This window comes from Strongylocentrotus purpuratus, unplaced genomic scaffold, assembly GCF_000002235.5.
Source record: "Strongylocentrotus purpuratus isolate Spur 01 unplaced genomic scaffold, Spur_5.0 spur5_scaffold_15, whole genome shotgun sequence".
Taxonomy (NCBI): domain Eukaryota; kingdom Metazoa; phylum Echinodermata; class Echinoidea; order Camarodonta; family Strongylocentrotidae; genus Strongylocentrotus; species Strongylocentrotus purpuratus.
The window spans coordinates 19,680,000-19,940,864 of NW_022145600.1; the positions used below are offsets into that span (position 1 = coordinate 19,680,000).

The window sequence follows — 260,865 nt, forward strand, 5'->3', positions numbered from 1 at the left end:
ACGGAAGAGAATGCTAAGGAGTTGGTGGGTGAATGAGTGGGTTCATAGGTCAGTGAGTGGATGCGTATATGAGAGAGTGAGGGAGTGGGTTAGTGGGTAAGTGGGTTAGCAAATGAGTGAATGAGTAAGTGGGTGAGTAAGTGGGTTAGCGAATAAGTGAGCCATTTTCACATGTATGAGTCAAATCAAAAAGGAAATCTGATGTGAAGACGTGAGAAAGATTTAATCACAAGAACCATGCGTGAAACGTTGCTTTGATCCTGTTGTAAACGAAATTGTCCAGTACGCAGTGTACTTTTTCAGTGGGAAAGGGGGTAGTCACATTGGGAGGTAAACATCTTGATACAGTGTAAGACTGATTGCCCCCAGCCAGACGATGAGGCTCCTTTTACATATTTGGAGGAGCTGCATTGATTTGCCCTTCAATGCATGTACGTCTTACCCCGCGAGGTGTTGATTACGAGCAGATCTTGCCTCGTTAAATCTAACCTTCTCCAAAATGCTTGGATGTCTGGATGGTGTGAAGAATATGATGGGTATTTTCTGGAGAAGGATTCCCCCTCAGCATTGTATATACATTGTACAGTTAACAACTAAATTATCCATACCCTTACCAACTTTTTTGTAATTTTGTAGGTACCTCTGGTACGTGAAAAATTGACTTGTCCTCGTTACCGTTTCTTGAGAATGTGACATATTAAAGGCCCACTGCACTACTGGTAGCTACTTGCGCCCTCTATATAACAAACAATGCCTAATCGGTGACCATTGGTCCCCCATGATCCTCTTTTTCTTATGTTAACTGAGAGCTGAGTTGATGAGATAACCACCTGTCCAGTGACATTGTAGAGCGGTCTAATCCCTCCTGTAAACTACGGCAGATAAGCTTTAAAGCTTACATCTAACAGTATTTAATAAGTGCCCTTATTCAAACAGTTCGAAAACACAACAAAATCATCACGTTTACAAGCGGTATGGATAATTTAGCTGCACTGTATGAACTGTATGTGTTATGACAGAAAGAGACATCGGACAATAACATTTTTGCCTGCCCAAGTTTTCCTCTTCATGATTCTTGTCTTATCCTGACTTGAAATGACTTGAATGACTTTTGTTTATTTTCTTCTTTATTCATATGAATGCTTCATGATTTTGTTTCATTTTTTAGTTGTACTTGTAAGCATCCTGATGTGCTAATTTACATCATTACAATCTATTATACTTGTGTGCTCTCCTATCCTAAACACTTATTTGAAATGGATCAACATGTCATTGCTCCATCATTTGCTATCTGACATTGTCATCCTCAACTGCACCATAAGCCTGTCCTCATCAGCTCAAGTTTGCCAAATAACCTGCTATTTTCAGACTCAGGATATTATCTCAAAGTTCGAAATTGCGTTTTCACCAGACCGATACGCTCATCACAAAATAGGTTGGACGGGCGTAAATTAGCCCGCTATTTCTCAAAAATCAGGATATTTTGGAAACAAGACCAACATTTCTCTGGATATTTTCTCGACCAAATAGCCCGCTATTTGCAACTGCGGGCTAATGAAAACGCAAATTAATTGGCTAATTTGAGATCGGGCTAGTAAAGATAGCGGGTTATTTGGCAAACTCGAGCCAATGAGGACAGGCCTCATGTTACATCACTGTACTGAGCAAGTCATGCCTTATTCCCAAAACAAATACGAAGTTCATTACACAAGACAGCTCTAATTTCTGACAGCGCGTACAACCCCTTGCTCGTGCCTAATTGGAAGAGTCGGGAGACGTGTAGAATCTAGTATTTGTGCGTCAGCAGCGCGCATGTAATTCCTCAAGCAATCAGTGTTTGTTCGACAAATACACCCATGCAAGGGACCCAGTTTTGTTTTTCAAAATGAATTTTGGTTTGCAGGGGATATCTGAATGCAGAGAGAGAATGTTCTGCAAGGTTATTGTTCACATGAAATTGATTTTCGGATTGGGGAATTTAAGTTATATTTTTTTCTTCTAATTAACACCGGCATTTGAGGTGACATTGATAAAGATCACTGTACATATTTACTCTTTGTTGTGCGTATTGATTGAAGGAATTCTATTTCTATATACCGTAAGCCATGAGATGTAAAAGCAAAAAATGTATTTTGGGTTCAGTGTGCCTGCATCTAGAGAATACAATTTGAGAAATTAAAAAGATGGTCAAGGAGTGCTAGTAAACATAAACCAAATCATCTTATTTTTTATCCTACTTATAGTTTTATATTTAAGTTGTTTGGCTTTTATTGTTATTATCATCTTTAAAAAAAAAATTACATGTACTTCATTGTTTGATATATGTTATTTTTCATTACAAAATTGCATATAGGAATCCTTTCCTTGATTCTGTATTGTTTTTATTTCAATAGCTGTCATAGTTGGCATCTTGTATTTTAATTTGGAAGGATTGATGAATTTGAATGGAAGAGAAAAACAACAAAGTTTCAGTCAAAAGACACATTGGTATAACAGTTATCATTTAGAAAACTAATTTCTGGAAGTTTCCTTTCGATAGGTTTTGAAGTGGGGATAGAAAATCCAGGAAAACCATTAAGAGTTGCATGAATATTCCTAAATTTAAGGTGAAAATGTCCAAACTCCCAGATTGCTCGTGCTACTTATAATGGTTTTCCAAGAAAAAACATCATAGCAGTCTCCAGGAGGAGGCCAACGCATGCAAAGAGATCATTAATGAATACACATGCATGCGTATCAAGGACTCTACCCGCTCTTTATTTGGTTTCCAATGAAATTCTGCTGTTTATTCTATTCAACACCAATTTACAAAAATCATCAGAGCCAGAAGGTTGTTAACTCTGAGTTTCAGTACATGAGTTAACGCCCTTCTGGCCGGGAACAGACCAAATGCTGAAGATTGATGCAGGAACTCTCTGCTATGTACATCTTCCAGGAAGCTAAAACTTCTTAAAGATGCAAAAATCTGTTGTGTGTAGGAGGCATATATCCACTGGTACTGTCCTTTGCAGGCAGGTGGGTATTCCCTGATGAATACTATAAGGAGATCAAAGTGGTAGTGTGATGAATACAGATGAGACTCTCAACCATGTCAGGGACCCTTCTCCAATTCAAATAATTGCCTTATAAAGTATAATTTCCAACAATATGTATATATTTGATACACATTGTAACTCCATGCAACTAACCAATGTAATCATATATATTTCACAGATTTGTAACAAGTATTCATTGTTTTTTTTCTGATTGGGAAGGTTGGAAATTTAGAATGATTGAAGGGGTTATTTTCTGTGTCATCGCTCTTCTTTCTCCTCCTGGGCAAAGTGGAAGTTTTGGAAAATATAGCACTTTAGAAATGAAAAGTTGTGGTGTGAAAAGCTTTTTACCAAGGAAATCAGTTTATTGCTTTAAAGAAGTCACAAGTTAAATTTCAATTGATTGATCAAAACTTCAGATTTGAAGAAGCACAATTTTGTCTCATTGACTTATTCTTATTTGAGAAAAAGATATCTGAAGAAACTCTTTATTATTCAAAGAAGTCAGAAGTTAAATTTCAAGAGATTGAACCAAACTTGAGACATTTGAAGAATTACTATTTTGTCACATTGACTTATTCTTATTTGATATATAATATCTGAAGAAACACTTTACTAACATGTTCAGGATTTTCATCCCTTCAAGTTCAACAACAACAACATCACGAAAAAGCAAACAAACAACAACGACAAGTAAAATGCTTTTCAGGTGCTTTTTATTATGTTTAATGTATCATACAGACGGGACTAATATTTTAATGTGCACCCCTTCTTCACTCATATTAAATTATCTACTCCAAAATTCTGTTTTGTTGTGTTAGACTTGATTATTCCTATGATGAATCCCATCAATACTTAATACTTAAAAATGCATCTCCTAATGCTGACCGTGATTTATTCCATCCATCATTTAAATTAATAATTCTGAAACAGACTGGTTTTTTTTTGTTAAAGACCTGTTCCCTGTGAACTGGTGTCTGTGGTTTTTCTGCTCATGGTTTATAGATGTTGTCAACCAACCAGGACTAAAGCAAATGCACTGGTAGTATGTATACTCAGCAGATCAAATTGACAGAGAGGCCCATTAATTAATTTAATTCAATTCAATAATGGTTTATTATGCTATTTTAAAATACATGCATCATAATATTCATTTTAAATGAAAAGCAGCAAAAGCTGGATTGTTCATGTTTACATATTTGACATGATAAAGTAATAAATCACATTTTTAAATATTGACACGTAAAAAAGATTGTTAAAAATACATCTAAAATTACATTGCACATTAAGAATGACAAAAGGAAGTTTTATACTCTCGTTTAGAAATGAATAAATTGGATTTCAAGACGGGATAAGACTGACGTGAAGACCAGTACTGTGTTTGAAATTTAACATGTAGTTAAAAAAGCATTTATGGTTAGGTAGATTTATCAAGGGCTGTTTTTGAAGCGATTGGTTCTGCATTTGAAATTTTGATTTGCAGAAACCTGACATAATGATATTTTAATATGTTTTTTAAAGTTAGCCAGTTCTTGCATGCTGGGTGAATTAAAGCTTTGTTATTTGAAAATCTCTGTTATCTAATAGATTAATGCAGCATTTGCTAATGCTCTGACAATACCGGAGTACTCTATGGCCAATCACTGCGTGAAATCTGTCATTTTGGAATTTTTGTTAAAGCAAACAGAGTTGTCTTATCCAAGTAAGGATAGTACAAAGTGACATGAAACTGTCTTGCGTCAACATGCTTTCAAGAGCCACTTGAGAACCCAGATGATACAATAATACACAAGCTAATTGAACTCAACTGTCAAATTGTCTAAAAATCTACATTCGATACTTGTCTTGTTATCTACTTAAATCGATTTCAACCTCTTAGCCAATCTTCCTGTCTAAAGCTGTCCAGTAAATTGCCTAGTTTGTGAAACATGCAATTTTTATTTTCACCTGCACTTGACAGCAGACAAAATGCCCACGGAAAGAATGTGTACCACATAGTTGCCAAATGATAACAATAAAATAGGTGTTTGTAGAAAAGTATTGGATAGTGAAGAAAATGAATACATTGTGTGCTGTCAAACCTGAGTCCAAAGACAAAGGATAATAATATTGTTGCATCGATTCATTAGTTCATAATAACGCCGACAATATATCTGTAAAGCTCTTGGAAATGATGTTGTATTAAATTCTATATAAACCCAGATTAATATTGTTATTGTATGAATTTGGCTTTCGCAATTTACGCTAAATGCTAATGAACTTTCAGCAGATATTTTTTTTCAGTCACTACCGTTTTTACGTGAACCCACTTCATTATATTCGTTGGAGATGATCTCGTCTTTTGGACACCAGGGAAGTGTTTCACAAAGACTAAGATCGACTTTAAGTTGGACTTAACTATGGCAGGCCATTCATGCCACTGTTTGCTCTTACCATTATGATCTTTATATCTTTTTTTTTAAGAAAATATCTTTTCCTTCGATAATAAACTATCAAAAAAATGTAAATTCTGTAGATTTGTGAGCATGATTTCTATGTCTCTTGAGAGACCAATGCTAGTAAATGGTGAGAGCAAACAGTGGCATGAACGACCTGCCATAGTTAAATCCAACTTAAAGTTGATCTTAGTCTTTGTGAAACACCCTCCAGAATGGGGTTAACTCATATTTTTTACGCAGTGTTAACACCCTTCTAGACCTAAACAGACAAGTTGTTACCAACCGGAGCATTCATCAAGAAAATTGATATCAAAGGGAATTTCCACTTGTGTGAAATCACTTTTTTTTAAAGGAAAGTGACAGAGATAATCATTTATTTATTCATGAGTAGTAGATCCGTGCCCCTATGGTTGAGTATTGTCGGATTAGGCCAGAAATCCTTCTGCATAATGGATGACGGTGAGAAGATAGGTACTTGATAAATTGATGCAGTGAGATGAGTGGTGAGGCAGATTTCTGACAAATCCCTCTTGCATTGTTAACACACCTAGGTAATGGCTGACAAGGGTTTCTTTGCAGCCGAGGTACTAGCTGCTAGTAAGGAACTGATGTAAGTTGCTATTCATTAAAGTCTTGCCATGGGCATTGCAGATAACCAAGGAAATAAGAAAAGACAATTGTAGATTATTTCATCAGGTTTTAGATTTCTTTTCTGAAGTCTAAAGTCTGAAAGGAAACCTCAGGTAGAATTTCATGGTATAGAGATTCAAGTTACATTACACAAGATACTGAATATCTACTCTTATGTATTGAAAGCACATTTTCAATTAAGTTTTTTCTCTTCAAAGGAGGCCAGATGAAAATTAGAGATAAATCTTGGGAAGAGATCGAATATTTCCTCTCCAAAAGACATGGCCATTTCTAAAACTCCACATGAACTTGGGTAGCCAAGACAAGTGAGGCGGCAGCTATGTTTTCTCCTTTTGAATCTGCAATGGACCAAAATCACAAGCCCTTAATCTTCTATAATCTAACCTGATGGGTTAAAGTTTAAGATTGGTCGTTATAGTTCAATTCACCAAAGATAAAAAAGTTTTCCCTTTGTTATTGGTGACATGTATCCAATTTCGGGGCAGAGAGGAGCTGATATATTAGCCGATGTGGTGGACAATGGGGTAAAGTTGGTCCAACTTTCTCCTTTGCCAATTCTTGAGCTCTGGAAGAGTTCCATCTTGGCTCTAAAAGAATTCAACTTTTCTAGAAAGTGAGTTTAATGCCCACACAAACAGTATGCTTGTTTTCATCAGCTCGAGATTACCAAATAACCCACTGTTTTAACTATCCTGATCGCAAATTATCCAGCTAATATGCGTCTTCATCAGCCTGCAGTTGCAATTAGCAGGATATTTGGTTGAGATAATCATCCCAAGATATGTTGGGCTAGTTTGCAAAATATCCCGCTATTTGTCCGGTACGGCTTCACCAGCCCTAAGACTTACATGAAGCGAGAATGCTGAGCAAAATATCTCAACTAATTTCTCAAGCTTGAGTTTCGAGTGTTAAGGACGGGTCTCGAGCTGATGAGGACGAGATTTGTAACTTCTGGCTTATTTTCCAAATCAGAAATAGCGGGTTATTTGGCAATCTCAAGCTGATGAGGACAGGCCTAAAGAGCCTATCAAGGGTTGATTGAAATGCCTCAAGGATGTATTGATGGACCGTGTATTATCTTTCCTATTCTCTCCTCTGCGCTTCGGCAAGAACGATTGAGAGTCTCTGGAGAAGCGATTGTTGGTTTAAGTGTTGGTCTAAGTGGGTTCACGCATCAAGAAATTATCTGTGATCTCTATTCTGTAGGTGGTTTTAAGGGAATAATGGTCTTTTTTGATTTTGGAGACAGGAACCGCTAGGAAACACTTCAACATCAGTCATTCAAGTATCAATGCAGAGGGAATCGCTACAGTATTTCATTGTGGGCCAGGGGTTAGTGTTCAATGTTATAGTACATGTACACAGTGCGGTTTTGGGCTACATTAAAGGTAATACAAAGTTTTGGGAATTTTTGAAAATTGGGTGGATAGTGATTCTTTACAATTTTGATACATTCTGATGCCCCTGTGGATGTATTATAAGCACTAAAAAAATGTTAGCCACTCCTTAAACACTTCTGCTTTCGAGAAAAATGGAATATAACAATTTACCGGTGCTCCCGGTAAATTTTGATAAATTTCAAATAGCGCCTATTTGTAGTAGCTGTGACCATGAAAATCTCTGAATATGTAGTTATGATATATAACTTCCAAACGGAATAGCCAATCGGTCGATTTTAGTCAAGAAACATTGTTTTATAGCTTAATTAATATCTTGACCTTTAGAGGGAGCTATACAGCATAAAGAGTTAATTATTTATGATTTCATAACTCAAGACTCGATTTCAACCGCGACAACGATGACTGAATATTGTAGGATCACATATGCTTCCAATTATGTTCATTTGAACCAAATTCATGACCCCATACCAAAACTTTGTATTACCTTTAAACCATTTCACTGATTTCATTTTTTTTAAAATCATTATGATGAAGGGTACATTGTGGTGAATATGACATCAAGGTATTAAACGTTCTGGCCGAGTTTCAAGGAATTTGTTGTTTAATGTATGAAAATTGTATTCCACAAGTATCTAGCTAAGCCAGCTCACCTTATATTTATTTCAGTCATTATCTTTAAAAACTAATTTTCCACTTTATGCTGAGTATTGTTCATTATTCTTGATTATCATGCAATAGAATGTCAAATTGGCATGTTGACTTGAAGCCAAGGATAAATATGGAAAAGATAGAGATATGCACGGTACGTGTAACTCGATTTTGGATGGATGAACTTTTTTATAAAAAGTACTGTAATATTATACAAGTTGAAGTTTCATGGGCCTTCTGTGTTTGTAGTTTATTGAACGAGCATCTTGGTAATGAAACACGAACATGCACATTTGATTCCCAAGTGTACAAAGCTTTGGAAATCTGCCCAAGCGGCACTCCTTGGTAACCTCAAGAGTCTGGAGTCTAACCCTAAGGCCCAAAGTTCACTGCCCGAGCGTATCATTCAGTTTGCCGAGCATACATGAGATCCTTGTAGCACCACTCATACGTGTACATGTATGTGTGTACCTGCCTTGCCATCCGTCATTCCCACAACCGATGGCATAGTATGAGTTCATCCAATGAGGGGGCCCAGGGGGGTGTTTCACAAATATTCTAAGTCAAACTTAACTCTAAGTTAGACTTAAACATTATGGAGAGCCATCTGTAGCCTCAAAATGAAATATATTAAAAAGCGAGAATTCATGCATTTTTGTCTTTTTATAAATCCCACGTCAAGAACTTGAAATCTCCTTGATAATAGAAAATATAAATGAATTGAATCAACATTTTATACCTTTTAAAATAAATTTAAAAAAATATTCTCATAAATGCTAACGGCTTTCCATAATTGTTAAGTCCAACTGAGAGATAAGTTCAACTTAGGATTTGTGTGAAATACCCCCCCCCCCCCCCCCCCCGTTCTTACTCAGGAAATGCAATGCAAATTTACAAGGTTACCGACTATAGGGCGAGGTTGACAGAGATAGTCCTGGTCTTTTTCTTGTCCCCCCCCCCCCTTTCTTTGCCTTTCTCTCTTTTCTCATTTATTTTTCTGTCAAAAAAAAAATCGTATTTCACCACTGGGTTAGGGGCACCTGCCCACGTTCTTCCCTGTAGCTATGCCACTGTCTGCAACAAAATCAAGTTAGCAGGGCCCAGCAGGTTTCCACCACATCCCACATTCGTAACATAATCATCCCTTGATGGTCCTTTACTCTAGATTTGCAGACACTGTATACTGCTGCAAGTCGGCAGTAAAGACGTGATCACTGATCGGGTACCGCCAACTTGTTTCTTCTTTATCGACATGACGACCGCAATGTGTTTCATGGAACTCACTGTGATAAATGCCTCATATTAGCTCCATCTCAACACTCAGATTTGCATCCAAAGTTTGAGGGAACATATCCCTATCTTAGTGTTGTTTCTGGAAGACAATTGCAAAGACTTTCTAGAAATCAACTAAGGGCAAAATTTATATGATGCAATTTCATCATGTCTTTCATTTCTGTAGTGGATAAACAAACACAATTTGATATAAAAAAAAAGTATGTGTCAAAATGGACCCAATAAGCATGTCTATGTAAAGAAAAAAATATCAAATATCAAATAACATTTAATTCCCTTCTCATTAAAAAAAAAATATGGATGAGAAACTTGGAAACAATTTTACTTTCCTAAACCATAGGAAACAAAACACCAGTATCACATGGGTGTAAGTGATGCAACAGTCATCTTGTAGCCTAGACATGGAGCTATCCTCTCAGGATAAGCAATCAACATGCAAGATGATGATGTATGCATTGTTATTGGCCTATTAAGTGGTAGATGGTCGTAATAGATACGACACCTTGCGATAATGTCTCTATTATCAAGTCAAATGCTCTATTTGCACAATAAGGGCAGACGCAGACCTTTTGTTGTTGATGCATAGAAGTAGAACCCGCTTTCTCTCTAAGATAAAAGTTGCTAGGGTGTGTCTCGTAGAAATTTCCTTAACTGTGTACAAAATGGACCCTACCCTAGAAGGGAGCATTAAAGAGAAGGTTGAGTTCTGGGAAGAGGTGAAAAATAATTTGTGAGCGTTATCATTCTTATTATGCAAGTGTGGAAGAACATCAGATAAGACATGTTCCCTGAAAAGCATGGCTCTTCAAATGCCTTTATATTCTAAATATGTCATGTAACATCGTAAAACTCGGGGGTAGGATTTTTACGCCACGTGTTCGTGTAGTCCCATATACATTTTTCTGTGTACAGTGTTTGTAACTTTACCAAGACTTGGCCAAATTTCTTATCATTTTGATGATTCCAGAACCTTGCAATACACACAAATTCTTATATGCTAGATGATCAACCTTTCTGGTCGATTCCACACCGTTTCTTTCACAATGCAATCGCATGACCAGAACTCAACTTCATCTTTAAGAGTAGCTGTATGAATGTATATATTTTTAAACTATTATGAAATTGCCTTTTTTGAGAAGAAGAAGATAAAACTATTTTCCCAAAGTGATCTCAAAACTAAAGTGCAAATAGAAGTCCAAAGCAAAAAATGATGTAGATCTTGGAGAACCCCCCAAAACACTAAAAGTGGTAATCATTCATACATAATTTTCATGATGTAACAAACTGTTTTTAACTAAATGATATTGATATTGGAAATGCTCGCGATCATAAAAAAAAATATCACACCATTAAAATGGTAGTGGATAGATTTTCTGAGCTTTGGGTAGTAGTATATTATTGAAATGATTTTCGAAATGATTATAATTGATTCACATATGTAATGTATTAAAAGTATCGCACATGTGTATGCTCTGGTATAGAAGGTTTTTTTTTTCCAGACTTATCAATCTCGTTGGTGTCTATTTTAATGGAGGTATACCGTTACTATGTTACCTTAGGAACACACTGGCCCGAATTCACAAAGCAAGGTTTGAGCTCAAACCTCCTTTTGTTTCGCCAAACCTCCTTTTGTTCTTTACAAACCAGGTTTGTAAAAAACGCGTAAAACACGTCATATGACGTACGAAAACCAAGGTTTGTCGACAAACCTTCTTTGTGAATTTGGGCCAATGTGTTTGTATCTTTAGAAAACAGTATGTTTTGCTGATTGGTTCTATCCATAATTAATGAACTTTCTGCCTGGTCTAATATACCCATCCTTCAAAGCTGGCCTGATTTCAGAGCCAACATTGACTACTATTTATTGATATATATATATATATATACCTGTTTGACTCGTCTATGTATTCATTGTAAACCATGTAATTTGATTAGTTCTCTCCATAATGAATGAGTCCTTCTGCCTGAACTCTTACTCATTTCTACCATGCCGATCCTGCAAAGTTGAGTGTGTACAGCAAAGATGCGTTCATACATGTATGTAAAATGCTTTATATAATTACAAAGGCAGTTTCAATTTATTGTTTTTTGTTGGTTAAAGACCTGTCTAGCTTGTCTTTATAACAGTTCAAATAAACTATGTAATCAGTTCTTTCCATAATGAAAAAGTCCTGCTGATTACTTGATTCTAGCATGTAGATCCTGCCAAGCTGGGCAGAAACAGATGTGAAGCAAGGATGTGTTCAAACATAGGCTACTCAACAAAAAGCAGATCGGAAGTATACAAAATGTGTTCACATGTGAGACACTCAAACTTAATTCCAGGCCTAAAACCTTTTTTTTCTGCCTTGATATGATTTCATTTATGATATAATCTTTGTACAATAACTCCTTGTACTTTTCTCTATTTTTTGTTGGTCAAATCAAGGAGATACATGTACCTCCTTGGTCTTATAAATATTAACCAATATTATACATCAGTTTTATTTGAACAACCAGACAATGTACTCTGCTGGAGACGAGCAATGAATATATAATTGAATTATCTTTTAATATTTTATACATGTACTACTTTGCATCACTCAATGATGGTAATTCGAATTGCCTGTCACATACCATTTTGGAGCCTCCGCAAAATCTGCTAAAAAGATGTGCTTTGAATATGATGTGGACTGGATCATAAATGCCATTCTCAGTGCACATGACTGGGAATTGAATTAAAGCTGTAAGGAGCTGAGCTTGAAATCATTGAATAAACCTCTGAGTTCTTGAAAAATTATTTGTGAAAAAATGCACATGAGTAGAAAGTGATTTAATTCTGAATAACTTCAAAAGAACTATGGGGAAAGAAAAAAAAAGCTTTGGCTGTAAAAGAAAAAAGAAATGCATCTATTCTCTCTGAAATAATAATATTGATCATTTGTGATCGCTAAAAACAAAAAGTACTATAGCGCTTTCAAAATCACATAATGTGACGAGAAACATGAAATACATAGACTCATTAAAATAGGTAAATTGTATGAAGTTTCTGATGAAATAATTATGTTTTAAGGAATCTTAAGGTTAATTCTCTTGTGGAATAATTAGTTTTACTTATAGCAAGGCCGAAAAATAGCTTTCATGACGAAAATATATTTTTCTTTTCTACCAGTGATTATGTTGTTTATGAACATCACCTGGAGGCAAATTGGCCACCTGTGCTTGTGAGTGTGAATTGTATAAACCTTGAATCTCTCATACAAAACATCATTAGGCTGTGTATGCACATGACTGAGAAAGAAAGTTGAATATGAAATATACATTGGCCAACTTATTTTCGGTCATGTACATTCTTTATCTTTATAAAACAATATGACAGAGGAACAAAATACACCATGGAATAGACAGTAGACAACAGAGCTTGTACCGGTAGTTAACTTTCAAGAGCATGATTATAAATGTCATGTATGGGGGCATGACTAAGGAGAATAACTAGCTATGAGGCAGTCAGTGGCCGATAGAGCTTGTATATATACGTCAACTTCCAAGAGCAAGATTATAAATGTCATATGTGAACATGACCAAGACAACAATTTGCTATGAAGCAGACAGTGACCAACAGTGCTTGTATATATAGTTAACTTCCAAGAGCATGATTATAAATGTCATGTATGAACATGACTGAGGACAATAATTAGCTATGAGGCAGATAGTGGCCAACAGATCTTGTATGTTGTTAACTTCGAAGAGCATGATTATAAATGTCATGTATGAACATGACCGAGGACAATAATTAGCTATGAGGCAGATAGTGGCCAACAGATCTTGTTTGTAGTTAACTTCGAGGAGCATGATTATAAATGTCATGTATGAACATGACTGAGGAGATCGATTAGCTATGTCATAGTATATCTCATAGTATGAGGCAGACAGTGGCCGACAGAGCTTGAAGTTATCGGTCATGTAAATCTCCAAGGGAATGTGTAGCTATATGGAAGTGGGTGTATCCCAACCCGTACCGTCATGTTTCAGGGAATCAAGGAAGCGTCAAGGGCAAAGAGAGCTCCTGAGCCTTGAAGAACCTGATTAAAAGCTAATTACAGTAAAAACCTTCACTTTAAGGCAATATTACATTCACCAGATAGAAGTCTTTGACTACTTAGCCCAGGATACCTTGGACTGGACTTTATGGAAACCATGTGTTGTTACCTAAATAGAATTGTATCCCACGGGTTAACGATTGATGCAAGGTACTGTTCAGAAGGGAAATTCAATGGACAAACACCTAGGTACCTCAGAGATATGAATACAAAGTAAAGGCCTACTATCAATACTTTAAATTGAGCCCCCAACCCAGAGTTGGGATTTTTCCTTATCCCTCAACCATGCTTCTCTACATGGGTGCATGCCCTGAATATACACAGATTTGCTTTTATCACTTATGTCCTTATGAGTCCAAGCTTCTGCAGTAGACAGAAAAAAAATTCTCATTGATTTTTTAAAGTCTGAGATTATTTTTTTGCCACCATATTTGATGTTCCCATATTTGAATTTTTATCAAAGATCTATAGTAGATGTAAAACTCTTCTCAATGCACACATTCTTTTTTTGTTGCTACCATGACTATTTAAGTTCTAATGATTCTCAATCAAGGATTTGTAGTAGATATTGTTTATGTGTTTGATTGTTTCCTCTTTTGCTGCTATCACTATTTAAGTCCTTATGACTCTCAACCAAAGATCTATAGTAGATGTAAAAGTAGTTTCATTTTTTAGAAATGTATGTGTGTAGCTTTGGTTTGTTAGGAATATTATAAGTGTTTTGACAACTAAACTGGAGTAACCTTGAATGTCAATATTCCTGAATGTGCAGAAAATTTCTAGTTTACCAAAACAGATCTGTACTAGATTAAAAAAAAAAAAAGTATTCTCCTTTAACAAAATGAGATTTTTTCTTCTTTTGCTAAAAACATTGCATTTTTAACATCTGTAACAAAATATGCTGACAGAGGTCTAATAATATTCTATGTGGATATCTAGAGCTGTCCTTGTTCTTGCCAGTACTACTATTTTAGCCCTTACAAATTTTGCCCAAAGATCTAGAGAAGATGTAAAAGGAGTATGAAAATACAAACATGTAGAGATCAACTTTTATTATGTCCTATATGGTCCAACTAACACAAACTTAAGTTCCAGAGTAGCTGTTAAAGTCTTTTCATTATACCCAAATTTATAGAATTCTTTATGTTATATTATATTTGTAATGTAATAGAGTTCCCTGTCAACATTTAAAGATGCTTGACCCATAATGATGGAGCATTTTTGAAGGTATCTCTTTATAAGCCTTGAACATAAAATCTTAATATTTCCTAAAATGTGGAACCTCTTTTCTGGGTCACTTGAGGGAGAGTTATATTTCTTTCACTCAAACTGCCGCACTGAATTAACCATGACCTATGAAGCATTTTCAAGTCTCAAATATAGCGAAGCTCTCTTAAAAAGAAACTTTGTTAGGGTCCCCTTCAACATTTAAAGATGGTCTGTCCATGTAATATAGTCGGACGTCAGAATGTCGTAACTCAAGGGAGGAGGGAATGTGTGCAAATGATAGACCATTTGCAAAGCTGTCCATATATAAAACATTGAACATGAAACTGTAATATTACCTAAAAAGTGGAAACCTTTTTTCTGCGTCAATGGATGGAGAGTTTTATTTCTTCCACTCAAGAGTGCCGAGATGAATTAACCATGACCTAGGAAACATTTTCCAGTCTCAAGTAACAAAGTTCTCTTGAGAATAAACTTTACTAGGGTTCCCTTCAACATTTAAAGATGGTCTGTCCATGTAGTACGGTCAGACGTCGGCGTATCAAGGGAGGAGAGAATGTGTGCAAATGATAGAACATTTGCAAAGCATCGATCATGAAACCGTAATATTACCTAAAAAGTGGAAACCTTTTTTTTCTGTGTCACTGGATGGAGAGTTTCATTTCTTCCACTCAAGAGTGCCGCTGATGAATTAACCATGACCTAGGAAACATTTTCAAGTCTCAAGTAACAAAGTGCTCTTGAAAAGAAACTTAGAGGAGACGCCACCAGCTTGGTATCTTTACTGTCCAATCGACTTAAGCTGGGAGGCCCTAGGCTCAGGTCACAGGCAAGGTCTCGAAACATGCAAATTGCTGTGGTAACCAGAGACGCAGGGCTTTAGATGCTGGCGGAATGTCGTCCTTAGGATTGTTTTTTATTGGTGGATTGATCGCATGTCCTGTTTATCTTTCTAGTCATGTCCAAACAGTCCCGATGCCTTTGGAACAGTTGTGATGCTTCAGGATGTCACAGGTTTGACAATTATTCCTTGAATGTCTTCTTTACAATGTTTTGAGTGGTGTCTGAGCAAGTCAGGGAAAGGTCATCGGATATGATCACAAGAAGCTTTAGCAAGATGTTGAGATTTGTTAAGTTGTCTGGAAGTATGGGTTTCTGTCTGTCTGTGGTTAACTTTGCTTTTCAGACTTGTATGTTCTACCAAACTGCTATGCACGTATGAACCTCATGGACTTTTCTAGGTTGCCTGGAGAAATGGAGAGCATTTCTTAATAAAGAATGACATTTCAAACATATTTCTAAGAAATATGATAAAGCATTTGTATTCCCCTGAAGGGGGAACCGAGTATCGTATTCACTACTTCATAGATTTTGTCCTGAAAAGAGGATATTGGTAAAGGGGCACAATTACCCTTCTTCATCCATAGATCTGTGTCTAGACAGTCATATTGTGTGCTGTAAGAGCAAGAAGGGAGTTAACTCATATTCATTACAATGAGTTAAGGCTCTTCCGGCTCTCAACAGGCGGTAATCAGAGAAAGTACCATGCAATTTGATGGGTGATGTACAGATTTTTCAAGGATGGTGTTAAAGTATTGCTGTTATGTAGTTGCAAATGTTGATCATTTTCCATTTTGGAGGGATTTGTAATCGATGCTATGACCTTTATCAATGCATTGAATACTAAGCCCAATGATAAGTTAATAATAATAATAATAATAAATACTTATAAAGCACACTTATCTAATAACTTACTCAAGGTGCTATACAAAACAAAATACGCAAATCTCTCTCAAGAATTTAACAACATAATTGCATTAGTAACTCTGAGTCAATAAAAACTTTTCAACATGTTTCTGAAAGGTTTCTAGGCATTGAATGTTTATCTCTGGATTTCTGGCTGGAGTCCATGGAAAATGCTACTGGAAAATGTGTGTTTTATCAAGATCAAGTCGTATCCAACGGTTTAAAGACTGTAGAGCAAGGTCACTCATTTACCATTGTCTGGCTTAAATTGAATGAGGCAGAAAGACACGAGTTTAAGGGCAGTGCCCCCTGGCCTGCCCATGTGTTTGTATTTGAGGGCATGCCACAATACACCAGTCTCACACCATTCTCACAGCATGGTGTGAGAACGAGAGACATGCTCGAGTCCGTCCGTCCTGACGATACGCTCTCACGTAAAAGGCATTCTCATGCAATCTTCTCAGCGGCAGTTTACATCTGAAGTTGATTTTGCATGTATTGTCTGATCAGAGGCAGAAGGATTCAAGTGCAACCCTTTCCCGATGATCATTCCACATTTTGTGGGTTGGATTAATAACTTTTAATGCAGAGCCATAACAAATATACCAGATTCATGAGTAGGAAGGTCATGAAAAGCAATGTTTGCTACTTTTTATGAAATATGCAGAGGTAATATCCAGACTTAAGTAATGTTGTAAATGGGACATAGGATGTATAGTAATGTTTTGATGAGGAGGAAAATTGTAACAAATTACAAATTATATACAAAGTGTATGGAAAATCACATATTTTCATTTTGTTGTAGACATACATTGGCCTTGGAAGTAATAAAATTGTCCTTCAGAAGTATTCATTTGAGGATTCTTTGAAATGATTCTCAGCAATGTACTTACCGGTAACTTATTTTTTTTTACCTTTTAAGTTGAGAAAACAAGCACAAGTGATTCTTTTCTTCTCAAAATCACTCTATTCTCGAAAGATTTCTTTAGAGAGGGACTCTTCAAGTCCAAGTGCAATTAGAACTCTTACCTCACAGATTGCGAGATGAGCATCATCTTACGTTCTTACCAAAGATGAGGGACTTGTTTCTTTAGGGAATGGCTAGCTACTAACGATAATGGAATCAGGGGACTCCTAGACCTATAGTGAGGGCTGATCCATAAAATAAATAATGGGTGTATTCTGCTGTCTGTGACAAATTGCTACAGGCTTTGTGTGAAGAAATGGACGTAGCTTGGATCGGTCAGATAGAGAGTAATGGCATCAAGGGGGCCGTTCCATAAATAATAGGTTGTGTTATGCTGTCTGTGACAAATTGATACAGGCTTTTGTGAAAGACTGGACATAGCTTGGACTGGTCAAGGATGATTGATGGAGTGTGATTAATTATAGATGGTCAGATATTTCTTTTGTGAAAGCAAGGTAATGGATAAGAGAGATTGTGCTAGCTGTCAGAACAAGACAAAAACAGTGTCAAATGTTGATTTCTTAGTACAAGAAGGCTGCAAGAGCCATGTACTGTCGATGGCAGTTACGGCTTTCTTGCAGTCAAGCGGCTTAAAGGGGTTAAACACCAATAGAATTATGAGACACAGGTGTATTCCACTGCTATTTTATACCAATGAACAAATTTGTGACCAAAGAGCCTCATTGTGATTCAGAGTTAATGTCTGCTCAGAGCCAGAAGGGCATTAATTCACTTGTTTTCCATGGAATACTTCTTCTCACCTTTAAATGCATCCACAGTATTCCCTTCGCTCCTCTCAAGGCATCATGCTGAACCACCCATCTCCCAAGATGCTACCCACACTTGGTGACAGAGCCTTCACAACTGCTGCTCCCAAACTGTGGAATAACCTACCAATATCTCTTCTTAACCAACAATCTGTCACTACCTCCCAAAATTATCTCAAACTCACCTGAACATGTATATGGAAAATGTGCTATATTAATACATTTATTATTATTATCATAAGTTGATGCCCATCCTGCACTAGGCAGTCAATATTGTCAGTGATTCATTGAAATTGTTTGTCTTTTATAATTGTTAAAGCTATGTTTTAAAAAAAGCTTTATTTGGTTCTGTTTGCAAATAGATTAGTCAACTTGTGCGGTAGATTCTTTGAGCATGTTGTCTGTGTAACTGCGCTCGGCCGAGTACCGGTATATACGCTTTGTAGAAATAAAATGGAAAGTCGTCAGGGCCTCATACTATAATTATGAATAATGTGGTTTCTCCGTGTGAGGCTCTCTCAGCCAAATCAAAGAATAACATCATCATCATGAGTCCTTGTTGACTTTTAAGATGTAAGTTTGTCCCAGGATGGTTTGCACTTTTTAAAAGCAGAAGAAAAACAAAAAACCTGGTAGAACCGCATCTTTCTTGTGTAGTGGTTCGGCTTGTCTGGGTATGTATGCATTACCAATGTTTAGTTTAGACTATGCACTCTTAAGCAACAGCGAATACGTGCAGCGGGGAGGTACGTGCGTGGGCTTCAAGGTACATTGATATTATAAGACGGTGCGCCTCACCCAGGCTGTCAGTCCGTCTGGCTATGGAGAGAGAAGTGGACTCGCTGGCTCCATGCCGGTGTGAGGTGGTGCGGGGATAAAGAGGAAAGGAATGAGAGATGGAGGGAAGGAGAGGAACGAAGGAGAAGTAGGGAAAGGAGAAGGAAGGGGTTTGCAGGAGAAGAAGAAGGGAGAACCACTCTAGAATCCCCAGGGATGAAGAGGGAAGGAACGAGAGATAAAGGGAAAGAAGGGAAAGGAAGGAGAAGAAGGGAAAGGAGATGGAAGGGTTTAGAAGAAGAAGAAGAAGGAAGTACCACTCTAGAATCCCTCAGAATGTTGGCTCGTCTGAATGGAAGAGCAGGGTTAGGCACCTGACATTAGAGGTGACAAAGATGCTCGAAAGGTGGGACTTAATATGCAGACAGCTTTGGGATGGGAGTGCTCCTCTGCGGAATATATTGGGACTATTGACCCTCCCCCCCCCCCATTCCCTTATCATTCATTACAGGATTGATAGCATAGACGCAGTGTGTGTGTTTATTATACTCATAAATGTAATTGCCCTGCCCATCCCACCAACCCCCTCCCCCGATTAAAAAAAGTGGATTAACAACTTTTTTTTTGGAGAATAGAATCAGTCATTCAATGATTGGAAGAGAATGGGAAACACAAGCCAAAATGAGAGAAAACAAAAGAGGTTTAAAGGAACTGCTGTAAATATTTGAAGGCTATGAAACTTAATTTACACAAAGTATTGTGAACAGCAAAATAACCCTACAGAAATGTACACTAGATCAATAATTCTCCCCAAATCAAATTAATACTTAAAATATACTGTCTTTAATGTGCATTTTCAAAACATATGAACAAAACAAAGCAATTAAAGGAGGTGAATTTCTTTTGTGACGCACAATATCAATATATTTCCCCCCTAAAGACATCATAACCTCAATTTAAACAAATTTAATTAGTTTAACTGTTTTCAGTTTCGATTGAAAACAATAAAATAGCAAAGTATAATAAGACCGGAGCGAAATTTGAGAAGAGTATGGTACAAAACAAGTATAACGTGTCAATCATTTAGGATAGAATTAACGCCCCCTTTGGCGCTCAGCAGACAGTATGTAGACAGACGTGTGGATTTAATTAAGGAGAGAATAGGAGAGAGAGGAAATGCCATTGAGAATTGGGATAGCATGTTAGGAATTTAATGCGATTATTAGGTTTGTTTAGGACTCGATAGAGAATACTTTTGTTTGGGTCTTCATGTTCCCTTGCTGTCTGGTGTATTTATTCATAAGAAGGAATTGAACTTGTTAAAAAAATACATCAGGGTAGTGAACTTGTTGAAAAAATATCAGGGTATGTTTCTTATGAAAATACAATGTTTGTACAAAGTTACATGTACATGATCAGGATTAAAATAATTAAAATATGTTTTTATGAATATTTGATAAATATTACATTTTGACCTGTAAAGAAATATGCCTTCAACTCCAAGTGTTGTCAGAATTAGCTTTCCAATGATGTGAAATGTTCCTAAGTCAATTTTCAGAATATCATGAATCATGATAAAAGATCATGTATTTATTGCTCGAAGAAATTTGAGTTATTTTTATCACCAATTCATTCTTTTCAATATCTAAATATTCATATTTTGCTTGTTTTCAATATTTCTGATGATATCAAGCCAATTACTGCATACTTCCCATTCGGTTTAGAAACTTCACACGACTTTTGCATTCAAAATGTTTAACCTGTGTGTAATGTACTCTATAAAGCTTGACACTTCACAAGTTTGACCTGTCATGTTGCTATGGAGCAATAATTATGATCAGATCCCAGGTCTTCTATAATCTACATGACCCCTTGGGCTGGTCAACTTGATCATAAACTGACTAGATCGATGGAACTGTGTTCATCAGGGTGTGTTCATACACTTTGATGTTAATAATACAATGTGAATGCCTCCTAGTTCTGCTATACACTCACTATGAGGCATCATGGGCTGGTAAACTGGATATTAAAGCTTATAACATTGATGGAACTGTGCCCGTATATAGACAAAGTGATATTAATGCTTATTATGAACTATAGGATCACATTTGCTGGTCAACTGCATCTTAAAAGCTGAAAAAATTGATGGAATTATGCCCAAATCGGTCAGGGTTGTGTTCATACGACCTAAGGTTGATAGAGCGATATAAACGCTTATAGATTATAAACTGTAGGATCACATTTGCTGGTCAACTGAATCATTGTGTTTACAAGATTAAAAAAATGTATTCTTCATTTATTTTTAAAACTTACAAGACTGATGGCACTGTGACTTTAATAGGGGTGTGTTCGTACATCCTGTTACATATTGCAGACCGTCAGCTATCATAATGATATTCTCAATAACAAAGTAAATCATAAATAAATTATGCCTATAAAGCAAAGAAATAGGAAATGAAAACATGATCCCATGTATATGTTTCCAGATCTACATTGTATATACATGTCAAACTCCAATTGAAATTATAATGCAAAATCTATTCCATACTTATATTTTTAAAGGTGAAGACCAGTTTTGGAAATGCCCCCCCCCCCCCTCTCAAAAAATGAAATGGAAGCTCTTATTACCAATCATGTGCAAGAATATATGTTTTGACTAATATGTGATGATACAAATTTTGCCGAGAAACTGCCTACTAATTGATATATTTGGTAAATTATTATATCTATTTGGACCGGATAGATATCGCGCACGTGTCGCTAAGTCCCATATACATCTTTCTGTGTACAGTGCTTGTAACTTTACCAAGACTGGGCCAAATTTCTCATCATTTTGATGATTCCAGAACCTTGCAGTACACTACACACCAATACTTATATGCTAGATGATCAAATTTTTCTGATCAATTCCACAACGTTTCTTTCACAATGCAATTGCATGACCATATCTGGGGGGTGTTTCACAAAGATCCTAAGTTGAACTTATCTCTAAGTTGGACTTAAAAATTATGGAAAGCCATTAGCATCTTTGAAAATATTTTGTAAAAGTTATTTTGAAAGGCATTAATTGTTTATTCAAATCATTCATATTTTTGATCATCAAGGAGATTTCATGTTCTGGATGTGGAATTTATAAAAAGTCTAAAATACTTGAATTTCTGCTTTTGAATATATTTCATTTTAAGACTCCAATGGCTGTCCATAATTTTTAAGTCCAACGTAGAGATAAGTTCTACTTAGGATCTTTGTGAAACACCCCCCTGGTCTTTATCTTTAAGGTTTGTCTTTCCAACCATGTGTGAATGCACTCTGATATGAATGAGTGATGGAGTGATGTTGACATTTATAGAATGCACAGATAATAGGCAACAGTGCTGAGTAATCGGTCCAATTAATACAGGATGTTTTTCCAAATTTCCCCTTCCTTACTGCTCATGAATATGAAAAAAATTGCAAGATGCCCGGAGTACTTTGTCACTTTCAAACTTGCAATGAAAAACGATGGCCGATCTGGTCTAATCTGACCTGAACTAGATAGATATAAATACGATCAAGTTTACTTCAAATAATTATATTAAATCCTAGACCAAATCTATTTTTATTCAAATTTGTGTAGTTTGGGGAGATATACCATTTCATATTTGTTTGATATTTAAAATTGATTTTACTTGAAATGTTAAAACTGTTGATGAATATCATCTGTACTGAATAATTCTTAGAAACAGTCATACCTACAAATTAATGCATCCTGTAAGCTTAAACTTTGAATAGTCTTATGGGAATTTATGTTCATACAGATTAATTTTGTTCTGAGAAATATTTCTGTGTTTTTCTTAGTCATATTACCATAAATGAATGCTCGATTGTACACTATGATATCCCACAGTTTTGAATCGTACCTTTAATCTAGAAAAGGAAAAAATTGAATAGGTATTAAACATAATCTTTGCCCCACAGGTTGAATTATTTTCATTTTTCTTTGGGTTTGCATGAATGCTCCTATCCAGATGTGCAACACCTGCAGAAGATTTAGATACAGATCTGCATCCTGTAACCAGGGGGCCTACAACATTAATTTTAAAAGATTTTTGAAAATGTATGTGCCGGTATTATTGATTTAACTGTTTGAACACCAACTCCGAGACAACTGGGGTTGGTTTCTATGCAAAATGTGTGTTATACACCCCATTTTTTAAAAATACAATGGGTCAAATATATTTTTCAAAGAATAGGTGATTACCGGTAGGCAGATGGTTGATAATGCCTTTATGAATATATATCAGAAGGAAAATAAAAAATTATTCTTTTCTTTAAAGGTACTACGTCCCATTTGCAGGCCAAAAAAATGAAAAAGTTAAATTCCAACTGCATTTGAAAGATAATACTAATTTAGAACTTCCCTAAAAAGGTGGGGCTTGAAAATGTCTTCGAGTGGGAAAATAACGACTATTAGTTGTCAAATCGACTTTAGGGCTATAGAGCTATAGAGTAATAGTCTTGATTTTCAGACAATTGAACCGAATGGTCATATGTTTTATGCTGCACAAAGATTCAATCAGTTTAATCTTGGCCATCGCAAGAAGTGGGTTATTGATGTAGACAAATGCTCATGTACCCTTTACAACTCTTTTTATGTATGTTATTACCAAAGAAGAAAAAAAGCCAGTCAGTCACTCAATTTGAATATTAGGACACTGCTAACGTTTAAATTTCACAGATAGGATTTACATGACATATTCATAATTCCTGCAAAGTTCTACAGCATTTGAGGTTGGCTGCAAAAGGGACATAGTACCTTTAATGTTCAATAAAGGTGACATATAGTAGATATATATAATAGAAACAAGTTGATAGCAGTCTAAAGTACAGAGCCTAAGGAAGTATGGTTTATATTTCTTGTACAAGTTAAATCTGGTGAGCATATCCTGCCCCTTCTAGATATTGGTCCCCTCTTCCTCGTCTGAGTTGACAAATCTAATGGAGAAAGCATAGATCGTTGATAGAGTTCACTAGTTATAGTCCCACATGCTCGATGTTTCGTCCTCTTTGACATCACGTCCTGTGGAATCTTCGGCATGTATTTACAAATTCGTACTTGGACAGGAGACCAGATTGTAGTTGGAGTAAGTTGGCTTTTCCTGCTCTGTCTGCACCCCTAAATCTCTGATGACAACATTTCTCGAGTTGCTAGGCGACCGGGCTGGAAGCGAACCAAGACACTCCTCTGTTTCCCATTGTAGTGTGGTTGTTAGCGAATGCTTGCATGTACAGAGCGTATATAAGGCTGGAGACTGAGATTACTTGTAAGATATCCAACATTCCTGATAACATGAGCGTCTTAGTGTATGAACTCCTGTACGTCCTTACCGTCTTGTACGTCCTTACCGTCTTGTACGTCCTTACCGTCTTGTACGTAAAGAGTAAGGGCATTGCTCAAATGCAGCATTCACGTCGGTATAAACGAAGGAGTCATTAGCCTAATAAAAGCTCTTTGGTCCCAACTGTCGGGTTTAATCAGCAAACAGGCAAATACAAAATGGCTGTCCGAGTGTCCGGTAGGAGGCAGAAGGGAGTTACTGCAGTTGTGTGTGAAAGTATATTAGTTAGCGCCTTTCTATCGCTCAACAGATGATGAAATGAAAAAAATATTACAAAAACAAATAATGCATTACAATTGCACAGGCGAGGAGGAAAAAATTAAAATAATTGTATGGACAATAAAACTTTGTAGCATAACAAGTGCTCTTGAATTTCAGTAGTTTGTTGCGTTTAAAAACATCTTTAAACTTTCAGGGGTGTTTATTTTCATAGATAATGCTTCTGGTATTGCCTGTGGTGGTGATATGAATACACCTGATGTTATTACAAGAAAGTATTGATGTCATATACTGCCTCAACAATTGATCAACAGGCTACAAAAAGACCATTTACAAAGTCATTTTGGCGAAAATAATCCAACAAAGATGGAAAATGCCATAAAATCCAACAGCAATAACTACATCATTTGCATTTTCGTCTCCCATGTCTCCTGGGGGGGGGGGGGGGGGGGGGGTGGGGGGGGGGGGGTGGGGGGGGGGGGGGGTGAGGAACATAAGATTCCTGTTGATATATTTTGTCTGGAGCTAGAAGGTTGTTAACTCTGTGTTGAAGTATATGAGGAAAGGCCTTTCTTGCTCTAACTGGATGATGAAGTTAGCAATCTCATTGTGATCAATGAATACATCCTGATAAGAAGTCACATCTGAAATATGATCGAGCTCATATTCCGGATCGGAGATTGTTTTGTTTTCATACCGAATTGTTTTCATATTCATGAGAGGAAGTGCCTGGATAAAACGGCTCTCAGCCCACTCGCCCATGATTAAAATCTCTGCCGAAAACTACTCCAATTTCCTGTTCGGCTCAAATGGCGATGTTAAATATTCAATATTTAAGTTGAATGTGAAAAGATGATGTCTTTGTTGTATGTCTGATCATTGTCCAACATGTACTATGAATACATTCATGTGCTGTCTAATATTCTTATCTATCTCTACTCTTTACCGTGGAGGTATAGCCAGCTAGGCTGGTCTTTCGATAGTTAATTTGATATGTTCAGCTGCCACATCGTATCTCGCCGGACACTGATTAACATGTATTCGTTTGTCTAGCTACCATATTACTCTTCCATTTAGAGAAAATAGTATTTTTTTCCCCTGATACATCAAAATAAAAGTTTTTCTTGAAGTAATGCAGATGAATAGTTGTCTTTTAGCTTGCTGTTTGTTTGAAATGAAATTTTTGAAGCCCTTCAGAGTTTAGAATCATGCACCTTTTTCTTTCAAACATCATAAGGCCAAGCAGAATCAAATCCTAGTTACTTGTCAAGATATTTTGAAAATAAGGAGGGCTGGGGTTCAGTGTTATTTGATGTTGGATATTTTTCTTGCTCTCACACATCCTATGAGGTAGATATCAAGAAAAACTAAAACTAAAATATAGCAAATAATTCTGTTTTTTTTTTTAATGAAAATAAAATTTCATACATCTGGTTAAAGTACAAAGCCAAAATCTTACTATTTAAATGTTTTGTTTATTTTTTTCATGAGTTTTCTCAGATTCTCCTTCTCCATGTCAAATAAAGTCATTTATTTTATAAAAGTGGAATCAGGCCGAAAAAGGAAATAAGGGACATGGGGGGGGGGGGGGGGGGGGCAAGAAACGCGGAATCAGCTTTATTTCTGCTGTATTATTTTACATATTGCTGCATTGTTCTATTATAAGAAAACAGCAACAAAGCAAAATGGAAAGGAAATATGAAATGGTATTAACTAGGCTTGTCGAGAATTGTTGATTGGAAGTTTTTGTACAGACGTCATAGGGATCGAGTTACACCTTCTCAACACTACCTCATCATCAATTCTATGTTCTTAAAGGAACAGCTAAATATTCTCATGTGATAATTCATGTATTTGAGTTTACTATTAACTTATCCTGTAAAGCTTAGGGAAGAAATTTGTGAAATTACAAGCAAAATGTTTATTTGTTATAGTGCCAAAATGCATCTTCTTGCCTTTTCTTTATATGTTCATGCAAACAGCTCCATCTTTTGTAGATGTGAGAAGTAATTAGTTTGCTTGTTTGCTCGGCAGTTTTTAAAATTTCCTTGAGACAATTCATGACTTTTGGATGGAACCCCCCCCCCCCCCTCCATGTGTCGATGTAGTAGCAATAATTAAGTTCCACATTTTGTGTGCGTAGCTGTGAAGCTGTGTGATAATTGCACTTTTATGCGGATGTTGCACAGTGATGAGTTGCATATAGCATAACTTTATAGGTATTGGGTGTCATTTTTTATGAGAAACTGATAAAGAAAATTAAAAGAATCAAAGTCAACTCACTGTGTGCAAGTTATGAAACTTGTAATCAACCCTTCTAAAGGTGTTACTGTTATAACGTTTATTGCTATACTATGCGATAAGAATCTGATGTATATATCACTCTATAGTAGTAGCATGTCCTGCTTCATACAACATTCTGTGACAGCCTCACAAACTCCAGAAAGTGGTGACATACATATATACTTGAACTTCAAGAATTGACTTTCACTAGCATACTAGGTGATCTAAAGTAGTACTCTTGCAAACATGAGATGGTGATTTAAGATCATGTTATCTGGTGTAGCCCTCTTGCAGCAGAGGTTGATACCAGAGGTGTGTCCCTATTAGCCTGAACAAGCTCGAAGCTTGAGGATTTTAAAATGATCAAGGTGTCTTTAATAAGAAAAAATAGACCAAGTTTGAAATTACCCATCTCCATTTGGAGCTTGAGGAATTAAAATGATGAAGGTGTCTTGAAAAAATAGACCAAGTTTGAAATTACCCATCTCCATTTGAAGCTTGAGGAATTAGAATGATCAAGGTGCCTTGAAAAAATAGACCAAAGTATGAAATTATCTTCATTCGGCCCAAGTTGAACAATCCATGCACACTCTCTCAAGGAGTTTGGCATAATTAAGCTACAGGAGCAGTGTAGACCAAATGCATCTTAATTCACTGGCGAATTAGCCAGCACATTGGCCTATTTGCTATTTCAGAAAGAGGCCTTTAGCTAATTTCCCAAATGTATTAAGGAAATAGGGAATAGGAAATAATAATAAAGATAATGCTGATGATGATGACGATGATGATGATGATGATGATGATGATGATGATGATGATGATGGTAATGATGATGATAATATTTATACAGTGCATTTCCGAATATGCATGTTCAAATGCACCTCACAATTATGAAATTTACAGAAAAGGTGAGTTTTCAGAAACTTTTACAGGGTATCAATTGAAATATTACTGGTTACAGACAAATCTGGGTAGTTTATTCCACAGTTCAGGAACAGCAGTTTGGTGCAAATTACCTGAGCAGGTTGTGATTGGCGAATGGGTGGTGTATGAACTTTCCTGCATAAGAACTAGCGGGTCATTTGACTTACCAGTATTTTGATAACTCAGACTAATGAAAACAAGTTTTTAGAGTAGGGTTTGCCGCAAGGTACCTTACAGATCGCTTGTAAACATGACATTTAGTGTCGCGATCTTGATTGAGGAATTTTGAGGGAGCGAGCCGTATACATCATCTCAAGAGCACGGGTCGGTTGACATGTTTCTCACAGTTCAAATAAAGATGAGCCATTCCTTTCGGAGAAAGAAACGGTCTTGGACCCCGTTCTCATTACAAGAGATCCAGGGCCCTGTATTACAAAGAGTTGATATCAATCACGACTATGTTCTTAAAAAATAGGAGGTTGCAAATTTGGGATTGATCGGGGGACTTGCGATTGATTTGGATCAATCGCAACTCTTTGTAATACTCAATCGCAACTCTTTGTAAGACGGGGCCCTGATCTGAGGTGAAATCACCCTTACTGACTGCATGGCTCTGTTTCATAAATCTTGTTATCAATAACAAGTTAATAGAACTGTTTAATACAAGCTACTGAAACCTCTAGGGGACCTACAATATTAAATCCTATCCTAGGGACTAGGTGAATTAGGATGGGTATCTTATCCAACATACCTTGAAGATTCAATTTCCAAGACCTCAAATAATATGTGCAATTTACGTAGCGCCTTTCCACTGGATAGAAGCACTTCGAGATGCACTTTGAGATGCCATCCCGTTTAGTGGTAGAGTTACACTTTTTAAAAGGTACCAAGCAGTGACAGCCTAAGTTCAATGAATGCATATGGTGTCAGCATAGATATGTCTTCAACCTTTGTTTGAATTGTTCAATTTGTTCTACCGTTGGTGATGATTTTTGTTGAGGAGGCGGCCTTATCCAGAGTTTGGGAGCAGTAGAAAAATAAAGATGCAGCGGAAGCTTTAATTTGCTGTTAAGTGGCTCTCTCGTCTGAATTTTCACACCACTTTATGTATGAATGGTTTTTTAACTTGTATTTCTGAACACAGGGCACGACTGAATTTCTTTCTTGTTTTCCTGATCACAGGGCACAAATGAACTTCATGTCATCCAGATACCTAGGTATGAATGGATTTCCTACTTATTATTCTGATCGATGGGTATAACTGATTTTCTTTCTCGTCTTTCTTTTCGTTTTTGCAGGGTTTCGAGGAGCTCTGTCGGATGGGAGCATGGGACTTTGTCATCAATCTGAGTGGATCGGATCTCCCACTCCGTGATGTAGACGATACCGCCGCCATGCTGGCATCAGCTAGAGGTAATGGTCATGAATATTTCACCAAACTTTTTTCGGCAAGGTGGATTCAGACTTAAACTTAGGAATTGTGAGGAAAAAAGGGAAACAAACAAACAGTATTGATAGTTAACCGATTGACTATTCAAATATCTCCTTCCCATAAGCTTAGTACAGGGCTCACCCGGTTCCAGTGGTCAACAGGTTAACTTTCCAGTGTCTTTGAAGGGACTGAATTCTTTCGTCAACAACTTACTTTCAAACCAGAAACTTTCATGAAATATTGACAAGAGCCCTTTTTTCAAAGTATGGAATTTAACAGATCGTGACCGCTCATGAATTTTGAGAAAATTTCTTGTTTCAAAATAATCAAACTTAATGCTTAAATTTTAGTCAGATGTCGTACGATGCTCATTAATAGATAATTCACTTGATTTAAGAAGAAGGAGTTAGAATCTATCGCATGCCTTCTCCTCCGATTACAGACATCTGAGCAAGATTTTCAATAAGTCAAATTATTTGATATGCAATTCAGAAACTGAAAATTTTGTCATTTCCTCAATTTCTCATTTTCTCGCTTCCATAAAAGTATTCACGGAAAGTGTAACCATCGAAAGTTTCAAACACAGTTTGAAGCACTACTTCCCTCTAGAAATGGAGTAATGGGAATTGATCCAGCGGATTGCCTCGAACCAGTGTGTGATTATTGATCTCTTGATCCTGATATCTTAGATATGGATTACTCTTTTTGAGAAGGGTATCACTCCCTGATAGTTCCCATAATGCTTTTGTGTAAGCTCTCCGCCCAAAGTCATGCACATCCCCGCAAGAAAGTGCATTAATTGACTCAGAAAGGGTTTGATTTCCATTATACATGTTTTTAAGTAGCGCTGCTTTTTCGCTGTGAAGTCATATAACTCCCAGACCCTTAAAAAGTGCAATTTTCTCTCAATTTTTTGTTTTTTTGTTTTTTTGTTAATTGATTTTAAAAAGCATAAGATAAACAAAAACACAGATATAACACAATAATGAAATGTAATGATCAGATATAAGAAAATCATGAGAAAAAACACCCAGAAAAAAGGAACCCCCCCCCCTAAAAGAAAAGCAGCATGGAAATCAATTGAAATGAATGTGAGAGAAAATGAAAGATACATCCTTCCCTCAATATTGATATTATTGATAAAACAATTGCTTGTTTACAAGTTATGTCTTTACAAAATGGAAAAGAAATGAAACATAAAATAATGTCTGGTGACATACCACTTGTACGTGCTTGTCAAGGCTAACATATCCCTAACAAATTCCTAGTAGAATTTGTCCATTGTAATACATAAAGCAACTTATTGCAATGAGTTAACAAGTGATCCCCCCCCCCCCCCCCCTCTCCTCGAACAAAAAAGAAAAGGGGGAGAACTTTTATATGTTTTTCACAGTTAATATTCTCGTTTGGGGAAGGAAAAAAAATTGTCTAAAGGGAGAACTTGAAAGCCATTATGAAACGCTGAGAGTAACTCTTGAGTCTGAACGTGACCTCAGAGTGCAGTGGAAGACAGGAAGACCAAGAAGAGGAAAGCAAATATAGAGATAGGGAACGCAATGACGTCTTGAGGGTTCATTCACACAGAGTTAAAACATCGTTCATTTTCAAGCCGTTATATGTGAGCATGAGCTCAGAGTGCAACAGATGACAGAAAGACTAAAAAGTGGATCGCAAACAAAGAGATGTGGGTAGAAATTATGGTTTTAGGGTTGATTCACATTGATGTGAATCAGTCGAGAAACGTTCTTAAGTCTTTTTATCTGTAACACAACCTTAGTTCTGTAGATGCAATGCTTGAAGAATAAAAAGTGGAAAGCAAGTAAAGAATTATGGACATATATAAATACCCCTTATTAGGGTTGATTCATACAGATGTGAAATGGTTAAGAAACCCTCTTATGTCTTTGTATGTGAACACAACCTTAGTTCTGTAAATGCCATGCTTGCAGACTAAAAAGTGGAAAACAAATAAAAAAGAGATGCAGACTTTATAATGATGTCCTATGGGGCTCATTTGCACAGATGTCAAACATAATAATAAGAAGTGTTTAAAAAAAAAATGTTTCAGTAATGTTCCTTCAGGCATTAATGCAAAATACTGGCATCTAATGAGTATTCTATGGCTATGTCAGACTATATAGTACACCCCTTACAATATATGCCGTTTTTTTTTATAGGTGCGAAAGGCCTACTTGTTGTTCAAGTGATATGCTTTGAAGGGTAGCCGATGCCCTTCTTCCTTTCAGCACTCTAGCAGACGGACGCAGGTTGCATGATACTGTTAGGTGTCGTTAACCTGTTTCAGAGCATGCAAAGGGGACCCTTTCCCATCCATTTTGCCTCCCTCTCGACTCTTTCCATAGTTATTAGGCCCATTTACACATCTAAAACACCATTTTGAAAAATCATACAAATTTTTGAACTACAATTTACATTACTGGTGAAAAATTGTTGAAACTTTAGCGGGTGTTTTAAAAAAAAAAACACTCGAGAGGTGTAATTTTCGATTTTGATTTTTCGTAGCGTCTTGCAATGCAACTACCAGCGAAACACAGGAATGTGAGAAAAACCGATGATTTTTTAAATTTCAGTGTAAATGCAGCTCTTCTTTTATTCATGTTCTAACACTCACAGAGACATATGGGGCATGGAGTGATTTGTCTTCTTGTTGTGGATGCCTCTAAATAGCCTCTGCATTTTCCTTAAGTATTGATTCTATTCATGTAACTTGAAATGGGCCCCTGGAAAGAAAGAAACATTTTAAAAGGGTTGCTTTCACCAAGATTGTGAATTACAATGAAAGTAGGAAATATTGTATTGTGAAAAAGCCTTCATTCTCCTTTCTGCATATCTCGGTTTATAAAGATTTGAATTAGTGTCATCAAAATAAAAGTTATATCTGAGTACCTGATTTAACAGAAATAGAGGTAGGTGCCTTTGAACTTCTCGTCAGCTGCCCGCAAGAAGGTATTAAAAGTTATTATTGGCATTAGTGGCCTTCTTGCAGGCAGCCAACGGCTTAACTTTCTATGTTTGTGATACATATTCCAGATAAGAAGCATGTCATCATCACACTATACTCCCTTTAAGTGGCACTTAGCAACCCTATCTGACAAATAACTTAAGAACATTATAGCACATTGTCAGACCCAGTGTAATGACCAAACCATGTTGCACTTTTTCTCATGCCCACCCCCCCCCCCCTCACTCAACAAACTTACACAATGTGGTCACAATTCATTATAAATGTTTTAATTTGCTTGGGAAAGAAGGCAGCGGGGAAAGGAGAAATTATCTCCAATTTACATGCAGCTAGAGCCCTTGAAACAAGAGCTTGGAATGGATTCATTTATAGTTTCATATTGCTCCCGCTTCTGGTGGAGTGTGGAGTGTCGCTGGGGGGCTCTAATACCGTATCTAGATCAAATTTGGGGTGAGGGACCTGTTCGCACGTCTCGAAAAGTGGCTGCATATCTGTCCCTGCCTGCATGGCAATGCAGTGTACAACCCCGTTTAGTAGATTGACCTATAGATTCGAGACAACTTTGCCTTCATGGATACATTCAAAACAAACAACACTATGTTTATGGTGATACCAGTATCACAATATTGGGCAAGGGGAACAGACCAATGGGGGGAAATCGTGTCCTCATTAGTGTCTGATATCTAATAGAAAATCTTTGCTACAGACGTCGAAAAACAAACAAATTGGACACTGTCATGATGATATCGATGATCAAAACATCAGGCATTGGGAACAGACCGTAATTTCACAATATTGTACCCTCATCTTTGCTGATATGTAATTGATTCACAGACAAGTAAAAAAAAAAAGAAAAAAAAAAAGAAGAGAATTTTACTGGTACTATAATCACCAACCAAAACAATGGTCTGTGGAAAGTGCCTTTACTAATAGAATGATATCCTCATTAGTGCTGGTATTAAGAATTAGTAGCTACGTACATACAATAAAGATATTACTTTTTGTCATGATACCATAAATCGAAACAGTAGACAATGGACACTACGTATTTCTTTCTTGAGGGAGACAAAATACATAACCACTATACACAGGTAGCCGTTATAGAGAGGTGGCCACGAAGACAGGTTTGACTAGTAGAATCAAGTTCTTATTTTTGCAGATGTTTAATAGATTTATCTGCATAGCAGATGGTCAAAACAAACACTGTCACTGTCATGAATACCAGTTATGAAAACATTGGACAGTAGAAACAGAGACCCTGATGGCAGAATCTTGTCCTCATTGGTGTCACTTTCTAATACTAGTAGATTCATGTTTGTTGCAGACAAAAGCAATTAACCCAAAACTAGTATTTTCATAATCTCATGAGCATTTTCATCACAATACCAAAGATTATTTATCAAGGGCCCCCTAAAATAATTGGTCAATGGAAAATTGGTGTCTCTATCTAATACTAGTAGATTCATGTTTGTTGCGGACCAAAGCAATTAACCCCAAACTAGAATTTTCATAATCTCATGAGCATTTTCATCACAATACCAAAGATTTTTTATCACAGGCAAAAAAAAATTGGTCAACGGAAAATTGGTGTCTCTATCTAATACTAGTAGATTTATGTTTGCTACAGACCAAAACATTACAAAAACAAGTATTCTCATCTCACAAGCAATTTTATCATGTTACCAAAGATTTTTTTATCAAGGGCAAAAAAAGGAAAAAATTGGTGTCTCTATCTAATACTGGTACGTTCATGTTTGCTAGAGACCAAAGCAATAAACAAAAACAAATATTTTCATCTCATATTGAAGCATTCTCATCACGATACCAAAGATTATAACTCATCACATGCAAAACAAAATCGGTAAATGGAAAATTTGTGTCTCGACCTAATACTAGTAGATTCAAGTTTGCTGCAGACCAAAACAATTCAAAAACAAGTATTTTCATCATCGTACAAGCGTTCTCATCATGAAACCAAAGAATATTTATCTCAGGCAAAAAAGATTGGTGAATGGAAACGGTCCCTGATAGCAGAGTCGTGTCCTCATTAGTTGAGATATCTAATAGATGCGGGTCAAAACAGCAACACGTGCCCTTGCCGCTCAAGTTTCCCCTCATAGGTTTCTCTGCTTTCCCTGCATACGCAGAACCTAAATCAGATCACTATAAATCAGACTGCTAAATCAGACTGCCAAATCACTCGCATATATCTAGATTAGACTTGTTTTATTTATAGACTTTCTGCTGATTGTTGGTGTGTGTTGATATCACAGGAGGTCAGATGTGTGTTGAAAACCACTGCCTTTAAACCTGTGTCAATTACATGTACAGTTGGAATAGAGGAAATCTTAACATTTTAGCTATATGTTCTCCATTGCAGTGATATATAGTGAAATTATTATGCGTTAGTTAGTGATGAAGTATAATGTATTTTTGCTGATAATGTATTTCCATAAATGTTCAGGTATTGCAATATTTATCATTCATCTCTATGTATTTATTCATTCTCATCAGTTTTGAATTGGGGTGGGTTGAATAGTTTGGAGTTAGCTTTAAAAATAGAAAAATAGAACAACTCAGAGAATCAATTATAGTTGACTATATAGCTTCTTGTATGACCATGTTCATATAGTGGCGTTTGCGATGTTCTAATGTTATCCCTGAACTTAGGTACCATTGCAAGTCAAAGGGCAATCCAACCTTCGTAAAAAAAAATATTTGTATGACAGTGGAAAAATAAGAGAAACAGAGAAACATATGGTTTATTCCTGATACATGCCAATAAGTTTGTATCTTCTCAGAACTTTATTGATCAATCTAAAGAATCATTGAGATTATCCAATACAATTTTGAAAAGATATTAACTTTTGCTATCCAGAATAAAACAAAGACCAAAAGTTGCAAATATAACCTGCTATTTTTAGACTCAGGATATTTTCCCGCAGCTTGAAATTGCGACTTCGCCAGACCGATACGCTCATCACAAATTAGCCCGCTATTTAGGAATAGCAGGCTATTTTGGAAACAAGACCGAGATTTCTCTGGATATTTTCTCGACCAATTAGCCAGCTAATTGCAACTGCGGGCTGATGAAGACGCAAACTAGCTGGCTAATTTGAGATTGGGCTAGTTAAAATAGCGGGTTATTTTGCACCTTCAGTCTGATAAGGACGGGCCTATTGTTACAATTTTTTCATGAAAAGAGAAGATTATTCAAACTTTAATGGCAACATTGTATATGAGTTACTTACCTCTCTAGCTCTCAACCTGCAGTTGTATCTATCAAAAAGAGGAACACTTTAAAATATGCAATATGAAATTCTTCTTCTTCACCTGTCTTTTTGCTCATGGCTATAAAGATGTTAACAACTAAAGTGTGCCGGCTGCTCTAGCTCTGCTGGGAAATATTCTTAAGTGCTTGAGCCTGTGGGAAAAGATAGGAGGATACAATTAGGCTCCAATATTTACCGCTTTCTACCATATCTCACATTTTGAGAGCATCTATAGAGAAGTGGGAAAATTATCCTAGATATCGCATTTCCATATTTACTGCTCCACTCATTTTGCTTGGTTTAATAGTGAGTTTTGGCCTGAAAACCTGCTTTGTAACATATGGTCTGTTTGGAGCCAGAAGGGCATTAATCTCTATACGTTGATAAAGAGTTAACACCCTTCTGGCTCTGAACAGACACTATCTTTTTGGAAAGACAGAAATACGTTTAACTTCTCTATATTTTCTTGGGAAGTGTATCATCATCATAAAATCATCACTTTGCTTCTTTATTGTACACACAGCAATTTAGTGGTTATACCGATGATGACAGATCTTTCTTGAAATGTTCTTGAGCTTTTTCTTTACGTCATTTTTCATCTACAAGATGTTTCCAGCATGTTAATAGACATTGCTACTATAAAAGCGGAAACAAATCTTTTGGAAAGATAGAAGTACATATAACATCTCAATATTTTCTTGAGAAGTGTATCATGAGATTATCAAGTTGGCCTCTTTATTGTACACACAGCAATTTAGTGTTTATACTGGTGATGATGGATATTTCTTGAAATGTTCTTGAGCTTTTTCAGTCGGTTACTTTTCCATCTATACCATATGGTTCAAACAGGTTAATAGACCCTGTTACTAAAGCAGAAACAATTTTTTGAGGAAAGATAGAAATGCTTATAACTTCTTGAAATTTCTTTGGGAAGTGTATCATAAGATTATAAAGTTTGCCTCTTTATTGTACACACAGCAATTTAGTGGTTATACTGGTGATGACCGATATTTCTTGAAATGTTCTTGAGCTTTTTCTTGACAAGTCAGTTTTCATCTATACCAGATGGGTCAAACAGGTTTAATAGACCCTGGTACTAAAGCAGAAACACATCTTTTTTGGAAAGACAGAAATACATATATTAACTTCTCTATATTTTGGGAGGTGTATCATAAGAGTATCAAGTTTGCTTCTTATTTTAAACACATCAATTTAATGGTTATGGTATATTTCTTGAAATGTTCTTAAGATATTTTGTTTAAAGGTTACTTTTCATTTTAATACCAGATGGTTCAAACAGGTTAATAGACCCTGTTACAGGAAGAATTTTTGATGTGAAAGATATAGAAATATTTTCTTGGAAAGTGTATTGTAACAGTATCAAGTTTGCTTCTTTATGGTATGCACAGCAATTTACATCAGTGTTTATAGTGGTGATGATAGATACTTCTTGAAATGTTCTCGAGCTTTTCCTGTAGGTTACTTTTCATTTTAATACCAGATGGTTCAAACAGGTTAATAGACCCTGTTACAGGAAGAATTTTTGATGTGAAAGATATAGGAATATTTTCTTGGAAAGTGTATCGTAACAGTATCAAGTTTGCTTCTTTATGGTGTACACGGCAATTTACATCAGTGTTTATAACGGTGATGATAGATACTTCTTGAAATGTTCTTGAGCTTTTTCTGTAGGTCATTCTCAATCTACCAGATATTTTCACAGGTTGATAGACCCAGTACAGGAAGAATTGTGTGTGTGAAAGACATAGAAATATTTTCTTGGAAAGTGTGTCGTAAGAGTATCAAGTTTGCTTCTTTATTGTACACATAACAAATTAGTGGTTATACCAGTGATGATAGACATTTCTTGAAATGTTCTTGAGCTTTTTCTTTAAGTTACTTTTTTATCAACCAGATGGTTCCAGCAGGTTAATAGACCCTGTTTCAAAAGGGGAAAAATAGGATCAGTAGCAGAAGAGCTGAAGTTGAATGATGAAATACAGTTTGTATATCAGTATGGCTTTAATATAGAAATGGCTGAAATGCTTTATATTGAAAAACTGAATGCCCACATTGTAACGAGCTGCAGAACTAGAAGGCTTTTAAAGTTTCATTATAAGCACACAAATGTTTGACATACGTTCTCATAGCCAGGTCTAAAACTATGATATATCTCATGAAATAGTCCTTCACAACAGGATTTTCCTTTTTTACTTTTTTGTGTCTATGTATTTCCTCGTTTACTTAAATCATTTTCTTTTACTTTGATAACACTAGCAACACATCCAGTCTTTCCTTCCTGCTTCCTCTTGCTTTAAGCATAGAGGGAAAAAAATATCATATGAAAGGGTTGGATTTCTGAGTTGTTTATATTTTGAACCACACTGTTCATGCCACACACATCTTTAAAAGTTGTAAAACATATCTGTTGTTACTAATGAGTCTCTTGACAAAAGTTTTCTATGAGACTAAACATGACAGTATCCACCAGCTAGAGATCTATTGATTTTATTATAGTGCATGGATTTCCCAAGTTGGGCTTTTAAATGGGAAACCCATCCTGATATTAATTTGGTTTTAATAGAAGCAGAAAATGAGAGAAACAAATAAGTGAAATTTTGAGCAAAATCTGATTAGAATCGGGGAAGTGATCATCAGTGAAACTCAAATTGGCAACACTGTAGCATATCATGCGAGCTCCTCTCCAACTACTCTTAAAGAAAAGCAGAAAAAACAGAGAAGCAGACTGGTGACAGTTTGAACACAATCGGACAGAAATTAAGAAAATTATGACATTTAAAAAAGTTTAAAAGTTTGAAGTTGAGGTTAGTTTGTTTCACATTTACGTTAAAAAAAATTCAGGTTCATACAAACTGTAGATACTTAAATGAAGGATAATGTCCAGTCAATAGCAAGGTGTTTCAGGGAAGGGTATAGATATGACATGCCAGGCAATTTAACAAAATTAAAAATACAATGTGAAAACGGGATCAGCCTAATTAAAAGTCACATCATTATAGAACATGAATATTTTTACAGAGGTTCTTATAGCTTAAACTTTCAACATTCTTGCTATTTCTGGATGTATGTTGTAAGGAAAGGGATGATGACTTTCCACTCGTGATGAATGAAGTCTTCCACTGACCTTTTGCAAGTTATAAGGGCCAAGAAAACATTTATGACATCATTGCTGAATTTAAGGGAAAACAAGCTACATCGTGAATGCTGATTATAAAATGTGACTCCATGGCTCAGTGAGGGCTATAGGTCAAGCTCTACTTTGGGTTATAATAAAGAAGAAGTCATTATTACTTGCTCAAGGAACTCAACAAAAGTTACTAATATTTGCTTTAATACAGATTGATAGAAAAGATTTAGGTAATTAAAGCCAAATGTAATGCAATTAATGACCGACAACAACAAACAAAAACTGAACAAAATAGAAAAAACAAAAGAAAAACAGATGGCACAGTTTTTCTGTATAATCTGAATTTATATGCCTTTTCCTTCTATTTTCGGACTGCTGAACACAATGCCATCTTTCTAAATGATGTCTTTAGCCATTGCCATGGTTACAATATATTTCTTTGAAATAACATGTTTCTAATCAAACAGCAGGAAAATATAATGTAAATAAGCTTGCTTCTTCGGGTAAAATGGATGTATAATTATTTTTGTATTTTCGTAATTTGAGTTACATTTTAATGTCCAAAACAGCACCATTGTGATCGACAAAGCAAAAACATTTTCAGACAGTATCCTTTTTAGATCAGCCCAATGCAATATCTCTTGTTATCGCACTTTCTATCACACTTTCAGTATAGTCAAGCTAAATGGGGCTATTGGTTTGATAGGTAGTCTATTTCATCATTCAAGGTGATAGATGAAATGTGGCAAAAAAAGGTAGTTTTTTATAAACGACGGTTTCCTTCAAAAGAACTTGCTTTGATATCAGCCAAAAATATGAAGTGCAGATATCAGAAGTGGATTTGGAAGGAGGGTTGGGGGCACAAGGTCGGAGTAAAAAGAAAAATGATTTTGCCCCTAGTTGTGCCCTCTCCTAACCTCCCATTTGCAATTTTGAACTCGAAAGGGCACCTAGATATGTGGCAACCCTTTTTTTCTTAGCGTTTTTGCTTGTCGGAGAAGATTTTGAACTTGTGCCATTTTCTCAACCCTCTCCCATATCCCTCTCCTAGCCCAAGCAATCCTCTATTCAATAATGGATATGAAAATGGTGCATTGATTTTATATTCGCTTCAGCTCCACAAGCTCCCATATGTCTGAGCTAGGAAGAGAAGAAAAAGAATGGAATGAAATTTTCAGGTCATCAATTGAAGGAAGGAGAAGAAGATCAATCCAACTGCATTAATAATGAGTCTACCTATATATGCATGTTACCAAAAGACGCGAGAGACAACCTGCAGCAGCCAGTGAAAAACATATTTTGGGGGCGTATGAAGGGTGAAACAACCATCGCTTTATACACAATGAACCCTTGAAGGTTCTTATAAAAACTAGAGCTTAAACTTCACTGATATTAAAGCCAACCTGTTAAAAATAGACTAATTGATTATATGTAGATAATAGGACCCCTCAAAAAGAAAATTCAAGTTTGCTTTATTACCGGTATATCTCTCTTGTTACAGCATAATCATTGCTATGTTTAGTATCATTAGAAATTGTGTTTATTCCTCTTTAAATGATACACCTTTTGTAATGAATTCAGTCTTGGAATTTGCATTCCATCAAAATAATGGGCATGATCAAAAATGAAAAGTTACAAAATGCACTGAAAAATATTAATTTTCCCTTGTACCAAATTCAACTTGGGACCCCCACCCACCCCCTGCAAGTCGAGATTGAGATATTTCTATTACTTTTACACATGTTTGTTTTTCTTTTGCTTCTCCCTTGAGAGACCTTAACCTGCTGAGGTGAACATATTCTAATCTTCCACAGTAGACTTGAATGCTTAATGACACAAATCCTTTCTCAATTCAGGCCCTAAATGGAATTGACCTTAAACAAGAACTCCGGCCAAAAAAATGTGTTGTTGTTATTAAGTGCTGAAAACTCAAGTGATTGCAAGTTGAACTGATCATGGTTTGTCCATTAGTTACTGTGCAAATGTAGGACACTTCTCAGATGTAGGATTTCAAACTGTAAATGTATAAGCCCATTGCAGGTTGTATGCATATAGTGTGAGATCGAAATAATAGAGGAAAGATTTCAGGCATACACTTTCTTTAAAGCCTATCTGCACTAGTTTGGCCAGGACCGATAGGAAAGTGAAAAGTATGCCGCAGACCTGCCGCAGACCTGCCGCAGATCTGCCGCAGACCTGCCGCAGACTAAAAGTCTGCGGCAAAGAGTATGCCGAAGTATGCGGCAGAAAGAAATTTTGCTGCAGACTTGCCGCATACCAGTATGCCACAGGAACAGTCTGCGGCAGATCTGCGGCAGGATGAAATTTTGCTGCAGACTTGCCGCATACTAGTATGCCACAGGAACAGTCTGCGGCAGATCTGCGGCAGGATGAAACTTTGCTCCAGACTTGCCGCATACTAGTATGCCACAGGAACAGTCTGCGGCAGATCTGCGGCAGGATGAAATTTTGCTGCAGACTTGCCGCATACTAGTATGCCACAGGAACAGTCTGCGGCAGATCTGCGGCAGGATGAAACTTTGCTCCAGACTTGCCGCATACTAGTATGCCACAGGAACAGTCTGCGGCAGATCTGCGGCAGGATGAAATTTTGCTGCAGACTTGCCGCATACTAGTATGCCACAGGAACAGTCTGCGGCAGATCTGCGGCAGGATGAAACTTTGTTCCAGACTTGCCGCATACTAGTATGCCACAGGAACAGTCTGCGGCAGATCTGCGGCAGGGCAAAACTTTGCTCCAGACTTGCCGCATACCAGTACGCCACAGGAACAGTCTGCGGCAGGTCTGCCACAGGAAATCCCATTAAAGTCTAATAGGGCCAATTGAAACCAATCATCTCATGCATATTCATTATTACTTTACACGTGTGACAGAAAAATACATTTATCATGATTTGTTAAGCAAATTAAGACAATGCACATTATTTTTGTGATTTCTATTTTCCTTTTGCCATTATTAACCAATAGATTATTTTGTCTGATCATGTTACAATTACATTCACGTTTAAGCAATAGATATATTGATTACTAACCAAGAAACTATGATTACTAACCAAGAAACAATATACATATTTAGTATATATATATATATGTGTACGAGCCTGTGTCACTTTAAATGTTACTCTTGAATACACTTCAAATGATCAATGTGATGAAGTTAATACAATTGAGAATAGAATATACCTAATTGGTAATATCGACATACATATTGGTATTACCTCATTGGTAATATCGATATTGCCAATATCGATTATGAAGTATCAATCAGTTTATCACTGGTTCTTCTACATGCATACTTTATTGCCACGTACTGGATATGAAAGAGTATGCGGCAGGTCTGCAGCAGGTCTATATGAGATATGAATATTCATGACGAAGAGTCTGCGGCAGGTCTGCAGCAAGTCTGCTGAAAGACTCTTCATCATACTGAAAGAGTATGCGGCAAGTCTGCGGCAGACCTGCAGCAGACTCTTCATCATACTGAAAGAGTATGCGGCAGGTCTGCAGCAAGTCTGCGGCAAAACTAATTTGCATGTGAAAAAGATGACTGTCTGCGGCAGGTCTGCTGCAGGTCTGCGGCAAGTCTGCCGCAGGAGTATGCGGCAGGCTCATTTCTTTCCTATGGGGAGGGATTATACCTACCTGCTTCGTCACTGACAGGTGGTTATCTCATCAAATCAGCTCTCAATTAACATAGGAAAAAGGGGACCATGGGTGATCAACAGGTACCGCTTAGGCATTGCTGGCTGTATAGAGGGTGCAAGTAGCTACAAGTAGTGCAGTCCCGCTTTAAAGCCATACTGCACTAGAAGTGCCACCCTTTAGCACCATCTTTGATCATCTGTAAGGGGCGGATCCAGGATTTTCCTGTGCGAAATGTACGAAACTGTGAGCACAAAGCCTTTACAGCATGGGGTTCAGGGCCCGCTTTAGGGCACTAGAAAATTTTGAACCTGAAGGTGCTCTAAGGTACATTCTGAGGCATTTCTGAGTGTGTAAACTGAACATTTTTAAAAAATATTTCTGTAGTTCGTTGCTGCCCTAGCTGCGCTGTTGGTTCTCGCATTGAGTCTTCTGTCTATGATGTAGGAATTACGAATTGGGATACGCACTGTTGGCAAGTTGTCCATGAGATGGGTATACTTTCACCTACATTATGGCATGATGATGTATGCTAAGAAAACTTGATAATGAATTGAAGAATAAAAATCATATGTGTAATGTATCTTCCCAGGATTTCTTGCTATTTCATTTTCCTTGAAAGAATTACAAGTAGATCCCATTCATAATGAAACCCATTTGATAATTAATTAGTAACCCTGCTATGTTTGTTTTCTTTTTGTCACTTTTTTTTCTTCTAAAAAGGGCACAATTTCATGAGACAAAACGGCAACTGGAAGGACCGGAGCGACAAACCCACCGATTTCTCTGTCTGGTATGGATGCGGAGGCCACGTTTACAATGTGTCTTACAGGGGAAAGAGACCGGATTGGACGGACATGCACAGTACTTCACAGTGGGCTGTCTTCTCAAGGTGGGTATTGAACCCTGGTGCTGCTGGTCCAAGCACGGCACCAGTAGGGTAAACCACTGGACCCATGCATGTTTTCCTTCAAAAATTAATAAATTCCGTGTACATGTTATGAAATAAATCAAAAGAATAGTATGTAAAAACTGAGTTCAAGTAATTTTGTTTTCAGTATTGTTCTTGAGAGAAAGAGAAAGAAAAGAAATAGTAATGGTATTCTGCATTTCTCTTACGATAAATATACCGGTATGTTTAATTTTGATAACTGTACACTGTAACCCCAATACTACTGGATCATTTAACCCTTTCAATTCCTTCAAGACATTTTATATTGCACAATCCTGTTAAGGGTGCATGAAGTATTAAGAAAACAGTGAATTGAATTTGAATGGGTTAAACTGTCTTTGATGTTACTGATTATGTTTACATCAAAATAGGAAAGCTTTGAGTGCTTCTCCTAAACATTTTTGTTTTGTAGTTTGAGCCAATCCCTCTATATCCAACATTAATTGCAAATGAAAAATGCATGAGATTTTGTAATCCCTCCCCATCTAGATAATGAATTCCCATCTAAATATGAATAATATTGAATTTGTCTTCTATCTCACCCCCAAAGTATTCATATGTCCTGATCTGAACCACTCATTCTTTATCCACCATTAATTGAAAACAATAATGCAGGAGAATGTAATTGAGTACCATCAGGAGAGACTTTACGTTTCCACTAAAGTGATTAAGATTTATCTTTGTGTATTATTTGTAAGAACAACATAAATGAGCTCTTCCCTCCCCATCTCTCTATCTCTCTCTCTCTCACCCTCTTTCTCTCTCTCTATTTCTCTCTCACACATACCGTATTTGCCGGCGTAAAGGCCGCACCGCCGTATAGGCCGCACCCCCAACTTTGACATTTCGTAGAGGAAAAAAAAAAACTACAACAAAAAAACAAAAAACAAAAAAAACGAGAAAAAAAAAACGGACCAAACAAAATGATCGTAATTTTCTTGTAGAACACTCTTTTTATGCCTCCGCCACCGAAGGTGGTGCCGGAGGCATCATGTTTTCGGGTTGTCCGTCCGTACGTCCGTACGTCCGTCCGTACGTCCGTCCGTACGTCCGTCCGTCCGTCCCGTTTGACCGTTATCACAATATCTCAAGAACCATTTAAGATTTAAACTTAAGACTCGGGAATAGTATTTATCACCATAGGAAGACGATCTGATTAGATTTTGGAGTACGTAGGTCAAAGGTCACAGGTCACAGAGGTCAACTTATGAAATTCCTTGTATTGAGATTGTTAGCGCGATATCTCAAGAACCATTTGAGATTTAAACTTCAAACTTAAGGATAGTATGTATCACCATAGGAAGACGATCTGATTAGATTTTGGAGCACGTACTGTATGTCAAAGGTCAAGGGTCACAGAGGTCAACTTATGAAATTCCATACATTGAGATTGTTATCATGATATCTCAAGAACCACTGGAGATTTAAACTTCAAACTTAGTGATAGTGTGTATCACTATAGGAAAACAATCTGATTACATTTTGGGTCACGAGGTCAAAGGTCAAAGGTCACAGGGCTCATTATGTATGCAAAAACAGCTTGTGATCGCGTTATCTGAACAACCGATTGATGGATTCCTGCCAAACTTTGGTCATGTAAGTATCTTGCAGAGCTGATGAACTGATTAGATTTTGGGGTCACGAGGTCAAAGGTCAAAGGTCACAGGGCTCATTATGTATGCAAAAACAGCTTGTGATCGCGTTATCTGAAGAACCGATTGATGGATTCCTGCCAAACTTTGGTCATGTATGTATCTTGCAAAGCCAATGAACTGATTAGATTTTGGGGTCACGAGGTCAAAGGTCACAGCGCACATTGTGTATGCAAAAACAGCTCGTGATCGCCTTATCTCAAGAACCGATTGATGGATTCCTGCCAAACTTAGGTCATGTATGTTACTTGCAGAGCTGATGAACTGATTAGATTTTGGGGTCATGAGGTAAAGGTCAAGCTCATGCGGCTCATTATGTATGCAAAAATAGCTTGTGATCGTATTATCATTAGAACAGATTGATGGATTCCTGCCAAACTTAGATCATTTATGTATCTTGCAGAGCCAATGAATGGTTCATAAGATCAAAGGTCATGGGCTCATTATGTATGCAAAAATAGCTTGTGGACGCATTCTCATTAGAACTGACAGATGGATTACTATTTAACTCAGGAAATCTTGCAGAGCCAATGAACTGAGTAGATTTTAGGGTCATGAGATCAAAGATCAAAGGGTCATATATGTATATGAGAAATTGCTTGTAATCACGATATTCTGAGAACTTGTTAATGGATTACAATTGAACTTGAATTTGAAAAATTTCTTCCGTTTCGGTTTGTAAAATTGCTCTATGACGGAGGCATCATTTTCGACTGCGCGCAGTCGAATTCCATCTAGTTTTTTTATACAAACCATACCCAATTCATCAATATTCTTATAAATCAACAAGAAGTTAACCTCAAAAATGATCATAATTTAGCAGATCTTCATCGACTTTTAAGCTAGTACTGTATCGTACGCAGATTTGGTATCCTACAATACCCCTTCCTCGATGTGCGGTGTAATCCGAAATAGCATTTTTCGACCTGCGCAGTTGCGTTGCGCGGCAGCTAGCTCCGTAAGTAACGGCCTGTCCCTTTGTTTACTTTTTGGCGATGCAATGGTATGGACTTAGATCGAGATCTATCGGCAGATCTTATTAGAAAAATAAGTTTTTTCGTCTTCATGTCAACTATGCAACATAAACTTGTCGGTAAATTGTGTGGAGTTATTCTAGAATTGTCCTGTACCGTTGTCTAGTCATGCTACCGTTCCTATAGTCCCATACGTGCAAATGGACGTGATGTTTTGACCGCTGAATTTTGTTGTTGTTGCGTATACGCCGCACCCCAACTTTTTGATTTTTTCTCACCCGAAAATACTGCGGCCTTTACGCCGGAAAATACGGTACACACTCACACTCCCTCTTCTCTGTCTCTTGCTCCTCTGTCTCTTTCTCTCTCTCTCTCTCTCTGTCTCTCTCTCTCTCTTCCTCCCCTCCCTCTTCTCTGTATGTCTCTCCTTCCACTCTTCTCTTTCTCTTGTTCTATCTTTCCTCTGATTAACAAGTTTTACACATGCCAAAGCATTTTCCAAAGATTTAGTGGAATGCTCTAATTGCCCAATGAGCAGCTGTGTCCATAAATACTTAAGCCCAAAAAATATTGCCTGCTGAATACCAAAAGGGCATTAAACTCATACACTTAAACAAAGAGTCAATGCCCATCTGGCTCTCAGCAGACAACTTTTAATGCATTTTAGCAATTAATACAATTTAGAGGTTGCACATGGTAGAGTAAAACATATTGAAGGAAACACAACTAAAAGCAGAAGATATTTCATATAAAGTAATTATTTTGTACTCTTATGCTAGTCCATTCCATCCTAAGTGCTGGCATTGAAAGAAAATAGAATACCACCTGCAATTCCACGAAGAGACGGAAATGGACGATAAATGCCCCAAACAAATTGATTTTTAGCTCAAATTGACGCAAATTACTCCGACATTATTGTGCCATTAGCAAAATGGCTGATTAAGAATGCCACTTTGCGCTGTGTTTTCAGGGTCTTCATTCTGAGACATGAACTTATTTATTGATTTTTAAAGGAATATTGAAAAGCTGTATTTGAGTAGCAAAAATTTCACAATTCATGAATTCTTTTTGTTTATTTGAAGAAGAAAAACAAGCTGTTTAGTATTAAAAAAAAAAAAATTCCAGATCCAATATCAAAGTTTGTTCAATGGAAACCTTTATACACCGAATCAACTGCATGTAGCATTTCCATGTTGTTAGTGTTGCACAATGTACATCATGGTATTTTTGATTATTCATAAAGTAATGGAATTAGCAACTGACCCTATCAAAGGTCTTTTCTAAATCATGTCCCATAAATCTAGGTAGCTCAAGGATCAAATAAGCTTGCCTTGGCGCATTATTTCCCTTTGTCTGTCTTATGGAAGCAGATTAACTTTGTGGGAATTACAAAAATAATTTGAAAATGATGTATATGTCCAATATTCAATAATGGATATTGCTTTTTCGCAATATTTGTGCCTTTGCATATTTCATAAGAAAGAAAAAAACAGGTGTTTATTTTGCAATATTTGTAATAGAAACTTCTAATGGTCACTGCCGAAAACATGTAGGTCTGCCCAACAACTGGACATGACAAGGAACCAAAAATGTGTTCCATGCATAATCCTCATGATCTTTTTCTATGTAACTTAATCCTATGGGGTCAGGAACACTTTACAGCTTCAGCCCACTTAACAGCGTATATATTATACTTAGGAATGATTCATAATGTAATGGGAGGAAACACGTAGACTGCTGTAAAAAAGGAAGTCAAGTTCAACCGACCCTAACTTGACCAGTTTCAGGTTTTTGTGTCTTCTGTACAACACAGATAATATATATGGTGTTAAGGATTTCCTTTGTAGCTAAGATAAGAAACTGTTTATAAAGCAGAAAGGTACATGGAATCATTTTAGATGACTTCTCCATTGGGGGCAGCAAATAGGAACATTTGGCAATTTCCAATGTTGCTTGAAATTCTACTTTCTCTATTAAATAAAATATTTTTATTCTGTATGTTATGAACAATGATGAATTTGACTGCAAACATTGTTCTGTCTTTTTATTTTTTATAATTTAATTTAATATAGATTCCTTAAGACATAAATGTATCATGATTTTGCTAAACAGCCCATAAATAATGGCAGACTTTGAAATGCACTCTGCTCATTTAAAACAATTTTTTGGGGAGTGCTAATCCTATTTAAAAAAAAGAAAAGAGTTAAAGAAAGAGTTTGATGAAATGACAGGGACGATGATAATACTACCCCCTCCCCTTTCCCTTAAAAAAAAAAGAAATAAGGAAGGACGAGAGAAGAAATAAGATGTAAAAGAAATTTTTAAAAATCATGTCAGGTAAGAATGAATATAATTTCAGTTCCATTTCATTCCTCAGAAAAATTGATTGACCAATAAATCAAACAAAGAATCGAAAATATAGAACATTTATTTTTGTTCAGGGGGCATAATTTCTGTGTTATTGCTGTAAATCGTGGAGATAAGGAGACATTAATACCAGACTCGGGTTAGGGTGACACCTTCAAGTGCTCGTAGGTACATGCGATGGAATATTTCCCCCGTAAGGAAAAAGAATTATTGTCCGGACCGTGTAATCAATCAGATTCGTGAAAGGGGGCTTTGTTTTGAAAACCACATATTTTTCTAGACTTTGACATTTCAATCACTCTTTCCCCCTCCCCGCCCCTCCCCCCTTAAAAAAAAAATGTAATCAAAGAAGCCTGGTTAATGTAATCATTTTGATCGAATCTACTTCTAAACATTATTTTGGTTAATGACCTTCTAGATCTTAACAGATGACTTGCAAGACATATCATAGAGTGAAAATAATTACAGTATCTGATGAGAGCCAAAGGGTTTCAAACTCCTGCACTTTTACATAGACTTAATGCCCTTGTGGCTATTAACTGGCTATCAAACAGATGACAATTGTTCTCTTGATTAATTACAGGTTGATGGATCGAGTCATCATAAAGAGATTTATTAGAGATGGGCTCTGTATGTCTGAAATTATCCTCAGGACTTAATTCATGACCATTAAACTCTAAATGTTTTGTCTGTTGAGAGCCAGAAGGATGTTAAAACTCTGTGATAAAGTGCATGGGCCAATGCCCTTCTCGCTTTCAACAGACGATTTATAAGGTTAATACAAACTCCTTAATTCCATTGCGATTGATGCAACCTTCCAAAGTGTCACAGATAGTTCTCTACTCACGGAGCTGTAAATTCAGAGTTACGGTAGAACTTGAAGTTACTCCCGAGGACATAGGCCCCTTTATGAAATTCAAATTCAAACATGAAACCTAAGCAATTCAGTGACATCGCCTTTAAACTTTGGCAAAAAGCGGTTTATAACCTGGGGCAGAAGGGTGAGCTGGGGTAAGGGTGCGTTCAAGCAATTTTTAAAAGCTAGAATCACAAACATGAATTACAAGTCAAAACGCCGTTAAAATAAACGGTTTCTGCGGGAGAGCGTTCAAGCAAATTTTTCAACAGCGCTGATTCTCGCTCAATTCAAGCCCAGCCACTGCTTATCACACTGTTAAGTTTGACCCAGAAAGTATAGGTCAACTTTGCTGCATGCTTTCTGAATTTGTTTATCGTCAACTGTCGGCCGAACCAGAAGCAGGCCATGATAATGACGTTATACAATCATGATTGAGATCTCCGTTCGTTCAAGCGATTTTTAGCAACCGTGATTCTGCAGAATCATGATACAAAACGCATCCTTTTCAGCATTCCATGTTTGCGTTTTTAAACATGTTTATTTTTACGACTGACAAAAAAAAAAATTGCTTGATATCGCTTGAACACAACCGTGTTTTAAACTAAACGTCTTTGAAAACCAAGTTTCTAGGGTAAAAAAGTGTTGATTGAACGCACCCTAGGTAACTCAGGGGTGGAGGGTAAGGATTGGCAATGGTATTGGAAACATCTGTCAAATGTATTGACTTTGATTTGAACGCTCCTCCGCCATCCCCAATATGATTGATCGTCATCCGAAAAATGTGTGTTGGCAAAGCAAAGAAGTGACAGGATGGCCGGCGTCCTACAAAAGCCCAAATTATGATCAAAATATAAACATCTTTCTTTGTGTCAATCACTTTCAACAATTGTTGCATTGTCAGATGTCATAGGTCAGAGGTCAGAGAAGGTGTAAGTTTTTAAACTGTTCGAAATATAAAAGGTCTTAAAGGCTCTTGAATTTTTGGAAATGTCGGAAAAGTATGAAATGTCAGCTGAAAGGAAATGAATGTCGTTGTTGAAAGTGAAGGGGTAGTATGGGAAAGTCATTGTTTCGTCATTATTAGTAAACTCTGAAAATAATGGAATTTCATTGCAGCTTATAGGAAGTTGGAAAGTTAGGGATTGTATGGGAATTGCATTATTGTTTCTTATTAAAAGTCTATAAAGGATATTTCCTCCTTGCTTTGTCTTAAAAGGTGCGAAAGATTTAAGTGCAGATTTTGATGGTGTTTTTGAAAATATGTAACGAAAAATATATATAATTATTGCTGTTGAAAAAAGTTTGATATGCAGGTCTTAAAGAGGGAAAGCATGATCATTTTAGAATTTTAGATGCCACCAGAAAGTTTCTTTTCAGATATAGTCGAATAATATTTCAGTGTTGCATGTGGACTATTTAAAAGTCAGGGATTGTAGGGGAGTTTCAGTGTTGCTTGTCGACAGTGTTAAGTCTAGGATTGTATTAGATTTTGTTGTTGCATGCGAAAATTGAAATGCTAGATAAAGTAATGTAATTCTTTTGTTCTTCTGGAAAATCTTGAAATATGGTATTCTCATGTTGCATATATATGTTAAAATTCAAAAGAAAAACAACAACAAAAGTTTGTGAGAGTCATTGTTTCTCCTTAAAAGTGAATGGATTCCAACTGCTTCAATTATAAGCTGAAAAGTCCAGTATAGTAAAAGAATTGAATTGCTGCATGTTCAGAGTCGGGATATCGTGGATAATAGTATATTTTGATGTTACTTCTAGCAAGTTTCAAAGTATTTATGAAAAAGGTATAATATCATGGCAGCACTAGAATTCCATTGCAAAATATTGGGCCAAAATCTGAAATTACATAATGTGAAAGAGAGAAGTTATCATCGTACGTAACAGTGATGATTTTATTTCATTATAGCAAAGGAACAAAGTCATGGCTCAATATGATAATCAACAGATATTAATAATATGAATGTTAGTGACGCTGTGCAAATACCTGTTAATAAATGTCAGACACAGTTTGATATTGCTTGGGGATTCTAATAGGATGATTTGGTTCTGCTTTACAGATCAGTGAAGCAATGGACATGTTGGCAGGTCCCTTCAAATGCTCCAGTGAAGTTGTGAACTTAGTATTTTTTTAATCATGATAATATTTTAACAGGTCTAGATGTAAATTAGCATTGTTACTTTTTCGATACATAAGGACATGTTTGCACTGAGGTCATTGTGCTCTTTCAAAGTCTTTTTTATTGCACTGAAGTAAAGGCACTTAGTACTCTTTATACACCATGATTCAAATTCTGCACTCCAAACTTGTTTATATCATATTGTACATGGACACTTTGTGTGATAAATGTTGACTGTGGCAATTCCCTGTTTGGCCCTTTTGTAAAACCAAGCCAGCAAAGAGTTGATATCGTTCTCCATTTTCTTATATTTTGATTTGTTTTTGTTTTGTTCTCCCCAGGGATTTCATTGAGCTGGTAGTGAGTCCAGACAGGGGGATCTTCATGAACAATCTGCACTTCTTTGCCAGTACCTGCATCATACCGGATGAGTCCTACCTGGCTTCCATGCTCAAGATATCACCTTTCAGGTATGTATGAACCGCTCCCATCATATAACGTCTCAGTCTCTCTCCTCTGCCTCCTGCCCCCAACCCCCCCCCCCCCCCAGTTCGTCCTCCACCTGGTTCCCCCCCCCCTCTTCGATCTTTCCCTTCCCCTCCTTTTCCCCCTCTCTGTCTCCATCTCTTATGCTTTTTTGTGTGCTAGTCCCTGTATTATATCAGATGAGTCCTACCTGGCTTCTATGCTCAAGATATCACTTTTCAGGTATGTATGAACCGCACCTGTCATATCGTCTCAGCCCCTCCTCTCTGCCCCCCCCCCCCCCCACCCGCCCTTCTTTGATCTTTCCCTTAATCTCCTCTTCCCCCTCCCTGTCTCTGTCCCCAACTCTTGACGCTTTTTTTGCTAGTCCCTGTATTATATCAGATAAGTCTTACTTTGCTTTCATGGTGAAGATATCACCTTTCGGGTATGTAGAATTAAAACGCTCCCTTGTATCGTCTCAGCCCTCTCCTCTAACGCCCCCTCTCTTTGTTGATCTTCCCCTCCCCCTCTTTGTATCTGTCCCCAACTCTTTATGTTTTTGTTTTTTTGCTAGTCCCTGTATTATACCAGACAAGTCTTATTTTGCTTTCATGTTCAAGATATCACTTTTCAGGTATGTAAAATTAAACCGCTCCCATTGTATCGTCTCAGCCCCTCTCCTCTGCCCCTTCCCTTCTTCGATCTTTCCCTTCTCCTTTTCCCCTCTCCCACTCCACTTTTGCCCTCCCTGTCTCTGTCCCCAACTCTTGATGCATTTTCTTGCTAGCTACCTGCATCACATCATATTAGATTATTCTTACGTAGCTTCTATGCTGAAGATATTACTTTTCTGGGTGGGCATTTCACAAAGATTAAGGTTGACTTTAAGTTGAACTTAACTATGGCAGGCCATTCATGCCACTGGTTGCTCTCACCATTATGACCTTTTGATAATATTTTTTCCTTCAATAATGATTTATCAAAAAATGTAAATTCTGTAGATTTGAAACCATGATTTGTACGTCCCTTGAAAGACCAATGCCAGTAAAATGGTGAGAGCCAACGGTGGCATGAATGGCCTGCCATACTTAAGCCAAACTTAAAGTCAATCTTAGTCTTTGTGAAACACTCCCAAGTTTGTCTTCTTCTTTCTGATGAGCAACTGCAATCAACCAGCTGATCGTTCTGTTTTACTCTTTAGAATACCTCCTCTCTGTCTTGACGTACCACTTGATGCATTTCTTTGCCATACCAAATGAATCCTAAATTTCCCAAAATGGCCAGAAACATGGGTTTGAAGCCGGTGTTGAGTCGGTTCGGCAGTCTGTCTGTGTTAGTACATAGTAGTGGGGGGGGGGGGGGGGGGGGGGGGTGCATTTCTTGTGTGATTTTGTGAAAATCAGGTATGTTTTTTGATGTGTGAAAGTCGTGTTTTGTTTCTAATCTTCTCTTTCCACACATAGCCAACTGTCATTTGTACTATAGACAGAGTTCATAATGCCACTTAGACAAACATTAATATCTGTCTGGGTGGTCTCACATTTGCTTATCATGATTTCTTTCAGCTAAATTTGGCAATGAGGAGGTAAACCTATTCTCAAACTTGAGGTGGCAAAATAAAATGATGTAATATGGGTGTGGTGCTTCACATTTCTTTTTGTCTTAATGCACAGAAAGTCACAGAAATGTGACTTTTGTTGTGTGCAGTTGCTTTTTTTTTCTTCCCCTCCACTTATCAGTCATACAAGCAACTATGTTTGGGGCAGTTTACCCTATCCTGTGGGCCATATTGATGGTTGTGATGATTCATATTTTTCTCCTCACTGCTTGGAAAACAAAAACTTGTGTAGATGCTTGTAAAGATAGCTATGGAAAGTACCGAAAGAAAAGAAAATTTTATGAATCTACTGGAGCCATTTTAGCAGCAAGACACTTGGGCATATCACAAACATTCAGTGCTACAATACCAAAATTTTGCTGGATAAAATAATTGTGAATCTGGGCCCTGTTTAGTGAAACTTGTTATCAATAACAAATACTAAAGTTTTTATGACAAACTTGCTCTCAGCCGATCAAATGCCACGATTTCCGTAGCTTATAATAGTTATTGTAACTCGTTATTGATAAGTTTTATAAAACAGGGCCCTAGCTCATTTGCAAAACAATCCGGTGTTACAGCTACACTCAGCTTTGAGGCGCATGTCTAGTAATATACAATGTGACTGCAGTGCATACAGTATTACTCAAGACGTCTAGCAATTTCATTTCAAGACATAGGATATGAATTGGAGGAAATGGATAAAACCCAATGTCTGTACTTTGAGATGATTATAAAAGAGTCATTTGATGAGTAATGTGATACTTCCAGTATAATTTGATATTCATTTTGGTATTGAGAGTAGGATGACGATTGTATTTCTTGTGAAACTTGGTCGTCACTTCTTGTGGTATGTCACTCTCTCTGTCTCTCTGACTCTCTTCCTTTCAGTCTGTTTCTTTACCTCTCTCTTTCTCTTTCTCTCTCTCTCTCTCTCTCTCTCTCTCTCTCTCTCTCCTTTTCTCTTTCTCTCTCTCCCTTTCTCTCTCTCTCTCTTTTTCTTTCTCTCTTTCTCTTTCTTTCTCTTTCTCTCTCTTGCTTTCCACTATCTTTCATCCATTCTCTTTCTTTACCCCTGTCTCCCCTTCTCTCTATCTTACTCTCTTTTGACTATCTTCCATTCATTCTCTCTTTTGTTATCTCTCTCTCTCTCTCTCTCCCTTCTTCTTCCCCTTTTCCTTCTGGCATTTTGCTCCCTCTTTCCCACTCTTTTCTCTCTCTCTTACTCTCTCTTCCTCCCCCCCCCTCTCTCTCTGTCTCTCTCTCTCTCTCTTCTCTCTTCCCCCTCTCTGTCTCATCGTCCCTCTCTTTCTTTGTGCTATATCTTCTGTGCATCATTTATCTTTACTCTCTTTTATATTTCAGCAACTTGACAAAAATACACTTGCGTAAGTCCAACAAAATCCATGCCGGAAAGACACGGATACGTCTCTGTATCCTAGAGGCATTTCCAAATTGTCACAACCGTATCTCGCCATCTTACAAAGAATTAGAGCACTCCTCTATCAATATATTAAATATTAAAAGAGGAATTAGACTTCACGTATTCAATATTTTATATATTTATCCAGGGATTTGTCAGAGATTTTTTTATTTCCCTTTCCTTGATGCTGCTTTCTTGTCTCCTCCTGGCACGAAGCTTCAGAAGTTTTAACCCAGGATGCGCTGAGGGGGTCGGATCTGGCTTTTGTCTTGTAATATCTTATCCCTGGAATCAGTTGAGAACCTAAAGGGGCATTCACATCAGAGCAAATAGACCAGTTAACTAACATATTCAAATTGATGGATGTTTTTATTCCTGGGGACCTAGCAACAAGTTATTTCATTAACCTGTTATTGATGATTGGACTACAATATATAGAATCCAGTCTGCATTATATATTACTTGTTGCTGTGTCAGGCAAACCTAACAATATTTCAGCTAATGTCAAGAACATCCTTTATTTATTAAAAGGATGCATAAACTCTGAACATGTTAGTAAACCAGTCAATTTATACACAATTTGTTTAAATAAACATAAAGAATCATTTCATAGTGGAAGGGGCATATATCCACACAGGATGAGAATATTGTATGAAGAAAACATTGTATACTAAACATTTAAAAAGACACAGTTTGGTAGGTCACCTTCTACCATGGGCTGTTTGAGGGTATAAAATCACTGCCGTTATTTTGAACCAAGTAATCTATATTATTAATACGCAAAATCGCCGCGGGGGGTCCAAAACGGGGCAAAACGGTTCCTCAAAAACGCCTTTCCCCGACCCCGCTCGCCTCCGCCGTGGCGCGGGAACGGTGGCACAATTCCACGAGGCCTGTCTCCCGTAACCCGCGTGCCACCTCGACCCCGCGATCGACGTCCATGCCGTTAAACGCGGTTTCGGGGTGCCGGGGAGGACGGGCGGACGAGAGCACGGCGGGCGTCGTGGATTGCGAGGAGGCGACGAACCCGCGAGAGCGAGTTGACAAGGCGTGCACCCGCCCTCTGTCTAATTATCAAAGAGAGACGAAGAGACACACGATAGACGAGAATCCACTCGCGTCAACGGGTGTAGCAAGTCTCATTGTAAAGGCTGCGGCGTATCTTGAGTAAGGCCTCTTGCTATAGGATTCGCTTTGTAGCGTGTAAGAGAAATACACATCAACAGATGACTCACGCGGGTGAGGGGGTGTAAGAAATGCACGCTCTCACGGGTTGGGCTTACCCGTGTTATGCGTCTTTCTATAGGATATGCTTTGTAGGCCAGGCGCCCATAGTATACGTGTATTTCACTCTCACCGTCACACATGTACACACACTCGATTCGAGTCGTGGCGATTGCGACAATTGGCGCAAACCATGGACCTATTTTCGCGTAAAATCTTTACTCTGAAAATAATTATACAAATTCTGTGATCTATGCCAACATATTCATAGTCCAAGCTTCTGTTTTATTGGTCTTTTCATGAAAACTACCTCGAAATAACAACAATAATAACGCAAATAGATCTGTGATAGTACGCCTGACCAATCTGCGATTTATGCACACACACAGAGCAAACAGGATTTCAAATGCCTTCCAGCCCCCAACTCAGGCGGGTCATCACGGCGCTCAAGCCATCGTTTTACGCTGCGCCGCAGTTACTGCACTACACTGTATAGATTTGATTTCCGTACTATGTTTGATTTCGTTTAGCGTTGGTTATTTGAAACTTTTGAAATCCGAAAGACTGTAAATATGTTAAATAGACTCTTGATGTTGGATTTCTTTTCTACTGACCTGTTAATGAAAGCATGAGGGATAAACAAAAAAAATAAGGACTGCTCTGTAATTGGATGGTGGTGGAAATTATCACTCCCTCGATTTCGTTCAAATACTGGCCCTTCTATTACCCCCTCGGCTTTGCTTCGGGTGATAGAAGGACCGGTATGAACTCCACCTTGGAAATGATAATTTCATCCTCATGAGCAGTCAATATTTGTTTATTTTCACTGAGACCTCTGGGACCTCTCTGAAATTCTTTGTATCATCCATGCAAAATATCATTTTGTTGATAATTTTGTTTAATAGAACATTTAGTTTTAATAATGTATGTTAAGCCAAGTTAAACAATTATTGTTACTCATGTTTTGATTTGGGATAAGTTCTAATTAGAGATGAGTGAAAATATGAAAAATGAGAATGGGAGGATTGAGAACAGTATTCGTAAGAAACTGGACGGGAAATGGATAATGAGAATAAGGATATATATGGGAATGAATGAAAAACAATAATAATAAATAATGAAAGTGAAAACGAAAGTTAAAGCGTAAAATAGTTTGCATCAGTTTGTTTACAAATTACTTATTTAATTTTTTCTTTCAATCTTCAAGTTTTATTATATGTTACAAATAAAAAAAAACATTTCATAATGATATATGAAACAGCAAACAAAAGGTTAATATTCTATCGAATTAAATATTAATAACAAGAGTAGAAAAAGAATAAAATGATAAAAAGTAGGCCTATACCAAGAGGGAAAATGAAATTGAAAATAAAAGGGGGGACAAAAACAGAAAAACAAACATGAAAATTTAAAAAATCGATAGCACATCATTAACAACCACCCACCACCTAGAATCCCGTGGATTTTCCACGGGTCCTCCTAGTCCATACATTAATATATATGACGAAATTGCCAACGAAATATAATGTTTGCTCTGGTCATATCGGCACACTATTAACCCCTTGCGGACTGGAACCGTGTGGTGCTTGTGTTGAGCTGAATGGAATTAGAGAACTCAGTAGTCAACGGGGAAAAAAGCCCCTTTTAGCTACACAATTTCCTTTTAATACAGTTTTCAGCATTGGCATTTATTGGACTCTTCACCAAATTTTATTCAAAATGAGATTTTGATGAATAGTGTATAGTGTATGAAAATCATTCAATTATCTAATAACTATTTGACGGTAGCCTATAACTATAGTCATAGTTTTTCTTTGCTTCACCATGATTCGTGCTATCCTTAATGAGGTGGAAGAGCTAGGTCAGATATACTCCCTCGTTGTTGAAAGTACATTAATAATGATGACAATAACAGGATTCTGGAATGGGCTATATTATTTCCTAAAATAGAATGAATAGGATACATTGATGACCGGATGACAGGAAAAGGATGGGGACAAAGAGGGGTTTTTGTCAGAATATTGTGATTTGATGCCATGAAATTAAATATGTATATCCTCAATTCTCCAGACATGTTTGTAATATATCTTACTCTTAAATCTGTATTAAAATAGTTAAAGCCCCACTGCACTACGTATAGCTACTTGCGCCCTCTATATAGCAAACAATACCTAATCGGTGATCATTGGTCCCCCATGGTCCCCTTTTTCGTATGTTAATTGAGAGCTGACTTGAGGAGATAACCACCTGTCAGTGACCATGCTGGGTGGGCTAATCCCTCCTGGCCAAACTAGTGCAGACGGGCTTTAAAAGAAGAAAACAAAAGTTGGCGTTATTATTTCTATTCTTCTACTAGCTCTTGCCCATCACATAGAGTAAAGAAGCCGGTAATCGGCCAGCTCCAGTTTTCGGCCGATTGGTTGGATGCAAGGTAAAATCACTCTAAAATACATCGCATAATAGCATAACAGATATCCCACACATACCATACCATGCCAGTGTCACTGAAGAACCACATTTGCAATGAAAAATATATCCTAAAATATCACATTTTAGCGATGTAATCGGCGGTCCCGCTACCCGAATCTGAAAAATCGAGTATCTTACGCGTGTCTGTAAGAAATATGGGTACCATAAAATGAGCTTTATTTCAAGTATTTTTCAGATTTAGAGCCCGATTTTGTGCTAGTCGCAAGCTCAAAAGTATCTCATCGCATGTATTAAATCAATGCAGCCGCACACCGCAACGCACACACGATATCTCTGTCTAATTCAGATTCCAATATCCGATCACCGCAGTACTAGTTTTCGGCCTGGCGAGCTCCGGGGAGCTCCGGCGTGGGATATCTGCTCCGCCCGCTAGTGCTATAGATCAGCGCGGAAACGCACGGCGCGTGCGCGCGCTTCCTATTGACTTTGTACATACGGCCGAAAACTGGTACGCTATGCCGAAAACTGACTCCGAAACAGTGAAAATTGAAATGAATATTGTCATGGCAATTCATGATTTTTTTCTGGGATTCTTGTTTTGTTTAAATAATAATAATATTTGCTTCATGATTTGAACAAAAAATGATAATAAATAGGAAGTAAAGGGTCCAAAAAATAGGATTTTGTCTTAAATGGCCGAAAACCGGCTCCTTTACTCTATACAAATATCTTTTCATTGTTCGTAATGATCCACTCTCAAAGTTTCTTGAAAGTCGTGACTACTGTCAGAAAATGAAGTACACAATCAACGCCGGCATTCATAGCACAGTTGTGCGAAATAGACCAGCCTTGTATTGAAGTAACTTGCACCAAAAAAGGATTATTAGCATTTGGGCAAAGTTGCAGTAAAATGGTTTTGCATACCTATCGCTGCATGATCATAATGTAATACCAATATATACCATGGAAAAAGCAGGTATTATTGATTTCATAGAACGTTCTCAGAGCTGAGAATAAGCAAACAAAAGTCGTTACTAATTGATTTGGGCTTCCGTCGCTGGCTTTTTTTTCTTCTTCTCTATGCAGTTTGTTACTTGTATTTTATAGCTGTTTTCTTGTCTTACATAGAATGTGAATCTTTAAGAATTATGAGGTCTTTGCGAAGTTTTTATATCTGTAGTTTAAAAAAGGCAATAGTATCATGAAGAATATAAAATCGTGCTTATTCAGGAGGAGGATTTATTGCTAAAGATACTTGTCTGATTAATTGCTGACAAGACAAAGAGCGCAACGTTTGAGTTAATCATACAACTTTTTTTGTCCTCTCCTGAAAACTTTACTATTCCTCTTTTCTTTTGTACTGTCTCAACTCAATTAAAAGTCAGCAGCGAACCTTTCCCATACTGTCATCTCCCTCTTTATGGATGTTCAGTACTTCTTATTTCCTCTTAAAAAAAGAAAGAATCGGAGCCTTGCAGTGGGTTGAAGATATTTCTTTCTGGTTTCATAAATGACTTTCATAAGTGACCTACCTTTTACCACTTCTTCTCTAAAGCTTTGTTTCCTGCCTCCTTTTATCCTTCACCAAAATCTTCATCGGCTTATACTGTTTCCATAATTTTCCCATTACTCTTGCTGTATATGTCAGAAAATCTTATTAAATTCTTAGGAGGTAGCATCTCCCTCTATCACCCTATTTCATCATGAGTAATGCATCATCTAATTCTTGAATCTTTCAGAAACACCTATATCCATGGCAACCTGCATCATCTGAAGCAGTTTGCGCGGAAGGATGACAGAGGCTTTTGCCGTCACACGGAAGACATCGACTTTTGTGGACAGGTAAGCTTCTTATCTTATTAAAAGTTATGAATATATATGATTAGTGGGGAAAGGGGGATAAGGGAGAAAGAGTGATAGATGGAGAGAGAGAAAGAGAGAGAGAGAGAGAGAGAGAGAGAGAGAGAGAGAGAAGTAGAGAAGTAGAGATAGAGAGATGGAGAGATCAGAGAGAGAGAGAGATAAAAAGGGGTGTGTAGAGAAGACGAGGAGAAAAAGAGCTGAATTAGAGAGGGAGGGAGGGGAAAAGATTTATAAGAGTGAGAAGATAGTGAGGAGAGACAAAGTGTGTGTGTGTGAGAGAGAGAGAGAGATTTGTGGGGAAAAAGTCGGAGGAAAAAAGAGAAGGATAGATGCCACGATGATGCAACACAAAACAATAGAAGTAATTCTTGTAGCTACAAATCTTCTACAAAGTAAGACTGTTGAGCGAATTCTATTATCGTTTATTTTTTTTGGTCTATTTCTCTTTCTCTGATTGTCTATCTCTGTGCCACTTTCTTTCCATCTATCTTATCGTACCTCTTACCCCCCCCCCCCCCCCCACCACTCCCCCTTCTCTCTCTATCTCCCCCTAAACCCCCTTTTCTCCCATTTCTCCCAAACATGCTTTCTTCTTCTATCATTTTTTTGTATCATCATAATATTTCTTTGCCCATTCTCTCATATATACATTATCTTCCCCTGCTTCTCTTTGTCTCAAATCCCTTTTGCTTTCCAGCCTTTATGGATGCAAAAACACATCTGACTTTCATTTCCCTAATTATGCATGTATATGAATGACATTCATAGGACTGTCATTCTTGATTATATCAGATTAAGCTTGTCTATGTCATATGACAGATAATTGCGGGATTCTTAGTGTATATTAAAATAGATGCCTGTTCTTCTACGATATAATGCTCTGCTTATTACATCTTCATTTTTATCTGTTTCTGCCCTCTCCTCCTCTCTTCTCCCCCTCCCATCTCCCCTCTCCTTCCCAAAGATGATTCAAGCCACTTTAATTTGGGTAGCTATAAGTCAATGCCAAGTAAAAAAAATTATCTAAATTCAAGTGTTGTATTGAGTACTAGCCAAAATCCTAATATGAATTACCTATGTTTTTGTTTGTTTCCTGTCAAATGTTTTTACGGGATTTTGAGGAAATCATACTTTGGACTTTGTATAGAAACGGATGATTGCTGTATTTCTTTATTAAAGAAATACTGTACTAGAAGCGCTACCCCAAAATCCCCTCTAGTGCCATCAAGTCCTCTGCTTGCGAAACTGAAATTAGGTGTTGGATTATGTAGGGAGGAACTATTATGGCTAAACAATATGGTAGGATAATGTCATTGTCTTGTAACAAACAGATAAGCAACTTAAAGATGCATAGTACTAGTGAGCTCTCATGGAGCACTCTTGGGGTATGTACCAAATACAGGGTGTTGTCAAACACCAGGATTAGCCTTCAGTTTTACCAAAGACTCTGGACTCTTTCTTGATGGGACTATAGGTTTGCTGTGCCTATGTGCGAGACCTGTATACCCGATGGTGGTATTTCCACCAAGACTGGTGTCAGCAAATTATGACCTGCTGCATATGGAACCTGGCGACCATCTCCCTTTAAATCAAACTTGAGTTGTAAGGAGACACCACCACTCCAGAAACTGAGTATAATGTACTGTACATTTAATAGCCCTTCTCTGGTGAAGGATGTATCTGATATCAAAACTACCCATTACACCCATTTACAATACCAGTGCTCGATACAAGAGTGAGGGGCCAGGGTGAACACGTGGAGTGTATGCTTTAGCGAATATGAATATGAATATGTAAGAGCGCCATTGCTAGAGTGGGCGTGTCTCCCTGACTACAGGTGGGGCTAGAAGCCTTGAATTCACTGTCAGGAGTAAACAAGGCTGTTTCCTAAACATGATTTCAAAGGCTTTCGAGAAATCAACCCAAGATCATTTTCTACACCCCATTGTATATCCCATTGAAATCATATTCAGAGTATGGAATACTCACCTGAAAAGTTCATACCGTGCAAACACAATCAACATTAAAGGTAAAGACCAGTATTGGAAACGCCCCAATTTCAAAAAATGAAATGGAAGCTCTCATTACCAATCATGTGAAAGAATATGTTTTGACTAATACATGATGATAACAAATTTGCCAGGAAATACCGCCTACAAATTCATATATTTGGTAAATTTGTTTCTCTCATGGTCTGTGAGAGATATAGGGTAGTCCCATATACATCTTTCTGTGTATAGTGCTTGTAACTTTACGAAGAATGGGCCAAATTTCTTATCATTTTGATGATTCCAGAACCTTGCAGATGCTAGATGCTAGATGATCAACCTTTTATGATCGATTCCACAACGTTTCTTTCAAAATGCAATCGCATGACCATAACTGGTCTTTACCTTTAACGTTTTACTAGCTTCTTGCAAAATCTTGCTATTTCGCCTGGTTGCTAAGCTATAAGGTAAAAACCTCAAGCAGTACCAGGTAGTTGCGAGCCTGTGGGAGCCTGTGTGATTGTTAGTAGGACTTTGTTAACAGATTTGATGTACTGGTCACTTCAATTTAAAAACAACGACTGACTTGCCACACGAATATAGCTTATGTTGAAGTGGGCTTTACATCTTTTTGAAGCAAACAACCGTTACAATATACAAGTACGAACCTGGATCTATCTGAGGACAATACAAAAAGTTATATCTATATCAATATCTTTGGATCAACAATTTAGTCAGCGCTGACTAAATTTGACCAATCACAGACCTGGAAAATAGTCGGTGACAAAAGAATTGTCGGTGAACATGATATTAGTGGGTGGTTTTCACTGACTGATCCAAAGATATTGAAAAAACACTGTTGCACAGGATTTGCCTTCCCTGAATATTTTTGTACTTAAAGAAACATATAAATGTAAACATACAAGTATTTAAACATTGAATGTTTAGTGCAAGGGGGTGTTAAAGGATACGTATAATACCTGGTATTCTTGTTGATTCTTGTTCATGCCCTGCGTTGCTTTTTCCCCTCGTATGATTGTATCCGTTTTTAGATAATACAATAATAGTATGAAGTCTACAAATACTATCCCCCCCCCCCCCAAGTTTTCTTCCCCATTTCTAATACGATGTTGGTATAAATGAGAGCATCACTTTTGAATCGATGAGTCCCTTTGGAACCCTATAAAATTGAAGCATGCATGCGATCGATGCTCACTCACTAATGTATTGTGGTGTGCGTGCGTGATTGAGAGGTTTGTAGTACTATTCACGCTATAAAACTGAATGATTAAACTTGATCTAGATGACTTTTTAAAGGAAAGAATGCATATGTATTCAATGCAATGCTGTTGATTTGCGTTTGCTTTAGAATAACAATCAGTTTGAGAAAAGTTAAGATATTGAAAATTATTTTAATGTTAAAAGCAGATGTGTGGTTTTCAAAATACGTGGCAAAGAAATGTCTTTACCAATCTAATTACCAGAATTTTAATTGAGCTAATATTTCACAAGCAGGATCACTTTCATCATCAAACAAGCAAATATAGTAATAGGTTATTAATTACAACCCAGTATACATTTGTCTGTAAATTATCGATGGAGCTAATATTTCATCAGCAAGATCACTTCCCCCTGTAATGCATGGTTAATAATTATTCAAACAAGCAAATATAGTTATAGGTTGATAGTACAACCCAGTATAGATTTGTCTGTAAATTGTCATGGAAAGCTAATATTTAATCAGCAAGATCTCTTCCCCAGCAATGGTTAATAAATATTCAAACAAGCAAATATAGTTATAGGTTGATAATGAAACCCATTATAGATTTGTGTGTAAAGTGATCAATATACCAGACAGCTGGGCAAAGAAACACTAATTATCAATCATTTCTTTTTCCACTTTTGGCATTGTAAATTAATTTGATTTGCTTCTTTATACAAATTAACTGGAGAGCCAGACATATGCTAGCAATAATCAATTTTCTCAAGAGACTATAAGTTTGAATAGGAATCGTTTCCATATTCTGTGGTTTTTATTGATTTGTCCTCACAAAGTGGTTAATGATAACAATTTTGTTCAACAGCATGCTGTAAGAACTCGCACGGTTTTCAACAATATATGCAGGGAGCCAGAAGGGTGTTAACTCATATATTTTTCTACACAAACCTAAAGCTTCTTCTGAGTAGAATAAGAATGAACAAGAAGCCGAAATCGGACAATAAAAGCGGAAGCTAAAGGAACAAAGTGTTATGATATACATGTATGTATCCTACGGGATTGAATGACTTAATAAAGTCCACGCATGCGCGTGTCTTATATATCTGAACTACGTCTCAATACATGGTGGCAGCGGCGGAGCCTTAGAATTTGACATTTTCACAGGATAGCTTAAATCCTACGAGAAAAAGGACAGTGCTAAATTAATAGCGCAAGTTTCAAGCTGAGGTGAATATATGTGTGAACAAATTTTGAGGTCTTGAATAAGTGAATCCAGCCGTCAGAAAATATGCCTACAACAGGCGAACATGAGACAGCCGCTCAGCAGCAGCCCGATGGCAATGTCGAGCAGAACGGGACGGCTGACCAGTCGCCTACGCAGCTAGCGACGGGTCGCACTCAGCAGAGAGTGTCAGCACCGCCTCCCGTGAGCGGGATACGACCACCACCCCAATTGACTATAAATCGCGGAGTGATTGAGGGGTGGAAAACATGGCGTCAGATGTGGACGAACTACAGCGTGGTAGCACATCTGGATCGCCAAGCATCAGTGTACCAGACGGCATTGTTTTTGCATACAATCGGCCCGTTGGGACTAGAAATATACAACAGTTTTGTTTTCGCTAATGCCAATGGGGAAACTAGCAACCTGGATGAGATAATAGAGGCATTTGAACGGTACGCTGTCGGTGAGAAGAATGAAACCTACGAGAGATACCTCTTCAATAAACGGCAACAAGAACCAGGTGAGAGTTTTGAGTCATTTCTTGCCAATCTCAGATCTCTCGCCAAATCATGTAATTTCTGTAAATGCATGACAGACAGCCTCCTCCGGGACAAGATAGTGCTGGGCACCAATGATGCGCAGACGAGGAAGCAACTACTACAAGAAAGGAAACTGACACTCGGTGGCTGCATCGACATCTGTAAGAGCGCAGAGACAGCTGAATCGCACCTCAAAGCTTTCAGTGAGGCCGGTAGCAGCAGATCAGCGGCTCATATCCATAAGATCCGGCCAAGCTTTAAGAAAGGAAAGCAGAGCGGTGGACCAAAAAGAGATAACAGCAAGCGCAGCACTGGCAAAGCAGCAAAATCTCAATGCAAGTACTGTGGCAGGGAGCACCCGAGGGACAAAAACAAATGTCCAGCCTACGGACAAACCTGCAAGGCATGTGGAAAGCAAAACCACTTCGCCAATGTGTGCATGCTGAGCAAACGAATGCACCAAGTAAATGATCCGGCCGACAGTGACTCGAGCACCGAGTATATAGACAATGTCACAATCACCATCAACACCGTTAAACCGAGAGATGAGGTGTATGCCAGAATGATGATCAATGAGAAAGCAGTAGACTTCCAGGTGGATAGCGGGGCTAGTGCCAACATCCTGCCATTGAGACACCTGGAAGGGGCTGACTACGTCCTGAAACCTAGCAAGAAAAAGCTCATGATGTGGAACGAAATCACAATGGCCATCGAAGGCGTCAGCAGGGTCAAGATGCTAAACCCCAAGACGAAGCAGAAATATTCGGTGGAATTCATAGTGGTGGACAAGGACTTCACACCGTTGTTGGGAAGCACAGTCAGCCAGCATTTGAAGCTCATCACGGTCAATAATGAGAACTTCATAAGAGTTCACGCAGCTTCCAGCCAGAAAGACAAGGCATGCAAGCCTGAAGAACGCTATGCAGAAGTCTTTGATGGAGAGCTGGGAGAGATGCCTGGAGAGGTCAACCTGCAAGTGGATAAAGAGGTGCAGCCCACCATCTTACCTCCAAGAAGACTACCCCATGCAATCAAACAAAAAGTGAAAGCAGAGTTGGATCGCATGGTTGACCGTGAAGTGATCGCGAAGGTGACAAAACCGACGAGTTGGGTCAGCCAACTAGTGGTGGCTGAGAAAAAGAATGGTGACCTTAGGATATGCATTGATCCACGGCCACTGAACAAGGCACTCAAACGCGAGCACTACCCTCTACCTATAGTTGAGGATATCTTGCCAGATCTCAACCAAGCAAAGATCTTCAGCAAGCTTGATATGAGTTCTGCATTCTGGCAAGTGAAACTTGATGAGCCCTCAAGCCACCTGACGACATTCAACACGCCCTTTGGCCGCTACCGATGGCGCCGTTTACCATTCGGTACAAGTGCCTCATCAGAAATCTTCCAGCAAAGATTGCATCAAGCACTTGAAGGACTGCCAGGGGTGATTTGCGTAGCAGACGATATCCTTGTGTATGGGAAAGGGACAACGATGGAAGAAGCAATCATCGACCACGACTCGAAGCTTGAGCAATTGTTCCAGCGATGTGTTGAACAACACATCAAGCTCAACAAGGAGAAGTCCGTGTTCAGAGCAACTGAGATTCCTTTCCTAGGACATGTCGTCACAAGTGCAGGACTACAGCCTGATCCAAAGAAGGTTGCTGATGTCCTCAAAATGCCAAATCCCTCTGACGTACAAGGCGTGCAGAGGTTAGTGGGATTTGTGAACTACCTAAGCAGATTCTTGCCCAGTCTGTCCGATACGCTAGAACCCATCAGACAGCTGACACGCCCAGACATAGCATGGGAATGGTCTACAGAGCAAGCCAACGCAATGTCAAACATCAAAAGAATGGTTTCAGAAGCACCACTCTTGGCCTACTACAACCCTAAGGAAGAGCTAACCATCCAATGCGACGCAAGCAACAAGGGTTTGGGAGCAGCACTTCTGCAGAATGGACGCCCCATAGCGTATGCCAGTAGATCCTTGACCGACACAGAATCGCGGTACGCCTCAATTGAGAAGGAAATGCTAGCTGTAGTGTTTTCAATGGAGCGTTTTCATCAATACACGTTTGGTCGATTTACTAGCGTTGTGAGCGACCACAAGCCGCTTGAAATGATCATAAAGAAGCCGCTGGTGAAGGCTCCGAAACGCCTTCAGGGGATGCTCCTCCGTCTTCAAAAATATCATTTTGATATCAGCTATCAACAAGGAAAGCTCATGTATCTCGCAGATACCTTGTCGCGGGCAGTTGGTGGTGATCCAAGCGAAGTGAATTTCTTTGAAGAAGTGAATATGGTAGCACATTTACCTATCCGAGATGAGCGCCTTCAGCAAATTCGTGAGCAGACCGCTGCAGATCAAGTACTTCAGAAGCTCAAGAGCGTCATCGTCAGCGGGTGGCCGAATGACCGGCACACTCTGCCTGAGGAGCTAACACCATATTTCGGTTACAGAGATGAACTAGCAGTTCATGATGGTCTAATCTTCAAAGGAGAGCGTGTGATAATTCCAATAAGCCTTCGCAGGGAGATGAAGGAAAAGATCCACTCATCCCATCTGGGCATGGAAGGGTGTCTTCGACGTGCTCGCGAATCAATCTTTTGGCCTGGTATGGCTAGTGAAATCAAGCAGTTTATCGCGACATGTGATGTATGCCGATCATACGAAGTCAAGCAACAAAAGGAGCCTCTGATGGCTCATGATCTGCCTCAAAGGCCATGGGAAAAAATAGGCACAGATCTTTTCTCATTGAAGGGAAAAGATTACATGGTAACCGTCGATTACTACAGCAACTTCTTTGAAGTTGACCGATTGGATAACACAAGTAGCCAATTGGTGATTCGAAAGCTCAAAGCACACTTCGCGAGATATGGAAGCCCTACGCAAGTCGTTAGCGACAACGGGCCCCAGTATACATCAGCCGTGTTTCGGCAGTTCGCAAGTGAATGGGATTTCGAGCATCTCTGCAGTAGTCCCGGTAACAGCAGAGCCAATGGAAAGGCAGAATCCGCAGTCAAAACAGCAAAACGCATCATCATGAAGAGTGATAAGTCGTGGTCCGATACTTACCTTGCATTGTTGGATCACCGCAATACACCTTCGCAAGGTCTGGATACAAGTCCGGCCCAACGACTTATGAATCGCCGTACACGCACGCTCTTGCCTACTTCAGCGAGTCTACTCGAGCCAAGGGTAATACGTGAACGTGAGAAGATGCAATTACGTATCGCAAAGCAAGCGTACAACTACAACAAATCTGCAAAAGATTTGACCCCACTGCAGGAAGGTGATACCGTGCGAATGCAACCTCTTGTCCAGGGGCAAAAGAACTGGGAAAGAGCAATCGTGAAGCGACGCTTGGATGAGCGTTCCTACGTTGTCGAAACGCCCTCCGGCATCTACCGTCGCAATCGCGTACACTTACGTCAAACACCTGAAAATCCTCCTGATGAAACAACCACGAGCAGCAACGAAACCGCGGAAATTCAACACGCAAATGACCACAATGCAACACCTGATGAAACTGAAGCGCGGCCTGCCCCTCAGGCAAGCCAATCAAATGACATTGAACTAGCGCCGAAAACTCGTTCAAGGCGTACGGTCAAACGTCCAAACTATCTGAAGGACTATGTTACTCGTTAATTTGCATGCCCGTGGATAAATATTCATGCTCCTATAACTGACATATTCGATTATCACGTTTATTTGAACGTTATACAGGAAGTGATATTTTCTTGATCTTTGAGTAAAATGTTGATCTATTATTGCCATGTGGATCTCAATTCACTAGTAAGAAGTTTACTACATTTTATAGATATGTTCAACTGCAAAGCAAAGGACCTACACTAAGTCGTGTATATGCTTTTTTCCATACAGGATGAGATGGGAACAAACTTGTAAATATCATAGAGTTAGTTATTAGAGTTAGAAAGTACAAAGTAAGACATTACATTGATTCATGTTCCAGAGCTATACTCATCATTTATTATGGTAAAATACAAGTTCATAGTAATCATAGCAGATGAAAGTGAAATGACATTGATTCGTAATTAAGCAGAATACGAGTAACGAGGCGACAATTTGTTAATTGTCTGTTACATATTTAGACATTGAAATAAATCAATAAGTTCAAATTACCGTAACATTTGTCAGAGACACGTAACAAGTGTTTTATACAAACAATGTGGAAATTTATTATTATTGCTTAGGAAAACAGTAGTAACTGATTATACTTGAGTGTAATTTTGAGTTGAATAAGTGCACGTATTTACTCAAAGTTGTATCAGACAGTACAAATAATTGGATAACAATATTATACAAGATCAGCAAATGATCAACCTGACCTCACATTCCAAAATCGTATGAAATTAATAAGTTTTACAACAATAACAAATATTTGAGTTTTATTTAAAGAAAATCATTTAAGAGTTTTTCTAAGATTTTCATATTAGAAAGGAAAGTTTTTTATCTAGCAAAAGGCTATAAGTGTACATTCAATAGTTAACATTTTAATTTGAAAAAAAAGGGGATGTTATGATATACATGTATGTATCCTACGGGATTGAATGACTTAATAAAGTCCACGCATGCGCGTGTCTTATATATCTGAACTACGTCTCAATACACAAAGCATGCTAAAATAAACAGGCTGATCGAGATTGGCTGCCGAAGAAAAAAGATGTAAAGCCAGCCATTAATAACGATGGGCTGTAGAAGTGCGAGCTAGAATAATCTTAAAAGAGAAAGAGGTACTGTAGAATTTACCGATTCACGGGTTTCAAACCCGGGACCTCCTGGTTAGGAGACCACTGCTCTACCACTGAGCCATCACATAAGCAAGAGATTGAAAAACACAGACTGAAATGTTCTCAGGTCTGGACTAGACAGAATGGTACATCAGATTTTCTTTTCTGCTTCCTGGAGGAGGAAATTGTTTTGAAAAATTATACCTCTGCTGGGTGTTGCAAACAAAGCCCAGACGATCATGATTCACCAGTACAGGAGTCAAACTTTTTAGTTATTTCTTGTAAAACTAAGCCCTTCAGAAATTATACCACTTGTTGTATCACAAATACAGTTTCGACCGTCATGATTCGCCACTGTGGGAGTAAAAAACTTGAGAGATTGCATGAGAAAGTCTAAAAACTTGCTTGCCTTTTAAAACAATGGCAGTTACTGTCGTTAAATGCATATTTTGAGAAACAAACAGAAAGTTGATGCCTTTGTAGGACAACCCACATAGGACATAGGAGTAGTATGTCCACTTGACTTGCGATCGATGGAAGGTTCTTGAGTTTGAATCCCGATGCCTATCCCTAGACAATATATCTGTTTGCAATCGCCTCTCTAGACCAGAGGTAATGGCTACCTTGCGGGAAGTCAAATTCCCTGAAACGCACTTGAGGCTACGCACTGCTTGGATGGAAGCAACAGTAGTACCATCAAAGTGCATTGTGGGGTTATCCCTTTGTAATTTACGTTGTGTATAAGAATAGATCAGTGTAATGGTAAGAGGAGAGGGAAAGGATCAGCTGTGTGGACATGCCTTTCGTACAGGCATTCAAGATTGTGCTGTTATCCTTGTTTAACATTCTGAAAGACAATGCTTTGTATTAGCAGGGCTCAACACTCATAGCTGCCCGTGACTAATAGGTGCCCATAATCTTAGTCCAGTCCCCAAAAAGTTCAATTTGTGCTAAGATAGGGCTCACGCATACAGAATTTATCAAGTTAAATCCAAACCCCTTTCCAAAAAGTTGGTGTGGAGAACTGGTATAAAGATAGGCTATCATGAGAGGGGAGAGTAGAATAGAGAGCACTAGCAGTGTGGATATTCCCTTTAACTTTGAATCTATCATTAAAGAGATTAATCGTGCAAGAAGCCTATTGATATTTTGGCAATCCAACATTTACTCCAGCGGCAATTGCTCTGGGCCTAATTTGATCAAAAGTATAGGGTAAGGGTTGGGGTTGTAATTTGGATTTAGGTTGGGTTTAGGGATAGAAATAGGGGAAGATGTAGTGTTTAGTCCAGGGTTGAAGTAAAGGATGCTGTTAAGTCTAGGAGAGATTGAAGCAGTTGTTGCAGGAAGAAGTGGTCATACAACTGATGTTTGAAGCTCCTCTGTAAAACGCTATACAATGTCATTTAAAGAGGAGACAAGAAGATTGTGAATGGGGACACTCCCTCTCTACCATTGGGTATCCAATTCCCCCAGCTGATCGAAGACGGTGAGTCACGGCGCCCTCACACTTCCTGTCTTGGCCAGGGACGTCGGTCGGGCGTGCGTGAAGACAGAGTGAGAGGGGGAAGTCAGGAAAGAGGTTCCCTTGCTCCTTATGGGGGATAGTGGATGAGATCCCTTCCGCCAAAACCCTCTTTCCCCATCTCTTGTAATCATAGCTGTTTCTTCCTCCTTGGACTAACAGTTCTGATCTAGCTGTTCCAATTTTCCTACGTCGGGCGGAGAATACATGCCCATCTACTAACTGTATCTATGAGTAAAATGTTGTTGATATTGAACAAGAGTGAGTATTTCCAGAAGAAAAAAGAAAGAATGTTGCCCTATAATTATATGTACCGTAATCTCTTTTGGCCATAAATGATTAATTCCTCCATGGACAAATAGTGAGATTCTGTCACTCAATCTGAAGACCTTAGGCTGAATTAGAAATGCATCATCACATTATATCAATGTGATTCGCGCTATACAAAACAGATTATTTTTATGAGTATTCCTACTTTAAAACTGAACATGAATTTGATTTTTTAACAATTTTTTTTAAAAACCTGTTGGGTATAGGGATTTCAGCTCTGTGCTTGTAAAAAGCAAAAACAAATAGTTTTTAACTCCCCAAAATTTGTAGGTGTATCATTTCAAAGACTTTTTAGCTCATGTGGTTGGCCATTCAATTAAACTGCTGCAGGTTTGACATTCCGTCATGTGTTGTAACAGAATGTCTTCATATCACCATACCAGTACAACACAGATTCTGTTATCCTCATTTATATATATTTCCTTTATTCCCAAGTCTCACATCAAAATTAGATCATATTTCCAGGTTTTCTCCACAGAGTATTACTTCCAGACAACAAAGGTTCCCTTTTGTCGGTCACATCTGGAAGTTTGAGTATCGGTTTGATGAAAAGAATATCAGGCTTTCTGTTCATGGTATTAAAATGTTTTCTTACATTACACAATAATATTTTTAAAACAGGAGGTTTTTTGTTGTATTAATTTGGTAGGTGGGATGTGAGTTTTTGACATATAACTGGAATTTGACCAACTTTTGTTTTTGTTTCTGATTCTAAATATTGACTTTTTCTTAATGAATTATACAGCACAAGACCTGCCGACAGAAGGGGTTTTAGTAATGCATCATTTGGTTGGTGGGATGTGAGTTTTTGACATATAACTGGAAGTTGACCAACTTTTGTTTTGATTTCTTATTCAAAATATTGACTCTGAAAGGTTTCTAACATGTACTTCATAATAGCTAAAGTGAGGTTTATGATCAAATACATGTATATGAATGATAGCACTTTGTGACATCCAAACTTCAGGGATGCCAGTTTTCAGGCAATAGCCTGAATTCAGGCCCTGGCGAGTTATTTTCATACCATAGTCTAGGCTTTTTTTTGTGTATAAGCTAGATCATTCTAGGTGATTTTCAGGCCCCAGCTCTGATCAATTCTAACTGGCATCCCTGAAGCTTGCAGCTGACTAGGTTTATGATTTTATATTCAAATTGAAGATTGACATTTACAGGTGCCTGTGGAATGTTGTTTGCAATGAATTGCTCTTTATTCTTATTGTCTCCCACATGTGTTGTCATACGACTGTCTTTTTTTCTTCAGCGGTGCCAAAATGCATGACATGTCTTGATGTCTTGTCTTGATGTCTCACATTGTTTCTATGTATCCATGAGACATGAAGGTATTTGGAGGCTAGAATCGAAAGTAGAACATGATATCATGCATGGTTACTAGTATTGTTCTTTGCATTTTTGGTAGAAAAAATTGTCAAATGTTACACTGAATATTAACTGTACCTGCAAGTACTTTTCTTGTATGTGCCTTAACCGAATGTTATCGGTATTTCGGGAGAGAAATTGCAAATCAGATAGTGCTATTAAGCAGGTTAGAATAATTTCTACAAAAAATTAGGAACAAACAAGTAACAAATTGTGATTGAGGAAGTGATGTTGTATGTATCCAAACACTAAAATGATCTTGGGAAGGACCTGTTCAAATATTAAAATGTAATTTGGCTGAGTGCCCATTGATCAAAAGCCCATACAGTTTAAAGTCAGGGCCTCTATCACCATATATTCATATATTTGTTTGTTGCTAATTCGTTGTGATAATGCTAATGATACACCTGACTCAAAGAATAAAATACAAATAACTGGTGCATAATTGTTGCCAATTTGAAGAGCAGATTCGTTTAGACCTCTAGAAAGCTCTGAACTCCTGTAGGTTAAGAATGTCCTCTTAAAGGGATCGTTTAACAATGTTAAATCTGAGATACACGGACGGCCCTACGTGTTATCAGTGTCTGTGATATGGTGTAATATTGAAGCCCTAAAAAAATTGCGCTTCAAAATGATCAAGAAGTGCCTCAAAAAAGTAAAAAACTTTGAGTGACCGGTTTTACCATACTCGTTTTCCCCAATAGACTGTAGTGTTATGAAAACCGTCAGGTGAACGGTTTTTAAAATTTGTAATTCCAATCATAAATATCTTGATAATCAGACAGGCGATCAGCTTGTAAAAGTCATGGGGTTCCTGACTGACCTAAAGGTTTATAATTATCATTGCATCATGAGCTAAATCCAGAATTTTGTTTCAGAATCTGAGACAAAGTTACCGGATCCCTTTAACATTCAGGATACATTCTGTCAGGCGATACTCCCGCTCGCTCGCTGTTCATGTTAACGATTGTTTGATATCAGTTACTCGTACCGACTATGACCTAGAGGCAGTGACGATTGATATTCGATTGCTCCAAAATTCCCCGCAAACAAGGTTATTTTGGATGTAAATTGTGCCTTTGTGAGTAATGGGACACCATACCGGTGCTTCATTATCAAAGTTCATGAGCCGTTTTGTTGAATTAATGTATTTCATTTCTTGCATGTATTTAAATTAATGTTAACATTATAAGTGACAATAAAGGAAAAACTGCATTCCCTTCAACAATTTCAGTTGCTTATAAAAGCTATTGTAACTTAATTGCCCTTGAAACATGTATAAAAGATACCAACCAGGACTAAGAATTCAATTATCATCTCAAGACAAATTGTGTATATTTTTATGGATAAACATTTTTAAGCAGTTTTGGCAATCAAGTCTATACAGTGCCGTAGACGAGAGTCTTCATGCATGGCTGATTGTCAACGAAACGGAGTTAAGTCTTTTGTCAAATCTGCTTTTTGCTACGGCAGGCACCCAGTGAAAACGTATTCGTTTGTAAAAATTATGAAAATGTAAGGGCTATTTTAAACAAACGGAACTTTGTCATTCCTCGCTCATTTTTCCTGATTGAGGTGTCATATGAAAGGGCAGAAACTCAACTTTCTAGAAATGTGAATTTTTCTTCGAAATTCAGATACCGCCCGCCAAATGTCTTTTTGGTTTCCTTCCTTCAAATTGCTTTTAATCATTCATGCGTGAAATATGCATCATCTGAGTAGCATCAACTGAAAGAGGAGACTCTAACCTTTCCAAATATGTATCATTCATTAATTACGGTTGTGATTAAGTTATGATAAAACATCGATACTTCTCGGTTTCGTTTTTTCTGAGACGTACTGTATACTGCACGTACAGTTAACAACCGTCATTCATACCCTTACTAAGTTTTGTAATATTTTAGGTATGTGAAAACAAGATTTGTCCCAATTTGATATTTTTCTTGGGAATATGACATGCCACAGCTTACACCGAAGAGTATTCAGCAAAATCCTTAATTCAACTGGTCCACCAAAGACCCCCCAAAACATCAAATTTACAAGGGGTATAACTAATTTAGTTGATACGGTAACTGGGCATGTGGTACACTGGTAGCCAAGTTCTTAATTTCTATTCATACACATTGTACACTGTAGATATCTGGGTTGACTTTGATGTTTTGAGTATATTATTCATCAATTCCTGTAGCTCTGTGGCATGTCAGATCTAGTTTGGTTCGCAGACTTCCACCTGACATGTTGAATTTCCTGAAAACTTGCAGAGGAAACAAACCAGTGGATCCCTTGTCGACTTTGTTGTTGGTTAAGGGAATTTATTTTGAGATCGGGCTTGGTTGAGACTATTGGTAGATTGAAGTTCATGCAATTCCACAAAATTTGGCTTACTTCGAATCATTAGGTCATTGCGTCAGGTCAGGTGGTTGGGTTACCCAACCTTTTTTGTGAAAACATGCCCCTTTATTCACGAAAGACACGAAATGTCAGGGGAAATCTTTGTGAATAAACCCCTCTCATCTACAAATGGTCTGGTCCAATTTACCAGACACTTTGTGAAAACCCTACGAAAGGTTGTGTCCTTAAAGTGCATCTTCACATGATCTTGCATTTCCGAATCATGAAAGCTTGTGTAACGCTATACAACCCGATAGAACGCGATTACCCAATGATTTGAAGTAAGCCCAAGATTTTGTACATGGGAATGCTAGCGCATTTGAATCTTATAGGTCTTTTTCAAGACCAGGGACATTTCTCTTGGGGCGCGTTCATGCTTGATTTTGAAGGCAGAATGAGCGATTTGTAACGCTCATCGTAAACGCTCATCGTAATCGCAGTTCCACGGTGCACTGTTCATGCTCACTTCTCCAGGCAATTCTCCTTGGGTGGCCTTCAGCTGGATTCGCAAACCTGTGTGCGCATGCTACGTAGATCCACTAGAGGTCAGTGCGTTGACCCCATTTAAACGCGTTTACAAATTGTAAACGCATCTTTTTGTGAGTTTACGATCGGCTATCGTGATCGCCGTTTTTCGGTGATTCTACAAAAGTGAGCATGAACGCAATCGTGTTTTAAACTAAACGCGTAACAGATGCCTGATTCTGGCCGTCAAAATCAAGCATGAACGCGCCCTTTGACAGTTCCCTGGTATAAGACATGGAGAGCCAGCTCCACAAATGCAGGACATTTTGAAAACGTCTTTCACAAGAAGAATTTTTTTTATCATTTCATCACTCCACTGTCCTTTAAAAGCCAATCTTAGAGATGACATTACAAGACAGGATATGATTATTACATTTGCGATGTTTTAGTTACCATGGAGATGGTGTTCTCAGTGAATTTTACTAATGGCAAGAATGTCAATAGATGGACTAGTCTCATGACTAATTAGGCCTGTTCCCATTTTTAAGGTTTTTATGCCTCCGTTACGAAGTAGCCGGAGGCATTATGTTTTCTGGTTGTCCGTCCGTCCGTCCGTACGTCCGTACGTCCCGTTCTCGTGATCGCGTTATCTGAAGAACCGATTGATGGATTCCTGCCAAACTTTGGTCATGTAAGTATCTTGCGAAGCCGATGAACTGATTAGATTTTGGGGTCATGAGGTCAAGGTCAAAGGTCATGCGGCTCATTATGTATGCAAAAATAGCTTGTGATCGCATTATCATTAGAACAGATTGATGGATTCCTGCCAAACTTAGATCATGTATGCATCTTGCAGAGCCAATGAACTGAGTAGATTCTTTGGTCATGAGGTCTAAGGTCAAAGGTCATGGGCTCATTATGTATGCACAAATAGCTTGTGAACACATTCTCATTAGAACTGACAGATGGATTACTATTTAACTCGGGACATCTTGCAGAGCCAATGAACTGAGTAAATGTTAGGGTCATGAGGTCAAAGATCAAAGGGTCATATATGTATATGAGAAATTGCTTGTAATCACAATATTCTGAGAACCTGTTAATGGATTACAATTGAACTTGAATTTGAAAAATTTCTTCTGTTTTGGTTTGTAAATTGCTCTATGACGGAGGCATCATTTCGACTGCGCGCAGTCAAAGTTCCATCTAGTTTACATAGACACTTCTTTTCTGTTGCTTTCTCTTTATGATTAATTACTACATGTATACTAATGGTAGAATGAGATATAGGCTGGGTATTAAAGGGCAATCCATCCCTTGTTACAAGTTCATTTGTATGAAAGCGGAATAATCTGAGAAACAGAATGGCGAAAGTTTGAAATAAATTGAACCAATAATAATCAAGTTATGAATGTTTGAAATATGACATCACTATAGCTATGCGAATTTCAAGTTGGCAATTTTGTCAGTAGATTGTGACAGGGACCTATATCACTACATGTCAATAACTTAATTATACCTGTATATACCTGATAACATACATGTATAGTACCCTCTGTGACCCACCTAGTTGTATACGTCTCTTATGACGTATATGAAGATCTTATGACTGCTTTTTCTGTGTGGACAATGCAGTATAGGTGGCAGTGTGAACTAGCTCTGGTATCAAAACAGCTATTGATGAGGCAGTAAGAGACACCATGTTAGACAGGATGAAAGGGGAGTAGGTTGTCATGGAAACCTGTATACCCCTGAGATATATTGATTGTTTTGCTTCTTACCTTTGCAATGGAACACTTATGTTGATCTAATTTCCCCTGTACATGTATTGAAAAAGAGGTTCCCTGTGCCTTCCTTCAAAAATCTTGGGGCTGAAAAATGTGCCAGACATGGTACACTTCCATATGAGATTTTGTAAATATTGATCAAAACCTAGTTTTTTTTTCATCGCCTTTTTTATAGTACTAAAAAATAGGAAGGCAATCTTCAGTATAGAAAGTTGTTTTGATGTTGCTGATGGTAGTGGTGTATCATTTTGTTTAGTTGTTTGCTTTGTTGTTTACCTGGAATGCTGGATTAACAAAAATATACATGTGGATTTCAGTTGTTTCCCCCCAAAAAAATTGCACTACTACCTTTTTTTTTTAACTTGAGATTACTTTCAAGATGACGTTATTAACTATGACTTGTTTTAAAAACTTTAATTTCAGTCAAGGTTTTCTTTCAGTCAAGGTTTTCTTTCAAAATAATGCTGGATATTTTGTGTATTTCATGTATAGAATATAAATACAATTGATTTTAAATTGTCTGCTAATGTCATTGTGAAAGTCTTATTTAAAAAAGAAAATAAGATCACTTCTTTTTACCTCCAGAACTAAGCTGGGGATCTTTTCAAATTCATGTACCTATTTCAAAAGAAAATAGTAGTTTTCATAGAGATGTCAATTTGTCATTGCAGGGGCCGGGTATATTTGAGACGAAAGACACCGAGATCATGGAGAGTATTGCCAACCAGCTGTTCTTCGCCCGCAAGTTTGACGGTGACCCAGAGAATCCAGCGAGGTTGTTTGCTCTCAACCAGGTGTCGGGGCAGTACTACGAGTTCTTGAGGAAGAACTTCATCTCCGAAGAGATGCTAAGGTTTGTTACGACTTACGAGGACAGTCTAAATTTGGTGTGAGGATGCTGGTGGTTGTAAGGATATTCTATGCTTGTGGTGGTGAGCGTGTCGGAGGAGAAAGATGCTATTGGTGATGGTGATGGTGATGATGATGATGATGATGATGATGATGCTGATGCTGATGATGATGATGATGATGATGATGGAAAGATAGAAATGGTTTTTATTAAAAAGATCATCGCAGCCAATGGCTGAATTGCGATCCATTTCACAAAGATAAAATACAATTGCAATTCAAATTGAAATAACACAAAATATGACATAAATAAAAAAATGTAGACATTTCATAAAAAATCATTGATCAATTCAAATTTGGAGTGATAACAAAGAGAGAAAGAAAGAGAGAAAAAAAGAGAGAGAAAGAGAGGGAGAGAAGGGGGACGAAAGAGAGAGATGGAAAGAGAGAGAGACAAAGAGAATTAGAGAGACAAAGAGAGTTAGAGAGACAGATGATGGTGATGATGATGATGATGATGATGATGATGATGATGATGATGATGATGATGATGATGATGATGATGATGATGATGATGATGATGATGATGATGATGATGATGATGATGATGATGATGATGATGATGATGATGATGATGATGATGATGATGATGATGATGATGATGATGATGATGATGGTGATGTTGGTAGTGATATATAAGGATGGATAGTAATGGTGGTGGTGGTAATGATGATAATTATGATGATGATGATGCTGATAATGATGCTGCTACTGATTTTAATGATGAGGGGGAGAAGGACAGTGATGATGGTATGGTGATGGATATTCTTATAAACTACATGTTCCTTTATCAAGCAATACCATTCAAATTTAAAACCCATCCAAAAATAATTCACAATCCTTTAATCCTGATAGCCCATCTCAATATTCTCCTCTCCATCATCCTGATAACCCATCTCAATATATCTTCTCTCCATCTTCCCTCCCCACCAGGCAACTGATCAAGCTTGCGCTCCAGACCGAGTACGGAGACAGCTGGGAGGAGGAGGTCCAGGTGATGGAGGTCCTCAAGCTCCGGGCACTGCCCATGCTCTTACCCATCGATCCTTGCTGTATGCCCATCTACCATACCAAGCACCAGATGTTCAAGGACACCAGATACTGGATCGATTTTCTTGTGGTACGGAAGTGTTACAATCACAGTTTCTATGGAGAGCTAGAACTGCTGGAAACTTATTTTGATAATTATAGATACTGGATGATTTGCTTGTAGTATCTTGCTGGAGTTTTACAATTGTTATTTCTAATGAGATTTGCAAGGGCTGTGAACTCACTTTGTTGATTTTTATAGATACTGGATTGATTCCCTTGTGGTAGGTGGTAGTGTTATGATTGCATTTTGCTGTTGAGCGCTAGAAAGCACCCGAACTCATATATAGTGATTCTATTTCATAAAAAGATTTTTTTTTTTTTTTTGCTATTATAGTTTGGGTAGAAATACCCCATGTTCTAAAGTCCCCGAGTTGGAGCTCTTTTGAGACCCAAAATAGAATGAAAAACTGCAAAATGTTATCAATACATGTATAAACTCTTATTTAGCTAATGCCTTTTGGGGTCTCATCATCCAATATTATGTACTATTGTACTAGGGATGAATAAGGATTTTTTTTCTTTCTTTTTTCTGGACTCTTTTCAGAACATTATCTTGTACACAATATCAAATTAAAAGATTATATATTGCTTGTTATAGCTATTGCAGGGATGCCAGTTTTCAGGCAATAGCCTGAATTCAGGCCCTGGTAAGTTATTTTCAGACCATAGTTTAGGCTTTTTGTGTACAAAATAGCTCATTCTAGGTGATTTTCAAGGCCCTCTGATCAATTCCAACTGGCATCCCTGCTATTGTAGTACCTCCAATAAATCTGGATTAAAAGTTTAGAAAAAGATTGAAAACATGCTCTGTAAAAACAAAATTGCCCCCATATTTAGGGAAGCACATTCAAGACGTTTTAGTGACATTCTCCTTTTTACCAAAAGGAAATGTCATCCGCAATCAGAACTAAATGTCAAATTATTTCTACCTCCCACAGAGCTTGCAAAATGCTACCAGGAAATCAAAGAAGATTCCATCCATGTGTCACATTTTTGCGTATGATGGAAAAATTAGATGCTAATAATAAGGAGTTGTCTCCCCCTATAAGTGAGCCAATCTTCATTTATGAGTGCGAACAGCTGGGCTGTCACAGTCGTGATTGGGTGTAATAGTTTGTTAAGAACGCGTCTGGAAATAGATGTACACTAGCTCCTTCTTGGTTGATAGGGTGCTTTCTTCGTGAGTGAAGACTGTGTTGCTGCTAAGTGGAAATGTGATGTGGTGCAGTGTTTACGCTTTTTTCTAGAAGGTCATGGGTTCCAATCTCAGCCTAATGTCCTCATTGATATAAAGTGGTCCAGAAGATACCGATATGTTATAAATAACTGAGCCATCCTCCCCTCCCCCTTATATCATGTTAAACAGATAACTGGCACCCCCTATATGTATCTTAATACCTTCAATTTGATAGTGTAATAGGATGTGTTAAGGTGTTAGTGAATAAGATGGGGGGGGGGGGAGAAGAATAATACCCCGTGATGGTTAATAAAGGGTTCTTTGATCATACCAAATTCAGACAAGTCTTGAAGCAAAAGGTTATATGCTCTTCATTGAAATGTTTATCATAAGAATCTATCTTAAAAATCTGACAATGATCATCTTAGTCAGAAACAGGCTACACATTTTTCATCTTTACTATTACTCCTACCCAAGTGCAGTATTAGATTTCAGGAAGATAAGATATCCATTACCTTGGTGTGTTTTCCCAGACAACCATTACAGTTAAGAAGTAAAAACAAGTGGGAGTCTCATTAGGGAGCATGTGATGTTTGGTCACACCCATATGTTTGATGTGTACTACGTGACGGAACATGAGGACGTATTAAAGTATACCAACCAAACGCAAACAAAAGCTTTTGCTCTATATGTTAATAAAAGGTTTTCAGTTTGCTATACTTCATTCAAAATATGAGCTCCAAATGTTACTTCTATCAAGAGATATTGCAAGTTTAATACACTAGTCTCAAACAAAATCAATGAAACAAACAAAAAATTAACAAGAAAAGTGACTCGTAAGTAGAGAGAATAGAACACTAACAGAACCAAATTCTGACTTGTTTTACTTGTTTTTTATCTTATTCTATATTCTTCTTATTTTATATTCTTCTAGGATAGAATATTTTGTTTAAGTTAATGTGGAGACGGTACACTCATTTCTTTTCATTTTGTGTTTTATCCCCAGGCTGAAACAGGAAGTGGAGAACAGAGAGCTCTGCGCACATCTTTTGTAAGTATTCAGATGCCTCCTCTTTAGAAGTGCGGGAAAAGAGAATCTAGAATAACAACCCCAGGAATATGTCTGTACATATATCAGAGTTTGTAGTACTTTTCATTGAACAATATCACATAACTGTTATACTGAGATTTCTATGATGAATGATTACAAAAGACAATTTTTGAATATCAATTTTAACCTTATTATCCAAGTTCATATTACCCTCTTTTTCTTCTTCAAGCAATGCCTTGAATATTTATGGGGTTATAAAATTAGTATCCTCACTAAAAACTTTCCATGGAGGCTATTTTTTATATGTTTAATCTTTGGCCCTTGTTTGATGATTTCTCATTCAGTTTTTTTTTTTCAACAAATGATTAAGTCAACTTAAATAAGTGATTAAACAACTTAGATCTTGTAGGTAGTTTATTGTGGCTTAGAAAAGATGTATATACTGTTAGTTACAAAGAAACCTGGTCATATAATTTACAAATATGGTTTTGATAGGTGATAAGTTTTGTTTAAAATAAAAGCAATATGAATACACAATTTATTCATATCGGTATATCAAAACTTGTACATGTACATGTAGTACCTAAAACAGTAGGTTTAACATTCATATCTGGAGAAACTCTCTGTATAAAAATGGAGAAGAAAAAAAACTTATGACATTATAGTAAACAAACTTGTTGATCACTTTCTTCTTCCGTATACAGATACCACAGAGCAGACATCAGTGCTTTACAAGGGGACAGATCAAAGGGTTCTACTTGACTACAAAACATGCCAAAGACAAGTAAGATATCTATCCTAGCAAAATATATTGAAAGTGAAAGCTTTTTCTTCATTTATAGTATTTTGTATGCCTCTGCCTGCCGAAGCCATAATGTTTGTTGTCTGTCTCCCCCCTATCTTGTTAATACCAAGAACCGTTTCATGTATGAACTTCAAACGTTGTGATTACATTTTGGAGTAAGTAGGTCAAGGTCAACAGTGAATAGGTCAATTTATGAAAATTACATTCATAAGCCTAGTTTGATTTATAGTACAGTCAAACCTGCTTTGGTGACCACTGACCACCTGTATAGAAAGACCACCTACCTACAAAGACTGCATTTTTTGTTTCCCTTGAAAATGGTTTCTCAATGAAACAAGTGCTAAAGGAACCTGCACATAAAGACCACCTGCCTATAAAGACCACGTTTCTTGTTCTCTTCGAGTAGTCTTTATAAACAGTTCCACTGTAATAGCAATACTACTTAAATTGCACCGTCTGCTTTTCGTTTCTCCAGGAAAACCCAGGTTCAGCCGAGCTCTCCTATCCCGACTGAGTCGGCCGGAGGGTCCACACTCTACCTGGCATCCTATATCAACCTCAGTGATAATATGCTACCAGCCCCGGAGTGCAACGAGGTTGACAATCTCCCTGGTAAGTGCATGCATGCTTCTCGGCAGATATCTGTTTACCGTTGATTCAAATTGAAAGAATTAGAGCCTCCTAGGGGATGGTTTGTCCTCAACCAAAGCTGCAAGGGTGTTTTAATATGCTCTTGCATGAACCCTGTATGTGTTAAAAAACTGTGCTTCCTGTGAAATAAAAACTCCCCCCAAAAATTAAAAAAAATAAATAAATAAATAAAAAGAATGCACACACATTCCTAGATTCAGGATATGGTCAAAATTCACAATGGTTTATGCTTTATAGTACATGTAGATACTACACCACTGAAATTTGTACAATGTGCACAAATTTTTGCTAGGAATATAACCAATGTTCCCAATGTGCAATTTAGTTGGTATTTTAGCATTTTAGATACATTTTACAGTGTCATACAGCGTCATTGACAAGGCAATACAAGGAAATCCTATTGTGTAACTTACTGAACAGTTCTACAATCCGAGTCCTGTATTGATGTATTCCTGTAATACTTCCTTCCTTCGTTTTACAATCTGCCTTTAACAAAGTAATCCCCAAGGAGCTTAGAAAGCATTTTTTTTACTACTTGCACTCCTGACGATGGATAGCCAACCGGCGCTATATTTCTCCTTAGAACTATAAGCTAAGAAAGATAACCAACAGTCTTTTTCAGGACTATCATTAGTCCTTTTCAGGACTCCCCAATCCTCCCCCCTCTCTCACATGGTGTAGCTGTAAGCCTACTGTATACTTGCAATCTGTCATGCAAACATTGAGCGATATTTATTATAGATTCTATGTTATGAATCCTCACAGACGATAGCTACGACGGGAGATCCCCAGACAGTTTCTCCTTCACCACCTTCGGCGATGAGAGGACAGCCGAGAACCACGCCGTCCACTTCAACGCCAGTCTCATCAACCCCGAGGGGGAGGTGAGATGCTTCATCGACGTCATCATCACCTTCAAGAAAGCGCATCCTTCCGTCCAAAAGGTAAGCGAAGGCTTGGTCTGTAGTTAACAAGCATCCATTAGCCACGGATCAACACCAGTAACACTAGAATAATAATCATGATAATATTGGATATTTTTAAAGCGCTTATATCCACCACATAGGGTGTTCAAGGTACCCCAATATTACACAGGCTCTGGCTAAGCTCCCGATGTTGGTGCTGAAAGCTTTCAAATAATTCCTTCCTGAACAAAAAATCTGAACAAATGTTTAAGAGGTATGAATATATAGTATCTGCCAAATAATTATGATAAGAGAAATGTCATTTGAGAGTAATTAGCCAAATAGACATGGAATTCTATGAGACATTTGGGCTAAAGCTACAATAACTTTGAAGGTGATATCCCATATTTTCTGAGAATAGTAATAGCTGGAGCTCACCGATTCTTTTAAGCTGCCACAAGACTGTTTCATGATTGTAAAAACTTCCATTTCAAACAAGTTTAAATTAAAGCGGTACTGCACTACTTGTAGCTACTTGCGCCCTCTATATAGCAAACAGTGCTCAGTCCCCCATGATCCCCTTTTTCTTATGTTAATTAAGAGCTGATTTGATGAAATAACCACCTGTCGGTGACCATGTAGAGAGGTTTAATCCCTCCTGGTCAAACTAGTGCAGACAGGTTTTAAGTATTGTTGGTCTCAGTCGATAAGGAATCCTGTGATTGTTCCTCCTTTTCTTCATAGTCTGATACCGTCCGTTTCATCAACACCCTAATGTGTGGTAACATGGAGCCGGGACTATGGACCCTGGTCCTGTTTGAGCGTGGGGTCCGAGAACCGTTCCCTTACACCATCCAGATCTTCCTCACCCCAGAGAGACCCAGAGGCTGGCTGGACTTTACTTCTCATGGTGAGAAAGATAATGTGATCTTTTATTAATAATAAGAGCATTCACATAGAATTAGATTTTATTTTTTTTAGGTTTGGATATTCCCCCCCCCCCCCCAATAAAACAAGAACAACAAGACTTGGAAATGTGGTTAAGTAGGGATATATTAGACTAGTCAATAGCCATTTTTTATTGTATAATTGTTCAGATTTCCATCCTACATGGTTCATATCACAGTCCCATTTCTGCATTTTTGAAAAAGTGATTCCTAGAAATGTCTCCTTTATAAATAAACATAAATCTTATCAGTTCATTCCATTAAAATCTCTTTGTATGCCCATAGACTGATAATATAAATATGACAGAGGACCATTTGTCATGGAAGATTAAGAAAATAAATGGTTTTCAACTAATTTCACACATCTTGCATGGGGCAATGTTATCATCCTTTTTATGTGTGCTCGATTTTGAAATCAATATTGAATGTGAAGCTTTGAACTATTTGCTTCGTTTCTTACACCGCAGGTGATGAACTGCACAATCTATGGGCCATTGAACTGATCAGAGAGCTGGGAGAAGAAGAGTACCCCTTCTTAGCCCACAAGCTTTCCAACCAACCCCGACAACCATGGCAACAACGAGAGGAGGAGCAAGCCAACCGCGCCATGGAGGAGGAGGAAGAGGAGGAGGATGATGAGGAAGACGATGAGGGCGGTAACTACGTCGGCGAGACGGCGATCAGGAAAAAAGCGAGGGTCGATCCCGGCGGTGGTGAGGACAAGCAGAGCTTTCATGAGGAGGACGAAGAGGCCGAGGATGACAGTAGCAGCGATGCCAGACGGAAGGAGCGCGTCAACGGGCATCTCCGGGTCGACCCCAATCGTCTGAAGCTCGAGGCGCACCGGAAGCTGCCCATCCTGAGGGACGAGGAGGCGGGCAGGAACGACGACGGGGTCCACAACATGGATCGACTCAAGCGAGAGGAGACGGGGAGGGACTTCAGGGATACCCTGAGACTCAGCGGCAACAGGAGAGAGGATGGAGGCTTCCGAAAAGTCAAAGGTCATAATGATGCAAGTCTCAACGCTGCTCAGATAAGGGACGAAAGCTTACCCGCATGGCTGTAAGTCACCCGTTCTTCACTCACTTTGTCATTTTTAAAATTATTTAACACTAATCTCATTACTAACATGTAGCTAGTTCGATAAAATGGAAAATTAACCAAATATACTAACTTGGAACTGTGAATTTACTCTCTTTATGATTTTACAGAATACCCCAAATTTCCAATGTGCATCAATTTCTCATAACCATAACCCAACTGAAAATCAATGCTATATACCTGAGCTTAGACGACGGATCATTTTGGAAGATAAGTTTCTTTAAAGTATTGGTATTTTGGAGCACTTTTTCAAATTCTATTTCAAATCATGGTGAAATTGATTGCGGATTTGTTGCTTTTCATGTTACATTAACTCTTTCCCTCTCTCTCTCTAGATGCCATACATGGTTCTAATGACTTTGGCAATTGTTTTATTCCACAATTTTGTGTTTCTAGGCTCCAGCATGAGCTCCATTCCGTAGTCTTTCACTCTGCACTCTCCCCTCAAGCCACCTCTGCAGACTACCCCATGATAGTACTCTCTGTCTTCCTCTTATTCTCTATCCCTCCATCTTTCCTGTCAATGGAAGATTCTCCGCACCTCATCTTCTTTTTATATCAGATGTCCTATAAATCTCATCGGCTGAATCTTCATCTCGCAGATAGATTTTAAAATCAACATTCACTCTTTTTTTTTTCTTCTTCTTCGATTTTGCACCCAAAATTTCATTTCCTACTGCTTTTCAAACTTTTGACAGATATTCTATTTTATTCAGAACCTTTTTTGCATCACAGAGCAGATTTTTGTTGGATCAAGCATGTATTTACCCTTCTTTTTTGTTTTCTCTTTATCTCACATTTTCGTTCACAGGAAAAATCAATCATTTGCTCTTACTTTCGTGGAGTTTGTCTTCATTTCTATCATTGTCTTTATACTTGTTAAAGGGTAAGTTACTGACACAGATTACATTTTCTTTTTGTATAAATCCTTTCCCCTCATTCGATGAGTCAAAGTGATGATGAGAATAATTTTAACAATTTTCCAGTGCTGTTGTTCTATATTGAGGGCCAGTAAGAGGGAGTTACAAAATGATATGAAGAGAAATTCTGTAACTTTGCTATTTGAAAATGGTTTCTTTCAAGTGTAATGCTTTATAAAATGTATGTCTTATAACCTTTCCTTGTGAAATGTCAAAGTTACAGAGAGAGGATTGATTTCAGATAGTCTGTTGGGTCTTTATTCTTTTTGGAAATGAACCAGCATTTAAATAATTGATCACTGCATGACTAGAATTGTTTAAATATGTGTATACATGTATAATACATAAAATGCACTATTGAATTTAAGAGGCAGGCTTTTCATATGTTTAAGATCAATTTGCAGAAACAATTTCTTCATCTGCTTCTTATTCTCCCCACAGGGTTCTCGTCCCCCTCCGCATCGTCAAACGTAAGAGTCACGGAGTAAAGTCTTTTGCTACATTCCTTGTCGTCGTCACCTTCATACAGTTCCTGGTCTATTCAATGTTTGTACTATCCGCCAGCAGCTAGCCCAGGCCTAAACCCCCATAGGACCAGATCCCCTTTATCCTCAATTGCAACTGGACTGAAAAAATTCAGCCGTTGAAACTTGAAAGCTGTCAAATGTGGTGGTGCTCTTATATTTTTTCATCAAAGAAGAAGCTCTACGATGTTACAAACCGCCGATGAAATCCTTCGCTGTGTGCTTAATCCACTTGCGGGACTGGACTTGTTATTTGTACTACGATACAAGCACGATACAGACTCCCCAAGCAATGTAGAATGCAGTATAATTGATAATTTTTGTGTGGTACGTTCTGTGATGCTGACGGAAGCAACGGATGTCTCCAGGCTGTCAGAGAACAGTATCAGTGCTCGGCAGGTCCATGTTGCCCTACACATTGCGCATCCACCGATTGGACAGTATTGGACAGAATTTGACAATGATGACAGAACATCGCAGTTATAGTAGATAATAGTTATCTTGAAAGAAAAGTGACCAGCCGATTTAGTACCTACTCTCTCGAGTAGGAAGTTACAGATTTTATTATTAAATGTAGTTAGAATCATTTTATCGCTAATACCTTGCGAGTTTATGCTTCAGTATAGTCGGGGGTATCACTGGATGAACAATCTTTTACATATAAGTTTTAATAAACATTTAAACATCACTGGTGTATCTTCTGTGTGGTGACAGAGTTAATTCCCTACTGGCTGTAAAAGAATGATATGTGTTGTTAAACCTTTGTTGTCCAAAGAGTGAAATTAAAGAAAAGTATTAGTTGCATATATATGGACCCATAATGGAAATCTAAGTGATTAATTATATGAATATTCAGTGTGAAACATAGCCTTGTCTATTCATGATGGCAGTTACTGCCTGTGTAAAGATACAACAGTTGATTATAAAGCATGTTGCATTAATGGTTATCTTTGTCAATGTCCAATGTCAAGTTTGATATCATATTTGATGTCAAGTTATCCCTTAAAGATAAATTTGAGTTCTGATCATACAATTGGATTGTGAAAGAAACTACATGGAAGCGTTTGGGAAAGGGTGATAATATATAGCACATAAATATTGGTGTATTTTGGAATCATCAAAATGATAAAGTGGCCCTGTCTTGCTTAAGATCACATGCATTGTACACAGAAATGTATATGTGGGACTACACAAGCATGTGGCATGAAAGTGTTGTCCACAATCTTTAGCCATTTGAAGAGCCATCCTTTTCAGGTAACATTTCTATTACTGTGATATGCTTCCACACTAACACAAAAGAATGATAAAAGCTCACAAATGATATATCACCTTTCCCAGAACTCAACCTACTCTTCAAACTAGCTATACCTGTTGAGATAAGTATCTCCGAAGGGTTCAAGTATTTTTCTTGAAAACTCAGAAGAGTTCCTTTATAAATTCTATTCAGTCTTTCCTGTGACACGACGGCTGACGTATTTATCTTTTTTATCAAATTTGAGATGTACAAAGAATAGAGCAAGTCTTGATGTAAAGCACTGCACCAAAAGTCAAATCGTACAACTTTTAATAATAAAATTCAGTTCATATTCTATGAAATATAACATATTACATTATATACTTGTAGTTGTATGTTTTGGTTAAGTAGTGTTAAAGGGTATATATTTTTTAATAAGATATGGACATAAGTATATTTATCCTACCGTTCCGCCATTATTAATTTATTCAGTATTAACCGATATTTTTCTCTACCTTTAACTTACAGTATTGATACATGAATGAAGTAACTTTTCTTATAGTAAATCTTGGAAACTCCATTGGAATTATGTTGCTCTATCTGGCTTAGATAAGAAAGAATATTATTCTTTGTATATCACTTATTTGTTCTCACATTTGAAATTCTTTAAACTTCCAACTTCCCTCTCTCTTTTGTCAATTCTTTGAAGAACAAAAAATGTTGAGAGTCAGTTTGTATTGTTAGGGACTTTTAGATTTGCGTGGACTGATACGTGTGACGTCCATTCAAGGCAGTGCATTAAAAGGACGTCGATCGTAGCAATCCACATTGTCTTTGTGCGAATCTAAAAGTCCCTATTTTCTCTCATTCTGAAAAAAATTGCAGTAATTCTGCCCTAGTTTATATTCAAATGTAATTCTGCATTTCATTTGAATTTGGAATGATTTAATTTGACATGTTCTTTCAAGTGTATCTGAATGTGAAACATCATCCTTTTATCACCCCCCCCCCCTTCAACAAAAAACACCTCTGTCTCTTTCTCTCTTGCCCTTTTTCTTGTTTAATTTTTTATTAAAATTATATATCATAATTTTATTATAAAGCCAGAAAGCCACCTGATATCAAGCCTATGTTATTAACATATAAAGAGGTATTAATTACCTAGTATGTAACATTGCTTTTTAATTTGTTTCAAATTAAATTGTTTTATATTTGAATGACTTAATAGACACACACATGTAACTATTTCATCTAGTATGTTTCTATTTCATTTGCTCGTCTCCCACCAATCAAATGTTTGCATTTTTGTAGAACGTAAAAACTGATAAATCATGTCAATTAATTACATAAGCTAGAATGTGGATATTGAACTTAACCTGTTCTTGTTGCCTCTTTTTTGTTGGACATATTTCTTTTCTATGCAAAACTGTTCTGCACCTGAAGTTTACTTAATTAATTTAAGCATTACAAGCATCTGACTTCAACTATTTTGTTTAGTTTTATATATTGGACAAAGCAAACTTTTTTTCACCTGTCTTTATTAAACACCATTGGTATGTAGATTTAGATTGTAGGCAAGATTAAGTGTAGGTCAAATACATTTTAGATTTGTTGTCGATGCGCTTTTTTCCAGGCCCTTATTTCAGTTTGTATTTGAGATTAAGCTTGGGGTTGAGTAGACCTTGCCTGACAGATTGCGTAAGTTAAGGTATACAAATAGCGGTGATATAACATCATTTTTTTAAATACATTGTACAAGATTATTATGTAGCTCAGCTCTTTTTTCTTTTTTGCTTTGCGCAATTTTTTTCCTGTCTATGCAGCAATTCTATCTCGTGCTTGTTTCAGTTCTATGTGATGTAAAGTACTTTATTTTTCTCTGTCCGCGGGATTTATGTGTTTTTATCGTCTGTGAATATACATTATTTGTTGGTTTCCTAATCTTGCTCTAAGTTGGATCAAGACAGTATGTTTGTGTGTGTGTTGGTGTATGTTTGTGGGTGTCTGCGTGAGTGTTTTGGACAAAAGTGTGTGTCATTTTATTAGTAAGCTTGCCAAATTAAGCAGTGGTTTAGTAGAGCCTCATTTTCTTTGATATATATCAGTATTGACAATTTTAGAGTAGAATGAATTATTCAATTTAATTAAAATTAGCTTTAGACAAAATGTATACCAAGCTTATCTGTTATTTCATTTTGGTGCTGTATAAACAGCAGTTACAGTTTAGTGGAGCCTGAAAATTTGATTGTGATTGAGAACTGTCTTGCTGTATGATGAATGCATTGGGCTATAACTCGGTTAAGATTGGGCTTCTTCAAGCCCAAAAGATAACTGAATGGTCTAACATGCCTAATTAAAAAGTCGTCAGTAGGAAATTGAAAGTGCTAATTTACAAAATGCTTCAGTCTTTAATTTAAAAAGTTGGAAATCTCTCCATCTTTAATTTTTCTTCTTACATTCAGTCATCTTGTTGATTTTTGTTTCTGTATTTGTATTTTAGTTCTATCTGGTGTTGTTTAATGTAATAATCAACCCACCAAAATATCTTATATGAACAGCTACCTACATCCATTCATGTCTGATCGACGGAAAAGATTTAATATACATTTTAACGCCCACCCCTCCTCTATGTTTGCTTTTTTGTTGATTGACCAATAACTTTATGCATTCCCAAATCTTGATTATCATTTATCATCATCCTTTTAAAGTTGCTGATATCAATTCCCACCTCTAGAGTTATTTTGAATTTGTGTATTTACTTTTTGTTGATGACTTAGGCGAAATGAACTTGTATTTTGGTGAGAAATGTGTTATATTGCTGTGTCTTCTGCGACATTTAAGTTGCTGAAATGTTTCTTCAAGAAGCTTTGCTATATGTGAGGGCTGTAACTTGCATGAGGGTATGCATTTATGTGAATTTCATAAACTTTTCATTTCTGTAATAATCTTTGAATTAAAGTTGTTGGGGATGAGGGGTTTCGATTTGATGAAGATGTTTCATTTATGTGAACTTCAATTAATATTTTCACATTTCTAATAATCTTTGTAATAGGTAAGGGCTTTGGCTTATTTAGGTTTATGTGTCTTGAATGGGTGAGTTTATGTATGTTTAATACATAAATCATTTTATTTTCCAATGAGTATTGTACACATGTACTATGCTAGGCATTTCAGAGGAAGATGCATTTTCAGATATTTTTTTTCATTTTAATTTTTTTTTTATTTCTTTGGTACAAAACCCTTGTTTTTTCATTTGAAAATCCATTAGATGTCAACAGCCAGTTCATTGTAGTTTGTTAGAGTCAAATTAGAAAGTCTTAATCTATCTTAAGATATCAATATCTTAATTTGAAAGTCATGTGCACTGTGGACAGCTTTATGGTCATGAAGTGTTGCCTAAAAAACAATTGGACTTACTAGATTTTTAGTTTTAATGACTGTAGATTCAGCATTTCACAATTTTTTTATTTGTAATATTTTGTTCGCTAATTAAAGAGCCAGAAGGGAGTAAAGTCAAAATCTTCAAACACAAAGTTAACGTCCTTCTGGCTCCAAACAAACAACTTTGTGCAGATCGCATTTTTTGAAAATATCACATTGATATCTCTAATTTTCTTGTTTCTTTCTTCTTATTTTTTTTACACATTATTTCTGTTGGTTGCACAGCAGTTGATTGAATAATCTATGTGAATAAATTGTAACAAATGCCTGAATTGACAAATGTATTTAAGAGTGAAGTCAAATGGACAGAGGTTTTTAATGTAATATAGCTATATAGATTTATTTTTGCATTTTTCCTTGAAAAGAAAGACAGCTGTAATTTAAATGCCATGAATGTTTTGACGATAAATGATCTTAATGTTGTTTTGACGTTGCAGTCATACTAGTTTATGCGATTGCATTCCTAAATAGACATTGTGTGAATACAATTATGCATAGAAAGATATTAGGAGAAATCATAGTTCTCTCTTTTTACTTTGATAATCGTCCCAGAGCTTTGCTGTAATTTTGTTTTTTGGTCTTCAACTTGTTATTTTAGTTTTTATTTTAGTTTGTACTTCAGTGTGGATGAGAAGAAATTTTACAAATATGTGTTGCAGATGTAATTGTACAAGGAGATTTAAATTTAATCAGATTATGTCCATTTTCGTTATCTTTACTTTGTATTACTTACAGAGCAGTTTGACACACGTGACAGTGTACTTCAAAAATCAGTCATGCTAAACTATTTTTAAAAAGTCATTGAAAAAATAGTCTGCATGATGCAAGCATTACTTTATATTCATCTAGTTTCTACATTTTGCCAACCAATAGCACAAAATATTATTTTTTAAAGATACCATTTGTGTGCTAAACAAACAAACAAACAGACATGTGACAAACAAAACATATATATAGTTCAAAGTAATGAGCATGTATATGATTTCATTGGGTGTCGGAAGATATTACTGTGAGTGCAATGAGGCATTGTTTTCCGCTGAAAGAAAGTGTTCATGAATCTGTGATGCTGACACGGAAACATGAATATGCGTCTCATTTTTATTGATAAAATATTGTGCAAATTTCTATATCAAATGATTGTATGTAACTTGTGATGAAATGAACATGAACAATTATGTGCACACAAGTATCTCTGTTTTTGTTTTTTGTAAAGAAATTAAAAATATGTTTTTATGTGAAATGTATTCAACTTTCTTTTGTCTTACTCTTTTCTCTAAAATTTGCTTGACATGTCTTATTTAATTCCTATACTGATACATAGAGTTAATGCCCTTCTGGCTTCGTACTGACGATATTATTTGCCTGTTGAGAGCCAGAAAGGTGTTTAATTTGTGTGGAAAGGATTTGCTCAAAGAACCAGTGTATGTTAAGACGGTAGAAACCCTGTTTCACAGAGGCATCAAAAGCAAGATGGCAGATGATGACTCATTGCCCATCCCCCAATCATCATCATAATCATCAACATCATAATCATGATTATAATCTTAATAATCATAATCTTCTTAGTCATCATAATCTTAATAATCATCATAATCTTCTTAAAAATTATCATCATAGTAATCATCAACATCATCACCACCACTATCATCATCATTATCATCGGCATCATCATTAGCATCATCATCAACATAATCATCACCATCACCTTCTGTCATGATCATAATCATAACAAGTCATGATTTAAACAGAAATTATCACCATCGCCGTAATGACAATTTGACTTTTATCATTCTCGTAAACAACAAACAAACAGAAAAGTCTATACAAATCCATTATTATTTTATACAAAAGTAAAAAGGTGTGGTTTTATTTACATTTTTGGTGTTGTTCGGTTCATAGAATATTAATGAGGGACCCACTTTTTTGGTGTCCCAGTTATATAAGGAACCCACACGTATTTGTGGCTCTGAGTAAAGACTTAAATAGCCTGTGATTCTAGGTATGAGGATGCAATATTATGCTTGGAAATCACTTTACAATCTCCACTATTTAAATCTTTAATCAGAGCCACAAAATAAGTGTGGGTTCCATATAATTATACCTGGGATACCCAAAATATCACACAGTGGGTCCCTAATTTATTGAATTACCCATATGCAGAAGCAAATTGTTTTTTCATTGTAACAAAGGGGTAGCTTTGTTGTCTTTGGTGAATATGGCATCGATATTAGCAAGTTCATGTCTGTTGCCCCCCCCCCCCCCCTCCCCTCGTCCTTTTTCGAGGGCTGAACCTTGCAAAAAGTCATGAATGAATTTCTTCTACGTGATCAGACGATGCTCGTCCAAGCCTGTAAAAAGAAAGGAAAACAAAATGCATGATGAATAAATGTTGGTAAGTTGTAGGCAAATTAGGTCAAAATACACCCCCTCCCTATCGTATATTCATGATTTATCAACGAGGCTCCTGATTCCCATTTTTGTTTTGATTTGGGAGGTTGTTTTTTGGGTGGTTTTTGTTGTTGGTAGTTTTGTTTAAAATAAAAATAAAGACTATATACATTACATATATACAAAAAGGTTCTTTGAACAAAATTAGTCTCGTTGTCTAGCGAACCACTTCCTCATTTTTGTTGCCAGTTTGTGTGGCATGAGCCCGAAACGCGCTTTGAGGAGGGCAAGAGAGTGAGCCATGTTTTCTTTGGCAAACTTGGCCTCGGTTGTCTCTAAGCATGGACCTACTAGGTTCTTAGTAGGTCCATGCTCTAAGGTAACTTGATCGCTACCCACTTCGAGGGCTACTTCGTCTGTAGAACACGCGGTAGAAAAGTCATGGATGACTTGTGCAATTTCTACCGCGTGATCAGACGCTGAACCCAGGTTAAGACGCTGACGTCTTGTGGCCATTCGCTGTGTCCGTCTCTGCCTCTGAGCTGACATGTCCATGTTTTGATCAGCTTGAAGAGGAGTACTGCTGGACGAGAAAAGTTGGGCCATGTCGAGGGCCGTGTTGATTTCAGCTCCGTGGTCGACAACCGATCCGAGAGCAAGTCGTTGGCGGCGACCGTTCATGCGTCTTGCCCGGCGATGTCTCTGACCTGACATTTCAATGTCTGTGGGAGTCGTGATAATCATCATGCTGCATGTAGAAGATTTTAAATAAAAATATAATAAATCTCCTTCAAAATGAAGTCTATTCTATCTCGTATATTTAAGATATACTTTAAATCCAAATCATTATATTTATACGTCTGCATCTCTAAAGACCAAGATGGGAAAACAAGATGAATCAAATAGTGTAATATCACCAAGTGACTGTCTGGCAGTGGTGTTATTCCTTTTCATATTAAAGCTCAATATTAAAAATTGTTAATAGATTATGTGACTGAATCGTAAGATTTTCCTAAATACTAGAAAAGTACTACGTCCTTCTGGGCCTACACCTAATACATATACATCCAACCAACCTCTTGATTCATTTTCTTTTATTTCGGGAGTCAATGTAATATTGCTATAATAGTAATGCGCGTGAGTGTATACACTTGCATTATAATGATACTGGGTCTGGGGTATGATTTTACATGTGATATTTATTGTTATTTTTAAATATCTTATTCTTAAACTCACCTTAAAGATCTATTAAGCGGAGTATAGTTGGTAAAGTTCAAGAGAGTAGAGAATTTCTAGCAAAAATTGCTTCAAATTCGCTTTCGGAAACTCGAAGGAAGATATACTACGTGTTCTCCACTGCACGATAAATCAGAAAGTGAATGGTTTGTTGTGGTTATAAGATCTTAGCAATAAGCGTGGTTTCTAAGGGGAAAAGACATGACGCAGCTAAACTTACAACCAATCAGCAACGAGGTTTTCGATCACATGACCATGACGACACAATGCCTTCGCGTATATCTTGTCTACGCTTACCTTTATTATTACGTTGTATTTGCGCAAAGCACGCGTAACATTATCATAAAGTGCAGTGGTGGATTTCTATTTCTAACTAAAGGGAACACAAATGTCAGGGATTCTCTTATTACTAGACAAAACTTTTTTTTTTGTTGCTTTGCTTTGCTTTACACCAGGCAGGCATTACGGGAGAACAAAATTTGTTTGCGCCCCCCACCCCCCCCCCCTTTATACAGGAAGGTCCCTACCTCCACACTTGCAAGACTTTGGTTTTGAGTGTGCAGTCTTGGTAAATAATGCTGTTTAATGGGGCGGGGTGTAACGGGGGCACTTTCCCCCACCCCTACCAAAAATGTCAGACATTAATGTGTAAAAGTAGCCACAGCGGTTAAAATTTGGTTCGCTTTAATGCTAAGGGGACTTGTCCATTATGTTTAGATTAGTCCCTCCCCCCCCCCCCCCCCCCCCTCCCCCTCCAACAGTAAAACGAAAAATGTAAGAGTTTTAACATTCCAATAATCCTGAATACCTAAATGTCTCACTTGTTCAGTACGTTACCTTACGCATACAAAGGCCTATATAATAATATTGATAATAATGATAAAAGCCTAATGATAATAAATTAAACTTGAAAAAGGTACCGAATCCACTTGAGAGCAAATGATCAATTAAAATCATTTGCATTGTAAATAAAATACGGGGTTAAGTAGGAACATAAGGAAAAAAAGAAGAAAAAAATAATTATATGCCGAATTAAATATATACTTTTAAAGATTCATTTTAAACACTTCAACTGATCGGCTAATTACGAATATCTCGAGGGAGAGCAGTAAAGAGCGAAGGCCCTGCATGAGCAAAGGTTCTCCCTCTCCCTTCCCCCCACACTGTATTGAGTTTATGAAGAACAAGAAAATCCGGAGTTTTGAGAGTGTAAAGATCCGGAGGGAATATAAAGATTAATTGTCAAAGTAATATCATGGAGCTATATAGCTCCATGGTAATATTGTACTGTGGATCAGAGCCATGCACACAATAAAATAAAAGCAAAAGGATTTGAAAATTGTGCGTTCACTCTTGGGCAACCAATGGGGTTGTTTGAGAAGATGTGAATGTGTATGTTGGAGAGGCACACTATGCGAGCAACAGCATTCTGTAATTTTTGTAATCGTACAAGCTGATTTTTAGGTGAGTTGAACAAAATGAAATCAAAGCATATAGGTAATATTTGGGGTAATGTCATCTGTGACATTGGGGGTTAGGTATTTACGTATGAATCCTAAGTTCAATTTCAATTTTCAATTTCAAGTTTATTCATGTTTCCAAAAAAACCATTACAAATCAATTATAAGCCTTTAAAACAATGTTATCCCGCCCCCCTCCCACTCAGTGTTATTTAGGGTACGCGTTTGCTTGTTCCCTCTATTTGAAAGCACTCCCTATCTGAGGACTGCCAACATTTCCTAACCCCCCTTTCGCGGGCATTTCGCGGGCTTTTCCTGCCTTGGAGACCCCCCTAATTCATGAAAAATGCTCAATGTACCCCCCCTAAATTTGGAATAATTTCTCAGGAGTCCAAAGAGATGACAGAAAAAAAGAAAAAACACCCCCTTTTTAAAGAAATCTCAGGGTGAAAAGTTAGTACACCCCCTTTTTTTTTTACATTTCTCGGGCCGGACTTTGTCGCACGAAAAGTACCCCTTTACCGGACATTTTGGTAACACGTATGGGGTCCGTCTGTTCTGGGAGGGGATGTAATAAATACATGTTGGAAACAGAGGGGTCCACTAAAAGGCAATGCTTGTACAAGTGTGAACACCTCAAATGATACCACTTAGGAATAATGAGTAATCAAATTACGCAACAAAGGAGATTTAAAGGGCTCCTTGACGCAACCGATCCCGGAACGATTTAGAGACGTATTGAATTTATGGAGACATTGTCGTGTTTGAGTAAAAAAAAAAACACACACCGAGGTTACGAAATACATAAGATTCAGCAATCTCACGGCAAGCAAGGATAATTGAAGTAATATAAATATCTTAATTGACTGAGTCTTGGAACCACACAATACAAATTCACATGTTTGTTTCAATGCATGTGAGTTTAACCAATATAAAAGAAGTGATGCTACTGCAGTCTCCCAGAGGTGCACATAGTTCCCCCTCTCTCTTTACATAAGTATATCTCTACAAGAATAAAGGACATTTCGTGGTTTTTGTTCTTGTCCAAACCATGGAGACAATTATGTATTTAGGAATACGTAAATCAGTTCGCAGTATAACCTTAGAAAATATTTCTAATGCTCTAAGAATTGAGTTTAAAAATAATGTATAAATAAAATATCCACACTCGGTCGCTAAACTCCCTCACTTGTAACTATATATGCGGCGTTACCTCAGACCGTAGAAATATCATTCTTCAGAGACGCTAAAAGCGAGGGGGCATATGTTTTCGTCTATCAAGGGGGGGGGGGGGGGGAGGTGGTGGCTAAATCGTTTTACCCCCTTTTAAAAGCCGATAATTTTGCAGTACAACAATTAGCTTTCAGATTCCTGTATGAAAATCCATCTAGATTTTTAACTAACAATGATCTCTATTTACTTGTTTGCTATGTCCTTGCTCTGTCGCCATGCTCCCTTGCAAATCATTGAATATAGTTTTTTGTTTCGTGTACTCTACAAACCCTAGATCAAAAGGCGCCAAATCGGGGGAGAGGGGGGGGGGGGGGGGGAGGCGATTGGTGCAGGGCTCTTTTAAACTCTAGAATAGAGAGGGCAACTATTTAAAAAAAAAAAGTTTTTCCCGCCCTCTTGCGAGACAAAAAAATGATTATGAGTTTATGACATCACACGTTTTGCAGTAGGCCTACAACCATGGGAGAGATTATTTTCTATTTTTCCATAATACTGTCTATAGAGTTTCGACATTCAGAATCTAAATCTATCTTTTCTCACACGGTTGCTATCTCGCATATAAAAAGAAGCATTCTTTTTTTAGACTGTACTTTAGAACCCAGCCTAAGCAAAGGGGCTTTCCTCTGCATCGGGACATAGCAAGACTTGATTGCAAGTAATCACTTTGCAGTATAGGCAAAAGCAGGGGCGGTGATCCCGGGGAACAGGGGGGGGGGGGGGACGTCCCCCTCAATTTTTTTAGGGGGGGGGGGGGTCGTCCCTCCAGAAAATTTGAAAAAGAGCAAACAAATTGTTATAGAAAATACTGACTAAAGATTGCAACACACTTTTAGGCTCTGGAGTGCCCAAAGAGTGCAGTGTTTAGATTAATACATTTTTTTTTCTGGTATTTTTATTTTTGCATACGTCCGAGTCATGATAATCACATATTTACAAGATTTGACTCAGTCTTTGGAAAGGAAATGCACTTATCGTCTGAATAAAGGAGACTCCCACCCATTTTTGAATTATTTTTTATTGGTTTATTTGAACATTTGCTGTAGGCGAAAAGCAAAAAAAACACATGGATCATGGCACACATATAATTAGGGCACACTTTTTTAATTTTTATGGAGGGTTAATTAATTAGGTCAATTTACCTAAACAGAACTTGATTTCCATCACGGGAGGGGCATTATTATTTTGTTTGCCTCTCTCCTAGCTACTGACACCGCATAAAGCTCGATAATGTGTTTGCCCCTCCCCTTCCTCGCCCCTCCACCCCTTTATCTGCATGGCTTCGTGACGTCCGAATGCAGTGGCCGTGTGTGCGTGAGTGACGTAGTCCGTAGTTCGCGGCCGTTGATACAGTTTAGCATGGCATGACCCATATTCATGACCTTGTCCATGGCCTTTTGTGTACATCGTAGTCTATTATTCCATACAAATTATGAAATTTTATAACTTGACTTTACTTGATTTAACCTGTTTTGGATTAATATTAGAGTTACAAAGTAGAAATTCCGAAATTTGAGTACTTTTTTTTATCATATCTAACTCATTTTCGATAATATTAATATTAATAACAAATTAAAAGACTGACATTACATATTACGTCACAACTGAGTATGAAATCCAAGACTACAAAATAAGGTCGAAGGTTTCCTATCATTCACGATGCACATGCTATGACTATGTAATTCCCGTTCGATTCTGCACTGATGACTGACCCGGCGACCGGAAAAGGCTTCGTTTCAAGTTAGACGTCAATTTTTTCCTTTTATTCATCGACGGTAATATTATCTTAAGTGGAGTCATATTTGTACTAAGAATACAACGAATTTAAAACCAAATTCTGCCCTATGATCGATTTTGTTTCAGTATTTTCACCGATTACGGAACACCGGCATCTCGACACTGGACACACAGTACAGTGCAGCCCGCACGCGCAGGCGTGGAACAGAACTACAGACGAGGTTCGCGTTCGCAGCTCAAGTTCTTACGAAGAATCAAACTGTGTTGACTAGAAAATTATAATTATTAGTTGAACTGGTGTGAAGTAACGATCAATTTGTTGATGTAGAGAAGTTGCAGGATAAATCCATATGTAGAAGAGCCTGTTTTAAATAGGCTAAAATGTCGGGGATTTGCAGGTTGTTGATTCTGCCAAGCAGAGTTTCTCGGTCAGCTGTCGGTGTCGCACTTCGAGGAGATATTGCATCAGGTAATAATATACATTTTTACTCTATTTTGTAGTAGTGGATAGCATAGTTGCTAACCTTAAGCAGTTAAGTTACATAATACATGTCTATGACATTAATTTTATGATTATCCTGGATCAGTATCCCATCAAACAAACAAATTAAGATAGAATTAAATAATCATTGACTGATTGAGCACGTTTTTATTTTTGTTTAAAACAATGGCCCACCCACACAGATGTAGCCGCAGTTCGAAACATACAGGGATTTACTATATTAATGATAAATGTTGATGCTGATCATGTTGATCATGATAATGGAGGAGAAGAAGGAAGAGGAGCAACAACAACTTAATACATGTGTAATAATAATAATAAAAACGTTACTTATAAAGCACTGACCTGTAGCACCGAACTGTTATAAAGATTTTTAAGTCATGATTATGAATAATGAAGCACTGAATACTTTATAACCATGATAACCAGTAAAACAACCAAAGTAATGAGTCACATTTTTACTTTGAGTTTGATAGTTTGGCTAATTCTTGTCAGATAAAACGTGATATAGGGTCTATAGAACTAAATATTTATGTAATAATTCAATCTCTTCTTTTCTCTTTTATCAAGGGTCGATTTTGACATCTCATCAGGATCATGTTCTCTCAAACAGAGGGAATAGCAGACAATGCTTGCATTGTTCTAACAGGTATTTATATTTATTATCTACATGTATATTGCATAACGGGGCGTTGTGGCATGCGCCTGTAATCCAGCTAACAATGGAAGTGACAAACTGATTCAGCCGAGGATGCAGGTTCTAAACTGAGTCGGGTCTTTCGGATGGTGACATTAAAGGTTGGCCCCCAGACGTAAATAGTCATATCTGATTGATACACGTCTGTAAAAACCCAATTACACACACACACACACACCGTAGTTTTCACTTTGTAAAGTTGAACATTATAAGTTTTTTTGTTGTTGCAGTAACTCTTCTAACATTTCCTTAAAACAATATATTTCACGATTGTATTTCAAAATTTGAACAGGGTTGCCATTCTTGGAAAGTTATGAACACAAATATCATGTTATGAGCTATTTACTACTTGAAGGCTCATACTCCTTGAAGGCTCATACTCCTTATTATGAAATCGCACTGTTACACATTCACTAAGTTAATATCTATAGAAGAATTAACCTTGATTCTTTGCTTTTGTTTTCTTTCCTTTCCTTTGTAGGCAATCATCGAGTAGTTCCAATAAATGGGCTTCCAGGGATCACCTAGCACAAAGTTATCTATCATCTAGAGTTCCTAGGACTATAGCACCATTCCATTTATCGCACATAAATAACTCAAGTTTCCGTCCAGACTCTGTTGTACATGGTCCAACACTCTTAGAACCTCATCATGTGTATGCACAAGTTATCAGTATACGAAACTTACACGTGTCCTCTCGATCGTACGACCTGGCGGACCCAGAGTCAAAGGTCGAGAAGACGGTGAAGGCCTTGAAGGATAAGAAGAAGGAGAAGGAGAGACAAGTGGAGAAGGTAGATGTTGATATTACAAGGGAAGCCAAGCTGGATGATATGGGGGTGCCGCCTTCGCAACCGGAAGTGATCATGGTGCCCAAGAAATCTATCATTATACGGATTAAGGACGAGGTGATGCATTATGTCAATGGCTTCCGGCTGTTTGGGATCGAACTCAAGATTGCAACGCGTCACTTGTGGGCACTGCTGAATGGTGGTAGTTTGACAAGGAGAGAGTACAGACAGGTGAGACAAGCAATGTAATACAAAGTCTTATTTTTGAGGATTGTTACAGTGTGAGCTACAGTGGTATAGGGCTGTTCCATGTATTCAAAGGTTCAGTTGGTCAAGTGTCCCTATCAATGAACGATATCATAACTATATACCTCGTTCTTTCCCTGATGCAGTTTACACGTACAGCCTCAGATCTGTTCCGACTTGTTCCTTTCTCCGTCTTCATCATCGTACCGTTCATGGAGTTCCTTCTTCCTGTGGCCCTGAAGCTCTTCCCGGGCATGCTGCCCAGCCAATTTGAAACTGCATCCAAGAAGGTAATGTACCAGTTGGTGTTGGAGGGGTATGCATGTAGAAGTTGTCTCAGTGTCCAGTAGTAGCCTTGGTCATTGTAGATTGCAAGCTTGTAAACTATATGTGCATCAATTCCATCTTGAATAGGCCAATGTGTTCTAATGGAGTCAGGCTAACTGGGACCAAAGACAACTCGGCCCAGCTGCAAAAACGGTCAGTTTCTGCAGGTTTAGGGTTAGGGTTAGAGTTAGGTTTAGGGTAAAATAACAACAAGTGACCGTTTTTGCAGCTGGAACGAGCTGTCTTTGGTCCGAGTTAACCCGGATCCATTCTAATCTACTGTATAGCTTATAAGCAACAACATCAAGTGATGATCTCTGTGACTTAAAGTCTAATGTTTATGATTTTAGAATTGTTTTATTAACTAACTAAATGCACAGATTATGCATTAGAGAAATGTGGTTGCAAATCTTCAGAACTACCATCTGACAACAACTGTAGGACAACACCCACCCCCCCCCCAAAAAAAAAAGTACATTGTGTGAGAGTTAAGTCTGGAGCATCGTCGGGATATGGACAATTGTATGCCCTTTTGTAAGCTTAAAACAAATCATACAAATCTTTTTTATGTTTCGTACAATATGGAATTTAAGATTTTGCCAGTGCACTCTCTTCATACCTGATAATTACCCAATTTTAATTTCTCCAGATTTTACCCAGGGCTATTTTCCCTTATTTTCCCTTTTTTCCAGATTTTACCCTATTTTCCCCAAATTTACTTACTCAAAAGGGGGAGGGGGGGGGGGAATGTTGTTAGATGCCATTTTCTTTCCAACGAATCCTTTTTTATTATTTTTTACTCGACCTATTTTTTTTTAGTGCACACCCCTTGCTCTTACAAAAGCTTGTTGATGCCCTCTCCTTTAACTTGAATGCCTTTTATTGGCTGCAGGAAAAGCGATTGACGAAGGAACTGAAGCTGAAGCTCCAGATGGCCAAGTTCTTGCAGGATACCATCGAGGAGACGGCACTCCAGTCAAAGAAGGGATCCTCTTCACAAGAGAGTGCCCTTCAGTTTAAAACCTTCATGGATAAGGTAATGAAGTTACATCTGACTCAGATGTAATACAAACGCAATCGCAGTAGTGGCTTTGATAACTGAACCTCTTCAATGTGTTAAGTGGCAAATCAATAGTTACAAGTTAGGTTGTTTGATCCTGAAGTAAAAATGGGTTCATGTGCATGTGTATTATGTAGGTCCTCCAAAGAATAAACGATACTTCAAGCCACATTTAACCATAACGTTCTAAGGCCCAACAAATTTATTTTTATAAATTTTGAAAGTTAATTAATTAAGATAAATTCTTGCAATCCTAGTTCCACATAAGCAGTTAAAACCCATTCATACAATTAGAGGATGAGCTAAAAAAAAATGCTACAGCTGACATATTTGTATGTCATATAGGCTTATGTGCTCAGCTATTTCATATTTTCATTTCTAACCCAATAACATTGCCTCTTCACATGTTTTATGCTACTACATTTCTTTTTTTTAGGTGATTTTCTAACATCAGTTTGATAATGCCCAACGCTAAAGGGTACTTTGAAGTGAACCTTTTCATGTTATGCCCATTAGATACTTTATTTGGTTCTAATTGTCATTGATATTCTCATTAATTGATACTTCCGTGATAGATCCTAGAGACAGGAGAACAGGCCAGTAACGAGGAGATCCTGAAGTACTCCAAACTCTTTGAAGACGAGCTAACCCTGGACAACCTCTCCCACGAACAGCTGAGGGCGCTAAGCAGGTTGCTGCAGTTGAACACCATCGGGACGAACAACATTCTCAGATTTCAACTTAGGATGCAACTCAGGACATTGATGGCGGATGATAAAGTATGTTCCTTTCTTGTCATGAATAAGCATTAAATATTTGTGACGATTCTTTGATGTATGAGTACAAATGAAATGATACACAAATTTGATAAAATCAGATATTTCTAATACGTAGAACAAGTGTTTTACCGGTAGGGAGCATTTCATACTAATGTAAATGTGAACAGGTCATGTGAATTGTTTTTTGTTTTCATCATCCCATTTTTGGGCTCTTTGAAAAGGAAATCCATAATGATGTATTTATAATTATAAGCTTTTATATGATTCAGAGAAGGATATTTAGATAAAAGGATAGAAAACTCTTATTTTGTTTTTTCCTTGTTTGTGTGAGTTGTGTGCATGTGCCTCTCGTCACTGCTGTGCATGCAATAGCATGGAACTGAGGACAGTCAGATGAGCAAAAACTGAAATAATTCTCAGTATTTTGAAATCCAGAATATAAGAGAAACCAATGGTTTTTGCCTGCAATGTAAATGCCTCCAAGAGACACTGTCCATAAAGAACTGTTTAAAAAAAATTTGGACGAGCATAGCAATGCATTTATAGATCATTTATGTAGATCATTCCACCACAAACACTAAATAAATATGGCAATACTCAATGTTTGTTTGTACAGATGATCAAGAAGGAAGGTGTAGAATCCTTGTCACAGAGTGAGCTGCAATCGGCCTGCCAAGCCAGGGGTATGAGAGCAATGGGTGTACCCTTAGAGAGACTCAAATCACAGCTATCACAGGTAAGACAGGTGTTCTAATCTCTAATAAAGTACTTAGATTTTTTGATGGAATAGTGCTTTAAAGGTCTATTCAATATTGTCAATGTCATATCTAGAGTGATATAATCAATCGGACTTGAGTGTCCAAACTTTTTTTCGACTGGTTTTAGAAAGAAAGATTGCAAATTATGGTAAAAGATCGCAAACATGGTATTAATAAACGGATCCGGGCTAACTCGGACCCTGGGACAACTCGGCCCCGCTGCAAAAAACAGTCATTTTTTTGTCATTTTACCCTAAGGCATTAATAAAAAGAGAAGATGTTGTATTGCCCTTTGGGTGCCAAAACATGGGTTGGTCGGTTGGAAATCTTTGGGTTTTTTTTACTCGCTGTTCTGGCTGATATTTCTCAGTTTTGAATGCTTTAATACATTCTTTTTTAAAAGCTGACCGTAGATTTTAAGATTTTTGGGTCGGTCGCAAAGGGCAATACAACATCTTCTGTTTTTAGGCCTAATCCTAACCCTAAATCTGCAAAAAATGACGGTTTTTGCAGCAGGCGGAGTATTTGTCCCCGGGTCCGAGTTAGCCAGACTCCTTAATAAACCACATGATTGTATTTTTGCATCTGTTTCTCTCTCTCTATATATATGAATCAGTGGCTTGAGCTTCACATTGATGAACAGATCCCGACATCCCTCCTGCTTCTGTCTAGGGCACTCTACCTGCCTGAACATTTGTCTACTGGAGACCAACTCATCGCCACTATCGCATCCCTGCCCCCAGAAACGGTAAGATGTCAAATCCTCTTATAATCCATCAGCATCTGCAATTCACATGCCTTGAAGCCATTTAATCAGTGGAAGAAACGGTCAAATTTATTTTTAAATGTCATGGTTTCCGACATGTTGAAGTAATGTTCACAGTAAGAAAGTTGCACTGAATTCAATATTTAACAAACTGAGGAATCCCAAGATGTAATTGAGATATTATTATCAAGAAAGACTCATACTGCTTTGCGTATATATATCTTCATGAATTGCATTACATATGATGATAATATTAATATTATTTTCTTTGTGTGCCCTTTGTAGCTCCCTTCTGCTAGGAATACGTGCTTATAATATCCAACAGATTGCATTGCCAATTTTTTTGCCATTTATATGAAGATAATATTAATAATATTCTGTTCTTTATGTGCACTTCATCCCTCCTTTTGCAAAGCGCACATACTTGAAATATCTCAAAGCAGGAAAGCAGTCACCATCAAAGGATTATACTATTGCTTGGGCTATAGCATATGACGCACAAAATAATACCTCTTTTATTGAGCAATGACTTTAATATCCTCCTCCAATAAAAAAAGTTTTCTACCATGGTTAAAGGCTGATGAAGCTTAAATGTCAAACTGACCGAGATTAAATGTACTATACTTTTGCTGTGGCTTAAGCAAATATTCCACATGAGGCACAACATGATACCTTTGTTGTTGATCAATAATTCCAAGGAATTAACCTAGTGGCATGACTTATCCCACCCCTCCCCCTTTATCTTCTACTTTAATTACAGGCTGACGAAGCTAAGTTGAAACTGGCTGAGCTGGAAGGCGTCAAGGTGGACAACACAGAGAGGCTCAAGATTGCCAAGAAGGAGGAAGAACAAATCAAGAAGGAGAAGGAAGAGAAGAAACTCAGGGAGGAGCAAGAGCTTCTGGATCTTGAGAAGAAGAAGGTAAGAATGGTCATGACCTTTATGATTTGTATGATTTGGTGTTGGGGTCGTAATGTGTCTTTTCCTCAAAGAGCTGATGTAGCGCTGGGCATTTACCGGCACTGGAGAGAAGTTCCTAAAAGAACTTTGCCGAAACCTGATTTACCAACAATTGGATGCGTCATACTGACCCTTAAAAAGAAAGGTTACATTTGTTAGCTAACAAATTTATTGATTGCTTCTCTTAGGAATATAATAGCCATATTCTGCATGCATAGGTCCTTTCATATTCTTGAAAAATTGTGATTAAATTACTTTTTTTTGCTTTTGTTTCTCAAAAAAATTTGGTTTTTGTCTTGACCGCTTTACCTATTTACCGGATTTATCCATACATTTTCGTATTTGGAAAAAAAATTCCCCTTGGTTTATTACCCCCTAGGATACTTACCTACCATCATAACTATCACACCAAGATGGCAAGACCCTGTGTAGGTTGGTTACCCACCAGACAGTATCCCAGGGTTATATTCCTCTGTCGGACAATCACTACTCACACAACCGTTCTTGTTAGGTCACCATCTATGTTGTCTATTGTTGAGAATAGCACCTTTTATTTGATATTGATTTAAAAGTCTGTATGATGTAGAGGTATTGTGGTCTAGTGGATAAGGCGTTGGACTGTGGATCACAGGGTCCGCGGTTCTAGTCCCGCCACGGCATTAATGTCCTTTGGCAAGATACTAATCTACATTTGCCACTCTCCACCCAGGTGTTAAATGGGTACCGGTAGGAAGGATTTTCTTGAATGCTGTGAGTGCCAAAACGGCTACCTAGCAGAGCCGGGGTAATAGTTGAAGCGTCTTGAGCACCATGCATGGTGGAAATGTGCGCTATATAAAAATCCATTATTATTATTATTATTATTAACTCCTAGGTGGAGCAGTTGGATGCAGAGGCACTTGTAATGGGTGAGGTGCTTGTAGACAAGGCACCAATCCTCCAGGAGACAGCAACGGTCATTGCGGATGGGGAACAGGTAAGACTATAAGGGCTACTCACAAGGCTCACCCACTTTATGGACAGGTGTTCTGTTCAGAATGGGTGTTACGATATAAGGGTTGTCTCTTCCATGTTGTACTTGACACCCAAAAGGAAGCATATGCTTGTAGTCTTGGAGAGAAAGTAACTATGGTATCTGCTACCCTTTTTTGAAAACAGTTTTTGAGAATAGAAATAAAGCTTTATGGAAGACAGTAACACTAAGGGTTTAACAGGAGTTTGCTTACTTTTGTTTGTGTTCTGTCTCTTTGGATTTGAAGCCTTTAAATCACTGGCTGCATAATCAGGTACATGACAATGTCAAACAATATTTGAAGTTAGTTAATTATTACCTGTAATGTATATAGGCCAATATTTATTCCTAGGAAATGGGGAAACAACATTTATGTGTCTGTTTGGTACCTGTATATCGAGGTGTGTACAAATGTCCATCTTTTGTTTTTTGATATCTCAGGTGACACAGAAAGATCTGACAGAGCTGAGCGAGGTCCTGGTGGAGATAGCCAAGGAGAAGGATGCTCTGTTTGAAGAGAAGGGAACTCTAGAGGAACTCAAAGAGGATGTCGAGGAGTACAAGGAGGTAAGAGATGGGATTCCAATGGGTGTGGTGGAGTATAGGGGGTAAGGGGTGATCTGCAGGGGTGTGTGGTGGAGTAGGGGGTAAGAGAAGGGATTTCAAATGGGTGTGGTGGAGTAAAGGGGGTAAGAGAAGGGATTCCAATGAATTTGGTGGAGTATAGGGGGTAAGATAGTGGTCTGCAAGGGGATGTGGTGGAGTGGAGGGGGTAAGACATATGTTCCAATAGGGTATGTGATGGAGTACAAGGAGGTAAGAGATGGGATTCCAATGGGGGGGATGGAGTATAGGGGGCAAGAGAAGGGATTCCAATGGGTGTGGTGAAGTAAAGGGGGGGGGGGGGGGGTAAGAGAAGGGATTTCAAATGGGTGTGATTGAGTATAGGGGGTAAGAGAAGGGATTCCAATGGGTGTGGTGGGGTGTAGGGGGGTAAGGGAGTGAACTGCAGGGGGGGGGGGGGGGGTGTGGTGGAGTGGAGGGGGTAAGACGTAGGTATTAAATTATATGTGGTGGATTACAAGGAGGTAAGAGAAGGGGGTTTCAAATGGGTGTGGTGGAGTAAAAGGGGGTAAGAGAGTGGTATTTGGGGGTGTAGTGGAGTAGAAAGGGGTAAGACAGGTTTCAAGGGGGTATATGGTGGAGTAGACGGGGGTAAGACAGGTTTCCTAGGGCTATGTGTTGGGTTCAAAGAGTTGGAGTACAATGATGTTTCAAGGTTCTTTAGTAGAGTACTAAGTGTGAGAGAGGGTTTCAAGGGTTGAACTGGAGTATGAGGGGAAAGGAGAGGAGGTTTCAGATTGTTGTGATAAAGTTAAAGGGTGTATTAAAGGGAGGAGGTGTAAAGGGGTGTGTATTCATGTAATAAGGGGTTTCAAGGGGATGTGGTAGAGTACAGAGGGATTGGGGTTCATCTGGGTGTCATGTATCATGCATCTTTAAGATATTTCCAGAAACTTTGTAAGCTAGTAATTAATATTTGCATGGTCGTCATTGCAATACACTAGATTATGATGATTATGTCAAAATAGTTTGATCGTTTACCCTTTTTTCCATTGATTTCTATAGGATCTGGAGGATTTGAGAAGGGAAACAAAGGATGTCGACATGCCAGACATGACTGAGTCTAAGTCATCTGTCAGGTTAGGAAAGCAGGTAAGTCAAATTTCCTCAAATTAAATGACACTTTTATTTAGCTCCCTTTCTATCGAATGTGAAATCAAAACTATATTTGAACATTTAAAGAGTGCCTACTGATATTTTTAGCCAATAAATGTGAGAAATGCATGTTGGTTGGATTAAAACTTAAAATTTCAGCTGTAAGAATCTTCACTTACCCCATATACCACATTGAGGCCAATTTGAATGGAATAGTATTTAACCCATGCACTATGGGTTAATTTGTCATGGAATGACAATAATGGTAGGAGCTATCGTCAGAAAAAAAAAATTATCATTGACTCCTCTAGATAAGTCAGGGGGGTGTTTCACAAAGATCCTAAGTGGAACTTAGTTCTCTAAGTTGGACTTAAACAATATTGAGAGCCATTTGTAGCCTTAAAATAAAATATAATCAAAAGCAAAATTCAAGTATTTTAGACTTTTCATAAATTCCACATCAAAAACATGAAATCTCCTTGATTAATAGAAAATATGAATGATTTGAATCCATGTTTTATGCCTTTTAAAATAACTTTTACAAAATATTTTCAAAGATGCTAATGGCTATCCATAAGACAAACTTGGAGATAAGTTCAACTAAGGATCTTTGTGAAACAACCCCCAGATCAAGTTGTATTTTGTACTCACTTGTGTGAATCCTCCCTCCCTGTGTAGGTTGACCGTATGATGGGCAGGCTGGAGAAGATTGTGACGGAGCTGGATGACAAGAGGACCTCCCTCCAAGAGGAGCATGCAGAGATGAAGGAGAGCATGGAGACCAGGAGGAAGGAGATGGATGAAGGAGAGAAGTCAGAGGAGGAGCAGGAGGCCTGGGAGCAACTCAAGCAGAGGGTCACCAAGAAAAAGTAAGGACCTCAGAAAACCTGATGCTTATGGCATCATGTCCAGCAGTGCATGAACATAATTTGGGGGAAGGATACCGGAGTCAGGTCTCGTGGGGGAGGGGGGGGGGGGGGGGGGGGGGGGGGGGCCTTGGTGAGAACAAGTACCTAATACTAGTGAAAACTGTTTACTGACCATTCCAACCCCAACCCATCTACATGTACCTATCATTGAACCAACTTACCTACTCGAACACAGAGTAAGAATCGTTTCACAACTTATCCATGCAGGGTATTAACGTATGACGCATCGACTCATCGACTCATCTGTAGTCCTTCACCAACAAGGGCTGGGTTGGAAGAATGTGTTTCAGAGGTTGTCTTTCTGTGTATCCTTCAACATAGTGAAGGGCATAAGTATGAAAAGTAAATTTTTACAATAGTTTATTTAAAATTTGACAATCCAATTGGTTTTATATTTGACGTTTTAAAGTGGTGTTCTTCACATTCTCTGTCATTCTCACTTTGTATCGCAGGAAGAATCTAATTAGCGTGAATGAGCTGATCGATGCCATGCGCAAGTTTGGCAAGGTGTCTGACGAGGATAAGCTACAGCGTATTGCCGATGTGCTGGATGAGGATCATGATGGTGCTATACAAGTTCAAGAAGTACTCAGGGTAAGGAAGATGCTCTCTCTCTCTCTACAAGTTTTCTCCCTCTTTCATCTGGGGCCTGTTTCATAAAACTTGTTATCTATAACAACTGCTAAACTTCTATGACAAATTTGCTCTCAGCCAATCAGATGCCATGATTTCAGTAGCTTATAACAGTAGCTTGTAACTTGTTATTGATAACAAGTTTTATGAAACAGGATCCTTGTACTTACATGATCTCCCAATTAGTTCATCCCACAGTGAACATTTAGTTCATCCCACAGTTGTTGTGTCAGAAGCAACAAACTCTACCAAAGAATTTATATGTTGTCCTTATTTTCTTCCTGAAATAGATACAGATACCTTCATTGTGATTTTTTTTTGGTTTTAAACATATCTGTGAAATATACTTTCTGTTGTAAAAGGATGCAAAGCATTGTTGGTCAAAATATCACTCTTGAAAGTTCAATTGTGACACCTTTGGTAGCACTGAAGGGGTCCAAGACAAATTTACTTACAGACGAATATGAATATATGGACATTTCATCCTAGAAAACCTAGAGACATATGAATTGTGCGAGATGCGTATGTACTGCCTTTTACCATTACTCTGTTATACAATTGTTGCTAGGTCAGCTACAGCTCTGGCAATATGTAATGATGTTCATAAGAAGTTTGCTTCAGAAGTATGCATGAACTTGAATATATTAGTATTTAAATTGGCTATATTCGGAATCTTGATTACATATTTCTTTTTTGTAAAGAATTCTAGGGGCTTGCACCCATAAAAAAAAAGATCAGGTCCTAGATCTTGTAATTGAAAACTGAGACAGTTGCTGAATACATATTCTTTGTTGTCTGCATTTGTAATCTCATTTTAAGATGATTGTATTTGTGAATGTAAATTTCATTCTCTTTGTTTGTTGTCAAGGTGATTGAGACGATGGCTAAGGAGGAGATAGCTCTCAACACCAAGCAGATTGGAGAGGTGATGGATCTGTTATCAAAGGAGGAGATTATGGAGGAGCTGGAAAAAGACGTGGAGCGGGAGGAGAAGGAGATTCTTTTAGACAGTGCCAAGGAAGTAGAGAAGAAGTAAGATGGAGGGAGCAGGAGCCATGGAGGTTATGGGGGAGAAGCTATAGAAGGGGTGTGTGAGATAGAAGAGGGGGTTCTTTGTAGAGACCCCCAAGAAGGCAGAGGAGACTAAGACCAGAAGGGAGCAGGAGCCTCAGAGGTATTTATGGTGGAGCTGGAGAAGGAGAGTGGCAGAGAGCTTCAAGAAGGAGAAGAAAAAATGGAGCAGGAGCACTGGAGATGGAGCTGGAGAAAGATGTGTGGAGGGAAGATGAGATTCGTGCAATATAACAACCTTTATTGCACGTTGAACGCGTACGGAAGTGAATTGGACGGCGCACCTGTCTTCCCTGCGCGTTGTTTCCATTGTCTTAGCTTCGCGCATCTGACCTGAAGGCAAACTGAATCAGTTGCGATAAGCACAGGTAATAGTGGAGTCTTAATGACGCCTTGTGTTCTACCGGTACTAGAAAAAAGAGGATCTCTGTTTAGGACCTTGATAGATATTAGCTTGTTATTCATAGAATAAAATATATACATTGATGAAATACAGATTAGGACTTCAAAATGTGAAATATTTCTAGCATGTATATATATTAGTCAATCATTTCAATATCCTCTCCCTTCCCCTTTGCAATCAGTGAGTTAAAGAAAAACAAAGTACCTCATATTTGAAGTTCCCTCCTAGATCCCTTACAGTTGAAATATATCAAGGATTTCGTTTGTTGGTGCTGATGTGTATATAGTAATGGAAATTGTCAGAACTTATAAAGAACCATTTCCCATGCAGTCTTATTGATAGAAAATTGAAGGATGAAATTGTTCTTTTAAAAGGTCAGAGCCTGTAAATTTATTAAATCGTATCGATAGCAAATTTATAGATTAAAATAATTGTGATGCTTGAGTATTGCAAATCTAACTTTTCACCCAGTGAATTTGTTCTTAGAACAGCAAAAGTTGTATCAAAGAAAATTGAAGTTTTAAAGAACCCTTTATGTCTCTACCTATGCATGATATGTGTTTCATAATCGCATCTTTTTGTGTGGGTTTTGTAAGTGTAAGAGTGATGGTGTAAAGATACAAAACGGTGATTAGTGATTAAAAGTGAAAATTGCATTTTGCCAGAAAGAGAAACAAAAAATATCAGCCTTCGAGGACAGAAAGCCTTGATGGGATATGGGATATGACATTGATGTGACATAAATGAAGAAAAAAATAGGAAAGATTCTGCATATTTTGGATATATGACAATTTTTGCAATTAATGATATTTATAGTGGCATGGGAAAAATTGTTGTTTAATCACCAATAAATTATTCTTACGTTTCCATACATTGATTTATTCTATTATTAAAAGCGTCATGTTTTAAAGAAACATTAAAACTAATTTGGGTATGGAAAATACAAGTATCACTTAAGAACCTCTAGGTCTGATCGACTACCCCTTGGGTACAGGGTAAACATGGTAACAATCAAGTCTAATACTATTTAGACTACTTATAATATATAATAACTTATTATAAGGGCAATGAAAATGTTGCCTTTTCTTTCCTTCTAGTTTTCAAGATTACCAGCAAGTACATGTTTATAATATGTTTTCTGGTTGAGATATTCTACTTTGAGCTGTTTTGATTTATGCTAATCTTTCAAGATGACATTTTAACTGGAATATTTTTGTTGATTTTGTATTTCTGTGATGCAAAGCAAAAGAAGGAATAAGTCACACAATAGTACAGTATGTTCAGATATGTCTTTCTTGCTTCGCATGGAGAATAACGTTTGTGAATTTGAAATCAGTCGCCATAAAATGATTTGTGAAGCCTGAGATTTCAGCATGTGTGCATGTTGTTATGAGGAGCTGTGTATAAATGAATGATTTTATGATTTGCATATTATCATTTCTTATTATGTGTATGATAGACGAGTTTGAAAGCAATTAAATCCAAATGCCACATGCTTGATAATAATGCTGCAAAATGATTTTTCAAATGAAATATAAACTATTAAATATTCATTCTTGCAGCTAATTTAAATGGTGATATGATAGTATTACCTTGTAAATATTTAATAGATATTCAGATGGATTGTTATTTGATTTGTTAATGGGTTTCAATAGTTACCTTTATTTGTTTTCATTTTTTGCTTTAATCTGTGTGAAACAAATTTTTCCTTTCTTTACATACTTGCTATCTTTCTGCTTTATGCTTTAGAATAAAAACATTTAATTTTCTAACTGGCTACAGATGTTTTGACTTGAATATCTGCATTCTAAATTCCACATCAGTTTAAGGTTACTACAGCATACATTGAAATTGTTTGTTTGCTATTAAAATAATAATCATTTCCTCTTTTAATTTTAATGAAAAGAGGGCTATTCATCTTTATTTCATAGAAAATATGAAAAACAACTATTTTGCCACATACCTTGTATTCTGTTTAGGTAAAAGGACTGAAATATTTGTATGTTGTAAGTTGTAAATTAGCTATGAAGATTTGAATTTATTAGTTGAATGCATAAATATCAGCTGTGACCAATGTTAGCATTGACGGGTACTTGCCATGCTTGCAAATAAGAAATTGGTTAAGACATGAGAAGTTGCTATGTTTAAGTTAAAATTTTGCTATTCAGTGAAGTAGATGCTCACTGTGTGTCTTTGCCCCATGTATGGCCCAACCATCATTTGCGTTCTGTTTTTAAAATGCACTTTTCCCCCTTTATCTGCTCCTCAATCGTGATGAGAAGGGCATTAACTCATATCATTTATGCAAATTTGAGGCCCTACTGGCTCCTATAACACAGAGGTTTTGATGATCTAAAATTATTCATATTTCTTTTGATATTGCTCGTCTTTAGTAGCATTAAAAACAGCTTAGCTCAACTCTCTACAGAGGTTTTAATGATCTGTTGAGAATGCATCAATAAGTAGTGTATGTTTCAATAAGAAAGGATGTTAAAGGAGGGAGGAACAAATATTCTTATGGAATAAAAGTTCAGATTTCTTTCAATATTGCTGTCTTTATTTGCATTAAAAACAGCTCAGGTAGCAGTAGATCCAATTATTTGTATCTGTTGTGTGAGGGAGATTTATAGGGAGATATATGAATTACAAATGGTAGCTCCAGGATATTTGATTTATATTTCTGATAGACTTTATCATAAGATGTTTTACCAAGCTCCTGAAACTATTGAAATGTGTTAATTTTCAATTTCTCATCACTGTTAATGAAATAGCGATGAAATAGCTTTTTAACAGCTATGATTCTCCCAATAGATGATACAATTATCAAATTAATTGAAAGTTGCACATCTCTGAAAATAAATTCATATTCATGAATTTACTGATAGTGTTGATGACAAAAAAGAATCTGGAATGTTTAGTGTGTATCATTGTTCATTCAATATTTTACAAAATAAACAGAAATTAGCATTCACAAGATGCATGGATAGGCAAAATGCAAAATTCTTTAATGACTTGATAATCTTCATAGAGTTGGCAGTGTTATGGAATTGTATAGTAGCAAAATATTTACTTTGAAAGAAGTTGCCCTAATACTTGTTTTGGTTAAGGAAAGTTTGTAAGCGTAGAAAAACTAGAAATCTTTGTAATTTATCTTGAATACGGTAGTCAATCGGGCTTCATTTTCCAAGACAACTCTATAATAGAGACTGTTTTGTCTGTGGATAAACATGTATACATATCAGAGTTTTATATTACTGTGTGGAAGCAAATATTCGTGATATTTAAAAATAAATGATATGATAATGTAAATCATGTGCATGTTAATTTTTATTTGTACTTGTGTGGAATTGAAATGATTGTGTAAAAAGACGAGGCAAAAGTGAACAAATTATGAAAAAGAGGAAGAATTGCACGAGATTGGGGCTGAAACTATGGTTGAAATGACAAGTGATACAATAACACCACATCAAAAACATCTTTTGTTTGATTTAATCATCTTTTTTTATTTAGAAAATATAAATGGAATTGCGAAGTCTTGAGGTGAATTACATAGACAGATGTTAAAATTGGTAGAAAGCTACCACACATTTCAATTAATTCACAAACATTGATATTGATATGGCAATAAGACCAACATACATGAACATTTACATGTGACCCCTCGGTTTAAACTGAAGCCCACACAAAATTTCAGATACCTTTGACCCTGTCCAACATTTTTGCATATTAACCATTACAGAATACACACCTGTTCATTCATGTAATTCATTCATGAATAAATTACTAGTGAATTAGACAGTAGCTTTTTTGTTTGCATTTACATAGCATTGAACACAAAAAACTCTTTAATTCTGACTGAAGACGGGAATTACTAGACGGAGTGTGACCGCTCCCAACCTCCCATTTAACATTTTAGTTGCCATATTTAGATTTTATCACATTTCTCTCACTTTAAAATTGCAATTACCTATTTGTTAAAAATGTTAGAAATGAAATATCCTATGGTATAACTTTTGTAACACCTGTAGGCAAAATTGAATACTTTGTCTATATATATATATTTTTTGCTTGTTACAACAAAATCGGGCAACTTGTCAGAAAATGTGGTCTGATACCCCCCCCATAGCATTGAACACAAAAAACTCTTTAATTCTGACTGAAGACGGGAATTACTAGACGGAGTGTGACCGCTCCCAACCTCCCATTTAACATTTTAGTTGCCATATTTAGATTTTATCACATTTCTCTCACTTTAAAATTGCAATTACCTATTTGTTAAAAATGTTAGAAATGAAATATCCTATGGTATAACTTTTGTAACACCTGTAGGCAAAATTGAATACTTTGTCTATATATATATATTTTTTGCTTGTTACAACAAAATCGGGCAACTTGTCAGAAAATGTGGTCTGATACCCCCCCCCCCCCCCCCCCCCTCCCCCTCCCCCCCCCCCCCCCCCCTCCCCCCCTCCCCCCCTCCCCCCCTCCCCCCCCTCCCCCTCCCCCCCCCCCCCCCCCCCCCCCCCCCCCCGCCTTTCCCCTACATTCGAACTGGTATGGGATATTGGGGTGCATTCTCTCCCCTGAACCAGTAAACTGTTACACGATATGATAAAATGGATAAATGTATGATAACAATACAAAAATGCACAAGTAGTTCTCTTAGTTTTCTAAGGTACTGTGAGGTGTGTAAACAAATATTTCTTTCTTCCAGGTTTTGTAATGGTTTGGATCTATACATATGCTTTGAAGTGCTTGGCTACTTTGATACTCATGTTCAGTGTCATGGCATTATACACATTTTCAAGATGATGGAGAGAGAAAGAGAAAAAAAGAGAGAGAGAGAGAGAGAGAGAGAGAGAGAGAGAGAGAGAGAGAGATGTGGGGATATATAAGTTATTACCGATTCATCAGAGTATATACAATTAACACAAATAAAGATTAAAATGATCTGTAAACCTGCAAATTAATCATAAACCTTTGAGTAAGTACCTAAAAAGTATAGCAAGGTAGCAACTTTAGACAATCAAATAAACAGATTTACATATAAGAAATGGCATATATCAATCGTATAAATATCATTTGCAGTAATCAATTCATTCCATCTTTCAACAAATGTACAGAATTGTAAAGCTATATTCAAAGACAAAGAAAAATAGACCTGATATTTACATTTTGATAATCACCTAGCACACTATTCGGCTTCATTACCTAGTAGTCGAGTCACAATTTTGTACTGTTTTTAAACTTGCCGTAAACATAACAGCAAGTTTTTTTGCATCATATGTTGAGGTCTAAAAGGGCATTAATTCTGTGTAAGGCCTAACAAAAAAGATGATGTAATGCCCTTTGCGACCGACCTGAAATTCTTGAAATCTACGGTCGGCTTTTATTTAAAAAAAAAAATTTTAACCGTTTTTTTAGAGAAAAAAATGTATTACCGGTAAAGCATTAAAACTGAAAAATATCAGCCAAAAGAGGGAGTAAAAAAAAAATAAAAAAGAAATATGACTGACTGACCAATGTTTTGGCACCTAAAGGGCAATACAACATCTTTCTTTTTTTAGGCTCAATTCTAATTCTATATGAATTAATTTATGGCTCTAAACAAAATATGTCACAAGTTAAGGACTCCTGCAGTTGTGTCCTCGAGGAGACAAACCTTGAAAAATTTGCATCATGGAGCAAAAAAGTACACTTGATATGATATTCATGGAAGACATTTGAAAAGCATATGTAAAAGATGAAATGGAAATATGCAGTAGTTCAACTGTAAGTACATACATGTAAGGGTGGAAGTTACTTGGTATTCTACATTGCCAAGTTAATTTTTACGCTCTTTGTGACTCATTGTTAACTGAGGGCAGTACATTTCACTGATTTTGCATAATTATCAAAGAACATTGTAGCGTGCACATGACAAAAAATGGAATAATAAACCTTGTTATGCTTGTAACACTATACATATAAGAAGAGTTAAGGTATGGATGTAATAAGAAATATACACAAATGATGCGTACTTTAAAGCACACATAACTATACACAACAATAATTACATAAAAAGTCTAACTATTTCCATAGATGCTATCTTTATCATCCTTAAAATCATCTTGGAATGAAAAATATTGAATATTTTAAAAATACAATCACAGATAAATCAAATGAATTACTCATTAGTACTGTTCTACCCTCATAGATTCTAATGTACATTTCATAAAATTCTAAAAATTGGCAGTATATACATATAAACTACAATCTTTTATTTGTCTTGCATTAAAGTCAAAGACTATATATGTACCGATGATATAAGAATTGCACCATTATTCAACACAGTTTACATGCAAAAATACAAACATGAAGCTAAAAGTCTTTTCAATTACCTGATTTTCAAACATATCTATACCGGTAATGTAAATATATATCTTCAACTTGAGGCATAAAATATTATAACAATTCTAAAAACTTCAACATGACTATTTAAAGACGATTCTGCACCTCAATCCGAGAGAATCGACAATTCAAATTTTACATCTACATGTAGTTAATCCTATAAAAACATCTTGCAATCCCAATGATTATGAGGTCCTAAGGTTAGCAGTGGCTGTACAATGAAAGAGATATTAAAGCATAGTGAATATTAAAGCCCCACTACACTACTTATAGCTATTAGCTACTTGCACCCTCTATATAGCAAACAATGCCTAATTGGTGACCATTTGTCCCTCATGGTCCCCCTTTTCTTATGTTAATTAAGAGCTGATTTGATGAGATAACCACCTGTCAGTGACCATGCAGGGAGGTCTAATCCCTCCTGGCCAAACTAGTGCAGACAGACTTTAAAGAAAGAGTGTGACAGGAATAAAAAGAGGTAAACAGGGGTAAAAAGAAGAAAGAGGGAAGAAGAAAATCTACCTTTGCAGTAAATGAAGGAGTGGGCGATGGAGGGACAGACTCAAAGGTAAAGAAAGAAGTGGAATAAAAATGAAGAAGCAATCAAGCACATTACAGAAAGAAGATCATCGGGGGCCCGCAAAAAGGCTGTTTACCACCATTAAAGATACAGAGCACTATATGGCCTTCTTGCAGGTAGCCAATGAAATACAAGGCCCTGTTTCATAAAAAACTTGTTATCAATAGGAAGTTAAAAAAAATTACTGTGATAAGCTACTAAAATCGTGGCATCTGATTGGCTTACAGCTATTTGTCATAGAATTTTGAGTTTAAAATTTTTATGAAACAGAGCCCTGATATATACAAAGGAGATAACATGATAATCAACATCTTCCTTGACTGGAACCAATTTGATAGAAAAATAAACATTTGTATTCGTATAATAGCTTTGATATATTAGAAGATAATAGACATAAGATATATTAAACACTGTAGTCTCTAAAGAAAACACTTTTTTGCCCCCAAATGAGAGATGAATTTCTATCATGCACATTTTGCTCATTGTAATATCATTTGTGCGTGATCCATGTATTTCTGAATATCTAGCATACCAAGATTTCTCTATAAAATTGTTTATACATGTCAATGAATTCCAGCATTCTATATCCGATTACTATGTAAACGGATTGTCAACCGCTATTCACATTCCGTTGCAGAAATATAGAAATATTGTGAAAAGGACCTGGTAGAAATATCCTTAAAAATATCATCCATTTTAAGAGTTCATCAACAAAGCATTCCTCGGGTTGCTCTAGCAGAAGTGCTTGTGGCCTTTACTCAATGGACATTTAACAGCATGTTCTATTTGCAAAAATGCACTATTTGATGGCAATCTGAATATTTACTATAAAACTAGAAGGTAAAAACACTCCCCACAAAATGGGTCTTTCAGGGAAGATATTGCTCAAAATGTTGTTCCCCACTGGATAATTCAGAAGGATCATTTATAGTCAAGTCTTGTCTGTGGCCTCATGAAGTGTATTGAGCTTTGCAGGCAGTGCTTTGTCTAAACACAGGGTCGTAGCGAAGTTGCACTAGCCTACTACCTTTCAGAAACAAGTTCCCTTGGAATAAGTGAAAAACCTGTCTGACTGTGAAGTCTCCATATAGAGCCTTCATCCAAATGACACTATTTTACAATTCTCTGTGAATGATTGTACTGTTATAGCTCCAGAACAGCACAGGAGCTAGTCCGATTAAATCACAAAATAATAGACCTCTTTGTAGGATAAGTACATCAAGGGCCACACCAATTATTCTAGAATCCTTTGTAAGACAGGTTCTTCTGTTCATATGGAGCAGGTCCTGGGACCCGTTACACAAAGCCTTTTTTCAATGACAAATAGCGAATATCAGTGACAAATCTGCTGATGACCAATCAGAAGCATGGCTTTCAGTAGCTTATAACAACAACTGCCATTTGTCACTGATGACAAGTTTTGTGAAACGCCCCCCAGGATAGCACATGAGCTTGTTTGATACAATACAGGTACAGTACCTCTGCCTGTAGGGTCTCGATATACGTGATGCATCATATCCAAGTTAGCTTTTCTAGATTTCTTCACTTCCTAGACAATTCCTCTGTAGATTTGTAAAAGGTTCGGAACAGAACAAGAGCCTTTCCGATCCCCTCACACTTTGATGGAAGTACCGCTGCCTAAAGGTGTTGTGGTCTAGTGGATAAGGCGTTGGACTGTGGATCACAGGGTCCGCGGTTCGAGTCCCACCACGGCACTAATGTCCTTTGGCAAGATATTAATCTACATTTGCCACTCTCCACCCAGGTGTTAAATGGGTACCGGTAGGAAGGAATTCCTTGAATGCTGTGAGCGCTGAAATCGGCTGCCTAGCAGATATCCAATATTATTATTATTATTAAACACAGTTCCATGTCCCAGCTCCACTCCTCTAGAATCCTTGGTAGATGGGTTCCTTTGGCGATTCGTTGGAATAGGTGAGGAGCGAGTCTGACTCTGCTACTCTGATGGAGAAATACCTCTGCCTGGCTCGGTACCGACCCAGCAGGCAGACGATGGACAATAAACATACAACTCCAGCGAGTGACACCAAGGCGTAGAAACCATTAGTGGGTACGCAGGACTGTTGTTGTGATTGAAGAAAAAGAAGAAGAAAGAAGCTGTTACTTTTCTTTAATTCTTTATCTGCTTAAAGATAAAGTTGAGTTCTGGTCATGCGATTGCATTGTGAAAGAAACGGTGTGGAATCGATCAGAAAAGGTTGATCATCTAGCATATAAGTATTGGTGGGTACTGCAAGGTTCTGGAATCATAAAAATGATAAGAATTTTTGCCCAGTCTTGGTTATTAAAAAGTTACAAGCACTGTGCACAGAAAGATGTACAGTATATGGGACTACATGATATCTATCCAGGCCGGATCGATATGATAATTTCACGTATTAGTCAACACATATTTTTTCACATGATTGGTAATAAGAGCTTCCATTTCATTTTTTGAGAAGGGGGCGTTTCCAAAACTGGTCTATACCTTTAACAAGTCTCACCTTATCATTCTTTTTGAAAAGAGGTAGGCAGGTCAGGTACGCAGGTACGTAGCTCCCTTGTGGGCAGGAGGCTTCTACTGGGCAAGGCACAGGGTCACATGAGAAGCACTGCAAGACATATTGATACAAAGGAACAATGAGACTAGGAAGTCCCTTGGATAGGACTGAAAGCCATAGATCACTCAACTAGCTGCTGACCTGCATTTACATGCTTTATATGTATTTCCTCTATTTGTATCCCATGAAGAATTTTTTTTTTTAATCTTCGCATCCTATTAAAAAAAAAAAAAAGAAGTAAATTGACCTGTTGATCCTTCTTAGTATTTTTAATGACATACCAGATTAAAAATTGAAAACTTTGGTAACTTTCATCCTTTCATAGCCTTTCCATTTACAGTACTTCAGGTATCAAGATATACATAAAAAAATGCCTTAGTGACCACCTGAATAGAAGGACCGCCTGTCAATAAAGACCACATTTCCCCCCCTTGAATAGTATTTCTCATTAAAATGTGTACTAAGGGAACATGGGCATAAGGACCACCAGCATATAAAAAATACTCGACGCCATCTCGGGACACAGTACAGTTTCAAGATCACCTTGGGCAATAGTTTTAACCGTGTCCCTCCAAGCAGTCAACATTGTATTCTCAATAATTCTGTCAACAAAATTGCCAAACTATGTAAGTAAATTCACCAGGCTGTCTGCAATGAAAACAACAGGTAGGGGGAATAAATACATCAGATGCTTACAGTGCAATAGAATCCTTCGGGGCATACGTTGCAAGAGGCCTGTCCCCGCTTGGTCTGGTAGTACCCTTCAGCACACTGAGCACAGAGGGAGGTGGAGGCACTGGCCTTACTGAAACCTGGGTCGCAGAGGGTGCAGTTGTCGGCTCCTGTACGCTTGGCTTCCATTCCGCCCGGACACTCCTCGCACCTGGAAGCGTCGAGAGAGAGAGAGAGAGAGAGAGAGAGAGACAAAGAGAGAGAGAGTGAGAGAGAGATAGAGAGAGAGTGAGAGAGAGAGAGAGAGAGAGACAGACAGACAAAGAGACAGAGAGAGAGAGAATTGTTAGAGAGAGCTTTCTACTGAAACCTGGATCGCGGAGAGTACGATTGTCAGCTCCTGTATGCTTGGGAACATCGAAGGAGAAGATTCTTAGACAAGCTTTCTGGAGAACATAAACAGGCATCATTTAACAATGTTAAATCTGAGATGCTTGGTCCTACGTGTTATCAGTGTATGTGATATGGTGTAATATTGAAGTCCTGAATAAATTTTGCTTCAAAATGACCACGAAGTGCCTCAAAGAAGTAAAAGCCTTTGAGTGACCGGTTTTACAATACCGTACTCATTTCCCCAATGTTATGAAAACCGTTTGGAAACGCAAAATTTGATTTTGATTTCCAATCATAAATATCTTGATAATCAGACAGGCGATCGGCTTCTAAAAGTCATGGGGTTCCTGACTGACCTAAAGGTTTATAATTATCATTGCAGCATGAGCTAAATCCAGGATTTTTTTCAGAATCTGAGACAAAGTTACTCAGTCCTAAAAAAGGGCAATCCAACCCTCATATTTTTCTGCTTTCTTACAAATAAACTTATTACAAGGATAAGTTCATTTGTATGAAAGCAGAACATTTAGATAATCAGAATGGCGTAAGTTTTAAATAAATCGGACCAATAATGAAGATTATAAAAGTTTTGAATATAAGATCACTAATTTTATGCAAATCTCAAATTGGCAGGTTTGGTCAGTGGATTGTGAGGTAGTTGCAGATAACTCTTCTGTTTGTGGTACAAAAATTTCATTAATTTCTGTTTTTCTCCTATATATTATGGACAGCATAATATTATAGGTCCTCTAAAGAGAAAAGATCCTCCTGAGTCATATATTTTTGACAAATTGAAATTTTAATCATTTTGTGTGTTGAAACAAATGGGAAAGTTGTATGCCACTACACCACAAACAGTTACCGATTCAACCAATTCAAAAAGCCCAAACCTATAGTGATTACAACTTTAAAATATTAACAACTTTCTAATTCTTTTTTCTGATTTTGTTCAAACTTTCACCAGTGTGCTTCTCTGATTTTTCTGCTTTCCTCTGCTATCAAGGTTTAGATTTCCCTTTAATCTGCTTCAGTTGACTAATGAAACATATTTTTAAATGCTAGTTAGAAATATCTACCGTACTGTCATTCTTAGCCATTTTGATTTTTATCTTCAAAATGTGAGTATGAAGCCAAAACACTGACATAAAACCATATTCTTTCACGAATTCCTGTACAACGTATTTACTTTAGAAATCCTTTCAAAAACATTTGTTCTTTCTTTTTTGGTTTTCATTCGTTAAGCTTGCCAACTTCCTGATCCCATAATTTGCATACAAAGGAAGCATAAAAGTGAAATTGGAGTGTACATCACAGCAATCACAAAACAGCTTAAAGGGTGACTAAACTACAAATTCGTGTTGACTTGTGTTGATCTGTAATAATGTATACATCACATATCTTTTGACTTTTTAATGTACATTCATGTCATATATTTTATACTATTTTTTCTATTACTTTTGATCTACATGCTAAGCTTCACCACTAAAAAATCCTCCAAAAGCAAATGACTTTTGTGACATCATCATGCCAGTCATTCATCATTCAGCTGTTTCAAAATACATTGGTATGTCCCTTCTCATCAACTGACCGTAACCCACTACCTAATGTCCACTTCGCAAACAGAGGACTTGATGCAAGAACAAACAGCGCAGCTAAGGAAGCGGCGACTTGCAGGACCATACTGCTGATTTGGACAAGACTCAAAATACATTTTAGCTTGATGCTGTAGTTATCTTGTTTAAAAAAAAATCATGCCAGATTCAAGTCCGTCTCTTGTAAAGGGCATTATTGTTGATTTAAACATTTTAACAAAATTATGATTTTTTTTTATAATTATGATAGAAATAGCATTTTTATGGAATACATGCATCTTTAATGATTGTTATTGAAAATTAGCAGCTACTAACTAGACAATGAGTGAACAACTTTGAGAGATTTCCTCATTTTCCTGTCAATTTATCATGTGCCTGACAAATACATTGTTTGTTTTCCTGTCCAGACACCATAATTCACACATCAAAATTTCTTCTTTCTTTTCAACTTCAAGATGACATCCATCCTTTTTAAAAATTTGCTTCCTTTTTTTGGGGGCTACATGTACATGTATATCAAGATACTGGTATTATATCTATAAGCATAAGCTTTGCACTAGAGTAAATTCTCTATGACTTTGTGACTATAGATATACTAACTCTTTTCTTTTCATTTGTAAATCTATATTAAAGTAATTCAAGAAATCATTTGGTGAAATTAAAGGGACTTGGTAACATTGTTCAGATGAGAGATTGTGATGCTAAGGTAGTGACTTCAATGCTAGATATACAATTAAAGATAATCTGAAAATTTTAGTGAAAACGGGCCATTATTCATGGTACAAATTGAGAAAAACTGATCTGATCGATTCCTTAATTCTCCCAACTATATTATTACAATTTAATTACATTTTAGGTGAATGGAAATCGTCACAAAGCAATAAAATGGCTCTACATTCCATTCCAGAAATTTAAGTGTTGACAGATTTTTATAGCCTGTTTTATGTCTTTTTTTCATGGAAAAGCGGTTGGGAATATTCAAAAATGGTTTGGAGAATTTACTGTTAATCACTGTTAGAGGGTGTCATACATCGACTCCTTCAAAGAAAACCATAGATATCTTTGTAGTTTGAGAATTTTTTCAGGATTTTTTGCATGTCAGAGGGTTAGTACAGTAGAAGGAATAGAGTAAGTAGCATTTTATACAAAAATTAAGCAATTTTTTCATCAACATTCAACAATGTTACCAAGTCACTTTAAAGCCACATTCAGGATAATGGCACCAGAAAATGCTCAAAACTATTAAAGATTCATTTCAAGAGATACTATTCATTTACAAAATGTCTTGTATCATAACATTGTTTGAAGATGGTCTACAAATAATTTGGAAAGAAAAAAACTTGCTAAAAACCACATGCATAGGAAAAACTCAAACTTTAGCAATTGAAAACGTGAAATAACTGTCTGTCTTTAAAAAAGAAAGAATTTGCTGTGATTAGCTTCAAATTTCATGAAATTGCATGCCTTAAAAGTAGCACTCACAAATAAAATTTTAAAAAGTCCAAATGATAGTTTTGTAGATGAAGACTTACACAGAGCATCCTGTATGGTTGCAGTAGGCCCCTTGCATACATTCCATGCACCCTGATTCACCGGCTGAGGGTTGAAAATGACCAATGGGACAGTTCGTACAATTCACCAAGCCAGGCTCGTCTGCAATTTTTCCTGTAAGGTACATTGAAAATGAATAAAGATGAATCCATAAATGTAAGGTAGACTCTATGCATGGGGCTGCAATATATCGTTGAAATAATGCACTGTTTCGCTCGTGTGCTAGGGTAGTTTCAGTGCACTCAGTTTAGTCAGTGCGATATCGATAACGCACTTGCACTGCACTTGCTCATTGAACCGTCAAGTATGTTCGTTAGATACAGTATGTTCACATTCATCAATACTTGTTCTAACTACATGACCGATTTGTTGCTTATGTAGGATTAAAATATTTTTCCTCTCTTTCAAAGTTCAGAACTTGCAAGTACTTTGTCCAAAGTTTCTCAAATCTTGACATGTCTCTTTGATCGTTTTCAGCTAATATTTTTTTAAAAATTGATCTGTATAAATTTGACGGGTTAATTACTTTGTAGTACGGATATGTCAATTATGGAATCACTATGTACGGCTAATATGCTCATATTGAAACTGAAAAATAAATAAATAATTTTTTTTTTTTTTTAATTAATCAATGGACAAGACAGAAAATATTCACTTACCTGGGGGACATGGAAAACAGTAAGTGCTTCCAGATTTATTGGAAAAGAAGCCTGTTTTGCAAAATTCACATTTCAGACTTCCAGCAGATCTGCAGGGCAAAATAGAAACATAAAACATGTACATGCACTTTCAGACTGATCAGCTCTGTAATCACATACAAACTGCAATATCTTTTTTAATGTGGAATGAACTATGCTAAGGCCTAAAAAATTGTATATTGTATTGCCCTTTCGGACCGACCCAAAAAATCTTGAAATCTATGGTCGGTTTTAAAAAAAAATTAAAAAAATTAACCATTTTTTTTGTAGAAAAACTTATTAAACGTATTAAACCATTAAAAACTGAGAAATATCAGCCTGAAGAGGGAGTAAAAAAAACAAACATTTTGGCACCTAAAGGGCAATAGAACATCTTTTTTTTAATTTTAGGCCCATTGTGAAATATTCTGCCTTTTGAAAAATTTCTGAAGAAGGGAAGTAAAAATATGCTAAATGTACATGTACATGTACACTGTATGCTGCTGTTCTTCAGTGATGATTATTTTTACATGTAAAAGTTTGGTAAAGAAAAGTATCATTTTCTTCAAATCAAAAAAAACAAACAAAAACATACACCCAATTCATGAATCCAGCATGAAAGAGAGATTATAGTTACCATCATATTACAAAAATAGAAAAATGAAAAATAAAAAGAGATGTGGCATACGATTATTATCACAAACGTTTTAGTGTGATTGATATGAAGATTTTTATCAAAAATGTAATCCAACAAAATCCACCAATTGAAGGCCATATTGCACAAACACTTTAATATGATCAATAACACATGGCTGTAAACAACTTTCCTCCTTTTAATACCACGACAGGATATTAACAATCTACCCGTACAATGTATATATGCGTAACTGTAGTTATTACATTTATAGTTTTGTATCTCTACATGCAATTCTGACTGTTTGATTAAACAAACAAATTTTCAATCATTAGTTATTATTGACTGAACTTTCTAAGAAAGAAGTATGCAATGATGCTGTGGTTTTATTCACCACAAACAGATTAATTCCCAAGCTACACTGCCAGACAGAGTAAAAACAGACTCCAAATCGACCAATTCTTGACCATTCAGAGCAATGTAATTTTTGGGGTTTGTTGTCGGTCTGGGCCCTGTTGTTTCATAAAACTTGTTATCAATAACAAAGGCTAAATTTCTATGACAAATTATTTCTCAGCCAATCAAATGCCAAAATTTCAGTAGCTTATAACAGTCATTGTAATTTGTTATTGATTACAAGCTTCAACAGAGCCCTGATGTTGGTCTCGTTAGTGTAACTATGGTTTTACATTCAAACCTCTCTATAGTGACCGCCCAAGGGAAACACAAACAGTGGCCTTTGTAGACAGGTGGTCTTTGTAGATAGGTTCCTTTGATACATGTTTCAATGAGAAACCTGTTTCAATGAGAAACCATTTTCAAGGAAACAAAAAATGTGGTCTTTATAGACAGGTGGTCTTTGTAGACAGGGGGTCACTAAAGCAGGTTTGACTGTATAACAGTACATGTATCTCAACGCACAATGCTGCTGATCCTGGCTCGCAAATCTCACACCCCGTTGCCCCGCCATCCGGCTGAAAATGTCCCGGCGGGCACTTTGTGCAGTTGTGACTGGCGGTGGTGTTGGAAAACGTCCCATTAGGGCAGGTATAACAGTTCAACAACCCGGTCTTGTTTGCGAAATAGCCAGGTTCACAGTCCTCACACACCGTCTCGCCTTCTACGGGCTGGACAGTTCCTTTGGCGCAAGGCATGCACTGTTCCGCCGATGTGGTGTTCGATATGGTCCCGTTTGGGCACAGAAGGCACTCAATTTGGCCCGGTTCGGGTTGGTATTCTCCCTCGATGCAATCAACGCACAGCTTCTTACGGGCGCACTCGCCGTTGAGGTCGCAACAGGCGCAGTCTTTGTTTGCTGTCAAAGGAAGAAAATTTGGAGAAATCCATTGAGAAAATTGGTTATATTTCCGAGTTGAATGTAGTGTGCCTATTAAAGACTGAAGACATTTCTTGTTTAAAAACATGGGAAACTCAAATATAGATTTAAATTTTACTTAATGGGTTACAAAATGACATCCCATTTCCTGATTGAAATTTCTCATTCTGATACAAGCCTACCTACATGTACAGTGTACATGTATCATTATTATTACGGTATGTAAAAGTCAGTATTCCAATGTTTAACTTTTTTTTTTTCCAACAGTATTTTTTATTGATTCCAAACAATACAAATCAATCTTAGAAACATAGTACAGTTGTTTTTCATCTTGACATGATTCAAAATATTTTCATTACATAGATTGTACGATTGATGAAGAAAAAAATGAAATCAGTTGCAACATAAAACAAATAACCCCATCCAACCAAAAACACCACTACCCCCCCCCCCCCCCACCATGCAACACATACAGACAACTGAATGACTAAAAGAGAATGAGTGATATAATCTTAATCATGTATGCCCTCAATTCCTTTCTCAAAGCCACAGTACTACATTGTAGTAGTTTTTTCATATATTCACATGTAGATACCCTTCTGATAAAGTTAACGTATGTGTATGTTCATTTATTTGTAGTTCACAAATATGCTTACCACTACATCTTTAATCAAGGTTAATATGGTGCCCTCAAGCTAACACGTGTACAGTATGTACCACAAAGTTCTTTTGTAAGGAAATTGTTAATCATTTTCCAGTGCAACATCGTTCTCCTGAATACATACATTGATCTACATGAGGTATGATACACCACAAGTCATTCTTCCAGTTTCCTGTTTTAAATTTCAGGAAGAAAAAACATGCTGGTCTTGGTCTAAAGATATTATGCATTATAAAAAGTATGTATGTGTGTGTGGAGAAGGGGGGGGGGGGGCCGGGGAGGAAACTAGCTGTAACCAGGATAACATACATGTACTAGTCACGGTGTTCAGAGATAACACATTACAGGCCATATTTGTCTGCCTTTTTTATGTAAACAATCTAGAGCTTGAGGTGGATATCACTTCACAATTGCATGGCTATATTGTATGGGACTGTTTGCTGAGCGCTCGATCAGCAAAGTCATACACAAACTAGCCTTTATCAAATCCAGATTTATTGTGATAGGTCAAAGATCACTATTTGGAGCAGCAATCCGATTTTACCTTCTAAGTATGAGAGTCAGATTGCCAAAATCTCGGTCTACATTCTATTTTTTGTTTACAGATTACCATTTTTCATAAATTGTGTGTGTGTACATTTCAATGTTCATATACATTAGTGTGGCCGACAGTAGTACATACTACAGAAGTTATTTAAAAAAATACATGTTTGCTGCACTGTAAGGCTAAACAAATAAATTAATGTGTACACTATCTTAACACAAACGAATTCAATGTCTGTGACATTAACAAATGTTGACTTTTCAAGAACTCAACTGTAGTCATTAATTGATTATGGAATAGGTACTACATGTAGATGTACATGTAGGTACAGTATATGGGGCCATGGATATCGATTATGAAGAGACTTGTGCAGGAAAAGACCGATGCATTCAAAAACATTTCAGAAATATTTTAAAGCATTCAACTTATAACTGGTTATACACTGTACACTGTATGTACATCTTCCTCAAAAATATGTATTTGAACGGGGAAAAAAATAAAGATTGTAGATCTTTACAATTTGTTGTCTTTAAAAAAAATGTTTTAAAGGCCCACTGCACTACTGGTAGCTACTTGAGCCCTCTATATAACAAACAATGCCTAATCGGTGACCATTGGTCCCCATGATCCTCTTTTCTTATGTTAACTGAGAGCCGAGTTGATGAGATAACCACCTGTCCAGTGACCTTGCAGAGCAGTCTAATCCCTCCTGTAAACTACAGCAGATAAGCTTTAATTAAATAAAATGCATAAGAAATCAATAAACTACTGTTGCATGCAGGTAAATGTGGCAGATAATGCTCTATGTAATTCTCCCTCGAGACTTACTTAAATTGGCAAAGCTTCCAGCATCACAAGCAGAGCATTCTAAATCAAACGAAGAGCAGTTGAAGTCTAGGAAGAGAAAGCTATCAGAATTGTGGATGCTTCTGCTTAACCTGTCTTCCATGAACCAAGACTTCCAGGAGATACAATCGGAAGGAGTACCTGAATAATTAATATGGACAATGGGGATTTACTTTATTTTGCTATTCATTTCATTTCATAATTAATTCAGCTTTTTCATTGAAAAGTGAAAAATTTCAATTTGAATACAATTACCCCCCCCCCCCCCCCCCCAAAAAAAAAAAATAATAATAAAAAAATAAATTGTTCCATTTCTCTACTACTGTAACAATGACTTTACGCAATACACATGAAGATCAAGCTGTATACATGTACATACATACATATTGTATGTAAATATTTATATAGCGCCTTTACATAAACTTGCTCAAAGCGCTTTACATTTTAAAATAAAAACAGAATAATGATATGCTCTCCAAGTGCATTACACTCTAAAAAAATAACAATTACAAAGAAAACAAATGAGTTTTTAGATTTCTCTTAAATGATGCGACTGAGGTGCAGAAACGAATGCTTATAGACAAGCAAATGTATGGCAGATCAACAATACATGTAGATCAGTAGATCTACATTTGAAAATGCAATTAATTTCCCTATTATTGTAGAAATAGAAGAAGAAAAGAGAAAAGATTTACAACATTCCTTTCCTGATGCTTTCTACTTAATGGAAATCAGACCCTTCATTGGAAATTAAGACTTGGTTTAACAATTTTGTTAAAAGGCATCAAAAATTAATCTAGGAAAAATTGGAAAAGGATGATTTACTTTAACAAGGTAAGTAAGCAGATGCAAATGATTGCTACAACATGTGAATTTGAGGCAGCCTAAGCTAAGCTTTAAAAGAATAGAAACAATCTTAATAGACAACTAGTCTTTAGGAACCAGAAATAGAAAAAAGAAGACTGATGAAAGTTAGAATGAAATCGAACAAAATTATGCATTTTCGAAAGTTGTAATTACTATACAACTTTATAAATGCATATAGCCCAGTAAAGTACATGTACATTATGGGCACTTCAAACTGGCTGCATCTGTAATATCACAGTGACAAAGTGCCAGACAACTTTGACTTTCCAAGTACTTAATTGTTTCAACACGCAAAATTACTAAATTAGTAAATTGTCAATTTTTCAATACAGTGTATGACTCGGAAGGTTATTTTCTTTCTAGAGGGCCTATATAATGATATGCTATCCATAATAGCCTTGAGGGCTAGGTGATAATTAGACCGAAAGCTTCAGTCTCTATACCGTCGGTTGTTCCACTGAGACTACGTTTGGCTCCACTAGACCTCTATAACCGGAGGTCTAGTGGAGCCAGACGTAGTCTCAGTGGAACAACCGACGGTATAGAGACTGAAGCTTTCGGTCTAGGTGATAATGTAAACCCTCAAAGCTAATCCATTTTATGTTTCAAGACTTAATACAGTACTACTAGTTTACACTAAACTAGGTCTATTGAATTACTTAGTACATTAATTACAGTCTTTACACTTGACTTTGCTTTACAACTTTACAAGAATCTTTATATGACTACAAAATATAGACAAACGTAAGCCGTAAACACTGCTTAACCACAGTTTCACTTTCACTCGCACTCAATCAGGATTTACGAGAAGAGAAACTAATAAATTCGAACCTTACCTATCAAAAATATTGACATTGTTAATGTCAAAAAGACAGTCCTCACAGACATTGAACTTGGAACAAGTCTGTGATTAAAAAAAGATTGGCATATTTCCACCAGGTAATCCATTGTTGTTGTCCATACGTTAATCAAACAGTCGCAGAAATATTCAATGTGAATAAGTAGTAATTCATTGTCAAAAGGCAACTTCTTACAGAGAAGTCACTGCACTGCCTGCCACAAACCAACCAGTGCCCGTGATTTACATGTCCGCGACTTCAGTACACGCAACGCCTACGCGAGCCGCCCAGACTTCCACTCGCAGTCGCAAGCTCGACTGCTGGAAGAGTACGGTGATGTTGGTCGATGTCGCTTGAAATAACTCGGTTCACGTTCGTGGATAAAATAAATGTTGCTAGTATGCTAGTACCACAGAATAAGGTGTTTTCCCTTCAAGTTCATTATGCTGCCAACAAGTAATATTTTGACTGTGACAATTTATTAATCAAGTAAAGACGGCCAGTGGCAGTGCAGAGATTGCGACGTATTAACACACAATCAAACGGAATCTGTCATGTGACGTGATATGCCTATAGGGTCTATGCTGACATGGATTTCCGCGACTTCAATTTTTTGAGGAAAATATACCGAGAATAGTTATTGATTAGGTGACTGTTTTCAGACGATTTTGATTGTCATTACCGTGACACAAATCGACAGTTTTCACTTAGCCTATATGCATTGGTTTCATTTTAGGGGTGGTGTGAGGAAGGGGGTGGGGCCCCGGCCCCCCCCCACTCAGTGTTATTTAGGGTACGCATATGCTCGTTCCCTCTTTTTGAAAGCACCCCCTATCTGAGGACTGCCAACATTTCCGAACCCCCCTTTCGCGGACTTTTCGCGGGCTTTTCTTGCCTTGGAGACCCCCCCTAAATCGGGAAAAATGCTCAATGTACCCCCCTAAATTCGGAATAATTTCTCAGGATTCCAAAGAGATGAGAGAAAAAAAAAAAACACCCCCTTTTTAAAGAAATCTCCGGGTGAAAAGTCAAATACACCCCTTTTTTTACAATTCTCGGGCCGGACTTTGTCGCACAAAAAGTACCCCTTTACCGGACATTTTGGCAACACGCATGCGGTCATTTCGAAACCTGAGTGGGGGGGGGGGGGCCGGGGGTGGGGCCGGGGGTGGGCCAGTTCTATACACTCAGGAAAAAAAGGGGTAAAAGAAGAAATTGGACACTCTTTTGTTCGTAATGTTCATATAAACTTTCAATCAAATATAGTAAAATATATTACAAAGTTAATGCTTTACCAAGTAGTTTCCGACATCAATGAAGATCAAGTTTCGACCTCTAATATTCTGAGGTTAAGCAAGTAGCCATTCAAAATAATGTAAATGAACATTATATGTAAGACGTATTATAATTATGAAGAGTAGGCCTATATTATGAAACATAAAGTTAAGAGTACCATAAGTGACAAGAAGTATATGCAGTATTTGTGGTAAAGGGAACAATGAAAACAAAAAATGAGAAACAATGAGTACGACCATGGAGTAACTCCATGATTGAGCTCTGGATGTCAAACTGTAGTCCCATGACTGCATGGTTTGACAAACACTTCCTTTTCACCTAAACTCGTGGCCTATACCTCCAATGCTCATCACCATTTGAATGGCCAGTCCCAAATACTCAATCCCCCCCCCCCCTGCTTATTCTCACGAATTAACAAATTAAGAGCTCCTTACCCTCGCAATGTCTCACTCTCACCTCTAGTTCAAAAAGTGGCAACCCTAAGACCCCCCCCTCCCTTTATTTAATAGTGTCCAATTCCCCCTCCCTCCTCTATTTTTGCGGAGTAGGCTATGATGCGTGTACGCATTTTCTAAATACAGTTCGTTGCACTTGCGTGTAATTTGTAATTTTAAATTGCTGAAATGATTTGAAACCTGTAATAGTGATTTGAAACTCTCAAGGACCTGCATTGCCTTACTGCATTCCAACTTTTTTTAATTACTATTTCTATACTGCGACGGACGGATTTCCCAATTGAACTGTTTGTTCTATTAGGTTTATAGCGTGAGAGAGAGAGAGAGAGAGAGAGAGAGAGAGAGAGAGAGAGAGAGAGAGAGAGAGAGAGAGAGAGAGAGAGAGAGATAGATAGAGAGAGAGAGAGAGAGAGAGAGAGAGAGAGAGAGAGAGAGAGAGAAAGAGAGAGAGGCACGAATTATACTCTTTTTGTTTTCAGGGTTAATTATTTCTTGTTTCTCAAACAGAAATGTTGTCAAAGCCCGAAGCCGAAGAAGCCATAAAATGCCTAGCCTACAACGCTATTCCTCTTGATCACTAACCAATCACCACTCGAATATAGCGTCAGTTTTTCAAAAGGATTGGGAGGCAATACTTTGAATTCATAGCGAGGTATATAGGCTCAGGAGAAGGGGGGGGGGGGGGGTCGCGGCCCACTATGCACAGCTTGGGGACTGTGAGTAGGAATAAAACGAGAAAGGGATTGTCTAGTCATAAGTATAAGTTACATAATTATTTTCTTCTCTATAATACATTTTATATTTCATACATTTTATTATTCTTTGCAAATATTTTTTATTTCACATTTTCTTTGATTTAAAGCTTAATTGTATTCTTTAGAATTCTTTCGCTTTACCTCATAGACTCCTTCAGAAGAATCAATGTCAATCTAATATACACGGAGTGATCAGTACCATATCGACCCCTCCCCCCCCCCCTCAATCTTCCCGGCAACGCCTCGGTCTCTCTCTCCCTCTCTCTCTCTCTCTCTCTCTCTCTCTCTCTCTCCCTCTCTCTCTCCCCCTCCCTCTCTCCCTCTCTCAGTCTCTCTCTCTCTCTCTCTCTCTCTCTCTCTCTCTGTAGTCTCTCTATCTCCCTCTCAGCATTATCTTTCATGTTTTTCACCTTTTCTTTCTTTATTTTAATATCCTTTTCTCATTCCTTTTCTCTTCCTTCCCCCAACTTTTTTTAAATAGAATTAATCCCCACAAATACAAGCTTTCTTTTATTTAGTGGACACACTTTTCCTCCAAAATTTGTCTTAATTTATGACAGGCTTATATTATATGTTTTGTATTGAAAAAATGTTTGATCACTAGTCTTCTCGACATTTAGTTAATAATAATAAATAAGTTTAATTTTCTTTGTTATATTGCGAATGTCTTCCATATTTTTTTTATGTAAGCACTTTTTTCTTTATGTTTTGATCATGAGTTACGAAAAAAAAAATATTCGAATTTAATTGAATTGAAAAGGTGTAATTATGAAGGAAAAAAAGAAGAAAAAAGGATATTCAATTATATTCATTCTAAAGTGTTTTTTTTTTAAGGGCCGGCGTTAGCGCATATCGCGCGCTCTCTATCGTAAGATAATCGATAGGACAATACGTCAGAGCCAAAGAGAGATACAGAGGGAATGAAATATTGTAAAATAATAATTTTATTCAACTAGAAGGTCAAACCTTATTGAGGAAACTTTGTTTTTAAAAAAAATGTTTATCGACTTCATCACATTAGTGATGTAAATGGACAATTGAAACCTGAAGCTCAATGTTAGGTTTGAGCAAAGTGGAAATTGATAAAGTAAATAACATTTATAAAGTAGGCCCTGATGAATGGAAACAAAATATTCAACCTTTAAGAAAGTCAATTCACACTGGATTTAGTTTAGAATTTATGTTTTCAAATAAAGTGTTTACATTTGAAGATTTAACGGCAAAAAATAGCCTATATATAAGAGTCAAATTAAAAAGAATGTAGAAACAAACTCGGCAGGCGGCAATTTAATGTCACTTTATAATATTTCAAGGAAAGAAGTAGAAAAGATATTTTGTTTAACCAAGGATGTGTACCTTAAGTAGTTAACTGCGTGAATTTCAGTTCAAAATGTTGCATAATATTTTATATACAAATCATCATTTACATAGATTCAGGTTCCATGAAAATGGGTTGTGCTCATTTTGCAAAAAAATTGAATAAACTTATCAACATGTATTCTTTGAATGTGTATATATAAAGGAAGTCTGGGGGAAATGTGCAGATAGACTTAATTTACCAATTCTGAAGAAATTATCCTGGAAATAAATTCGTATAGAAATAGATGACACTACTTTAAAAACAGAGCAATTATTGAACCACATTTTGATTTTGATTAAATATATGATTTTCCACAGAAGAGAGAAGGGAAACCCTCTAGAAGCAAAAGAAATAGAATATAGATTATTCGAAAGTAGAAATGAAGAGAAAATACTTTCATTGGAAAGAGACACACTTTCAATTCATTTAAGGAAATGGGAAGCCTTGGAAAGTTTAGAATAATTTGTTTCTGTTTTTAATTTTCTCAATATACAACTTCCAGACGACCTGACCCTCCTCTCTTCTCTACCTTTGCTTTATTTTTTATTTTATGTTCCTTCTTTCTTTTTTTAATAATTTATTTCTCTTCTTTTCTTTTTCTTTTGTTTGTTTGTTCGTTCTATGTTGGTGTGTGTTTTATATATTGTTGTCACAGAACGTTTAGAGTTCTGTGACCGTTGTACTTGTTATGTGTTTTAATGTTGTGTGGGGCGGGGGGGGGGGGGGGGGGGGGGCTTAGTAGGTGTTTTCTAGCTCTTTCTCTTTATATATATATATATATATATATATTGTCTCTAAAGGAAATTTAAGAGGAAAACAAAATATTGTGGAAGAGAATTTATTTGAGATTTATAAGCAAACTGGTCGAGAAAATAGGACAAACTTTATTTGCGATTTTTTTTGTTCTAAATGTGAAAATATAATTTTGTTTATGTGAATATTTTTCATCTGTAAATGTGTAACTTCAGTTGTAACCTTGTTTGTAAGTGTAAAAGTTCATTTGCAAATTTATTTAGACCTATGTTAAAATTACTTTGTTAGTTTGTATACAATGTTATAAATATGTACAATTTTCTTTTTGAGAGAAATGAATAAAAACCTATGAAAACAAAAAAATATATAAATAATATAGGCCCTGTCCTCCGTAATGGCTCTATAGCGCCATCATAGTTCAATCAGCTCAAATCCAAAATGGCAGCCCACAGTGACCATGTGAAGCATCACAATCGTATCTGCGTACCTGGTAAGAAATGTTGATCTCTTGACAATGTAACTTAAAGATATGGATATAAGCTAGCATAAATTGTAAAATATTCTTTTTTACATTCTCGTGAAAGTAAATTCTGACTATCCTAAACTTTGCATTGATATATAGCATTGCCCCACGCATCAAGTTTTGTGTTGTAAATGTGAATACACGACATGTTGTACTTGACCAGGTGATTATGTGAAATATGATATTGTTATCACCCGACACCTAGCCTAATTGGCACCCATATCCCTGCATAAAGAGTGATATAAACAAAAGAACATTATCATTCGAGAGAGAGAGAGTGTAATAGTCTATGTGTTTAAATGCATTTCTTAGTCGAGTCTTATCACTTCATAATCATTCATATTTGCATGGAGGGACTATATGTTTATTGCCCCTTTGGAATTCATCCCAGAGTTTTGTTTTGAACTTTTGTATTGCTTTGAAGATTAAAATGTTGGGGGGGGGGGGGGTAAGTAGATTCCAGGCCCGAATTGTTCTTGGAAAGAAGGTGAAATGATGGGCATCTGTGTCGCATCTTGTACTTTTGTTCTAAACCAGTATGGTCATGGCAAAACCATAATTTATTCATTTGAATTACTGCTAACCATTTAATCTATACCTCTTTAATTTCTTTTCAACAGGCGAACATCTTGGCCTTGAAAGTGAATACCATACTGGTCCTGGTACTTACAGAAGAAATGGCAGCATCTATGCCAGTCTTGCAGGACATTTGTGCTCCAGAACAGAGGTCGAGACTGAGGTGAGATAGGGGTCTTGGTAGCTCCAAGATGGTTAGGGAGAATAGAACAGCTACCCCCATTGACTATCACCCCCTTGGATTACAACCCCTAAGGCAAAGCCCCCTTAGAGGTCTCTGGAATACCTACCTTTGGACAACCACTCTCAAGGAAAATTACTACCCCCTCCCCCCCCCCCCCCCCCAAAAAAAAAAAAAAAAAAAAAAATCCTCTGAGACACCATCTAGCCCTAGTACCTAGACAACTACATGATTCCCCTACTATAATTACACACTAGGTGTTGAAGGGATCTTTTGATTGCAACCTCCCAAGTCTTTAGATAGATTTCCGATCCAGTTGCATTCAATTTGAATCTATTGCAAGTTCTTTTTTAATAAAAAAGTGCCCAGAGGTTTTTTTCATGATTATGACAGTGGATTGATGGCCTCACAGTGTAGGCATTCTCCACTAAATAAAGCCCAATCTGAATGGGGGTGAATACATGAACTTATCCTTGTATTTCTTTCAAGATCAATAATCCATTTTTCCCTTCCAAACAGTTACCAGCACTGACAGTACTCCAGCAGGAAATTCAAATAACTGTACCAAGACAGAAATCGTTAGTTACATGCAAGGTAAATTGATCTTCAAAGTTTTCAAATTTGGAGAGATTATAACCTACTCTAGCAAAGAAACAAGTGCGGAAGAACTATAAATTTGGTGTTGCTGTGTCATATAATTTATTAACTCTGTGCTTGATAATTCAAAGCTTTGTCCTAACTCTTATTGTAAAAATGTTTTTCAGATTACTGTAATTTCAGAGTTTCTTAAAAGGAGATTGGCTTTTCATTAACATTTGAAAAAGGAAAGCATCATGGAGACATTTTGATTAAAGTGAAATTTTTTAATGGTACGTTCCTTTTTGGTCTGTCTTGTACAGGTGGTGAGCATCACGTCAAAGTTCTGCCGTTGTGACATCCTGAGCGTAGAGAGCGTCCCATTGACGGAGACATTCCGAGGGATGATTCGCAAGGAAGATATCCGAGCTACAGAGAAGGACAAGGTGGAGGTGTACAAGTCCTTCAGGCCTGGCGATATTGTTCTTGCAAGAGTTGTATCCTTTAAATTAATTTGTATTTTACCTGTTTATATCCTTGTGTATTTATCTATTTTGTTTTTGCTGCTGTTATTTGTTTTATTCTTACAAAACATGGCCTCATGGAAGACCACCAAATTGGTGATATGTGCCACCCTGTATAAATACCAGAAATAAATATTAATAAAAAAGTATTACCATTGCAAAATTTGTTGTTTGCATTAAAAAAAAATACACCACTGTCTGTGCTAAAGAGATTATGTAGTTGCAATCACAGATCCTAACTACAGTTAAAAACTAAATATTCATACCCATTGTAAAATTGATTGTTTTTTGTGTTTTTTGTAAATCAAGAATGAAAGGTGGACTGGTTGAATCAGGGCCTGTGTTGAATACTTTAAAATGCAAGCTTTATTATTATGCCACATTATCAAGAAGAATAAATCAAGACAAATCAATTTTTCACATACTTAAAAAATTACTAAAACTTAATAAGAATATGTATTGAATTGTTAACTGTAGATGATTCTGTTTGATCATTTAAGACAGAATAAAAAAGCAATGCTAGTACGCCTAATTAATCAAACTTCTGTGATTATTTCTTAAACTGTAACATGGACAGAACTTAATTTTGTTGTATTGTACCTTACTATAAAAAGATGAAGCAGGAGCATATATGTAAATGTTTTCAAGGTAAGGAAGATAGCATTGTGGTATTGTGCAGTGTTTAATACACCAGTAACTGAACAAATTGCCTGAGCATATATGGTTCATATGCATTTCACAAAGGTATTGTGTTTGATTCAAACAAGGTCTCCTTCTTTTTGAGACACATAATTTTAATAACTTGATGTAAAACCCTTCAATATCTTTTCACCAATGATTGCAGTAGGTTCATACAAGATAAAAGTTTTTATTTTTTAAATTGTTGTATTGGTCCATCATAGATCAGAACCTTTAACTATTATTCCTTGACTTGTAATGTTCAGCTATCATTGGGTGATGCCCAGTCCTATCTTTTGACGACAGCAGAGAATGAGCTTGGTGTTGTACTTGCCAAGAGTGAAGCAGGTTAGTTTTACATTTTCATTATAATTCTAACCTCCTTTTCAATAGCTACGGCATTCAATTGTTATGGTTTTTGCAAAAATAGTAGGATACCTGACTATGTGTATTTTTGAATATTCATTCCCAATAGGTGTGCTTCATAACTAGTGTTGTTCCCCCTTTTATTTAATGAAGATTTATGTGATTGTTTTTATAGTTGGTATAACAATGTAGTACAAACATAGTTTGTCTACTCATGCATGGAATATACATGTATCTCAAAGTTGCTTATTGTTGGTTATTCAAAAACAATTCAATTGCAATTCAGTTCAAATTCATTTATTTGGCATCATAATAAAATTACAAATCATAAATACAGAATACATAATAGGCCAGGACCTCTAAGAAGCAAGTTGTGCTTGAAAAAATGAGGCTCCTATTAAAATAAACATAATATTGAATTAAATTACAAAAGAAATAAAAAGCATACAAGGAATATAAATATAAATCTAAACAAAAAGAAAAAGAAAAAAGAAGGTCGCAAAAGACACTTCAATTTCTCTCTCTTTTTTTCTTCTGTTTCAGGTGTCCCTATGGTTCCTACAAGTTGGTGTGAGATGACCTGCCCCAAGACACACGACAAACAACTCCGGAAGGTCGCAAAAGTACAACCACATTATATTGCGTATGCAAGCTAGCAGAAGAATAAAGAACAGACTCTTTAAACACTAAATAGCATGGAAGAGATATTGAGAGAAAGAGATACCGGTAGATGTTTACGAAGAAACGTTTGTGAGACGGAACATTAATCTCGGATGAGGGATGATAATAGACAGGTACTCAGAGATATGATGCAACAGTATTCAGCTCCTCCTCAAATTGGCAAGATGCATAAAGAAAGTCCGACAACTTGGACGAGAAGAAAGAATTAGAAGGAAGAACATCTTGCTTCAGATCTTCAAGGCTCAAGATTTGAAAGAATGCTGCAAATAATTACCTTTTTCTATTAAACACTTGGATCATTTCAGAGTCTTCACTTGAATGTCAAATGTGACCTTTATTTTGCTTTTTATTTTGTATAACTATTGTTCGTCCCAAGAATGCATGTGTAAAGCAGTATATTTGAGCTAGCAAATATGCTGGTCTTTGAAATTCAACAGTTATTATCTCATGTGATGTGAGTCTGGGAGACGAAGGATATCCAATAGTGCCTCTATTGTGGTCCACTACAGTTTTGTCCTGTTTATGTTTTTTTTATAATAATTAATATTTAAAAATTGTTGTTCATCTTGATGTAAGATACTGGTAAAATATTAAAGGAAATAAATATATGTTTTTGCAAGATTATAATTTTCACGTTCTTATAAAAGCAATGAATGTTATAGCCCAGCAGCATGTTGATGATTAAAAACGGCCATTGTGTACTATGGTTCTCAGAGACAGATAATTTACATATTATCATGGTGACGTTTAAACCATGATTGAACATTCTTTTCTTCTCATGGATGTAGTCAAGAAGATAAGCAAAAATATGATGAGGATCAGTTTGTTGGAATTCTAATTGTATTTGTTCTTCAAATATTATGCATGTGACTAGTATAGAAGGAAACTTTAAATAAACTCGCATCCATTTTCCTATTAGTATAGATAATAACGCTGATAATTAAGTGTTTTCCTCTGTATATCAGGCTTTAATATTCCCTCACTGTATTTTGACAGCTCGAAATGTTACGCCTTGATATGCTAATTTTCTATAACTTGAGAAGATACAAAATAATAAATAATAAACAAACCTATATGTCCTTGTTATGATTATTTCTTTATGTGTGTGGGTGTTCAAGTAAAAAGTAAGAGTGAAAGTAGCAAGACACCAAAATTAGAGACATTACTTCAGGTCAATGACTGACTGATGCTATATCCTGTGATAAAGTTGGAAGAAAATAAACTTGAAGAAGAAAGAAATATGCTAGAATAGTAAAAATATAATGGGTAAACCTTATATTTAAAAAATTGATAATCATATCATTTTATTAAAGTTTATGTTAGAATGAATTGTAAACCAAACTACAAAAGTTTAAACTGAAAAAAAAAGAGAGAGAATAAAGTGTAAGATATATATTAGATAACTTTATATATTCTGCCAATTTTCAGGATGAAGAATGAATAGAAACTTATTTGTAGTCTCAAAGCTCATACCGTTAAGTTTAATTTGGATTTGAGTTTTGAGACAAGCAGCTAGTTGTGAGATATCGCTTGTTGTTTTCTCCTCAAACTGCAGAGCTATAATTCAAATTGTGCACTAGGACTACGTTAAACTGACAGATATGTATGTGGACAAGTGAATGTCTGGCATAAAGACTATCTACTGTAGTCGACTAGCGTGTAAACAGGTAAAATATTTCTTTTGAGCGCTTATATTTTTATTTATTTTGACGACTAGTGTTGATACAGTACATATGTAGCATTATTATAATGTGATTGGAGATGTTAGCTATTTTGGAAACAAAAGCCCCTGATTTTAGACGGAGAACACGACTACAAAGTAAATGGGCTTTCAATTTTGGTCCCACACGTTTAGATCTGCGTCTTGTATTTCAAAAAGCGACAGAGGGTCCAAATTGAATATGTAACAATTTATTAAACAAACAAGAAATACGTCTACTGACCCCTTCTAGACGGATGTGATTTTCGGTACTTCTCTTAGAGAATTTATATACTATTTCTGTTAGTCTGTAGACCTATAGATCAAGAAATATGATAACTTTAGAGTTTAATTTGAAGTTTAGACTGCTGCCTTTTTTGTTTAATTTTCAAATTTCAGTTTAGTTTGTTCTAATCTCGAGTCGATATGCAGTGACCGGGAATTACAGGCCAACGCCTTCTACCCGTACTTGATGATGATGATGATGATGCATTAGCATTGCATTGACCACTGCATGTTGCTGGGGTGGTCAAGAAAAGTTATCAAAATATCATTGACGTAATCAACAACAACATCTAAAGAAGAAAAATTATGACATTAAAGATTGAAGAACTTAAAACTGTTAAAAGATGACAAAAAGAGGAGCCGGTGATGATGATGATGATGTTGATGATGTTGATGTTGGTTTTGATGAATTATAACGATAATCTCCATAAATGAATACTGTTACTCCTTGATTTAGTAGAAGCATCACCATTGTGAGTATCTTCATCATGTGATTAACAGTTGTAACCAACAGTTAAAACAGAAAAATTTTCTTTTTAAAGTTGGCCAGAAGTGTGAAATTACACTGAAATTACTCAGGGTTGAAACTTTAAAGTCCATGCTGTTCTCTCATTGCAAATAGTAATATAAGTAATATTCCTGCTCCAAAGTGAAAAAGAAAAAGTTACAAAGTTTAAACTGAAAACTTGAGGTAAATGGTTCGCCTGCAGAGGGAACAGAGTGTTGACTTTTTAGATACAGCACCTTAATTTCTATTTGAATAACATAGCCATGGAAGCTTAGTTTGAAAAAATAATCATACATGAATTTAAAACGGATATCCTACATCATTTTTCAATGTCTTAGGTAAAATGCCACGTGACAGAAGTGACGAGGACCGTTACCGACGTTCATCAGATCATTCCCGCCGTCATCATGAAAGGAGGGATGAAAGAAAATCGCATCACGAGAGTCACAGAGAAAGGAGTTCATATTCAGAACGTTCTCAAAGAGAGGATTACGAAAGACATGACTCTTCTTCAAGACGACGTGACTCTAATCACAGGCACAGATATGATGAAAGTAGTTCACGCTATGATGACACTAAGCATGAATATCGTAAAGAGAGGGAAGATGGAACAAGAAACAAGATAAAATCCTCTTCCAGGAGCAGTCCAGAGCGCCACCGTGAAAGAAGGCCTAGTCGATTCTCGGATCTACATGTACGGAAGCCATCTTGGAATTTCTATGGTTACACATCAGATGATATTAAGGATGCTGAAAAATTACAAAAGGAGAGAGACACAAGTACTTCTAATAGTGGTGGTACTGTTATCTCTACTGGTTTACGAGCGTCATCTGCTTTCACTGGCAGTTCATCAAATCAGAATTTGGAACATCAAGATCGGACACAGGTACGGGTAAGAGTTGTGAAGGCCTACATTCAAATAATTACAAATTGCAATCAGACAGGTTTTACATTCTATTCAGAACTTCATTATAATCTTTAGATGTAAACAAATTTTATAGCTAGGTAGGCCTCCATCAGTCAGAAAAGGCCAAAGATAGATTGCTCTAGGAATGTGTAGATGGTGTGCTGCTGCAGTGCTGAGGTCTGTGAGGTTGAACAGGTGGCCATCTGACCTTACATGGAAATAGATGTCCTCCGTTTGATGGACCAAAAGCACATTTGAGAAGCTGGGAGAAGAATATATGCCGAACAAGGTTGGGGCTAGGACACATCCCTCTTTGACACCTCTGAATATATCACATGGCTTTGAGGCGCTTTGAAGAGTTTTCCTCATACTGCTTTGTCCCCCCGCCCCCTGTTTACTCGTGGAATGATTTAATCCATCATATAAAAATTTGAAAATATTCCTTTGAATTTCATTTATTTTAATTGTAAATCTGTCATTTGTTGATAAAGATTCAGTGTAATTGGATGGAATTAAAAAAAAATATAAATTATAATAATTACTTCTTCTATAGCACATATCACATAGTAAAACCTCCATATGCAGCTCTTCTAAAGACCTTTAAAAAATGTTTACACTGGATTTTGGCTTTTAGCTATAGAATAAAAGTACTGTGGAAAAGATGTAAACTCCATTCCTTACGATCCACAGTCTGGTGACTTGTCCACTGGACCCAAACTAATCTACTTCTTTCTTATCAGGAGGAGATGAAACGAACAGACAAACAGAGATCTGAGGAACAAGGAAAGCCAGAAACAGAGACTTCTTCAGTTGCATGGTCATTCGACTGGGATCGTCACCGCTATGAGTTGGATAAACTCTTCTTTGATGATGATGGTGTCCTAAAAAGGTAGATATTCCTGATATTCATCATGTTTGTGTCTGTATATATCTTTTCTTAGGGAAATCAATATAAATTTGTCTACCAGCAAATCACAAACAAATCTCTGATCTATATTTTGTAAGGGCTATGGTGTGATTAGCTTCACTTTTGTTGTATTTCCTTGATTAAGTCTTTCCAAAAATATTTGTGTATTCTGCTGTTTCTTAAAATGTTCCAAACAAAATTAAGAATACAATATGGCAATATAGAGAATGTTTAATTGACTCCAAATATTTTTATGAATCCACCATAGCGCTTAAAAACTTTGGTGGTAAGCGTTCGATAAGCATTGTTTGTATTTGCTATTATTATTATTATTATTATTAAATGTATATATTTAAATATGCTTGTTTGTTTTTATTATCAAATTAGGGGGAGTTCTGATTATGGTGACTTTTGGTCCTTTTTTGAGCGATACCAGTCATTCCAGAGCAAAAAACAAGCAAGATTAGGTAGTCATAAAGGTAAAAGAATATGTTTTCAAGTCAGCTGTTCAAGTCATCTGATTCATAATTGATCATATTAACTATCACTTCAATTCGTTTTAGAGGTCATGTCATATTCCTTGTTAACTAGAATGTGAAATATAACACTTAACCGTGACAATAAAAATTTCAAATGTATTACAGAAATTATTTCATAGAAAATTACAATCGTGGCACCTTTATTTTCTTTTTCCTTTTTGTTTGTTCATCTTGATATAAACATTCCAATATAAGAACTTCAGAACTTATTTTGAGTTTTAAAAAGAAAATACAGCATAAAATAATTGACTTGGTATCAACATTTGGACAGTTTAAACCACCAATAGCATTATTAGGGTTACTTTACCATTTCTGTAGCCGTGTAACAAGAAATTATCAATTTCTTTTTCAAATTCTATAGTTACATTCATATCCATTGAGCATAAACAGGATACTAACATTTCTATCTGAATTAAAATTATTTACTGAAATGATATATATATGATATCAAATGAACTTTCAATCACCATATGAATCTGCTGGTACGGACATGGGCATGAGGTGGGATATTAAGTTTATCCAACTTATTTTTTTTCATTGATAGCCAAAAAAACAGAAGAGGACAAGCATGCCAAGACTGGGAAGCTGAAACTTCCACGGACCTTTGACAAAAGACACAGCATCAACCTAGAGATGACTGTCCCCAGCAAGCACACCTTGAAATCCTACAGTCACGTGACAGCAAGTGGAGGTACAGTTAAACCTGCTGTAGTGACCACCTGTCTACAAAGACCACATTTTTTGTTTCCTTTGAAAAGGGCTTCTCATTGAAACATGTACTAAAGAAACCTGTCTACAAAGACCACATTTTTTGTTTCCCTTGAAAATGGTTTCTCATTGGAACATGTACTAAAGGAACCTGTCTACAAAGGTAACATTTTTAGTTTCCCTTGAAAATGGTTTCTCATTGAATCATGTACTAAAGGAACCTGTCTACAAAGACCACATTTTTTGTTTCCCTTGAAAATGGTTTCTCATTGGAACATGTACTAAAGGAACCTGTCTAGAAAGACCACCTGTCTACGTTGACAACTTTTTGTGTTTGACTGTAATATAAAGTCCCATCTTGTTGCAAATGGGATTTAAAAAAAGAATCCCTACCCCTCGTGACAGATGTAGTAGAAGAAGTAGGTGGCTTGTAGAATTAATTTTGCTCTCTCTGTAGTTCGGTGTTTGAAACCTTAAGGGTGATGGAATTGAATTAATGTTCATCAACAAAAACAGTAGATATGTTATGAATGTAAAATTGAAGAATGTACATTTGTAGTTTGTTATTGTAGTTCTACATTGTGGCTTATTTTGTTGTCTTGGTGATGCATATCAAAAATAGGAAATCTTTTTAGTTACAATCTAGAAATTCAAATTCTAACTATACCTTTATACCAACATCTATTTTATTAGGACACAGTTGACAATGATTTATCTAAGTAAGTACTCATCTACATCCAAAATTGCACATCAAGCAACAATAACAACATCAATGATGTTTTGTCTCTATTTTGTTTGTAGAAGAAAAAGATGAGTTGACATCGGAAAGAGTCTTGGAATTCAAGAAAGTGCTTCTGCTCTACTTGGGCTTCAATCAGAAACAACAGGTAAGAGGAGAATTGGACATACATGATGGGTTTATGTGAAAGGGGCATCCGGTAGCATTTTTTATGATCAAATGTGTTTTACTGCTTTTTTTGTTAGTGTTGTAACATTCAGTTAACAACTAAATTATTCTAAAAGGATTCAACAAAGGCCCTAATTCAACAAGTCCACGTATCATTCTTGAGTTATGAAGAAAAAAAAACTTACAAGGGGTATAAATAATTAAGTTGTTAAATGAATAAGTCCTAACCCTGTATCTGTTATAATATATATTCTGTAACAAATTTTTGATCGTTTTCAGATGTATTGAGTCACTTTGAAAGCTTATTTATGCTACACTGAGGTGTTGTGAGGTAGAGGTGTTGTGATCCAGTGGACAAGTCTTCGGACTGTGAACCACAAGGTACAGGGTTTGAATCTCAGTTGCAGTGCTCACTAAACGTCCTTTGGCAAGACATTAATCTACATTTGCCACACTCCACCCAGGTGAGGTAAATGGGCACCTGACAGTAATTATTTCCTCAAAGATGCTCAAGTGCTGTTATGGCAGCTGTGCTAAAGCTGGGGTAATAAATGGAGCGCCAGGAGTGACAATGTGCCAGACATGAGGAATATGCAAGATTCCACTAGTATTTGTATTATTATTATTATTAACACAGTTTTTAATCGATTATGTTTTTTTGTTTCTTTGTTGTTCTCAGTTCAACAAGGTGGTGAAGTTACGCAAGGATCAGTGTAACCTTCCCATAGCCAAGTACAGAGAAACAATCGTTGAAGCTGTCCGCAAGAACAGTGTTGTGATAGTTGCAGGAGACACAGGATGTGGCAAGTCTACACAGGTCAGTTCAATTCAATTCAATTTGTTTGGCATCATAACAATTTCAAGTACATATCATAAATACAGAATACAAAGGCCAGAAACCCCTAACAAGCAACTTGTGCTTATAAATGAGGCCCCTCATAAGTACACCCTTCATTCTTGAGTTACAAAAAAGAAAAAAAAAAGAAAAAAAGAGAGGTATGAATAATTAAGTTGTGAACTGTATTTATTAATAGTTTGCATCAGTAATATATGTTGTGCATGACTTTGAAAGAAATGCAAAATTCTATCAATTCAATGAATTTTCTCCTGACTGACTAGGTACCTCAGTACCTAATGAGTGCAGGCTTTGACTCTGTTGCTGTGACCCAACCCAGACGTATTGCCTGTATCTCATTAGCAAAGAGGGTCGGGTACGAGACCCTCCATGAATACGGCTCCCAGGTCGGATACCAGATTAGGTTTGAGACGACCAAGACTCAGGCCACCAAACTTCTCTTCCTCACTGAAGGTAAGTTAAATCTTCTGAAGTCTTGATGCTTTAAAAACAAGGTTTAGTTCTGGGAAGAGTTCTTGGAATTTTCCCTGAAAAGCATGGCTCTTCAAATGCCTCAATACTCTAAATATGGCATGTAACATCATAAACATCAGAACAGATTTTATGCCACATGTTTGTGTAGTCCCATATACATTTTCTGTGTACAGTGCTTATAACTTTACCAATACTGGGCCAAATTTCTTATCATTTTGATGATTCCAGAACCTTGCAATACATACCAATACTTATATGCTAGATGATTAATCTTTTCTGATCAATTCCACAACGTTTCTTTCGCAATGCCATCACATGACCGGAACTCAACTTTATCTTTAAGCATTTCTCGTAACTCATAGGCGAAGAGGGTTGCTTTTGGGACCTTCTATAAGTACAAATCTGAAGTTGGATACCAGGACCACGTCTTATAAAGAGTTGATATTAATCACAACTATGTACATAAGAGATAGGGGACTGCAAACTTGCGACTGATTTGGGTTAATCGCAACTTTTGATAAGATGGGGCCCAGATCACATTTGAGATGACTTCTCTTCCTTATTGAAGATATGTCAGACATCCTGTTTGTCAAGCATTTCTTGTTAATGCAAGTGTGATTAGAACAGGGCTTATGGAATGGAAACCGACTTTAATTCTATGCACAGGGTTTTATCACTTCCTTAATTTTCTTCATGCTCCTCATCTGCTAACCTATAGAATAGCAGGTAATCGTTTTCAGATGAATTCTTTTTGCATAATAGCTGTACTCAAATGATTTTTCAGGTGACCGATACTTGTTAACTTTTTGTCTGCTTTAGTGAATTCATGGAATAGCTGATAACCTATATAATTGGCAGGTAATTGTTATAGATGAATTCATTTTGAAAAATGGCTGTACTCAAATGACTTTTCAGATGATTGGTTCCTGTTAACTTTTTGTCTGCTTTAGTGAATTCATGGAATCCTTAACTGCTTACCTAAAATAGAATTGGCAGGTAATTTGTATAGATGAATTCTTTTTGCAAAATGGCTGTACTCAAATGATTTTTTCAGGTGACTGATTCCTGTTAACTGTTTGTCTGCTTTAGTCAACTCGTTGACCTAACAGTGGACTGCCGTGGTTGATCTTTGTCTCAAGTACAAATTGCACCAAAGATATAGACTCAAACATATCTAGTTGTCAAGGGTTTCATTTTTCAACAAATAAAACAGTTCAGCTTTTCTACTTCTCTTCCTTGAACATCTAACCCTAGGACTCCTCCTTCGTCAGCTTCAGTTGGATCCGGTGCTCTCACAGTACAGTGTGCTCATCTTGGATGAAGTCCACGAGCGTCATCTCCATGGTGACTTCCTCCTTGGTGTCCTCCGGTGCATGATGGAGCAGAGGGATGATCTCAAGCTGGTTCTCATGTCGGCTACCATCAATATCAATCTCTTCTCAAATTATTTCAAAGATGCACCTGTCATTCAGGTAATTAATCTAAAAAGTGCCACTTATTTTTTTCCCTCCACTTTAAAGCCCCTCTAAAGTGTTGGGAGCCCCAATTTTCGCAAACAAATTGATGGCAAAATTTCACTTAAATTGTATCATAATGTCGAAGAGCATGTCAATTAAAACACACTTCTACGAAGATTTCTCACCCAAAAATGTGTTTGAAGACAGATACTGAAAAAAGGATACATAAATTGGGTATTCTGTTGTACGCAAAAAATATTTTTTTTGTATTCTGTCATCAATATTCAACTTCAAACACGTTTGTTTGAAAACTCTTGCAGTAATGTGTCTTAATTTGACATGCTATTCCACATTATGATATAATTTTAGTGAAATTTTTGCCATCAAATTGTTTGGGCTCCCAACATTTTAAAGGGGATCTTAACATTTATTGATGCAACAAATCATGACATGAATTTTTGGGCATATATGCAGGTGTTCAATACAACAATTATTTTGTCTGACAATATGTTTGAGCAGCTACCATCTCATATCCAGGAAGTGCGAAGATCTCTTTACATTCTTCATAGATTATTTTGTACAAATTTTAATGATGCAATTACATTGTCAATGAAGTGTCAAGATTTAGATAAAGGGTTAGGGTTGCAAAATTTAGAAACTGGAAGATTGATATTTTGGCGAGAGGCGGCAACCCCTTGATGAAATTGGGCCCTTACACCAAATGTTTGTAGGCATTTTGTTATGGTCCATATGTCATAACAAAGTTTTATTCTTGCGACAGTCATTGTATTTGTAGTGATTTTTTCATGCTCTATCATATATTTCATAGGATCATTTTGAAAAAGATGGAAAGTGCAATATATTGAAAGATTGTCTTTTAAATGTTGGCTAAGATTTGGATGGAGGTGATAAATATATTATTGAACCTTTATATGCAGCATTCATTTTAATGGTTTACTGCTGTTTTTGTCTATTTTCACAGGTGCCAGGAAGGTTGTATCCTATACAAGTTGAATATGTGCCTATCAAAGAATCAGTAAGTATTTCATATTTGTTGACAATATAAGTCATGTCAAAATCATAATCAAGACATGTAAATTGAGATTTATAAAGAAGTGATAGATGTGAAAGAAAGAGACCGATGGAAATATAACATGAAAGAGTATTAAAGGCATTAAATTAACCTTTTAATCAAAGATTAATCAATGCCATAAAATTGCATTACAAATTTGCTTGATGCTGATAGTGTAGAGAATGTCATAAAGTTATAAACACAGCATTACTGGGAGATGTTTTCCCCCTTACAAAGTCAAATAAAATCATTTTTTAACAAAGCCCTATGGCCTAACTTTCTCAAGTTCTGAGCAGAAATCTAGACTTTCTTATATATACAGTGAAACCTGTCTATAAAGAACACCCAAGGGAAACATAAAAAGTGGTATTTGTAGACAGGCTGTCTTTGGAGACAGGTTCCTTTAGTACATGTTTCAATGAGAAACCATTTTTCAAGGGAAACAAAATATGTGGTCTTTGTAGACAGGTCACTAAAGCAGGTTTGACTGTATATATATATTTCTATTCAAACTAATTATTGGTTACACTTCTGACATGTTAACAGGAGCAGGGCAGCAAGTCAGAGAGACTGGATGCCCGACCCTATCTCCGTATCATGCAGCGCATAGACCACAAGTACCCAGACTCTGAGAGGGGAGATCTACTAGTCTTTCTGAGTGGTGTGTCTGAGATCTCAAGTGTAGTAGAGGCAGCTAAGATGTACGCCAGCCAAACCAACCGATGGATTGTTCTTCCGCTTCACAGCTCGCTCTCGGTCGCTGAGCAAGATAAGGTCAGTTTGTAGACTTGATTATTGAATTACTTGATGAAAAGCAGCATTTACATGCAATGTTCAAAAAGCATATAGCCCTGACAACATTTATAGGTTTTAATAAACTTTTAACAGTTTAGATCAGGGGTTCTCAAACTTTATCCTTGAAGGTCCAGATGTGATTTCCAACATGGGTTGCCAACCTTGCAAAAATTCTTCCAATCATTTGTATATATCAACTGAAGTAGAACCTCTAACATTTCTGTTAATTGCTGGAAAGTCGGAAATGACACTAACATTACTCAGTTTTTGGATGCGGACCACGTTCCGGACTTTGAGAAGCCCTTTTTTAGATTATAGTAAGAAACTGTATTTATAAAGACAAAGTTTTTCTAACAGAAACCTGTGTGAACTAATCTTATTTTTTCTGTTCTGGAATGGACACTATTCTATAAGATATGCACAACTCAACAATTTTGTTTCGAGTTTGTAAATGCTGTATAGCACATCAAAATTTATGTACGCATGTGCATTGTACAAATATATTTTCCTTAAGGCATTTAGTTAAAGATACTTGGAAAATCTGTACAGCAATACAAGGAAATTTATTCATGATGCATTTAATTTCCTAGGTTATTCCGATTCTACTGTGGATTAGTCGTTAGTATTGTATGTTTTATATGGTTGATTTAGGCCTTTGACATATCACCAGAGGGAGTGAGAAAGTGCATCGTATCAACAAACATTGCGGAGACTTCTGTGACAATCGATGGCGTTCGATTCATCGTTGATTCAGGAAAGGTACAGTCACACAAGCCATTTTCATTCACTATATTTTCTCATTTTGTGTGATTTTCTTCCCTATTGTATGGTAGCATATGCTGATCAATAGGCATTTATATAGTTATTATTAAATATTGGAATGAATGAACATCTCCCATTTATCATTGACTATTTGAATATGAATAATGAGTGTATGCTTGAATTCTAATTATACTGTATTTTAACGTGTGTAATATTAATGACTAGATTCAATATTTGATGAGGATCTTTATTTACCAGGGAATTTGAAGGGTTTAACATCCATGGACAAAAAACTCACAAAGTAGATGTGGTACCTTCCCGGGATAGAAAAATTAGTGCCTTGAGTTGTATTAGTGCCTCGAGTGGTATTATGACAGAAATTTCACAGTAGATATACTCATTATTAATATACAAATTTATTGCAAGGTGTCACTTACATAGATATCAAATATTAGTTTTTATATCCTGCATCAAAAATTTGTTGGCTTTTGATTGGTTGAGAGCTCGTCACATGACCAGAAATATTTGACCTATTTTTAGAAAGTACTATATGAGAGTAATATTTTGGTATACTATTTGTGAGTTGAAAAAAAAAATGTTAATTTTTTTTTTAATTGAATCAATTTTTTTTTTCAAATCTTAATTTAATGAAAACAAAATATTTTAAATCTTTTTAGATAAAAGTTGACATTTTTTTGTTCTAAATTTTTTTCTTCCAAAAAATGATTTTTAATTTTTTTTTTTTTTTTTTTTTTTTTTGATGCAGGATATAAAACAAATATACCATGCCTTCTAATCGAGGTACTGGTTAACCTTTGGGCCTCGGTGACTCCAAAAGTACCATTTGCTTTGGGAGTGGAGATGGTGCTCATTGTGCATGAATGAATTCGATAACCAAGGTTATAATATCTATAAAGCGCTTAGAGACGGTATTTCGTATTTATCGCTATAAATCCAGATCCAGATTATAACTCTAATTACCCTTAACCTATATGATACAGGTTAAAGAGATGAACTACAACTCACAGGCTAAGATGCAGCAGCTGCAAGAATTTTGGATCAGTCGAGCCAGCTCCGAACAGCGCAAAGGTCGAGCAGGTATGTCATTTGATGTGGAATGTCTTTAATACCAAAACTGGGAAAGTGAAAGACAATGTACACTTCCTAGTCATTTGAAATTTCGTAGTTTTGGCACAATAATCATGGACTATTAAACAATGTATTTGCTTTCTCATTCCTTGCTCCTTTGGAGTCGAGCCCTCTCGATAACTTGCATTCGCGTCAGATATGCTTGGCTAAGACAATGCAAACATTAAATATGCGCAGTCCTATTCACTTTTGTAAGCAATTTAGCATGCAGGAAAGGTTTTTATATTGCACACTCATGCCCATGTTACAAAAGATTGAGTACAGTATCCCATGACACTTTCTCAGTTAAAAGAATACTTGCTAACAAATACCCAATTTCATGTATTGATTTAAAGGTCAAACGGCATACAAAATGATGTCACTCAGAAAATAGACACCACTGTGGCTCTCCCTATATATGATGGATTTTCTCTCACCATGCCTGTCATTTGTCCCAATTATATTAATATAATCATCCATTTTGTCATTGTTTGCTTAAAATCATAATCTTTTTCCCTGTTTGTCTTCTTAGGGCGTACGGGACCTGGGGTGTGTTTCAGACTTTACGGCGAGGATGACTACGATGCTTTTCAAGCCTACTCCACGCCAGAGATACAAAGAGTTCCTCTAGATTCCCTTCTGCTTCAGATGGTAGCATTGGGTCTTAAAAGACCTAGAGAGTGAGTTATTTTAATTCTTCATTATCAATCCCATAAATAGTCATTCATACAGATATACCGGCAATGTATGTATCTTGATCTGTTATATAAAAGTAAATTTGAATCACTTCTACTACTTCAGATGGTGACACTGCATCTGAAAATCCTAGATAGCGAGTTACACGTTTGGGTATTTTTCCAAAGAAGTAATTTATAGTGGTATTTGTCCATGAATTAGCTTTATCAATGAGGATTTAAGAGTTCAAGTTAAGTGTTTGTTTTTTTTGCAACTGACTTTCCATGCCATGGAAAAATATGTAAGTTATAGATTATCCATACATTAATCAGTTAAGGGTGAAATCGCTTTTGAGATAGAGAGAGAGAGAGAGAGAAATTTTGTCGTATTAGGGTTGACAGGACAAAATCAGCACAATGATGGAATCTTGTTATGTACATAAACACAAAGAACAGAGTGTAAAGTACAAACAGTGAATTTAAATGCCATGAAATCAACAAGCTGATCCTAATACCACATTCCACCTGTCAATCAAACAGTGAAATTCACTTTCAAGCAGGATTAAATTGACAAGTAAGGTATTTCTGAGTAGCCTGTGAAATTAACACTTAATTTGTAAACACAGAGGAATTCAGGTCGGTGTCAAATAATGAAGAGTGAAGGAGTATTTTCAATAAAAACTTGAAAATGATTCCATGTTTGGACTGAAAAAGAAGATACTTGCTTAATTGAAGAAAGAGTCAAGTTATTTGTTGTGCAGTGTATGAAGGTTGTCAAAAGTTATATTTGAAATTATTATATTAGAGTTTTCAAGTTTTAGAGTTTTTTTTAGAGTTTTTAAGCTATTTGTACAGTTTACAGAAATGTAGATATACTTTATAGAGTTTGTCAGTCATTTTTAAAGACTTCTTACTTTTTGAAATTTCTTTATTTCACCATCCAAGTGATATTGAAAACTAAAATTGAACAAATGTGTTTAATACAGAAATTAGTTACTTTATTAGAATCATTTTATAAATATTTGTCATCCCTTTGTCCAAATGGATAATTTGTTGAATATAATTTTCCTAGGTTTCCTTGTATCGAGGCCCTTCCTGCCTCAGTCGTAGAAAACTCCTTCATGATTTTGAAGGAGCAAGGAGCCTTCTTTGAGATGCAGACACTTGAACCTCTCTTGAATTCTTCTCATTGCTATAATGAATGATTTGTTAAATTCAATTTTCCCAGGTTTCCATTCATCGAGGCCCCTCCTGCAAACAGCATCGAGAACTCAATCACATTTCTGAAGGAGCAAGGAGCCCTTTCTGAGAAGGAGAAACTTACCCCTGTTGGTCGTATGCTGTCACAGCTACCTGTGGATGTCGTCATCGGCAAGATGCTTATCATGGGAACCATCTTTAAGGTATTTTGGGGATTATAAATGCCTGGGAATGGTGTGTATGTGTGTATTGTTGACTGCCTTGACCTGGGGCCTGTTTCATAAAACTTGTTATCTATAACAAATGCTAAATTTCTATGACAAATTTGCTCGCAGCCAATCAGATACCATGATTTCAGTAGCTTATAACAGTAGCTTGTAACGTGTTTAATATTGATAACAAGTTTGATGAAACAGGGCCCAGGTGATAAAACATGGAATTAAATAATTATTCCAATTATTTATGTAGGAGCAAGTTATCAAATGAATTGAAGTGAATTGAATTTATTCTTCCCTTTCATAAATATGTGCAAAGTCAAAAAGTGCAAAAAAATATTTCTTACAAATATGGATAAGACAATAAAATGGAAACTTCCTTAAAGGAAATTGTGGAGTGGTTGGATTATCAAAAAGTTACAGAAACATATAGATAGATGACAAAATGCAAACACTAACAAAATAAATGTATAAAACAATGGTAGTTACAAACATAAAAAAGTGTAGTAGTCAATTTAAAGCTTCTGCATGAGAGTAAATGCTTAAAACTGTTTGATGATGCACACTGTTTAAGTTTTAGGGATAGTTATTAACATTATTCTTCTTACAGATGATTGATCCTGTGTTATCAATAGCTGCTGCTCTCAGTGTACAATCCCCATTCACAAGCAGAGCTCATAGAGATCATGATGCTATGGTGAGTATGAATCCATCAATAAACTTTATAAAATCTTCTGATGTATGCTGATTTTGTTAAAATATTTGTTTTCCTCACAATATGTTAAATTTTTGTGAATTAAAAAAAAAAGAGACATTACCTGTTGTCAGTGTAAACGATTCGGTTAAAGGAAACATATTCCTTTTGGCAAATATCTTATTAAAAAAATTACTAATATGTAAATTGTACCTTAATGGTGTCCAGAGAGAAATGACAGATGATGGACATTAACTTTAAATTATTTTTGTAGATGCTTGGTCATAGAATGCCTTTTTTTATTCCAGCTAGGAGAAATGTTTAAAAAATGTATTTTAAGTAAAATTACAGTATTTTCTCATTTGTTGATGTCTTGGTCTAAAGTGAATGTGTGCCAAGTGTTGGCTTATGGATGTAGATGAGACTTTAGAATATCATAAGTTCATTGTAACTCCTTGTCTTCATATTACTAAATCTGTAAAAGCTGTAGGAATTTGTTCTGATTGAGAAAAAAATATTATTTGTACATAATTGGGATTTTGTTTATTTTCAAACAGAGTGCCAGAAAATCCTTAGAGTCAGATCACGGCGATCCCTTCACTCTACTCAATGCATATGATGAATGGATACAGGTATGTTAAGCCTCGGTCACAATTGCCATTATGCTACAAACGGTGTACGAACGATTTTCAGACAATGAAATTCGGGAAGAAATTCGGGAAGACAATGGAAAAACGGAGATTCGTACGAAATTATCGTTCGTACGAACCTTTGTGACCATAGCATAACTAATTCAATTAATCAGTTTATCATCATCATCATCATCATCATCTAGTGCAGTCATGGTCCTCCATTTCTATCTGATATCTGCTATACTTAAGCTGGTATTGCTGATTTCATTATTGGTTGCCTATGTGTCCAGGCTCTGCAAATTTGTGAGGCGCTACCTTTCCTTGTTTCTCTTTCCAGCAATCTTTCCTGTTAATACTGATTTTCCTAGATTACCTTTTCTGTATATATGACCAACACATTGCATTTGCCTCTTTCTTCTTTTGTTGATGAGTGATGGTTTTACACTTGTTTTTCTGAACATTTTTTCATTTGTTATCTTTTCTGTCCATGATATATTCATATTCATCTTTCTCAAGAACCAGGCCAATTAAAATGTTGCAAAATGCAGTTTTGTTGTCAAGAGGGAATTATCCAGTTGTCTGGAGGATTAATTGTTGTAAAGAAATAAGAATGCATTTTGTAACATTTCATTTTTAAACTTTTTCTCATATTCGGATGTGTTGCACATTCCATGATTAAATAATCATTTCAAATGGGATATCATTGTAAAGGGGAATAAACAGGCTTTTCAGTGATACCAACATCAAATATGATAATATAGAAACAATGCTCAAATGTCAATTGAAAAACTTTAAAAAAGGAGTTTAGTTAGTACAGGTTTATCCTTTCATCACCTCAACCTTTCACGGTTTCTGCTCCCCATATTCTATTCTGCTCTCTATTCCACATGTCTATTCTGTATTATAATTGGAAAATGTGACAATTCTAATTCAATTCTATTCAATATCCTTTGATGTATTTCTTGATTATTTGTCTTCTACAGATGAAAGCATCCGGAGGTTCATCATCTCGTAAATGGTGTAAGAGGAGAGGATTAGAGGAGCAGAGGTTCTATGAGATGTCCAAACTCAAGAAACAATTCAAAGAACTCTTAGATGTAAGAACCATTGCTAATATTGTAGTTGAACATGCTAAATACTAAGCCTAAGATACATGTACATTGTAGCATTAATTAATTATTATTATTATTTTTTTTTTGGGGGGGGGGGGGGGGGGGGTGGGGGAATGCATATCATACCAAAATTCCAAAAAATGCAATTTTTTTTATATTTTTAAAAATTGTCATTGTATTTTCAATATGACAAGAATTGTTTTCCTCTCCTCACTCTGCTAATGGATTGATATTACCAACTGATTTCTCATTTATTTACTTACTAAACCCTTCCAGGACAGGCTTTATTTTAAGGGTTAAATTGATAACATGTTCTTCAAATTGGCAACAATAATGTCTTTCTTTTATTTTATTATTCTAATAAAATGTAATGTCACTAAAAACCATATCTTTGTGTACAGACTGTCAAAAAATTGGGGGAAATTGCCAATTTTTATTGAAAATAATGATTCAGAACCACTCAATGCGCTGCCAATTTAAAGGGTTTACAGCTTATGTTCCTTTTTAAATTCTGGCATCTAACGCAATATGCAGCCTTTTCACACACAGCTAAAATTATATAAACATGATTAGTATAAACGTGTTTGAAACGTGTTTAAACTAATCACGAGCCTTTCACACACAGAAATTTCGTTGCGATCGTTCATAGTTTCGTGATTAACTACTGCTCGTAAAATGCGCAGTAGTGCCATTGCGCATTGAAGGTCATGTCATATCAATCAAAGCGCACGCTCCATCCAGTTTAAACACGTTTAAACACGAATTTCCTTTCACACACAAAATGTCAAGCTCTCTAGATACGAACTTCGTATCTGCAGCCTGCTTTTAGGGGCGTATGGATCGCGACTTCGTATCTATCCCAACATCGTATAAACGATGTTCACACTGGGAAATTTTGTCTATAAACATGTTTAAAACTGTTGAGTGATTCTAATCATCTTTAGATACGATGAATTTTAGCTGTGTGTGAAAAGGCTGTTTGTCATGCAAGAAAAATTGATGCAGTGTTCGCAGAAATTTTTGCTCTATTAGGGGCTCTGAATAAAAATTTATTGATCCTAACCACAAAATGTGGAATGATTGTCCCTAAATGGACTGTTTTATGTAGTTCTTGTAATGATTTGGTATATGTAAAATGTGTATCATTGTTATTTTTCTAGACTAACAATCTTCTTGGTATGAAAGATGCGAGGCGAGAGTACAGCAGCCTGGAGCGCCAGTCTAGGAATCGAGAGAGAAAGAGGTTGAGAGAGCTGAAGAGGAAGACTCAGAATTCATCCAAAAAAAGGAAACTTCTCAAACTAGAGAACGAGGTGAGTGCTACAAGTTATAGGATTGCTTGAGAAGAGGTTCTAAACAGGGCTCTATCCATTTTCTAGATGGGGGAGGGGGGTATCAATTGTAAAGAGGGTTCTCACATCACTATTCATTGGCCATAGTTGTGTGAAAGCCAAGTGTTAAACAAGTGGAGGTGAAAAAAGGTGAAAATGTAGGTGTGCACACGGAACATACACCCCTTATCATGATCTGTATATTATGAGATGCAGACATGTAAAGCCTTCTATGAAGTTGTTGTGTTTTGTTGGGTATCTTGAAGTCGGTGAGCACCCTCTGTTGGCCAAACAGTACAGTATACTCAATGAAAACATACACTTTAAATCAGTCTAGATGCTCTTCTTAGAATCGAAAGATGTGTATTGAGTAAATTTCATTTTGAAGATGACACTTGCCGTCTGTCTTTTTTTTTGGTTGCATTTTAAGAATACACTCCTGATTCTAAAGCTAAGGTAATAATTCCAAAGCTCTTTGGAAGCACACAGGGACGTTATCATGTGATATGAGCTATACAAGAATGGAATATTATTATTATTCTGAAGAAAGAGTCAATGGAGTCGCTGGTTTTTAAGCAATTGATGTCAGCCTGAAACTCTGTTCGTGTGAAAAAAATTTAAAGCCTTTTTTTCTCTCTTTTTGGTTTTCCCTTTGATTTAAATATCAAGTACTTCTGTACTTGGTGTACAATATGAGTTATGTAGAAGAATTAATATTCATTAGAAAGGTATGCATTGCTTATTATTAGGGGGGAAAAATAGTAATTTTGATGATATATCTTTTTGATTTGCAGGATTTTGATGACAGTGATGAAGATGAAGAAAGTGATGATGATGCTTCTAAGCTCCAAGATATCCAGTTCAAGCTGTCTCATGATGTGACAGAGATGGAGGTGAGAAGACATTGATTTCAGAGTTTATCAATTAGCCATTTTCGTAATGTAATAAAGTTTAATGCACAAATCTTTGAGTGCCTCGTTACAAATTATGTCATTCACCTGCTACAAATGATTGTATTTCAATAGTCGGAATGCAAATTTCATATTTTACGTGTTGTTAGGTAGGACAAGCCATTACGTTTGTCCTACCTAGCAACAACTAATGACTGCAATTCGCATTGTGACTATTGAAATACAATTACCGGTATTCATATCAGGTAAATAAAATAACTTGTAACAAGGCACTTATCAAAGGTTTATGCATTAAAGTTTGATTACATTAAAAAAGTGGTCTATTGAAATGGCATAGAATAGTTGTCAAGTTATGTATGTAATTGTTTTGTTCTTAACAGATTTATGTCAATCAGATATGATTTTTACAATGGGGACCTACCTTTTACGTCACCATCACAAAGGCATGACTCAGCTTCGATCCGGATTCCGTCAGTTAGAAGACAAGGCAGGGAGCTGAATGTACCACTGACGGTACTGCTAGATCAAGGCACATGTTCTTGATTATGTGTTGATAATTTCATGGAGATTGATTATTAGGTTCTGAAAGAGGCAAATATTTGTGGGTGGGGAAATTAGCTATTCAATAAATCTGATCTATGTACATGTGTGTGTGTGGGGGGGGGGGGGGTTGAATTCATAGCAAAAGCACTGATATACAGACTGCACTGTAATTGCATGGTCTTTATACAAAAGCTTCACCTTCATGAGTTTGGAACATTAGCAACATTGCAATGTAATTGAAATCTACACATATTCCCATTTAATTAGGCCAAGTCTAACATGAACCGGAGTCTGTTGAACCGAGAGATCAACCTGTTGAAGGTGATACTGTGCAGCGGGCTTTATCCTCAACTTGCCATTGCTGATGACTGTAACTCGTACCGAAAGGAATCCGATCAGGTCTTCCATACAAAGGTATGTAGGCAAGTGTAAGGTTATTCATCAAGTATGAATGCCATTTGTCTCACTGTACCCACCTGAATATTTGTTAAATTTTAGATACCTAGGGTTAAAATCTGGAAAAAACGGCTGAAATCTATGTATGCACATGAAATCGTATCCTTTTGGTTAAATAAAACATTGAACACCTGAATTGCAATAATCATCCACATTAACATTCCTCATTTACTTTTGATTCACAGCCCTAAATAAATATGCCAGATGTGTGAGTAGGAAGGGCAAAAATGTCTGCACACACTACATCCATTTTTTGTTTTATGACTATAGTATATTGTGTTTGATGCCAGGATTTTGAAAAGAAAAATAAGCTATAAAATCCTTAGATTAGCAACATGTTGAGGTATTCAATATGTGAACAATTCAACCTTAAAAATAAATCCTGTCCTGAAAGGGTGAACAGTAGTCTGCTACTACCAATGGGATCACCCATAAATTGTTAAATACATTGACATTACATACAGGCCAAGCCATTTGTCGTTCTTCACCCCACTGGAATCTTTGCTACTAACCCTGACGTACTGGAACCTCCAGATGGGGACACGCTACCAGAGGAAACAACTGGAAAGAGAGGGGCGCTGAGTGCCAAACATCAACTTCTTTCTTACGTGTAAGTATAAGCTCATGATTTACGCTCACATCAGAGAATGGATTTGCATAATAAAGTAGAACTAGAATCGATATTGGGACTCAGGCATGTTAAATAAAAATTGGTATTTGGCATTTTGCTTTGAATTGTAACAAAGAGCTATTTTTATCATAAATGTTAAGTGAAAAAAAAAAGTTATGTCAAATGTTGTTAAAGATTTATGTTGGTCTGTCTAATTTGCTAAGTAGTACAAGCTTTGTAATACAAATGTATAATATATTTATTTTTACAACTGTCAAGATATCTTTGAACTCTTCCAAACCTATAGAGTGTTGAATATTTTCTTTGCACTGCAATTATTTACCTTTCCAATCATATCTTTTTCATGTAGAAACAATAGTGGTAAAATCAAATTTAAGACTGATATATTTTTCTTTGCGACTACTAAACTAGTACGCCTCACTAATTTCTGAAGAAAATTGATATGAAGTTTATCATCTTTATTCCTTCTACTCCTAAATCAGGTCTCTACTGGAAACCAACAAGCCCTACTTGATGAATACTATGAGAGTACCCGCCTTACAAACCATGTTGCTCTATGCCAGGAGTCTGGATACAAACCAACAATGCACTAGGTATTATGATTCTTTCAGTAATCAAGTTAATGTGATGTCACAAGTGCATACAAAATTGACTTTGACCACTTCTTAAAGGTACTATGCCCCATTTGCAGGCCAAAAGAATGAAAAGGTTAAATTCCAACAGCATTTGAAAGATAATATTAATTTAGAACTTCCCCCCCCCCAAAAAAAAGGGGGCTTGAAAATGTCTTTAAGTGTGACAATAACGTCTATTAGTTGTCAAATCGACTTAGGACCTATAGAGCCAGTAAGTAATAGTCTGATTTTCAGACCATTGTACCGAATGGTTGTACGTTTTATGCTGCGCCAAGATTCAATCAGTTTAATTTTGGCCATTACAAGAAGTTAGTTTAATGTAGACAAATGCTCATGTACCCTTTATAGCTCATTTTATATATGTTATTCCCAAAGAAGAAAAAAAAGCCAGGCGGTCACTCAATAGTGCAAATAAATGGCATTCGCAATCAACAAAGGTCATGCATGTATTCATTTAACTCTGTGTTATAAGATGCAAAAATGTGAAGAGTATACCACATTAGGTTCGGTCAAAACAAGAGATTATTATTATTATGATTATTATTTGGTGAGAAGTGTTGATTTCAAATCAACCATTACATCTCTTGATCGTTACATACAATTTTACCTTCAGTTAGAAGCTATATCTAGAGAAGATGTAGAACTACCCATGTCAGTATCAAGGGTTTTCTGCCTATAGTATCGTAAAAGGTTTGCTAATTCACAAACTTTTTTTCTATTGAACATTTTATAAATTCATTGTTGCTATGTTAGACGTTACACTCAATAGTATTTGTATGTTGCTATGTCGGGCATAGTCTCGATTTATGAATTGCATGTGATGTGTTAGATCAATCATTTGTAAAGAATATGAGTTGTATTTATAATCATACATATGATTTTATTGTAAATAGACTTATAGGAGAAGAGCTGCTAGAGTTCTGCTGTTGAAGTATAGTTCTTAGAGACACATAGTAGTGGGCTATCACGGGGAATTCAACACCATTCAGGTGTTTACCCAATACCAGGTCTTGTCAATCACCTGGATTAGCCTTCAGTTTTATGACAAAAAGACTTTATGTGGTGCTCTGCATTTTCCACCCATTCCCCCCCCCCCCCCCCCCCCCCCCCAATATGGTAAAATCATTATCTTACATTCCCCTCACCCAAAGACTCTTCAAGAGACTAGGGCATAGTTCTTGATGTGAAATGATAATTTTAAACCTTTAGGTCAGTCAGGAACCCCATGACTTTTACAAGCCGATTGCCTGTCTGAATATCAAGATATTTATGATTGGAAATCGAAATTAAAAAATCTGTTTTCCTAACAGTTTTCATAACACTATAGTCTATTGGGGAAAACGAGTATGGTAAAACCGGTCACTCAAAGATTTTTACTTTTTTGAGGCACTTCTTGATCATTTTGAAGCGCAATTTTTTTAGGACTTCAATATTACACCAAATCACAGACACTGATAACACGTTGGGCCATGCATCTCAGATTTAACATTGTTAAATGATGCCTTTAAACATCTTTTTCTAACTCTGTTGATCAGGCTGATTGTAGATGAATGGTTAGAGTTCTGCTTTGCTGATTCCGAGGCTGCAGAGGACATTCTACCGGTCGTCCTCCATCTGAGAGCTACGTGGATCAAAGTCCTGGAGATGAGGCTGAAAGGTAATGATAAAAAGCCTCTTTCATATTGTTGTTCATTGTTTTTGTGAGATTATAATGTAGAGTTACACTGGTTATAGGGTTCGCTTTTAATGTCCCTTCCCCGATGAGAAGACATGTGTTGTAGAACCCATCTTTAGTGTTTCCTTCATGAATTCTATCTAGACATCTTTTAATCAAAAGATACAAAATCCGAACCCCTTCCATGCTGTTGAGGGCCAATCCCATCCCCAAAATTTTGATGCTGTAAAGCATATTTAGAACTAAAAATTGTAAGATTTTGCCTTCTTAACCAGTACGTCCTTGTTTTCACGAAGTGACGGTAGTGAGGAAAATCGTAACGCAAAGTGAATGCAATTTTTTTTTCACTACCGTCCAGGGTGCTACAAGAATTTTTTTCACCACTTGCCCTGTCGGGCAAGTGGGTTTTCAATTTACTTGCCCAAACAATATTTCCACTTGCCCAAAACTTTAAAGCGAAAAAGGACTCGAGGTTAAAGCATTTATTATCTCGTAATGATAAGTTAGTGTTTTAGATAGCAAATTAATGCACATACATGTACAGTGTAACTGTACTGAATAATAACCTAATATGTCAAAGAAAATGGTCAACAAAGGATGGTTGAAGGTTTAAAAAACGCATTTTATTGATTCTCCATAAATAATCAGATTCACATGAATCTCGGCAAGGTAGAATGGTTCAAGCAGGTTTAAGTTTTTAATATTCAGTCATGTAAAAAAGCATAATGACCCTGTTGTAAAAAATATGATACAATTAAGTACGGACATTTTTATTTCATCATTCACTGCTATAAATATCATGCCAAAATTTGTAAATTCTTACTAAATAATAATATTGAAGATATTTTACGATAAATCTCGGATAAGTATGCGAAAACTAGACTAAACAACGTCGCTAAAACCATGAAAACAAAACAACAACGGCTTATATTCTGGGGGTCTCGATACTATTATCAAAATGACTCGCTCGGTCGGATCTTGAGACCGCAGTAATAAATTGAAAACGAGACAAAAACATTCATCTGATTTATATGAGCAGCGAGTTTTAAATAATATGTTCACAATCATTAACAGTCATTATGAATAAATATCAAACATTTGACTTTTTGTACTTACTAGAAAATCCCTGTTGTTTATTCCATTCCGATTCGCACGTGTTCATTTCCCTAGAATAATGACGTCATATTTGGCGTGATTCAACCAATCGGCAATCAGAGAATAGCAAAGGCCTGTCGGTGCGGCCTGCAGAGCTAGAGAGAGAGAGCGCGAATAAGCTCGCAGCTGGTACGATCGCGCTAGCTGTCTCTAGCTAGCTCACGGCCGGCCGTGCGTGGAGGCGGAGCGGCATTCATGGCTTGAAGTGTCACTGTTGCATGCGCGCTGAGCTAGCTGAGCTGGCTATAGCTGTCTGTGAAGTTTTTTCGAAATCGGAACGATCGCTTTTTTGCTTCTGGATTTTGACGACGGGTAAGAAGTTGACGGGTGAATGGTAGAGTTCTTGGACACTAGGAAATTACTGTAAAAGTATCACTTGCCCGAATCGGGCAAGTGATAATTTGATTTACTTGCCCGACGGCTCAATTTGGTTGCCCCGGGACGTCGGGCAAGCGGGTTTGTCGCGCCCTGCCGTCACTTCGTGAAAACAGTGACGAGTAGCAGTAAAATGCATTGTGGATTTTATGCCCAAGAATATTCTGTGTGCCAATTTAGCAGTGTAATAAATGATTTCGTATTTGTTTCGTGAAAATTGAAACCCTCAAAATGTCTTTTGACAGGGTAATTTATGATATTGCTCAAAAACTGTCTTTCCACAGAAGGGATCAAGGAACTCCATCTTCCTTTTTTAATACAGATGTTGTTGTTTTTTGTCTACTGGGAGTCAGGGATACACCATAATATGCATATATGGTTTTATTGTTGCATAGATGTTTGTTTGTTTTACACAACTGCTATTAAAGAAAGTATTGTATGCTTGTAAGTAAGCAACCAGGGGACCAATGGCTTTAAGTACTCTCCTAGGGACTTGGTAATCATTCTGTGTGTGTGTATTACTAGATAGCCATGACAATTTTGTTGTTGTGTATCTTCCAGAATCTCAGAGGAGTCTCAACTTTGGAGCAGCGGATCTGAGAGTCGTCCACCTAGAGCGTCTGCTGGCCAGGAAGCTGGCTGAATACCTTTCCAGCCATGTCGAATATACCATGAGAAAACTCGGTGCTACTGATCTCCAACACCTCTACATAGGCTCCTCAGGTAATAATAATAATAATAATAGGCATTTATATAGCGCCGTCTATCTAGACAATTCTATTCCGAGGTGCACAAGAAAAAAATAAAGAATGAGAGAGTTTGGATGAGTGTCATAGTGCCAAGTACAGGTATTGTTAAAAAAGATAAGATTTCAGCTTGGATTTAAAGGACTCTAAGGAAGTTATGATTCTCAAATTAAATGTTAAATTATTCCAAAGAGAAGGTACTGCAGCTGAAAAAGCCCTTTCACCACAGGCTACGCATGTCTTGGGGATCTTAAGAAGATGCTGGTACATGCTCTTGAATGGATGGGTTCAAAGGTAGCAAGAAGGGTTGAAAGATGGAGGGAGTGCGTGACTGATAGGTAGAAAAGTAGAGAGAAGGAGGAAAGAGAAAGAGGAGAGGGGAGGAGAGGAGAGGAGAGGCGAGGCGAGGCGAGGCGAGGCGAGGCGAGGAGAGGAGAGGAGAGGAGAGGAGAGGAGAGGAGAGGAGAGGAGAGAAGAGAGAAAGAGAGAGAGAGAGAGAGAGAGAGGGGTAGGGGGAGGAAGCTGGCTGAATACCTCTCCAGCCGAGTCCATGACATTTGCTCCGGCGACAATTGCTCCGCTGTAAATTTCATACACTAATCGAATGGCTAACTTCAACCCTGGATTCAACACTATACCCTACCCTAAACCTAACCCTAAACCTAACATAAAACCCTATTGAAACCCTAACCCTAACCCTACATCTTAGACGAAATAAAGCCCGGAGCAATTGTCGCAGGAGCAAATGTCGTGTCACCCTCCAGCCATGTCGAATATACCATGAGAAAACTCGGTGCTACTGATCTCCAACACCTCTACATAGGCTCCCCAGGTACATGTGTTTTTGAATGGATGGGTTCAGAGGTAGCAAGAAGGGTTGAAAGACGTAGGGAGTGTGTGATTGAGAGGAAGGAAAGAAGAGAGAAGGAGAAAGAGGAGAGGAGAGGAGAGGAGAGGAGAGGAGAGGAGAGGAGAGAAGAGGAGAGGAGAGGAGAGGAGGTGAGGTGAGAGGAGAGTTGAGGGAGAGGGGAGGAGAGAGAGAGGTGAGAGGAGATGTGAGGGAGAGGGGAGGAGAGAGAGAGGTGAGAGAAGAGGAGAGAGAAGAGGAGAGAGAGAGGTGAGGTGGGAGAGAGGTGAGAGGAGAGGTGAGGGAGAGAGAGGTGAGAGGAGAGGTGAGGGAGAGGGGAGGAGAGAGAGAGGTGAGAGAAGAGGAGAGAGAGAGGTGAGGTGAGAGAGAGGTGAGAGGAGAGGTGAGGGAGAGAGAGGTGAGAGAAGAGGAGAGAGAGAGGTGAGGTGAGAGAGAGGTGAGAGGAGAGGTGAGGGAGAGAGAGGTGAGAGGAGAGGTGAGGGAGAGGGGAGGAGAGAGAGAGAGAGGTGAGAGGAGAGGAGAGGAGAGAGAGAGAGAGAAAGAGAAAGAGAGAAAGCAAGAGAGAGAGAGAGAGAGAAAGAGAAAGAGAGAAAGCAAGAGAGAGAGAGAGAGAGAGAAAAAAAAAACTGAAAGAAAGAGAGCGAGGAAAGGGGGGGAGGAGTGATGTTAAACTAATATTCAAGAGACTAGATAATTGGGGATTAATTCTTTCCTGAAGATCACAACTAGTACAATGGTTCCCTCCATTTCCACAGTTTTTATCTATAACGAAAAACACCCATAACTAACAGCAAATATATAAATTCTCCTTCGTAATTTAATGAATGATTTGCAAAATGCATTATATTAATGTACATTGATTTCTGAGATTAATTTCTTGTCATAATTAGTGTTCGTATTGATTGTTGTGTTGGGAATGAAAATAAACCTGAAACTGAATTACTTCTTATAGGTGGACTGCTCAAGAGTTCTGATGACGAGTTCTTCAGTACCTTCAGCAAGGATTCTGAGCCTCATCCAACTAAAGGGGGGTGGAAGGTGACCGACTTCATGACGTATGGCTGGTAAGACATCCAAGAATTCCTTTTTTTCAACAAAAAGGACCCTGCTCACAAGCAATTTGATTTGAAGGGTACCCTACCATTTTATACACCAATTTTATTGCTGTATTTTGCATTTGTGCTCATATTGTTTAGAATTGAAAATAAATAAATTTAATTGAAAATAAAATCTCTTGGGGAGAGAATCAGGAGGAAGAGGGCAGCAATGTTTCTTGAGAAAGAAAGAAATAATTGATCTTTTAATTTTTGTTGCAGTAAATTCTTCCTTGTGATGTAAAAATGCATGTACTTATCTTTTTTAATCAATCCTTTTAAAAATAGAACAATATACAAGCAACTATTCATGTAACACAATACAACTCTCCCCAAACCCTCTCCAGTTAATAGCCTTGCCTCACGTTTCTGTCAATTGGCACAAGAATTCAAAACAAGTAATAAAAGTTGGTCAAGATAAAATTAGATTCAGCCTTGAATATATATATTTAAATACATTGTGGCTTCCATACTGACATCAGTGAATAATAATTTCACAATTCTATTTTCTTTATACCTCAGCTTGATAGAAGATGCAGGAAACCTGGATTCTAGCTATACATCGGTTCTGAGGAAACACTGGACGTGCCCTACATGTGAACGAGGTCTAGTTGTGACTCTCATGGAGAGGCTTCAGCATGAAGCTGAATGCTCTGCCGGTATTGATGAAGGTATGATAAGGCAAAAATTCAGCATCAGGGGGGTGTTTCACAAAGATCCTAAATCAAACTTAACTATAAGTTTGACTTAGAATTGATGGAGAGCCATTTGTAGCCTCAAAATAAAATATATTCAAAAGCAAAATTTTAAGTATTTTAGACCTTTTATAAATTCCACATCAAGAACATGAAATCTCTTTGATAATAGAAGATATGAATGATTTGAATCAACATTTTATGTCTTTTATAATAATTTTTATGCCTCCGCCACCGAAGGTGGTGCCGGAGGCATCATGTTTTCGGGTTGTCCGTCCGTACGTCCGTCCGTACGTCCGTACGTCCGTCCGTACGTCCGTCCGTCCGTCCGTACGTCCGTCCGTCCGTCCCGTTTGACCGTTATCACAATATCTCAAGAACCATTTAGGATTTAAACTTAAAACTCAGGAATAGTATTTATCACCATAGGAAGACGATCTGATTAGATTTTGGAGTACGTAGGTCAAAGGTCACAGGTCACAGAGGTCAACTTATGAAATTCCTTGTATTGAGTTTGTTAGCGCGATATCTCAAGAACCATTTGAGATTTAAACTTCAAACTTAAGGATAGTATGTATCACCATAGGAAGACGATCTGATTAGATTTTGGAGCACGTATGTCAAAGGTCAAGGGTCACAGAGGTCAACTTATGAAATTCCATACATTGAGATTGTTATCATGATATCTCAAGAACCACTGGAGATTTAAACTTCAAACTTAGTGATAGTGTGTATCACTATAGGAAAACAATCTGATTAGATTTTGAAGCACGTATGTCAAAGGTCAAGGGTCACAGAGGTCAACTTATGAAATTCCATACATTGAGATTGTTATCATGATATCTCAAGAACCACTGGAGATTTAAACTTCAAACTTAGTGATAGTGTGTATCACTATAGGAAAACAATCTGATTAGATTTTGGAGCATGTAGGTCAAAGGTCAAGGGTCACAGAGGTCAACTTATGAAATTCCATACATTGAGATTGTTATCATAATATCTCAAGAACCACTAGAGATTTAAACTTCAAACTTAATGATAGTGTGTATCACCATAGGAAGACAATCTGATTAGATTTTGGAGCACGTAGGTCAAAGGTCAAGGGTCACAGAGGTCAACTTATGAAATTCCATACATTGAGATTGTTATCATGATATCTCAAGAACCACTGGAGATTTAAACTCCAAACTTGTTTAAATTGCTCTATTGCGGAGGCATCATTTTCGACTGCGCGCAGTCAAAATTCCATCTAGTTATAACATATTTTCATAGATGCTAACCGCTTTCCATAGTTGTTCAGTCCAACTTAAAGAGAAGTTCAACTTAAGATCTTTGTGAAACACCCCCTGGTCTCCTTTTACACATGATGGGGTATTAAAATTATGTGAACAAAATATGTTGGAGAAATGAAAACAGTTTACATTTAAAGGGGAAGTCCACTCTGATATTAATTTGATTTTAATAGAAGCAGAGAAATGAGAGAAACGAATTGGTCGAAGTTTAAGTAATATCTGATTGAAATCAGGAAAGTCAATAATTTTTGAAGGTGTCATCAGTGAAACATAAATTGGCAACACTGACAAATCTTGCAAGCTCCTCTCCAGTTTGCTCTGTACGGAAAATGTTATAAAGTTACATTTTCTTAGCGAGTGCTGATGGAATAGATTTATTCATACAGGGATTGTATAAAAACATATTTGCAATAATTATATTTAGGATACATATATGATTAAAATTTATTTTAGGGAAAATATAAATTTTTGGTAGTTTTTAAAGTACAAGGCAAATGAGAGGAAACTTTTCGAGATACGTCACAGAGTTGCCGATTTGTGTTTGATTGATCGCACCTTCAATTTAAAAAAAATATATATTTTTAATCAGTTTTTGCTCAAGGTTTCACTGACCTGAATTTATGTAAGAACTGGCTAGTTGTTTGCTGCTTTTGTATTTAAAAAAAAAATTATTCAAGTATTGATTACATTGATTACCTTAGTTGTAGCCATCATTTCCTCTCTATCCCATTTATATATTTGTACTTGCCAGATTCCACCAAGTCAGTCGACTTGGGCGCTCCTACACAGAAGCTGGGTATGGAGTCCCTACGCAGGCAGTATGAATGCCCCGTCTGTCATGAGACGTTCTCCTTCACATCGTCCGAGATCATCAAACACAAGAGGGCTCACCTTAAGGAGAAACCTGGGAAACCTGACTGAACATTTAGTTAGGGTGTCTGGAGTTTTGTGTGTGCATTGTACTGTTCCACAAAGCATGCAGAATCGAGGCCCCCCCGAGTCCCTTCGCAGGCAGTATGAATGCCCCGACTGTCACGAGACATTCTCCTTCACGTCTAAGATCATCAAACACAAGAGGGCTCACCTTAAGGAGAAACCCGGGAAACCTGACTGAACATTCAGTTAGGGTATCTCAATATTTGCATGTGCATTGTACTGTTCAATTATGAAGTATGCAGAATCAAGGCACGGAGTCTCTACGCAGACAGTACGAATGCCCCGTCTGCAAGGAGACGTTCCCCTTCACGTCGTCTGAGATCATCAAACACAAGCGGGCTCACCTTAAAGAGAAACCCCACTGAACATTCAGTTAGGGTATCTGGAGTTTTGTGTGTTTGCATTGTACTTGCTGTTCCACAAAGCATGCAGAATCGAGGCATCAAGTCTCTACGCTGGCAGTATGAATGCCCCGTCTGTAATGACATTTTCCTTCTCGATGTCGGATGATCATCAAACGCAAGCGGGCTCATGTCAAAGAAAGATCAGGGAGGCCATATTGAACATTCATTTATTGCATCTAGATATCTGCATTGGTGCATTACTATTAGTGCCCAGCAACAATGGAATCAGGCACCATATTAGTAATCATCATCATCATCATGAGAAGCAGAGCATGGGGTTGAAGTAGATGGCATGCACTCACACAGTTTTCAGATGGTTTACTTTGCATCAAGGCTTCAACTCAGGACCATACACTTTACCCCTAACCCTTACCATAAACCCAACACAAAAAGCTAATGGTAACTCCAGCCCTGTATATCGTTGACAAAATAAAACCTAGAGAAAATATTGTGTTTAGTAAAAATCTACAGTGTTGCCTTCTTAGGTCGCTTAGAATTATTATGAAATGAAGTCTGCCAGAGCATATGGATATACTGCCAATTGGTATCATTACAACTGGTTTGATTAAAGGTAAATATCAAACAGACCTTTCTTCCTGAAAACACCCCATGCAATTGAAGAAAAAAAATAGTAGATTTATTATATTATAGAAATAGTTTACCAATAACTTTCTTATCAATCAGGTTAAATTATTAAATCACTCCAAGCATTTTGGATGGTTGTTCCCAAGATGCTTGTGACTGGAATATATAAATGAAAGTCGAGAGCCTACATAAATTTTAGAATTTACTGAAACTTTGCCTTGTTGTATGCATCTATAGCTGGTAGAGATATGGTTGACCCTGAGCACTTTAACTTTTATTAAGTTTGTAATTCAAGATTTTAAACCCCAAAACTCTACCGATTTACTTCTCTATCATTTTAATTTGCAACATTTTTGTTGAAATGACTAAAATCAAGTGCCTTTAAAGAGTTGACAGTTTTGCATAAGAAAAAAAGCTTAAATTATATCAAGCAACTCCAAGCAAGTCTCAAAGTATCCAATGCCAGTTCAACTATCAATTTGTCGTAAGTGACAATTTTATTGAACACAAACATAACACATTTGAAATACATGTGTAAACATGTAAACATCAAGAAATTAATCAATTGTATGCATATGTACTTCCTTGTATTAAAATATGTGTGTATTTTCTTATCAAATTAGTGTGCAATAAATATCACAAAATTATAGAGCAATCATATAGCTTTGTTATTATTTACAATATTTTGATCAAAGTACATACATGTATTGTAAAATTTTAAGTGCTAAAAGATATTTACAGATGAAGGTAAACCAGTATTGACCATTTCCAAAGACTGGATGGAGTGTTTTCACTTTGTGGTTATGTATTAATTTACGAACAAAAGATACAATTAACAACTATACTATTCATACCTTAACAAAGTTTAACAAAAATTCAAGTATGCAAAAAAAGTATTTGACAAAGGCTCCAATTCAACCAGTCCACCTTTCAATCTTGAGTTTAATACAAAAAACACCAACATCAAATTTACAAGGGGGTAAAATAATTTTTTGAATAACTGAAAAGGCAAACAATACAAATATGCAGTTTTTCTTATCTAATATAATACAATTTCAACTCGTCAAGGTAATATTTAAGACATAAACATCTTTACCTTCCTATTACAATACTGATTCTGTATCAGGACAACATCCACCAGAAAACAACACCTCTACCTTGACATTCAGTTGTCTAATACTGCAATTGATATTGATCAACATTTGTCAAACTCCACTCAGATGAGGTAAATTGGGTACCTGTTGGGAATTAATTCCTTGATATGCTAGAGCACCATCAGGCGTTTTAAAAAAAGATAGAAATGAATTGAATATCCATCAACAAAAACAATGGAGCAGTAAGAATGTTTTGTACACAAAAAAAAAGGATTTTGTATTGCCCTTTGCGACCGACCCATAAATTTATGGTCGTTTTTTTTTTTTGGGGGGGGGGGGGGGTGAGAAAAAAAAAAAGAAATCCGGCCGGCCGATCCAGATTCTGGCACCTATAGGGCAATACAACATCTTTTTTGTTTAGGCCTAATGGCAGCCATACTCAAGCTAGGGTATTATCCCTAAAAAATAGGTGTGGTTGGCAGCCACAGGTACATTTGTACACTGGTATCAATTGATGAAATCTATATCATGACCTTATGATATTAATCTGAAACCATGTTCATTACTCGTTGAAACAAGTTTTCAGTCTCTTCAGCCTCATCTTCACTGAGTTCCACACCACTCATGGCCAGACTCTCCAGCAGGCGATCCGGCTCACTGATCTCACAAAGGGGTAGATTGTCGGCAAACTGTGAGGCAGGCATGGTGACATTGCTAGGGACGCTATCTGTCAGGGTTGCAGTCGACAGAGGCACCATGCAACTCTCTACCGTTGCAGGCACAGGTTGTGGACACATCGGTGAAGCAGTAGACGCATTGTGGACACCCTGAACTTGCTGGATGGGCGTGAAGTAAAAGGGATAGTTCAGAGACGAAGTAGACGTGCCCTTGTCAGAGATGTTAGCGGCCTGAAGAACCCTTGTGTTTGTATTCCATACCATGTCAATCGGCTGGCTCTTCAGTACAGAACTTGAAAATCGGGATGGCAGTGTCTGGTTAGTTGGAACATTGCTTGAGCGGGAGCTCCAGTCCTGTAATGTCTGGACACCAGTGTCCTTGCAGATTGATCGTAAACCTGCGGCAGGCTGCTGAGGGTTCAGTGGAATCAATGTTACATCACGGTGGGGTCTTGAGGAATGTGTAGTTTCCTTCAAGGAATTGCTAACCTGCTGAATGTGCATTTGATTGACAGGCTCCTGAAGGCCAAGTTGAATCAATGTAACATCAGGGTGTGATCCTGACTCCTTGAAGGAATGGCTGACTTGCTGAGCAGGCATTTGATTGTTGACTGGCTGTTGAAGGCCAACTGGAACCAGTTTGACATCGGCGTGTATTCTTGGGGAACTGCCAACATGCTGAATAGGCTGAAAAGAACTTTGTTGATTCGGGTTGGACAACTGAAGCTCTACTAGGTCAGATGATTTGGCAATGGACCAATTATTTCCTTGTTGGTGCGACGATTGGGCCTTTGACATAGTAGCAATGGCAACAGGAACAGGCACTGCCTCGGGCTTGGAGATGGCAATTATCTCCATCACTTCAGGAGTATCAGACTGGACTTTCGGAGCTTTAACGCTCTGTGACATCTCTGACTTATTTTTGACAGCTGCCATCTGTACGGACACGACAATTTTCTTCTCGACATGTGCAGTGTTTTGCGGCCCTGAATTACCACCGGTACTCACAGGCACTTGTGGGGTGTTGACAGGAGGCGCTGCCGTCTTGTTGTTCGACTTTGTTGTTTCCTTGATAACATGTATCACAGGGCCCATATTGATTGCATTAGGGAGACCAGGTTGCGACTTCGGTGCCATGATGCTTTTGTTGTCCCCACATTTTCCACACTGCTCAGATGTCACTATCGGCTGATTGACAATCTTTTTCATATCTTGGACATCTGCTGAGGCTTTTGGCATCTCTGGACACAAGATCTGCTTCCCATCAGGCAGGACAAGTAGCAACTGGAAATCAGAAATTTGTAAAAAAAACAAGCAATGTGTTATAACAGGCTAGCTATCAGCAACTGACTACATAGTTGTAAAGGAAACGATACTTCATAAATCCTGTTTTTGAAGTATTTACATATGTAAAGTCTTAAATGACAAGTGTTGGCTGTCATGAATACAGTTCTGATTCAATGGCAGTGTAGCATTGAAGAAAAGGTAAATGGTAGTCTTGAAATAAAATATTCCTCTACAAACAATTTGTTTTTTGAAAATGATGAAACAGCAATCATATTGTCGGATGAAGAAAAATATTACTGGTACTTCAAAAAAGTATGGACTCACTGCTATACATAGCCTTCATTATAGTGGATGTAGATAACTGTTACTGAGTAGATATATGTACAACATAATCATCAATAACCAAAACCCACCTGAGACTTGGGTTGATCGCTGCTCTGGTAAGTATTTCTCACATCTTTGACACCTACCGGTAGTCGGAGTCCCGAAGTTATGTTGCTTGTACTATCAGCTGTCTCTGTGAAGGAGAATGGGAGAGTGCTAACTCTCATTTCATCGGATAATGCACCATTTCACAGAGTAATCAGAATACACTGTATTGTACATTTATCTGCTATCAATATGTCAATTTAAAAATTTTTTTTAGCATAGAGTACCTAAGTGTGCCATCATACTGGCCAAGCTGCTAAGGTTGCTGGTTCCAAACAATCTTGTACTAAACAATGGCATGGTGATCACACCAGCCCCAAACACTTAATTTGCCCTTCAGTTCTCTATTTTTTTGTTGCAAATTCGTAAAGAAAAGGGAAATGTCTGCTTTTTCACACAAATACTTTGCAAGTCTTTCAAACTTACTAGTTGTAGTTCCTTGGATGCTTTGCTGATGTTTTGCTTGGCATGCGACTTGTTGTTTGTCAGGTATAATCACCAACGTCTGAAATCAAGAGAAAGTAGATATATATCATTAAAACGAGGTCTGCTTGTTATTTATAAGGACCGCTATTTATAAAAGACCGCTTTTCATTTAGTCTTACGTTATGAATAGTGGTCCTTATGTATGGCGGTCCTTATGAATAGCCAGGTAAATTGTCTATGGTTTGCTCGCTATTTATAAGGGCCGCTATTCATGGGGGATTGCTATTTATTTTGACACACGTTATGGATAGTGGTCCTTATGCATAGCTAGCTTGACCCTAAAACAATGGCTTTCATTAATCCGGTTTAATTGCATGGCTATTACACATCACTCAAAATCTCAGGTGGTATGTTTAATTAGCATTATTTCACAATTTGTGTGTAAAAATAAAATATATCATAGGCACACCATGCAGACAAGGATAAAGACAAGTATGACTGCAAACCAAAATCATAGATATAATATGATGGATTCAAATTTTTCTTCAGAGATTCGCACAAATAAGCATACTCCAACAGGACTTACCTTATTAGACTGTGCCTGCTCATTTGCACTCCTCTTCACATCTTTGACTTCTGCTGTTGGCTTGGGCGTGACATGGCTATCAGTTGTAATCGTCACTGAGTATTAAAGGAAATGTGTTGAAATGATTTCAGAACTCACTGGACAGGGTCTACTCGCCATTTATAAGGCCAGCTATTTATACAAGACCGCTATTCATTTATTCTTGCATTATGGATAGCAGTCCTTATGAACAGTGGTCCTTATAGTGAGCTTGAGCCCACTTGACAGTACATGTGCATGTCTGGCAGAAGGGTGCATTTGAAATACTAAACTATTAGGATGACCTTTGCTTAATCTCCTGGGGCAGTATTCTGAGATACATTATATCTTGGTGAGATAAAATACCCTTTAAATCTCTTTAAAATCGGTTTTCTGTGAATCATTTCAGCGAGATATTCTCCTGATAAGACACACCCATTTCTAATGAGACAAACAATAAGAAATGCTGCTAGATTTCCCTCTCTTTGTGTTAAGCCAATAGAATCACAGCCTAGAGCTCTGGACTCACTCTTGGGCAACAGAGAGTGAATGCGTATTTTTTTTACAATTTATACTGCGTGTGCCTCAAAGTGCAAACACACTTTTGCTATGATTTCTTTGAAAAATGACAGATAGTTTCAGAAGATTTTGAACACCATTGCAAGCATCATTTCAAGTATGACTAGTAAGCAAAGATCTTGAAATTAAACATGATAACCCTACGAATATGTTGCTTGAGAAATGTAGTCTGTACCAAGTATTTTTTCTTTATTTTGATCACACAACAAGCAGCATACTTTAAAAGAAGTATTGCAGCTACTGTTCATTCGAGAGGTAAAATATAAACACCTACCCTATTTTAACATTTATTTCATCTTTCCCGTAAAATAAGATGGGCATTGGCATAACTAAAAATGGCCATGCGAGGAGTAAAAGATTGAGATAAAATGAAAGATAAAATCTAAGATAAAAATATGGTCTCAGAATAGCTGTTACTTTAAAAGAAAAATAGAAATATTTTAGCGATAAAATAGTGCTCAGAATGACCCCTGTTTGGTAGAGACTTTTTATTTCCATTATACCAACACGAGACTTTTTACACAAGTTTCGGGTTTCCTCGGTTTGCAAAATGGCCCATGCATGTTATTTTGTTTTTTCATGCAAAGACTGCTTTTGATCAAAGGCTCTTGAGAATAATGGTGCATCTGTTTATATTCTTAAGTTAGTGGGTTGCACATATAATCTTCAGAAAATAACACTTTCTCTTCATCCTGATGCAGCAAACATACATATTTTGATATTTGGAAATTAACAAAGCTAACATAAGTTTGGAGGCTTACCAGCTTTAGGCACTAGAACCTTTGATTGAGTTGGTGTTTTTGCATCTTTGATGTTTTCTCGTGGTCCTGGCATCATAACGTTAGCCATCACTGTGGTTCAGAAAATATGGAAAATTTTCAGGTCGATCTTACAAGTATTGAAAAATAAATCTTTTATTCATACTTAGCATTTTTATATCAAATTTTTTTCAGATTCAACTGGACAAAATTAGTTACTTTATTCAGGATTTACATTTAACTGTTATTTGTTTAATTTACATATTTTATTGTTTTAGTGGAATAATTAATTCTTCCTCAGTAGTATTTACTCGACCAGAACTTAATCTTATCTTTAATCACAACTGTTTTCTTTTTATGAGAGTGTCCTCAGAAGCCAATCAAACTTACAGGATTCAGGCCTTTCGCTGTTCTGCACATGTATCGCTGGGCATAGAACCTGCCGTCCATCGGGCATGATCAGTAGCATCTGACTGCAAGGCATCTGCTGCCCCCCTGCTTCATAGAATGGGACAGGTTGATGCTTGCGACGACGACTTGGACGTTTGTGAGGTCGCGGCTGGTATACCCAATCTACAAGTAAATAAAATCAAGACTTCTATTTACTTTCTAAAACAAACATTACATTTACATGAAAGTTATTGTATCAATTTTAAGACACCCTGGCAGCAATTACTGTTTTAGTATTCACATTAATCAGTTGTATTATAAAAGATGAGGAAAGGTGGGTGTCATTGTCTCAGATAAATTTAAAAAAATGCTTTTTGTATAACAAGATTAAAACATAAAATCACTGAATAACTTTTTCTGCATTTTTGATAGAAGATATGTATACCTATCCCCAATGCATCATGCTTTTTTTTTGGACAAAGTTCTGACACTTGATACAAGAATATTTCAGCACTGCACTACATTCTATCTGAATGATCAACAGACATGCATGTCAATGCTCCCAAAGTTTAAAGATACTCTCAAAATTTTCTAAATAAATATGTACAACGATGTAAATTTAAAAAGTGATGAATGTGATTATAATCACCAGGATGGTCTTTTCGGTGTTGAAATTTGAGTTGGATTGCCTCATCAAAGTAGTTCTGCTTAACGTCGTAGTCGAGATCATTCCACATGACACCCAGCTTGACGCTGATGTCGGCATTTGTCATCTTGGGCCTCTGACGAGCCAGTACCGCACGCTGCTGACGTGACCAGATCATGAATGCATTCATCGGTCGTTTGATTTTTTCTCCCTTCTCATCCAGTGAGGGATCCTTGAAATCAGGGTGCTTAGCGTCGGGGTCTGGTGGATATGAAGCTGCAGAGACCGTTGCCAATGATGAGGGATTATCGCTTGAACCCGATGACTGGGCTTCCTTTTCGACAGACTTTTTTTTAGTCTTGCGCTTCTTCTTTGGTTCAGATGACTGTGGGAGAGTTACAGCTGAGCTGATATCAAGTAGATTATAACCACCAGTCATTCCAGGATATGAAACAGGCTGGAATTGAAACGACTCTGGAGGAAGGAAGATTGGATGTCTTGCAGCCGCAACATTTCCAACTTCAATCAAGGAAGGCGTCGGAACTGTTGATACACTGGCAACACATTTACATTGTGCCACTGCTTTCAGGCCACTTGTGTCCGATGTTCCAGAAGTGCCAGAAGTCGATTGAGGTGCCTCAGGACTATTTGGCAGTTTCATCGTACTACCTTTCAAGTCATATCCAGACGACACTGTAGATGACACAATCGGGTCTGACGATGCCTTCATAACTGTCATTGTTGGTGTGCATGGTGACGAAACTGTTGGCAAAAAATCTGGGCTTCTTGATTTGTAGAGAGGCATCAGCGATATCCCACCTACTGCTTTCGCCGCCTCCGCAGCTGCCATCTTTGTCACTGTCGTACAATCAGTGGTTGATTCCATATCAGAAGGTGGTGGTTTTTGAGTGGCATTTCTTGTTGGTTGATGCTTTGTTGTCACAGATATGCCTGCTGATGTTAGGTCATCAGCATTTGGTTTTGTGGAAGATGTGGTATCATTCTTGCAGTCATTCTGAGTCCCCAAAGTCTCATTGATCCTCTTGTGGATAAGCTCCCGAACACAACTGCCATGTTCTTTTTTGGCAATTCCTTGCGATGTCTGGCTTATCACTGCAGAAAGAACTCCTACTGCATCTGATTTCCCAGAATCGTGAAGGAAATAGTTCTGATGATCATCAGTTCCTGGGAGATTTATTATGGGTTTTATCTTTCCATCCTTGCCATTGGAGCTCCGACGTGTAGGACGTTTTGAACGTACATCAGCATCTGTAGTCTTCTTCTTTTGTTTGGAGACCTTTCTTCTGGTGAAATTTGATTTTGGTTGCCCTTTCCTACTCAACTCTTCCTTTTCTGGACAACATTCACCCATTCGTCTGGTCAGACAGACCTTAGACTTTTTCTTTCTCGCAGATTTAGTAGATCCAGCATTACAATAAGTTGTATCATCTGTACAACTTGTACCATCTGTGCAAGAACAAAATGCCTCTGCCGATTCACAGATCGATATCTTCTTTTGATGTGCTGGAGGCTTCTTTGTTTCCACTATCACGAGGCTGCCTGGACTCTCAGTTACTACCCAAGGATTCTTCATATTGGCAGAACTTGGTGAAGGTGACCTTGATGGTGTCCCTTCTTTCTTACGATCATCTTCTGCTCTTCTAACTTTGACTGGAGGGGCAGAAACAAGAGAGGTTGATGATCGCAGACGCCTCTTGATGAGGCCAGGTCTGGGTTTTGCTTCTCTGGAAACACCTGAAAAGTCCAGAAGAGAGGAACCCTGCAATACTTTTTCCTTGCATGAAGAGACACGTTCCTTTACCCTACATGAGAAGAAGAAAAAAAAAGTACACAAAGGGATTTATGACCTAGAATGACCTAGAAGAAGGAAAAGCGCAAAACAATGACTTGTTAGTCTGTTGTTTTTTTGTAACTGCCTGAAACTTATGAACATATACGTGTACATTTATTTTGATCATGAAGTTATTTTAGCCATATTTGGTTAAAATGTAAAATATAAAAAAAGGTTGAGCCAACCTCTAAACATGTGTTAATTATTGTTTACTCATCCTTTACTGCAACACAAAAAGAAACTTGGGCCAAATTCTAAATGCTATACAAATTATGCAGAAATGTTGAATTGACACTAACATACAAGTACTGTACATTGATTTAGTTCTTTAGATTTGTAACTCCTTGATTACATAGCTTGCTGCAGCCAAAACTTGCAAAGGTAATTAATACTTAAGTCACTTTCCATCATGAATTTTAACCAATATCCAATTCCTGATTCTAAAAGCTTGATATAGACTATGACCAAAATAAAAAGCAGAGCAAACTGCAAACCATCTGCTAAATACCAAATACACTATATCTACATCTACAACAGATCATTAAGATAACAGAGCTGAACAAAAAGTATTGGACAACTTCCCTCTAAAATTGTTAGATATTAAAAACCTTGTAGCCGAAGCACACTTCAATATTTAGTCGTGTTTGGCGTTTGGCCCTAACCCTACGTATGCAACAACCAGATGCTGGTGATTGTACGTCATGGACAGATACAGAAATCCACCCATCTAATTTGTTTACTTTTTCACATAGTTCTCTCTTCTCTTTTCAAAAATTAGATCTATTTGAAAGAAAGCAACAGCAAACGTGCAGATTTTGCATGTTAGAAAGAAATAATATATCTAGATCTACATCTAGATCTACTGCACTGCAGATTATAGACAGCTTTATATCGAAACATGACGACCCAAATATCATAGCTAAATATTTTTCTTCATCACAATACCATAAAACTTTGAACATCCAATTCATTTTAACCCCCCTTCCCCTTCCTGGGGCCCAGGGGATCTGGCTATATGCACCCGCATCCAGAAAAAGCATTGAAAGGGTATCTTTTTCAGGTATACGGCGGCATATTTTTGTTGTGTGGTTTTGTGGCGCAAGGGGGGGGGGAACACTCCTTTTTTCCCTCAACATCCATTCCCCTCCCCTTTGCACACACACACACAAATGCCACTTTTAGGCCCCCCCCCCCCTGGCTTGGCCTAGGCCTAGACTAGAGTGCTAGACTACTCTTTTCTTTTCTTTTTTACTTTTAGCAAGGGGGGGGGGGGCATTTTTAATTTTTGTTTTAAAAAGGTAAAATTTACGTTTTTTAAACCTGTATTTTGGCCAGTACTAGACCTAGACTTCTAGTTCTAACTTTAGAATCTAGATTTGCGCCTAACTTGTCAGAATATGAAGGTATTTGAAAAGACATTCTTTTCAGGCAATATTTTCTCTCTGATGTTCTTCCACACTTGCATAATATTAATAACGATGATAATAATAAAATTGCCTGAATCTTAGTCACCTCGGCTGGCATCTTTCTTAGAATAGACTAGATCTAGGTCTAGAATCTAGATCTACATGTACTTCTTAATCTTATTCTTAATCTTAGTTCTTACCTAATTTGGGATTTCTGTGCTCCTCTGCCTCTGCCTCTGGCTCTGCCTCCGTTTCCTTGAGTCCTCTTGGGAGTCTTCAACGTCTTTGAATTCGGTTCTTGTGCTATTTCCAGTTGAGTTCTGGAGCTTGATCTCAAGGAACGTGATTTAAGACGTGGCTTTCTAGTTTTCTTTTGTCGAGTATCACCCAACGAACTCTGTCCCCTGATGGACATTCTGTGTCCACTGCCACTGCTGGTGTCCATCATCTCTGGTGATAGCTGCTTCTCTTCCTCCCTGACTCTCCTCAAAATTTTGGACTTCAAGGATTCGCTTGTTGAAAGTGACACGGGATTCATTTTTACGAAGAGGCATGCGACAAACTTGACACTAGATAATTGACATTTTAGTCAAGCTTTGGTAGATAACTCCTTCCAAAAATATAAGTCCAGACTTCAAAATCAAATCAAGCTCTGACTTTGTCTCTGAGCCCGCTGCACGCATTATAATACGGTGCATAATATATGTAAGGAAAGTGGGCGTGCGCGCACACTAAAAGTGATCAACAATGCAAAAAGTGAATGGCAACAATACGATGCGCTTGATACGCGCTAATCCATTGTTATGCGCGCAAATTTTTAGTCGACCTATATCTTCAATGACCCCAAAATATGGGTTGTCTGATTAGAAGGAGGTCAATGTACGCATATATACAATGCTTATAAGCTACTCTTTTGAACATTCAATGGCGTATCCATGCAAAAAAAGAAGGAAAAAAAAAGACATTCTCGGTGGTACGAAAACGGTTCCGGAGGTGGTGATAATCGGCCCCCCAAGTACCCACTTCAGGTTTTGCGTTTCTTTTAGGGGGGGGGGGGGGGTTGGACTTTACTCATAATAGAGTTACAATGATAGAAATATAAAAATCTCAAATTTTTAATGGAATCAGAGATTGGAACTCCCTCTCCCAGACCAAATGCATGAGCCTGTTCATATGCTATGGAATGATCAGTAAGTTTCTTTATATAAAATCATGCAAGAACACTTCTGCATTTTCCATGTAGACCGGCTGGTGTACATGTATATAGGCCTATGCAGTTTCTTCAAAATCCATTCTCTTTCAAAATGAAGAATATCTTTGCCTCATAACGCACCCTGAGATTTTAAATCTCAAGCTCTCTCCCTTTTACAAGCAGTCCTATGTAATGCAGTTCTCAAAACGTCTCGATATATCTTTAGAATGTGACATATTAGAGCTTACATCTAAAAGTATTCAACAACGGTCCTCATTCAACCAGTGCACCCTTCACTCTTGAGTTATGAAAAACACAAACAACATCAAATTCGTACAATGGCTATGAATGATCAAGTTATTAACTGTACATGTTATTTATTTTCCATATACCTTCCCTCCAAAATCAAGAGCAAACTTAAAAAAAAAAAAAAAATCGTTAACAGTAAAGTAAACACTCCCTGAGGTTTTTGAGAATCCGCCCCCCCCCCCCTCTTGTTTTGAGATATAACTAACCTTCGGTAGTGTTTCATTAGGCCTAAAAAAAAGATTTTGTATTGCTCTTTAGGTGCCAAAACATGGGTCGGTCGGTCGGTCGGAAACCTTTAAAAAAAAAAAAAAAATTAAATCCCTTTTTTTTCTTCTTCTCCCTCTTTGGGCTGATATTTCTCAGTTTGAATGCTTTGAAAACTTTTTTAAAGGTAAAGACCAGTTATGGTCATGCGATTGCATTGTGAAAGAAACGTTGTGGAATCGATCAGAAAAGGTTGATCATCTAGCATCTAGCATCTACAAGGTTCTGGAATTATCAAAATGATAAGAAATGTGGCCCATTCTTCGTAAAGTTACAAGCACTATACACAAAAAGATGTATATGGGACTACCCTATATCTCTCACAGACCATGAGAGAAACAAATTTACCAAATATATGAATTAGTAGGCGGTTTCCCGGCAAATTTTTTATCATCATGTATTAGTCAAAACATATTCTTTCACAGGATTGGTAATGAGAGCTTCCATTTCATTTTTTGAAATTGGGGCGTTTCCAATACTGGTCTTTACCTTTAAAAAGCCGACCGTAGATTTCAAGATTTTTTGGGTCGGTCGCAAAGGGCAATACAGATTTTTTTTTAGGCCTAACTTACGGATCAGCTAAAATTTCCCTGAGGTATCTAGGGATTCACCAAGGTATTGGAATAAGTGAAGCCTTTAGAGTTTGCATTCCTTCAATGCTTGTTTTTCATATTTTTCTCATAGGGGGGGGGGGTGTGCATGGCGCCACCCCTTCGGTTCCCCTTTGCGGATTCGAGTATCCTATATCATGTCATGGCCAGGGGATTTAGATCAACCTTCAACGCACATCGATCTACCACAGGACCACAGGGGATAATCAGTAAAGTGTTATATTCATATTCATATTTATTATATTTCCAACAGAAAGGTAAACAAAGATATTACATTTTTTTTCTTCATACATAATTCATTTTTTCAGGAAACTATACAAATAAACTTTGCATATAATAAATTTATTACAAGAAATTCTTAATTTCTGAGGAAATGGGGGGATCCACTAAAAAGCAGTGCTTGTAGTTTGTGGATCCCCCGGAAAAAAATTGTTTCAAATTGTGCCTACGAAGACTTAAAAAACACAAGACAATATTACAAAACAACAGACAACCATGAAACGAACAAGGAGAAGTAAAACAGATAAGATGGAAAAGGGGAAGAAGGAAGAAGCAGGACAAATCCTGACCCAAAAAAAGGTAGTTATAATGTTAATTTCGGGAAGGTAAGATCATAAGACCAAATAAATATTAAATTAATCGAGCAGATGATGAATGCCTAAATGAAAATTAAGATGATAACCAACTGTTATCAGATTATTCTTGTATATTACTATAAGATTTGAGCAAATATGTTTTTTAGATTTTTCTTGAAAAAATTTAGGGATGGACTATTTTTAATACCTTCACTTAGAGAATTCCAATATCTAGGACCAATTCAGCGCTCAAAATAAACGGGGGCGGTGGGCGATTCGCCCCCGTGAGCTACATAATCGCCCCCGTCAGGTTGCTCACGGGGGCGATTGCAAAATTAAAAATCGCCCAAGTGGAATTAAACTTCCATAAAATAAAGATTATCTTTTCTGTTATAACTTAAACCAATGAAATAGAACTTAGATTAGCGTGCAAGATTTCCCGTTCTATATGAGTAGGCCTATTATTACCGATTCAGCTCACAGTGCAGTGCCGCCGTCAGCAGTGGTTATAGGCCTACTGCGCCTTTAGTAACGGTACGTGTGCACCGCGGCTGCCGGGCCATGTCTGCTGGAGCTGGAGGCGATCGCGAAAGGGCAGAAACCCCGGCCCCCCACTCAGTGTTATTTAGGGTACGCATTATGCTTGTTCCCTCTTTTTGAAAGCACCCCCTATCTGAGGACTGCCAACATTTCCGAACCCCCCTTTCGCGGGCTTTTCCTGCCTTGGAAACCCCCCTATTCATGAAAAATGCTCAATGTACCCACCTAAATTCGGAATAATTTCTTAGGAGTCCAAAGAGATGAGAGAAAAAAAAGAAAAAACACCCTTTTTAGAGAAATCTCCGGGTGAAAAGTTAAAACACCCCTTTTTTTTACAATTTTAAAAAATAGCAACAACAACAAAAATGGCCTCGCCGCTATGCGGCTCGTGGACGATGCTTGGCATGTATTAAAGGTACTATGTCCCTTTTGCAGCCAACCTCAAATGCTGTAGAACTTTGCAGGAATTATGATTATGTCATGTATGTCCTATCTGTGAAATTTAAACGTTAGCAGTGTCCTCATATTCAAATTATGCAAGGAAACCCGTTTACTTGCTAGACTTCACTGTCAGACACTATTGAGTGACTGACTGGCTTTTTTTCTTCTTTGGTAATAATTATATGAAAAGAGTTGTAAAGGGTACATGAGCATTTGTCTACATCAATAACCCACTTCTTGTAATGGCCAAGATTAAACTGATTGAATCTTTGCGCAGCATAAAACGTATGACCATTCAATACAATTGTCTGAAAATCAAGACTATTACTTTTGGGCTCTATAGCCCTAAAGTCGATTTGACTTTCGGATGGTGACGTTTAAAGGTCGGTCCCAGACGTAAATAATCATATCTGATTGATACACGTCTGTAAAAACCCAATAACTAATAGTCGTTATTTTCCCACTTGAAGACATTTTCAAGCCCCACCTTTTTTAGGGAAGTTCTAAATTAGTATTATCTTTCAAATGCAGTTGGAATTTAACTTTTTCATATTTTTGGCATGCAAATGGGACACAGTACCTTTAAGTAAATGCCAGGAAAACATCACTTACGGGGGTCCAAAATCAGGGGCGAACCAGCCGGCGGCAAGTGGGGGGGGGGGGGGGGGGGCAAATCTTGAGAAAATATTTAGTGGCGAATCAGCCAGCCGGCGATCGGCGAATGAGCGGGGGGGGGGGGGGCTGGATAAATGCACATATATTTGTTTAGGGGGGTCCAGTTTTTTGGGAACATATTTGCGCCGACTCAGCCGGCCGGTAAATATTAAAGCGGGAGGGGGATGCTGGACAGGAGGACCACTAATCTATTATATTTTTTTCAGGGAGGGGGGGGGGGGAGGTGAAGCGCCGTTTTAGCATGACTTTCTTTTTAACTCTTACTTTCACCTATCTCAGATAACCCTAAGTTTTTGGTTGCTGCTTTATATGTAGTTGATAATGCATGATTAAAATAAAGAGAGAGAGAGAGAGAGAGAACCACCATCATTTTGCAATGGTTCAGGGTTTGTGTAATGTGCATTTGAAACCATTTCTTAGCGTCTCAACCCTAACAAAATAGCGAAACTATTTTTGAGGAAAAGCATTATACTGAACTGAATAAAGAATAATAGCTTTATATTGGCTCATACTAATACTAATACGGGCTAAAGACAATGTGGTATTTGTAAAGAGGTATTCCAAAATGTCATTCTGATAATCAACATTTTGTTCTGTAGACTGGTATCATAATGTATATACGCATAATACAACTGATCTTTATGATTTCTGAACGTGACATAGCTTCTTCTCCCCCTGCAAACAAAAAAGAAAACAAGGTTATTTAATAAAAGGATCATGCGACAAATAATCATTGTGATTCAAATTGTGCAAGGATTTTTTTGAATAAGCAATGCTTTTCACCAGAATCTTCTTTGTAAAAACGACCTTTACAAATCTCAGCCATGCAAATCTGCCACTGTGTTGTAAGATCACTTTCAGATTAGGAGAAGTGTATTCTTTAATGAGTATTTCACATTGAATGGAACGTCTCAACTCAGTAAGCATGGCTGAGATTTGTAAAAGTTGTTTTTACAAAGAAGATTCGGGTGAATAGCAGTGCTTATTCAAACAAATATTCGCATCAATTTGAATCACAATGACCTTGTTTTCTTTCTCGTTTGCAAGGTGAGAAGAAGCTATGTCACGTTTAAGACATCATAAAGATCAGTGTTGTATGCGTATATACACAGGCCCCGCGGAAAGTTTATCAAAGTGGGGGGGGGGGGGGGGGGGGGGTGGGGCTAAATTATTTACGATCAGGTAGAGGGTAGTGAGCGTAAATTGGTGTGGGGGGGGGGGGTTCAGGGGTTTTAGGCATTTAATTACGGTCAGAGAAGCACAAATATTTTGATGCCGCATTTGTGTCACTGGCAGGTCAGGGGGGGGGGGGGGGCGTTTTTTATTTAATATTTTAAGGTAAAATTTACGTTACTATCCTATTTTTTTTTTACCGGTTTGGGAGGCTAGGGGCCGGGGGGCGGTAGAATCGGACCATGGATCCGCGCCTGTCCAAAATAGCACACACACAAAAACCGAATAATGAGGAGGAAATAATGTGCAGAACGGGAAAAAATCGAGAGAATGTCATCACGGGATGAAAGTCAGTAAAAGCTATGTAGCTTGTAAATTTGTAAGAGGGAAAATGCTGATTAAAGTGATAATGATGAAATAGCAAATAATTGAGGAATATCATAGGTACCAATTCAATGGATATTTGTATAAAAAAGAGCCCCCGTCAGTACTAAAAGAGCCCCCGTGAGAAGGCTCACGGGGCTCTTTTTGGGGGGAGAGCCCCCGTGGATTAATTTGAGCCCTGATCATACATAAAAGACTTCTTCGCTAATAAAGTTCTAAAGAGTGGTAGGTGAAACTCGTTTGACCGTCTAATTGGGTAATCATGAAATGACCGATTTAGGGGGAACATATGGCATCAAATATTATATGGAAGGGTCTTACGTGGCCGTACTCAATTAAGACGTCAGGATTTGATGAGGATCGATCGTGATCGAGTGTAATATAGTAGGCCAAAATCAGGGTCCAATCAAATAAGAAGTAACTAAGACTGATATGAGTTGTTTCCGAGCTAGAAAAGAATGAATAGATAAACAAATAGTCACACTAAATTAATGAATGGACGAGTAGATGTGAATGAATAAATAAATGCATACAAGACTGAATAATTTATAAATCTTGGAATATGCCACAAGCAGCGCCCCCCCCCCCCCCCCGAAATCCGTCTGGTCATATAGAGTAGTGTTGACCTAAATAATAATGACGTCACGTACCGGTACTCGAGTTGCGTAATAAATAAGCTTGGTAGTGCAATTTAATTTGCTGTTTGCAATTGAACATCTTGAAGTTGAACACTTGGCAGGTATCCAGAAAACAATTCGTAAATGTAAGTATTTCAATTCAAATATGTCTGAACAATCCGAATGAATATTGACCTAATCACAGACGAGCATCAATCTGTTTACATTCCGGGCTTTAGCGGAAGGGCTTTCTCGTATTCGTAGGTGTGTGCTTAGCCTGGGCTGCCCCGGCCCGTTCTGGGAGCGCTTGTGTATATGGTCGACGATAACCAGACAAGCAGTGCAGCTGCAGCGGCTTTGTTTTTCCGTATACATACCGGTATGTGGGTTAAGTTTACGGCATGGCAACACCAACGTTGAGGATTTTTTCGTCTTAATCATGTTGGGGACCGATGGCTGGATGTTGATGTGAATGTTGATGTGAATGTGTGTGCATGCAGCAAGGTGTCTGGTAAAGTTTTGAAATGAATAAATGTAAACATGTGACTTGTGTGTGTGTGTGTGTAATTGGGTTTTTACAGATGAAGACCAAACTCCAAAGCCAAAGAGTTCCCTAAATTCAGCGAACTCTGTGTGTGTCCGGCTGTCCGCCTGAATATATTTAAGTAATCTGCAGGACATATGCCTTCAAGCTTCAAGACTGGAATAGACTACCTGACTGACAGCATCATCAAAATTTTATCCCTTTTTGTCATTTTTAAATCCCAAACTTTAAAATATATCAAACTCAAAGACAGATCATTCTAGCTTATGATCATGTGACCCTTGCCCATGTCTCATGGACTAACAAGTCTGTCGCCCCTTCCCTTGTTCATAGACGCAGGTTATATCAAGTGGAAAACACTCCATCCCTCGGATAGGACGTTAAATGGAGGCCCCGTGTAGAGAAGAGTCACTACCTTTGCACGATAAGAACCCACTGCACTATTTGTATAAGAGTAGGGGAAACCCTGGTGTAGTGGTCCACCTGCACACACCCCCAGTATAGTACGATAATACTCTGTGAAGAGGTCTATACTCAAAGGGAAGAAGAAGAAGAAGTCAACTTTCTTCTCAGACATGGCAGACATAGACTCTACATGTACATGTAGACAGAAGTAAACATCTGGTATAGGGAATTCTTTAATAAAGCTGACATTTTTCAACCTTCCCAATACACAGGCGATAACCCATGGCCCACGCACAAGGGGGGGGGGTGCTGATTAAATATTGATTACGGGTATCGCCATTTAATATCATCTTTTTATTCCACACAGAAATATGGATAAAGAAGAAATGGCACCAAGGGACGATAAAGTGCCCCACTTTCTTGATTTCCCGGCGGAACTGATTATAGCAGTACTGGACTATCTTCCAATCAGGGACTTGAATCAAATGTGTGAGACCTGCAGACGCCTGAGGGAGGTCTGTAGTCAGCTCATGATCTGGAAGAAACTTGGAAAGGGATACATACACTTTGAGAATTCGTCTGGCAGAGCATTGATTACAAATGTGTAAGTGAATTAGATAATTTAACTCTTGAAAACAATTATTATTTCCTTTTTACCTTCCATCCCCAACTCTTATAGAAGGGGTGCTCTTGTCTTTCCTCTCTTTTCTGGTTTTGACTAGATATGAGATAACCAAATTGCCCTATCCAAATATGCTACATGTATCTTGGGCATTCTAACTGATAAACCTACTATCAATAAATGTTGTATCAATAAATATTATGCTTATAAACACCAATATTGATATGCTCATGTTTTTTAAACCAGGACCAAGATGTAAAACAGTGAATTGTAACTGATCTCGCTATCATAAAAGAAGTTGGTTAAAAATAAATTGAAGGTTATAATAATGAATAATGTAATATACATAATATAACAATAATATCATTAATTTCAATATATCAAAGTGTTATGAAATAATTTCCTACAGCTTCCTCTTTTCTTGATCGTATTATGCATTGAAAATGAAAAAGTATATAACAGTCTTATGAACTATTCATGGTTATGTATTTACTACTCTTTTCAGGAAAAGTTTATCTTCTAAGGAGCAGTGTAGAATTGCACATAATTGGAGCACGGGTTATCACACGGAACATCTGTATACGAGATTTAAAACTGGGTAAGAGCATCATCAATCTCAATATTGGTTCATTAAAATTGTATTAAAATTTGAAGAAAAAATTGATTACCATGGTTACAGCAGACCATGAACAAGATTTGCAAATACAAGTTGAAATAATGAGACAGATTACCACCCTTGCAATATACTAATAGCAAGATTGACACGAGAGAAAAATACATTTATGAGACCTTTACAAAGATATGTTTCAAGTTTAGTGTTGATTGCAGGGCTCAAATTAATTTTTTGTCCACGGGGGCTCTTCCCCCCCAAAAAAGAGCCCCCGTGAGCCTTCTCATGGGGGCTCTTTTAGTACTGACGGGGGCTCTTTTTTATACAAATATCCATTGAATTGGTACCTATGATACTCCTCAATTATTTGCTATTTCATCATTATCACTTTAATCAGCATTTTCCCTCTTACAAATTTACAAGCTACATGTACAAAGCTGTTACTGACTTTCATCCCGTGATGACATTCTCTCGATTTTTTTCCCGTTCTGCACATTATTTCCTCCTCATTATTCGGAGCAACCTTTACATTAAATTACATTAAAACCCCTGAACCCCCCCCCACACCAATTTACGCTCACTACCCTCTACCTGATCGTAAATAATTTAGCCCCCCCACTTTGATAAACGTTCCGCGGGGCCTGTGTATATAATATATACGCATACAACACTGATCTTTATGATGTCTTAAACGTGACATAGCTTCTTCTCACCTTGCAAACGAGAAAGAAAACAAGGTCATTAAAAGGGATTAAGCGACAAATAATGATTGTGATTCAAATTGATGCGAATATTTGTTTGAATAAGCACTGCTATTCACCCGAATCTTCTTTGTAAAAACAACTTTTACAAATCTCAGCCATGCTTACTGAGTTGAGACGTTCCATTCAATGTAAAATACTCATTAAAGAATACACTTCTCCTAATCTGAAAGTGATCTTACAACACAGTGGCAGATTTGCATGGCTGAGATTTGTAAAGGTCGTTTTTACAAAGAAGATTCTGGTGAAAAGCATTGCTTATTCAAAAAAATCCTTGCACAATTTGAATCACAATGATTATTTGTCGCATGATCCTTTTATTAAATAACCTTGTTTTCTTTTTTGTTTGCAGGGGGAAAAGCTATGTCACGTTCAGAAATCATAAAGATCAGTTGTATTATGCGTATATACATATGATACCAGAACAAAATGTTGATTATCAGAATGACATTTTGGAATACCTCTTTACAAATACCACATTGTCTTTAGCCCGTTTTAGTATTAGTATGAGCCAATATAAAGCTATTATTCTTTATTCAGTTCAGTATAATGCTTTTCCTCAAAAATAGTTTCGCTATTTTGTTAGGGTTGAGACGCTAAGAAATGTTTTCAAATGTACATTACACAAACCCTGAACCATTGCAAAATGATGGTGGTTCTCTCTCTCTCTCTCTCTCTTTATTTCAATCATGCATTATCAACTACATATAAAGCAGCAACCAAAAACTTAGGGTTATCTGAGATAGGTGAAAGTAAGAGTTAAAAAGAAAGTCATGCTAAAACGGCACTTCACCTCCCCCCCCCCCCCTGAAAAAAAAAAATAGATTAGTGGTCCTCCTGTCCAGCATCCCCCCCCCCCCCCCCCCGCTTTAATATTCACCAGCCGGCTGAGTCGGCGCAAATATGTTCCCAAAAAACTGGACCCCCTCTAAACAAATATATGTGCATTTATCCAGCCCCCCCCCCCGCTCATTCGCCGATCGCCGGCTGGCTGAATCGCCACTAAATATTTTCTCAAGATTTGCCCCCCCCCCCCCCCCCCTCTTGCCGCCGGCTGGTTCGCCCCTGATTTTGGACCCCTGTAAGTGATGTTTTCCTGGCATTTACTTACATGCCAAGCATCGTCCACGAGCCGCATAGCGGCGAGGCGATTTTTGTTGTTGTTGCTATTTTTAACCCCCGTATTGTTTTCCTGGCATCTACGTTTTTCTATGCACATCACATTTTCACTTGGCAGCCCAAGGGGGCCGGGGGGGGGGGGGGGGGGGGGGGGGGGGGGGGGGGGGGGGGAGGGGGTTATGCGTGTTACCAAAATGTCCGGTAAAGGGGTACTTTTCGTGCGACAAAGTCCGGCCCGAGAATTGTAAAAAAAAGGGGTGTTTTAACTTTTCACCCGGAGATTTCTTTAAAAAGGGGGTGTTTTTTCTTTTTTTCTCTCATCTCTTTGGACTCCTGAGAAATTATTCCGAATTTAGGTGGGTACATTGAGCATTTTTCATGAATAAGGGGGTTTCCAAGGCAGGAAAAGCCCGCGAAAAGCCCGTGAAAGGGGGGTTCGGAAATGTTGGCAGTCCTCAGATAGGGGGTGCTTTCAAAAAGAGGGAACAAGCATAATGCGTACCCTAAATAACACTGAGTGGGGGGCCGGGGTTTCTGCCCTTTCGCGATCGCCTCCAGCTCCAGCAGACATGGCGCGGCAGCGTGCACACGTACCATTACTAAAGGCGCAGTAGGCCTATAACCACTGCTGACGGCGGCACTGCACTGCGAGCTGAATCGTTAATAATAGGCCTACTCATAGAACGGGAAATCTTGCATGCTAATCTAAGTTCTATTTCATTGGTTTAAGGTTTGAAAATTGAAACTCAATATTGTGTTAAAGTTATAACAGAAAAGATAATCTTTATTTTATAATTCGACAGGGGCGATTTTTAATTTTGCAATCGCCCCCGTGAGCAACCTGACGGGGCGATTATGTAGCTCACGGGGCGAATCGCCCACCGCCCCCGTGTATTTTGAGCGCTGGTTGATTGGATGTTGTCTTAGTATCCACCCTAGCATGCATTGTTGGACTGTGTTGCTAAATGATTGAATTTGAAGGTAAAACAATGGTAGTGTATTAGGTTCATGACGTAATAAGATTCATTTTTATTGTTATGCAGATCAATGAAAAGTTTGCAGATGTTAATCAGAACTAGTTTAGTGTGTGTGTCTGTGAAGGCACCCCTCTTTGTGTAGACTACTTAATATCATCATTTACATCATTACATTATTACATCATTGAAAATATGAAAAATTGAAAGAGGAAAGATAAATGAATTCAATTCAATTCAATTGAGAAAAAAAATGTGTTAAAATTGTGTAAGCACCTTAACCATCCTGAAGTATCACTTAATTTTTGAGCCATCTGAATTCTTCTCGTCTTTTTATAGTAGGAGATGTATTCAGTCTTATGAGATTTCATGCTCATCGTCTTTGGATATTCCTTTGTTAGATCTTGTATGAAGAAAAATGTGACTTGGTTTCCTGCTGATCAGGATCATATATTCAATTTTGTTGTGATATATATGAATTGCACATTTGCTAGAACTCTTCAACTATATGTTATTCATTATACTCATGTGATGCACTTCTTTCTCTCTCTCTCTCTCTCTCTCTCTCTCTAGCTTGTTACCATGGTTGCAGCTGACCAATGATCATCTGTACATCAGCGTAATGAACAAGATATGCAGGTACAAGTTGAAACCAGGAGGCAGATTACACCCCTTGCAGCATAGCAAGAAAGAAGTCAAGTACACTGGTCATTCGCAGGACATCACCAAGTTTGTGGTCAAGGAGAATAATGTCGTCAGCAGTGGAGGGTAAGGAATCTGGATTGATAACCGACACTGAAAAAACATGGGGTCACATCTAAAACAAATCTTCTCTTTCTTTTTCTTCTTCTGTTAATAATAACAATAATAATAGTTCATCCTTTTAGCGCATTTCAGGACTGCAGGCCCTCTCAATGCGCTTTACAGATATACATTATTACCCCGGTCATCAGATTCAGGCTTACCCGCACACAATGTATGCACATTCTCCACTCCCTGGGGAGCATTCCAACTAGTTGCTATTTTACAAGCGCCACTTGCTCATCCAACCACATTAACTTTTGCATCCTACCCGGTACCCATTTAACACCTGGGTGGAGAGTGGCAAATGTAGATAAATGTCTTGCCAAAGAACATTAGTGCCGTGGCAGGACTCGAACCCTTTACATTGGGATCTTTAGTCGGGTGACTTATCCACTAGACCACAACGCTTCTTCAAAGGGCTTTGCAGCCTATCACAAAGATCAGTAGAAAAATTTCCGATGTTGTATGCAGGGACACTAAACACAGGGTTTACATCTTACCCTTTACGAGAAGTGTAGCGTATTAATGACCATAGCCTATGGTAGGGGTGACTCTCCTACACAGGGCTGCCAGTTAATGTTCTAGTCCCCTTAACCCAAGCCTGCATCCAAAACAGAAAGGCTTGATATTTTCAGATTTAAAGCGGGCGAAGGAATGGACTTCGTTTCACCTCTATGTATGTATGTTATACTTATTCATACATCACAATCACTGACAGCCAATATGGTAACAATACAAGGAAACAAGCAACAAAAAGACAGAACTTGTTATTGTACCCCCATTCAATTATGTAAAGGATTGTATGAAACATGCTGCGACAATCGTTGCGCTGTAACTTCATAATTTAACTGAATTCCAAACTTCCACCCAGCTAGACCCAACACTCTACCTACATATCGTCCTTGTTTTCACGAAGTGACGGTAGTGAGGAAAATCGTCACACAAAGTGAATGCAATTTTTTTTCACTACCGTCACTTCGTGAAAACAGCGACGATATAACCCCTGATCCTAAACCAAACTTAATACACAATAAGCAAGTTCGTAAATAGCCACTGGAGTTGTATGACGTCAACGTGTCATAGGTCACATGAACATAGACTCGCCCGTTCACTCTTACGCTCTGCGTAATGTACATAGGGCTACGTGAAAATTTGTGCGCGTGTTCGTCCTTCACTGTTTAGTGTATGTTTTACTGGCTGTTCGCCATGCTTTCTATCTTTTTATTCATTGAAAATTCCTACAACAGTTGTTGAAATGGATTGTGGAGGCTCCTTCGATAGATGATACACATTTGTAAACCGTCACTCAAATTTCTCATAGAGGGGGACTCGGATCACGAGGAAAAAGGCGAATTCTGTTGGAAATTTGTGTACAGATATCAAAGTTGTATGGATTTAAAACTAAAAACAAGACGTATACTCTATTTTTGCTTTTATTCAATGACGTTTTGCTCTTATTCAATGTTTTTTTTAATATGCTAACCCTGCATGGTATAGTAACATAAACAAGTCAGCTCAAAATGGTGAGATACATCAACTGTTCTGGTCCAAGAACTCGTGTTGGCTACAGCGAACTTTTTTTCTTTCTTAGAGACACTATCTCTTGAAAGTCAAATAAACTTGAGAGCATCCTGGGGTTCCGCCCCGGAACCCCCGGCAAGGGCTCATTAGAAAGCAAAATCAGCCCAATAAATAATTTGTATATATATACATACATATATCTAGAGATATATATATAGTTCTCCTATGCAAACTTTCCTCTCCGAAATGCACAATAAATTCGTTTTCGAGGGTTGGCAATGAAAATAGATAAACAGTAGAAACAGACCATGAATAAAGAAATAAACAGCTTGGGCGATTTGTTTCGAAGCATTATCTTCATAACCCCGGACAGGTTAAACTGTATTATCCTTTGAAATTACTCTCAGATGGAAGATAATACCAATACGATTTGCATTATGCAACGTCTAGACATAAAGGTCGAATCTCAACTTTATTTTTCTTATTCTTCTTTTACATTTCGAAGCATTGAATGGGATCTTGATCCAGTTTTTCTACATACAGCAATTCCCCCATTTAGGCATACTTTGAATCTGGTCATGCTTCAAAAACTTTGTGTCCTAGAAATTTGTTTCTATTGATGATCAAAAGAGAAAGCACCCTTTATAGATCAGGGACAGTGTGAAAAAAGCACAAAGTAGGAGCAGTGCAATTTGAATATCAAGGGATGGATTAGAGTTTATTTCTAAAATGAAATGAGAGGGCTATTTTACTTTCAAGAGTCCTTTCAATTCATTTTAGAGATAAACTCTCTTTCTCTCTTACATTGTTATGAAACTATAGTCAAGTTTGACCCCATTTAAACTCAATGATCTATTACATTAAATTAAGGCACGGATCCACGGGGAGGGGGCAGACGGGACCGGTCCCCCCCCCCCCCCTGTCAAAAAATAAAAAAATAAAAAAAATTGGCTTATTCACAGGCTGGCTGAGTCCTCGCTACATATTTCCTGAAAAATTGGATCAAAACAATAAATAAAAAGTGCTCTTACCCCCCCCCCCCCCCCCCCCACCTAAATATTTTCACACAAATTAGGCCCCCCCCCCCCCTCCTCTTGCCGCCGGCTGGATCCGCCACTGTGCAAGTCCCCTCCTATGGGAAATTTGATTATCGTAACACGCAAGGGGGACTCGCACCACAAAGAATATATAGACAGTTTTATAGTGTTTCTCTTAACAGGCCTAATAGATAAATTGGCTTGACTAAATAAAGTTATAATCCATAAATACCGATAATACTTTATCGATGATCAGAATCCAAGTAAAGTTTACTACAAAGAACCAATTCCGACATTCAGAAATGATTTTCAGTGACTGATGTGTCAGATGTGATCATTCACAACGGAAAGGCCAGCACACAAACAAATTGCAGTTCCTGATTTTGGCGTATGCGCAGTGTGCAATTACAACCCGCCAACCCGTGGCACTAATGTTATTTGGCAATCATTAATCTTCATTTTCCACACTCGACCCAGGTGAGGTAAATGGGTACCTGGCAGGAATTAATTCCTTGAAATGATAGAGCACTGTAATGGCAGCTAGGCTAAAGTCGAGTAATAATTTGTACGCCTCGGAATATAATTTCTAGATAGACGGCGCTATAGAAATGCCTATTGTTATTATTTTTCAAGGAGTGTTTTCTTATTCCTATCCCAGTGATGGTAGAGTGATGGTGTGGGACAAGGCAAGTGGTAGAACGATACAATCCCTCCAGGCTAGCCTCTGCAGCCTTACGAGCGTCGATGCCACAAGGGAGCTCATCATTGCAGGTACCAATAACAGAGGGGTGCAGGTGTGGAGCCAATCTGATGGTAGAGAGGTACGCACTGTACCCATCAGAGATCGGGTGTGGTCTGTCACAGTAGACCCATCACAAAGGTATAATATCAGAGTGCTTTTTTTAAAGATTTTAACAAAATGAAGTTGTGACAAATTGTTGAATATTTAAAAAGTACTGGTAGCATCTGTCCACTCTCATGAACACAATTTCTCACATTGTTCCACATTGGCATGCCAGATTGCATGAACAGGCAGCATAAACTATTTTGCGTTCTAAATTCAGGATGGCTTTGGAAATCCTAATTTGTGGGCAGGAAATTATTAGTTTGTATGCTATAGCACCATTCATTCATTAAAAAATGAAGTAAAAAAAAAAAGTTCTGAATATATGTGATCCTTTATGTGTCGTAATCTTTAAATTGAAACCCAGGTTTTCATATTTACCTCGTGTATTAAATGTTGGATGATAGTTTTACCTGACTGCTAAGAAAGCATGTGTATACTTGTAAGTTAGCGACCAGGGCACCTCTCTGAGGGTCTTGGTACTGAGGATCAATGCCTTACCAAAGGGCACAAGCTCATTGGCTTGGTTTTGAATCTAGGACCTCCCAGTTACGAGACCACTGCGTGTGAAGAACTCAAGGATAATTAATATGTTCCTTTTGCCTCTCTATTTTGAATTCTGTGTGTTTTTAGGTTATTTGCCACTGGTACATCGGGGAACACTGACTATAATTCACTCAAAGTCTGGGACATTGGAACGTGAGTATTAAATGCAACATTTAATTGTACAACATCGTATTTCATTTGTTCTGAAATGTTAAGCTACATATGGATTTTTATAGCATCTAAAGGACATGAGCAATTAAAATGTCCCAATCACCAAAAATGTTTGCTCTGCGTGTTAGGAATTCCATGTCGCTATTCTGTAGTCAAAATATGAGTTTTTCTTACTTCTACAAAGAGATATTGCAAGTTTAGTTACAATCTAAATTAACATTAAAGTGACTTCTGTGTAGGCTACTCTTTGGCAGCACAGTGTTTTCTATATTATTATTACTGGATAATTTTTTAGGTTGATTTTTTTGCAATGTAAATGTACACAATTTTTTTCTTCAGGTGATTGGTATACTTGAGTCTCAATGTAATGTACATATCTCCTGGAACAAAATGTACACAACTAAAAGTATTCTAAATTCCATTTTCCAATAGTTAAAGTACTATGTTCCATTTGCAGCCAACATCAAATTCTGTAGAACTTTGCAGGAATTATGTATATGTCACGTATGTCCTATCTGTGAAATTTAAACGTTAGCAGTGTCCTGTTATTCAAATTATGCAAGGCAACCAGTTTACTTTCTAGACTTCACTGTCAGACACTGTTGAGTGACTGACTGACATCTTTGTTTCTTTGGTCACAAAACGCATAAAATGAGCTGTAACAGGTACATGAGCATTTTTCTACATCAATAACCCACTACTTGCAATGGCCAAAATTAAAGTGATTGAATCTTTGTGCAGCACAAAACGTACAACCATTCGGTACTAGGTCTGAAAATTAGGCCATTACTTAAGTGATTGCAATCACTTATGTCGATTTGACAATTAATGGTCATTATTTTCCCACTAAAAGCCATAGTATTGTCTTTCAAATGCTGTTGGAATTTAACCTTTTCATTTTGTTGACCTGCAAATGGGACATAGTACCTTTTAAGAGTGAAGAAGTTTGAAATACACCAGTAAGGATCCTTCATGATCTGGAAGATCTAGAAAATAAACAAAATCCCATGAAATGTTAATAGGCTTCCTGGGAGTAGTTCCAATATGTAAAGTAATTTTGGCTTGCAGCTAGTAAATAAAGATCACTTGCACGATCTTGTTATTGAAAATGCCTTTTCTTGTTGTTTTTAATTACAAGATAGATCATGCAGTCTTTAAGTACTGGGCAAAAGCTGAAATTTCTTTACAATTTATCAAATGATATTTGTTTGTGATGTCATCTACAGAACCCAAAGCACTGTATGTGGAGAAAATAAGAGGCAAGGGGAAGGCATTCTGGACCTCCATTTTGAGTCTTCTGATACCCTCTTATCTGCCGGCTATGACACGTTTGTCAGGCAATGGGATATACGTACACCAAGGTGAGTGCACTCTAAACTTTTCATTTGATACATGTAATTGCCATCATTGCAAAGAGGGGTAAACTTTAGATTTAATGGCTGCATCATATTCAACTAATAATTAAAGCAAGTGAGCCAATCTTTGGATTAATTCATAGAGTACAGTTTCTGGGTTTATTTCATGTTTGTATTTTTGATACATCTCTTCAAAAATAAGTACCAGTATTTTAAAATAAAGTATAAGGAACAAAGTATTATATATCTGGAACCCCCCCCCCCCCTTTCACAACTTTTATAAGTACAACTTTTGTTAGTAGGGCCATTTAATTTTCTCCCCTGCAAAAAGTATTGGGAAGTTGATTGTATGTGGCAAATGTAATCCATCCTTTTACCTCCCAAAGTGGCAGTGGTAGGGAAGGGGTAGGGAGGGGGTAGGGGCTGGTGGATTGGTGTGGGGAAGGAGATGGAAGGTTGTAAACCCACACTTTGTGTGTCCGGGCAGGTCTTTAATCCAGACAGATGATTTCAAACAATAATTCAAAGAAGCATAATATTTCATAAATCTTTAAGACTTATGTTGGACAATGTTGTAAAGAAAAATATGAGTGATAATTAGTGTCATTTAAGGCATATTTTAAAAACAATAATCCAAAGGCATAAGAGAAGTCTTTAATTTGTCAAGCTTTTGGACACACAATCCCACATCATATAATAATACTTGTTCTGACAGGTGTGAAATTATCTCCTTTTTCAATTTTAAGACGCCTCTGAACCAGCCAAATACAAATTATATTCAACAATTCACTTTGTTCATTTTCTTTTGTTTTTGTTTATGCTTGAACATAGATTGCCTGTGATGGAGTTTGAAGAACCCAGCGACAATGCTGTTTATTGTATCTCGTCTGATAACAACTACTTTATCGCTGCTGGATACTGTCGCCATGGTATTGTTAGATTCTGGGATAAACGCAGGAGTGATATATGTATCCAGGTGAGTACAGTTTCTTAGTAAATCTTGTGGATAAGTCACCCGACTGTAGATCACAAAGTACGATTTCAAAGTCCTTTGGCAAGACTTTAATCTACACTGAGTTTAACACTTTCCAACCAAGTGTTAAATGGGTACCCGGTAGGATGTGAACGCTAACATAGTTTGATCAGCATTGTGATCATCTGTAAAATGGCTCCTGGTTGGAATGCTCCCAGGGAGTGGAGAATGTGCATGCATGATGATGTGCAGGCAAGCCTGAATCCTATGACCGGGATAATGATATATCTGTAAAGTGCTTAGAGACATCGTTAATGTATTCAGCGCTATATAACATGGATTATTATTACGTGAGTTTCAACAGGACACAAAAACAAGCTGGCAATGCATGTTTTGATTATTACAACAACAAAAAAACTTGAGAAACTTGTGAAAGTGTCCCTGTCATCTGTGGAAATATCAATACTTTTTTAAAATTCAATTCATTTATTTCCACATAACTCATTAAAACAGCTAGGTGAAATGTGTACAACAATGCAGAAAAAGACATAGAATATTAACATAGTAACATGAAGATGCAATAAAGAACAATACATACTTAGCATGATAATTGAATACATGTGGGGGACTAGCAAAGGCCTTAGGGCTAATCACCAGTGAGGTTGGGATAAGAAAATTATATCATACTAAATATTTTTTCTTCAGCTTGTTACTCTATTAGCTCATGTATTCTCTCTCTCTCTCTTCCCTCTCTTGTAGACGATCTATGTGGGAGGCAATGTCAAATCACCGGTGTACAGCCTTCAGTTCAACAAACACTGCCTCTATGCTGCCTTATCTCACGATGTTTATGTGCTTGACTTTGGTGCTTACAAACTTAAACATGAGCAATATTTCAGCCCATTTGAACAAGGAACGGTTCTGTCGCAATTCTGAGAAAATTATCAACAAAGTAACCGTCCATGAGCAGCCAGAAATCATGTCAGCGGACCAGTGTAATTTGTTTTTTACAGATGTGTATAAATCAGATACTTGATACTTGATGAGGTAATCCCTGAAGCAGCTTTTCCAAGCTATACTGGGATGGGATGTGTTCTAACAGCAGGTGAAGGTGCAGACAGTAACAGAAAGATTATGATTATTTACACCTGGGGATCACCCTTGAACATCACCCCCTGAACTACGCAACTCGATTTCATATCAGGTCCATCAGAGCTTGTTTGTAGGTGACAACAGAGACTTGACGATGCGCCACAAGACCAACTCACATCTTGTGGTACTGAAAACTCTGAATCATTGTGTAGTGTCTACGAAGCTCAGGGATCTTTAGAGCCTTCACAATGTCTGTAGCTATCCCTCACAGCGTTCAGCTCCTGTAGGTTAAGACATTGACAAGACAGTGACTCGTTTTTGTATCAGCGTCCATCGGAGCCACTTTGAAGGTGAAAATAGAGATTTGACGGTGCCACATGACCAACTCACATCTTGTGGTACTGAAAACTAGGAATCGTTGTGTAGTGTCTACGAAGCTCCGGGATCTTTAGGAGTTTTCACTATGTCTGCACCTATCCCTCACAGCGTTCAGCTCCTGTAGGTTAAGATATTGACAAGACAGGGACTCGTTTTCATATCGGTGTCCATCAGAGTCGGTTTGTAGGCGAAAACAGAGACTTGACGATGCACCACAATACCAACTCACATCTTGTGGTACTGAATACTCGGAACCGTTGTGTATTGTCTACGAAGCTCAGGGATCTTTAGAGTCTTCACTCACAGCCTCCAGCTCCTGTAGGTTAAGACAGTGACAAAGCTTGTGCTATGTAGGATGCACATCTGAATAAACATTACATTGGAAGCACTGAATGTTCACTGTGTGGAGAAGGTGTATAACATCACTGTTCCTGGGTTGAGGGGTCGTATTCAATTCAGTACGCAGATTAAGCTGATATACATGTACCGTAATACTTAAGAGTTTTACTTTGCTAAGTAATTTGGTGTAACTCGTTTTCAGATCCTTACTTAAGCAAGTCGACTTTAAGGCAACAAACTTGCATTGTGTGACTTCACATGGTCAATCCAAAATTATGTTCAATTAACGTGTCTCATTAAATGTGCGCTCTTATAATTGTGCGCAGCTTTAAATAACTGTGTATGATTACCATATACCTGCCAATCAAGGCCTCAAAAATAATTTTGGCTTTAGTCTGATTGAGAGCTGTCTTAAACTGAGGGTAAAATACTTAGCCAAAAAACTTCGACTGGATACCAAATTTGGCTAAGTTTTATATCTAAGCTGAAAATTTAGTAAAATACATGTATTTCTAATTAAAAATAAGTATGGAATTGAATTATGGCCCATATTTTCCCTAAATGCTGAGCGAAAGGAGAAGGCTAGCTTTTACAGTTTTATGCAATTATTTCTAGTAAACATTAAAACAGACAAAATACAGAGAGAGGAGTTAAGAATTAGACCCCTTCTGTGTGGTGTAGTGAATGTACACCCTGTGGTTTGGGAGTTGTTAAGTAAAGAAAACAAGTTTGTTTTAACAATAATCACCAGTTGTTAATTCCTGAAACGGATCATCATTATAAATTCAAGCAAATACAGTGTATAATAATAATAAAGATTAGGATAGTAATAATATGTCTTTTTTTACCCAGGGTAGCACCATCAGTACCAATACTGTTCTCCCTTAGCGCCGTGCAATCATATTATTACCCCGGCTTTAGCCGAGCTACCTTGAAAAGGCGCTCAAGCTTTCAAGGAATTTATTCCTACAGGGTACCCATTTACCTCACCTGGGTGGAGTGTGCTGGCAAATGTAGATCAAAGTCTTGCCAAAATGTGCTTTCAAACTGATGTATCATGGATGAATTTTTATTATTCTGGTTATGTGGTTGCATTGTGAAAGAAACTGTGGAAGCAATTGGAAAATGTCAATCATGCAGCCCATAGGATTTGGTGTATGTATACTGTGAGGTTTGGGAACCATCAAAATGATAAGAAATAAGCCCAGTTTGGCTAAAGGTTACATGCACTTTACACCAAAATGTGTATATGGGACTATACAAACATGTGGCAAGAAATTTGTGGTCCACCTTAAAAGTGGTTACTTGTCATATTTTGAATATGAGGGTTATTGAAGAGCTGTCCTTTTTTTCTATGATACTCTTTGCATTAACATCAAAGATAGGGAAAAGTTCATAAATTGTTTTACTAACATTTACTAAAGGAACCTGTACATAAAGACTGACTGTCCATAAAGACCACTTTTCTTGTCTTCATTGAGCGGTCTTTATATACAGGTTTCACTGTATAGTGATGTAAGATCTATATTACCTACTACTGGTATAAGGGGAAAAGACACAGAATATGTGTCTCCTTTACATATACATTGTTAACAGAATACAATGAAGGGGTGATTAGCTCGGTATGTTAAGTGTCTGCTTGTTGATCATGTATTCAAATCTAGCCCAGGTTGATGACTGAAACCTACCGGTACAATGTGCTCCTCCCCTGTTCCATAGAATTTTGCTAGGTTTGCACTAGGAAATACTCTGTCCCTCAAGAGGAGGAGAGTCGATCCCCACTTTTGCATATTAAGAACCCACCGAACTCTTTGTAAAAGAATATGGGAAAACCCTGGAGTAGTGGTCCACCTGCATATCCCAAAAAGTTATACTCGGATAATAGGGCGGTATTCTGAAAGCTCATTTAACTTTTCTTTTAACTTTCCTCTTAAGTTCTCAAGTTAATTGAGCATTTAAAGACCTCCAAAACTATTCTGAAAGCTCACTCAGTGCTCAAATACATTGTGCGTCATTAAAATATGCCCCTCCTCTTGTTAGCCCATTTCCACCAATCTGATAGATGCAACAAAGATAGTTGCCATGTAGAATTGGTTTTATTTATGCTCCAAGTATTTAGTCAAAGGAATTTTGGCTTACATTTATCTAGATTATTCTCTTTTATATTTTCCTGAAATTATGAACTTTGTATATTACTATTGCTATTTATATTTAAATTACAATTTTATTTTAACTCTGCCGCTTTTGACAATTTCTTATAGCATTAATTCATAGTCTGAAGAGATACAGAGGGAGAGTGAGAGAGAGAGAAGAGAAGAGAAAGAGAGAGAGAGAGAGAGGGAGGGAGAGAGAAAGAGAGAGAGAGGGAGGGAGAGAGAAGTGAGGGAAGAGAGGAGGAGAGTGATCAGAGGAGAGAGAGAGAGAGATAGATAGGAATAAAATGAAAATGCATCCTTTTGGACTAACTCTTTAGCAATGTTTAGGGGTTGCATGAAAGAGGGTGTGCTAATTTCTAATTGTGAAGATAGTTATCACTTTTAGATTTCTTGGCTGTAACAAATATCATATAAAATGTACATGAGGTAGTGTTTTGTACACTTATTTTCTTTATTTTATAAAATAATGAAAATAACAATTTCATTTTGGTGGTTTAGGGAAAAATTTGTTTTTTTCTTTCTTTCGGATGGGCGGGGTTATCTGTTAGCAAAAATTAAATCATATTTTTTGTGCACGATAGTGGATTCATAGGAAAGTATTAAAACCGCAATACTTTGATATGACATTTCAATTTTTAAGATTTTTGTTTGGAAATCTCTATGCTAATTTTCCAACCGCTTAGCATTATTTGGTTTCAAAACTTAAAGCAAAATTATCAAATTGGATTCTCTCTTTTTAGGTGTTATACATAAAGGCATGTTGATTATTACCACGAAAACACTGTAGGATATCCTCTCATCTGTAATATCATCGACCATTTCAAAATACAATAACGGGTTCTTAACGGTACTGCCCCTTCGTGCTTATATGGGACATCCTCTGATTATACATCCCAGTTAAGAACCTACGGTCCATCGCTATGAAGCTCCTCCAAACTCACAGAGTGAGTTCCAGATACTAGGGGGAACGTGCCTTCAGCAACCATAGCACTCTCGTTTTGGAATGTGCTTCTTCTCCAGCTCCGAGATGCAACCTCCAACACCGATTTTAAGCAGTCCCTAAAAAGTACATCTTCTCTTCCCTTTTGTACCTGAGTTCCAGTTAACATTATGTTATTTATTAAAGCCCCTCTAAAGTGTTGGGAGCACTAAAACTTGTTTGGCAAAATTTCACTTAAATTGTATAATAATGTGAACAAGGATGTCATTTAAGACACACTTCTACGAAGATTTTCAAAACAAATGTGTTTGAAGACGAATATTGAGGAAAACTTTTGTTTTCTTTTATCAATATTCGGCTTCAAACAAGTTTATTGGGGGGGGGATCTTTGCAGAAAGGTGTGTTTAATGGCATCCTCTTTTACATCAGTATAAAATTGGGTTGAAATTTTGCGATCCAATTTTCTGCGAATTCGAGGCTTCCAACGCTTTAGAGGGGCTTTAAAGGTACTATTTTTATCACGTTATATTTTATCCTTAAATCTCAAATGTTTACCTATTTTTTTTCTTCAATTAAGCATAGTGTTCAGAATATGTATGTATTGTCATATTTTCTTTACTGGTCTAAATACGTAAGCGTAAATATTCCATTGTCATATTAAATGATTTCATTTTCTTGTCTTGATCTATAATCATTTAAATAATTATATAATACAATTATATAATTATATCATTTGGGGTAGCAACATAGTATAGTATTAATGACTGCTTTGAGAGAAATAGTTGTTTTTATACGCTCAAGGAAAGGTTAGAATTGTGCTATTGCCCCGAGGCGTTTTACAGAAAGACATTAAAAGATAATCGAATATATTATTCAGCCACGAACCCATAAACAAACAGAACAAACTTTTGTTTGGAAATCGTTTCTCTTTGCTAAGCTTTTTCCAACCGCATGGCATTATTTGGTTTCGAAACATAATATGCACACTCATCACAATGAATTCTCTCTTTTTAAAGTGTATCACGTGCATTTTAATTTCATCTCACAGCAAGCAACAGCAAAGTAGGAGTAATAGCTATCATGTAACCTTTTGCAACAAAATGCAAATATTTAAAATCCGAAAAAGTCATATTTCTAAATGAAATGGAGTCTGACCAATATACTGAGCACATAAAGGCCTATAGTATAACCACGATATAACATAACCAATTATCTGTACTATCAGAAGACTAAGCATACATCCCTGTTCATTGTGATTAAATAAATATTTCAAAATAATACAGATACATTTTTGCACTCTAGAGGATACGTATATATATATATATATATATATATATATATATATATATAGGCCTATATAAATATAAAATGCTAAAAAGAAGTATACAAGAATCCCACTCAAAACATTAAATACACGGCTGGAGGCATATTTATGTTCACACAGTAAACTACATCAGAAGAATAGATCTTCGTCATCGTCACTAACACCTTTGTACAATAAATTTGAAGAAAATAAGTTATAAATATACTGAAATATTATGTACATGTATTGAATATGATTACCAAACTATTGATATATAGTGTGAGCGATTAGTGTCTCTAATCGGTATTTATGCATTCCCAAAATTTTACGAGATTGCATTCAGATTCCGTACAATATGACATTGGATTATAATAATGTTTAATGCTTTTTTTTGGGGGGGGGGGCCAAGAATACAATCTTAGTTATATGTGAAGTTTGGGTAGCAAATGAGAGTTCAGTGCAGGCACGTACACAGGGGGGGGGGGGGGGGGGGGGGTTTTGGGGGGTTAACCCCCCCCCCCCCTTTGGTATTTTTTTGTGTGTAAACCCACCCTAAATTTCCCTACACCCCCCCCCCCTTTTGGATTTTTTTTTTTTTTTTTCAATAAAAAAAAAAAAAAAATTCCCATGGCTGACCTCAAAAAGATGACCTTACCCCCCCCCCCCCCAACGGAGCAAAATGTCAAATTTTTCAAATTTCGATACCAAAAAAAAAAAAGTGTCCTCTTACCCCCCCCCCCCCCCCCCCCCCCAATTGGTCCAATTGAAACCAATTGAAATTCCATTAAAGTCTAATAGGGCCAATTGAAATCAATAGAAACCAATAGGACCAATGCTAAATAGAAACCAATTGGACCAACACCATAGAAACCATTAGGACCAATAAGACCAATAAAATACAATAGGACCAATAGGACCAATAGAAACCAACAGAAACCGATAGAAACCAAATCTAGGCATCTCATGAATATTCATTATCACTTTACACGTGTCACAGAAAAATAAATTTATCATGATTTGTTAAGCAAATTATGACAATGCACATCAATTTTGTGATTTCTATTTTCCTTCGGCAATTATTAACCAATAGATTATTTTGTCTGATCATGTTACAATTACATTCACGTTTTAGCAATAGATATATTGATTATATTATTACTAACCAATAAACAACATGCATATTTAGTGTACGAGCCTGTGTCACTGTAAATGTAACTCTTGAATTCACTTCAAATGATCTATGTGATGAAGTTAATGCAAATGAGATTGGAATTTACCAAATTGGTGGACAGTTGCCAATATCGATTATAAAGTATCAGTAATTTATCCCTGGTTCTTCTAACATGGAAAGTGAAACAGTGGGTACCCATTGTTTCACTTTCCATTTACTCCAAATTGGGAATTGGGATTCAATGGGGACATTCAATGGGGATTCAATTGGATTTTCGTCTTGGGATGGAACACCTGGGTGCTGAACAACCTCTGGAAGTTCCTATAGTGATCACTATAGGAACTTCCGGAGGTTGTTTGTACTCCTGGCAGATGTATGTTATACAAGTAAGCAGGGCTCAAATTAATTTTTTGTCCACGGGGGCTCTTCCAAAAAAAAGAGCCCCCGTGAGAAGGCTCACGGGGGCTCTTATGTTAATACACATTTCCATTGAATTGGTACCCATGAAACTTCTTGGTATTTTATCATTATCATTTATTAAGTCGGCATTTTCCCTCTTAGAAATTTACTTGATACATAGCTGTTATCAGGGCTGGCTGTTATTGACTTTTATCCCCGTGATGACATTCTTTGCATTTCTTCCCGTTCTGCACATAATTTCCTCCTCATTATTCTGAGCAACCTTATTTACATTCTTTCTTTACTTTTAGTCTTTACCATATCCTTCCAAAACACAAAAGCGGATCTAGCTCATTGCTAAGGGTGAGGGGGACCCAAATACGATGTGGAGCATCGTCCACGAGCCGCGTAGCGGTGAGGCGATTTTTTTTTTGGGGTGATTTTTTGAACCCCCGTTAGTGATTCGTTCCTGGCATCTATTGACATCTACTAATACTATGTAGGTCTGGACACATGATAGCATTTTTCTATGCACATCACATTTTCACTTGGCATCCCAAAGGGGGAGGGGGCCACGCTAAATCAAATAAACATTGGACAAGCGGGCTCTTTTCTGTCAAATATTGATCATGGATTTACATTAATGATGAGCAATTGAAAGGGTTTCTGAATCACGTTGGTTTTTTTGATGGTGATTGATCGGCTGTTATAACGATCGTACGTCATGACGGTGACCACTGTGTAGAGGTCAGTGGTCATGACACGGATAGGACTGCCCTCTTTAAGCCAGTAGCGGGTGCCATGGAAGTACCTGAGATCTCGAAATTTTTCTCGCTCCTCATTACCATTGGTGCGCTCGCGAGCAATTGTTGAAGATTGGTTTACGCCCTTGTCGAAAAGTCGTTTATTAACAGAGTCAAAGAATAATATGCGTCGTGGATCTCCTGCCAAGACAATGAAAATCATTAATCTTACAAGAATACAAGAAAACATATTTTCCTGAATAATTTAATATATAATTTAATAAAATGTAATAGAAAAAACAAAAACAACAATCAATATCAATTAAAAATGTAAATCTGAGAAGTCAAGACAAGATTGCGTACATCTTGAAGATACTGAATGTGTGTGGTATATACGTGGCGTATTATACAATGATTATTTCAGGCACCCATCAGGGATATGTGAGTTTAAACTCACATATCCCTGCACCCATTAACACCTGGGTGGAAAGGAGCCATGAAGATAAACTGTCTTGTTAAATGTCCATTCATTTATCTGAAATGACATGTAAGGCCAAATCAAAATATTAAAAAAAACATGTTTAGCGTCCTGTTTTTTTTAGAAAAATAGGAAAGAGGAGGCCCTTTTCTTTTTTTCAAAATGGCCGCTCAAAATGGCCGCTCAAAATGGCCGCTCGGTACATTTTCCATGACAGGTCGGGCTATTTTTCAAGATGGCCGCCGACATTAAAATTAAAAAAAAATCAGAAATAGATCCATTTTAGCAGTGTTTTCCTTCTTAAAAAAAAAAAAAAATAGGAGGCGGCCCCCAAAAAGGAAGCGGGCGGGGACGCTAAACATGTTTATTTTTGTTAATGGCCTAATTTTACTAAACCCGTCTAAATATTCAATACGTACTGCTGAGATCAATGCTCAATCCGGTGATTTCGGATAGTTCTTCGTTAAGGTATATAGTCTCCGTGCTTCCAGATCCATTGAGAGGTTTGCGTAGGATCTCTCCCTTCATTGACCAATATAAGAATCTGAAAAGTAAAAAATGTGTCTTGTCATTTAATATCAACATGATAATAAGACATTAACATATTTTTCAAAGCGGGTCGCCAAAAAAGGGCACATTTTTGGAAAAGGTATACTTCTACAAAAACCTTACGTAAAAGATTGATGCCGTCATGCGGATGTTTTATAAGACTCCATATTTATTTAATTCATTATCTTTTTCATGACTTGATGTTTAAAAAAAATCCTACAAGTATACAGTGCGTATATAAAAAGGTTTGCCTAACTATGGTAGCGCCTGATTAAAAAGTCATAACGAATATGACTTTGAAATCTATTTCATCACAAAGAGTAACTTGGTTTCTGTCCAACGATACGCTATTCATAATATTTCAGACACGGGTGACTAGGCAACAGAGTCTTGAAAAAGTCTTGTCAAAATCGCCTTGTACCAATTTTGGGCTAATGGAATTAATGTGGATCAAGTCATAACCATGCATGTGCTTCTTTGGTCTTAAAGCACAAGTCCCCCGGACAAGTCCACTTCAAAAATAACTTACTTTCAATAGAACCAGAGAAATCGGACAAACCAATCGAAAAAAAAGTTTGAGCAAAATCGGATAACTAATAACAAAGTTATGAATTTTTAATGACATGAAATAAATTGAAAAATCACTACACAAATTGGCAACTCACTCATGAATTTGTGACGTATGGTCCTCACTATCCACTAATCATTTTCTTTATATTGATAATATAAATTTCCTATTTTCACCCTAAGTATCTTATTTCTTCACACCAGCATCCAAGTTAGTCCCGTTGCCTTCTCAAAAAGTTATCTAATTCGTCAAGTGGCCCTATACACATGTGAATATTGATACATGTATATTATCTTCTAATATCTCCATGTTCCTGTTATAATTTCGGTAATTATTCATTAACTTAAGGCCTAATAAATGCAAGATCGCAGCAGAAAATTGTAAGGACAAAAAGCACATGCACGATATTTACCCTGTTTTTTATTATCAAAATTTTGCTTACTTCTCTCCCCGCCGATATGGTCATGAAAAGAAATCGCCGCCCCTGCCTCCAGGGAACCTGCTTTGTCATGAATGGGTTTATACTAGGGGTACACAGGTGCATATGTTCATTTTGATGGGGCACACTTTGGTAGCTGGACGGGCACTTTTTTGGGTTTTTAATAAATTAGTGGGGGCATGTCCTTCCTCCGGGGTTCCATTGCTGCTGGTGGATGTTTAAACGATTCAGCTCGACTGGTCGTTGGTCTTCAAATGCACATCTATTCGTACTTCATCGAAATTAATAATTACCAAAACACCGAGCAATTTTGCATCCGAAATAACTAAGATATTTTGATGTCATGACCTGTATCAGCGGTAAGATCAAAATCATATTTTAACGTGATTGACAATTAACGTAACATGAATACAGTTCTAAACCTATACATTTCTGATTCAAAATGTTGTTCTCCCAATGGTGTTTGTTTTATTGACTTCCGCTCTATTGAAAAATTGATAATACTTCCATATGATGGGGACGGGTGGTGGGAAATGATCTTACATAAACATGATAAAATAAGATCCTGAATTGTAATTGTAAATTTATTATTTTTGTTTCATTTCATTTTCTGAACCTACTGGTACCGACATACTTTGTTTACTGTATAAGGGATTAGACGCGACTATAATGTGCTATTATCTAGCCCCTTTTACCAACCAATAGTTTCTCTTCTTGTATGTGTAAATATCATTGTATGACATGTATTACTGTTTTGTTGTTAGTAAATAAATCAAATAAGTCAATACCTCCATTATTTTTCCGGTATGAAGGAAAATGGACATGGTAAATCCTGGATACACCATGATAGACTCACCCTTTCTCTTCATCCACTTCTAAGGAATATAATTCTTTAGATAACCCGGATGTAAAGTCCGTCTCGCTCTCATCCGAGATTCCTTGTGCAATTGATACCGACGTTATTTTCTTCTGACTTTTATTCGCGATGTAGAGAGTGCGAGATTTCTCGGCAATAGCAATACCTCGTAGATCTGCGATTTAATAAAAAATGAAAAAACTTTGTTGGAACAAAGAAGGCGGGACCTCATAACACATGAAATAATAAAAAAATAATTAGAATAAATAAGGAGATCATATTTACCCCCATAATAGCATTGAGGTCTTTAATCAATATATTGTCTGGTTCCTTTCAATGAATCACAATCAACAGTTTCAACAATCCTCAACCTGATGGTACATAAAAGTGTTTATATACTTTCTCTTTACATGAGGTGTGTATCTTTTCCTTTGTTATTTTGAAAATCTGGCAACCATTGGCTCTATTTACAACATGATTTATGTAATAAGAATAACTTAGCCACGTGAGTACAAATGTTTGGATTGTAAATACAAACAATATCAAATTCCGATCCATATCATTCCTCGCAAAATGCATCCAATCAAGATTCATATTTATTATACGTGATTACATCATACCATCACTGCCTTCAAAAGTGACCTCCTCCCTGTTTCCACCATCCGCATCAGCACGATAAACTTGTTTTGTATCGTTGTCAGTCCAGTAGACCTTCTTCTTCACGGAGTCATAGGTAATATATCGGGGTTTTTCAGCAGTGTTATGTAGTATATCAGTGAAGTCTAGGTCATCTCGTAGGTCTGCAACAAAAATCCCATTTTCACCTGTCACAAAGATCTTTGCAGTCGATTCTGAAATAAATGGATGAAATCATATTAAGAAGGTAACTTTATTCCACAAAGTTTTTCCTTGTACGTATATGAAACAGCTGAAACAGAAATATGACACTAAATACTTGAAATCAAAATTTTGTGCTGGTCATCTATAATACCCACAACCAAAATAGAGAGTTCATTATTCACAATTTCATCACTTTAGCCTCAATTTCAACCACAACAACGATCATTGAATATTGTAGGATCGCATAATGCTTCCAATATGTTCATTTGAACCAAATTCATGACCCCATACCAAAACTTTGTAGGCCTATTACCTTTAAGATTGCTCTATTAAGAACCAGTAACATAATGGTTCTGTTCTTTCACGAGGTCTATAAGATCTATGTTAGTAGAAGCGTTAGTGTTTCTTTCAATGTTATCATTTAGACTTGTTAACGGTGTCTGCCTGTTTTAGGCTAATTCTCGGTCTTGCTTGTACTTTAAAATTCAAATTCAAAAGGGTAAAGGCCACCGCGCATTTTAAGATCATCCAGCGTTAAAATTTCGAAAAAGACAATTATACATGTATTACATATGGCAATTTTAACATACATCATGTTTCTGATTTAGGTTCAAATGATGATAACAACAGGAACGTTGGTGCATTTAAGCATTCTCGTCAGAATAAAGGCCAAACCGGCTTCAAATCGTAGACAATCGCAGTTCTAGTCTGACGTCACTGTGATTCTGAGAATTGAGATTTCATTAATTATATGACTATGCATACTGTATTCATAGGCAATGACCAGCACTTTAGTGATTTGTGGTCGGAATAAAAATTACAAATATGTGCCCCTTCAATTGTGAATAACAATACTAATGCACAAATGAATATCTGTCGTTCTTCGTTCTTGAGGGCTGGTAAAGAGATAATCGATTAAAGGTACATCCTAGAGTCTCATTCCATCTATGTTAATGCTATACTGTATACAATACCTTAACGAAGCGTTGGCAGTTTATGCCAATTCTCGATTTAAAAACTATTTTGCGTCACAGAGGGATCGAATGATTATGAATACTTCAATGTACAAGTACTACAATAGACAGATTTTGACGTTCGTAAACTTCGTGAATTTGTGTCATGCATCTTTTGAAGTGAGTAATTATATTATTTATATATATATATTTACATACAGCAAACCTTTTCTCATCATGTGGTTTTCATTCGCGTAAAATAGACTTAATTTTTATGACTATGCGAATTTAACGAATGAAATATTTTTTCCTGGTACAATTAAAAATATATATATATGGCTGAAAGGAAAAAACAACTTAAAAAGTGTAATTTGACAGAACCTTTTACACAGAATAAATACCTGCATACCTGTAATCCGAAAGTTTATAGATTAGAAACATGCCATTACCAAAAAAACTAAAACGGGAGAGTTGTACCTGTCGTTGGATTTGCGGAGAACACATCGAAAAGACTTACAGTACATGCTATCGATTTTGTTAAAGGAAGAAAGCCTATTAATTCATTTAAGTGATGATGTGACCAAAATATTTTGATAACAAAGCAAACAATAATCAACAACAACAACAGCTGTAGCAGCAACTACAGAAAGTTTGAAATAACAGAAGATGATAGCCTCTTTCAAAGGAAGCACCGAACGAAAAAAAATGAATGTTAAGAAAAGAGAAATATGTCTAATAAATGTTAACACTGAGTGAATGATAGATAGATTGAGAGAGAGAGAGGGAAAGGGAGAAAGAGGGAGAGAGAGAGAGAGAGAGAAAGAGAGATGTAATGGGAGATGGATGGAAAGAGAGAGAGAGAGAGAACATGCTTATTTGTAGGTGTAGTGGGATTTGGTGTGGTCGAGTCCAATAAGGAATTTGTCGTTGCTTCACGAGAAGTAGTGGATGCTGAAAACGAATTTAAGTTGAACGAAGACGTTTAGATTTTGAGCAATATACACAATTAATCATGATGTAAATTTCTACTCGTGAACATTAGATTTTTTTATAGAGAAAAGGATAGGTGCAACAAATGTTGTGCAAGAGAGTGGAACAGGAAGGGAGAAAGAGAGAGAGAGAGAGAGAGAGAAAGAGAGAGGGAGAGAGAAAGAAAGAGAGAGAGAGATACAGGTAACATGCTTACTTGTAGTTGTAGTGGGATTTGGTGTGGTCGAGTCCAATATACACTGTTATTCATAATGGTGGAATAATTATTTTTACCCCAGTTTAGGGAAGGATTGAAAAAAATTATTTATTTCTAATTGATCTAGATAATGGCATACATTCTCAGATTTTATTGAATATTAATTTGCGAATGTTTGTTTTGCGTGACTGCTAAATCATATGTGTGCTACTATTCTAATCAGCTAGGGAACCTACGTCCTCAAATCATAATTGACAGTAATGAGGATTAATGCCTCACAAAAGGGCATTAATAAAGCTGATCGACACGATTTTTATACTGGGTTGTAGTGGGATTTGGTGTGGTCGAGTCCAATATAGAATTGGTTGTTGCTTCACGAGAAGTAGCGGATGCTGAAAACGAAGACGTTTAGATTTTGAGCAATAAACTATTAATGTTGTAAATTTCTACTCGTGAACATTAGATTTTAGATTTTGCAACACGTGTTGTGCAAGAAAGGGGAACAGGAAGGGAAAGAGAGAGAGAGGGAGAGAAAAGATTGTTAAAATGTAGTTTTCTTATGAGTAGTAGTGGTAGGGTGTGAGGTGGTTGGTTCTAACGGAATCATCGTTGTGGTGTCTTGAGAAGGAGTAGTTGTTTCTGAAGAATAAATATGATATTAACACCTGATGATATAACCTTGGGAAAAATGAATTAAATTCATATTTACCTTAATTTAACAAATCTTACTGGACATAATCATCATATGAAATTCAATTCCTAATTTTTGACGCCTGAGCGGCTGCCGAGAACAAGATGTTGCATCACGGTGTAGCATATTGTATACACTTGAAAGAGAGGGAGGCATTGAGAGAGAGAGAGAGAGATAAACGTAACATGCTTACTTGTAGTTGTAGTGCGATTTGGTGTGGCCGAGTCCAATATAGAATTGGTTGTTGCTTCACGAGAAGTAGCGGATGCTGAAAATGAAGACGTTTAGATTTGGAGCAAAAAACAATTAATGATGTAAATTTCTACTCGCGAACATTAGATTTTAGATTTTGCAACACTTGTGTGCAAGAAAGGGGAACAGGAAGGGGAAAAGAGAGAGAGAGAGAGAGAGAAAGAGAGAGAGAGAAAGAGAGAGAGAGAGAGAGGGAGAGAGAGGCAGAGGGAAAGAGAAGGAGCGGTCCCTCCGTTCTCGGAGTGGGGGAGGGGGGGGGGGGCGGGGTTGTATTATACAGAGAAAAGGGGGGATGGGGGATGGGGGTAATACTGAAATTTTCTTACGAGTAGCTGTTATAGTACGTGAGGCGGTTGAGCCCGCCGTAGACATGGTTGTGGTGTATTGTGTTGAAGTTGATTCTGGATAATACAAAAATGATATAAACATAATATTATGATGATTCGATTTGGGGGTAAAATACGTTCCATCTCATAAACATCCAAATTTAATTGAAAGATAGATAGATTGAGAGAGAGAGAGAGAGAGAGAGGGGGAGATGGAATGGGAGATGGATGGAAAGAGAGAGAGAGAGAGAGAGAGAGAAAGAGAGAGGGAGACGAAGAAAGTGAGATATATATATATATATATAGAGAGAGAAAGAGATATGTAATGGGAGATGGATGGAAAGAGAGAGAGAGATAGAGAGAGAGAACATGCTTACTTGTAGGTGTAGTGGGATTTGGTGTGGTCGAGTCCAATAAAGAATTTGTCGTTGCTTCACGAGAAGTAGTGGATGCTGAAAACGAATTTAAGTTGAACGAAGACGTTTAGATTTTGAGCAATATACACAATTAATCATGATGTAAATTTCTACTCGTGAACATTAGATTTTTGAGAGAAAAGGATAGGTGCAACACGTGTTGTGCAAGAAAGGGGAACAGGAAGGGAAAGAGAGAGAGAGAGAGATTGTTAAAATGTAGTTTTCTTACGAGTAGTAGTGGTAGGGTGTGAGGTGGTTGGTTCTAACGGAATCATCGTTGTGGTGTCTTGAGAAGGAGTAGTTGTTTCTGAAGAATAAATATGATATTAACACCTGATGATATAACCTGGGGCAAGATGAATTAAATTCATATTTACCTTAATTTAACAAATCTTACTGGACATAATCATCATATGAAATTCAATTCCTAGCTTTTGACGCCTGAGCGGCTGCCGAGAACAAGATGTTGCATCACGGTGTAGCATATTGTATACACTTGAAAGAGAGGGAGGCATTGAGAGAGAGAGATATATAAACGTAACATGCTTACTTGTAGTTGTAGTGGGATTTGGTGTGGTCGAGTCCAATATAGAATTGGTTGTTGCTTCACGGGAAGTAGCGGATGCTGAAAATGAAGACGTTTAGATTTGGAGCAAAAAACAATTAATGATGTAAATTTCTACTCGCGAACATTAGATTTTAGATTTTGCAACACGTGTTGTGCAAGAAAGGGGAACAGGAAGGGGAAAAGAGAGAGAGAGAGAGAGAGAGAGAGAGAAAGAGAGAGAGAGAAAGAGAGAGAGAGAGAGAGAGAGGCAGAGAGGCAGAGGGAGAGAGAAAGAGAGAGAGAAAGTGAGTGAGAATTAACAAATTGAGAAAATTATAAACGTAAGTGGTGAGCATGGTGACAGAGAATGAATGAGAGAGAGAGAGAGAGGCAGAGAGTTGCATTCCTGGGCCCCCCCCCCACTCAGTGTTATTTAGGGTATGCGTATGCTTTTTCCCTCTTTTTGAAAGCACCCCCTATCTGAGGACTGCCAACATTTCCGAACCCCTCTTTCGCGGGCTTTTCCTGCCTTGGAGACCCCCTAAATCCAGAAAAATGCTCAATGTACCCCCCTTAATTCGGAATTATTTATCAGGAGTCCAAAGAGATTAGAGAAAAAAAGAAAAAACACCCCCCTTTTAAAGAAATCTCCGGGTGAAAAGTCAAATACACCCCTTTTTTTACGATTCTCGGGCCGGACTTTGTCGCACGAAAAGTACCCCTTTACCGGACATTTACCGGGCAACACGCAATGCGGTCCCCCCGTTCTCGGAGTGGTGGTGGTGGGGGGGGGGGGGCGGGGTTGCTTTATACAGAGAGAAGGGGGGATGGGGGGATGGGGGTAATACTGAAATTTTCTTACGAGTAGCTGTTATAGTACGTGAGGCGGTTGAGCCCGTCGTAGACATGGTTGTGGTGTCTTGTGTTGAAGTTGATTCTGGATAATACAAAAATGATATAAACATAATGATGATTCGATTTGGGGGTAAAATACGTTCTATCTCATAAACATCCAAATTTAATTGAAAGATAGATAGATAGATTGAGAGAGAGAGAGAGAGAGAGAGGGGGAGATGGAATGGGAGATGGATGGAAAGAGAGAGAGAGAGAGAAAAAGAGAGAGGGAGACAAAGAAAGTGAGAGAGATATTATATATAGAGAGAGAGAGAGAAAGAGAGATGTAATGGGAGATGGATGGAAAGAGAGAGAGAGAGAGAGAACATGCTTACTTGTAGGTGTAGTGGGATTTGGTGTGGTCGAGTCCGATAAAGAATTTGTCGCTGCTTCACGAGAAGTAGTGGATGCTGAAAAGTACCCCTTTACCGGACATTTACCGACAACACGCAATTTAAGTTGAACGAAGACGTTTAGATTTTGAGCAATATACACAATTAATCATGATGTAAATTTCTACTCGTGAACATTAGATTTTAGAGAGAAAAGGATAGGTGCAACAAATGTTGTGCAAGAGAGGGGAACAGGAAGGGAAAGAGAGAGAGAGAGAGAGAGAAAAGATTGTTAAAATGTAGTTTTCTTACGAGTAGTAGTGGTAGGGTGTGAGGTGGTTGGTTCTAACGGAATCATCGTTGTGGTGTCTTGAGAAGGAGTAGTTGTTTCTGAAGAATAAATATGATATTAACACCTGATGATATAACCTGGGGCAAGATGAATTAAATTCATATTTACCTTAATTTAACAAATCTTACTGGACATAATCATCATATGAAATTCAATTCCTAATTTTTGACCCTTGAGCGGCTGCCGAGAACAAGATGTTGCATCACGGTGTAGCATATTGTATACACTTGAAAGAGAGGGAGGCATTGAGAGAGAGAGAGATAAACGTAACATGCTTACTTGTAGTTGTAGTGGGATTTGGTGTGGCCGAGTCCAATATAGAATTGGTTGTTGCTTCACGAGAAGTAGCGGATGCTGAAAATGAAGACGTTTAGATTTGGAGCAATAAACAATTAATGATGTAAATTTCTACTCGCGAACATTAGATTTTAGATTTTGCAACACTTGTGTGCAAGAAAGGGGAACAGGAAGGGGAAAAGAGAGAGAGAGAGAGAGAGAGAGAGAAAGAGAGAGAGAGAAAGAGAGAGAGAGAGAGAGAGAGGGAGAGAGAGGCAGAGGGAAAGAGAAGGAGCGGTCCCTCCGTTCTCGGAGTGGGGGAGGGGGGGGGGGGCGGGGTTGTATTATACAGAGAAAAGGGGGGATGGGGGATGGGGGTAATACTGAAATTTTCTTACGAGTAGCTGTTATAGTACGTGAGGCGGTTGAGCCCGCCGTAGACATGGTTGTGGTGTATTGTGTTGAAGTTGATTCTGGATAATACAAAAATGATATAAACATAATATTATGATGATTCGATTTGGGGGTAAAATACGTTCCATCTCATAAACATCCAAATTTAATTGAAAGATAGATAGATTGAGAGAGAGAGAGAGAGAGAGAGAAAGAGAGAGGGAGACGAAGAAAGTGAGATATATATATATATAGAGAGAGAGAGAAAGAGATATGTAATGGGAGATGGATGGAAAGAGAGAGAGAGAGAGAGAGAACATGCTTACTTGTAGGTGTAGTGGGATTTGGTGTGGTCGAGTCCAATAAAGAATTTGTCGTTGCTTCACGAGAAGTAGTGGATGCTGAAAACGAATTTAAGTTGAACGAAGACGTTTAGATTTTGAGCAATATACACAATTAATCATGATGTAAATTTCTACTCGTGAACATTAGATTTTTGAGAGAAAAGGATAGGTGCAACACGTGTTGTGCAAGAAAGGGGAACAGGAAGGGAAAAGAGAGAGAGAGAGAGATTGTTAAAATGTAGTTTTCTTACGAGTAGTAGTGGTAGGGTGTGAGGTGGTTGGTTCTAACGGAATCATCGTTGTGGTGTCTTGAGAAGGAGTAGTTGTTTCTGAAGAATAAATATGATATTAACACCTGATGATATAACCTGGGGCAAGATGAATTAAATTCATATTTACCTTAATTTAACAAATCTTACTGGACATAATCATCATATGAAATTCAATTCCTAGCTTTTGACGCCTGAGCGGCTGCCGAGAACAAGATGTTGCATCACGGTGTAGCATATTGTATACACTTGAAAGAGAGGGAGGCATTGAGAGAGAGAGATATAAACGTAACATGCTTACTTGTAGTTGTAGTGGGATTTGGTGTGGTCGAGTCCAATATAGAATTGGTTGTTGCTTCACGGGAAGTAGCGGATGCTGAAAATGAAGACGTTTAGATTTGGAGCAAAAAACAATTAATGATGTAAATTTCTACTCGCGAACATTAGATTTTAGATTTTGCAACACGTGTTGTGCAAGAAAGGGGAACAGGAAGGGGAAAAGAGAGAGAGAGAGAGAGAGAGAGAGAAGAGAGAGAGAGAAAGAGAGAGAGAGAGAGAGAGGCAGAGAGGCAGAGGGAGAGAGAAAGAGAGAGAGAAAGTGAGTGAGAATTAAAAAATTGAGAAAATTATAAACGTAAGTGGTGAGCATGGTGACAGAGAATGAATGAGAGAGAGAGAGAGAGAGGCAGAGAGTTGCATTCCTGGGCCCCCCCCCCCCCACTCAGTGTTATTTAGGGTATGCGTATGCTTTTTCCCTCTTTTTGAAAGCACCCCCTATCTGAGGACTGCCAACATTTCCGAACCCCTCTTTCGCGGGCTTTTCCTGCCTTGGAGACCCCCTAAATCCAGAAAAATGCTCAATGTACCCCCCTTAATTCGGAATTATTTATCAGGAGTCCAAAGAGATTAGAGAAAAAAAGAAAAAACACCCCCTTTTAAAGAAATCTCCGGGTGAAAAGTCAAATACACCCCTTTTTTTACGATTCTCGGGCCGGACTTTGTCGCACGAAAAGTACCCCTTTACCGGACATTTACCGGGCAACACGCAATGCGGTCCCCCCGTTCTCGGAGTGGTGGTGGTGGTGGGGGGGGGGGGGCGGGGTTGCTTTATACAGAGAGAAGGGGGGATGGGGGGATGGGGGTAATACTGAAATTTTCTTACGAGTAGCTGTTATAGTACGTGAGGCGGTTGAGCCCGTCGTAGACATGGTTGTGGTGTCTTGTGTTGAAGTTGATTCTGGATAATACAAAAATGATATAAACATAATGATGATTCGATTTGGGGGTAAAATACGTTCTATCTCATAAACATCCAAATTTAATTGAAAGATAGATAGATAGATTGAGAGAGAGAGAGAGAGAGAGAGAGAGGGGGAGATGGAATGGGAGATGGATGGAAAGAGAGAGAGAGAGAGAAAAAGAGAGAGGGAGACAAAGAAAGTGAGAGAGATATATATATAGAGAGAGAGAGAAAAAAAGAGATGTAATGGGAGATGGATGGAAAGAGAGAGAGAGAGAGAGAGAGAAAGAGAGAGAGAGAGAAAGAGAGAGAGAGAGAGAGAGGGGAGAGAGAGGCAGAGGGAAAGAGAAGGAGCGGTCCCTCCGTTCTCGGAGTGGGGGAGGGGGGGGGGCGGGGTTGTATTATACAGAGAAAAGGGGGGATGGGGGATGGGGGTAATACTGAAATTTTCTTACGAGTAGCTGTTATAGTACGTGAGGCGGTTGAGCCCGCCGTAGACATGGTTGTGGTGTATTGTGTTGAAGTTGATTCTGGATAATACAAAAATGATATAAACATAATATTATGATGATTCGATTTGGGGGTAAAATACGTTCCATCTCATAAACATCCAAATTTAATTGAAAGATAGATAGATTGAGAGAGAGAGAGAGAGAGAGAGAAAGAGAGAGGGAGACGAAGAAAGTGAGATATATATATATATAGAGAGAGAGAGAAAGAGATATGTAATGGGAGATGGATGGAAAGAGAGAGAGAGAGAGAGAGAACATGCTTACTTGTAGGTGTAGTGGGATTTGGTGTGGTCGAGTCCAATAAAGAATTTGTCGTTGCTTCACGAGAAGTAGTGGATGCTGAAAACGAATTTAAGTTGAACGAAGACGTTTAGATTTTGAGCAATATACACAATTAATCATGATGTAAATTTCTACTCGTGAACATTAGATTTTTGAGAGAAAAGGATAGGTGCAACACGTGTTGTGCAAGAAAGGGGAACAGGAAGGGAAAAGAGAGAGAGAGAGAGATTGTTAAAATGTAGTTTTCTTACGAGTAGTAGTGGTAGGGTGTGAGGTGGTTGGTTCTAACGGAATCATCGTTGTGGTGTCTTGAGAAGGAGTAGTTGTTTCTGAAGAATAAATATGATATTAACACCTGATGATATAACCTGGGGCAAGATGAATTAAATTCATATTTACCTTAATTTAACAAATCTTACTGGACATAATCATCATATGAAATTCAATTCCTAGCTTTTGACGCCTGAGCGGCTGCCGAGAACAAGATGTTGCATCACGGTGTAGCATATTGTATACACTTGAAAGAGAGGGAGGCATTGAGAGAGAGAGATATAAACGTAACATGCTTACTTGTAGTTGTAGTGGGATTTGGTGTGGTCGAGTCCAATATAGAATTGGTTGTTGCTTCACGGGAAGTAGCGGATGCTGAAAATGAAGACGTTTAGATTTGGAGCAAAAAACAATTAATGATGTAAATTTCTACTCGCGAACATTAGATTTTAGATTTTGCAACACGTGTTGTGCAAGAAAGGGGAACAGGAAGGGGAAAAGAGAGAGAGAGAGAGAGAGAGAGAGAGAGAAGAGAGAGAGAGAAAGAGAGAGAGAGAGAGAGAGGCAGAGAGGCAGAGGGAGAGAGAAAGAGAGAGAGAAAGTGAGTGAGAATTAAAAAATTGAGAAAATTATAAACGTAAGTGGTGAGCATGGTGACAGAGAATGAATGAGAGAGAGAGAGAGAGAGGCAGAGAGTTGCATTCCTGGGCCCCCCCCCCCCCCACTCAGTGTTATTTAGGGTATGCGTATGCTTTTTCCCTCTTTTTGAAAGCACCCCCTATCTGAGGACTGCCAACATTTCCGAACCCCTCTTTCGCGGGCTTTTCCTGCCTTGGAGACCCCCTAAATCCAGAAAAATGCTCAATGTACCCCCCTTAATTCGGAATTATTTATCAGGAGTCCAAAGAGATTAGAGAAAAAAAGAAAAAACACCCCCCTTTTAAAGAAATCTCCGGGTGAAAAGTCAAATACACCCCTTTTTTTACGATTCTCGGGCCGGACTTTGTCGCACGAAAAGTACCCCTTTACCGGACATTTACCGGGCAACACGCAATGCGGTCCCCCCGTTCTCGGAGTGGTGGTGGTGGTGGGGGGGGGGGGGCGGGGTTGCTTTATACAGAGAGAAGGGGGGATGGGGGGATGGGGGTAATACTGAAATTTTCTTACGAGTAGCTGTTATAGTACGTGAGGCGGTTGAGCCCGTCGTAGACATGGTTGTGGTGTCTTGTGTTGAAGTTGATTCTGGATAATACAAAAATGATATAAACATAATGATGATTCGATTTGGGGGTAAAATACGTTCTATCTCATAAACATCCAAATTTAATTGAAAGATAGATAGATAGATTGAGAGAGAGAGAGAGAGAGAGAGAGAGGGGGAGATGGAATGGGAGATGGATGGAAAGAGAGAGAGAGAGAGAAAAAGAGAGAGGGAGACAAAGAAAGTGAGAGAGATATTATATATAGAGAGAGAGAGAAAAAAAGAGATGTAATGGGAGATGGATGGAAAGAGAGAGAGAGAGAGAGAGAACATGCTTACTTGTAGGTGTAGTGGGATTTGGTGTGGTCGAGTCCGATAAAGAATTTGTCGCTGCTTCACGAGAAGTAGTGGATGCTGAAAAGTACCCCTTTACCGGACATTTACCGGACAACACGCAATTTAAGTTGAACGAAGACGTTTAGATTTTGAGCAATATACACAATTAATCATGATGTAAATTTCTACTCGTGAACATTAGATTTTAGAGAGAAAAGGATAGGTGCAACAAATGTTGTGCAAGAGAGGGGAACAGGAAGGGAAAGAGAGAGAGAGAGAGAGAGAGAGAAAAGATTGTTAAAATGTAGTTTTCTTACGAGTAGTAGTGGTAGGGTGTGAGGTGGTTGGTTCTAACGGAATCATCGTTGTGGTGTCTTGAGAAGGAGTAGTTGTTTCTGAAGAATAAATATGATATTAACACCTGATGATATAACCTGGGGCAAGATGACTTAAATTCATATTTACCTTAATTTAACAAATCTTACTGGACATAATCATCATATGAAATTCAATTCCTAATTTTTGACCCTTGAGCGGCTGCCGAGAACAAGATGTTGCATCACGGTGTAGCATATTGTATACACTTGAAAGATAGGGAGGCATTGAGAGAGAGAGAGAGATAAACGTAACATGCTTACTTGTAGTTGTAGTGGGATTTGGTGTGGTCGAGTCCAATATAGAATTGGTTGTTGCTTCACGAGAAGTAGCGGATGCTGAAAATGAAGACGTTTAGATTTGGAGCAATAAACAATTAATGATGTAAATTTCTACTCTCGAACATTAGATTTTAGATTTTGCAACACGTGTTGTGCAAGAAAAGGGAACAGGAAGGGGAAGAGAGAGAGAGAGAGAGAGAGAGAAGAGAGAGAGAGAAAGAGAGAGAGAGAGAAAGTGAGTGAGAATTAAAAATTGAGAAAATTATAAACGTAAGTGGTGAGCATGGTGACAGAGAATGAATGAGAGAGAGAGAGAGAGGCAGAGAGTTGCATTCCCGGGGCCCCCCCCCACTCAGTGTTATTTAGGGTATGCGTATGCTTTTTCCCTCTTTTTGAAAGCACCCCCTATCTGAGGAGTGCCAACATTTCCGAACCCCTCTTTCGCGGGCTTTTCCTGCCTTGGAGACCCCCCCTAAATCCAGAAAAATGCTCAATGTACCCCCTTAATTCGGAATTATTTCTCAGGAGTCCAAAGAGATTAGAGAAAAAAAGAAAAAACACCCCCTTTTAAAGAAATCTCCGGGTGAAAAGTCAAATACACCCCTTTTTTTACGATTCTCGGGCCGGACTTTGTCGCACGAAAAGTACCCCTTTACCGGACATTTACCGGGCAACACGCAATGCGGTCCCCCCGTTCTCGGAGTGGTGGTGGTGGGGGGGGGGGGGGGCGGGGTTGCTTTATACAGAGAGAAGGGGGGATGGGGGGATGGGGGTAATACTGAAATTTTCTTACGAGTAGCTGTTATAGTACGTGAGGCGGTTGAGCCCGTCGTAGACATGGTTGTGGTGTCTTGTGTTGAAGTTGATTCTGGATAATACAAAAATGATATAAACATAATGATGATTCGATTTGGGGGTAAAATACGTTCTATCTCATAAACATCCAAATTTAATTGAAAGATAGATAGATAGATTGAGAGAGAGAGAGAGAGAGAGAGGGGGAGATGGAATGGGAGATGGATGGAAAGAGAGAGAGAGAGAGAAAAAGAGAGAGGGAGACAAAGAAAGTGAGAGAGATATTATATATAGAGAGAGAGAGAAAAAAAGAGATGTAATGGGAGATGGATGGAAAGAGAGAGAGAGAGAGAGAACATGCTTACTTGTAGGTGTAGTGGGATTTGGTGTGGTCGAGTCCGATAAAGAATTTGTCGCTGCTTCACGAGAAGTAGTGGATGCTGAAAAGTACCCCTTTACCGGACATTTACCGGACAACACGCAATTTAAGTTGAACGAAGACGTTTAGATTTTGAGCAATATACACAATTAATCATGATGTAAATTTCTACTCGTGAACATTAGATTTTAGAGAGAAAAGGATAGGTGCAACAAATGTTGTGCAAGAGAGGGGAACAGGAAGGGAAAGAGGGAGAGAGAGAGAGAGAGAGAAAAGATTGTTAAAATGTAGTTTTCTTACGAGTAGTAGTGGTAGGGTGTGAGGTGGTTGGTTCTAACGGAATCATCGTTGTGGTGTCTTGAGAAGGAGTAGTTGTTTCTGAAGAATAAATATGATATTAACACCTGATGATATAACCTGGGGCAAGATGAATTAAATTCATATTTACCTTAATTTAACAAATCTTACTGGACATAATCATCATATGAAATTCAATTCCTAATTTTTGACCCTTGAGCGGCTGCCGAGAACAAGATGTTGCATCACGGTGTAGCATATTGTATACACTTGAAAGATAGGGAGGCATTGAGAGAGAGAGAGAGATAAACGTAACATGCTTACTTGTAGTTGTAGTGGGATTTGGTGTGGTCGAGTCCAATATAGAATTGGTTGTTGCTTCACGAGAAGTAGCGGATGCTGAAAATGAAGACGTTTAGATTTGGAGCAATAAACAATTAATGATGTAAATTTCTACTCTCGAACATTAGATTTTAGATTTTGCAACACGTGTTGTGCAAGAAAAGGGAACAGGAAGGGGAAGAGAGAGAGAGAGAGAGAGAAAGAGAGAGAGAGAGAGAAAGTGAGTGAGAATTAAAAAATTGAGAAAATTATAAACGTAAGTGGTGAGCATGGTGACAGAGAATGAATGAGAGAGAGAGAGAGAGGCAGAGAGTTGCATTCCCGGGGCCCCCCCCCACTCAGTGTTATTTAGGGTATGCGTATGCTTTTTCCCTCTTTTTGAAAGCACCCCCTATCTGAGGAGTGCCAACATTTCCGAACCCCTCTTTCGCGGGCTTTTCCTGCCTTGGAGACCCCCCCTAAATCCAGAAAAAATGCTCAATGTACCCCCTTAATTCGGAATTATTTCTCAGGAGTCCAAAGAGATTAGAGAAAAAAAGAAAAAACACCCCCCTTTTAAAGAAATCTCCGGGTGAAAAGTCAAATACACCCCTTTTTTTACGATTCTCGGGCCGGACTTTGTCGCACGAAAAGTACCCCTTTACCGGACATTTACCGGGCAACACGCAATGCGGTCCCCCCGTTCTCGGAGTGGTGGTGGTGGGGGGGGGGGGGGGGGCGGGGTTGCTTTATACAGAGAGAAGGGGGGATGGGGGGATGGGGGTAATACTGAAATTTTCTTACGAGTAGCTGTTATAGTACGTGAGGCGGTTGAGCCCGTCGTAGACATGGTTGTGGTGTCTTGTGTTGAAGTTGATTCTGGATAATACAAAAATGATATAAACATAATGATGATTCGATTTGGGGGTAAAATACGTTCTATCTCATAAACATCCAAATTTAATTGAAAGATAGATAGATTGAGAGAGAGAGAGAGAGAGGGGGGGGGAGATGGAATGGGAGATGGATGGAAAGAGAGAGAGAGAGAGAGAGAGAAAGAGAGAGGGAGATAAAGAAAGTGAGATATATATATATATATAGAGAGAGAGAGAGAGAAAGAGATATGTAATGGGAGATGGATGGAAAGAGAGAGAGAGAGAGAGAACATGCTTACTTGAAAGTGTAGTGGGATTTGGTGTGGTCGAGTCCAATAAAGAATTTGTCGTTGCTTTTACGAGAAGTAGTGGATACTGAAAACGAATTTAAGTTGAACGAAGACGTTTAGATTTTGAGCAATATACACAATTAATCATGATGTAAATTTCTACTCGTGAACATTAGATTTTAGAGAGAAAAGGATAAGTGCAACAAATGTTGTGCAAGAGAGGGGAACAGGAAGGAGAGGGGAACAGGAAGGGAAAGAGAGAGAGAGAGAGAGAGAGAAAAAAAAAGATTGTTAAAATGTAGTTTTCTTACGAGTAGTAGTGGTAGGGTGTGAGGTGGTTGGTTCTAACGGAATCATCGTTGTGGTGTCTTGAGAAGGAGTAGTTGTTTCTGAAGAATAAATATGATATTAACACCTGATGATATAACCTTGGGCAAAATGAATTAAATTCATGTTTACCTTAATTTAACAAATCTTACTGGACATAATCATCATATGAAATTCAATTCCTAATTTTTGACGCCTGAGCGGCTGCCGAGAACAAGATGTTGCATCACGGTGTAGCATATTGTATACACTTGAAAGAGAGGGAGGCATTGAGAGAGAGAGAGATAAACGTAACATGCTTACTTGTAGTTGTAGTGGGATTTGGTGTGGTCGAGTCCAATATAGAATTGGTTGTTGCTTCACGAGAAGTAGCGGATGCTGAAAATGAAGACGTTTAGATTTGGAGCAAAAAACAATTAATGATGTAAATTTCTACTCGCGAACATTAGATTTTAGATTTTGCAACACGTGTTGTGCAAGAAAGGGGAACAGAAAGGGGAAAAAAAAGAGAGAGAGAGAGAGAGAGAGAGAGAAATAGAGAGAGAGAGAGAGAGAGGCAGAGGGAAAGAGAAGGAGAGAGAGAAAGTGAGTGAGAATTAAAAAATTGAGAAAATTATAAATGTAAGTGGTGAGCATGGTGACAGAGAATGAATGATAGAGAGAGGGAGAGAGGCAGAGATTTGCATTCCCGCCCCCTCCCCCCACTCAGTGTTATTTAGGGTATGCGTATGCTTGTTCCCTCTTTTTGAAAGCACCCCCTATCTGAGGACTGCCAACATTTCCGAACCCCTCTTTCGCGGGCTTTTCCTGCCTTGGAGACCCCCCTAAATCCAGAAAAATGCTCAATGTACCCCCCCTTAATTCGGAATTATTTATCAGGAGTCCAAAGAGATTAGAGAAAAAAAGAAACAACACCCCCCTTTTAAAGAAATCTCCGGGTGAAAATTCAAATACACCCCTTTTTTTACGATTCTCGGGCCGGACTTTGTCGCACGAAAAGTAACCCTTTACCGGACATTTACCGGACAACACGCAATGCGGTCCCTCCGTTCTCGGAGTGGTGGGGGGGGGGGGGGGGGGGGGCGGGGTTGCATTATACAGAGAGAAGGGGGGATGGGGGGATGGGGGTAATACTGAAATTTTCTTACGAGTAGCTGTTGTAGTACGTGAGGCGGTTGAGCCCGCCGTAGACATGGTTGTGGTGTCTTGTGTTGAAGTTGATTCTGGATAATACAAAAATGATATAAACATAATATTATGATGATTCGATTTAGGGGTAAAATACGTTCCATCTTATAAAAATCCAAATTTAATTGAAAGATAGATAGATTGAGAGAGAGAGAGAGAGAGAGAGGGGGGAGATGGAATGGGAGATGGATGGAAAGAGAGAGAGAGAGAGAGAGAGAGAAAGAGAGAGGGAGATAAAGAAAGTGAGATATATATATATATATATAGAGAGAGAGAGAGAAAGAGATATGTAATGGGAGATGGATGGAAAGAGAGAGAGAGAGAGAACATGCTTACTTGAAAGTGTAGTGGGATTTGGTGTGGTCGAGTCCAATAAAGAATTTGTCGTTGCTTCACGAGAAGTAGTGGATGCTGAAAACGAATTTAAGTTGAACGAAGACGTTTAGATTTTGAGCAATATACACAATTAATCATGATGTAAATTTCTACTCGTGAACATTAGATTTTAGAGAGAAAATGATAGGTGCAACAAATGTTGTGCAAGGGAGTGGAACAAGAAGGGAGAGAGGGAGAGAGGGAGAGAGGGAGAGAGAGAGAGAAAGAGAGAGGGAGAGAGAAAGAGAGAGAGAGAGAGAGATAAAGGTAACATGCTTACTTGTAGTTGTAGTGGGATTTGGTGTGGTCGAGTCCAATATAGAATGGGTTGTTGCTTCTCGAGAAGAAGCGGATGCTGAAAATGAAGACGTTTAGATTTGGAGCAATTAACAAATAGTGATGCAAATTTCTACTCGTGAACATTAGATTTTAGAGAGAAAGAGATAGATGCAACACGTGTTGTGCAAGAAAGGGGCAGGGAGGGAAAGAGAAGGAGAGAGAGAGAGAGAGAGAGATATGGAGAGAAAGAGAGAGAGAGAGAGAGAGAGATAAAGGTATCATGCTAACTTGTAGAAGTAGTGGGATTCGGTGTGGTCGAATCCAATAAAGAATTGGTTGTTGCTTCTCGAGAAGAAGCGGATGCTGAAAACGAAGACGTTTAGATTTGGAGCAATAAACACAATTAATCATGATGTAAATTTCTACTCGTGAACATTAGATTTTAGATTTTGCAACACGTGTTGTGCAAGAAAGGGGAACAGGAAGGGAAAGAGAGAAAGAGAGAGAGAGAGAGAGAGAAAAGATTGTTAAAATGTAGTTTTCTTACGAGTAGTAGTGGTAGGGTGTGAGGTGGTTGGTTCTAACGGAATCATCGTTGTGGTGTCTTGAGAAGGAGTTGTTGTTTCTGAAGAATAAATATGATATTAACACCTGATGATATAACCTGGGGCAAAATGAATTAAATTCATATTTACCTTAATTTAACAAATCTTACTGGACATAATCATCATATGAAATTTAATTCCTAATTTTTGACCCTTGAGCGTCTGCCGAGAACAAGATGTTGCATCACGGTGTAGCATATTGTATACACTTGAAAGAGAGGGAGGCATTGAGAGAGAGAGAGAGATAAAGGTAACATGCTTACTTGTAGTTATAGTGGGATTTGGTGTGGTCGAGTCCAATATAGAATTGGTTGTTGCTTCAAGAGAAGTAGCGGATGCTGAAAATGAAGACGTTTAGATTTGGAGCAAAAAACAAATTTCTACTCGCGAACATTAGATTTTAGAATTTGCAACACGTGTTGTTGTGCAAGAAAGAGGGGAACAGGAAGGGGAAAAGAGAGAGAGAGAGAGAGAGATAGAGAGGGAGAGAGAGAGAGGCAGAGGGAGAGAGAATGAGGGAGAGAAAGTGAGTGAGAATTAAAAAATTGAGAAAATTATAAACGTAAGTGGTGAGCATGGTGACAGAGAATAAATGAGAGAGAGAGAGAGAGACATAGATTGAGAAAGAAAGAGAGAGAGAGAGAGAGAGAGAGAGAGAGATAAAGAGAGAGAGAGAGAGAGAGAGAGAGAGGAAGTGCAATAGAAAGAGAGAAGGAGAGAGGGAGAGAGAAGGGAAATGAGGAAAGCGAGATAGCAAAAGCAAAATCTAGAGAGAAAGAAAAAGGCAGAAAGGGGGACAGGTAGACAGACAGACATAAAGTATGGAGGGCAAGGGAGGGGGGGGGGGGGGAAAGAGGAGGAGGGGGGACAGTGAGAAAGAAGGGACGGGGGTCTGACAATCAGTTGATTATGATGTACACTCATACTACCTTTCCTTTTGACAAAGTTTATCATTTTTGCTCGAATTCAGGTTACTATCAAAGATAGGTTTAACCGTCTTGACAGATAATTATTGCGATTGTTTTTATCCTCACGTCTATCGCAAAGTTTCCCTCGATATCCTGCAGAGCAGTGGCATTTGAAGTTTTGCATAGTCTCCTCACACCAGCCGTGTTGACAGGGATTTTTGCCACAATCTGTAGTAAAAAGAGGAGACAAGACACTACAACTATAGCTCAACAGTAGGAATTAGATTTTTGTTTAGGAATACAGGTACTTCTGCAACTCCTTCTATACCCTTGACGCATATAATGTATCACTGTATTCTTTCAGGTAGGCCTACTGCTCATAATCACTGGAAGAGGCACTCGATGAAGAAGAGGAAGTCATGTAGTTACGGGCCAAACTTAAACTTAAATCTACATACAAATTACAAATTCAATCATAATAATAATAATAATTATTATTATTATCATAATGATAGTAATACTACTACTGCTACTTCTTCCACTACTACTACTACTACTACTACTACTACTACTACTATTATTACTACTACTACTACTACTACTACTACTCCAAATACTACTACTACTACTACTACTACTAAACTGCAACTAATACTACTACTACTACTACTACTACTACTACTACTACTACTACTACTTCTATTACTACTACTACTTTTACTACTACTACCAAGCCCGTACAAGCTTTTTTTTAGGGGGGGGGGGTTCTTAGGGTTGCCAACTTTGAGCCAGAGGTGATAGTGAGACATTGCGACCAGGGGCGTCGCTAGACCTTTTTCAGTGAGGGGGGGGGGGGGGGTGTAGAGGCCATCGATTAACGATTCAATAATAATAATAATAATAGTAATATTAATAGCAATAATCATAATAATAATAATCATAATAATAATAATAACAATGATAATAATAATTATTATCATAATGATAGTAATACTACTACTACTTTTACTGCTACTTCTTCTACTACTACTACTCCTACTACTACTATTACTACTACTACTACTACTCCTACTACTACTACTTCTACTACTACTACTCCTACTACTACTACTACTCCTACTACTACTACTACTCCTACTACTACTACTTCTACTACTACTACTACTACTCCTACTACTACTACTATTACTACTACTACCTCCTCTATTACTACTACTATTTTACTAATGATCATAAGTAAGATTTATACAGCACAATACTCCTGTTATGACCGTCTTGTCATCGAGTAAAGAGAAATGAATTATATAAAAAACATCTTTACATCATTTCAAAATATTTGTGTGACTTTACAGGTCGACATAATGTGTTCGACTGTTTCATATTCAGAGCATCCAAATGAGCCATTAAGGGGACGAAACCAATTTCATTTGATAAAGCTTATAGTTCAGTGCCAAAATATTATTTATGATACTTTGAACTGAAATTCTCTTGTTTTGTATCTACTGCAGTTTGACCGATCAATTGGCGAGCTTTGCATCTTGTTGGGACATACCAAATCTATTGTACAATCGAAAAATTACCATTATTATTACCATTATTATTAATATTGCTACTACCACTACTACTACTATTACTTCTACTGCTACTACTACTACTACTACTACTATTAGTTCTACTCTAATTACTACTCTACTACTACTACTACTACTACTACTATACTACTACTACTACTACTACTACTACTACTACTACTACTACTACTCTTCCAACTACTACTACTACTACTACTATACTGCAACTACTACTACTACTACTACTACTACTATTACTACTACTACTACTACTACTACTACTACCAGTGCTTCTACTACTACTACCAGTGCTTCTACTATACTACTACTACTACTACTACTACTACTACTACTGCTACGGCTGCTGCTGCTGCTGCTATTACTTCTGGTGATTTAATATTTCAGTTTTTAGAGTGTAGTATTCTAGTATTAATAGAGTAGTAATAGTAGAAGTAGTAGCAGTAGTTTCTTACACATTATCACTGCTAATCTAATTGATTTAAATTGAATTATAATAGAGATCATGTTTCAAAACCCTTGTTGACAATGTGTGCTATTAGGGACTTTTAGATTTGCACAACGACAACGTGGATTGCTACGATCGACGTCCTTTTAATGCACTGCTTTGAATGGACGTCACACGTATCAGTCCACGCAAATCTAAAAGTCCCGACTAATGATGGTACACAGACTACTTAGCTGATAAATCATCCAACAATTAGACTTTAACTTTCGAATCACTCGGGTGCATCATCATCTTTCTGCTAATGTGATCTGTTCGCAATGTTTTGTTGCTAAGACAACCACACGCTAAATGTACTAAACATAAACAAATGCAATTAATTTAGTTAAGTGTTGCTCGTTCTTGATATCACGATGGAGGACGGAATATATTATATTATTTGTGAATAGGCAGGCAGATCAATCATGGTATGGAAGTAGAGTACGTTAAACCTGAAACGAATATGAAAAAGATCACATGCACACACGTCCACATTCGCCCACACCCCCACACAAATGATTAATTGGTGTGATATTGGTATAAAGTAATGCCTTCCGACATATTCTTTAATATCATCGATTTCTGGTTAACAAATTGCCTTTTCAGTTACTATTGAATTCAAACCTTTTTAGGAAACAACACTTGAATAGAAATTTAGAAACGTATTTTTCTATAATTTTAATAAACATATTAATCTAGGCCAAAAGGGCCATTGTAGAAAACAATTTTGTAATTGGCAATGTAATTGACAAGGTATTTATTCAATGCTTAAAGCGTACACCCATGAACTCAGTGCCCATCACTACATGTACTTGTCTTGTTTATAAGTGGATTTTCCAATTTGTATTACTTTTTCTTGTAATTCTTTCCTTTCTATTTAAAGCGCATATGGACATGCTATCCTGTAATACGTTATGCGCTATAAAGAACTGAGTATTGTTATTATTATTATTACCCTGTAAAATAAAACTACAAAATAATAAATAATTTAAATAAATATAATTGAATTATTAGACACCTGATTTCAGAACTTCATAAAAAGAGTTTCTCAATCGAATGCATAAGTTTTGCCTGCTTTAAATCTTACCGTAAACAGTCGGTTTAGCACCCAAAGCCCCCCCCCCCCAAACAAAAATAACCTGTCGTTGGGGGCGATTTCATCTTGTCTTTCTCATGCAACAAACTTTGTCAAAATATGTTTGTGCATTACAAACACACACATACACACAATACACACACAGGAAATACGTTGTCAATACCCTCCCCCCCCCCCCATCAAGCCCATGTGCCGAACTATGTCGACAGAAAGTGCTATGAACAATAGGGACTTTTAGATTCTGCACGACGAGAACGTGGACTGCCCTTTTAAGGCAATGTGACGTCCTTTTAATGCACTGGCAGTGACGTCACATTGCCTTAAAACAGCAGTCCGCGTTCTCGTCGTGCAGAATCTAAAAGTCCCTATTAACACACTTCTGAGAGAGAAGAATCCAAGAACACGGTGATCAAAATGTACTTCCCATGCTTTGAAGAAAAAAATAGAATGTTCACTTTCATGCTGCTAGATCTAAACACTTATAACTCCAAATTGCTCTAATGCAATGGCTACAGTTGTGTAGAGGCGCTGACTGAAATCGGCAAAAAAATATGTTCAGGAATTTTCTGCATAAAATTTTTACGGTGAAGTAATAGTTATTGTCAAATATCTTTCTGTAATGACATGAATGAAATAATCAATTCTCACACTCCTACTGGTTCTCAAATTGATCCCAAACTGAACCCTGTAATTTGTCAATAAAAAGTTTGCTCCGGTTTTCATTTAGTGCCAAAGGTGTGCTATTATTGCGCGTGTCGCAATAAGGTTTTGTGTTAGGTTTAGGGTTAGGGTTCTAGGGTTAGGTTAGGGTTAGGGTTAGGTACTACTACTACTAAACTGCAACTACTACTACTACTACTACTACTACTACTACTACTACTACTATTATTACTACTACTACTACTACTACTACTACTACTACTACTCCAAATACTACTACTACTACTACTACTACTAAACTGCAACTAATACTACTACTACTACTACTACTACTACTTCTATTACTACTACTACTTTTACTACTACTACCAAGCCCGTACAAGCTTTTTTTTAGGGGGGGGGGTTCTTAGGGTTGCCAACTTTGAGCCAGAGGTGATAGTGAGACATTGCGAGCGGGGGCGTCGCTAGACCTTTTTCAGTGAGGGGGGGGGGGGGGTGTAGAGGCCATCGATTAACGATTCAATAATAATAATAATAATAGTAATATTAATAGCAATAATCATAATAATAATAATCATAATAATAATAATAACAATGATAATAATAATTATTATCATAATGATAGTAATACTACTACTACTTTTACTGCTACTTCTTCTACTACTACTCCTACTACTACTACTTCTACTACTACTACTACTCCTACTACTACTACTATTACTACTACTACCTCCTCTATTACTACTACTATTTTTCTAATGATCATAAGTAAGATTTGTACAGCACAATACTTTTGTTATGACCGTCTTGTCATCGAGTAAAGAGAAATAAATTATATAAAAAATATCTTTACATCATTTCAAAATATTTGTGTGACTTTACAGGTCGACATAATGTGTTCGACTGTTTCATATTCAGAGCATCCAAATGAGCCATTACGGGGACGAAACCAATTTCATTTGATAAAGCTTATAGTTCAGTGCCAAAATATTATTTATGATATTTTGAACTGAAATTTCTTGTTTTGTATCTACTGTAGTTTGACCGATCAATTGGCGTGCTTTGCATCTTGTTGGGACATACCAAATCTATTGTACAATCGAAAAATTACCATTATTATTACCATTATTATTAATATTGCTACTACCACTACTAACTATTACTTCTACTACTACTACTACTATTAGTTCTACTCTAATTACTACTCTACTACTACTACTACTACTACTACTACTACTACTACTACTACTACTATTACTACTATTTACTACTACTACTACTACTCTTCCAACTACTACTACTACTACTACTATACTGCAACTACTACTACTACTACTACTACTACTACTACTACTACTACTACTACTACTATTACTACTACTACTACTACTACTACTACTACTACCAATGCTTCTACTACTACTACCAATGCTTCTACTACTACTACTACTACTACTAATACTACTACTACTACTACTACTACTGCTACGGCTGCTGCTTCTGCTGCTATACTTCTGGTGATTTAATATTTCAGTTTTTAGAGTGTAGTATTCTAGTATTAATAGAGTAGTAATAGTAGAAGTAGTAGCAGTAGTTTCCTACACATTATCACTGCTAATCTAATTGATTTATATTGAATTATAATAGTGATCATGTTTCAAAACCCCCTGTTGACAATGTATGCTATTAGGGACTTTTAGATTTGCACAACGACAACGTGGATTGCTACGATCGACGTCCTTTTAATGCACTGCCTTGAATGGACGTCACACGTATCAGTCCACGCAAATCTTAAAGTCCCTACTAATGATGGTACACAGACTACTTGGCTGATAAATCATCCAACAATTAGACTTTAACTTTCGAATCACTCGGGTGCATCATCATCTTTCTGCTAATGTGATCTGTTCGCAATGTTTTGTTGCTAAGACAACCACACGCTAAATGTACTAAACATAAACAAATGCAATTAATTTAGTTAAGTGTTGCTCGTTCTTGATATCACGATGGAGGACGGAATATATTATATTATTTGTGAATAGGCAGGCAGATCAATCATGGTATGGAAGTAGAGTACGTTAAACCTGAAACGAATATGAAAAAGATCACATGCACACACGTCCACATTCGCCCACACCCCCACACAAATGATTAATTGGTGTGATATTGGTATAAAGTAATGCCTTCCGACATATTCTTTAATATCATCGATTTCTGGTTAACAAATTGCCTTTTCAGTTACTATTGAATTCAAAACTTTTTAGGAAACAACACTTGAATAGAAATTTAGAAAACGTATTTTTCTATAATTTTAATAAACATATTAATCTAGGCCAAAAGGGCCATTGTAGAAAACAATTTTGTTTGTAATGTAATGGCAATGTAATTGACAAGGTATTTATTCAATGCTTAAAGCGTACACCCGTGAACTCAGTGCCCATCACTACATGTACTCTTGTTTATAAGTGGATTTTCAATTTGTATTACTTTTCTTGTAATTCTTTTCTATTTAAAGCGCATATGGACATGCTATTCTGTAATACGTTATGCGCTATAAAGAACTGAGTATTGTTATTATTATTATTACCCTGTAAAATAAAACTACAAATAAATAAATAATTTAAATAAATATAATTGAATTATTAGACACCTGATTTCAGAACTTCATAAAAAGAGTTTCTCAATCGAATGCATAAGTTTTGCCTGCTTTAAATCTTACCGTAAACAGTCGGTTTAGCACCCAAAGCCCCCCCCCCAAACAAAAATAACCTGTCGTTGGGGGCGATTTCATCTTGTCTTTCTCATGCAACAAACTTTGTCAAAATATGTTTGTGCATTACAAACACACACATACACACAATACACACACAGGAAATACGTTGTCAATACCCCCCCCCCCCCCATCAAGCCCATGTGCCGAACTATGTCGACAGAAAGTGCTATGAACAATAGGGACTTTTAGATTCTGCACGACGAGAACGTGGACTGCCCTTTTAGGCAATGTGACGTCCTTTTAATGCACTGGCAGTGACGTCACATTGCCTTAAAACAGCAGTCCGCGTTCTCGTCGTGCAGAATCTAAAAGTCCCTATTAACACACTTCTGAGAGAGAAAAATCCAAGAACCCGGTGATCAAAAATTAATGTACTTCCCGTGCTTTGAAGAAAAAAATAGAATGTTCACTTTCATGCTGCTAGATCTAAACACTTATAACTCCAAATTGCTCTAATGCAATGGCTACAGTTGTGTAGAGGCGCTGACTGAAATCGGCAAAAAAATATGTTCAGGAATTTTCTGCATAATATTTTTACGGTGAAGTAATGGTTATTGTCAAATATCTTTCTGTAATGACATGAATGAAATAATCAATTCTCACACTCCTACTGGTTCTCAAATTGATCCCAAACTGAACCCTGTAATTTGTCAATAAAAAGTTTGCTCCGGTTTTCATTTAGTGCCAAAGGTGTGGTATTATTGCGCGTGTCGCAATAAGGTTTTGTGTTAGGTTTAGGGTTAGGGTTAAGAACGTGCATAGTGATGGATACTAGGTTGAACGTAGAGATTTCAGTTATCGCAGATCAATTGTCGCCGGAACCTTTAATCTATCACTCATTGTAAAGGATTATGTAACCCTTTTCACCTGTTTGACCAGGGATCAACATGCACAGTTAATATCTCCCCAGGAACTAAACAAAACAAATCGAAGTTTTGAACTTTTGACAGTCTTTCGTGTTTTGTGATGAACAATGACATTGCTTCCTTTTCTTGACAAAGGTCTGTCATGGACTGGATGAAGTCAAGCCATCTTTGGTGGAGGAGGGGGGGGGGGGGGGGGGGGCTTTTTCGGCTGCTCCTCAAGCTATAAACCAAACTGCTATGGATAGACTGTCAACCTTTGTTACCAATGTCTTAAAATGGTCTCTAACATACGATTCTTATGACACTTTTGGCTATAGGATTTACATTATTACATTTTCAAAAGAATTGAACGGTAGTAGAACAGAATATATGTATTATCATGTTTGTAGCAAGCAAAGAACGACTTACCAGGAAATCTGCACACTCTGTGTCCGGGTGGGATCCCCAGTTTACTCTTCCTTCTTGGACAAGCAGCTTCCGCAGATGAGTATGGGATGAGCTTTGGAAAGGTCTGTACCATGCTGCCATTAGAATGCAGTTTCTTCTTACATTCGATGAACATTGGTAAGGTGTAATTCAGCCCTAATCCATCCGAACAACTAGTCTTCTTGTTTTCATTCGAAGAAACGACAGAGGCTTTGAACGAGATATAAACAGGAGAGAATTTAAAGTTGAGTAAGGAGTATACATCTCTCGTGGTATTTACCGACCATAGAACCCAGTAACTACAGCCAATAGCGGATCGTGGGTCCATCCATTGAGGAAGCTCTTGAACTATGGAGGAGAGGGGGGGGGGGGGGGAGCCCTGGGGAAAAAACGTGTAAAAACACGTAATTTTTACTTTGGGGGGGGGGTGGCTTGCGCTCAAGGGGGGGGGGGGTGCAAATTTTCAAATTTTCGAGAGCAAAAAAAAAATGGGCCCCCTCCCCTAAGAAATCCTGGATCCGCGCCTGGGGGAGCACATGTTTTACTCGGAAAATAAAATGCGAATTTACAACATTTACAAATAAGAATGGGGTGCGGAAGGTTTTCGACTCTTTTACCTTCCTTTTCAGTTGGCTTTTTTCCTTTTTTTTCTTTCCTTTTTCTCTTTCTCGCTTTTCTTTATCTCACCACTCGGTTTGGAAACAGGGGCAAGAGCGCCTCTGTCCCCAGTTTCTACTCTACTGACTACAGTATACAGTATACGCGATATCTATCCAGGCCAGATCGATATGATAATTTACCAAATATATCAATTAGTATATAGTATCATCACGTATTGGTCGAAACATATTCTTTCACATTATTGGTAATAGAGCTTCCATTTCATTTTTTGAGAGGGGGCGTTTCCAAAACTGGTCTATAGGTTTTTAGGTAGCTTGTTAGCGACAATTATTGGTCATTTAACCTATTGAGTAATGATTTCTGTTATTGCCATAGTCTAAATTAAGACAGGGACTTGTCAGTTGTCGTAGGCAACGGGTTAAAGTGAAACAAGAGTTGAACATTTTAATACAACTACCAAGACACACGTATTGAAAACCTCGTGAACATGGCATAAGCGGTTCAAATAAATAGAGGCTTGTCCAAACTTCAAATCCTTTTACGAAGATGTACTGGACTGGTGTGGCATTTCTCCCACCAAATAATGAAGATTCATGATGAATTCGATTCTTAAGTTAAGTTTCAGTTATGATTTTTTTTTAACACAACAACTCTCTAGTTTTCATCATAGCCCTCCTCTGTAAACTCTAAAAATATATTGATTAATTTAGTTCAGCTTGTGGGCATGTATTATGTATTACAAGGTACCGACAAGGCACCACGTGCATAAGTTTCTTGCCAAAGGCTTGTGTTAAATTCTATTTAAACAAAGGAAACTAGAAGATGGTAATATTAAGGTGAATGTCAACATGGTCAAGCTAGCTAGACGTGAAGGTGATACCAGCTAGAAGCTTCGACATGAACCTCTCTTCTAGAACAACGTATTCACATATTTACTGTCGTTAGCTCTCTTCTCTCTTTAAAGCCAAAATCCACTTTATCGAAAATATCTGAATTACCAGGAATCGAATTCAATACCTGCAGCCAGGCGCGTACGCAGGATTTTTCGAAGGGGGGGGGGGGGGGGGGGTTAAAATGTTAAAATCGCGCCGAAAATTTCGCAACGACTCAGCCAGCCGCTATCGATATTTTGTTACGTTGTGGGGGGGGGGGGGGAGAGGTAAGGTCACCTTTTTTAAGTCACCCATTAGCACAATTTTAATTTTTTTTTTTATTATTATTATTTTTTTTTGGGGGGGGGGGGGGTTCAACCTGCTCTGCGTACGCGCCTGCCTGCAGCACTCATTCATCGGGAACGATGTAACGAATGCATTGATTTACTATTTGACCGATGGGTTCAACTACCCTCGGACACTTGCCCCTCCCCCCAGATAATTAAACGTAAGATATCTGCACTGGTGGGCAATGATTCCTACTGAAGATATCCCCTAAAATGATTACCCGAGCTCCCATCATGTATTTTATTTTTCCCAAACTCTTTATTTATCAAGTTCTTTATAGAAAAAACGAAGGAACTTCATCTGGGGGAGGAAACTTGATAAAGACACAAGGACCCCCTTCTACACCCCCCTCAATCAACCAACGTGTAGATTTTTTTAAAAACAAGTTAAAGGTAGTCTGTCCCTTTGCTTGCTGAAAATATAAGATTATGTAAATCCTATTGTAAACAAGAGATAATACCAACTAGAACTGGTAATAATATCGACCATTAGGAATTTCAAAACGCGTTGCGAAAAATACACCTAGATTGTAGTCTGATTTTCAGACCCTTAATTGTACCGCATAGTCGTACGTTTTGTGCTGAGTAAAGACTCGATGAGTTTAATTTTTGGTCTTTATAAGAAGTGGGTCATTGATGTTTACAAATGATAATGAATTTTTACAGCTAATTTTATCTATGTTATTAACGAATTTTAAAAAGTCAGTCAGTCACTCACTCAACAGTGTCTGACAGTCAACTCTAAAGTAAACGGTTTCCCTTGCATTACTAGCTCACTGCTAAGTTAGTTAAAGGCCCACTGCACTACTTGTAGCTACTTGCGCCCTCTATATAACAAACAATGTCTAATCGGTGACCATTGGTCCCCCATGATCCTCTTTTTCTTATGTTAACTGAGAGCTGAGTTGATGAGATAACCACCTGTCCAGTGACCTTGCTGGGCGCTCTAATCCCTTCTGTAAACTATGGCAGATAAGCTTTAAAGATAAACTCCAGTACTGGTAAAAAAAAAAAATAATTCTCACAGAATCAAACGAAACTTACACTGAATGTTCAAGATTACAAATAAATGACATGTGCCAAATAATTTTGGAAAAAAATGTATACTGGCTGAGTAATGAGCATAGAAAGACAAGGAAATCAAGGTAGTACTAGCCCCGACACCATGGTGTTGTCCCATGTATAGCTTTCTATGTGAGTGCGTGTTACTTTACCAAGGCTCGGTCAAATTATTATGATTTTGATGACTCCAGAACCTTGCAGTGCACACCAATACTTACATGCTACATGATCAACTGTTTCTGATCCTTTCCACACCTTTTCTTTCACAATGCAATCGCATTACCAGTACTAAAGTTTATCTTTAAACGTTTAAATTACAGATTGGACATACGTGATAGACTCATGATTCCTGCAAAGTTCTAGATAATTAGATGTTGGCTGCAAAGGGATACACTACCTTCAGGACCAGTGGCCCATGTTCTTTCAATGGTCCGCCTCTGGCTACGCTCACCATTTCCCCTTATAATCTTTAGGACAAATCAATTCCATCAGGATGCTATACATAAACATATTGTTCAAGAAATAAAAATGTGTCTATGAAACATTTTGCTTACTCATTTGGATGTTCTTTTTTGACATGTATTGAAAGCGCCAAATAAAAGAACAAATAAATTAATAATAATCACGACAATCACGACAACTTGATTAATATTGTCATTATCAATGTTTCATTGTATTTGTGTTGAATGCTACCACTACTGCTGCTACTACTCAGTGGTGGATTCAGGGGGAAACAGGGGGCACGAGCCCCCTCCCCGGTAAAAAAAAAAAAAGGGGGGGGGAGGGAGTGTCGTGGTCGAGTGGTTTAAGGCGCTTGACTGGAAATGCGAAGGTCGAGGGTTCGAATTCCGACACAGCACTAGTATCCCTTGGCAAGATATTAACCTGCACTTGCTATACTCTCCACCAGGTGTTAAATGGGTACCCGGTAGGATGCGACCGTCATTGTTGGTCAAACAGTTTTTTTTAGCGTCAAGTAACGCCTGGCTGGAATGCTCCCCAGGGAGTGGAAATTGTGTACACATGTGTGTGCGGGCAAGCACTGAATCCAATGACCGGGGTATATTTGTAAAGCGCTTAGAGACATTGCATTAAGCGCTATATAAAAACTAAATATTATTATTATTATTATTATTATTATTAAAGAAAAAAGGGAGAAAGGAGGGGGAAAGAAAAAGGAGGGGGAAAAAAGAGAAGGGAAGAGAGAAAGAAGAAGAAAAGAGGGAAGAGAGAAAAGGAGAGGGGAGAAAAAGGAGGAGAAAGGAAGGAAGGGGGAAAGACGGAGGAGAGAAAAGAGGGAAAAGGAAAAAATGAGAAGGGAAAATAAAGAAAGGGGGATGATATTATAAGAAGTTGTTTTTTAAAGGGAAAGGAGCGGGGACGCAATCTTGCAGTGTGCATGACATGGGGTCCCTCTTGCCAGGCGTGTAGCCCCCCCCCCCCCAAAAAAAAGCGCAAGACGAACACAAAACAAGAAATTAAAAAAAAAGGGGAAAGAGAAAAAGGGGAAAAAATGAAAGAAAATTAAACAACGACACAAGAGAGGTGCGAGAGCATGAGGAACTGCATTTCTTTTAAAAGAATAATGTGATAACAACCAGGGGTGTCGTTAAAGGGGGTGGTAGTGGGGGTGCGACGCCCTCCCCCTCCTGTCAGGATATTGTCGGTAAAATTGCGCTGCTGTCGGGAAAAATGAGAAAAGGGGGAGGGGAAAAATGAGATGGAAAGGGAAAGAAAAGAAAGAAAAAAAAGAAAAGAAGGGAAAGAAAGGAAAGAGAAGAGAAGAAAGAAAAAGAAAAAGAAAAAAGGAAGGAGAGGAAAGAAAGGAAAAGAAAGAAAAGAAAGAAAAGGAAAAAAAAAAAAAAAAGAAGAGAAAAGGACACAAAAGAAACGGGGAATGAAAGAGAGGAGAGAGAGAGAGTGGGGTAAGAGCCTGAGAGAAGAGGAATAAGAGTAAAGAGAGAGGGGGATGTTGGGTGGAGTCGTATCGTCGAGGGAGCAAGAAAGATACGTATAGATAATTATGTTGCTGTGTCGGGTTCGTTGTGTTGGTATCCTTGCTCGATCCTCGTGTAATATATCAATGCAGAAGTTTGAAGTCGGTGAGATGTATTATGTTGGTCGGCCGGAAATTTGTTACCCTACGAAATTTGACTTTTTATCGGACAAAGAAACATTTTGAAAATTCAGACAATGATTAAGAGTCGGTACAACGAATCGTCTTCTTTCCCTTATAATTTAATGAAACGTTGAAGCTTCCGCGCTTCGCGAGGGGGGAGCGAAACTGAATTTAGACAAGGATTATGAGTAGAGAACGGTACAACGAATCGTCTTCTTTCTCTCTGATAATTTAATGAAGCGTGAAAGCTTTCGCGCTTTGCGCGTAAGGGGGGGGGGGGGAACCGAATTCAGACAAGGACATCAAACAACGAATCGTCTTCTATCTATAATAATGTAATAAAACATGAAAGCTTCCGCGCTTTGCGCGAGATGGGCTAAAATGAATTCAGACAAGGATTAAGGGTAATAATTTAATGCCGTCAAAGCTTTCGCGCGGGAGGGGGGAAACTGAATTCAGACAAGGATTGAGAGTCGAGAACGGTGCAACAAATCGTCTTCTTTCTCTAATAATTAAATAAAACGTCATAGCTTCCGCGGGAGGGCTTAACAGGAATAAAGAGTCGGTAACGGTACAACGAATCGTCTTCTTTCTCTAATAATTTAATGAAGTGTCAAAGCGTGAAAGCTTCCGGGAAACTGAAAAATAACTTAGTTCCTGGCCCCGGGTCTATAGCGTTAAATTTGTAGACATTGGGACATTGGCATTATTATATTTGTCGGTAATTGGTAGCTAGTTTTTACGGTAATCGATGGCCTCTACACCCCCCCCCCCCCACTGAAAAAGTACTCCTGGTGAGGAACCAGACCACCTTCTTTGTGCATTGTGCAACAACGAAGCATATACAACGTCTCGCGACATGACAGATCACTTTTCTCTAACTTCTAACCAATCTGAAGGCCTCATTTTCCCCATGCAGGAAGTGCCGGTGGACATTAATGCGCCAAATGTGGTTCTCAAATTGCAAAAGGTCCCTACTCTTAGAGGGGGTAGGAGAAAGCAATCGTACGTCATATTACTCCAGGAAGTGCCTGAAAATGTGCCTAATGTGGTTCTAAAATTGCAAATGCTTCCTACTCTAGGAAGACCTACCCACGACTCACCCATGCTTCGTCGCACCGCTCCCTCGCCGCTGACGCCTCGCTCCATCGTTTTTCATATATTCCACCCCATGCGATTTTGTGCCCCCCCCCCTTCCGGTAAGACATTCTTGGATACGCCACTACTACTACTACTACTACTACCACTACTACTACTACTACTACTACTACTACTACTACTGCTACTACTACTACTACCTCTACTAATCTACTATCACTGTAATAATAATGATAATGATAATGATAATAATAAATCCACATTGACCAGAATCATACATACCCAAGGATACACATGCCAGGAAAACAAGGACCACGCCTCGTATGAGATCTTTGTCCTTTACAATCATGTGAACAAAAAAAGAAATGGAAAAGGCTTTATATAAGATGATGATAGCCTTGAAGTTAAAAATGATAAAAATGTTTATTAATTAGTACATACTAGCACATGCAGCACAGTTACCTGACATAAGAATACAAAGGCTACATGTAATATGTCGGCAATGTCGCTATATTTCAGGGCAGGTAACTCTACTTCACTGCAGGCCTACATACATCTTATAAAATAGACTATAATCTTCAAGGTCTTAGTCCCTCTAAGCGGCTATTATAGTGCCTCGATACAAAGTATATTTCATTCCCCTGCAGAACGCGTATTGCATATATTACGTGCTGTAAGATAGGGCAAGCCAAAACGTTTGTTCTACTTAGCAAAAAGTAATGTATCCAATTTGAATTCTGAATATTGAGATGCAATAATATGTATCGAGACGCTTCACAGAGGCGTAATAAAGACATTTGGTTACAGTACAAAATGGCCTATATCAAAATTATCATGGAATTTGAGATATTCTTAATTCAACAGGCAAGGCGATCTTTTCGATTTCTATCTGAAGTAAAAGTATCATACATTAATGTGAATATTTTATGCGTGTGACAATAAAAACGGGAAAAGAAAAACAGCAAAGGTATTTTAAACATTTTCTTAAAATGATATTGCATTAGTACCACTCAAATAATAGTTGATTCATTTTCCTTTCACTAATTATTCAGCAATATCCTCATTTTTACAGGGGTGGCGAATCATCTTTCAAAGTGGAGACACCAACAGAAAGGGCACTTTTTTATAGAAAAAAAAAAACCTAAAAGGGGCTTATAAAAATTATAAATATATTCTGGAGACATGGGTTTATACCCTTACATTCCAATTATTTATCAAGGATCATCTTTAAAATTGTTTCGTTTCTCTCTTGACGTGGCCCAAGAGACTGGTATAGCATCATAGTACATCGTGTGTGATGATCTGAATATATTTTTTTTAAGATTTGTCAGGTCCCATTACGATCAATGAGATCTTACTACAAAGAACAAATAACACTGATATGGTTTCTTAAGCATATTCTCAAAATAAATAATGCATAATACCTCGTTACATAATAAATTATGAATGCTGGCTAGCATAGCGAGTGAGCTTTGCGAAGATACTGGTCTCGGATGCTTAGATTAGGGGAGCACACGTGAGGAAGGTTATGAGATGTTTGTTGTTAGGGGGTAGACTAGGGGGGACAAAAACAACTTGTCATAATAAAAGAGCAGGGGCATTTGATAGCGGTGAAAACGAGCACTATTAGACTTAATACAGGGGCACAGTTCGTTCTTATAAAATTATGGGCATCATGGCCCCAAACCCCGTGTCTTTGTAGTGTTAAAGAAATAGGAAACCTGTATGATGAGAGAAATGAAGAGAGCTACTCCGATTCTTCTTGAATCAAGATATGAATCTTAAGATGACTGTAAAAAGACACAACATGTAAGTGAAAGCGGGAAATTTAGGTAGAATGGGGCAAATATGAAGGGAAAATGGACACTTTTACAAAATTTGACAAAGGAAACTTATCATACTTTAAAAAGGGGGTACTTATCACATTTGAAAGGGGCACTTTTAATAAGGGGAGAGGGCAACATAAGAAGGGGCACTTGTCAAAGTAAAAGGGGCACTCATTAGAAATGAAAGGGGGAACATGTAAAAATTACATGTTAGGATAATTCAAGCCGCTCTTTTTGCAAGTTTGATGATGTGTCCAGTGTTCATAATTATAACAACGCAGTCTCCAACTTTCATAGCAATAACCGGGGCTCGATTTGACAAATCATAGGTACACTATTCTAGGGTGTCTTCGTCAACATAAGGTCTGACCCTTCGCAACCAAATTATCAAAACAAAATTAAGAAAGAAGAAGTCCTATATGATCAAAAAGACGCTTATTAGAGGTGATAAAGGGGTACTTTATTTAAAATGAGAAAGGGCATTTTGAAGTTTAAAAAAAAAAGGCATTTTCGTAAATACTGTAGAAAAGGACGCTTTTCCTCAGCAAAAAGGGGCACTTTAAAGGTACTTATAAATTGAGGAGGGGGGGGGGGGGTCGTCATGTATTCCTTATTTCGGGTATTGCAATAAGCTTGGTGTTTTTCTATTCGTCATGGGGAATCATGGAATATCGCAATTCAGAGTAGAGCCAACGCGGTGCTATTGATCGCTGCGTTCTCTCATTTAGAAAGTTAAATTTCTTTTGGATATGTCATAGAGCTAATTCCCAAACAATATTTTATTTTATATTTACGTTGACATACAGTGCATCTCAAATGGGATACGTATGTTTATATATTAATATGTATATAGGCGTGAAGAAAATGGTCTAGGAACGTGAGACGTAGCTGTACTTACAATTTTATTACGAGCTTTCGGCTTGTGAGGCCTTCTTCAGGTTCTGAATTTTCGCACTCATATATATATATATATATATATATACAAACACACACACACACATACACACACACACGCAAGTATATAAATGTATGCAAATGTATATAATTAAATAAATAAAGGCGAGGACTCACCATTTTGACCGACGGAAAAGAAGACCCAATTATTCGACAAAATCTAGTCGAGCAAAAGTTGATTGATTGTATTTGGCTCTTGCGATGTTCTCTTTACATCTCAAATAAAGTTAACTCTCATAAGACAAAATGTATTGAAAACGTGAATAAAACATCTAAGAACACTACATTTAAGATTGTCAACAGATTTTGCTCATCTTCCTTGCTGTGTTGTCTTTATAACTCAAATACGACACTTGTTCATCCAACAGTAGTTTCTGTAAAGTTTTCCTTGCAATGTAGTCTTTATTCCCGAACTCCTCAAAAGGAAGTAAAAACGTGAATAAAAGATCCAGTATTACAAATAGTCTGTTTATTTTAATTTTTTAAATGAGATTTATGTTCACAATACAAATAGCTAATTCTGTTGAGACAGCAAAATGAGAAACAATGAACACGTCTACTGAAACACTGAAATAAACGCCAACTTTCACGGGTTAATATCCAATATGCGGATGTCGCAACAATCAAAAAAGGTCTGCGTAGCTAGACACGCCCATGTCAAGTAACCAATCAACGCGAGGAACATCCACGCCGTGCCCACCCCGACCACTTTTGACAATCGAGTGTTGAGTGAACCATGGTATCTGTGTTTTCATTTTGTTATCGAAAAAATGCAACAAATGACGTATGACGTACGTTAACCTCGGCCTAGCAAAAAACATAAATGGGTAACGTAATAAGATGAATTTTGAAAAATGTAAGGAAATTCCATCAAACCAATGAAATCTGATGTTCTATTTTAGAAAATTTTGTTTTGACGAGTGGAACGTACACTGCATGGTATACAAGCTTGACATATGATACAAAGGCTGCTTAACTGCAGAGAGATGAATCACAAATCACTAAACTGCCGTTTCGAAACTAAAATTCGATGTCACAATTCAGAGTTAGGGCACAAAGCTAAATACTGTGATTAGTAGGAATCAGGCAAGAAAGACATAACCGGATTTTCCGTGCAGTTTTCTTCATACTCTGTCAACATTATCAGATGCTTCCGATGAATTTCATGTTACAAAACAAAAAAGTAAATCAAATCTAAATCTGTCTGGAAAGAGTCAAAACACCCTGAGATGAACATTCTATTTCTTTAGGAGTGCCGCAAGGGTTCATTATAGGAGTCCTTCTTTTCTTAATCTATTTTGATAATTTGGTTGCGAAGGGTCAGACCTTATATTGACGAAGACATATGATTTGTCAAATCGAGCCCCGGATATTGCTATGAAAGTTGGAGGCTGCGTTGTCATATGAACACTGGACGCACCATTAAACTTGCAAAAAGAGCGGCTAGAATAATCCTAACTTGTAACTTTTATACGCCCTCAAAAGAAACATTTCATAACATAAAATGGCTCCCATTCAACGATAATGTGACGTATTTTAAACGTGCTTTTACTTACAAATGTTCATTTATATATTATTTGAGTGTACAATTCCAGTCAGTTTAACACAAGATATGGAAATTCAAACATCTTATTTTAAATCCCAATGTTTGTAATATAATTTTTATTCAAAAAACTGTATTATTATTGTTCTCTAGCAGTGAGTGATTTACAGACCTGACACACAAATCTTTTGTCATTTTATTATTGTTTTAAATTTATATTCATCTATACTATATATCAAATTCAATTGTATTTTTAATAAATGCCTTTACACTTTTGTGAGTACTTATTTCATATTTTACTTGTATGATGTTGTCACCATTTTAGCTAATTGCTGAGTGGGCCACACTGGCTAAATATATTGAAATCGATAATGAAAAAGTGATCCTTTCTGTCGGGGTACGCTTGGTGGATTTCATTCTCTCTCGTAAAGTTGGCAAGCAGACCAAATTATAGGCAATGATAATCCCTACCGAAATATCATTTCAGGAATAAGAAGATATTAATATATTGAGCCTTAGCAACAATGAGTATTATGGGCCTCGAATGGTGGAAATTGGTTTTGAATAATTGATCCACATCAATATGCCTACAATTTTTTTTTTTTTTTACTTTTCAACTCTGCATTCATCAGTCTATGATCACCTACCTATCCTAATCATTTAGTAGAATTAAATTGGGTTTTCAACAATTAAACTAATCGAGGTGCTCATGACATGGCTCATTGAATAGATGATTATACATGTATATGTCGTGCACGGTGCATTGCACTTCAGGTCGTTTTGGCGATCATTCTTCTCACATCATTTCTATTTGTTACCAATGCTGAGAAATAATGGTTTCATTTCAGTCAAGTTTTGCAGTTCAGTGAAGAAAACAAAATTGATATTTTATGTCTTTACTTTGCTTTCTTTCAGGGGGGGGGGGGGGGACTGTAAGTAAAAAAAAAAATCATGAATCTTATTATTATGTAACATATTGTGGATTTAGTGGAAATGGTTACAAACCCAATACTTTGACGGTTATACGATGTTTAGATTTGCACTATTTGCCTAAATATGTAATAGGATGAATCCCCGGACATATTCGATAATCAGAGTACACTGGTGAGCATTAACCACAATCGCTCTATCGCTATTTTGTATTTATTATGTGTTTAGTTTCGGTATCTACATAACCAGTGTTTTTTCACAGAAAGACATTAAAAGTTAATCGAATATATTATACAGCTATGAACCCATAAACAAACAGAACAAACTTTTTTGGGGAAATTGTTTCTCTTTGCTAACCTTCTTCCAACCGCATGGCATTATGTGGTTTCAAAACATAATGCACACTCATCACAATGGATTCTCTCTTTTTAAAGTGTATCACGTGCATTTTAATTTCATCTCACAGCAAGCAACAGCAAAGTAGGAGTAATAGCTATCATGTAACCTTTTGCAACAAAATGCAAATATTTAAAATCCGAAAAAGTCATATTTCTAAGTGAAATGGAGTCTGACCAATGCTGAGCACATAAAGGCCTATTATCACCACGATCTATAACACTATAACATAACCAATTATCTGTACTATCAGAAGACTAAGAATACATTACTGTTCTTTATGATTAATTAAATATTTCAAATACAGATACACATTTTACACTCTAGAGGATACATACATATGTATTTATACATTTAAAAAAAATATATATACATATAAAATGTCAAAAAGAAGTATACAAGAATCCGACTCAAAACATTAAATGCACGACTGGAGGCATATATATGTTCACACAGTAAACTATCAGAAGAATAGATCTCCGTTATAATCACTAACACCTTTGTACAATAAATTTGAAGAAAATAAGATATAAATATACTGAAATATTATGTTAAAGTATTGAATATGATTACCAAACTATTGGTATATAGTGTGATCGATTAGGGTCTCTAATCGGTATTTCTGCATTTCTCAAAATTTTACGAGACTGTATTCAGATTCCGTACAATATGACATGGGAAAGCTAGTATTCGAGCAAGCATGAAAATAACCTTCAAGAAATATACTGAAATATTATGTAAAAGTATTGAATATGATTACCAAACTATTGGTATATAGTGTGATCGATTAGTGTCTCTAATCGGTATTTCTGCATTTCTCAAAATTTTACAACCTAGAAATTTTACGAGACTGTATTCAGATTCCGTACAATATGACATTGGAAAGCTAGTATTCGAGCAAGCATGAAAATAACCTTCAAGAAGTGTATACCATGCATACAGACTCGTTATTAACAGTATCTGAAAATTTACGGTTCGTATCTCGTGGTTTACATGGTTCCATTAATGTCAATATTGAAAACCTAAACAGAATATAACATGAACAAGAAAGAACGTATCATTTTAATCGTTCCTCTAAAACAACCAAGCTAACTTCAGCATTAGCCTACATTCTAGCAATATATCTGCAATAAGTTTTAAAAAGAAGAAAAACCCCTCCAAAGCGAAGCGCAAAAGTGGAAAAAAAAGAAGTAGAGAGTGGGAGAGAGAGAGAGATAATGAGAGACAGAGAGGGTAATAACCTAGGTAGCGAGCCCATGTGGGACGCAAATGGGTCCCATATTCTCTGAAACATGGGCCCGATATGGAAAACCATCTGGGACCCTAAGGCATCTGCACCCAAGTAGCATTTGGGACCCATATGGGTAAACCCATGCATATAAGATAACTGGGCCTAAATGGGTATGCCCAGCTTAATCCCATCTGGAACCCATATTGGTTTACCCAGATTTTCCCCATGTGTTATCCATATATGCATATTCATATTCTACCCATATGTGTACGCCCAGCTCATTCTCATCTGGGATCCATAAGGGCTGGCCCAGATAGATCACATATGGGTTACTAAATATTTGCCCCATATGGGATACATAATTAGTTCCATTTAGCCCAGATGGCACAAGTGACCCAGATCATCCCCATTATGGCCCCTAATGGGCTTGCTACCTGGGACAAAAGGGGAAGAAACGGGCAGAAGAAAAAGGAAGGGGGAAGAGAAAAGGAAGAAAGATGAGAAAAAGACGGTTTTGTCCAAATGGCTGCATGCAGAAGACGAAACTTTCAGTTTGTTCCCTGATTCATACTCAGTATCTATTTGTTTTATTGATTTCATCCATTTCTCTGTTTATTTATATCTCTACATGTAAAACATTTGAAGAGCTATTTTCCGAAAGGAGCGAAATCTTTTGATAGCAAATGGAGATAATGATATACATTTTCCTATATTACCTTGAACAAAATTATTAACCTAAATTACGAGAGAAATTATGAACACATGCATCTTTTAATAACAATTTTCCATAGACACCTGAAAAAAAAATCGGGTAAACAAAGAATTCTTTCTTATGTTTTTTTATTTCTTTTGTGTCAATTGATTGTAAAATGTTGTGTTTGATTGGTTTGAATAAACTTGAACTTGAACTTGAACTTGAACTTGTTACACACATGGATATAGTGCCTCTTGAAAATAAGCTCTTTGTACATAAACAAGCAATACAACATAATACTCCAGTTCGATATTTTGGAGAAAGATTATTATGCCACAACTTTTGTTTTGTTTTATTGAAATGCTGATGTAGGCTTATGTATTGTATTCAAACATAAACGGCATAAGATAGTTTAGGTGTTTTTGAAGGTTAGAATGTTATTAAGTTTGAAGTTTTGTTTATAACACCCTTCCAATAATAATGCACCTTCTAAGACTGGTTATAGTTTTTGAAGAAAAAAATTGTGCTCTGCATGGTCAGGGCTTTAGGGGAATATAATGCTTATATTTTAGAGCGTATCTGGTATGATAAGTATAACTTCCATTAGAAGGAGATAATGGAAGTTTGTTGTTTGGTAGTTGGAACGTAACTTTTATATTATGTTTTTAAGCAACAGACAGTTTGTATGAGATCAGGAGAGGAAATTTTCTGTCATTTTGAGAAGCAAATTTTGTATCAGTGATATTCTGTTTCATTGAATTGAGTTTCCCACAGAGAGGATTCAGTTGGTTTGATTAAAGAAGGAAGAGAGTCAAATAAAGAACCAAAAGCAATATGTTTTTCATTTACTAATGAGAACTATCTTTTTTAAAGATCTCCTTACACAGAATATTGGAATGGGTTTTTCACGATGAATGTTGTTTTGAGACATCAATATTCATAAAATGTATGTTTCTATCACCAGGAAATAAAGAATTTTCTGTCTACATGAACCTTTCCTGGCTGCTTATCAATGCATTTGCCACTCGTAACATAATACTTTCACAAGTTGATATCCCTCACCATTGGATTTTTGTTTGGGTAATGTCTAAATTACGTTTAAAAATAGATGATATCAGTCTGGTAGGCCTACACTGCAGGCAAGAGTCAGGACTAACATTTAGCATGTTATTAATTTATTACCACTATATTCTCTGAAATAATAACTTTATCGAAGGTGACTTAAAAAAGTTTATAACTTGGAAGGGAGGGGATGCAACCTGCCACACGCTTCTACTTCTTGGTTGCTTTGATCCATTGTCAAAAATATTTTGGCACCTATCATCCCCCTAACCACAGATACAAATCGACACCCATGATCGTAGGGGAACCCGGGGCAAAGTGGAACGCGTGGTAAAGTGAAAAACGGCCGGTAAATTTTTGTTTATGCTGCCATCTATCTAAAGTTATGTGCCAATAACACTGCAACGAGGATGCATTATTTTTTACCTAAGTTGCGCGGATACGTCAGCCATGTGTATTTCTTTTGGAAATATCGGTTTTTCATACTTAAAAACCGATAATTAATATAAGTATATTATCTGCTTAAATATTGTGTTTCTGCCGAATTATCACGAAAGTCTCTCTTTCCATTTTGTGTCGGTCTGATGGTCGTATCGTCTATGCGGCCGGGGCATACAGAAGTATCATGCTATGTTTTTTTTTTTATTGTTACTAACACTGAAATGTTCCCTGGGTAGAGGGGCATTTATCCTTTTGGTGGAGGCAGGGGCGGCGATTTCTTTTCATGACCATATCGGAAGGGAGAGAAGTAAGCAAACTTGATTGTAAAAAAACAGGGTAAATATCGTGCATGTGCTTTTTGTCCTTACAATTTTCTCCTGCGATCTTGCATTTATTAGGCCTTAAGTTAATGAATAATTACCAAAATTATAACAAGAACATGGAGAAAATAGAAGATAGCTTACATGTATCAATATTCACATGTGTATAGAGCCACTTGATGAATTATAATTTTTTTTTGATCGCTCGCTCTCAAATACTTATATTACCAGCCCAAGCTTGTCTTAAGAAAGTTGTCAATATACAATGCGTATCAAAAAAAAAGAAAAGTGTACCTCACTTTGATAGCTTCTAATTAAAAAGTTATAACCTATGTTAATCACATTAGGCCTACATTGTAAAGAGTAACCAATACCCTGTCTAATGATACCATATTCATAAATTTGCTTCCACGGATGACTGAGCAGCAGGCTTTTCAAAAAGTATTGTCAAAATCATTGCAATGAATGTGAGTCAAAGTTAAAGGGATAGTTGAGTTCTGTTGCAGTTGGGGCGCTACACAAAACAATTTTGTGTAAGATAATGAAAAACTGAGTGTCAGATTTGAAAGAATACATACAATTTAAATGACAAAATCATCTTTGTTTGATCAAAATCGGTTCAGAGACGGTTGAAATATCCATAAATATAACGATTTCTAATATTTGTGTACCACCACAAAATATTAGATAATTTGAAAAAAACCGTTGTAAAAACGAAATAGCGCCTTTTACGTCGTATTTCAGCCAATGCCGATGTTGGCTTTTTTGTTGGCATTTTCGTGTTGGTTATATTACGCACAACCATGCAGCCGGCCTATGTAGTGTTATTTTTAATCAACGGTCACCGTATTTTTTTTTAAAGTGGAGCTGAATTGGTATGAACGTATTGGCTAAATTTCACACATTTTGGGGTCTAAAATTACCTTCATATCAATTTTAGGTTCTAAAAGGGTATAGAAAGGTCATAGATAAGAATAAGAGCAATAACCATGCACTTTGAAGGTATTTGAAATCTGAAAATAGAACTCAACTATACCTTTAAAGATTGAGAAAACTTACAAAATCAAACGATTCTCAAATGAAGAAAATGACGGGAAATGGAAATATTTTTCAAACAGTCCCTTCGTTACATTGGCGAGAAAAAAATTTAGTTTACGGAACTTGTGCCAGAATCATCTTACCTTTAATCCAACTATTGAGTCTTTTTGGAATTATGTTTTAATTTCATGGTCATATTACAGATACTACAACCCTGTTAATTTTAAGGAAGTACTATCCCAACCTCTGTGGTTCAATTCTCACATTTTAGTTGATGGAAAACCTATAGCCAATATATTAACAAATGGTTTTAAAAGCAATGTCAATGTAAACGGTTGGACAAGAGGCGTTCGTCAAGGGTGCCCTCTCTCGGTCCTTTTATTCATACTCGCTGCCGATCGGTATAGCTATTAAAATAAGAAACGATCTAGACATTACAGGAATTACTTTTTAATTCAGTTGAAATAAAGATATTGCAATTTGCAGATGACGCAACAATTTTTGTTAAAGACACAAAATCTTTAAAAAAAGCTATAAAGCAAATAGAACGTTTCGGTTTATTTTCTGGTTTAGAGCTGAATAAATCAAAGAGTTCCATAGTTAACATTAATTGAGACACCATTGGTGAAAGCATTTATGGCATTCCATGGCCCCATTTCGATGTTAAAATATTAGGGGTTCACTTTGGAGAAAATTTTGGAGAAAATGAACAAAACCTAATAAATATTAATTGGAAACACAAAATATCAAAGATTGAAAATATAATACGTCTATATGAAAAGCGAGGCGCTTATCTTTTTCTGATAATCAAATCATTCCTTGTTTCCCAAATTATATACAATGCTGAAATGATTTCCATGCCGGAAAATGTAATGAAACACATTGATTCTTTAATTTATACATTTTTGTGGAACGGAAAAAAAACACAAAAGAAAAAGAAAGGCGGTTTGTATGAGTATGGGGGATTAAATATGGTTGATTTGAACGCTCTGTTACAAAGTTTTATATTAAAGTGGATATAGCACTATACTTCTCCCACGAAAACTCAAAGTGGAAAAAGATAATTGATGGTTTCTTTAAAAAAGTAGGCAATTTACAATATGTGTTAATAGTAAATGTACAAAAGGCGATTTGAAGTTTTGTTTAAAGAATATAAAAATGCCCCAATATTACAAGAATATGGTATATACTTGTATTGTATTGTATTGTATTGTATTTATTCAGACAAGCATGTCTAGGGATGCAGAAAAGGGTTTGAAAAACCCGTACAAGTCTGCATCCCTGATAAAAAGCAAAGTTCACAAATATTATTATTGCATAACATAGTTACAACAAAAAAAATGATATCAAACACGATAATACATCAAATAATTATATACACAATGTAGTTTAGAGCGAAAATAAATACATAAAATATTATTGATTGCAAAACAGCATTATTGAATATACAAATGATTGGGTATTTCAGGGATCAAAATGCTATATAAAAAAAATTTGCAGCATGATCTAAGGTAAAAATTAAAATAAAGTTGATATTGCGCGAATTTGGATGTAATTGTATAAAAATGTAAAAACAAATTGTTATTGCGGAGTTTAAAAAGTTAAATATGTAAGCAACTTTTTAATGATATTTTGAAAGTTGAAAGAGATGGACTATTAATAACATTACTTGGGAGCATGTTCCACTCATTGGCAGTTCTTATATAAAAAGAGTTTTTGAAATAATCTGTTTTTGCAAATGGTACGTACATTTTCATATTATGATCATTACGCCCAATTCTGTGAGCACGTATAATTTTTTCAATCGGACCAACATTTACCATATTATTTATTATTTTATAAAACATGACTAATCTGTGGTACTTGCGTCTTTCTTCTAATTTTGCAAAACTTGATTTTTCTAATAGTTCATGGTAACTTGTTTCCCAGTCTCTAAACATCATTCTTAAATATAGTTTTTGGACACGTTCAAACGAAGAAATGTTAAATAGTACAAAACAGATCGACTAAAAGTTCATATGGTCATTTAATTTACAAGCATTGATAGAAAACAAAATATCAGAATTCAATTTTAAGTTATTGGTTTGACTTTAAAGAGATAGTAGAAAGTAATACGCCAAATTATTGATTTACACTGACGTTAGAAGTGAAGACGTATGGTTTATCTCAAATATAAGAGATCATAACAAAAAAGTATTATTTAAAAAAAATGGTTTGATGTAGGCCTTTTGAAAATTAATGATGTCGTAAAAAACTCTAGATTTATGTCTTTGACAGAAATTGAAGACAAATTTGAGAAAAAATATGCTTCTTTGTTTCAAGAATATTACATCATAGTAAATGCGATTCCCAAAGTTTGGAAACAGAATAATAAAGACAGGTACACAGGGGCGTAGACAACGGGGGGGGGGGGATGAGGGGGATGCATCCCCCCACCTCACAAGGTGGGGGGGATGGCATGTACAATCATCCCCCCCAGGTTTTGGGGAATAAGTCATAATGATGATAATAATAGTAATAATA

General features: G+C 37.3%; 10 protein-coding genes and 1 long non-coding RNA gene across 12 annotated transcripts; 7 read left to right on the forward strand and 4 right to left on the reverse strand.

Moving 5' to 3' along the window:
• The first annotated feature begins 29,095 nt into the window (after nucleotides 1-29,095).
• Nucleotides 29,096-85,395, forward strand: LOC105445013. Its single transcript, XM_030985983.1, has 11 exons — nucleotides 29,096-29,245; nucleotides 43,054-43,222; nucleotides 51,608-51,736; nucleotides 60,148-60,250; nucleotides 78,538-78,719; nucleotides 79,709-79,895; nucleotides 82,051-82,095; nucleotides 82,800-82,879; nucleotides 83,376-83,512; nucleotides 84,317-84,495; nucleotides 85,201-85,395. Exons 1-11 carry the CDS (start codon nucleotides 29,152-29,154, stop codon nucleotides 85,393-85,395), a joined length of 1,500 nt encoding a protein of 499 aa, XP_030841843.1. The 5' UTR covers nucleotides 29,096-29,151.
• A 95-nt stretch (nucleotides 85,396-85,490) lies between these two features.
• LOC115924149 lies at nucleotides 85,491-92,342 on the forward strand. Its single transcript, XM_030985984.1, has 4 exons — nucleotides 85,491-85,500; nucleotides 85,871-86,468; nucleotides 87,319-87,393; nucleotides 87,869-92,342. The coding sequence occupies exons 1-4, from the start codon at nucleotides 85,491-85,493 to the stop codon at nucleotides 87,996-87,998; spliced, it is 813 nt and encodes a 270-aa protein (XP_030841844.1). The 3' UTR covers nucleotides 87,999-92,342.
• An 8,260-nt stretch (nucleotides 92,343-100,602) lies between these two features.
• Nucleotides 100,603-113,180, forward strand: LOC575637 (mitochondrial proton/calcium exchanger protein). The gene is made up of 15 exons (XM_030985783.1): nucleotides 100,603-101,146; nucleotides 101,750-101,828; nucleotides 102,358-102,898; nucleotides 103,060-103,203; nucleotides 104,133-104,276; nucleotides 104,876-105,079; nucleotides 105,696-105,815; nucleotides 106,454-106,585; nucleotides 107,364-107,525; nucleotides 108,439-108,540; nucleotides 109,018-109,143; nucleotides 110,206-110,292; nucleotides 110,974-111,164; nucleotides 111,677-111,818; nucleotides 112,726-113,180. Exons 1-15 carry the CDS (start codon nucleotides 101,059-101,061, stop codon nucleotides 112,891-112,893), a joined length of 2,430 nt encoding a protein of 809 aa, XP_030841643.1. The 5' UTR covers nucleotides 100,603-101,058; the 3' UTR covers nucleotides 112,894-113,180.
• Nucleotides 113,181-122,072: 8,892 nt separating this feature from the next.
• Nucleotides 122,073-134,012, reverse strand: LOC579290 (major surface trophozoite antigen 11). Its single transcript, XM_030985985.1, has 8 exons — nucleotides 133,472-134,012; nucleotides 131,751-131,909; nucleotides 129,303-129,696; nucleotides 127,730-127,818; nucleotides 127,052-127,184; nucleotides 123,559-123,745; nucleotides 122,806-122,913; nucleotides 122,073-122,382 (listed from the first exon to the last, which is right to left on the reverse strand). Exons 1-8 carry the CDS (start codon nucleotides 133,581-133,583, stop codon nucleotides 122,191-122,193), a joined length of 1,374 nt encoding a protein of 457 aa, XP_030841845.1. The 5' UTR covers nucleotides 133,584-134,012; the 3' UTR covers nucleotides 122,073-122,190.
• Nucleotides 134,013-138,484: 4,472 nt separating this feature from the next.
• Nucleotides 138,485-143,271, forward strand: LOC579347 (exosome complex component CSL4). Its single transcript, XM_030985784.1, has 6 exons — nucleotides 138,485-138,583; nucleotides 139,237-139,355; nucleotides 139,893-139,967; nucleotides 140,273-140,446; nucleotides 141,418-141,499; nucleotides 142,061-143,271. The coding sequence occupies exons 1-6, from the start codon at nucleotides 138,532-138,534 to the stop codon at nucleotides 142,171-142,173; spliced, it is 615 nt and encodes a 204-aa protein (XP_030841644.1). The 5' UTR covers nucleotides 138,485-138,531; the 3' UTR covers nucleotides 142,174-143,271.
• Nucleotides 143,272-143,776: 505 nt separating this feature from the next.
• LOC579417 (probable ATP-dependent RNA helicase DHX34) lies at nucleotides 143,777-170,123 on the forward strand. Its single transcript, XM_030985786.1, has 26 exons — nucleotides 143,777-143,865; nucleotides 145,029-145,576; nucleotides 146,338-146,486; nucleotides 146,892-146,983; nucleotides 147,588-147,734; nucleotides 148,553-148,638; nucleotides 149,338-149,475; nucleotides 149,778-149,967; nucleotides 151,243-151,460; nucleotides 152,428-152,481; nucleotides 153,064-153,291; nucleotides 153,964-154,071; nucleotides 155,076-155,172; nucleotides 155,735-155,882; nucleotides 157,105-157,279; nucleotides 157,902-157,988; nucleotides 158,543-158,617; nucleotides 159,601-159,714; nucleotides 160,890-161,042; nucleotides 161,855-161,953; nucleotides 162,782-162,928; nucleotides 163,435-163,580; nucleotides 164,084-164,194; nucleotides 165,772-165,893; nucleotides 168,003-168,164; nucleotides 170,008-170,123. The coding sequence occupies exons 2-26, from the start codon at nucleotides 145,034-145,036 to the stop codon at nucleotides 170,121-170,123; spliced, it is 3,705 nt and encodes a 1,234-aa protein (XP_030841646.1). The 5' UTR covers nucleotides 143,777-143,865; nucleotides 145,029-145,033.
• A 555-nt stretch (nucleotides 170,124-170,678) lies between these two features.
• On the forward strand, nucleotides 170,679-174,716 carry LOC115924078 (zinc finger protein 37-like). The gene is made up of 2 exons (XM_030985785.1): nucleotides 170,679-170,820; nucleotides 172,888-174,716. The coding sequence occupies exons 1-2, from the start codon at nucleotides 170,788-170,790 to the stop codon at nucleotides 173,248-173,250; spliced, it is 396 nt and encodes a 131-aa protein (XP_030841645.1). The 5' UTR covers nucleotides 170,679-170,787; the 3' UTR covers nucleotides 173,251-174,716.
• Nucleotides 174,717-175,504: 788 nt separating this feature from the next.
• On the reverse strand, nucleotides 175,505-184,876 carry LOC100891638. Its single transcript, XM_011665328.2, has 8 exons — nucleotides 184,410-184,876; nucleotides 180,955-182,774; nucleotides 180,306-180,488; nucleotides 179,919-180,008; nucleotides 178,561-178,655; nucleotides 177,975-178,053; nucleotides 177,533-177,636; nucleotides 175,505-177,116 (listed from the first exon to the last, which is right to left on the reverse strand). Exons 1-8 carry the CDS (start codon nucleotides 184,745-184,747, stop codon nucleotides 175,698-175,700), a joined length of 4,128 nt encoding a protein of 1,375 aa, XP_011663630.2. The 5' UTR covers nucleotides 184,748-184,876; the 3' UTR covers nucleotides 175,505-175,697.
• A 6,129-nt stretch (nucleotides 184,877-191,005) lies between these two features.
• Nucleotides 191,006-207,325, forward strand: LOC756492 (F-box/WD repeat-containing protein 4). Of its 2 annotated transcripts, none has more exons than XM_003724950.3 (9): nucleotides 191,006-191,136; nucleotides 192,307-192,543; nucleotides 193,067-193,159; nucleotides 196,599-196,793; nucleotides 200,046-200,267; nucleotides 200,865-200,930; nucleotides 202,175-202,309; nucleotides 203,135-203,279; nucleotides 204,036-207,325. In XM_003724950.3, the coding sequence occupies exons 2-9, from the start codon at nucleotides 192,311-192,313 to the stop codon at nucleotides 204,210-204,212; spliced, it is 1,266 nt and encodes a 421-aa protein (XP_003724998.2). In that variant the 5' UTR covers nucleotides 191,006-191,136; nucleotides 192,307-192,310; the 3' UTR covers nucleotides 204,213-207,325. The 2 variants fall into 2 exon arrangements, with proteins under 2 accessions (XP_003724998.2, XP_011663615.2); XM_011665313.2 differs by lacking the exon at nucleotides 191,006-191,136 and adding an exon at nucleotides 191,163-191,369.
• Nucleotides 207,326-211,681: 4,356 nt separating this feature from the next.
• On the reverse strand, nucleotides 211,682-223,966 carry LOC115924150 (A-agglutinin anchorage subunit-like). Its single transcript, XM_030985986.1, has 14 exons — nucleotides 223,921-223,966; nucleotides 223,060-223,134; nucleotides 222,472-222,546; nucleotides 222,151-222,225; nucleotides 221,756-221,830; nucleotides 220,761-220,835; nucleotides 219,902-219,976; nucleotides 219,313-219,387; nucleotides 218,936-219,010; nucleotides 218,551-218,625; nucleotides 215,308-215,538; nucleotides 214,688-214,862; nucleotides 212,695-212,819; nucleotides 211,682-211,998 (listed from the first exon to the last, which is right to left on the reverse strand). The coding sequence occupies exons 1-14, from the start codon at nucleotides 223,964-223,966 to the stop codon at nucleotides 211,682-211,684; spliced, it is 1,569 nt and encodes a 522-aa protein (XP_030841846.1).
• A 487-nt stretch (nucleotides 223,967-224,453) lies between these two features.
• LOC115924279 lies at nucleotides 224,454-225,440 on the reverse strand. Its single transcript, XR_004064254.1, has 3 exons — nucleotides 225,363-225,440; nucleotides 224,775-224,849; nucleotides 224,454-224,528 (listed from the first exon to the last, which is right to left on the reverse strand). It is a non-coding gene; the product is annotated as an uncharacterized LOC115924279 (long non-coding RNA).
• Between the last annotated feature and the right edge of the window lie 35,425 nt (nucleotides 225,441-260,865).

Excerpts from the sequence above, each read along its gene's own strand:
- LOC575637 (XM_030985783.1), top strand. The coding sequence starts at position 101,059 with ATGTCGGGGATTTGCAGGTTGTTGATTCTGCCAAGCAGAGTTTCTCGG. Across the intron at positions 106,586-107,363 it reads CATCCCTGCCCCCAGAAACG|GCTGACGAAGCTAAGTTGAA; the intron begins GTAAGATGTCAA and ends CTTTAATTACAG. Across the intron at positions 109,144-110,205 it reads ATGTCGAGGAGTACAAGGAG|GATCTGGAGGATTTGAGAAG; the intron begins GTAAGAGATGGG and ends TGATTTCTATAG.
- LOC100891638 (XM_011665328.2), bottom strand. The coding sequence starts at position 184,747 with ATGAATCCCGTGTCACTTTCAACAAGCGAATCCTTGAAGTCCAAAATT. Across the intron at positions 180,489-180,954 it reads ACACCGAAAAGACCATCCTG|ATTGGGTATACCAGCCGCGA; the intron begins GTGATTATAATC and ends ATTTACTTGTAG. Across the intron at positions 177,637-177,974 it reads CATCCAAGGAACTACAACTA|AGACAGCTGATAGTACAAGC; the intron begins GTAAGTTTGAAA and ends TCTCCTTCACAG.
- LOC105445013 (XM_030985983.1), top strand. The coding sequence starts at position 29,152 with ATGGGAGCATGGGACTTTGTCATCAATCTGAGTGGATCGGATCTCCCA. Across the intron at positions 79,896-82,050 it reads ACTGGATCGATTTTCTTGTG|GCTGAAACAGGAAGTGGAGA; the intron begins GTACGGAAGTGT and ends TTTTATCCCCAG. Across the intron at positions 82,096-82,799 it reads GAGCTCTGCGCACATCTTTT|ATACCACAGAGCAGACATCA; the intron begins GTAAGTATTCAG and ends TTCCGTATACAG.
- LOC115924149 (XM_030985984.1), top strand. Across the intron at positions 86,469-87,318 it reads GAAAGCTTACCCGCATGGCT|GAAAAATCAATCATTTGCTC; the intron begins GTAAGTCACCCG and ends TTTCGTTCACAG. Across the intron at positions 87,394-87,868 it reads GTCTTTATACTTGTTAAAGG|GGTTCTCGTCCCCCTCCGCA; the intron begins GTAAGTTACTGA and ends TTCTCCCCACAG.
- LOC115924078 (XM_030985785.1), top strand. The coding sequence starts at position 170,788 with ATGAAGCTGAATGCTCTGCCGGTATTGATGAAG. Across the intron at positions 170,821-172,887 it reads CTCTGCCGGTATTGATGAAG|ATTCCACCAAGTCAGTCGAC; the intron begins GTATGATAAGGC and ends TGTACTTGCCAG.
- LOC579290 (XM_030985985.1), bottom strand. The coding sequence starts at position 133,583 with ATGGATTACCTGGTGGAAATATGCCAATCTTTTTTTAATCACAGACTT. Across the intron at positions 129,697-131,750 it reads TGGAAGCTTTGCCAATTTAA|CAAACAAAGACTGCGCCTGT; the intron begins GTAAGTCTCGAG and ends TTCCTTTGACAG. Across the intron at positions 127,185-127,729 it reads CTGTTTTCCATGTCCCCCAG|GAAAAATTGCAGACGAGCCT; the intron begins GTAAGTGAATAT and ends TGTACCTTACAG.
- LOC579347 (XM_030985784.1), top strand. The coding sequence starts at position 138,532 with ATGGCAGCCCACAGTGACCATGTGAAGCATCACAATCGTATCTGCGTA. Across the intron at positions 139,968-140,272 it reads AATCGTTAGTTACATGCAAG|GTGGTGAGCATCACGTCAAA; the intron begins GTAAATTGATCT and ends TGTCTTGTACAG. Across the intron at positions 141,500-142,060 it reads ACTTGCCAAGAGTGAAGCAG|GTGTCCCTATGGTTCCTACA; the intron begins GTTAGTTTTACA and ends CTTCTGTTTCAG.
- LOC579417 (XM_030985786.1), top strand. The coding sequence starts at position 145,034 with ATGCCACGTGACAGAAGTGACGAGGACCGTTACCGACGTTCATCAGAT. Across the intron at positions 153,292-153,963 it reads CGGTCGCTGAGCAAGATAAG|GCCTTTGACATATCACCAGA; the intron begins GTCAGTTTGTAG and ends TGGTTGATTTAG. Across the intron at positions 164,195-165,771 it reads ACAAACCAACAATGCACTAG|GCTGATTGTAGATGAATGGT; the intron begins GTATTATGATTC and ends TCTGTTGATCAG.
- LOC115924150 (XM_030985986.1), bottom strand. The coding sequence starts at position 223,966 with ATGTCTACGACGGGCTCAACCGCCTCACGTACTATAACAGCTACTC. Across the intron at positions 219,388-219,901 it reads AAATCCCACTACAACTACAA|CATCCACTACTTCTCGTGAA; the intron begins GTAAGCATGTTA and ends ATTCGTTTTCAG. Across the intron at positions 219,011-219,312 it reads AAATCCCACTACACCTACAA|AATCAACTTCAACACAATAC; the intron begins GTAAGCATGTTC and ends TGTATTATCCAG.
- LOC756492 (XM_003724950.3), top strand. The coding sequence starts at position 192,311 with ATGGATAAAGAAGAAATGGCACCAAGGGACGATAAAGTGCCCCACTTT. Across the intron at positions 192,544-193,066 it reads AGAGCATTGATTACAAATGT|GAAAAGTTTATCTTCTAAGG; the intron begins GTAAGTGAATTA and ends TACTCTTTTCAG. Across the intron at positions 202,310-203,134 it reads TGGGATATACGTACACCAAG|ATTGCCTGTGATGGAGTTTG; the intron begins GTGAGTGCACTC and ends GCTTGAACATAG.